The sequence below is a fragment of the Urocitellus parryii genome, chromosome 1 (genome assembly GCF_045843805.1).
Source record: "Urocitellus parryii isolate mUroPar1 chromosome 1, mUroPar1.hap1, whole genome shotgun sequence".
Lineage (NCBI taxonomy): Eukaryota > Metazoa > Chordata > Mammalia > Rodentia > Sciuridae > Urocitellus > Urocitellus parryii.
This window is the reverse complement of record NC_135531.1, coordinates 136,751,421-137,018,301: the sequence shown is the minus strand read 5'-3', so window position 1 is coordinate 137,018,301 and position 266,881 is coordinate 136,751,421. Positions and strand designations below refer to the sequence as shown.

Genomic DNA, 266,881 nt, shown 5'->3' with positions numbered 1-266,881 from the left:
GATCTGAGCTGCCGGGTCGCCAGTCCTCTGCGCACTCTCCCGCCTCCGCCCGGCCACGCCAAGGGGGCGGGGCCTGGGTTTCGGTTTCTTGCAAACGCGGAGGCCACAGGGAAATCGTGGAGTTTCCGGGAACCGTGCCCGGAGCGCTGAGGTCTGCACGGAGACGGGGGCAGGGATGGACAGGCGTCCGGTGTCGCCGGCCAGTAGCCCGCTGGAAGTTCCAGAGGGAACCGGGGGAAACCGTTCCCGGAAAAGCCCCGCCTGAATGCACTAGCCCCAGTCCTTTCTCCTGGTGGTGTTGGCGCAGAAGGTGGAGGCTATGCCGGAGGGACCGGTAAACAAGTGACGGGTCCTGGGCATGGGAGGGAGTTCTACACGCTGAGGGTCTTGGAGAGTACACACCGGGAAGGAAGGACTATGCACACGGCAGGTGGGCTCTGAGGAATGGGGATGCCCCCCTGCAATAGCTGAAGTCCCCAATGGCCATTCTGATTGACCCTATGAAGAGCTGTTCTCTCCTGAAATTACCGTCTTTGTGTATTTTTTTGCTTAATTATTGGAAAGTTTCCCCCCATATGACCTGAAGCCCCTTGAGACTGTGACCGTGTCTGTGTAGTCAAGCCTGTTGGGCCCCCAGACTAGAAGGAACTAACCCACAAGGAGGGGCCCAGTGACAGTTTATTGAATAAATGAAAGAATAGAACGAGTCTGAGGCATCTGTGGGGGCCATGTGGACTTCTGACCTACTCCCACAGGACCTTTGGGTATAGTTACCCTGGCTCCCTCACTATAGGAGGGGCCTCAGCACCTTGGTGAGGAGGGATTTCCCTGAGTACTGCCCTCCAGCTGGGATGGGTGGGCAGCAAGCACACTAGTCATCACGGAAGAATGTTAGCTGTGGGGTCAGCCACTTCCTTCCCTCCCCAGGGCTTAGAGCTCAGGCCAGTGATGTTTGTGGGTTGGGCCTGAATCTGAACCAGGAGGGCTGGGAGTCTGAGACCAGGAGGCAGAGTCTTGTAGGCTCCCTCACCTCTAGCCCACAGCAGTACCTGGGGTCAAGGTAGGCAGTGTCCCCTGCAAGCCTGAGTTTCCTAAATTCTTGCCACTGAGCCTTAAGTCTATAGTAAAAACCTGCCTCCTGGTGGCCCTGAGACCATGGCTCTTAAAAAGACATAAATCAAACTGAGTAGAGCTTCCTCCATCCGGAAGAGCTGGGGATGGGGCAACTCCCCCACCCCCCCAACCCCCCATGAAGCAGGCCCCCCTCTCAGGTAGCAGTGCTGGCCATTCTGGAGGAAGCCAGCTAGCTAGGGGAGGGACAGGAAGACAGGCCCTATGGCATCCTTGTACAGGGCAGCATTGGCTTTCTCCACACCAAGCTGAGGATCAGGGTGGCTGGCCTGGGAGAAGGCCAGGGAAACTCCAAATGCTGCAAGAGCAGAGCTTGTGCTATGAGCACAGCCCCTAGTGACCCTGGTGACTCAGCCTGGGAATTCCGACTCCAGGGGCTACCCTGGAAATGAGGCTCAGAACAGTGAGGGGTACCATTGAAGGGCCCAACAACCATGACAGCAGTTTCATGAGGCCTCAGACCAATTAGTTTATTGTCCCTTCCTTGTCCTATGGCCCAGAGCTGGACCCATTGAGGTTAATCCTCTTTTCAGTCCAAACAGTATATTTTGGTTAGGTAGCTCAATTCTCATCCTAGCCCATAAACTGGACCTGGGAGAGAACCTGGTACTCAGAATGTCTGTGTTGGGCTGCATTTGGAGGTCACACCTCAGAAATTGTAGATGTAGCTCAAGCTAGAAAACACATCAGAATGTGTTTTTGTGGTTTGCACTCAAAAAAAGTTCTAGATACATTTATGAAAGGAAGGCAGAGCAAGAGGCAGAAAAAGATCCAGTACCCTGTGGGTACTGAGAACAGTTCACTGCTGTAACCCAGCCAGCCTTGCTGAGCATCAAGCAGGTACCCTACATGAGCCAGTGTGAAATAGATGGGTAGATAGATGGGTGGATGGATGAATGGATGGATGGGTGGATGGATGAATGGATGGGTAGGTAGATGGATGATGGATGGGTGAGTTGGTAGAAGGCTGGGAGAATGGATTGATGATAGATTCAGCTTATCTCAGCAATATACACATTTCTCTGAGCTGGTTTTTGCAATAAGGCAATTTCCACAGAAACTTATATAGGCTCTAATGAGAGAAAACAAAGGATGTGGCTTTCCTGAGCAGCACTGTGTTTGTTTCTGCACAATTCTGTCCCTCCAGGGGACTTCGGAGCCCTATCCAATCCCCCTGTTCACATCTGTGGTCTTTACTCAAAGTCCCGCAGAAAGACTGGAAGCCCAGTGGTAAGGGGCTGCCCAGGCACCAAACATGGGACAGGGGCTGTTGTGTTCACATCAGGCTGGTCCACAAATGAACTCGGTTTAGATAGGACTTTGGCCAGGTGTGAGAGTTTCCACTTCTTTGTATGCTTGAGTTAGTCCTGGGAAAGTATCTGTCATCTAACTCCCTGAATGGCAGGAGAGGTAAGGATGGTCCAGGAGAAAGCGTGACTCCAGCTTGACAAGTAATAAACCACAGTGAATGCATCATCCTATCTGAGAGCCAGCGTGAAGTGCTGCATTGGGAGAATTGTAGAGGACTGGGGTCCATCACTGGGGACAAAATGGATCACAGTATTCTTGGAGAAGAGGCTGTAAGCCAGGAGGCCTCTGATGACTGGTATTCCCAGGAAACAAAAAGTCATTCTTTCTCTTGAGAACTCTCTTGAAAGGACAGTTCCCACAACCTTGTGGACTGGGGCATGAGCATCTTGCTTTGCTTTTAGTGGAGCAGATAACTCCAGAAGGGTAAGGACTTAGGGACATCTGATGGTTGTTCAGTCCCAGCCCTATGCTGGGGGACTTAGTAGTAAGGGCCATGGTTCCCATCACTAACCCATCCATTTCATCCATCCATCCATGCAAGTTCTCCAAGGGCAGAGGATGCTCAGAGTCACCCCCTCAATACACTGCAGGCTCTGTTTGTGCCTGCAGACAGTAGGCACAACGTAAGTGTGCTCAGAATGTAGAATGATAAATGTGTGCCATACCTGGAATATGACAAAAAAGGGAAAGAAATGCTGAGAGTGGAGGGACAGGAGCAAGTTATCTCAGCCAGTGTTGATGGAGGGCTACTTGGAGGAGGTAACCGTTCAGCAAGGCCTAGAAAGATGAGCCAAAGTTTAATAGACTAAGTAGGAGAGGGCATTCCAGAATGTGGGACCAGCCCAAGGATAAGCCCAGAGGCTTGGAAGTATGGGAAAAATATTACTTTCAGTGTGGCCTGGGGTGACTGCTCCAGGAACTAAGTCTGGACCAGCCAGTGAAGCCACCCTCTGAAGAACCTGAGTTGGTCCTCAGGCATCTGGACTTTATCCTGGCAGACTATCCGGACTGTTAGGATAAGACTGATGGTTTCTTTCTCTTCTGGATCCAAGGCCCAGACCAAGGTCTGTCATCAGATGTTTTGATGAACTAAATTCCAGGTTGGACCCTGTGAGGACCACTGTGGGGCCCTGAGCTTTAAAAACCCCTCCCTGGCTGCCACACAGGATGATGCACCAGGGGCACTGGGGCAGCAGTAGGGAGAGTCAATCTCCTACCAGGGACTAACTCTGCATTTGCATAACCCCAAGAGTGAGTACCTCCTTAAAGGGTTTACCCTAGGCCCCTCACTTGCCCTCACCGTAGTCCAGGCCCCTGCTGTACACTACAGGTATAGAGGTGGACAGGAGACAGCTCAGGTGACCCAGGCTGCTTAGGGCTGTAGCCCTAGGTTTGCAAATATTTGGGGATATCCTAGGCATCCCCAAATCATAGAAGAGGAATTGGAGATGACTAGGATGTACTGGAGTGGGAACTTCCCAGGCCCTCTTCAGGTTCCCCATTCTGGGAAAAGAGTAGGGAGACTCCAACACACACACACTGCCCAGGGGGCAAATGTTCACAACCAGGCCAAGGCAAGACCTTGGGCCTTAGCTTCTGTTCCAAATTATGAGTCTCTGTAGCCAAGGGAGTTGTGTTAGAGAGAGTAGAGCAGGATGGGGCTGGGGCTGGGGCTCAGAGGTAGAGCACTTGTCTAGCATGGGCAAGGCACTGGGTTCGATCCTCAGCACCACATAAAAATAAATAAAATAAAGCCATTGTGTCCAACTACAACTAAAAAAATATTTAAAAAAAGAAAAAGAGAGAGGTAGAGCAGGGGTAAAAAAAAGTCCCAGCCTGCCCTGGCCACTGGGGACTACAGCTAGAACCTGAAATGATGCCCCAAGAATGCTCAGCCTTGCCCTTTGGACGCTGGGTGTGAAGGCATAGAAAGCAGGCAAGTGTGGATAAGGGCTGCCCCAACTGGTGGGTGGAGTGTGTCTCTCAGTTCATCATCCCTCTGCTGCCCAGCAAAACCAGAGTTCACCCCCAGGTCTACCTGTGATCCCAGGGGATTAATCAATTTGGCTCCTCCAGCCTCAGACCCCTGGAAGCTTGGACCCTATGACAGCAGCACCGCCTGGTGGCTAAGTAAGAGAACTACCTATTCCCCTCTTGGAAAAGGCGGGGTCTAGGGGACTGGGAAAGAGAGGAGGGAGGGTGCAGGGAATTGAGGATGGACTTTGGTTAAGGCAGATAGACAGGTGCCACCTGGTAAACAGAGCACCTGTTTCCTGGTTAGTGGCCTTTGAACTCATGCAAAAAGGCCAGGACCCAAGCAAAGGTAGAGATGCAGTTTTCTAAGGACATTGTTGAAGGAGGCCTGCTCTCATGAAAGTCCCTGCCCTCTCTTCCAGTGTCAAGGCCCAAGAAGGTCTACATCCTAGCCTGAACCCTTGTCCCCTCAGGTAGGCACAGGCACTCCTTCAGATACCCCTGAACAAGCCCCCTGGCTCACAGAGGATTTTTCCTGAGCCAGGGTGGGAACTCTGCCTGTGAGGGGGCAGTCATGCCCAGAATTCCTGTCCCAAGTATCCAAGTCTGGGAATGGGGACAGGAGCATGCTGGAAGAGCAAAATCTCAGAGGGTCCATAGGCAGCTGCCTGGCTCTTCAGACAAACTCCTCTCTGAGCCAGTACCTTGGGGCACAGCGACCACTTTGGAGCACTAGATGAGGTGCCCAATGAATGGGGGTATGAGAGGGCCAGGTGTGTGCTGCCTGACCCCCTCAGCTGTGACCCAATATGTCCATGTAGAAACATCCACTGGCAGTGTTGTGTGCTGCCCCCACACACCAGGCCCAGAATAGTTTCTGCCACAAAATAGGATGGCTGGCTTTTCCCATTGAGCCCTCCCACCCCATGGCCCTCTCTACAAGAGAAGCCAGTGCTTCTGGGAATTTGTTTACATGATGCTTCTTGGTGGGGAAGACTGAAGCTTTACCTGGCTCTTGAGACGACAGGCAAGAATCTTGACCCCAGGGAGACTTCTCTTATAGGCCAAGACATTGTAAGTGAACACTATTCTTTTTAGGACTTGGAAGGGCCTCATGCTCAGGAAACACAGTCCTTACCATATCCCAGGTATGGGCTTAGCAGCCATCTGATTCACCAGGGCAGCGTAAGCTCTGAGACTCCTCAGACCCATCAGCTCCGGCATTCAGGGACAGGGAAGGTCTATGGGAGAGTCCAGTAAGAAAACGGACTGGTGCCAGGCTGCCCAAACTGCCCACACATGCCAGGCACCATGCTCAGCCAGCAGTCCTGGTGCCACATGGCCTGAGAGAAGACAGGAGCTATAAGCTGTCACCAGTGGGTGGGATGGGACAACCAAATTGCAGAACGAGGAAGTACAGGAACAGAGTAAACATCAGTTGAGGTCAAAGGGTTCAGTTTCCTTTGACAAGCAGGCCCTGGGGAGGCTTTAGGCTGTGCTGCCAACTGTACCGTTGGCTTGTGTGTATTCTGTGTGGGCCTGACAGCCCCAGCAGACAAGGCAATGCTGGAGTGGCAGCCCACACTAGTATCCATTGTGTCACAAAGCTCGCAGGATAGCTCTGTTTAGTCTTGTCTTCAACCTGTGGTATATACCAGAAATGGCTCACAACACCAGATATGTAGAAATAAATAAGATAGTCCCTGTTTTCTTGAAACTCATGTTCCAGTTGTAGTGGGCAATAGATAAATGAGGGAAGTGTCACATATTCTGTTGAAAAATCAAAGAGCATAATGTCAAAAGTGGTCTCGTTAGATTTGGTGTCCAAGGAATGTCGGTATGGAGGAAGGAGATGGCATTTTATCTCTCTAAGTGGTATAAGGACAGCAATATGCAGAACAGGGGGAAGAACATGCCAGGAGAGGGAATAGCTAGTGCAAAGGCCCTGGGGAGAGAGCAAGCTCAGTCCATTTGGGGAGAAAATGAATTTAGCTGCAGTATGCTGGGATGGGGAAGAAGGATGGATGATGGGATGAACGAGGGAGGCAGGGATCAGATAGAGTGGGGTATTTGGGACCTCTGGTCTTGGGCTTGGGCTTTATGCCAAGGAAATGGAGAGCCCTTGAAGGATGTTATACAAAGAGGTGAGATGATCCAAAGTGCTCTTCAGGAATCTCACTGGCTTCTGTGTACAGACTGGACTATGGTGGAGTGAGTGTGGAGGCAAGGAGGTCATTGGGGAAGTAGAAGGATGATCCAGGAGAGGCAAACCAGAGAGGGGGTGGTAGCAATGGAGAGTGTGGAGAATGGATTGAGGCAGAGTATGAAGGGGAAGCTAATATATAAAGAATGCTTACAACTCAATAATGCCCAAATTTTTTTTAATGGGAGGAAGAATTTAGTGCATTTTTTTTCACCAAAGAAAGATATGCAGAGGACAGAAATGCATGAAAATTTGCTCAACATAATAGTCATTAGGGACATGCAAGTTAAAACCACAATGAAAATACCACTAACACATCCCAAGTGTTGGCAATGACATGGGGCCACCGGAGTGCTCCTAAACTGCCAGTGGGAATATAAAACAATACAGCCACTTTGGAAAATAACTGGGCTATTTCTTTTTTTTTATTTTTTTATTTTTTTTTATTGTTGGTCGTTCAAAACATTACATAGTTCTTAATACATCATATTTCACAGTTTGATTCAAGTGGGTTATGAACTCCCAATTTTACCCCGTATACAGATTGCTGTATCACATCAGTTACCCTTCCATTGATTTGGGCTATTTCTTAAAACCCTAACATACATCTGCCATTACCACCTAGTCATTCAATTCATAGGCATTTATGCAAAATAAATGAAAACACATTGATGCAAAGATTTATTTATGAATGTTTGTAGCAGCTTAATTTATAAAAGCCACAAACTGGAAACACAAATGGGCATCAATAAAAGAAGAAATAAACAGGTTTAGTATCTCTGATATAGTGGACTCCCACTAGGTTCCAGGTTTAGGTAAGATGGAGTAAACACAACTCCACCCTGGTTCTCCCATTAAATAAAACCATAAAACCTGGACAGAATGCATGGTAGACTCTGAAGAGTAAATAGTAGCAGGTGAATTGGGAAAGGAAATGAGAACATGGAGTACCAACCATTGGGGGAGTTTCCCATCTTCTCCTCCAGTACTCCTTGAGCTGTATTCCAAGAAACTTCCAACCTGGAAGTGGTCAAGAGGGCACAGACAATGAGAACTCTAAGGGAAGCCTGTAGTTCTAGTAAGCATGGATCCAGCATTCCAGAGACTCAAGAAGGAGCTGAACGAGGAACTACCACCCTTGTTCTCAGTCTGACCGCTAGGGGGTGCACAAGCAGGACAGAGCTAAGCACTGCAAAGGCTTTGAAAAATGGAACTGACCAGGAAACCAAAATCAGGAAGGTTTGAGCCCAGCTGGGCCATTGCCTGCAAAAAACAAACAAACAAACAAACAAACAAACATCAACATTCTCCATAATATGCAAGCAAGACCCAGGGTTTCATAAAACAAAACAAAAAACACAATCTTCTCAGCATATGCAGTTCAGGAAAATCTCAGTTTGCATGGGAAAAGACAATCAAAAGAGACCATCAATGAGATATTGGAATTAAGCAACATTTTGAAATCTGCTCCAAGTAAATACTCCTGAAATGAATGGAAGGATAGAAAATCTCAACAGCCAGGCACAGTGGCACACCTGGAATTCCAGCTACTCTAGAGGCTAAGGCAGGAGGATGGCAAGCCTTGGAAATTTAGCAAGACCCTGTCTCTCTCCCTCCTGGCCCGCCTCTCTCTCTCTCTCTCTCTCTCTCTCTCTCTCTCTCTCTCTCTCTCTCTCTCTCTCACACACACACACACACACACACACACATACACACAAAAGCTGGTAACTCCATAGTACAGTGCTTGCCTGACTTGCATGAGGCCCTGGGTTCTATCCCTAGCACAAGGGAAAAAAAACAAAGTCACCAAAGAAATAGATACAAAGAATTAAAAAATGGAACATTTTATCCTATTTGTTTAACTAACACATAAAAACACAAAATTGTTCCTGTTAATGGAGTGCCTTGTAATGCTTCAAGGAGAAATGGGAATTTTAGAATTTAAAAATAGAAGAACAAAAGTGTCAACAGTCACTAGATTACTCAAGAGCAGAATGACACAGGAAAGAGTCAGGAAGCAACTAAATGATCTAAACTGAATAAGAGTGAGAAAAATAATTTTTGTAAAGTGAATAAGGGTTGGGGATGTAGCTCAGTGGTAGAACACTTGCCTAGCATATACGAAACTTTTGGGTTCAATTCCAGTGTGTGTGTGTGTGTGTGTGTGTGTGTGTGTGTATGTGTGTGTGTGTGTGTGTGTGTGCATACACATACAGGAAAAGTGAAATAGAACATTGTTTTTAAAAAAGGATAGAGCTTCAGGGCCTGGTAAGACAGCACCAAAAGGTCTAACATTCATGTTCTTGAAGTTCTAGGAGAGAAGAAGGTATACAATGAAGACAAAAGTATTTGAAGAAATATTGGCTTGAGGGGCTGGGGTTGTGGCTCAGCGGTAGAGCGCTCACCTAGTATGTGCAGGGTACTGGGTTCGATCCTCAGCAACACATGAAAATAAATAAATTAAAGGTTGTGTCCATCTACAACTAAAAACAAATATATATTTTTTAAAAAGAAAGAAATTGGCTGAAAGCTTCCCGAATTTGGAAAAGGACATAAAACTAAAGAATATTTACTACAGCCTAGCACAGTGGTGGATGCCTGTACTCGCAGTGACTCAGCAGGCTGAGGCAGGAGGATCACAATTTCTCAGCTAGCCTCAGCAACTGACTGAAGCCCTAAGCAACTTAGTAAGACCCTAGCTCAGTGGTAGAGTGCCTGCCTTGTAGAGTACCTGCCTTGAATGCATGAGGCCATGGGTTTGATTCCTTGTGCAAAAAAAAAAAAAAAAAAAAAACACTTAGAAAAGAAAATAAAAAGGGCCTGTGGGTGTGGTTAAATGCCCCTGGGTCCAATCCCTAGTACCCACCCCCAACGGGGGAGAAATATATATATTGCCCGAGAAAAATGTCACATTGTGTCTGGAAGACCAACAATTCAAATGACTTCAGATTTCTCATGAGGGGAGAGCAGAAAGAAGGACTCTTCAAGGAACCATCAGCCTGCAATTCTCTTTACAGTTTCAAGGAGATCCAATGACAATCTGGGCTCTAATGTAATTGCTCAAAGAAATTCTTCAGACAGGAGGGAAATGATACCAGAAGTTAACCTGGGATATCAGGAATGAAGGAGGTTCAACCCAAATGGCAAAGACTTGGATTATTATAATATCCCACTCTGCTCCTGAGTTATTTAAAATATGTTTTATGATTTATACAAAAATGACATTTTTTGATGGGTTTTGAAAAAAAAATTTTGGGGGGGGGGATTGAACCCAGAACTTCACACATGCTAGGCAAGTAATGAAGCATTCAATGTATGGCGGTATAATGCAAAAGACAATTACGGGGCTGGGCTTGCAGCTCAGTGGTAGAGCGCTCGCCTAGCACACGCGAGGCCCCAGGTTCGATCCTCAGCACCACATAAAAATAAATAAAATAAAGATATTGTGTTCAATTACACTAAAAAATAAATATTTAAAAAAGACAATTATGACATAAAGAGGGGAGAGTAAAGGAACCTATATGGTAGTGAGGGTTGACATTACACTCAAAATGGTAAAATAGTGATTCTAAGTAGACTCTGAAAGTTAAATGTGTACATTATAGTACTTAGAGCTGGGTTACCCAGAAACAAACATGTAAAACCATACAAGTAGACCATACCAGTAGATATAATTAAAAATATGTGTATTTAAATGAGATACTTAAACCAACAATTAAACCCCAACCAGGTTAAATAACCCAAACCTAGGTCAGAAAGAGAAAAATAACAAGAACCAAACACAAACAAATTCTAGATAAAACAAATAATAATATTATAGACATAAATCTAACCCTATTATTAATTACACTAAATATAAATAGTCGAAGTGTTATGGTTTAGATATGAGGTGACTCCTCAAAGCTCCTAAGTGAGACAAGAGAGTTTAGAGATGAGATAATGGGGTTATGAGAGTCTTAACCTAAACAGTGGGTTAATCCACTGATATGGATTAACTGGGTGGTAACTATAGTCAGGCAGGGTGTGGCTGGAGATGGGTCATTGGGGATATGCCTTTGGGGATTATATATTTTATCCCTGGTGATAGGAGATTTTCCTCTCCTGATTGTCATGTCCTGAGCTGTTTTTCTCTGTCACACCCTTCTGCCCTGTTGTTCTGCCTCACCTCTAACACAGAGCAACCGAGTCAGCCGTCTATAGACTGAAACACCTAAAATCATGAGCAGTAAATAAATTTTTCCTCCTCTAAAATTGTTCTCATCAGGTCCTTTGGCCACAGTGGTAAACACGCTGACTAAAACAGAGTGGCATTTAAAAAAAAAAAAAAAAGTTGGGAACTCCAAAAACTCATCCGTCCACAAAAACTGAACAAACTGGCAAAAACTGTCAGAATCAACTTTATTATAACTCTGGAGATCAAAAGTTTATAGCAACCACATAAAATGCTTAATCAAGGGGAAGAAAAAAAAAAACAGCTGCATCTCAGCAGGGTTTAAACCTCTCCAGCTTCTTCTTCTTTTTTTTTTTTTTTTTTAAAGAGAGAGTGAGAGAGAAGAGAGAGAGAGAATTTTTTTTTAATATTTATTTTTTAGTTCTCAGCGGACACAACATCTTTGTTGGTATGTGGTGCTGAGGATCGAACCCGGGCCGCACGCATGCCAGGGGAGCGCGCTACCGCCTGAGCCACATCCCCAGCCCCTCTCCAGCTTCTTAACAGCCATGAAGACAGTAGCCTACATTCCTGGTTCTTCTTACAAGTGCAAGGAAAATGGACAAATCCTCAATGGATGGATACTTCTGGGAGGACATAAGTGTACACCTTTAAGAGTATATATATATTTATTTATTTATGTGTCTGGGTGTGAGTAACACGTTTGATACTGACAAAAAAAAAAAAAAAACCTGCAACTCTGGATCAGGGCCCACAATCTTAAGGGGGGTGTTCGGTACCATGCTCCACATCACTCAAATCCTGGGGCCAAGAGAGAGCCTTATATATATTCTTTTATTTTTTAATATTTTTTTTTTTTAGTTGTTGATGGATCTCTGTTTTATTTATTTATTTATTTGTTTGTTTATTTTTATGTGGTGCTGAGGATTGAACCCAGTGCCTTGCACATGCTACGCAAGTGCTCTACTGCTAAGCTACAACCCCGGCCCGAGGGCCCTATTTCTATTTACAGATGTGCCATGAAAGACTCCAAAGACCTCACTGATGTCAAATCTGGTACTCTTGAACTCTCCTCAGATAGGGAGATAGTCCCAAAAATAGGGACTGGAAGCAGAGTGAGGATGGTAGTTGAGTGAGAAACTCTATAAGAAGAACTTAAACTATACTACAAAACTATAGTAACAGAAACAGCATGGTATTGGCACCAAAATAGACATGTAGACCAATGGTACAGAATAGAGGACACAGAGACAAACCCACATAAATATAGATATCTCATACTAGACAAAGGTGCCAAAAACATACATTGGAGAAAAGATAGCCTCTTCAACAAGTTGTGCTGGGAGAACTGGAAAGCCATATGCAGCAAAATAAAAACAAACCCCTATCTCTCACCATGCACAAAACTCAACTCAAAATGGATAGAGGACCCAGGAATTAGACCAGAGACCCTGTTCCTAATAGAGGAAAAAGTAGGCCCAAATCTTCATCATATAGGATTAGGCCTTGACTTCCTTAATAAGACTCCTAAAGCACAAGAAATAAAATTAAGAATTAATAAATGGGATGGACTCAAACTAAAAAGCTTCTTCTCAGCAAAATAAATAATCAATGATGTGAAGAGAGAGCCTACATCTTGGAAGAAAATTTTTGCCACACACGTCAGATAGAGCACTAATCTCCAGGATATATAAAGAACTCAAAAAACTTAACACCAAGAAAACAAACAACTCAATCAATAAATGGGCTAAGGAGCTGAACAGACACTTCTCAGAAGAAGATATACATTAAATCAACAAATATATGAAAAAAAATGTTCAACATTTCTAGTAACTACAGAAATACAAATCAAAACTACTGTAAGATTTCATCTCACGCCAGTTAGAATGGTAGTTATCAAGAATACAGACAACAATATTCAGCAAAGTGGCAGGATATAAAATCAACACCCATAAATCAAAGGCATTTCTATATATCAGTGACAAATCCTCTGAAATGGAAATGAGGAAAACTACCCCATTCACAATATCCTCAAAAAAATAAATAAATAAAATACTTGGGAATCAACTTAACAAAAGAGGTGAAAGATCTATACAATGAAAACTACAGAACCTAAGGAGAGAAATCAAAGAAGACCTTAGAAGATGGAAAGATCTACCTTGCTCTTGGATAGGCAGAATTAATATTATCAAAATGACCATACTACCAAAAGCACTATACAGATTCAATGAGATTCCGATCAAAATCCCAATGGCATTCCTCATAGAATAGAAAAAGCAATCATGAAATTCATTTGGAAAAATAAAAGACCCAGAATAGCTAAAGCAATTCTAAGCAGGAAGAATGAAACAGGTGGTATCGCTATACCAGATCTTAAACTATACTACAGAGCAATAATAACAAAAACAGCATGGTACTGGCACCAAAACAAGCTGGTGGAACAATGGTACGGATAGAGGACACAGAGACTAACCCACAAAATTACAACTATCTTATATTAGACAAAGGTGCTAAAAGCATGTACTGGAGAAAGGATAGCATCTTCAACAAATGGTGCTGGGAGAACTGGAAATCCATATGCAACAAAATGAAATTGAATCTCTATCTCTCACCATGCACAAAAGTTAACTCAAAATGGATCAAGGATCTAGGAATTAAACCAGAAACTCTGCATCTAATAGAAGAAAAAGTAGGCCCTAATCTTCATCATGTGGGGCTAGGCCCCAACTTCCTTAATAAGATGCCTATAGCACAAGAATTAAAACCAAGAATCAACAAATGGGATAGATTCAAACTAAAAAGTTTTTTCTCAGCAAAACAAATAATATGCGAGGTGAATAAGGAGCCTACATGCTGGGAACAAATTTTTACCCCTCACACATCAGATAGAGCTCTAATCTCTAGGGTATATAAGGAGCTCAACAAGATAACCACCCCCAAAAAATCCAATCAATAAGTGGGCCAATGACTTGAGCAGACACTTCTTAGAAGAAGATATACAATCAATCAACAAATATACAAAAAAAAATGCTCATCATCTCTAGCAATCAGAGAAATGCAAATCAAAATTACTCTAAGATATCATCTCACCCCAGTAAGAATGGGGTGAGATGCCATTATGAAGACAAACAACAATAAGTGTTGACGAGGATGCGTGGGAAAAGGTACACTCATACATTTCTGGTGGGACTGCAGATTAGTGCAGCCAATTTGGAAAGCAGTATGAAGATTCCTTGGAAAGCTGGGAATGGAACCACCATTTGACCCAGCTGTCCTACTCCTTGGTCTATACCCAAAGGACCTAAAAACAGCATACTACAGGGACACAGCCACCTCAATGTTTATAGCAGCACAATTCACAATAGCTAAACTGTGGAACCAACCTAGATGTCCTTCAGTGGATGAATGGATAAAAAAAAATGTGGCATTTATACACAATGGAATATTACTCAGCACTAAAAAAGAATAAGATCATGGCATTTTCAGGGAAATGAATGGCATTAGAAAAGATTATGTCAAGTGAAGTTAGCCAATCCCCCCAAAAACAAATGCTGAATGTTTTCTCTGATATAAAGGGAGTGACTCAAAGTGGGGTAGGGAGGGAGAGCATGGGAGGAAAATTACCTCTAGATAGGGAATAGGGGTGGGAGGGAAAGGGAGGGAGAAGGGGAATAGCTAGGATGGTGGAAGGAGACGGTCATCATTCTACAAAATACATGTATGAAGATGTGAATTTGATGTCAACATACCTTATATACAGAGATATGATAAATGGTGGTATAAAGATGTATTAAGAATTGTATGCAAAAAAAGAGAGCTCATGTAAAATGGCATAATTTGGCATGAACATACTTTATATAGAGAGTTACAAAAAATTGTGTTGTGAATGGATAATTTTGAATGTAATGCACTACACTATTGTCATCTATGTAAGAAATAAATTTAAAAAGAAAGAAAAAAAGAATACAGACAACAATAAATGTTAGTGGGGATGTAGGGGAAAAGGCACACTCATACATTGCTGATGGAACTGGAAATTGGTGCAACCACTCTGGAAAGTAGTATGGAGAAAAAAACTTGGAATGGAACCACCATTTGACCCAGTTATCCCACTCCTCAGTTTATACCCAGAGAACTTAAAATCAGCATATTATAACGCAGCCACATCAATGTTTACAGCAGCTCAGGTCACAATAGCTAAACTGTGGAAGCAAACTAGATGCCCTCCAATATATGAATGGATAAAGGAACTGTGGTATATATACTCAGTGGAATAGTACTCAGCATTAAAAGAGAATAAAATTATGGCATTTGCAGGTAAATGGAGGGAGTTGGAGAATATCATGCTAAGTGAAGTTAGCCAATCCCCCCAAAAAACAAAGGCCAAATGTCCTCTCTGATAAGTGAATGCTGATCCATAATGGCAGGGGCATGGGGAAAATGGAGGAACTTTGATGGGGCAAAAGGGAGGAAGGAGTGGGGAGGGGGAATGGAGGCAGGAAAGATGGTAGAATGAGATAAACATCATTACCCTAGGTACATGTATGACTGCACATATGGTGCGAAGCTACATTGTGTACAACCAGAAAAATGAAAAGTTGTGCTGCAATTGGGTACAATGAATCAACATGCATTCTGCTGTCATATATACCTAATTAAATAAATTAATTAATGAAGAAGGAGGAGGAGGGGAGGGGGAGGGGAGGAGGAGGAGGAGGAGGAGGAGGAGGAGGAGGAGGAGGAGGAGGAGCAGGAGCAGCCATAGCATTCTTCCCTCTAGTGGCAAGAGGAAGAGCACATTCATGACGCTGTTGGTCCCTCCATCATTCCCTGGGCCAGCTGATATTAATGGATTCCTACGCATGCCAGCACTGCGCTCGCAAGGGAGAGAGGGAGTTGGCTAGGCCCCTTTCTCCACAGAGCTCACCCCAAAAGGGACCTGAAGGGCGAGGACATGAAAAGTGACGTTCTGACACAACTGCAATTCAGTCATATTTGATTACTGATTTGGTTTGCTCTTGCTGCCCACTGAGTCAGATGCTAAGGATGAGGCGTGAAAGGTTCTAGGGAAGGACCTGAGGCCAAGGGTGGGCGCTCCCCTTGGACCTCCTCTCCATCGCCTCTGGGCCTTCCAAGCTCATGGTCACTGCCCTCTCTCCTTGACTGGACTCATGCTGCTTCTGGGGGTTTAGCTGCGATCGATTCCTAGAGGCCCGGGCTCCCTGCAAGAGGCAGAAGTGGGTCCAAGGACTTGTTGAGATGTGCCGGGAAACCAAGAGGCGAGGAGGGGAAGGCTGGCAGGCTGTGGCGCAGGTGATCCGCCTCTGAGCTGGTTATGGAGGGGACAACGGGATATTAAACTTAACGTGTCAGCCGCCAGAGGGCGGTGTTGAAACCTGTCAGTGGCTCAGACAATTATGCCTCTGCCAGGGAAAAGTAACCAGAACTGGCTTCTCTCAGCCCATGCTTCCGTGTCAGACAGGTTTCATTTGTTTTCCTGATATGTTTTTAAGCACCTTAAACCCCTAGAACCTCTTTGTGCAGGGCCAGCAGAGGGGCAGCTCTGCACCCAGTCCCAGGATCCCTCTAGTAGGGATTTGCTGGGGAAATACCTGGATCAGCCACAAGAGGGAGGTGGGGAGCCCATGTCTTGGGTCCATAGATGAACCATGACATGTCTCACAAGGGCTATAAAAATTGCTGTGTCACACCTATAATCCCAGCGGCTTGGAAGGCTGAGGCAAGAAGGCCGCGAGTTCAAAGCCAGCCTCAGCAACAACTTAGCGAGGCCCTAAGTAACTCAATGAGACCCTGTCTCTAATGAAAGATTTTTTTAAAAAATTGCTCTGTATTAGAAATTGAGGCTGAGAGTGAGGCTCAGTGGTAGAGTGTATGCTTTGCTTGCGGAAGGTTTCAGTACCCAACAACAAACACAAAAATAAATAAATGAGGGACTGGGGTTGGGCTCAATGGTGCAGTACTTGCCTCACATGTGTGAAGCCCTGGGTTCAACCCTCAGCACCACATAAAAATAAATAAATTAAATAAAGGTATTGTGTATATCTACAACTAAAAGTTTTTAAAAAGAAATCAACGAAACGGAACTGAGTGAGAGAGGGGGAGCTGGTGCAAGTCAAAGACAAGGAAAATGGAAGGGAACTGGACATGGAGCAGTGGAAGCTGCACCGTGATGGGGTGGCCGTTCTGCCACCGAGAGAGCTGGGTGGGGAGTCAGCTTGGCTATGTGGATGGGAATAACAGGAAGGGCTGCCTTCCATCGGGATGCAGAATAGGGGCAGCACTCAGCACTCAGGCCCTCCTGATGGATCGCATGCAGAGCTAACCACGTGGCATCAGCAAGGCCCCAGTGGTGGCCATGCGGACACAGGTATGGGAACTTGAGGACACCCTGGCAAAGGCTTTGTAGGTTTTGGACTTGGATATGGGCAAATTGGAGTTGGAGCCTGCCAAGAGAGCTCAGCTGATATAAGGTACAGGAGAGGGCTCTGGGGCCATAATGCAGGCGGCAGGTTGGAGGAAAGGAAGGAGGGACCCTCCTCCCCCTCCCCCAACACACACACATACTCTGCAGAGAAAATTGAATATCAATGGGGGAGGGGGGAGACTTTTCCAGCAGAAGGTGGAATTCAGTTCTGGGTCTTGAGGGGAAAGAGGAAGTTTCCTGGGGATGGGAGATGAGAGGTCAGGAGCCCACACTGAGGCCCAGTAAAATGGGATTCTACCCCTCTTCCACCACCAATCCTGGGCATTCATCCTGTTATCACCATGGACTTGAGGGAAAGCTCTGACCACAGAGCAACAGCCACTGAACAGGTTTCCTTGATTGAACATTAACACCCTCCTTGGTTTCCACACAAAAACCAGAGAGCTTTCAAGAACACACATCAGATAATGTCCCCCTCTCTGCTTTAAACCTTCCATGAGTTCCCATTACTAGTACTAAGCTCCACATCCTTTCTGTGGCCTGCCTGGGCCTCCTTCACTCTCCAAACTCATCGCCTACCTAATGTGCCACAGGTGTGTCCATCTTCCTGCTGCTCCTCACCCACCCAAGCTCATTCCCACCTTGGGCTTTCACACTTGCTTTTCTTCCTGCCTAGCCATCAGGATTTCCATCATTTAGCTCTTGAATGTCATCTCTTGGATATAGAAGGTGGCCCTCATTCCCTAGAACCTCCCTAACTTCCCTTTATCACATCAGACCCCATTTCTTATCACTGTCTGCAATGGCCTTTGTTTCTCAGTGACAACTTAGAGATGCTCAATTTTTTTTTTTTTTTTAAGATGGCTTCTCACTACATTGTCCCAGACTGGCCCGATCCTCCAAGTTGCAATCCTCCTGCCTCAGCCTCCCAAGTAGTTGAGATTATAGCCGTGAACCACCACGCCCAGCTAAGAAATTTTTTTTGAAAGAGCAAATCTTCCACCAGCTCATTCAACAGGTTTGATTATCTCTTCCATTTTATAGAAAAGGAAACTGAATCCCCAAAAGGAAAATTCACTTGTGCAATGGGTAGACAGTGAAAGCAGAGGCTAAGCCTGGGCAGCCTGACTTTAGTGCTTCCGCTTGAAACTTGGTTATCTCACCTCCAGCCTTCGCTTTTTCCTTGATAGCATTTACCATAATCTATAGTTGTTCTGTTTGTTTGTCAGGTGATTCCTGCCCACCCACCACCCCTACCCCACCAGTGGGGACAATACTGCTAGAGAACATGTCTATGTCTTGCTCCTCCCTGTTACGCCAATATTTGAGCAGTGAGTGCTTTGTGCATTGTAGCTACTCAGTGAGTATTTGCTGAGTGACTAACCAAATGAACAGACAAGTGCAGGATGAATGGAGGAGTAGGAGGGCACCAGTAGTGCCGCCCTCCCAGGCCAGAGCTGGAGCCAGAGCCCACTCTCACCTGGGCAAGGGGGTCTGCAGAGAGGTGGCTTCTTCCTATGGCATCTCTTAGGACTCTCTTGCAGCAAAAGTCACGCTGCTCCATGAAACTTTAAACTTGGGGTCATTCCCCACCTAGACGCAGAGATCTGGCCTTTGTTTCCAGCCCACCCACAGGAGGGATGCCAAGGGCTCTGGGCAGATCCTGCACGCTGCAGGACTTCCACTCGCTATGTTATGTCAGCACCTTTGTCGACTTCTGAGAAACAGGAAGCATTATGATGTGTGGTGGAGTTTGAAGAGGATGATAAGAGACATAATCGTATTTCTTTGGTTTGGGCCCTGGAGGGCTGGGGTTCCTGTTTGCTCGGACTCTAAAACATCACCTTTTCACTTAAGCCAGAATGGTGGAGGATGAGGATAATGTAGAAAATAGGCTTTCAGGGCGAAATGAAAGAGCAGGTATGAGAGCTTTAAAAAACATTACTATAAAACAGATCCTACATACAAGAGAAAATATCACCTACACAAACAGTCTAAAGGAGCAAAAACCCACGTGCCAACCACATGGTGATTGATAGGGAAAAGGGCTCCATAGAAACTCTATACCATCTTCACAATTTTTTCATCAATCTAAAATTATTCCAAAATTAAGTTTCTTTAAAAACAATGCTGCTAGGAATGTATTTGAATATATTTCCTGATGCTCATAGGCGAGAACTTCTCTAGAGGATGCGCTAGATTGAAATTCTGGGTTATAGTGTACAGGAACCTTCAATTATAAGGAACTGCCCTTCAAAAGTACCATTTTACTCTTTTGTGGACAACGTATAAGAATTCCTTTTATTCACATCCTGAGCAAGACTAGTAATGTCTGACTTTTAAATTTCTGCCAGTCTGGTGTGGTGTGAAAATTTTATCTCATTGTGGTTTAATTTTGCATTTCCCTGACTACTAACAAGGTTCAACATCTCTATATATGTTTATTGACCATTGTGTTTCCTGTTCTAAGAAATGCTTATTCATGGCATTTATCTTTTTTTTTTTTTTCAGATTGGGTAATTTAACTTTTTCTTATTAAGATGACTTAGCCCTCAGTACCACAAAAAAAAAAAAAAAGGATGTGTATACATTCTGGAAACTAATGTAATCTTTAATATGTGACGTAAGTATTTGTCCTAGCTATGGCTTGTCTTCACTCTCTGTGTAATATATTTGATGAATGTGGTTTTGTGGTGGCACATAATCCCAGTCACTCAGGAGGGTCTCAAGTTTAAGGTCAGCCTGGCCAACTTAGTAGAACGCTGTCTTAAAATTTAAAATAAATAAATACATGTAGCTCGGTAGTGGAGCACATCAAGAAAGAAAGAGAAAGAGAAATGTTGAGGGAATGATCTCTTCCTTGATGATCTCTGCTTTGGGGTTTTTACTTATATAGTCCTTCCATTCTGGACTGGAGGCTTCCTGGTTGCCCCTCCAAACCACTCTCAATGCTCCTTTCACCATGCCTGGGTCACGGGAGGCTAACCTTTGTGGATTTCTTTGTGTATAGGTTCTCTGTTGAGTTTGGTCGTGATGAGTATCAATGGACAATACACAGGACAGTCCCCCACAACAAAGAATTGTCCCACCCAAAATGTCAGCAGGACAGATGTTGAAAAACCTTGGGGGTAGAGAGATAGACCAACAGGAAACTGATCTAAAAAAACAGGATGGAAGCCAGATGGGAAGAAGGTGAAATCCGGATATTTATTCTCTCCTCTCCTTTTTTGTAATGTTGTGCAGGCTGACCATGTCCCTTGACTGAAGGTCCCAGCTCTTGTCAATGGCTCTCTGCCCACAGCTCTTTGTATCTCTGACTTTCAGTAACCAGTGGTCCCTCTCCTGTTACAGCTCCTGATGTTACTAGCCCCAGAGGACTTTGTTTTCCCTACATCCTGTTCTCACTTTTATAATGGCCCCTTTATTAAATAAATTATCTTCAAGTTATACAATATGACTGATCTAGCCATTTTCTGTTGGGTATGCCCATCCTATGGTAATATTTCCTCCCTCCTTCCTTCCTTCCTTCCTTCCTTCCTTCCTTCCTTCCATCCTTCCATCCTTTCTCTCTCTTTTTTTAGATACTGGGGATTGAACTCAGGGTACTCAACCACTGAGCCACATCCCAGCCCTATTTTGTATTTTATTTAGAGACAGGGTCTCACTGGGTTGCTTAGCGCCTCGCTGTTGCTGAGGCTGGCTTTGAACTGATGATCCTCCTGCCTCAGCCCCCCGAGCTCCTGGGACAGGCATGCACCACGGCATGGGGCTTCCATTCTTTCTTTTTAGATCAGTTTCTTGTTGGTCTATCTCTCTACCCTCAAGATTTTTCAACATCAGTCCTGCTGACATTTTGGATGGGTCAATTCTTTGTTGTAGGTGACTGTCCTGTGTATTGTAGGGTGTAACAGTGTCCCTGCCCTCTACCTACTAGATGCCAGTAGCATCCACTCCCTTCCTTCCAGTTGTGACAACCAAGAATTGCCAACAGTTCCCTGGGGGAAGACTCACTCGCCCTCTGTTGAGAACTACTGCCATATCGTATACCCTCTTGTCAACACCACACTGACTCAGATATTGAGCAGGGCAAGTTGTCACACTTTGATCTTCAAGATTGAATTGGCTATTCTTGGACCCTCATTCTTTCATGTACAAGAACGAATAAGCTGTTTTAGAACCGAGTCTTCCTTACCTGTGTACCTGATAGGTCTCTGCCTATCTTTCAATAAAGTTTTTAATTGTTGTCCGTTTTGTTTGATTTATTTCTTGGCACCATATTAGCCTTATAAATATTATAATAATAGTTACACTTACTTGTAATGATGTCTTCTTTAGAATTATATTTTCTATTTTTCGTGATAGGTAATAATGTAATTGATTTTAAAAAATTGTTTTGTAGTTGTAGAGAGAAAGTATGCTTTTATTTTATTTGTTTATTTTTTATGTGGTGCTGAGGTTCGAACCCAGTGCCTCACACATGCAAGGCAAGCTCTCTGCCACTGAGCTATAGCCTCAGCCCTGTAATTGATTTTGTATATTGATCCAGCAACTTGCTAAACTCTCTTATTACTTAAAATCACTTAAATGACTCTGTATTCTTTTCTTGCTTTTTTTTTTCTAATTAAGTGAGAGAGCCATGTTATGTTGCCAAGGCTGGCCCCTAACTCCTGAGCTCAGATGATCCTCTTGCCTCAGTTTACTGTGTAGCCAGTTGGACAGGTATATGCCACAATGCCCCACTCTCCATTCTTTTGAGTTTTGTTTTTGTCATAATGTATCATCTGCAAACACACACACACACACACACACACACACACACACACACACTGAACTTTGTTCACAATCCTTATATTTATTTGTTCTATTTGCAACTTATTGTGAAGCCCAGGCCCCTTAATCACAGTACTTTATTTAAATGGAGTTAGAAGTATCCAGGGATTATACTAGCTCATATAAAGCCTTTGTACAATAAGAAAAACAAGTTTCCTCAAGACACTTTATTTCCATCTGGTAGGAAACTGTTCTGATGTACTTTCAAATCTACGATGTCTATCATGTGACTGGTGCTTGCTTTGTTGTGGAGCCCTCACAGAGTGGTACTAAAGATGTTCAGACATTATTCCTGCATTTATTTATTTATTTATAGAGAGGTTTAACTAAGAGGCGCTTTATCACTGAATTATATCCCCAGTCTCTTTATTTTGAGACAGTGCCTCCCTAAGTTACTGAGGCTGGTCTTGAACTTGCAATCTCCCTGCCTCAGACTCCTATGTTGCTGGGATGACAGGTGGGCCCCATCAAGATGAGCCAATATTCCTGCTTCTTTTAAAAAAGGGTTTTTTAGTTGTAGATGGACACAATACCTTTATTTTATTTATTTTTATGTGGTGCTGAGGATGTGCTAGGCAAGCTATCTACCACTGAGCCACATCCCCAGCACTATTCCTGCTTTTAAAGGGATGCTTTTGACATAACACCATTGTGCACAGTATTTCCTACAAGCTCTTCAGGTTAAAGAAATTTCCTTCTATTTCAACTCTATTAATAGTAGTCATCATAAGTGGATATTAAATTTCAGCAATGCCTTTTGTGCATTGATGAAGAGATTAATGTGCTAGATTACATTAAAAGATTTTCCAATGTTAAATGTTAAATTCCTGAAATAGACCCAACTTAGCTATCACATAATATCTTTTTATACATCTGGATGTGGATTGATAATACTTTTGTTCACAATTTTTACATCCATTTCGTGAATGAGTGAGGGATAGAGGGATCCTAATTTTTTTTCTTATGCTGCCACCTCTTGTTTTTGTAAGATGTATGTTAGCTTCACAAAATGAGCTAAAATAAACAAAATGTTTATTTTCTATGTGCTTAGCTATGCTAGGATTTACCCAGGACTTGAACATTTAGGAGGATTCACCTGTAAAACCGTGTTACATATTCTTTGAGAAAGATTTGAAATGACTGATGCAGTCTCTTTAATGGTTACAGAGACATTCCGATTTTCTATGTCTTTTCCCATCAGTTGTGGAAATTTATCTGTGTACTGGACACACATTTGTGTGCCTTCTCAAACTACCCCCAAAGCCTGCTTTTTCTGTCTTGTTCAGCACCCTACCTTTGCCATGTCACCACTGTGTGTAGAACAGGGTCTGACTTATGGCTGCCAATGACTGGATGGTACAGTTTGGCCTCGCCCACGTCCTGCGTGGGCTATGAATTTTGGGTTTCCCTTGCGTGAAGTGTACTGGCTGAGAAATACAGCGAAAAATCACAGACACTGAAAGTAATTTTCAAAGAGCGGCTGCGGGATGGCTTCATGGCCTTATGGGTCATGAAAGGAGAGCAAAAGAAGAGCCCCCGTTTGCTTTATTTATACAAGGAGGCTTCAAAGGATTTTCATGGAATATTCTTTTGCCAAATCAGGTAGGAGAAGGGCTGTCCAAGCCCAGTGGGAAACGCCCTTCTGGAGCTACAGAGCAGCTTCTCTAGCTGAGAGAAGACTGAGGTCACCACGTGTCACCATTAAGTGGGAGAAGCCACAAAATGACTTGCAATGCCAGACCAAAATCTCCTTGGCTTCAAGGCCCAGGAGAGGTTTTTCAAATAGCTCAGGGGTGGCCCTCCACAGTTTGGAATTGCAGGGAAGTGAGCTCTTGTGGAGTGAAGCATGACCCCTGAGTTATGGGCCAGAATGACAGCCTGGCATATACCTGTCCCTCTCCTATATGTTGTTAGATAGGATTACAGTTGTGCAATACTGTGTCTGGCCAACCACATTGTTCCACATCTTTCTTTGCCTCACTTCCTTTTTCCCTCAACCTTAACCAGCCCAGGCTTATAACACCCAGAAAGTGTCAGCACTTCAATCCTTACCTCACACTTTGCTTTCTGAAGCTATCTTAATTGGTATAAGATGTAGCTTTAGATAACCTGTGGAATGGAATTGTGAATTTGGATTGTTCCTATCTCTAAAATAATAGGAACTAATCCTGAGGATAAGTAAGTTGATTATAACTTCTGGCATAAAATTATTTGAGATTTTTAAACTTTTAACTCTGGTTAATTTGGATAAAGGGCCGGCAGAGAGCAAAGCAACAGAATATATGGCTTGGATACATGGGAATCATGCTAATTATAGGATTGCAAAGTACAGTGCCTCTTCTGACACTTCTTTTGTTTTGTTTTGTTTTGTTTTTTAACCAAAAGAGAATGATGGTACAAGACAATCTAATGCCAACTTAGCATCCTTTGAATTCTACCAGGTTTCAATGGCAACTTTAAAGGAAAACCTATTTCCTACAGCTGCAGGGCAGATTGAGCTGAAAACTAGGTTCAGGGTCTGACAATTTGCAGGTCTTTGAAGAGCCACAGAGGAGGATGGTTGTGTACCTTTGGCACTCCTCTGTGTCAAAGTCAGGCCCTGATAAGGAAAAAGTGGGACCATGAGACCTTAACTGGACAAACCTAAGACTCTTGAACACCCAAGTTCTCCTGAGCCCTCTTCCACAGGCAGAAGCAGTCCATTCCCTCATGCCAGAGTAGACTTGCTTCCCCCTTCTTTGTAGGCAGAATAACTATTTTCACTCAAAACATAAGGTGACCTTTGCTCTCTTCTCCCACAATACCCCTCATTCCTCCAGGCCAATAATCACAGTCAGGTATATAAACATTTAGTATTAATTAGGGACTGATCAGAAGATAGAAACCATATTGTTCATCTTATTTTATGTGGATTTTCCCCCAGTACCTTTATTCTACTTATTCATTTTTATGTGGTGCTGAGGATAGAACCCAGGGCCTCATATGTGCTAGGCAAGCGCTCTACCACTGAGCTCCAGCTTCAGCCCAAACCATTTATTTTAAGAGAGAGAATAAATATAAAGAACTGTTGCCATGCATGCACACCTGTAATCCCAGCTACTCAGGAGGCTGAGGCAGATGGACTGGAAGTTTGAGCCAGGCTGGGCAACTTAGTGAGACACTGTCTCAAAATAAAATTTAAAAAGGAGTAGGGATGTAGTTCAGTGGTAGAGTGCTTGCCTAGCAAGCATGAGGCCCTGGATGGAACTCCCAGTACTGGAAGAAAAAAAAAAAGTGTTAACAGGGCATGAAAAACTGGACAGACAAAAAAGGGAACCACAGGGTACTATGGAGGTCACAACTGTAGGGAGGAGCTACCACCCTTTTGGTTGAGAAGCAAAACCAAGAGGTTAGAATTATTAAAATCTACTTTTTGGAGGAGATGTCTGTGGAGGAGACACAGCCCTAAACTCAGAAAAGAGATCCTCCAGGAATGGAACCCAGCATTTGGGGGAGTGCTTATTGTCTGGTGCTAAGGTCTTAGAGAGGGGTTGGAATATTTGAAAACTGATATTATGAATGGTAGAAAAACTTCAAAATATCAAACAACTATTGCTAGTGGAATGAAGTGCTGCTTCCAGGGTTAATGTTAGGCTTGGGAACAGGAATCTAAAAGGATAAAGAACAGGAAACAGAAAAGGAAGCAAACAGAAACAAACAATCCCTTCTTCCTGGAGCCTCCTAGGCTGACCCTCCTTAAGGTTAGGAAGACATTGGTTTGCAGAATTCCAGCTCCAGCAGAGTTTATAAGGTGGGTTTGAAGTTGAGAGACAGCATTTTTTTTTTTTTTTTTAGTGAGAGAGGAGAGAGAGAAAGAATTTTTAATATTTATTTTTTAGTTGGCGGACACAACATCTTTGTTGGTATGTGGTGCTGAGGATCGAACCCGGGCTGCACGCATGCCAGGCGAGCTCGCTACTGCTTGAGCCACATTCCCAGCCCTAGAGACAGCATTTCAACAACTGACCTACAGTCGTGGCAGGGAAGCAGAAGATCTGGAGGAGTTCAGTAATATGTACTGTCAGAATCCAAGAGAGAATGGATCCTGAGGTGCTTCATCCAGAAGAATGCAGAGTTAAATCGGAGTGAATTCATTCATTTGGCAACCACTCATTATCACTCAGGATTTAATGGTTTTATAAGAACACCCAGAGCTAGTTCTACTAGTTTACTGCATTGGGCCCTTGAAGCCTGACCCTGATGATGTTGTGCTGCATATGAAGTAAAGATGCTAGAGCTTCCTTCCATGGTGTTGAAGAAGAAGGCTCAAGGAAGTAGGAATGCTTAAATGGATTTACTGCATCTTGTCTAAGAACCTGCTATCTTACATGTTCCTGGAGGGCAACAGAGTATGGTCCTTTAACTAACACAGCAAGGGAGACCCTGATGAAGAGAAGCAGGCGTCATTGTGAAGGATGCTAGTGGATGACCTCTGTAAATTGGGATGAAAAAGTGAGGGATGCTGCCTCTGCCATGGATGCCCCAGTATCAGTGGGCAAGATGGGGTCCTTGAATGGTAGAGGCCAAGTTGGGAGCACTTCCTGTCAGAAGCAAGATGGACAAACTTACTACCACGAACCTTATTCCTGAAGGTAAAAGGTCAAGGTACCCTGATGGCTTTTGTGGCCACAAAAGCCATCAGGGTACCTTGACCTTTTACCTTCAGGAATCTATGATGGTGACTTATAAAGTGTTTTTCTAGAGAATGTTAGAAATACAAAGATAAGGAATTTTGTATGTTTTATTCACTGATGGATCCTAGTCTTAGAACATACTGTGGTTTATTAAATATTTGCCAAATTGAATTAAGTCGAGATTTAGTCTTTTTGCAAGTTGAGTTTCCTGTTTCCTGTCAGTTTCTAGAGCAGCCATCATGGTGATCTGCTCATCCACCTTCCTCCCTCGCTGGCTCAGCTCATGGCTCAGAGTGTGTACAAATTGGGAGATGGAGCCAGGGTGGCTCAGTATTCTGTCCTCCGTGCCTGGACCTGTGCTTCTTTCTCAGAGGAGCTTGCATTCTCTCACCTGGGAATCTGCATCTGTCTGCTCTGGCCCCTCTCCTCTGCCTAGCAACAGTAGGAGCAATTGTTTCACACGCACATCGGCGAGCCCAGCACTGTTGTCATGCATGCAGATAATGTCCAGGATAGTGGCACTGACCTCTAAGGATAGGTGTCACAGTCCCACATCTGTGTCCTATCCCTAGCACAGGACCCCAATAAATATTTGTTGGATAAAGGAATGAAGAAATCAGTGGCAAAACTGAGTATTGTTACTGGATCTATTTCAGTTTTAAAATATATTTCACAGAACATATTTTCTGGATCTTTGATAGATTTTCTCAAGCAGAGAAATCTCCATTTATGCTACTAATAGCCATCAGCAGGCAGATGGGAGTGTTGTTCTGCCTGGTGCTACTCTGCTTCTGTGAATATAAAAGAGAGACTTTCAGGAGCACCTCTCTGCTTCTTTTTCAGTTTCTTTTCTTTTTCTTTCTTTCTTTTTTTTTTTTTTTTTTTTTTTTTTTTTTTTTGGTGCTGGGGATTGAATCTCTGCTCCTTTTTCAGTGCTGTTTTGACAGATGTTGTGAGAAGGAAACCCAGGCCCAATGCTCTGGGCCATTAGAAAGCATTTCAGACTTCTCCTCTGAACTGGCAGAATGGTTGGTCTGGCAAATTCTTATCATAGGCTGGGGACAAACCTAGTTACAGGTTCCTACACTGCCCTCTTCCCAGAGGCAACCTTAAAACGCATTTTAATTCTACAGCCAGTTCAGAAGATCCATCCATTCATTCATTTACTCTGCCCCCGACTACGTCGTGGGGATGCTATTGTGCAAAAGAAACCAAGATCACTTCCTGCCCACGTTCCTGCTTTCTACATGTTCTCCAAGTGCTGCTGAGTCACTTGCTCTTGGTATGCCCAGTGACCTCAAGACTCTTGCCACCGGGAAGATGGAAACACTCAGCCAGCATGCACTGAGGGTTTCCCTCCAAACCCTGCACATCCTCACATGGACTTGAAGCATTAAGACAGAGACCAGTAGTTAATCGAATCAGAGTTGTACATTTTTATTTTATTGGAATGTCACAGAGCATAAAATAAATATTAATTTACCAAATTCTTAATCATTTCATAAATAATATTAAGTTAATTGACATCTTACAGAATGTTAAATTAAATAAAAGTATCTATTTGGCAAACTGGAGGAGAACACTTCAGTGATTTTTGTTATTAGAAACATCTCAAATACTTTATGCTTTATGCTTGTGTAAGGTGGTAAAGTAGCAGCACTCCTGAAATATTTATTTTACCTCTGAAGTTTATTTTATTTTACTTTATTTTTGGAACTGGGAATTGAACTCAGGGGTACTTACCACAGAGCCACATCCTTAGCTCTTTAAAAAATTTGTTTTTTATTTGAGGCAGGTTCTCGCTAAGTTGCTTAGGGGCTTTGCTAAATTGCTGAAGCTAGCTTTGAACTTGTGATCCTCCTGCCTCAGCCTCCTCAGCTGCTGGGATTACAAGCATGTACCACCATGCCTGGCTTGCCTCTGAACCTTAATTACATTGAAAATTAAGAGCCACTCTTGGTTGACTCTCATTCTTGTTGCAAAAAAATGTCATTTCCCTCCTCCATATTCTACTCCAGGCACAGAAAGGTAAGTACCATATGATCTCACTCATGGGTGGAATGCAAAAAGAAATGAAGAGTAGAGCTATAACCAGGAGCTGGGGAAAGTAGAAGGGAGGAGGAAATGTTGATCAGCAGATACTAAATTACAGTTAGATTATAAGAAGATCTGACGTGCTATTACACGGAAGGGTGACTATAAATAGTGATCGTGTGCTACATGTCCTTAGAAGAAAGGATTCTGAATGTTTCCATATAAAAAAGGTAAATGTTTGAGGATATAGATATGCTTAACCTACCAATGTGTACATATATCAAACATCACATGGTATCAATTAATATGTACAGTTTTGGGGTTTGATGTATCAGTTAAAATATGTCTAATAAAAAAATACAAGCTTTGGTTACAATTGGCAGGTTAGTCTCAACTTTCCATCATCCACTCGGTATTTATCACACCAAGAAACTCTTGCAAGTACTCTAAGAATTGCTTGACTCTCCGTCTTTCCTGGCCACACTTTTTCTGTAAAAATAATAGACAATTGAAGAAAACTGTCAGTTTCTGTAGAAACAGGCACAGCCAGACAAATACAATTCCCATAGAAATGTTCATAACTTACTTTTTGGATGTCAATGTATTTTTTCATTAAAGACAAGTTTTGGAATAGTCTTTCCACAGCATCGCCTTGTGCAGTTTGATTCTTCAGCGTATCTATTCCCTGAAAGATTTCTTCAATGCATAGTTGGTGCTAAATGAGGAAGATTTAAAAAGATTTAAAAGAATGAGAGCCAACCAAGAGTGGCTCTTAATTTTCAATGTAATTAAACTTCACAGGCAAGCCAGGCAGGGTGGTGCAAATTATCAAAACACGATATAAAAGTTGGGTCTATTGCATGACACTCCTATGTTCCACTGTAGAACATTCCTATATGTGAATACATGACTGGTGTAACTCCACATCATGTATAACCACAAAATTGAGAAGTTATACTCCATGTATGTATGATATGTCAAAATACATTTACTGTCAAGTATAACTAAAAAGAACAAATAATAAAAATTTAAAAAACTTCATCCTTTGGTCATCCCACAATGTATACATATTTCAAAACATCATATTAGAAACAATAAATATACACAATTTTAATTTGTCAACTTTAAAAAATTAGAAAAAAAAATCTGGTCCCAAAAGTTAGGCTTCATTTTTATGGCATTTGTTCTCCTCCAAAGAGTTTTTTTTTTTTTTTTTTTGCTTGTTTCTTTCCCAAGAGGCAAACTCCCTCATACTGAGAAAATCATCAAGAGCTTTTTAATTACTGAAGAGCATTACAAAAGTTATTAAGAAATTACACAAGGGCTAGGGTTTTGACTCAGCGGTAGAGCACTCGCCCAGCATGTGCGGGGCGCTGGGTTCGATCCTCAGTACCACATAAAAATGGAACAAAGGTATTGTGTCCAACTAAAAACAAAATATTTTAAAAAATAAATTACACAATATTGGGTGCAGTGGTGCATGCCTATAATCCCAGTGACTCCAGAGGCTAAGGCAGGAGGCTCCAGGCCAGCCGGGGCAATTTTGTGAGACCCTGTCTCAAAATAAAAAATGAAAAGGGATGTAGTTCACCGGAAGAGAACCCTTGGGTTCAATATCCAGTACCACTAAAAGAAAAAAGAAAAGAAACTACATAACCAGAAATAAAGTGTTCTGGAAATGAACACATAACACAATTATGTTACTAATAGAACTCACATCAGTGTTTTCTTTTATGGTTTAGACTGGTAATTTTATTTCATTTAGTCTAATGAAATAGTATATTTTACCTTTGAGTATGACCATTATGTGTTTCAAATGTACATAATACCATTATATAGTCATAATCATTTTTAACTATGTGAAAATTATTGAGAGGGCATTTGTTGTTATATTTTAATGTCTACCGATCATGATTCGAAAAATATAACCCAAGTTACTAAGAGTATAACAGAGAATTAAAAGCTGCTTTTTCTAAAAGCACTGACTCTTCCTTTGGGCCTGCAGATGCTCAATGGGTAACTAAAATCTGAGAAGTTTTGGCTTCTCTGCTTCCATTTCATCTGTCACCTTTATTACCTTAAATTAGGGTAACACAGTTCTGTGTGCAGGCATAATAATACTTGGTTTATTGATCCTAAATTTACCTATCCTCTCTTGTTCCCCTTCAAGACAGAGGACACCAAGAGAAGAGTAACTATGATATTTTCAAGATTTGCAGAGACATTCAACTGCCAGCTTTTACAACCTCCTGCTGCAGAGCCCGAGAGCAGCACCTAGAAGTCTCCAGTCATTGCCCTACCCCTTCCAGAGTCAGTGAAGAATTGCAGGCAGATCACCCCAAGGTGGGACTACTCCCCTAAGCAGGAATAATTATTTAGGGGAACCAAATTTCCCCCTTTCAATATCACAGATCTAATAGATGAACACCCAAGCAGCAAATAGAGATCGCTCCCTCAAGTACTGAGGGCTTCCTGGAGCCACTCTGCATCACCAGGATTGAGATAATAATGTTCAACTTGACCAAGACTTTTAAATTATGCATATCTCTCACCCCCTGCCTGAATTCTTCCTCCATTTAAACCTAAAGTTCTTATCAGTATCCCCAAGACAGGGCTGAGACACTTGATGTACAGTTCCTTGCCTACTCTTCATCATTATTTTTTCCGTTTGATTTTTGGGGTGAGTGACCAGACCTGATTTATTTGGACCCCCAGAGTTGAGCCTCTGATCTAGGTCTCCAGTACAGTACTTTCAGAATGATATTAGACAGAGGGCTGGGGCTGTGTCTCAATGGTAGAGAGCTTTGTCTAGCATGTGCGAGGCAATGGGTTCAATCCTTGGCACCACATAAGAATGAATAAATAAAATAAAGGTAATGTTATATCTGATTTTTTTTTAAAGAATGATATTAGATAGAGAATGGCCATAGATGGTCAGAACTGAGAAGAGACTAGCAGGCACCTCTCAGCCCTTGTGGATTTCTTCTGGGAAAAAAAAAAAAAAAAAAAAAAAAAAACCTCTAACATGAGGTTCTTTGGAGTAGAGAACTGAAAATACCACCAAAGCCTGATCCACTTGCTTATTCTAATTTTAGTGAGACCCTGTCTCAAAATAAAAAATGAAAAGGGATGTAGTTCACCGGAAGAGAACCCTTGGGTTCAATATCCAGTACCACTAAAAGAAAAAAGAAAAGAATTTAATTTTAAAACTCATTCCTAAGATCTCTAAGTACATACATTCACATCCACCCCATGTGAAAACAAAAGAGAAAATTACGTAGTTCCAAAGACAACTAATGATTTATAGTGTAAAATCTGAAAGTTGCTTTTTCATGGGATCGTTTTGTTGAATCATAATTTAACTTACATTTTTATGTGCAGGAACAGGAATCCTCAGGGTCTGGAAAAGGAAAGGTCAAATAATTATTTTTTAAAGCCCTCAATTATTAATAACTTTCATTATTATGCTTGCTAGTGATGTGGTTTTCACCTATGCTCATAATTTTGTTATTTATAACGGATCTTTATACACAGTAAATGAAATACCACATATAATTATGCATTTTAAAGAAATGCAGGAATGAAAAAGACTTACCTCATTGCCTATTAGCACCGTTTGATGAGTGGAAAGCAGAGTCAAAGTCTCTTTCACCAATGTATTCATGGGAATTTCCAAGGCCAAGGCACAAGTGTAGGCAGCTCCAAGAGCTACCAAACTCAAGTGCAGCAGCATCCCCATGGCTTGAAATGCTCACAGTTTGCAAAGAAAGCTAAGAAAGTGCTTAGCATGAGATTGCATCCCCAACCAATTTATTCTCTCTCTTTGAGGAAATGAATAATTTCTAACAATCAGATAGAGAATGTCTAATGATGGCAAATGGTGAAACTAAATGTTTCCAATGCCTTGTATCTTAAATAAATTTACTTTTTATTTTTTTTTTCAGTTCTAAGGATGAAACATAGGGCTTTCGTATGCTAGGGAAAGTGCTCTATCACTGAAGTACATGCCCGACCTTTTCTAAATTTTTAATTTATTTTGAGACAGAGTATTGCTAAGTTGCCTGGGCTATTTTTGAACTTGTGATTATCTGCCTTAGCCTCCCATGTAGCTGGGATTACTGGTGTGTGCCACCTTGCCTGGCTTATCTTTTGAAAAATCCCTACTTCTTCCTTTTTAAAAACATTTTCCATGACAAATGAAAATTTGTAGGTTGATATACATCAATATCTCATGTTTGCATTAATTAAAATCAGAAGATTGAATTTCTTTTAAAAGAGGTATGCACAAAGGAATAGAAACCGCTCAACAGAATTTTATACTAAATGAGAATATTTTTCAGGGGAACTAACTTCTACTGTGGTTGTGGCTGGATTGATCTGTCTCAAAAAGAATTTAAAATACTGGTGGGCAAAAAGACAGTGATTAAAGCAGAGACCACTAAAACTTGGTAAGATCAAGTTGTGTTCAATAGGGTCTTGATTAGGATACTTTCTGTTCTCAGTGACCCCAAGCCTAACCCAAACAGGGTAGAGATAAGCAGAGAATTTGGGTCATATATCTGGTGGAGGTTCCTGTCTGTTCTACTTGCTTTGACGGCTCTTCCTTGACTCCATTCTTAGGCAGCTGTCCCACTGTGGCCCCAAAATGAGGCCAGAACTCCTGGATCTATATGTATCCTGTCATGAGCAGCAGGAAAAAAAAAAAACAGTTTTTCTTTTCTGATCATTCAATCAGAACAATTCAGATGCTTTGTGAAAGGGTCGATGTGTTCACCCTTGAACTACGGCTAGGGGCATGAGCTATACTCATGGGTTCTCTCTGAATTAGAGGTAGACTTCATTTCCCCAAACCATACAGCTGAGGAATGTGGGGTCCTAGGTAGTTGTAAGAGGGCCAGGGATGCTGAGATGGTAACTAATAAATACCTGTCACAGACACATAACACGTGGGCATGGCCTTTCCTGTGTGTCCCATAAGGTTAGGTGAGGGGTTCTTTCAAACCTTGGATGGGCTATGTATGAACATGTGTACTCAAGGGAATCAGCCTTTGCTCCTTAGGCTCAGACCTATATTTTCAAGAAAAGAGCAAATGAAACTCCCTTCTAGGCCTCAGTGTTTCTTTCTTGGCTCAGCACACATGATGGTATGGAGGGTTTCAATTTGCATTCTAAAGTAGTTGTGTTGGTGGCCTGGAAGCCTGACTTTAGGACTATCTTGAGCATCTAACACAGGTGGTAACAAACACAAAATGTGATCCAGAACCCTTCTCCAAAGCTGGATGCTGTTCTCCATGAGAAACAGGCAGCGAGGGGATAGATACACTTCTAACATGTATGTGATCCCAGATCTGCATTGTCTATATAAAAATACAGCATTCTGGGAGTGCTGGTGCACACCTGTAATCCCAATGGCTCAAGAGGCTGAGCAAGGAGGATCAAAAATTCAAAGTCAGCTTCAGCAACTTAGTGAGACCCTGTCTCAAAAAAAAAAAAAAAAAAAAAAAAAGCAGGGGGTGGGGGCGGGGAATATGGTTCAGTGATTAAGTGCCCCAAGTTCAATCCCTGGTACCAAAAACGACAGCAACAAAACCCCCCAGTATTCCAGTGGCATCTGCTCACAACATATCTGCTTTTGTGTATGTATGTGTGGGACTTCATACTTGCTGAAGTCTGGGGCTCTTAGGCATGCCTGATTTGAAAATCTGAGAAATGTTGGCTCACTACAGGGAATCTCTTATTAGTGTGTTATAAATCATAGTAATCTTGGTTCAAGGGTATTTTAAAATAGTGCTCTTAGAACACAAGTCAAGTTCTAGCTCAGCCTTCCTTGCCAAAGGGTATGAGAGGATTCTTTCTGCTTCCCCTCTGAGACCTTTGGGCTACACTGAGGAAATGTGGGATTAGATAAATCTTTCACGGAAATCATCAAATAGCTTATAATTCCAGTATCTTGAAGATTTGAGAATTAAATTATATCATAGGGCTACACAACTAGAGGAGGTAGCAGATTGAGATGCCAATATTCTAGACTTCACTGGGAAGGAGAAAACTCACCAACCAACCAACCAACCACTATTTTTAGGGGAATAGTGAGTGATATGGGCAGGTGCTGCTTTCTCAGCACTCAGGTGTGATACCCTTGGGCTTATATTGTGAGATCATCCAGTTTGTCAAAGAAGTCTGAAATTTTGATTATTTTATATAATCTGATTTTCAAATATCAACAGCTCCAGGGTACCATTTTGCAGTCTGATTTGCAATATAACTGTGGGTTCCTATTGGAAGGCTGATTACAAAAAATACTTCCTATTTAAAATTGTATTTCTGGGCTGGGGTTGTAAAGCAGTAGAGCGCTCACCTAGCTTGTGCAAGGCCTTGGGTTCAATTCTCAACACCACATAAAAATAAATAAATTAATTAAAGGTATTGTGTAATATAAAAAATTGTATTTCTTTAAAATTTTTTTAAAAATTATAAAATGCATATAACAAAATCTAATTTCTTATCCATTTTTTAAATGTACAACTCAGAAATATTAAGAACATTTAGAATGTGTGCAACAAATCTCCAAACTATTTCCATCTTGGAAAACTAAAACTCTGCTAACATTAGTCAGTAACTCCCAGTTCCTCCTCCTGCTACACCTGGCAACTTCTTTTCTACTTTCTGTCTCTATGAATTCAACTACTCCAGAGACTTAAAAAAATCATATAGTGGGCTGGGGATGTGGCTTAAGCGGTAGCGTGCTCGCCTGGCATGCGTGCGACCCGGGTTCGATCCTCAGCACCACATACAAAGATGTTGTGTCCGCGGAAAATTAAAAAATAAATATTAAAATTCTCTCTCTCTCTAAAAAAAAATCATATAGTGTTTTTTTTTTGTGACTGGCTTATTTCACTTGGCGTTATGTCTGTCCGTGTTGTAGCATGTGTGAGAATTTCCTTCCTTTTTAAGGCTGAATAATTTCTATTGCATGTATAGGCCATATTTTGTTTATCCCTTTGTCTGTTTAGGGTTTGGGTGGCACTGGGGATAGAATCCATGTCCTCTACTGTTCCAAGCATGCATTCAACCACTTAGCTGCCTTCCCAGCCCTAACCCTTTGTAGGTTGATAGACACTTTGGTTGCTTTCAACTTTTTCCTATTGTGAATACTGCTGCCTGGAAGATGAGTATACAAAATTATATTCCTTTTCTCTGCCTCTGTCTCTTTCTTTGTTTCACTCTATGCTGCCCATGCTGGTCTCCAACTGCTGGGCTCCAGGGATTCTCCTGCCTCAGTTCCCTGAATAGCTAAGGCTACAAGCATACATCACTGCACCTGGCTAAAGTTCCTATAAAGTTGTTGTGTCACTAACTTTTCCTCTATGAGTCTGACCTCCTTAACCTGACTACAAGTTTTCTCAAGCAGGGACTGTAAAATGACGTATTTTTTTAAATTAGATGTTGATGACCTTTATTTTATTCATTTATTTATATGTTGTGCTGAAAATCGAACCCAGTGCCTCACACATGCTAGGCAAGCACTGAGCCACAACCCCAGCCCTCAAATGATGTATTTGAAAGAGCTTCATTAATATAAAATTCCAAATAAATGTTGATGATTGCAATCTCCTTTGCAGAAGAATTCCAAATAACTTATGTGGATGTAGTGTGATCCCCATTTCCTTAAGAGTGGGATTCACACGATGGCTTTGTTTTTAAAAAATCAAACAGAAGGATAAGGGAGTAACTTTACACAGAGTAACTTGATAAACTTTTGGCCTAAGCTAGGCGATGGAGGTCAACATCAGCAGTGGTAACTCGTGTTAATAGTATATACCTTTGATGTGATGTCATAAGAATAGCATTTTATCTCTGTAGCTCCCTCCAACCTATAACCTGTGTCTGACCATGAGAAAAATACTACCCATACCCAAAGAAAAGGACAAAATACTTGATGACCTTAAAACTATTAAGGTCATTAAACAAACAAACAAAAAATAGCACACTCAGAGACGGTCACAGTCCAGAGGCATCTAAGGGACATATCCTGGATGAGATTCAGGAACAGATGGAGGACAGTAGGTAATACTAAGGAGATTAAAAGAAAAAAAAAATCTGGGGCTGGGATTGTAGCTCAATGGTAGAGTGCTTACCTAGCATATGTGAGACACTGAGTTCAATTCTCAGCACCACATATAAAGAAATAAAAAGAAGGTCCATCAAAAACTAATTTTTTTTTAAATCTGTGGAATCTAGTAAAGTACCAATCAATGTTGGTTTCTTAGTTACAAAAATGTACCATTGTAATATTCACATAGGGGAAAACTGAGTGCAGGGTACACTGGAACTCTCTCTAATACTCTTGAAACTTTTCTGTGCATCTAAAATTACTCAAAAAGTTTATTTTAAAAGAACAGTGTGGGCCAGGGATGTGGCATAGTAGGTGCCTAGAGTGTGCTGAGACCTTAGGTTCAATCCCCGGGGGTGGCCCTGCAAGTTGAAAAAAGTTCATGATTATTTTTACTATTATTATTTTAAAAGACTTTGTATCTCATGAATACCATGCATGGAACCATTTCACCTCTCCACCTGTATTTCTTGGGAATAAGGTTTTTATGTATTATTTCTCCTTGAGTTCTACAGTATTGTAGACAATTAATGTTACTTATATTAATAAGTAGGCTCTTTGTTGTATTAGCTGAACAAATTAATGTGAATACTCTGGAAATTCAAGGAGTTTATTCCCTGTGCTAGGAAATTGAAGTAACAGAAATAACTTTGGCAGGACTCTAGGAAAATAGAACAAAGCCCCAAGGTTTAGCTACAGACACCAAACCAATATAAACAACTGTGACATTTTTAAAAATCCACATTATTTTAGGGGAATAGAAAGAAATTAGCAGTCAGTACTCTGAATTAAAAAAATTTAATACAATAACTTTAATTTTATTTTATTTATAAAATATATACAATAACTTTAATTTTATTTTAATTATTTTTATGTGGTGCTGAGGATCGAACCCAGTGCCTCACATGTGCCAGGTGAGTGCTCTATCACTGAGCTACAACCCCAGCCCAGTACTCTGAATTTTTAAAAATGATTGGTAGTTATGTAATTTAGAAAAAGGACTTTGAATAACGTTGTTAATAATGTTACATATTGAAATAATACATAAGATAATGTTATTTGAATGTATAATACATAAAGTATATAATTTAAATGTATAATATATAATTCAAATGTACTTTAAATGTATAATATATAATATATAAAATAGTATATAAAATATATTTAAATGTATAATATATAAATGTATAATATATAAAATGATATATAATAATAATGTAAAATTTGTGTTTAAAAATAATGTTCAAAAAGGTATGTTATTGGGTAACATCCAGCCTTTTGTCATAAAACCTTTATCTTTATTAGTGGTTTGCATATTGGTAACATGGGCTTTTTTTTAAATTTTAAGCTGTTAACTGTGGTTTTTACTGTGTGTAGTCATTTAAGGTCAAATGACTTTTCCATGAACTGATCCTAATCAATCAACTGAGCATGATCCCCAAAACTTTTGTGGTAACTAAATGTTAATTGATAACATCTCCTTTTCTTTTTGAATTTATTTTAATCTCCATTCATTCAATCCTCAAGCATATCTTCATTAGAATTTTTGAACAAAATAACTTATAGGAAAAATACACACTTAAATTTCCCCTTGGCATAATAAATGTGTTTTTTGATGATTTCTTCCAATCTTTACTGATGCATAAACAGTTTTACAGTGTTATAATCAATGAATAGGTACAATTTGCACTTATCTTTTTTGCTTACTAATATTTCTCAATTGTATTTCTATATAGTTTTGTATATAGGTAGTTTCCTACTTATTGTTTTAATGGTTACATGGTATAAGATGAAATTGATGTACCAGTTTTTTTCACAACTCCCTAACTTATAGGCTTTGTGGTTCTCTCTAGCTTTATAAAATTAAATAATGCAACTAGAAACTCCTTTGTGGAATAAAAAAATATTTCTTTTTGCTAGGGAATTTATATGATCATTTTTATGGTTTTGGTTACATTTCACCATTTCATTCTCTAAAAACTTTCAATACACGAAGAAGAAATCCCTTTTACCTTATTGGTTTACAACTTATAAAGCACTTTCACAAAAAGAACTTTAATTCTGACATCAGCACTGTGAGATAGATTTCTTTACCTGAAGGTCCATTAGCACCAGGCTTTCACAGTCTGGAGAATTTAATGAGTGAATGATTTCAGAAGGAAGAAGTGGTAATTGGAGTTTGATAACCCTGTTGGTAAAGCTAAATAAGTAATGCTGGTTTAAAAAAATAACTTATTTAACTTATATTGTCCCTTATTTCAAGACAACAAGGAACAAAAGTTGCAAATAATTATAACATGGGAGATGGAGTGATCAGAGTTGGCACATTTTATAGTCTGTAATGTTCAGAAGAATGCTAAAAATATTAACTTTATATCTCAAAACAGGCATTGAAAACGTTGAGTAATAATTAAAATCATAGAAATAAAATGTATATCCTTAAACCAGTGGAGTGAAACAAGAGAATAAAGCAGCTCAATTAAGGGGCTGGCATTATGGCTTAGTGGCCTTACATGTTTGATCCTTAGCACCACATTAAAAAAAAAAAGAATAAATAAAATAAAATAATTATTCTTAAAAATTTATCTTAAAAAAAGAAGCTCAATTAATCTAGAAAACTGGTTAAGAGAAAAAGAAGCAAAGAGAAAATCTTTAAAATCCAAATTTACCAGGAATCAGTAATTGAAAACAAGTTCATCTATATATACTATAAAATTGTATTTAAAATCATCTATCAGCTATTTTTCAAGAGATACCTAACGGAAAATGATGTCAAAAGTTTGAAAATCAAGGATTCTTTAGAAAGATATACCAAACAATACTAATCAAAAGAAGGTTCATATCAATACTGGAAAAAATTATGTTGGAAAGTATTATAAGGATGAAGAAGTTCCATAGAAGGGATAAGATAAAGTAGTTTTATTTTTCATTACACTAATTTTGCTACAAGCAAAAACAAACATTTTTCAAAAGTATGTAAGTAGTTTACTGAAAAGTGGAGACTTGACTGATTTACCTTTTAGCTCTTTTTATTTTAGGATCTAGTTGTGCTCACTGAAAAAGACTTTCTACCCCAATCTTAGAGCTTTGCCTTGGTTTTATAGTTTCCTATTGTTACAAAGTTGATTTTTTTTTTTGTAATGGAATCTGGCTACCTTGTCATTTCCATTTTTTCCCCTTTCAACTTACTAATTTATTCTGAAGTATTTTAATGTCTCCAATGGACAGTTTGACACCATCACTAATACTTCCATATGCATCTCAAAAAATATAGTTTTCTTATACAGCAAGAAAGTTTTGGTTTAAAGTTGGTGATGGACCTTCATTTTATTTATTTATATGTGGTGCCAAGAATCAAATCCAGTGCCTTACACATGCCAGGCAAGCGCTCTACCAGAGCTACAACCCAGCCCAAGAAAGTTTTCTTAAATATCACATCTAATATAATAAAATTAACGATGCTTCTTTTTATCATCTAGTTTCCAGTCCTCATTCAAATTTCCTAATGTGTCCCCCAAATATTCCTCATGTCTATGTGCAAACCAAGAGCATGTGATACATCTAGGTGATGTGTACCTCTAATCTCTTAAATTTCAAACAATTCTTTAAAGTCCACAACAGTCCTTGCTTTAATGACACTAATCTCCTGAGAGCCTGAGCCAATATCTTATAACATGTTCCATCTTCTGGAGTTACCTTTTCCATCTTTACAGTGTTGTTAATTTAATCCTTTTAATTCCTGTTAACTGGAAGCTAAATCTAAAGGTGTGATTAGATTTGATTCAAGTTAAGCTTCTCTCTCTTAATCCCCCTCCCAACTTTTTTTTTTTTTTTAAAAGCAAAACAGCATAAGGAGTAATGCTGGGGACTTCATACTGAGATTAGAGACATGCAATTAAGTCATTACTAATTTCTTGTTACTTTGAGTCACAAAATTCTCCTTTAAAGTAGAAGTAATTACATTTCTGACCTTTTATTCCTTTAGAGTATCTAGATCTTCATCTATCTGGAACTTACAGTAATAAGTCAAATAAGGTATAGACTTGCTTTTTTTTCTTCCTATTGATATTCTGAAATCCACAAAATTTTTTCTCAGTGGTCTTGGTGGGGAATGAATCTTTATATTTGTCAAAACTCATGGAACTGTATTCTGGAAAATGGTGAATTTATGGTATGAAATTATGGTTCAATAAACTTGACTTTCAAACTTACTTGAATAGCTTTTTCTCCAAAAGAAGATATACAAATGGACAATAAGCATCATTTACTGTATTGAAATGCATATTAAAACTATAAATGAGATACCACCTCACACTCACTAGGATGACTACAGAAATAACAAGTGTTGGTGAAGATGTTGATAAATTGAAACCTTTGTACACTGGAATGTAAAAAGGTACAGCTGCTGTGAGAAAAAACATGGCAGTCCCTCAAAAAAATTAAAAAAAAAAGAATTGCTATATTATCTAGAAATCCATTTTTTTGGGGTATACACCTAAAAGAAATGAAAGCATGGTCTCAAAGAGATATATGTACACCCATATTCACAACAGCATTATTTACAATACCCAGAAACATAGAAGCAACCCAAATGCCATAGATAGATGAATAGATAAACAAAATGTGATGTATACACACAAAATGGAATCTTAGCCTTAAAAAAAGGATTTAAATTCTAACAATTGCTACACGATAGATGAATTTTGAGGTCATTATGCTCAGTGAAATCAGCCAGTCACAAAAAGACAAATATTGTAATTCAACTTCAACAAGATTATTAAAAATAGTCAAAAATCATAGAGGCAGATAATAGAATGGTGGTTTCCAGGAGTTGGTAAATGGTGTTACTGTTCAATGGCTATAGAGTTTCAGTTCTGCAAAATGGAAAGACAGAAGGTGATGATGGTGGCACTATGATGTGAACATATTTAATGTCACTGAGCTGTATTCTTAAAATGGTCAGGATTTAAATTTTTTTTTTATGATTTTACCACATCTTTAAAAACTGGGGTCTTTAACCTTTCCCATTGTTTTATTACACTGGTCTGTCAACTAAGACATAAATATATAATTTCAGTCCATTTTGTTGCATTGATAATTTTAAATCTCTTGTAATAAATGATGTGTTCATGTTCTCTTACTTGGTAGTGCAAGAGACTACTTCTCATTGGCTTTCCCCATCTGCTTTCCTAAACACATGAAATTTTTTGGTTTACGTATTAGGTTCTGTATATTATTTTCTTTGGATTGTGTGATTGAACAGCATTTCCTACATTTTTCCATCTCAGGAGCAATTTATACCATCGCATTAAAGTTTTTAATTTTAATATCTTCCAGAAATTTATTTTCGAAGATTTACCTATAGGTGATTACATGTTGTATCCTTCCATTAAGTTTGTTTCCAAGAAAGCAATATTCTCCATTTCGGAAGGTGATTTCTCCTTCCCTTATTTTAAAGCTGTCTATCCCTGTTAGGTGCAGTGGTGCATGCCTGTAACCCCACTGGCTTGGGAGGATCCAAGTTCAGAGGAGGATCCCAAGTTCAAAGCCAGCCTCAGCAATTTAGCGAGGCCCTAACTAACAACCTTTGGTACCAATGGGGGGAAAAGGTATCTCTTTCCTGTGGAAGTGCTGTTAGGACTCGATTTCCTTTACATTCTACATATTTGCAGAACGCTTAGAGTCCTACTACAGTAGTTCTCAGGATTTGTCTTAAAAGCCCTTTTACACTCATAAAAATTACTGTAGACCTCAAAGGGCATTTATGTGAGTTATAACTAGCAATATTCACAATCAATTGGAAATTAAAATTGAGTTTCTTTTAACCATAAGAATATACAGGCACACATTCCATTGCAATGACGTATTCACACTCTTGTGATCCACGGAAACCCCTGGACATCAAAGAATGGGAGTGAGTTTTGACGTTTCTGGAACACAATTGATTCCACCCCATTCCAAGAGTCCCGGGGATAACGCTCTGAGAAACGCAGCGCGGCCCATCACAAGCCACGGTCTTCCTTTCGTGCTGCCCCGCACCAGCAAGAAATTATAATCCGCATCAACCCGCAACAGCATATGGTCAAAACGCGGACGGCACCTAGTAGCAGGGACTACTGCGCGCCGCAAGCCTCGCTTCCCGGCGTGCACTGGGCGTGCGGCGTGTGACGTAGACGCGCTCGGGCCCACGTGACCTGTGGGGCCGCTGTAGCGGGAATCTGTGAGTTCGCGCGGTTGCGGGGTTGCTCGGCCTTTGCTTTTGTCTTCGGGCGGGTATTCCCGAGCCGGTCTCCTTCCCTCTCGCCCTCCAGCCGGAAAGGAAGCCGGTGTGGAAGGAAGGGCTCCAGCCTGAGCCCCTGCCCCCTCTTGCTGCTCGCCCTCGGAACTTTTGGCCTTCCTGTGCCTTTCTCGTCCCTCGCTCGCCCTGCTGCAGCCTCACTGTTAAACCTCGGTGGGCTCCAGGTCCTTTGGTGTCGAGACACGAGACGTTTGCAAAAATGTCCCGGATCGAAAAGATGAGCATTCTGGGCGTGCGGAGTTTTGGAATAGAGGACAAAGATAAGCAAATTATCACTTTCTTCAGCCCCCTCACAATTTTGGTTGGACCCAATGGGGCAGGGAAGACGGTAAGTCCTGAGTAGCCGCCTTCCGTTTACTCGCCCCATGTTACGAATCCAGAAAATAAAATCCCTGGGGGAGTTCTGAACTCTGATTAGGGAAAGGAGAGGTGTACTTACTACTGTGCTTCTGGAGGCCTAGAAAGTGAATCGGGGCGTGGCCTTTTGCGTCATCCCAGTCCCAGGCAGTTTGGGTGTCTGGGACAGCCCTGTGGACAGGTGTCGTTGAGAATCCCAGAGACCTGAACTCGCTCACGGTCCTACATGAAGAACTTTGGCTCATGCTGCTGTTATTTACCCCTGCCCCTTTGCTTTTGAAGCATAATATTCGTTTCCCAGTAGTTGGCCCATACAGGAATTCCTTAAAAAGTTATGAAGTATGATAAATATACACTTGGTAAAGATGCCCACTGTTAAACCTAATAAATGGAAAACGAAATGACTTTAAAATGAAACTGATGTAGTGAGGATTTAGGTGCAATTGGAGGAACTGTATTTTGTTGTTACTTAGTTTTTTTTTTTTTTTTACTTTTGCCCAATTAAAGTTGGAGCAGAGCTTGATTACTGCTATTGTTAAAAGCCCAGGTAATATTAGAAATTTGAGTGAAAAATGTAGCCAAGAGGTGTTCTGGTCCAGAAATAATAGCTTGAGAAAAGCAAAACATTATCAGTATAGGAATGAGCAGAGTCTAAGGGAAGAATTTGTGAAAAGCATGTAGAAAGGGAAGGTTGAGAGTTGAATGCTACACTGTTGTCTACTTTTATTTATGTAAAATTGTTATATATTGTATATCTATTATTTTCTCAGCATAGTACTAAGTGCACTACTGACCACTACTGACCACTGACCACCAGAATACAGATTTTTTTGCCTCATCATTTATTACCTGTGTGACTGCTGGCAAGTGACCTAACTTCACTGTTAGGTCTAGTTTTAGGTCTTAGTTTTGCCTTAGTTTTTTGATTCATAATATGGTGTAAAAATAGTTTCTATGGCCTAGGGTTAATGGGAGAATTCACTACTTGCATATAGGAATCTGTGTGTAATTGTTAGCAGTTGTTTTGGAAATATTTTTCTTCTAAATCACGAATTCTTTATTTTAGGATGCCTTTTAAATTATACAGCTTTTCTATGAGCTTACAGCAATTATTCTTTAAACTCTTAATCTTATCTTTATTATGAGTTTATATTGTCAAATTTTTCCCAATCACATTCTTATAATCTCCATGAGAAATATTTTAGTAATGAATTAATATTTATGGTAAACTTAAGCGGTTCTCTTATAACTAGTATAATTTTCTATTTCTTTAGACCATCATTGAATGTCTAAAGTATGTTTGTACTGGAGATTTCCCTCCTGGAACCAAAGGAAATACATTTGTTCATGATCCCAAGGTAATGGTGCTAGTAAAACTTTTTATTTTTAAAATAAAATTTTTGTAATTATGAAAGTGATAATGGCTTATTGTAGAGAAATTGGCAGTGGTAAAGTATAGAAATGAAAGTCACCAACACACACAGTCTTAGCACCCAGTGATAACCATTGTTGATATTTTTATGTGTTTTTCTCTTACTTTACATATTGTTTTACGTAACTGAGGTCATATTGTATCTAATTTTGTATTCAGCGTTTTAAATTTTTTTCCCCACTACACATTATTCATTAAAGTCCTATGTCATGGTCTGGGGTTGTGGCTCAGTGATAGAGTGCTTGCCTAGCATGTGCAAGGCCCTGGTGTGATCCTCAGCATCACATAAAAACAAATAAATAAAAAAAAAGGTATTGTGTTCAACTACAACTAAAAAAATAAATATTTTTAAAATTCTTAATATGGGCTTATGTTATATGATTGCTTCTTTTTAGTCTTTGTTTTATGAACATTTTTAGTAGTTGCATTTTTTTTTTACATTTAGACTACATTTAGTTTTTTCATTAAAATATTCCAAGATGACCAATTGCATATGAACCCTTGTTTGAATTTTGGTGTTTATACTATTAGTATGTGGAAAGGACATAGGATTTGGCCTATCTATGAAACAAATATATATATATATATATATATATATATATATATATATATATATATATATATATTTAGTGGAGTTGTGTGCTTCTCTCACTGATCCCTGCCCTGAGTCCCACTAGGTTAAGAGTTCATTGTATTTTCTTTCAGGCCTTTTTCTGTCTTTATAAAACCATGTCCATGTGATTTTATAAGTACACTTGGTACATTTATATTTAAACACGTCAGTAGAATTTTATTTTATAGTGTAAAAGTTATTTAGTGACATACTGTGGATACACACACATACACACACACACACACACACACACACACACAAACATACGTTTCTGTTTCATTGTTTTAAGTTACTAAGTAATTTTCCATTGAGTTTATATCCTGTAGTTTAACCAACCCCCTACTGGTCATTTAAGTTGTGTCCACTTCTATGTAACTGAAAATAGCTATAATTTTGAAGGTATTTATGAATTTTCATATATTATATTATTATTTGGTACCTTTACTGAGTAGCAAATAACTATTTTTCTGAAATAACTGTTTCCACCTCTCTTGTTAAATCCACAATGTACTCTCCTCAACTAATGATCTTGCCTTGTATTTTATTGAGAAATAGGAGGAATCAGATACATTCTCTCATTTTCCAATAATGAAATTTATGAAACTACCATGTACACATTCCTATATAGTTTCCTCTCCTGTAGTGAGGGTAAATTTGATTTTCATTTTTTCTAAAAATGAACCAACTCCTTTTGGAGGCTGGAGCCCATCCATCCCTCTTATCAACTAAAAAATTTGCTCTTTAGTTCCTTCTCTTTCTGTATTAGTAGTTTCTCCTTATAGGATTATTCACATTAGCTTGTAAATATGCTCCAGTGTTCAGATAAAAAATTATCCCTGTACTCCAAAACATCCTCTAGCTATTATCTTTGTTTTCTTTCAGTTTGTAGCAGAATTCACAAGGGTTGTATGTACACTTCATTGCCTCCCATTTCCCCCTCTGTCTATTCCACTCAGGTTTTTTTCTTCTTCTTTTACTAAAATTGCTTTTGTAAGGTCACCAGGAATCTCTGTGTTGCCAGATAGAATGGTCAATTTCAAATTCTCATTAACTTCTCAGCAGATTTGATTCAGTTATTCTTTTTTAAATATATTTTTATGTGGTGCTGAGGATCAAACCCAGTGTTTCACACATGCAAGGCAAGCACTCTACCACTAAGCTACAGCCCCAGCCCTTGATTCAGTTATTCTTAAAAGAAAAAAAATTCCCTTTTGCTTTCTATGACATCATAATCTTATGGTTTTCTCCCTTTTTACTTGCCATTTCTTAGTCTTTGCTGGATCTACCTTTGTCTGATTTCTATATGCTGTTGTGCCCTAACACTCAGCCTCTTTTCTGTCTTCTCTCTTGGGTGATCTCATTCGTTTCATGAATTTAAGTACTGATGAGTCCCAAATTTATTTATTTAACGTTGACCTCGTTCTTAAGCTTTAAGTATATGTCTAGCTGTTTGGGTATTTACTAGGCATCTCAAACTTAGTATGTTCAAATAGAACTCTTGATTCCTTGTATCCCCATTCCTCCCACATTGTCAAGTCTGCTACTACTTCAATATACCAATTTAGTAAATTATATCATCATCCATACATTTGCTCATGCCAAACTCTATGGGCTGTCTTTGATTGATTGTTGTATCTCACCTTGTTTCCAATTCATCAGCCATTCTTAGCTACCCTTTTAAATTGTGCCCAGAATTTTTCCTCTTCATTCCATTGCCAATACTTTCCAGGTACAACCAACCATTATTTTCCCCTTGAACTGTTAAATACTAGTGTTCTAAGTTGTTTTTCTGCTCTAATTCTTGAAGTTCTCTCCTTTTCACACAGCAAGCAGTTGTCTTTTAAATATTCATTCAAGAAGAGTGAATTGTTAAGAATATGGAGTAAGAACATACATTTGATCTTAATATTTAAGGGCAAAGTCCCTGAGGTATGAACATGTTTGGTTTTCTTACCAAGAAGAGCACGCAGAGAAAGCATTCGACAAAGTACAGCATCCCTTTATGTTCAAAACATTAGAAAAACTAGGGATAACAGGTACTTACCTTAATAACAAGTTAATAACAAGAATCAACAAATGGGACTTACTTAAACTAAAAAGTTTTTTCTCAGCAAGAGAAACAATAAGAGAGGTAAATAGGGAGCCTACATCCTGGGAACAAATTTTTACTCCTCACACTTCAGATAGAGCCCTAATATCCAGAGTATACAAAGAACTCAAAAAATTAGACAATAAGATAACAAATAACCCAATCAACAAATGGGCCAAGGACCTGAACAGACACTTTTCAGAGGAGGATATACAATCAATCAACAAGTACATGAAAAATGCTCACCATCTCTAGCAGTCAGAGAAATGCAAATCAAAACCACCCTAAGATACCATCTCAGTCCAGTAAGATTGGCAGCCATTATGAAGTCAGACAACAACAAGTGCTGGCGAGGATGTGGAGAAAAGGGTACACTTGTACATTGCTGGTGGGACTGCAAATTGGTGCGGCCAATTTGGAAAGCAGTATGGAGATTCCTGGGAAAGCTGGGAATGGAACCACCATTTGACCCTGCTATTGCCCTTCTCGGACTATTCCCTGAAGACCTTAAAAGAGCATGCTACAGGGATACTGCCACATCAATGTTCATAGCAGCACAATTCACAATAGCTAGACTGTGGAACCAACCCAGATGCCCTTCAATAGATGAATGGATAAAAAAATGTGGCATTTATACACAATGGAGTATTACGCAGCACTAAAAAATGACAAAATCATGGAATTTGCAGGGAAATGGATGGCACTAGAGCAGATTATGCTTAGTGAAGCTAGCCAATCCCTAAAAAACAAATACCAAATGTCTTCTTTGATATAATGAGAGCAACTATGAACAGAGCAGGGAGGAAGAGCAGGAAGAAAAGATTAACATTAAACAGAGACATGAGATGGGAGGGAAAGGGAGAGAAAAAGGAAATTGCATGGAAATGAAGGGAGACCCTCATTGCTATACAAAATTACATATAAGAGGTTGTGAGGGGAATGGGAAAATAAACAAGGAGAGAAATGATTTACAGTAGATGGGGTAGAGAGAGAAGATGTGAGGGAAGGGGAGGGGGGATAGTAGGGGATAGGAAAGGTAGCAGAATACAACAGTTACTAATAGGGCATTATGTAAAATTGTGGATGTGTAACCGACGTGATTCTGCAATCTGCATTTGGGGTAAAATTGGGAGTTCATAACCCACTTCAATCTAATGTATGATATATGATATGTCAAGAGCTTTGTAATGTTGTGAACAACCAATAAAAAAAGAAAAAAAAAGAAGAGCAAAGTGCGGGGGAAAATGGTAGAAAATTCAGTCACAACAATAGAAAGGACTGAATTCCGTGAGATCTTTGATTCTATTCTTAAGTAGAAATCTATTGGAAGATATTGAGTAGGGAAAGAGCATGGTCTTATTTATGTTAAAAGGGACTAAGTTTTCCTAAAACAGGAGATTCTAAGCCAGGTGCAGTGGTGCACACCTGTGATCTCAGCAGCTGAGGCAGGAGGATTGCAGGTTTGAAGCCAGCCTCAGCAACTTAGTGAGGCTGGAAGCAACCTAGCGATACCCTGTCTCAAAATGAAAAGGTCTGGAGGTGTGACTCAGTGGTTAAACACCGTTGGGTTCAATCTCTGGTAATAATAATAATAATAACAACAACAACAACAACCAGTTTGGCAGCTGAGAGAAAGCTATCTGCTTTCTGTAGCTAGCAAAGGTTAGAGAACAGAGACTAATTTAGGGGTTTGTGATAATCTAGATGAGAAATATTGGTGACCTGATGAAGTTAGTGGTGAAAATGGTGAGAAATGCTGGATTTGGGATGTTTTGAAGGTAGAACCAACAGATGAGATAATAATTTGGATAATAGTGAATGAGAGATGTAAAAGCACCAAGCATGATTTCAAGGTTTTTTTTGCTTGAACAGGTGGTTAAAAAAGTTTGACCATTGGGCTGGGGATGTGGCTCAAGTGGTAGCGCGCTCGCCTGGCATGGGGGAAGCACTGGGTTCGATTCTCAGCACCACATGGAAACAAAATAAAGATATTGTGTCCACCTGGAACTAAAAAATAAATATTTTTTTAAAAAGTTTGACCATTTATTGTAATAGGGGAACTCTAGAAAAAGAGATTTGGGTGGATCTGGTTTAAACATGTAAATTTGGGACCTGTTAGATATCCTGAAGAGCTGTCCATTTGGCAAATAGAAGTTTATCCAAGCAAGTAGTTAGACCTAGAGAAAAAATTAGAAAACATTGATATACACAAATTAATTCTATATATTAACTTAAAAGGTTTGGTTAATTCAAATGGGGAGAGTAAATAGAAAAGATCCAAGACCTGGAACACTAGAGCTAATGGATTTAGAGATCACAAAGAGGAGGAACCAGCAGAGGATACTAAAGTACAATTAATAAAGAGGAAAATTGGGAGAATTATATCTTGGAAGACAAGCAAATAAAGTGTTACAAGGTGGGAGCTATCAACTCTACCTATGCTAGTACTTAAGAGGAATGTTTGGGTACATGGAACCCATAGCTGCTTTTGATAAAACTAGTTTCAGAGAAAGGAGGAGGCAAGGAAGTGAAACTTAGAATAATTTTATGAGTTTTGCTAAACTAACTCAGAAATAGGGCAATAGCTAAAGAGGTGTAAAAGATAAAAGAGGTGGTTAGTTGGTTATTCTTATTTTGTTATGTTTTTAAAAATTGGACATTCTAGAACATTACAAATTGTAGACTAATAAGAATGACTGTGGATAAAGGGAAAAATTGATGCAAGAGAGGGGATATTTGCAGAGCAAAATCCTTGAGTACACAAGAAGAGATAGGATTCATTGCCCAGCTGGAAGGATTAATAGGAGGGTGTACTGTTTATCTAATGTAACAATACATGATTGGAAAAGTAAGCAGTGAAAGAATAGTAAGTTCTCTTTTGATTGCTTCTGTAGTCACAATGGAAAAAAGATATTAAGTTATTGGCCTAGAGTGGGAGAAAGGGTTGATTTAGGCTCAAAAATGTGTGAAATAGTTTTTACCTCATAAAATAAATTGACTAGGAAAATGTTATAGGGTTGCATGACAGTGTCAGGAGTCTTGAAGTTTATGTATGAAAATATAAAGAGAGACCAGTTGTTATGACTGTGTTTTTTCACTCTTGTTCAATTATTCAGTGGCAAGCAATACGTTGGACAGTTGAATTTAACCAAGGTTGGGCATTTGCCTGCTAAATACAATGAAGAGAATGAGACTCAAGAAACTGACTACATTCTTATTGTATTTACTAGTTTGATCAGTTTCCCTATATGTCATGAATCTGCCATCACTGCACCAGGGCTCCAACACCCCACGTTGGGCAGACTGCATTCCCATATTTGATGCCTCTTTACCTTGTTTGGGCTCTTGACTCCTCAGCTAGCTCCTTCACATGATGCTGTCCCATTCTGCTTCAGCTCTATCTTCCTGTACTGGATGACCTCCTCATTCCCCTCCCATGGACATCTTTCTCAGTTTGATACTTTGTACCAGCTAAGCTCTTGAAGAGATGTTTACACTACTCTGATCTAGATCCGCCAATAGTCTTCTCCCTCATGTGGAACCCCTGTGCAGCATTGTTAGACTCTGAATTCTCATATCATCCCTTCCCCCAGTGTGGACACTCCTCTCCTGAGCTGTATTATTCTGATTATGAATGTCTTTTTCATCCTGCTTGACCTCTGATACCCTAAGACTCTTGAAACCCTGTGCCAAGATCTCTCCTCATGTGAATACCCTCTTAGTCTACATAAACTCATTTATCCTACTCCAGGCTGAGCTCCTATGTGCATCTCTCTCCAGGTCTTCAGCCAGCATGGCCATGTACTTTCTTTTGACCTGTCTAATAGTTTAAGGTATAAATTGTTTGGAAAGGGAAGGGCTTATTATTTATTTTATTCTTTTGGATAGAAATTGTCCTTAAGTATATTAGATTAACACAATCTAAATAACTCTTTCAAAGTGCCTCTTTCTCAGCAAGAACATCAACAACAATATTTTGATAGAAAGATACCCTTTGCTTGAACTCCATTTACTAATTTGATATTTACCAGGTAGATTTACCATGGAAAATGAATACATGCATTTGGCCTGCTAGTGGGGACATTATAAACAAATTAATTTTCTGGTGCTTATATGCATAGCTCCTTAGTTGAACTACTGAGAATTAAACCCTTAGAACTCCTCTCTTTGGGATGAAATGACTGAATGTCCTTCAAGGCTTTTTTTTTTTTTTAATAAATAATTTTTTTTTTTTAGTTGTCGGTGGACTTTTATTTTATTTATTTATATTTGGTGCTGAGAATTCAACCCAGTGCCTCATATGTGCTAGGCAAGCACTCTACTACTGAGCCATATACCTAGCCCTTTCATAGCTTTTTATTAAACTCTGGCCACCTTTTCTTTATACTAAGAGTCCAGTCCAGAACTCTCTTCCTCTTTACCTACATCTTCAGTGCTAGAACCTTGTCCATGCTGTTTTCCTGACTTACTTCAGTCCATTCTCTTCACCCTAAAGAGAAATGATTCTTCTAAAATGTTTACTACATGTAATTCCTTTGGTTCAAATCTTTTAGTGCTTTCTTCTCTCACTTTAAGTCTAAAAAACTATGTTTCAGAAAGCTCTTAATTGCTGGATTCATTTTTTCTCTTTACATTTCCCTACTTTCTGAAATTACAGTTGTCTCTTAGAATCCAATAGGGATTGGTTCCAGAAATCCCTTCCTTCACAGAATACCAAAAATCCAACAATGCTTCAGTCTCATAGAAAACATAGAGACATGTGATGTCATATTTACATATAATCTACTCCCATCCTCTCATATACTTTAAATTATCTCTAGGTTACTTATAATGCCTAATACAATGCAAATGCTATGAAAGAAGTTCTTATATTCTATTGTTAAAACAATGATACAGAAATAAGTCTACATATTCAGTTCAGATGCATTTTTTCCCAAAATATTTTCTACTCAAACTTGGTTAAATTTGCAGATGGTGAAACCCTCTGTTACTGAGGGTCAACTGTATTTTAGCCACTCAGTGACTCAAATCTTTTCATCTGGCCAATTCTTTCTCATCTATCAGGTCTCAGTTTAAACATTCATTTCTTTTACAATGTCTTCCCTGCGCTCTCCTTTGTGTTTCCTGAGTACCCTATACTTCAATTATGAGGGTGTTAAGCATATCTTTTCTACTCTTGTTCAGTCTATTAGTCTTCCATGTGCTAAAGAAAAAAAATTGCCATTTTAAACAAAAACAACACATGAAAACTACAAAATACTTTATAAATGCTTGTTGAGTGTTTTGATGAATTAATGTCAAATAATTAAAACAAGAATATTTTCTAACTTAAAAAAGCAGAACCTAGGATTTGTAATTTGGTCAGAATTGTGAGTATTACAATTAATCTCTCAAGATAAACAACTATGAAACTTGAAAAAAATATTTGAAGGAACTGTTTGCAGGCATTGGACAACAGATCATGTTCACTGAGAAAAGAAGAGCATATAAGGTGACTATATTCTAACTTTTTACTTAGGGACATTTTATAAACTTTAGGACATGGAATTATAATTCAACAGAGAACAGGGACATATTTAAGCAAATAAAACTGAAAAGTTTGGGTTTGCTGAGATGACTGGAATTTATGGAGCAGGATACTGGAGTAGGATTGTTGCAGAGAGGGCACTGGAAAAGTACATAAGGATCCTTTGAGTTTTGGGGAAAATACAAGCTAACCATGTCCAGAATGAGATTCAATGATGGCTAGCAGAGAAAAAGTACTGAGTAGGGTGAGTGCTGGTACCACATGTTGAGTGGATTAAAGAGATCACACATGCTGGAAGACATGATTCTTGACAAGCCAGAGTGGAAAGACCTTATGGAACTCTCCAGTATTATAATTGAGACCTCAGAAAGGCCACCATAACAGAACCTCCAACCAAGCTTTGACAGACTCAAGCTAACCTGTCAATAAATTAACTGCTAGAACAAAACCCTTTTTAAAGGTTACTCAATGTAACATCCACAATGTCTAGAATATGGTAAACATTTAGTGGAACCAGCCAGGTGTGTTGGCACATGTGTATAATCCTAGCTACTCAGGAGGCCGAGGCAGGAGTATAGCAAGTTGGAGGCCAGTCTTGGCAACCTCTGCAATTTAATGAGACTGCCTCAAAATATTTTTTTTTTCTTTTTTGATACTGGGGAATGAACCCAGGGCACATCTCTACCACTGATTCACATCCCCAGCTGTTTTTATTTCGAGACAGGGTCTCACTAAGTAGCTTCAAGCCTCACTAAGTTGCTTTAAGCCTCACTAAGTTGCTCAGGATGGCCTTGAACTTGCAGTTCTACTGGGATTACAGGCATATGCCACCAATCCTGGATCAAAATAAAATATTAAAGGGCTGAAGATGTAGCTCAGTGGTAGTATCTCTGCATTCTATCCCCAATATAAAAAAAATGACTTAATTAACAAATTAAAAAGGTAATTTATCACAATTACACTATTATTATAGAGGAAGTTTTTGAAACTGAAGGAAAATAATACTGAAGTGTCAGTAAATTTACAAGGATTGAAGTCATACAGAGTGTGTTCTTTGACCACACCAGACTTAAACTCTAAATCAGTAACAAAAATGTATCCTGGAATATTTGAAAATACGCAGGACATTTATAAATAATTCATAGATAAAAAAAGAGTCATAAGGAAGATTAGAAAATTCTTGGAATTAAAAGCATAGCATATAGCTGGGCACAGTGGTACACACCTGTAATCCCAGTGGCTTGGGAGGCTGAGGCAGGAGGATTGCAAGTTCAAAGCCAGTTTGAGCAATTTAGCAAGACCTAACTCAAAATAAAATATAAAAAGGGCTGGGGATGTGGCTTAGTGGTTAAGCACCCCTGGATCCAATACTCCGTACTCCCCCACCACACACCAAAAAAAAAAAAAAAAAAGAAAAGCTAATGAAATTCAAATATGCAAAAGGAGGGAAATAATCAAGATGAGGGCAAAAGTCAGTGAAATACAATATAGACAATAGAGAAAATCTTTGATACCAGAAGCTGGTTCTTTGAAAAGCTTAATAAAATTAATAAACTTCCAAGCGAAGTGATAAAAAAGGCAGACAAATTGCCAAGATTAGGAATGAAAGAGAAGACAGAGCTACAGATCTTACAGGGAGTGTTGTGAGCAACTTTATGTGAAAAAATGTAGTAAAGTAAAATGGACAATTCTTTTGAAGACACATGATACTAAAATTCACTCAAAGAAATATCCTATGAAAGCAATTGATTTGAGTTTGAAACCTCTCAATGAAAATGCCAGGCCTAGGTGGTTTCACTGGTGAATTCTACCAAACATTTTATAAAGAAACAATGTCAATTCTATACAAACTTTCAGAAAAGAGGCAAAGGGAGTGCTTTCCAACTCGTTTTTATGAGTCTGGCATTACCCTGATATCAAAACCAGACAAAGATATTATGTGATAGCTGCAGTCATTCCTTTCATGATGTAGATGCAAACATCCTTAACAAAATATTAGCAAGTCAAATTCAGCAATATACAAATAAAGATAATACACCATGGCCAAGTGGTATTTACTGGCGTTGTAAGAGTGCTCACCTAGCACATGTGAAACACTGGGTTCGATCCTCAAGACCACTTAAAAATAAATAAATAAAATAATGGTTTTGTGTCCAACTACAACTAAAAAAAAAAAAAAGTTGTAGTTTAGTGGTTGAGCGCTTGCTTCGCATGCATGAGGCATTGGGTTCTATCCTTAGCACCACATAAAATAAATAAATAAAACAGAGATAAAAAAAATCAATGTAATTTGCCATAGAATAAAGAAAATGACAAATGCATTTACATTTAAATCTAAATCACATTAAAAACTCTTGGGCACTTTCCTTCATTCCTGAATAATTCATTCCAAAGCCACTAGGCGGACTGAGTTGGGAATGCATCCACAAAAGTTAGTGTTGTAACCTATGGGGGATTGGAGCCCAAGTAAAAAAATCCATGAGTTCACACTTATGCCAAAAATAAAGGAAAAAATAAGGAAAGAACAAAAGCTTTTATAGTAGAATCTTTCTTATAATAAAACTAGAAAATTTGTTTGCTAGCTCTCATAATAATTCAGGTAAAAATAATAGACTAAGACTGGTAGAGGAAGTTTGGTAGAGAGCTGGCAGATGCAACCTTATCAGGAGATTGAAGTTAATGCTCCTAGTAATAAGATAAATTGAAATCATGTCCTACCCGATGAAAGGCAGAGGATGTCATCATTACTTCTATAATATGATGCCAAAGATGGGTAACCTGATTCCGGTCATGAGGAAATACCAGACAAATGTACATTTTAAAGACATCCTGCAATATAATGATCTTTAATTTTCAAAATTATCAGTCATAAAGGTAAAGGAAAATTTGAGCAACTGTTCTGGACTGAAAGAAATCATGGAGAGATGACTGCCAAATGAATTACACCAAATGTATGATTCTGAACTGGATCTTTTTGTTGTAAAGGACAACAACTGGTAAACTGTTTCCAGTGACAGTTGGTAGAACTAGAATAGTAATAAAGTATCAGTATCGGTTTTAGGAAATTTTTGTGGTTGAAAACTTTTTGCTTTGTAAGAAATTGGTGATGGGACATCAGATCAGCACTATACTTTCAAATGATTCAAGGATGTGGGAGGTATATATACTTTTTATTTCCAATTTTGTTATGATTTTTTAAGTTAAAAAACATTTTTGGTACTTAGAAAGATAAAATTTATTTATTTGGAAAGTCCATATACCTAACTCCTAATGTTGTTGAGTAAAGAAAGTAAATAGTACTTTATCATTTTAGTAAATCAATTAAACAGTATTTTTCCTCCCATATTTTGAATAGCTTGTAAAAAATGTCATTTATTTTGAATGTATTTTTCCTTTTTTTGTTCTCTCATTTTGAATAAATAAGATTGCTTATGCTTTTTCTTTCAGATTGTGCTTATTACTGTAGCATAATTTTTCTCTGTTTACCTTCAAAGGTTGCTCAAGAAACAGATGTGAGAGCCCAGATTCGTTTGCAGTTTCGTGATGTCAATGGAGAACTTATAGCTGTGCAGAGATCTATGGTGTGTAGTCAGAAAAGCAAAAAGACAGAATTTAAAACCCTGGAAGGAGTCATTACAAGAACAAAGTAGGTATTTATGTTACAGTTTAATATTGTTCATTTTTAGTCTTTTAGGTGTATAAGACCATGGACCTTTTTTTTTTTTTTTTCTATTTATTTTTGGGAGCTTATTGGTTTTCTTTTAACAAACTGTTTTTAGAGTAGTTTTAAATTCATAGTAAAATTGGGTAGAAATGTTACCTTATGGTCCTCACCCCTACACCTCGCATAGCCTACCCCATATTAACATGTAAATGTTTTGTTTTATTTTCTCAAAATTGGGAATTGAACCTAGGGGTGCTTTACCATGGAGCTATACCTTCAGTCCTTATTATTTTTATTTTGGTCTTGCTAAGTTGTTTAGTGCCTCACTAAGTTGCTGAGGCTGGCCTTGAACTTGGTATTCTCTTGTCTCAGCCTCTGGAGTTGCTGGGATTACAGGTGTGTGCCACTGTACCTGGCAACATTTAATTTTGTTTTTTAATTAAGATGATTTTTTTAATACCTTTATTTTATTTATTTATTTTTATGTGGGGCTGAAGATTGAACCTAGGGCCTCGCACATGCTAGGGGAGCGCTCTACCACTGAGCCACAACCCCAGCCCTAATTTTTGATACTTACTTACTAAATAGAGTGATCACATTAAAGATTTAGTGATAATATTTCATTGAGTAATTTATGAACAGTTTCAGAGTCGAAAGTATCATCAAATATAGATTTTTTTTAAAAAAAGTGTTAGTGTTACGTATAGGGATGGATGAGATGAGAAGCAGACAAGTAGGGAAGAGTAGTAATTTGTCGCTCTTAACAGTTATCATTGTGTTAGAGTCAAATAATGTCTTCTAATAGATACGGATTTTTGGAGTTTGTATGCTCTGTGCAAGCTTTTTAAAAAATATATATACATATATATATATATAAAATATATTTATTAGTTGTCGAAGGACCTTTATTTTTATGTGGTGCTGAGAATCGAACCCAGTACCTCACATATGCCAGGCAAGCACTCTACCACTGAGCCACAATCTCAGCCCTCTGTGCAAGCTTTTATTCTTGTTCATTGAATTACTTAACTGTTCACCCTCCTCCCTCATTTTTTCTTATTAAAACGAGTAAGTATTTAGTCAGGGAAGTTTAGCAACCAGCTAGAGGCACTGTATTAGCTACCAGTTTCTCAAGTAGGTTTTTTTTTTTTCTGACATTTGTTCATTCATTTATTCATTTACTTATTTATTTTCTGGTACTAAGGATTGAACCCAGGGATGCTTAACCACTGAACCACATCTCCAGCCCTTTATATTTTTTAATTTTGAGACAGGCTCTTGCTAAGTTGCTGAGTCTTGTTTTGAATTTGCAGTCCTCCTGCCTCAGCCTCCTGAGCCACTGGGATTACAGGTTTGCACCATTGTGCCTGGCTTTTCTGACTTAAGTACACTCAAGTCTCTCTTATATCTTTTCATATTATTCCATTCCAGTTAAGCTATTTCCCTTTTCCCCTTTACAGCCATTTTTCTCAAGAGTTGTTAATACTTGCTATCTTTTCCTTTTCCAGTTCCATTCTTCCAATGAAATAACTCCAACTAAGGTCACTAATAACATCTTTATTAATTAAACTAATGTTGTTGCTATACAGAATAGACCTAAAAGCCTCTGTTTTCTTCATTTGTAAAATAGGGATTTATTATGCCTGAATTTGTCTTTGAAAAAATGTAAGGATTGAACTAATGCATATAGAATGCTTACTATGTAGTAAGAGCTCATGGATTAGTTATTTCTATAACTGCCATAACCACAAACTTGGTGGCTTCAAAAACCATAAATTTGTTATCTTACAGTTCTATAGTGTAGAAGTGTGAATTCAGGAATTTTTAAAAAATATTTTTTAGTTGTTGATGGATCTTTTTTTTATTTATTTGTATGTGGTGCTGAGAATCGAACCCAGTGCCTCACGCATGCTAGGCAAGCGTGTTACCACTGAGCCACAACCCCAGTCCCTGAATTCAGGAAATTTTATGGCTTTTCTGATTTAAGTACACTCAAGTCTCTTGTAGGACCATTGTTCCATTTACCACAGATTAGTAAATGACAATTGTTAATTAGTCCTTACTTGAAAATTCCTTTTTTAGACCCCCATCATGTAATGCTGTTCTTTCTTATTGCAGCCTCATCCTACTTCATTTACCCAGCCAGTAAAGGTTAAAGTCAGACAGGCTCAGTACTATATCTTCTGTTGTGCTCTATATTTTCTTCCTAGAAAATCTCATTCATATCCATTGCTCAGATTACTATGTGACTTTGAGGAACTCACAAATCAGACCTCTTCTTCTAGACCCATTTATCCAATTACCTCTCTTTTTATATATGTGAATGTGTGTGTGTGTGTGTGTATGTGTGTATGTGTATATATGTATATATACACACACATATATACATATATATAATTTATAGTTTTTTAAAATTTATATATGACAGTGGAGTGCATTACAATTCTTATTGCACATATAGAACATAATTTTTTGTATTTCTGGTTGTATACAAAGTATGTTCACACCATACATGTACTTTGGATAATAATGATCATAACATTCAACCATCATTTCTAACCCCATGCCCCCTACCTGTCTCATTTCCTACCTGTTTCAGATATACATTAGATTCAACATGCCCCAAACCATGCACGTGATTCACTCTCTTTGACCCCTCCTAATAATCTTCCTGTAACTTGGTCTCTTGCATTACTTTTCATTGCACTGCCCATGCAATAACATAAGCCAAGAATCTAAACTTTGATATCTTTCTTGTCCTCTCTATCCAGTTTATTACTAAATACCATGGATTTAATTTAACTTAAATGTTTCTTGAATTTGTTTCTTATCTTACATGGACCATTCTAATCCAAACTACCATTATCTTTCCATGGTCTAATGTGATAACCTATTGTCTTATGTGTCTATTCTAGTCCCCTACAGGACATTCTCCGTATACTCAGTGTAGTATTTTCAAAATTGGAATGTAAAAAAAAAAAGCAATAAAGACAGATTCTGTGTCTGTCTGCCTAATTAGTCCATTATTGAACAACCCAATTTCTAATGTACATGTTCTTAGGTGTTTTTAAGTTATCTTTGCCTGTCTGCTATTGATCATTGTGTTCTGTTTTATTAATTTAGGTCTCTTATTTTTATTCAGGAATGAAAGAGAGTATTTTTGCTCTATGTATTAGGTATAAATATTTTAAGTTATCTTAAAGTCCAAATAGGTAAAAAAAAAATTCTCTATTTTACCTAACTTTTTTATCAGTTACCTGCTAAATCATTTAAGAATAGTACTTTTTAGCATGAGGAAGCTAACATGATAGGTAAAGGGACTATTTTTTAAAAGAAGTACAGTATGATGGATTGACTAAGCAATAGAATATGTATGACCAAAGGTTATTTTACTCATATTCTTTATTTTTATTTTCTACAGGCATGGTGAAAAGGTCAGTCTCAGTTCTAAATGTGCAGAAATTGACAGAGAAATGATAAGTTCTCTTGGGGTTTCCAAATCTGTGCTAAATAATGTCATTTTCTGTCACCAAGAAGACTCTAATTGGCCATTAAGTGAAGGAAAGGCTCTGAAGCAAAAGTTTGATGAAATTTTTTCAGCAACAAGGTTTGTAACTCTTGAGTGTGCTTTGTAGCCCATTAAATTGTTGAACCTTTTTTTTTTCCTCTTTCCATTTTTTGTGTTATTAAGGATTGAACCCAGGACCTCATATACTCTGCCACTGAGTTCCCTGAGCCCTTTTTTTCTCTCTCTCCCCTTGTATTTTGAGATAGTCTTACTGTGTTATTCAGGTTGGGCTTAAACTCTTGGCCTCAAGCAGTTTTCCTACTTCCACCTTCTGAGCAGCTGGGGCCATAGGCACACTCCACTTCAGCTTGGATTTTTTTTTCAGTTATAGTAGAAATTGAACCCTGGTACATTCTACCTCTAAGCTATGTCTCCAGACCTTTTTTTTTTTGTGTGTGTGTGTGTGTGTGTTTGTTTTGTTTTATTTAGAGATAGGGTTTCACTAAGTTGTCCATGTGGGCCTCAACCTTTTTATTCTTCTGCCTCAGCCTCCCGGGTAGCTAGGATTATGGGCATGCACCACCATGCCTGGCTGGATGCTTCTTTTCTTTTTTTAAAAAAAAAAAAGAAATTTTTTTTAGTTGATAGTAGACCTTTATTTTATATATTTATATTGGTATTTACATTTGTGCTCAGAATCAAACCCAGTACCTCACGCATACTAGGCAAGTGCTCTATCACTGAGCTAACCCCAGCCTGGATGCTTCTTTTCTTAAAGAAAAACTTAAAAAGCAAAAGGTCATTATTTACTACTTTTACCTACTGGCAACCATGTTTCCTTTCAGTTTTCTTTCTGTACATATGTTTATTTACCAGACTGACAGTGTAAATGCAATTTTTTCACTTACCATTATGTCAAAGCATTTTCCAAGTTACTGAAATTGGATTTGGAAATTGCTGAGTTTGTATTTGAATGTAAACAAATTTATAGCATGACACTAAATTAAACTAGTACGAACTATCAAATAGCTGTGTAATTACTCAGTCTTAAAATTCTGTGTTCCTAAGATTTTTTTAATTGAGAAATATTTCTATAGAATGTTATAATTTGAAGGATGTTCTTGACATGGCACAAAAATTTTAATTTAATTGTAAATGTAATCTTAATGACCGCATAATATTTTACCATGTGAATATACCATAATTTACTTAGCAAGAAATTTTATTTTTATTTGCTATCTTCAAAGGTACATTAAAGCTTTAGAGACGCTTCGTCAGGTACGTCAGACACAAGGTCAGAAAGTAAAAGAATGTCAGACAGAGCTGAAATATCTGAAACAAAATAAGGAAAAAGCTTGTGAAATTCGTGATCAGATTACTAGTAAAGAAGCCCAGTTAACATCTTCAAAGGAAATTGTCAAATCCTATGAGAATGAACTTGACCCACTGAAGGTAATTTGATTTCTTTTTTTAATTGACAGATAAAAATTATATATATTTGTGATATAAAATATGATGTTTTAATGTAAGTATACATCATGAAATGGCTAAGTCAAAGTAAGTAGCATGCACATTACCTCATGTATTATTTTTGGGGGGAGAAATGCTTAAAATCTATTCTCTTAGCAATTTTTTAGTACACAATATATTGTTATCAATTGTAGTCATCATTATGTACACAACCTGTGTTCTGTACTCTGGAGATAAAGCTAAAATACAGATGTCAAAGAAGAACTCCACAGGATCTGGTGACTGGTTGGATTTAACGAATGAAGCAGCTAAAGATGTCACTAAAGAGCCAATCCTACATGATTCTCATGTTTCTTGTGTCACCAGGAGGCACTGAAAATACTGATGGAGGTACACTGAGAAGTTTGTGGACTTCTGAAGCCAAGATTTTAATATTTAGTGTTCTTAAGTATTAATATAATTCTATTTGTTAGACATCACTCAAAAGATACTTGGTATAGAATTTTCTTCACAAGTGGTGTGAATGGTCCCATCATTAAATGCTAATCACCAAATACTGACCAGAGTGCTTCAAAATGTATTATGTAAGCTCCACAGTGACCCCATGAGGTTTCTAAGGCTAGAAACTGAGCCATAGCTGTTCATGATGGAAGGAGGAAGTGAAACCAGGATTTGAATCCAGGCCTCTTGATTCCTATGCACATACATTTTTTCCTTTTTAAGTCAAATTTATTGAAGTATAATTTATATATTGTAAAATCCACCCTTTTTAAAGTGTTTAATTCTGTGGGTTTGGACAAATGTATACAGTGACATCACCACTGTCACAATCGAAATAATAGAATATTTATCTCCCCCCAAATGTCTCTCAAAAGCCCTTTTAGTCAATCCCCTTCCTCTGTTCCCAGCCTCTGGCAACCACTAATGTGTTTTCTGTCATTATATTTCTGTTTTGCCTTTTCCAGAGTGGCACATAAATGGAATCATACAGTATGTAGATTTTGTGTCTAGCTTCTTTCCTTAACATAATGCTTTTAAATTTATCTGTGTTGCTGCATATATAAGAAATTCATTCTTTGCTATAGCAAAGGAGTAATCCCATTGTATGGGATTACTCCTTTGTCTCTTTTTTGTAATTTTTTTAATCAAAAAAAAAATTCCTGGTTGATGGACATTATATTGTTTCCAGCTGTGGCTATTACAGATAAAAGTGCTCTAAACTTAGCTGGGCACAGTGGCACATGCCTGCAATCCCAATGGCTCAGGAGGCTGAGGCAGGAGGATCGTGAGTTCAAAGCTAGCCTCAGCAAAAGTGAGGTGCTAAACAACTCAGTGAGACCTTGTCTTTAAATAAAATACAAAGTAGGGCTGGAGGTGTGGCTCAACGGTTGTGCCCCTGAGTTTGATCCCCCGTAACCCCCCCAAAAAAACTTTTGTGTACATGTTTTCTTTCCTCTTGACTAACTTTCTAGATTGTATGATAAGTGCTTTTAACCTTATAAGTTGGCAAACTATTTTCCAAAGTGACTGCCGTTTTGTATTTCTACTAACAGATACATAAGGATGCAGTTATTCTGCATCCAACTCTGCACTTAGTACTGTTATTCTTTTTCATCTTAGCCATTATAGTAGGTTTGTGGTATTATCTCATGAGAGGTTGTTTTTCTCAATGGTTTTTATTTGCGGTTTCCCAAGGACTATTCTAAAAAAGGTCTAGTTAGAGTTGGTCAGCTTTGGAATTGTAGAACCAGACCTGGGGAGAGTATCCACAGCATCGTTCAGGGAGAGAATGCTCTAAAGCAGGTAATACATATTTCAGGAGAGGAGGCAACCAACTGCCCCTGAAGGTAGGCCTTGGAAACAGGCCACTGAAATCATTTGTCATGCCCATCTAGCTGTGCCCCACCTTATTTCCTCAGAGTCCTCTGTGCTTGAGTACACTTGCAGACTCAAAATTGCTAACTCACTGCCCCGTCAGTGGTTTTGATATTTTAAAAGATAAATTAAAGCTGGGGATATAGTTCCATTTGTAGAATGCTTATATACCATTGGTGGGGCCTTAGGTTCAATCTGCAGCACTACAAATAATAAATAATAATAGTAATAAATAAATTCATCTTTTAAGGATTAATTCTTACACGTGGTACTTCTGATACTGTAGCTCATAATACCCTACAAATGAATGACTTTTGTGGGTGGAATTGAGGGTAGGGCATGGGCTTTGGAGTTTTAAGTGGAATTTAATTTCTGCTTTTATCAACTAGCTGTGAAGAGTCAGATAAATTACTAACATCTCTGATCCTCAGTGTGTTAGCTTTTCATCACTGTGACCAAAAAACCTAGTAAGAACAACTTAGAGGAAGAAAAGTTTACTTGGGCTCATGCATCAGAGGTCTCAGTCCATGGTTGGCCAACTCCATTATTATGGGCCTGAGGTGAGGCAGAACATCATGGTGGAAGAAAGCTGCTCAGCTCATGGCAGCTGGGAAGCAGAGAAAGAAAAGGGTGTGCCCCTGTATATGCATGCAATGAGCCAGGGACAAGATATAATTCCCATGGTGATGCCCCCAGTGACCTAATTCCTCCAGCCACACCCCTCCTCCCTATAGTTATCATCCAGGAGTCTATTTTGATTGTTAATCCATCAAATGAATTAATCCACCAGTGAGGTCATAGCTGTCATAATCTCATCATTGCCTAAAAGCCCCACCTCTGAATCTTACTGTATTGGTGATTGTATATGAAAAACATGAGCTTTTCCAGGGATATTTCTGGAGGATCCAGATCATTACACTTGGTTTTTCTGCTTCCATTACAGTGTAGTTGTTGGTATTAAATGAGATCATTTTTACTAAGAGCCTGGTCCTTGCATCTTTTATTTATTTTCATCCACCAGCAGTGTAAACTAGAGTGAATTTTATTTCTGTAAAATGTTCCTTTATTTTCAGAATCGCCTAAAAGAAATTGAACACAATCTCTCTAAAATTATGAGACTTGACAATGAAATTAAAGCCTTGGATAGCCGAAAGAAACAAATGGAAAAAGATAATAGTGAACTGGAACAGAAAATGGAAAAGGTTTGTGGTGGTAGAATTTTGTTCTGCTTGAAAACTTGGGGATTATTTTAATGAACCTCATTTGTACTGGTTGCCACCCACATTTTGGAATTTTTTATTTATAACAAATTTTTTTTTTTTTAAGAGAGAGAGAGAATTTTTTTAAATATTTATTTTATTGTATAGTGTTTTTTTGGGGTGGGGGGACACAACATCTTTATTTGTATGTGGTGCTGAGGATCAAACCCAGGGCCGCACGAATGCCAGGCAAGTGCGCTACCGCTTGAGCCACATCCCCAGCCCAATAACAAATCTTGATGTTAGTTACTTCTATGTATATGTTGAAATGAAGGATATTGAATGAGATTTGATTTATATTTGATATCTCAGAATTATTGTACCTTCTTATATTTATACATTACAGCCTTTTTTTTTTTGGTTCTACACAGGTTTTTCAAGGGACTGATGAACAACTAAATGATTTATATCATAATCATCAGAGAACAGTAAGAGAGAAAGAAAGGAGATTAGTAGACTGTCAGCGTGAATTGGAAAAACTAAACAAAGAATCTAGGCTTCTCAATCAAGAAAAATCAGAACTTCTTGTTGAACAGGGTAGGACATAGTGTTTATCTGTCCTTTCTGCCTACTACATATAACATTGTACATTTTTTGCATGAATGAAGAAACCCCAAGGAATTATACTGAGTGAAAAAAGCCATTCTCAAGTTATATATAGTATGGTTTAATTTATACAACATTTTTGAAATGTCAAAATTAAGAAATAGTGGACATTTGGGAGGCTGAGGCAGGAAGATTGTGAGTTCAAAGCCAGCTGCAGCAATTTAGTGAGGTCCTAAAGCAACTCAGCAACACCCTGTCTGCAAATAAAATATAAAAAAGGACTAGGGATGTGGCTCCCTGGTTAAGCACCACTGAGTTCAATCCCCGGTGCCAAAAAAATATTTTTTTAAAAATAAAAAATATTTTTTGTGGTACTGGGGATTGAATCCAGGAACTCACATGTTAGGCAAGCACTGTATAACTGAACTACATCTTCTCCCCTTTTTATTTTTATTTTGAGATACAGTTTTGCTAAGTTGCCCATGTTGGCCTCAAACTTTTGATTATCTTACCTCAGTCTCCCAAGAAGCTAGAATTATAGGTGTGTTCCACCGTACCTGGTTCATGTTGTATTATTTTAAAAATCAGCTGAAGAAAAGAATTATTGAGTTTTTTGTTCTTTTTTTTAAGGTCGTCTACAGCTACAAGCAGATCGTCATCAAGAACATATCCGAGCTAGAGACTCATTAATTCAGTCTTTGGCAACACAACTAGAATTGGATGGCTTTGAGCGTGGACCATTCAGTGAAAGACAGATTAAAAATTTTCACAAACTAGTGAGAGAGAGACAAGAAAGGGAAACAGAAACTGCCAACCAACTGATGGTAAATATTTTGAAATATAGTGTTTGCTGTTTTCTTTTGTATCAGATTTATTAATTGAATTGTTTAATTTTTGGATGAACCCTATTTTGGAATATTTTTAGATTAGTGTTAAATTAGAAACTGCTATAAAGTAGAAAAAAACCTTTATGGATGCAAATTTTAAAAAATTTATAAGGATAAAACTATGAATAAAATATAGGCCTACATTTTTTTATTTGCTGTTAAGTAAAATCTCTTAAGGTTAATTGCTAAAAAATGTTTTTCATAATTAATGATGATTATTTCTGGGTGATGCTTTTTACATTTTTAAAACACTTTTCTGTATTCAGTGTACATATGTTATTTTTCATAAAAGAAACTGAAAGCTTTTTATGAAAAATATTAATGCACATTCTTCATGTATGTATTTAGAATGACTTTGCAGAAAAAGAAACTCTGAAACAGAGACAGATAGATGAGATAAGGGATAAGAAGACTGGACTGGGAAGAATAATTGAGCTAAAATCAGAAATCCTAAATAAGAAGCAAAATGAGCTGAAAAATGTGAAGTACGAATTACAGCAGTTGGAAGGATCATCAGACAGGATTCTTGAACTGGACCAGGAGCTCAAAAAAGCTGTAAGATATTTAAGTAATCTAATAATCTCAATGTACAAGACATTTAGAATCTTGTATTCTGAGGCATTTTATCTAATCTTTGTTTAAGATTATGGCACATTAATGAAAATGTCAGCCTTTGCTGACATGTAAAAGTTATCTGAATATTTTCATCACTCAGCTGTTTGGTTCTGGAACCAGGTGGGTTGAAAATTAGAATCACCTAGGGAGTTTGTTAAAAATACCTGAGTTCTTTTTATTTATTATTATTTTTAAAAATTTGAATTAGTTATACATGATAGTAGAATGCATTTTGACACATTGTATACAAATGGAGCACAATTCCTCCTTCCTCTGGCTGTACTTGGTGCAAGTCATAAGGGTAGTGTAATCATATATGTATTTAGGGTAATGTCTGTCTTATTCCACCATCCTTCCTGTCCTCACACCCATTCCCCTCCCCTCACTCCCTTCTGCACAATCCGAAGTTCCTTCATTCTTCTCCATCCCTCCCCTCATTTTGAATAAGTCTTTGCTTATCAGAAAGAACATTCGTCCTTTGGTTTTTTGGGTTTGGCTTATTTTGCTTAGCATGATATTCTCCGGCTTCATCTATTTATCTGCAGATGCCATAATTTCATTCTTCTTTAAGGCTGATATCTGTGTTCTTAAAGCTTAAAACCTTCCAAATCAATGTAATTTTGAGAGTGAAGCATGAAAATGCATGTTCCAAACAACAGGACTGATTGTTATGAACCTTTTGGTTAAAAACCACTTATCTAAGTAAAAAAGCAAGTAAAATATTTTTCTTCTAGTTTCCATACACTGCAATTTTATATGACCTTTACTTTTTTTTCACTTTTTTTCCTGTGATGAAAACTTTCTTTTTTTTTTTTTTTTTTTTTAAAGAGAGAGTGAGAGAGAGAGAGAATTTTTTTTTAATATTTTTTTTTTTTAGTTTTCGGCGGACACAACATCGTTGTATGTGTTGCTGAGGATCGAACCCCGGCCGCACACATGCCAGGCGAGCGCACTACCGCTTGAGCCACATCCCCAGCCCTGTGATGAAAACTTTCTAAGAGCCATTCTAAGAATTTCCAAGTATTTTTCCTTGCTTCTAACCTGCCCCCTTCTTTTATATTTTATCACCAAAGTCAGCATCCTAAAGATTCCAAATTCTTTTTTGATAATTTAAACATTATTTTTCTCCTTAACTCGCATATATTTTTATTATTTTGGCACATTCTACCACGCGGCCTGCGCAATGGTTTCATTAATGAGGTTCTAGGCATAAAGTTAGTTAGAAGAGATCGAAATAAAACACACAGACTCAGTTACCTTATTTCTATTGCTAGGTCCGAGACGGCTCCCCTCTCTGGTGCGCTCCTCTAACCGCCCAGCAGGGCAGCAAGGATTACTCAGGGCTAGCAGGAGAGAGAGAGAGTGAACACGCCTGGAGTAGCCTTTTATCGGGGAACAAGAGATTCAGGGGAGAATTCCATCCAATGAAGGTTGAGGGGGGGCTGCACTCCAAGGTCAGGGTCAGTGATTGGGTCCCCGGGGTCAGTGGTCAGGCACACCCCCACACGGATGGGCTCTCTCATCAGGAAAGGGCCGGGAAAGCTTCGATACAGCCAAAGCGCCTCAGACCCTTAACGGGAGTCACCCAGTCACGTGTTAGAATGGCTTCCCACAGCACATCACAGCATTCTCTTCTTGGGGTAAGGAATGACCAGTCAGGGTCTACATCACACTATTTTTGTAGTTTCCACATGCCAAATGATATTTACATGGGACTTAATTGTTGACTGAAGAGTTATTAATCTAAATAGTTAGACATATTTCTCCTAATTTTGCTCTAATTCTCATTTTCCCTTTATCTTTGACTCTTCTAGGTTTATTTACTAATTCTTTACAATTCATAACCTAATAAGGTAATTCTAATAAGATTTTCCCTAAGTCATATAGAGCCGGATTTTTTTTTTTTTTTTTTTTTTTTATCTTGTTGGATACTAGCAAATAGTAATACTCTGGCTATTTTTTTTTTTTTTTTGTACTGGGGATTGAACTCAGGGGTATTTGACCACTTAGCCACATCCCCAGCCCTATTTTGTATTTTATTTAGAGACAGGGTCTCACTGAGTTATTTAGTGCCTCGTGTTTTTGCTGAGGCTAGCTTTGAACTTATGATCCTTCTGCATCAGCCTCCCAAGCTGCTGGGATTACAGGTGTGCGCCACAGCACCTGGCCTATTCTGAGGAGTAATTTTCTATACACTTTGTCATTATATTAATTCTATACAAAATGTATAAACTTGTGCATTTGTTTGAATTATTGCTTAGGAACGTGAACTAAGCAAGGCTGAGAAAAATTGCAATGTAGAGACCCTAAAAACAGAAGTAATAAACCTTCAAAATGAGAAAGTAGACCTAGACAGGACCTTGCGTAAATTGGACCAGGAGATGGAGCAGTTAAATCATCATACAACAACCCGTACCCAGATGGAGATGCTGACCAAGGACAAAGTATGATTTTTTTTTTTTTTCTGTTCTCACTATACTGTCTGGTATTTAAAATGGCTTATCTTGCATTCATAATTGATAGACTATAAAGTGTTGATTTGGTGTTGGCATTCTATTTAGAGGATAAGTGAACTTAATACTCTGTAAAGTGAACTTTTAAGCTTAAAAGTTGTTTTTATTTATTTATTTTTAAACAGGCTCTTGCTATGTTACCTAGGTGGGCTGCAAACTCCTAGGCTCAAGTGATTCTTCTTGCCATGGCTTCTTGAGCAGCTAGGATTATAGGCATGCATCACTATGCCCAGCAAAATTTTATTTTTAATTACAAAAAGTTAATAATACAGAAGTACATAACTAAACACACACACACACACACACACACACACACATATTATTATTAACTTTTAACACACTAAAGTTTTTTAATTTTTATTTTAGACTTGTTACTCTTGTCTTATGGCTTAGCAAGACCATACCCAATCTAAGACTTAAAGAAATTTTATATTTCCTTTTTGCATTATTGTAGTTTTATTTTTTTTAAGTTAGTCATATTTTGTTCTTGATATTAAGTGGAAACACAGACTTGATTTTTAAAAGTTTTTGTTTTTTACCTATAGGCTGACAAAGATGAACAAATCAGAAAAATAAAATCTAGGCACAGTGAAGAACTAACTTCATTGTTGGGGTATTTTCCCAACAAAAAGCAGCTCGAAGACTGGCTTCATAGTAAATCAAAAGAAATTAATCAGACTAGGGACAGACTTGCCAAATTGAAGTAAGTTTTTGGGACATTACCATTATAATAGAAATGTCTTTTCATGCTTTTATTTTTAATTATTTGAAAAATAATTTATTGTTATGAAATGGTATTATGTCATATTAATTGACCTTTTTTTTTGGTAAGTTAAGTAAAATAGCAGTGGGTGGTGGTTTGGGCCTCTGGTCTCTTGAAAATTTGTAGGTCTAACTACAAATTTTAGATTAAAATTCTAAAATTCTCTTGGGATGGGGTTGTGTCTCAGTGATAGAGCGCTTGCCTAGCATGTGTGAGGCCCTGGGTTTGATCCTCAGTACCACATAAAGATAAATAAATAAAGGTATTGTATCCATCTACAACTAAAACATATATATTTTTTAAAGGCAAGAGCTCAAGAACCAAAATTTAATAAAGTTATTAATTAAAAAAATTGTTTTAAATTCTCTGTTCATTTCTGTAAATAAGCCATTATAAAAGTGATAGTTTTTCTTGGATCTTATCTTAGCTGGTGGTTGGATAAGAAGATGAAACATTTCACATAAATTTTTGCAGGGTTACAATTACATTTCCTGGGAAACACCAGCATTTAAAACTTGGCCAGTAGAGGAAGAGGAGCAAGGGAAGAAAATAGGGATATGCCCAGAGATCCAGGGTGGGAGCCTAGCAGGAATAGTATCTGGTGTGCCATGGGAAGATAATCCTCCAAGGAGAGGGCAACAGTGTTTGGTGCTTCTTAGAAATAGATGAAGAATGCACTTGGTACTTAGATCATTGGTGACTTTGATGAGAAGTGCTTAGTGGAGCCTAAGATGGTGAAAGTATCATCTATATTATTTTTTCCACATTTTTACTATGACTCAAAAGGATGTTATGATGAAGTGTGTGTACACATGTTTATCTAAAGCAAATTCTCAAAATAATACTTCTACATACTATTTACTCTATTACGTTCTTTTCTGTTTCATTTTTAAGAATATGCTGACTATAGTGCATTAAATTGATTATATGACTGCTGGTACATTATAACCTGTAAGTTGAAAAAACAATATGTGTGAGCCTTGATTGGCCATGATTTAAGAATTGATGTAGAAGTAAATTATACTAGCAAGCAAAATCTCTTTTTAAAAACTTTTTTAGTTGTTGATGGACTTTTATTTTATTCATTTATTTATATGTGGTACTGAGAATCGAACCCAGTGTCTCACACATGCTAGGTAAGTGCTCTACCACTGAGCTACAATTCCAGTCCTAGTGAGCAAATCTTTGATGAATGAAAGGTAATAAGCAATTGAGAATAGGTAGATGATCACAACAAAGAGGAGACAAAGGAAAGGCTTTCATAGGAGATTAGAAAAGTAATATTTTAAAGGGACCCAAGGGAACTAGGAGATGCTTTCTTTTCCTTATTCCTTCCAGTAGGCAAAGTATCTTCAGTCTGCTGAGGCTCTTAACCTGGGATCTAAGACCATGACCCCTACTTCTCCAAATCAGGCAGAATTATGCCTATGTACATTTTTATGGGAGCAGATAATAACCAGGATTGGCAAATGAGTCTGTGTACTAGGGGGAGCATTAAAACAGAAATGAATTGTTGCCATGACTAATAAGTATTTGGGATAGGGATGGAACACAGTGTAGAACATGTGCTTACATGTGCTTCAGTCCCTAGCACCTAATAAATTAGATAGATTGGTTGGTAGGTAGGAAGGTACATAGATAGATAGATAAAAGGAAGGAAGATATTTTGGAAAAGTATTTGATCATACCAAACCCTTGTAATGATTTATTGGCAGAATTTGTCTTCTGCCTTATCAAATTTTTCTCATGTTTATAATCCACATTTATTTTTATTTTAGCAAGGAACTAGCTTCAGCAGAGCAAAATAAAAATCATATAAATAATGAGCTGAGAAGAAAGGAGGAACAGTTGTCCAGTTATGAAGACAAGTTGTTTGATATTTGTGGTAGCCAGGATTTTGAAAGTGATTTAGATAAGCTTAAAGAGGAAATTGAAAAATCCTCAAAACAGAGAGGTAAGTTATCTATTTTATATTATCAAGGCATTTTGACACTTCTTTAATTTTAAATGAATTTTTATTCATATTTAACTATTAAGAATGGGAAATTTTAAAACCTTGTTATGGAGTCAAATGGCTTCAACTTCAGTAAGGCTCTATAGCTTACTGTCTGACTTTGGTCAACTTACCTTCCTGAGTTTCAGATTGATCATCTATAAAATAAAGACACCACTACCTACCATCTAGAGTATTAAAGAGAAATAAGTGATATTATAAATGTAAAACCCTGAGAATAGTGCCTGGCACTGTAGCTATCTCTCAATAAATGTTATTCTTTTTGTATATTTCAAAAATAACTTGTACGTGTGTAATGTGTTATAAAGAAAGAGGAACAATCATACATTTATAGAAGAAAATGGATATTTTTCTCACTGGAAATGTATTTATTTTCTTAAAATAGCCATGCTGGCTGGAGCCACAGCAGTTTACTCCCAATTCATTACTCAGCTAACAGATGAAAACCAGTCATGTTGCCCCGTCTGTCAGAGAGTTTTTCATACAGAGGCTGAATTACAAGAAGTTATCAGTGATTTGCAGTCTAAGCTGAGGCTTGCTCCAGATAAACTCAAGTCAACAGAATCAGAGCTGAAGAAAAAAGAAAGGCGGCGTGATGAAATGCTGGGGCTTGTGCCCATGAGGTGAGAATAGGGTTTATCCTTATTGTATGTGTAGCATCTGCCCTGTAAGGCCTGGCATATGGTAAGTGCTTGGTAAGGATGTGTTGAAAAATTAGAAATCAAAGTCAGGATTCTGAGCCAGTCATACCTTACCTTGTGTTTTTTATATGATAGAAGAACCAATGATTTTGTTTAAAGTTAAGCTTGTTTTTAAAACTAGTCAAGAGAATAGATGTAGTCTTTACATTTGTGTGTGGGGGGTGTGTGGGTATGGGTGGTATGTGTTAATTCCTGAGACATGATTTGAAGTTCTGAAAAATTCTCCCAAAAATCAAATTTTAAACAATGTTTTAAAAAAGGATGAATCATAGATTGTTTCTATTATTTTTTCCTATACTTGCATAAGTAATTAATTAATTTTTCTCTTTCCACATTTTATTTATTGGTATGTTGTAGTTGTACATATGATGGATTTTTTTTTGTTGTTACATACACACAATATAATTTGGCCAGTATCACTCCTCAGCACTTCCCCCTCCCTTTCCTCCTCCTACCTTCTCTGGTCCCTTTCCTCTGCTGATCTACTTTTGATTTTCATGAGATGCTCTTGCCACCTTTCTTTTTCTTTTTCCTCTCTAACTTCCACATTTGAGAGAAAACATATGACCCTTGACCTTCTGAGTTTGGCTTATTTTGCTTAACATAATGGACTCAAGTTCCATTCATTTTCCTGCAAATGGTGTAACGTCAGTTTTTTTTTTTTTTTTTTTTTTTGTGGCTCAGTGAAGCTCCATTATGTATATATACCACGTTTTATTTATTCATTCATCTGTTGAAGAGCACCTAGGCTGGTTCCATAGTTTGGCTGTTGTTAATTAAGCTGCTGTAAGCATGTGTCACTGTAGTATGATGAATTTAATTCTTTAGGATAAATACTAAGGAGTGGTATAGCTGGGTTATATGGTGATTCCATGCCTAGACTTCTGAGGAATCTTCATACTGCTAATTTACAATCCTACCAACAGTTGCACAAGAAATTTAGGTGATGGTTTTTTTTTTTTAATATTTATTTTTTAGTTGTAGTTGGACACAATACAATTTATATTTATTTCATCCATCCATCTTTATGTGGTGCTGAGGATCGAGCCCAGGATCCCTCATGCGAGGCGAGCGCTCTACCACTGAGCCACAACCCCAGCCCATGGATGATGGTTTTTGTTGTTGTTATTTGGTTTGGTTTGGTTTGGTTTGGTATTAAGGATTGACATCTGGGTGTTCTACCACTGCTCTACATCCTTGGCCCTTTTAATTTATTTTTCATTTTTTGAAACAGGGATTCACTAAGTTTCTAGGACTGGCCTTGAAATTTTGGTCCTCCTGCTTTAACCTCCTGAATCTTGGGATAATAGGGATGTACCACCATACCTGGCTAAATGATAATTGTCTTTTTATAAATCAAATCAGATAATATATAATGATTGCCCTGATATCTCCCAGATCATAGAGTATAAGCCTGATCACAGAGACTAGTAAGACATGACCCACAAGGAACTAATGGTCTAATTAAAAAGAGGCAAGCTCTCAATATTAGATAAAAAGCTGGGCTTAATAATGTGCTTAAAAATGAACAAGTTTAAAAGAGAGAAGTCAGTGGATACAGAATGAGAAAAATTATTTTGAGAATGAGATAGGAAGGAGAATATGAAGAGTAGAGAATTTGGTATGACTTAGTTAAAAGGAGAAAAGGGAAAAGGGAAATCATAACCATGTATGCACAGGAAGAGCAGTAGGACCTACGCTGCAACTGAAATGTTATTTGGTGTTTGGAAAATTATTTGTAGGAATTGATTCTCATAAGTTGGGAAGATAGGGCTACATTATACTCAGGCCTAGTTATAACATTGTTTCATAAGTTAGAATTATCTTCAGGGATTTAATAAACTATATATTTTAGGGAAGTTGAGTGGCTCGGGATAAAAAATATCTGGGAGCAGAAAAACCAGGAGACTATACTGTCTAGGAAAATCAAGGAGAATTTCAGGAAAAAAGAGGAGGAGAGGTCTAAGAAGATGTGTTTTGTGGCAGCCAGCTGTTAAAGGTGGTCCCCAATGGACTCTGCTTCCTGGTATTCATGTGTCCTATTCTCTCCTGATGTTGCAGGTTTAATCTGTGTAACCAGTAAAATGGGACAAAAGTAATAGCATATCCCTTCCAAGATTAGGTTACCTAAGGTATTATGGCTCCTGTTACCCCGCCCCTTTCTGGGAGAAGGTAGTGGCCATGTTGTGAACATTCCTGTGGAGAGGCCCATATGGCAAGAACCTATAGCCTTTGAACAAGTAAGTTTGGAAGCAGATTTTTGTAGCATTTAGTCCTTAGACGACTGCATCCTTGGCAGACAGCTTGACTGCACTTTATGAAAGACCCTGTGTCAGAAGCATATTTCCTTATCCCATAGCTGTGAGAAATAATAAGTGTTTTTGTTTTATGCTGCTAAGTTTGGGGTTATTTTATTATGCAATAATAGGTAACTAGTATAAGTATCAGTTCAGTGATGCCACAGAAAAAATTTGATAAGGAGACAGAGCAGTAGTTGAAGACCCTTCTCAGAGTAAGGTACCTGTCTTATTCATTGTTTTGTCTGCACAATTCCTCATATGTTATAACTTTGATAACTGATGAGTGAAGAACTGTAGGATCTGTTCCACTTATTTATTGCTGCATAACAAACATCCTCAAAACTTAGAGCCTCACAGCAATGATTTTTTTTAATGATTTTTGTGAAGTGCCCAGGCTCAGCTGAGTGGTTCTCACCTGGGGTCTTTCAAGTGGCTGCAGTCAGAGACTGGCCATACTCATCTCAAGGCTCAACAGGGCTGGACATTCAAGACAGTTCATTCCTGGCAACAGTGTTGCTGACCGCTGGCTGATGGCTCTGAGTTCAGCTGGAGCTGTCAAACAGGATGCCTTCATGTGGCCTCCACATTGTGTCGGAACTTTGGCAGCATAGTGGCTGGGCTACCAAAGGAAGTTTCCCAAGTGCAGGTATTCCAAGAGACAGGAAATAAAAGCTGCAAGTCTCAAGGTCTGGGCCCAAAACCAACACAATGACAACTGCTGCCATTTTCTATTGGTCAGGGTAACCAAAGAGCCTGTCAAGATTAAATCATAGGAGATACTCTTCCTCTCAATGGGAGGAGAGTCAAAGAATTTGTGACTGACTTTAATCTACCTAATAACCTTAGATCTATAGCAGCACCTTGTGCCATTCTGGTCACCACATATTAAGAGAAGAAGCTGAGGCTGGGGTTGTAGCTCAGTGGTAGAGCACTTGACTAGCATGTGTGAGGCACTGAGTTCACTTCTCACCACCTATATAAATAAATAAATAAATAAATGTTCGTTGACAGCTTAAAAAAAAAGAACCTGAAGTTAGACAAGTTCCAGAAGAAACACTAAAAAGAGACCAAGGTGTTATAGGGCTTCTAAGTGAAAACATGGTGAAACCATTTTTATTAAAAGTACTAAAACATGAAAACCAAAAGAGCAAGCTAATGATTGCTCCTAGATTGTTTTCCTCCAGTGGGATGCCATCCTGGAGAATAATGAGATTAGCATCTATGAGAGAGGGCTTTCTCTCTCCAAGGAAATAACATTATGAAAGATCTAGGCCTTAATTTTCCCCATATAAAGTAAGGGGGTTGACTTAGATGACCATTAAGTTTTTTTCCAGCTCTGGTTGTATAGGATACTACTATTATATGCCTCCTGGGTCAGCATCATTTTTGAGATTGATTTGTCATCGTCACTTAGAGACTTATTTATTGGTGAAATAGCATATAAAGTGAGGATGATTATTGATGTTGAAGTAATGAAATAACAAGAAAGGTTATATGTAGCCAGTACATACTTAATAGATACTCTTCTGGGGCACTGGTAATGTAGCAGTAGACAAAGTAGACAAATCCCTGCCCTCATGGAGTTTATATGCTAGTAGGGAAAAGACAGTAAACAAATAAGTAAATATACAGTGTACTAGTGATGATCAGTGCCATGGAGAAAAGAACAGTAGGATAAGGGAATACCAAGTGGCTAAAGGGTGATGGGAGGGAAGTTGCTGATGAAGGTAGCATTCGAGTGGATACTTCAGAGAACTGAGGGAGCCAGGTACACATTTGCCCAGAGCAAGAACATTTCAAGCAGCATAAAATCTCTGCAGCATGCTTGACCTGACGGCCAAAGAAAAAGTAGTGAAAGATGAGCTTAGAAGGAGTAGTAGGAGACCAAATTATGCTTCTCTTCTTTGGGGAAAATAATATTTTCATTTAAAGCCCTACACTTAATTTGAGACTGCCATTGTGAATGAAATCTTAGCTGAAAATACATCTGTTTATCATTTTCTCTAGTACTGACTCAGGTTCATTTATTATAGAACCTCATTTAAATAAAAACTCATCTAACATTTTCCATTGCTCCCAAAGTTTTTTCCCCCACTTCATTATCATACTTTTGTGTGCCCTTTTATGTACAGTGCCTTTGGAACTGTCAAAAATAGGTGAATTGGGGCTGGGGATGTGGCTCAGGCGGTAGCACGCTCGCCTGGCATGCGTGTGGCCCGGGTTCGAACCTCAGCACCACATACAAACAAAGGTGTTGTGTCCGCCGATAACTAAAAAATAAATATTAAAAAATAAATAAATAGGTGAATTGAGTTTCTCGCGAAAAAGAAAAAGAAAAAAAAACCCCTAAAATAAGTTTTAAATGTCTTACCATAAAAAATAATAGGCAAGGAGATAGATATGATAAATTGATCTAATCATTCTACCTTGTATCCTATATGAAAACATTGCATAGCTCATAACTATGTGTATTAATTATTTGTTGAAATATTATTAATAAAAATTGTGAACCAGGAGAAAAATGAATAGCGGAAATAAAAAATAAAAATATCATAAAAATGAAAATAACTCAAGAGAACCCTAACAGATCTCAGTAGCCCATTCTCCAGGGAAGTTTCTTTACTTTTTCTTAGAACAGTTATTTTAGCATCTTATATCTGTTATCAAAAAAGAACAGACCAAGCAGAGTGTGGGGGGACACAACTGTAATCCCAGTGACTCAGGAAGCTGAGACAGGAGGATCACAAGTTCAAGACTAGCCTGGGGAACTTGGCAAGACCCTGTCTCAAAATTTTAAAACTAAGAGGACTAAGGATATATTGTAGCTCAGCAGTAGAGCACCCTTGGGTTCTGTCACCAGTACCAGCAGGGAAGAATTGGGACACCAAAACCTGCACCTCATTGATAAAGGGCTTTGTGTGTATGTGTGTGTCTGTGTCAGTGTGTGTGTAAATATAAAAAATGTATGCCTATAGTTTTTCACAAAGACACCCCAGTTTTGTGAATGCTTGACCTTCATTAGGCTCTCTATTTGTGTCAGTTTTCAGGTACTGAGAACATAATGTAGGACCAATTGGTCTGATAACAATATTCTGTAAGTAATATAAGTGTGGAATTAATTGCTCATCACCTGCATACCTTCATACTTACTTACATATAAAATAAGAATACTTAATATTTCTGTGATATTTTAAAAAAAATCTGTTACCACATATCAATTCAGGTTCACATTTCTTGGTCATATCATAGTACACATTATTTTTTAACCATTGTATGATTTCAGTATGTAAGAGCCAGCCCTTGAGTTTCTGGGTTTTCTTTTCCTTTATTAAGATTCCTGTTAGCAATTACTTTATTATATCACTTTAACTTACTGTACTAACTTTAAATAAGAATTTGGAATTTTTCTGAAATAAACTTTATTTTTTAAAAAGATTTAATACAAGTTCTATTGCTTCAGAGGTGTTCACAAAAAATATGTTATGGAGCCAGTACCTGTCTTAGAGGCAGCAGTTCATTAGTGACAATAAAAAGGGTTGACAGTTTTTATATCTTTAATCTTTGTAGTATTTGGCTGAGTGGCTGGCTTCTTTCCTTCCTCTCTGTAATTTTTTTAAAAATTTAAATTTTGAAATAATTTTCTACTTAATGGAAAACTTATAAAAATGGTATGGAGAATTCACATAGACCCCTCGCCCAGCTTCTCCTGATATTAAAAATTTACATAAACATAACACAGTTTCAAAATTAGGACTTTAATTTTACTAAATAACAAGTCATATTTGAATTGTAACAATTTTTCTATTACTCTTCTTTTTCTGATTCAGGATACAACCCAGGATCCTACATTGTATTTAGTTGTTATTTCTTCTAAGGCTTCAGCAGTCTATAATAGTTCATCAATCTTTCTTTGTCTTTTATCACCTTGACACTTTTTATTTTTTTTTTTTTGGTACCAGGTATTGAACCCAGGGATGCTTGACCACTGAACCACATCCCAGCCCTTTTTATTTTTTATTTTGAGAGTCTCACTAAGCTGCTTAGGGCCATACTTAGTTGCTGAAGCTGGCTTTGAATTTGTGATCCTCCTGCCTATGCCTCCTGAGTCTCTGGGATTATAGGTGTGCGCCACTGCAACAAGCTGACCTGGATATTTTGATGAGTATGGTCAGTTAATTTGTAGGTTCTTTTTCAGTTTGGCAGGCAACCCTAGTAATAATTATTGCAAGTAAGATTGGTATTGGTAGCAATGGATACTAAAATCAGTGCACAGAAGTTTGAGAAGCAGGATAGTTACATATTCTCTTTATGTCTATTTCTAAGATTTTTTATTTACAAAGAGAAAAATAATAACTTTACAGTGGAGAAATCTGGCTGAGAACCACCTTAGCCAAGTGAATAAGATTAACATCACCAGTAATAAGACTTAGTGACATCGAGTAGCCATTGTTATAATGCTTAGAAAAGGAACAACAACATTTGTATGGTATTCTTGCCAAAAATGCATAGCCTCAGTCTAACTATGAGAAAACTTCAGATAGATTGTTTTTAATTGTTTGTTTTCTGTTAAGGCAAAGCATAATTGATTTGAAGGAGAAGGAAATACCAGAATTAAGAAACAAACTACAGAATGTCAATAGAGACATACAGCGCCTAAAGAGTGACATAGAAGAACAGGAAACACTTTTAGGTACAATAATACCTGAAGAAGAAAGTGCTAAAGTATGTCTGACAGATGTTACAATTATGGAGAGGTTCCAGGTAAGTTTATTGTAGTATAAGGCAGAATAAAACTTATTTCTTAGTGACACAAATGTGAAATGTAAGAGTGTTAAAAATAGTATCTAGTTTTCAGGTATATATATCATGTTTAGAATTCCAGGTAGCCTCAGGGAACATTTGATTGATTTATATTCTTTTTTAAAAAAATTTTATTTATTTATTTTTAGTCATACATGACAGTAGAATGCATTTTGATATATAATACATACATGGAATGTACATACATCAATCATATTGTCTATTCTATTCTGCTGCCCTTCCTATCCTCCCTACTCCTCCCCTCCTCTCCCATCCTTTCTTGATTTATATTCTTGAGTTTAAATTTTTTATTCATAGATTATAAAAATTAAGACATAATTCTGTTTCTCATTTTTAGTCAACTTCCTTTTTTTACCTCATTTGAGTTGCTAAAAATTAATTTCGCTTTTATACTATTAAACTCTGCTTAAAAGCTTTTGAAATATAATGCAATAAATTTCTTAGAGGAAATAACTATTTTGTTCTCAAGATGGAACTTAAAGATGTTGAAAGAAAAATTGCACAGCAAGCAGCTAAACTACAAGGAATAGACTTGGATCGAACTGTTCAACAAGTAAACCAGGAGAAACAAGAAAAACAACACAAATTAGACACAGGTAATATAGTCTATTTCCTCAACCATAAAGATTTCAACATTGCCAACATGTGCTTTTATGGTGAATTTTATACCTGTTACATGGACAAAGAACTTTCTTCTTTTAGTCCAAAGTATGTCCATTCTCGTTTTTTGAAAGCATCACTTGTTTGTTCCCTTGCTTTTGAACAACAGATTCAGGGATGGTAGGGGAGTGTTGAATGAACTGTACTCTTTCTCAATAACATCTACCCTGGGAGTTTTACCTGTGAGTAGTCAGGAGAGGACAGCAAGCAGTTTTGGGAACTGGAGGGGTTCTTTTTATACTTTTGATGCAGTCAGTGGAGCCCACAGAAATTCAGCCTTGGTGGATTCCACAGTACTATAAAAACTGAAAGGATGATGCCAATAGTATTTTGTGTGCCCTTTCACTAATCATCACGTCAATGTTTTTGTGTAGTTTCCAGCAAGATCGAATTGAATCGTAAACTTATTCAGGACCAGCAGGAACAAATTCAACACCTAAAAAGTACAACAAATGATCTTAAATCAGAGAAACTTCAGATATCCACTAACTTGCAGCGTCGTCAGCAACTAGAGGAGCAGACTGTAGAATTATCCACTGAAGTTCAGTCTTTATATAGAGAGATAAAGGTATAATAGTTCTTACATGTTTGTTTTTAAAATTAGTTCAAATATATGAAATCATATTTATTGACATAATGACCAGAACTGTAGTTGCTGTGAGGATCAAATGAAAATGTTACAATTTTGTGCTTCCTGAGTGACAGAATTTGTCTTAATAAGTAAAGATTTCTGGAAAGAGGAGTTTGGCCATGGTAAGAAGTACCAGCTGCTTGGTTAAGCAGTGAACTTCATGTTATTGGAAGTAGTCAGGTTGTGGCTAGATTAATCTATATAAAGGTTCCTTTCTGTGTGAGGTATTTGTGTTATCTGTGGATACCATGTCCATTGTAGACACGTACCATCAGAGCATTGTTTCCATTGATTCTAGATGTGGTCTCAGACTCCTTACCAATACAGTGTAACAGGCACTGAGTTACCACATGTACTGGAATGCATTTGCCATGCCTAATATAGATTATTCGTATCTAAAACTTAACCTACTAAATTATGAACAGTCTAGAAATGTTAACCTAGGTTTTTTTATTTTTATTTTTAAAATATTAATATTATTATTATTATTTTTTTTTTTGGTACTGGAATTTAATCCAGGGGCATTTAACCACTGATCTATATCCCCAGTCCTTTTTATTTTTTATTTTGAGATAGGGTCTCGGTAGATTGCTTAGGGCCTTGCTTAGTTGCTGAGACTGGCCTTGAACTTGCAATCCTCCTGCCTTAGCCTCCTGAGTTGCTAGGATTACAGGTATGCGCCACTGCACCCAGCAGTTTTCATAATTATACATGATCATTCAGTAAATACTGAATAAATTACTGAATCCATTTATCACTAATTACTATAAATGTTTTTTTAGTTCTTAAATAATTTTGAATACAGATTATCAGAGGCTTAGAATATAATGTAAAAATAGTATTACTTTGCATTTATTATTTTTTTATTCCTTATAAATCACTTTGATATTAAAACATTCAGTGTTTTAGCCACACTGTTGAAACAGATGATTAAAGCTTCTTTTTGTAGTAAAAGAAATGGATATTTTCAAATGTCCCATGAGTTGCCCAAGTTCACGCACCTAATAGGAGGCAGCATTGATTTTCAGTTATGTCTTCTTATACTGAAGACATTTGACCTCCCACTACACCATACCACTTTTCACTATGAGAAAATACACCTACAGTGAAGTAATCCTAAATAATTATATCTGTCTTTATAGGTTTAGTAGATATTTCAAGATCATAAGGTGGTTGAGAGTCATTTTTTGAATAGTGGTTATTATATAAATATGTTGTACAGATGTTCCAAGGATAAATAATGGGGACTTCTGATCAGTAAAATAGTTTATTACTTGAAAACTCCCTTCCTTTCACATACCAACATGAGTATACTTTTATTACCATATAATAACCACTTAGCAGGCTTAAGTGTAAAGACAAAAGTGGTTTTGCTGTCATAGTCCCATGTATAAGAGAATCGTGAACCAAATGAGCTTTTTTTTTTTCCTGTTCTCTAATCACACAGAGCTGACATCAGCCCCTATTAAACTCATGAAAATGCATGCCTGAAGCCACATAATAGTAGAATAGGGAGCACACAGCCTCGACCAAGAATCAAGTCAGTGACTGAGGCAGTGTTGCATAGTGGTTAAGAGAATAAACTCTGTAGCTAGATTGGGTTAGAATCTTGGCTATATCATTTACTGTTTTAACCCTGGACACATTTTTCTCTGTGCCTGAAGTAAAGGGATGAAAATAGTGGTAACTTTCTCATAGGGTTGTCAAAAAGAGCAAATGACTTGACTTTAAAGCCTGGCACATAAAAAGGGCATTTATTAAGATTTCTATTTTTTGTTTTTTTAGGATGCTAAAGAGCAGATAAATCCTTTGGAAACAACACTGGAAAAGTTCCAGCAGGAAAAAGAAGAATTAATCAACAAAAAACATACAAGCAACAAAATAGCACAGGATAAAGTAAGATTTCATTTATGTATTTATTTAGAAAATATCTTTATTAAACTTAGATTTACAGCACTATCATTTCATGTGAAATTAAATAGCTTGATAAGATTAATAGTATTTTCAGATTCATTATATATATGTATATTATTTTTAAGAGGAGGAGAGGTACTAGGGATTGAACCTAGGGCTTTGTACATGTTAGGCAGGTCTGTACTATTGAGTTAAATCCACAAATAACATTGATATTAAAGATACTTGTTAGAATAAGAATTAAAATTTAATTATGCCTCTTGATCTAAAATAGAAGTTAAAAATTGAGACTATTTAATCCATTCCCATTGGTAATAAAAGGACTTACTTAAGATCATAAAATTTTATAGTAGTGGAAGTTGGAACTGAAGATTCCAACTTCCAAGCCACTGTTTCACTGTGCTACTTATTAAGTGTCCTGGTCCTAATTAGTATAAATTTAATAAATACTTTTCCACAGCTGAATGATATCAAAGAGAAGATTAAAAATATTCATGGTTACATGAAAGACATTGAGAATTATATTCAAGATGGAAAAGATGACTATAAGAAGGTAATTTAAAACTTAAAATTATTTATTTAGTTATTTTTGTTTCATGCACTTAAAAGTTTTTCTTTTTTTGTAGCAAAAAGAAATTGAACTTAATAAAGTAATAGCTCAACTAAGTGAATGTGACAAAAACAAAGAAAAGATAAATAAAGAAATGGGAATCATGAGACAAGATATTGATACACAGAAGGTAGGTCTTTTTTGCTGATGGTATCACATAAACATTCTTTTCTCTAGTTTTATTATAATAGAAGATCCCATTGAGTATAAATGCAAATAGAAGGCAATTGTAATTACATGTTCTTTTTGTTGTTCTTTATTTTTCATTTTTATTTCCAATAAAAGGCCCATCTGGTAAATTTTTAAACATGAAGACAGAAGATTAAGTGTCCTTTTCCTTCTAATTCCCAGTTTCATTTCTAGATGTCTTTATTGTTGCAATTTCTTATTTGCTCTTTAAGTTTTTTATTCATATACCAGCAGATAGAAAGATAGATAAGTTTAGATTTATTTATATGTATGTTTAAATTAACTTTGACAGATGGGATCATACCATTTATTTATTCTGTACCTTTTATTCACAGAATTTGATCTTCCATGTGAACTTACAGATATATCACTTTCTTTTTAATGATTAAAAAATGTCCCATTTTGAGTATGTACTGTAACTTGATTACTTTTTTCCTTATTTTAAACTCTATAGCAGTGAATATTCTTCTACGTGCATCTGTATGTTGTTATTATTCTAACATATCTTTGGGTAGGATAAATTCAGAAAAGAGGGATTAAAGTCTAATATATTCCTTTTGGGGGCAGGGTACTGAGGATTGAACCCAGGAGTACTTTACCACTGAACTATATTCTGAGTCCTTTTTTATTTTGAGACAGGGTCTCATTAAGTTGCTGAGGGTCTAAGTTGGGGAGGCTGACCTCAAACTTGCAGTCCTCCTGCCTAGCCTTCTGAGTCACTGGGATTATAGGTGTGCACCACGATACCTGGCTTTAGTGTATTCTTTAAAGTTATTTGTAAGGGGGATTAGGACCTGCCTTTTTTGGGGTATAATATAGAAGTCAGTATAGCTAAGAACCTTAGTTGGACAATCCCTGCTTTGTTATGGAGTTAGTATGTTGAGCTCCATGTAGCTGTGAGGTGAAAATCCCGTAGTCAGAATCATTCATAACAGTCAAATCCAATGATATTATATATAGCTTAAGGTCAGTGTCCAGTTTTATATTACTCTGCTCTGTTCATTCTGTGTTTCTATGTGGTGTCTTTTTTTCCCTTTTATTTCACAGGAAATTCACTAATAATTTCCTTGTTTCATTTCTTGAGTCAAAAAACTTAAGATCATTAATGTATTCTTTCTGAAGGATTCATTGTTACACGTGGTAATGTAAGACTTCTGTCATGCATTAACTGCAGATCATGCAATACAATCACATGATTGATACCATAATTTGAATTGGCTTTTTAAATTTTATGCTCTGAGGGTGCTATTTCACTATATTGACAATATTTTGACTTAGTTACTATATTGAATTGCTTATACAGGTAAGGGAAGATGTTGTGTACCATCTTGAACTATTGCAGTCCTAAGAAAAATATTGAATTTATGGTTTAACCTGGGGTAATTTTTACCCTTAAGAGTCCTTAGAAAACTCTGACCTTAACATTCTGATCTATGCATGGCCTAACATTTTTTACTTTTGTTCTCCTTAAGCACAGCTGAAATAAGCCACCATTTAAAAAAAAAAATACTAAGGGAGAATGATAAAAAATAATTTAAAAAAATGAAAGATATATTACCAAGGGTTGCACATTCCTATCCAGTTTTGATTGATATGAACAGAATTAACATAGAGGGATTTTGCCTGTGTGTGAGATTTATTGGATTTACTTGGGCTAACTCAAGGGCTGGCACATATCTCTGGCAATTTAAATATCTGTTTTTCTCAAAACCCTCTATGCCTTTTGGTTTCTGCCCCCATAGACTTCCATCATTCACTCCTTCATATAAGGAGAATGAAAAATAAAAGATAAGTTTTGTGAGGACCAAAAAAAAGTTACCTGTGAGGGAAAATATTTATAATATTAAGTCATTTCACAATTGATTTCCTTTTTCACTTATTTCTCTATTAAGAAAATCAATTTCTACAACGTAATTAATACCACATAGAGATACTATCTTCAACTTGTCTTAGGCAGCCATGGTTGTTAATGTCATGGAAAACTGCATAATTTTTCTGTTCCCATATTTTAAACAAAATTTTCCATTTGACTGTTATAATCACTTGGTTATAAATGATTAAAAATCTTTGAAGATTATCCAGATCAGCTTTCTTCTGAATCTCTGACTATAACAGGAATTTCAAATACCAGTCAAAGGTAAATTGGTGACCTCATAAATGCCAAATACATTATATATTTATGAATTGTGTATTATAAAGAACTTAATTATCACCAGTTTATATATGGGTTGACTATATAAAACTATATAAAATCACAATCTATACAGCTCCCTGCCTCTCTGTATGTATATACTTATATACAGACTTATTCAAAAACTTAATATTTATCAATCTGTGATCTTTTTCAAATTGGTGGTCTGAGCTTAGTGAATCTGATGGCATCAGTTTTCTTTGTAACCTGCCTTATTAACAGAAATTATTTACAAATACATATTCAAATACATATTCAGTTAAGGTAAAAACAAAGTGATATAAGGACAAGAAGGTAATGAAACCAGGAGAGAAGTGTATAAGTGTGTATAAAGTGTCTGTGTGTATTTATATATATAAATGAAGTCTGGCCAGACATGGTGGCACACACCTGTATCTCAGCAGCTTAGGAGGTTGAGACAGGAGGATTGTGAGTTCAAAGCCAGCCTCAACAACTTAGCAAGGCCCTAAACAACTCATCGAGACTCTATCTCTAAATAAAACACACTTGGGGAAGGGGGGTGGGTTGGGATGTGGCTCAGTGGTTAAGTGCCCCTGGGTTCAATTTCTGGTACCAAAAAAAGAAAAAGAAAAAGTCTAATATGCTTGCTAAAGATTCTAGTAGTCCAGTTAAGAGAGAAAGTCACAATTAGTTAAGATTTCACCTTTTATCAAAGCTAAGAGGAACAAGTTCCCCCCACTAAGATCAGAGAAAAATGTCTCTGTTCCTCTGAAAAGAGGACTCTGTGTAGACTAATAAGAACTGTGTCTTTTAACAAACTTAATTGGGCTTTTATTTTAAACATGTGTCAGCATCAGCTCTTGAGGAAGAGGTTCTAGAGAAAGTGATGTGATTGAAACTTAAAATACATGTTACAGTGTTTTGAAAGCAATGATTCTTAGCTAGGGCCACCCATCAAAATCATCTGGGTTCTTCCACTCTTAGGCATTGAATCAAGAAATTGAAAACATATGTTCCCATGAAACTGGTACAAGAAATGTTCTTAGCAGCATTATTCATAGCCGTCAAAATGTGGAAGCGACCCAAATGACTATCAGCTAATGAATGGATAAACATAATGTAGTATATGACTGTAGAGGGATATTTTTCAGTCATAAAAAGGAATGATGTATTAGTATCTTCCATGACATGAACCTTTAAAACATTATGCTAAGCAAAAGAAGCTAGTCTTAAAAGACTACATATTGTATAAATGTATTTATATATGAAATGCCCCAAATATGGCAACATTCCCTGTGGTGGTCAGCCAGCTACCTATTGGCAGTTTGATTATATTGGACCACTTCCAGCATGGAAGGGACAGTGCTTTGTTCTTACTAAAGTAGACATTCTGAATGTGGATTTGCTTTCCCTGCAAGTAATGCTTCTATCAAGGTTACCATCTACGGGCTTAGAGAATTCTTTATCCACCATCATGGTATTCTGCACAGTACTGCTTCTGACTAAGAAACTCATCTTACAACTAAAGAATTATAGCAGTGGGCTCCTGCTTATGGAATTCAGTGGTTTTTAACATGATCCTTATCATCCTGAAGCAGCTGACTTGATAGAACTTTGAAATAATCTTTGGAAGATGCATTTATAGTGCCAGCTAGGTGACTTTGCAAGATTGGGGCATGGTTCTCCAGAAGGCTGTCTGTGCTCTTAAAAAGGGAACAATTTATAGTACCATTTTTTTTTTTTCTGTAGCCAGGATTCATAGGTCCAGGAATCAAGGGGTAGAAATGGAAGTAGCTGACCCTTATCCCTGGTGACCACTAGCAAAATTTTTGCTTCCTATTCTCCTGACTTAACGTTCTGCCGGTTTAGAAGTCTTAGCTCCAGAGAAAGGTATACTGCCACCAGGAGACAGAACAGTCATTTCACTGCACAGGAAATTAAGATGGCCACCCTGTCACTTTGGGCTCTTTATTTCTCTGAGTCAACATATACAGAAGAAAGTTACAGTACTGGCTGTGGTGATTGATCCTAACTAACAAGGGGAAATTGGACTACTGTTCCATAGTGAGGGTAAAGAACAGGATGTCTGGAACACAGGAAATCCTTTTAGGGTATCTCTTAATTTTACCATGCCCTGTGATTAAGGTCAAATGGAAAATTGCCACAACCTGTTTCACTCAGGACTATGAATGACTCAGACTTTCAGGAATGTGAAGATTTTGGTCACCATACTAGGTAGAGAACCATGGTCAACTCTGAGCAAAAAGAATAAATAATGGTAAAATGAATAAGAGAAGGAAGTTTTGAATGCCAGCTATTACCATGTGACCAGTTACAGAACCAAGAACTCTAATTGTCATAAACATTTTCTTCCTATTTTGTTAATAATATGTTTGTATGTGTGTATATATATATATATATATACAGTCAAGCATCACTGAATGATGGGGATAAATTCTGAGAAATGGGTCATTAGGCAATTTTATTTTTGTACATATATCATAGAACATATTTGCATGAACTGAGATAGCTACATCATTACAAGGCAATACAATCTTTATGAGACCACCATCATATCATATGTGGTCTATGATTGATCAAAAGGCTGTTATTTAATGTGAAAATATACTATTAATTTTACAACATAGGGCTGGGGACGTGGCTTAAGTGGTAGCGCACTCGCCTGGCATGCGCAAACACTGGGTTCCATCCTCAACACCACATAAAAATATAATAAAGATATTGTGTCCACCTAAAATTAAAAAATAATAAAAAATATTTACATCATATTATTCAAGTTATGGGATATCAGGACAGGAATAATATTACCCAAAGACTTTACCTCCTTGTAAAGTCTCTGGGGAAGAGATTTAGTGAATTTTCAACTGAATATAGGATATATTGTTAGGCAGAACTATAATCTTGTTGTCTTTATTTGGAGATATGAAAGTATAGTTTAAGGAGATATGTTTGGATGCCAAGTTGAGAAGAGGTGGGGTTCTGATGGTTAATTTTAGGTGTCAGTATGACTGAATTAAGGTATACCTAGAGAACTGGCAAAATGTTACCCCTGAGTATGTTTGAAGGTGTTTCCAGAGTTGATTGGTCTGTGAGTCAGTGGACTGAGTATGGAAGATCTGCTCTTAGTGTGGATGGACACAATCCAATTAGCCAGAGACCTGAGGAGAACAACAGCAACAAAAAAATCCTCTTTCTTTCTCTGGAGCTAGGATACTCTTCTTCTTCTGCCATTGAATATGAACTCTGGGCTCTCTGGCCTTAGGACTCTGGTTGTAGACCAATGGCCCCCTGGGTTTTCAGACCTTTGGCCTCCCACTGAGAATTATACCATTGGCTATTCCACTGAGCTCCCTGGTTCTGAGGCTTTACTCTTCAACTATGCCATACTTCCGGCATCCCAGGGTCTCCAGCTTGCTATCATGAGATTCCTCACCCTTCATGACTACACAAGCCAATTGCCCTAATAAATCTCTTCTCATGTATCTATACCTATATATCCTATTAGTTCTGTCTTTGGAAAGACCTAATACAGCAAACTGCCTGCATAATGTATCATCTGAGCTAACTGATTAGGATTGCTATTTTTTAAATGTTATTTTATTTTTTATACCTTTATTTTATTTATTTTTATGTGGTACTGAGGATCAAATCCTGTACCTCACGCATGTGAGGCAAGTGTTCTACCACTGAACTATAACCGCAGTAGAGTTGCTGTTTAAGAACTGGGAAAACTAATAATATTTGTTTACATGCTTATTTAAGCCCTACTAAATTTAATCCTAAGAATAAAATAATTTGAAAACTAGTAACTGCCTCCCTTATTTTTCAAATGAAGGGCAATATCAAAGGGCATGAAGGTGATCTGACTTGACCAAGGGTACACAAGTAGCAACAGATTTAGAACTTGACTGTACATTGTCAAATTTCTAGTGTAGTGAAAAACTGTACTGGTATGCTATCACTGTATCTGGTTTTCTTTCCTCCCTTTCTCTGATATTTTATAAGATATAATTAGAATTTTCACAGCTTAGAGTTAAAAGGATAAATTTGACCCACAAGGCTTTTACTCTCAATTATTGAGCCAAGCACTGTACTGATTACAGACACTAACTTAAGTAACCTTCACAATAGCTCATACATGTTACAAGCAAACTGAGGTTCAGAAAAGTTAAACTAATCTGTCCAAAATTATTGTGTTTAAAAGTTATAGTACCAAAATTGGAGCCTAAGTATACCTGACTTCAAAGCCTATGCTTTTTGGGGAGTGGGAGCGGTGGACTCTGGGGATTGAACTTAGGATCACTCAACAACTACCCATATCCCCAGCCCTATTTTGTATTTTATTTAGAGACAGTCTCACTAAGTTGCTTAGCGCCTCGCCCTTGCTGAGACTGGCTTTGTGCTGGGGATCCTCCTGTCTCAGCCTCCTGAGCTGGGATTACAGGCCTGTACCACCATGCCCAGCAAAGCCTCTGCTTTTTAACTACTGCACTATATACTGTCTTTCAAAGCTAACTAGTAATAGAAGCTGACCTAAAAGAAAGAAATGCCTGCTTTCCTGGTGATCATGCAGGAAAATAGACCACAAATATCATTTTTTGCCAAAAATCAGTCTTACTTAACATGTGATAGCACTTTAACCCCAAGTCCTCTCATGTAGTTATGAAAGCAGATTCAGGTATTACATAGTATCAGATGAAAACAGGCATTGGGACATTTTCTTTTTCCTAATGAGGAAATATAGTATAGTTTCCCATGGAAGAGCTTTGAGGAGGTGTAGCAGCTAACTACAGTGCTATAGCAGCTACCTATAACTACATATGGTGGTTGTCTCAGCCTCAGAGAACTTTTAAAACCATGTCATTCTAGCTACCTTTGCTTATAATATTGCCATTAGCAAAATTGTGTCTATTTATAATATTTTCAGGAAAATTGAAAGTAGCCTTAAATTTTTGAAAGTTTTTTAAAAAAACATAAAAATGGTGATTTCTAGATAGTCAAGGCTGGACGTGGACATTGAGCATGTGAGAGAAATTCTTAACTTCCCTTCTTGCTCCTACCTGCCTTTCTCCCTGACCTTCATTGTTGGCAGTAAGGTATTACCAAAAATCTGACCTTCCCTCCTTGGCTTCCTGCATCACTGAGTTTTACTCAGCTGCAAGGGCTATTATTAGATATCCCACTTTAATATTTGAGAAGTCCTGACTGCAAACTCAGGTTAAATTTTACACATGTGGATTATGGGGGCCAGACCACCATTGTTTCTGCAAGATTTTTTTAATTCCAAAGAGTCAAGTTATAAATTGCTTCCTAGTGTTTATCTCTTGACAATATAATTCATTATATACACACCAGGAAAGCTACTGAGAAAAATTTTTTTTGCTGCCATTACTAAGGGATTATCCTTTTTAAGGAGTAGTAGCAGGTAGTTTTTACAAATTCAATTCAATAGCCAGGAATATATCAAGAAGTTTGTAGACAAACACTACTTTTATGGCACCTCTTACTGCTTGTATGACCATTATAAATTGAGAGTCTCATTTAAAACACAGGAGACCAGAAGTCTTTCAGATCTCAGTCTTTTGATTTGCGATGTTTGCATAGACTTTATTTGTTGAGCAGCCCTAATCCAAAAAATCTGAAATGCTCCAAATTCATGGTAGATGCTTACACTGTTTTTGTAAATTTGAAAGCAGAGGTTGTATCTGACATATACTTATAGAATCTAATAGTCTTGGCACATGGTAAGTATAGGGAGATTTCAGCAGTAGTAGTGATCTCTTGTGATTTTTTAAAATTAGACTTATTTTTAACTGATACCATAAAGACACTAAAATTGTACATATTGATGAGTCTTACTATCTTTTAGATCAACAGGTTCCATCATAGAGTTTCTGGACATAATGTGATTCACTGGAATGTAGATATTAACTGTATAATTTTTTGTTTCATCATATTAAATTCCTGTTTTGCATATGTTTTGATGAACATATTCAATAGCATTTTTAACCAAATACTTCATAAGTAAACAAGTACACAAAGATATATGCTCATATCATTTGTTATGGGACCACCCAGTCAAATAGGAAAATAACTTTTTACATCATGGTCAGGAAAGGGCACTAAAAGCTACATTACAGATGTCCCTCCTGTGACTATTAGCCATCTAGATTAGTATAGGCCTAGAGATAACTTCACACTGGTTAGTTCTCCCTTTGTCCAATTTAACGTGATTCTAAGTAAGGCCGAATTAGCACTACCTGTTGGCATGTTTCTGTTATGTATCTCCTGTTCATAACTTGATTATTTTCATTAACTGACTTAATATTTATATTTAGATACAAGAAAGATGGCTACAGGACAACCTCACTTTAAGAAAAAGAAATGAGGAACTAAAAGAAGTTGAAGAAGAAAGAAAACAACATTTGAAGGAAATGGGTCAAATGCAGGTTTTACAAATGAAAAAGTGGGTTTTTAAAAATAGTTCTTAGTTTAAATAGAGGTGTTTATTATTGTAATGTAAGGAAATTAAATAACTATTTTGTGGAAGAATTTAAGCCTCAGCCTAATATTCTTGGAGACTTAAAGGAAGGTGGACACGGTTTTTATATCTCATAGCCTTAAAAATTGAATTACTGAAAAGTAATATAAAATTGATAATCATACTGCGGGAAGGGACAGTAATTAGTATTATCCCAGGTCCCCAGACTTCTGCTGACCTACTGCACAGACTAGTGGTACTGAGCACACAGAATATACAACTATGGGCCCTACCTGGCTTATAACTTGTACAGTTCATGATATTGCCAGTGGAGTTATTTCCAGAGCAATTTGCCAATGGAGACTTATGTCCTGGTTATAATTTTGTGCCCACTAGAACATTTTGAGTGTATGTGAGAAAGAGAGAGAGAGAGAGAGAGATATTAGCCAGACTCTTCCTTCATTTGGTATTATTGGTATTTATTGTGGGTGCTTCCTTCCTGGTACAACAGAAAAGATTTTGTTCCTTCCTTCCCTGCATTAAAGTTAACTTAAGAATTCTCAAAGAAGCTGTTTGATTCTAAAATACTAGGCAGGTGTAAAAGATTGTACTTGCCATTTTTAACCTCCTCAACAGCTTTAATCGAGGTCTCATTTATTTATTCAGTTCTTCCTTGTTCATTTTCAGAAATCTGAATCAAAGAATGCTTAGGATTTTCTAAAGGATATAGTAAAAGTGAAGTTTTAATTTAATTTATACAGTCTAACAAGTGGTTAAGTACTTGGTTTATCTATTCAAAATTTCTTTGAGATAGCAAAGACCATAACTGGAAGAGCTTATTATCTTTGGCTTCTTCATTTTTTATGGATTTGGACACCAAGACTCAGAAAAGTCACAGAAAAAATTATGATGAAAACCAAGAATATGATCCCAACATCCCTTTAGCTCTCAAACCTCAGCTCTAACACAGTGATATTAGTGCTTTCTTTGGCAAGTTGGAAAAGGAAAGCTTTTAGAAAGAACTTTAAATGAAATAATTTATTCTTTACTACTAAAGACCCAAACCAGATATTTTTAAAATTTCTGTGATTAGTACTTAATAATGCCTTTTACATTCACTCAGATTTCAAATTCATCTGTTCAAATTCATCTATTCTTTTTCAAACCTTTCTTCAACTAGGATACAACAGAAATGTCAACAGAACGTACAATCAGGCCAGCTTTCAGATGTCTATAAACTTGAGAGCAATGTCTAGCTCCTAAGAGGATGTTTAATAAATAAACAATTGTTAAATAAATAAAAAAATTTTAAAGTATACATTGAAGCCTGTATAACCTGCTAGATTATCATAAGATTTTGATTATTTTACTTCTTTTTGGTCAGTGTTGCAGTTTTTATACTTGGGTGCAAGAATAAATTTTTTTTAATAGAGAAGTCTAGCTTTTTCATAAAAATTACTGTAGAAAATTGTTTATTTCAGATAAAACTAGACTGTCTTGGACATATTGTGAACAAAAAAAATTTTCCCTTTTACAGTGAACATCAGAAGTTGGAAGAGAACATAGACAATATAAAAAGAAATCACAGTTTGGCACTGGGGCGACAGAAAGGTTATGAGGAAGAAATTATTCATTTTAAGAAAGAACTTCGAGAACCTCAGTTTCGAGATGCTGAGGAAAAGTATAGAGAAATGATGATTGTTATGAGAACAACAGAGCTGGTAAACAAAGATCTGGACATTTATTATAAGACTCTTGACCAGTAAGTATTAGGCTAGAGATTTTGTTTCCATTGCCATGAATATTAGCTAGCATATTTTAGTCATCTTTCTTCTTTTTAAAACTTATATATGTCATAGAATAGAAGAATATATGTATGTATATATACACATATTTACCTAAATATCATTATCACCAACTGGCCTCCACTTAGATGCACTTCTCTTATCATAACCTTCAATCATCTCCACTTCCTATAACCAGTGACAAAGATTTTTGCTTTCTCTGCTTTTTAAAAGCTAGGTTTATCATAGGTGTATTAATTTTTAAGCTTTGTAAAAATGGCATTATATTCTCAGTACTCACTGGGGATTTGTTTTATTATTTTGTTCTGCTTTTATTTATCCATGTTGCTTATAGCTGTAGCTCATTCATTTGCACTGATGTTCAGAATTTTACTATGAAAATATACCACTGTGTATCCATTCTCCTATAGGGTTTTTCCAGTTCTTTACTAATACAAACTTTGCTGCTTAGAGCATTCTTGTCATATCTTTTGGAACAGAGGCATAGTAAAGTTATAAATGTGGCAGTGGGTTGTAGGGTTTGCTCACTTTTACAGTCTCAAATTGTTTCCCAAAATGGTTTTGCTAATTTACACCACTAGCAGTATATAATGCTTTTCATTAATGCATTCTCTTTCATTAGTTTTGTAAATTTCTTAATATTTGCCAATCTGGTGGCTAATAAATCACCGTGGTCTTCATTTGCAATCCCCTTATTTATTAATATGTAGTAATTGTACATATTAGTGGGGTTAGTATGATATTTCTGTATATGCATAGAGTATGCACTAATCAAATCATACATGTTCATGGGGTTAGTGTGATATTTCCATCTATGCGTATATAGCGTGTAGTGATCAAATCCATCCCCCCTTTTCCAACCACTCCCCCCAACACATATCTTTCCCAATCTCAAGTAATCACTATTCTTTTAAGGTCAGCGTTTTTATGCTTCCACGTATGAAAGACATATGGTACTTGTCTTTTTGTATCTGGCTTTTTTCACTTAACATAAAGTCCTCCAGTTCAATTCATTTTGCTGCAATGACAGGATTCCATTCTTGTGGCTAGTTATATTCCCTTGTGTATACATCCACATATTTTTTTAATCCATTCATCTGTTGATGGGCACATAAGACTAATTCTTAGCTCTTGTAAATAGTGTCACAATAAACTTGGGCATGCAGGTATTTAGTGAATATGCTGGTTTCATTTCCTCTGGATATATACCTAGAAGTGGAATAACTGGGTCATTTGATAAATCTATTTTTAATTTTTTGAAGAATCTTTGTACTGTTCTTCATAATGGCTATACTAATTTTCTTTCCCTCCAAGAGTATACAAACTCCTTTTTCTCCTTATCCTTGTCAGCATTTTTTTTTCATAATAGCCATTCTATGGTATTATAATAGCTACTCAGTGGTATCTTATTATAGTTCTGATTTGTATTTATCTTATAGCTAATGCAATTAAGCATTTTTTCATATATTTTTTGGTTATTTGTGTTTCTTTTGAGAAGTGTCTCTTCAGATCATTTGCCCATTTTTAAAATGGATTGCCGGTTTTTTGTTTTTTGAGTTCTTTATGTATTCTGGATATTGATCCTCTGTCAGTCAGATATTTTCTCCATTCTGAGGGTTGTCTCTTCACTCCATTGATTATGATTATAAAAAACAAAGATTTTTACTTTTATTTTTATTTGTGTGTGGCGGGGTACTATGGATGGAACCCTGTAATACTCTACCACTGAGCTACATGTTCAGCCTTTTTTATTTATTTATTTTAATTTTGCTAAATTGCTGAGGCAGGCCTCAAACTTGCAATCCTCCTGCTATAGTTTCCCTAGTCTCTAGGATTGTAGGCATGTACTACTGTGCCTGACAGAGAAGCCTTTTAGTTTGATGTGATAATCTTAATCAGTTTTTGCTTTTGTTTCCTGTGCTTTTGGGGTCCTTTCCTGAAAACCATTACCTGAACTGATGTTCGTTTTGAAGTTTTCCCCCCATGTTTTCTTCTAATAGTTTCAGAATTTCAAGTCTAACATTTTATTCTTTGAACTATTTTGAGTTGATCCTTGAACATGGTGAGAGAAAAGGTCAAGTTTCTGTCTTTGCAGGTAGATATCCAGTTTTCCTACTGCCCTTTATTGAAGAGGCTTTCCTTTCTCCAGGGTGTGTTTCTGGCACTTTTGTTGAGAATAAGGAGGCATTAGATATGGGGGGATGGGTATTTCTGTATGTCTGCTGTTCTTTGGACCATTTATATGCCAGTGTGATGTTATTTTGATTATCATATGTGTAGTATTTTTGAAATCAGGCATTACGATGTTTCCAGCTTAGGTCTTTCTGCCCGTGATCACTTCAGCTATTCACAATTTTTGTGCTTCCATGTTAATTTTGAAATTGTTTTTTCTAATCCTGTTAGGATGTCTGGGATATTTTGATTGGGATTGTTTTGCATCTGTATATCAATTTGGGTAGTGTGGTCGTTTTAACAATATCAAGTCTTCTGATCCATGAATGTAAGAGGTCTCCTGTGTGTGTGTGTGTGTGTGTGTGTGTGTGTGTGTGTGTGTGTCTGCCTGCCTGCCTGCCTGCCTGCCTGCCTGCCTGTCTTCAGTTTACTTTATTGGTGTTTTGTATTTTTTTTTTTTTTGATTGTAGAGGTTTTTAGTTCCTTGGATGCGTTTTATTTCTAGGGAGTTTTGTTGTTGTTTGTTATTTCATAGTTATTGTGAATGAGAGTATTTTCATGATTCCTTTCTCAGCAAATTCATTATTGGTATATAGAAAAGTTACTGATGTGTGTGTGGGGGGTGGTGTGTGTTTATCCTCCTACTTTACTGAATTTGTACATCAGTTTTTATAGTCTTTTGGTTGAGCTTTTAGTTTTTCTGCATATATAATTGTCTGCAAATGGATAATTTGACTTCCTCCCTTCCTAATTATATCCCTTTTCTTTCTTTCTCTTGCCTAATTTTCTGGCTAAAACTTCTAGTAAGCAGTGATAGTGGACAGCCTGTGCTCTTGTTCCTGATCTCAGGGGTACTGCTTTCAGCTTTGCTTCATTCAGTATGATGTTAGCTGTGGGTTTGTCATATACAGCCTGTATTATGTTAAGGTACAATCCTGTATCTATTTTATGTAGAGCTTTTATCATGAAGTCATGCTGAATTTTATCAAATACTTTTTCTGCATCTATTGAGATGACCATATGATTTTTATTCTTTTTGATGTTATATACTATGTTTATTCATTTGCATATGTTGAATCGTCCTTGGATCATATCTAATTTGATTATGGTGATTGACCTTTTTTTTTATTATTATGCTGCTGAACTTGATTTGCTAGTATTTTTTTTTTACACTTGCCTGTTGTACATCTTTATTGTTTCTAGTTGAGCTCATTACAAATAAATCAGCCATGAACATTTGTATGAACATATATATTTACTTTTCTTTGGGGTAAATATTGAGAAATAGAGTAGCTAGATAATGTGATAGGCATTAATTTAAAATATTAATAAACTATTGAAGTATTTTTCAAATTAGTTGAAGCATTTTACACTCTTATCAGCAATATAGTTCCAATCTTCCAAGTTGATTTGCTAGTATTTTTTAAATTTTTTGTAGTTGTAGATGGACAGCAGGTCTTTTTTTTTTTTAGTTATTGATAGACCTTTATATTATTTATTTATATGCAGTGCTAAGAATCAAACCCAGTGCCTCAAAAATGCTAAGGATACATACTACCACTGAGCCACAACCCCAGCCCCTTATTTGTTTATTTTTATGTGGTGCTAAGGATCAAACCCAGTGCCTTACACGTGCTAGGCAAACACTCTTTGACACTGAGCTACATCCCCAACCCTTATCTGCTGCTATATTGTTGAAAATTTTTGTATCTATATACATGAGAGGTATTAGCTGATAGTTTTTTTTTGTTGTTGTTATTGTTTTGGCATCCTTTTCTGGTTTGAATAATGCCGCAGTCTGGCTGGGCACAATTCAGGAGCCACTTGTCAAAAGAAACAAACTTTATTTTTAAAACTACAAACGCCAAACAAAACAGCTCCTCAGGAAAAACCCTCAGAGCCCAACTACCACCACCGGCTTCCACAAGCCTCTCACCACACAAACCACCCCACCTCCCACAATCCTCCTGCTCTTGAGGCCGATTGGCTGGGTCGCGTGGGCGGAGCCAAAGAAGTCCCCCAATGAGCAGTTCCGTAGTCTGAAGGGCAGGGAAACAGCCCAATGAACATCACCGCAGAGGAGCCAATCAGCTAGATGTTGCTGGGGCCGCTGTGAGCCAATCATCAGCCGGCAGCTGGAAGTTTGCTGGCAGCTGGAAGTTTGCTAGGGCCCCTTTGGCTGTGGCTCTCAACATCTCCCCCTCTCTGTTTAAACAACAAGCATGTGGCTTAGGGACCGTGCCTGCCTTAGGTTGTCCAATACTACATATGGTCCTTACCCGTCTTCGGATGAGCTGACCTCAGGGCGTCAGCCTCCTGTCTTAGGTTGGTACCATTGTAATTGGATCTTACCCGTCATTGACTACCGGTCCGGTATACAGCCACACCTGTGGAGAGGTACCAGCATGACAAGCAGAAGGGAGGAAGATATACCAAGCCAATCGACAGCTCTTGTTGGAAAAATTGTACCACCGATGACATCATCAGCAAAAATACTCCAACACTACCACAAGTCGCTGCACCAACAGATAGTTCACAATGCATACAAGTGAGTTTACAATGCATACAAGTGACACATAGTTTAGGCAAGTTCTGTAAGCGGTTCAGTGATGGCTATTGCAGAAACTGTAGATTAGTTTTTTCTTTGTCTTCACCGGCACAGGGATGAAGATAATGGCTAAAGAAAACATTGTGTAACATTCTAGAAGGTACTAAAAGAAAACAATTTTCTTAACAATTTACATTGTCTTCACTGGCACTGGGATGAAGATAGAAATTCTGGCAATAATGGCTAAAGAAAACATTGTGTAACATTCCAGAAGGCACTAAAAGAAAACAATTTTAAAACATTGTGTAACATTCCAGAAGGCACTAAAAGAAAACAATTTTTAAAACATTGTGTAACATTCCAGAAGGCACTAAAAGAAAACAATTTTCTTAACAATTTACATTATCTTCACCGGCACTGGGATGAAGATAGGAATTTTGGCAATAATGGCTAATATTAATAATTGTATAACATTCTAGAAGGCACTAAAAGAAAACAATTTTCTTAACAATTTACATTATCTTGAAAAGAATTATTAAATATAATGAAAAGGATAGGTGAAAGTAAACAAACAGATCTGATAACCTCCTTTTTTGTTAATAATTCTTAACAGTTATTTACCCAATTTAAATTAAACCATTTAAATCGAGTGAATAATAAAAAAAATTTTTGGATCCATTTTTTTTTTTTTATGAGCGCTCATCATATATGATATATGGACATACGTACATTCAAACATATAACACAAAACACAAGTGTGCACACATATAATACATACAACACATAACATAATAGTAAAGGCCTTATAACTTTTTACAGGTGAAATCTCCATTGCAATGTTTAAAAACTCAATAGTCAAAAAAGAAAACAAATAGAACTGATCAGCAAAACATTAACCTAGGTCTGTATGAGCTCAAAAAACAAAATAGAACTTCATGATATGGGAAAGGGCAATAATAAAACAGATATTGAAAAAAGCATCCTGGTTCTGTCGCAGATGTAAGGATAGCCAAATTGGAGTTTTGGATATCAGCTGTTATTGATATGAGCCAAATCATCTTCTTTTTGGTCTGTAGAATTCGCTTTAGTTAATCTCTCTGGAATCCAAATTGGCTGCTGTTCTCCCTGTGGAAACACACAAACAGACCCCCGACTCCAGACAATCACTGGGTCAGGATTTTAGTTAATCTCTCCGGAATCCAAATCGGATGCTGTTCTTCCTGTGGAAACATATAAACAGGCCCCCGACTCCAGACAATCACTGGGTCAGGACCTTGGTTAATCTCTCTGGAATCCAAATCGGCTGCTGTTCTTCCTGTGGAAACACACAAACAGACCCCCGACTCCAGACAATTACTGGGTCAGGACCTTTCCATTGTCCTGTTAGAATATCTTTCCAAAGTACCTTGGGCTTATGTACATTTTTTGGACACATATGCCTTTCTGCAGCACTAAGTCCTGATGAATCCAAATTTAAAAAGTTTAGAGTAAAAAGGGTTATTTTAAGTTTATCTTTGGGGAATATATACCCCTTCCCAATTCCGTCTTTTTGCTTTAATAAGTACATTTTAATAGTTTGATGAGCTCTTTCAACTATGCCTTGTCCCTGTGGATTGTATGGGATTCCTGTTATATGAGTAATGCCAAATGATGAACAAAATTGTTTAAAAGAAGTAGACGTATAACCAGGGGCATTATCTGTTTTTAACTGTTTTGGAATGCCCACAGTGGCAAAATTTTGTAAGCAATGAGCTATAACATCTTTAGTTTTTTCTCCGGCATGAAGGGAGCCCATCAAAAATCCAGAAGAAGTATCAACTGTAACATGCAAATATTTTAATTTTCCAAATTCTGGCAAGTGTGTGACGTCCATCTGCCAAATATGGTTAGGTATCAATCCTCTAGGATTGACTCCAAGATTAACTTGTGGTAAAAAGGTCACACAATTTTGACATTGTTTTATTATTTGTCTAGCTTGCTCCTTAGTTATTTTAAAACGCTTTTGTAAAGTATTAGCATTGACATGGAACCTTTTATGAAAATTTATAGCTTCTTCTAGTATAGAGAAAATATGTACGTCATGTGTAGTTTTATCTGCTAAATCATTGCCTAAACTAAGGGCTCCAGGCAATCCTGTATGTGCCCTGATATGTCCTTCCCAGTAAAATCAAGAGCAGTCAGGGCATACGTTGATATAATACAAAAATATAGCCCATGGCTTTTTAAGGAGGAGTTGTAAGTTTGTTTCTTTTGACAAGTGGCTCCTGAATTGTGCCCAGCCAGACTGCGGCAGAATAACAAGGTAATGCTATCTCCTAAGATGAGTTTGGAAGAGTTCCTCCCTTTCAGTTCTGTGAAATACTTAGAAAAGAATTGGCATTAGTTCTTTTAAAAGTTTGATAAAGTATAATCCCAGCTATTCAGTAGGCTGAAGCAAGAGAATCACAAGTTTAGGGCCAGCCTTGGCAACATAACAAGACCTCTCCACATCACTAGCACCCTCCCACACACAAATAAATGTTTGATAATTCAGCAATAAAGTTATCTGACCCTGGGCTTTTCTTTGTTGGGAAACTTTATTACTAACTCAGTCTCATTACTTATTATTGGTCTAGTCATGTTTTTTTCCAGTCCTCATGAATAAATTTTGTTAGGACATAAGTGTCCAGATATATGTCCATTTCTTTTAGGGTTTCCACTTTCTGACATGTAAATTTTCGTAGTCCTAATGATCCTTTGTATTTCTGTAGCATAAGTTGTAATGTCTTCCTTTTAATCTTTAGTTTTGAGTCTTCTCTCTTTTTCTTGGATAGTGTAGATAAAAGTTTGTCAGTTTTATTCATCTTTTTCAAAGAACCTACTCTTTGTTTCATGAATATTTTTGTTTTTAATTTTTTTCTCTATTTTACTTATTTCTGCTCTGATCTTTGTTAATTTCTTTCCTTCTAAAATTTGCAATTTGGTTTATTCTTGCTGTTCACAATCCTTGAGGTGCATCATTAAGTTGATTGAAATATGTATTTTTTAATATAGGCATTCAATGTGTAGACTTCCCTTGTAGTACTTAACCTGCTTTTGCTACATTCTACATTTTTGGAATGTTGACTTTTTATTTTCATTTTTTTTCAAGAAATTTTAAAATTTCCCTTTTGACTTCCTCGGTTCAAAAATCCATTGTTCAGCAAGTGGATGCTTTCGTGCGTGAGGTCAAGTGTTCAATCTCCAGCACTGGAAAAATTAAGTGTTGTTAATTTCCATACATTTGTGTAATTTCTAAATTTTCTTTTGTTGTTGACTTTTGGTTTCTGACCACAAAATACACAGGATATGATCATTTTTTAAAATTTGTTAAAACTTGTTTTTGAACCAGTACATGTTGTAGAGAATGTTTTATGTGCTCATAAAATAATTTGTGTTCTGTACTTGTTGGGTAGAATGTTCTGTAAACGTCTGTTCAGTCCAGTTGATCTATAATAGTATAGATTCTCTGTTTCTTTGTTGATTTTTGTTGTTGTTGTTGTTGTTGTTTTTGGTTAGGGTGATCAGTTCATTGATGATAGTGGGATGTTGAAATCCCCCACTTTTGTTGGAGCCTGTCGCTCCCCTTAGGTCTAATACTTTATTTATAAAATTGGGTGCTTGGGGAATGAAATTGACAAAATTATATTGTTCTATTGTGTGCATGTATGAATATGAAATAATGAATCCCATTATTATATATGATTACAATGTACCAATGTACCAATTAAAAAAGGAAATTAAAATAAACTTTTAAAAATCGGATGCTCCAACATTAGCTGCACATAAACTTATAATCATTCTTATTGTTGAATTTATCCCTTCATCATTTTATAGTGACCTTTGTTTCTTTCAGTTTTTGTCTTAAAATCTATTTTGTCAGATATAAGTATAGCTATCCTGCTTGCTTTAGGTTTCCATTTGCTTGGAACATCATTTTCCATACTTTTACTTCTAGTCTATGTGTTTCCTTGCTGGTGAAGCAAGTGACTTATAGGCAGCATATTATTGGGTCTTATTTTTTATCCATTCATCCAATTAACAACACTTAGTTTTTCCAATATCTGTTCAATTGAAGAATTTAGTCTTTACATTTAAGAATATTATGGATATGTAAAAATTTATTCTCATCATTTTATTGATTTTCTTCTAATTGTTTTGAATATTTTTTTTGTTCTTCCTCTGTGCCCTTCTTTTTGGTTTGGTGGTTTACTGTATTGCCAATGTTTGATTCTTTTCTATTTCTCCTTTTTGTATGTATTCTTCTAGTGGGATTTACAATTTCACTTGCTTTCAGAATGATTTCTTTATCTTTCCTTTCTGAGTGTAGGAATCCCTTGCACATCTTTTGCGTGGTAGACATGAATTCCCTCAGTTTTCAATTGTCTTAGAACATTTTTATTTCTGAAGGATAGCCTTGCTGAGTATAGTAAGTTAGGTTGGGAACTATTTTGATTCATGACTTGGAATATATCATTCCATTCCCTCCTTATCTATAATGTTTCTGCTGAGAAATCTGTTGGTCTAATGGGGATCCTGTAAATGTGATTTGGTGCTTTTCCCTTGAAGATTTTTTAATTCTTTCTTTAACTTACACTTCTGACAGTTTGACTATATGCTATGAATATCTTTTCTGACCGTGTCTTTTGGCAGCCCCATAAGCTTTCTGTACATGGATATCTATGTTTTTTCCCCCAAGATTAGGGAAATTTTCTATACCTTTAACTTTTTTCTCCTTGCCTTTGCTTATTCCAAAAATAAATACAGGTGTTTATACATTTAAAGTGTCTCATAGGAATGAATGTGGCATAATTTTCCTGTGTACTATATGAAAACACCACAGTGAATCCCACCATTACATCCATAAGAATGGGACTCTAACTAGAATAAGATGTATTCCATGCTTGTATAATTATATGAAAATGGATTCTGCTGTCATGTATAACTAAAAAGAACCAATAAATAAAAATAAAGTACGTCATAGATCTTGAATAATATTCCCTCCGTTTCTTCATTTTTCTTTTCTTTCTTTTTTTTTTTGTTTGTTTGTTTGTTTGTTTGTTTGACTCAAGATACTTCTAATGACCTGTCTTCAAGATTCAAGTTCAAACATTTTTTTTTCCACTTGGTATAGTTTGTTGTTGAGACTCTGGCAGGTATTTTTTGTTTGTTTGTTTATTTTCAACCTGTTGAACTCTTCGTTTCCAGGATTTCTGTTTGATTCTTTTTCAGAATCTCTATTTGCTGAATTTTTCACATATATCTTATATTGTCTTCCTAATTGTATTTATTTGTCTATATTCTCATGGATCCCTTTTAGCTTATAATTGTAACTTAATTTGTAGGAATTTTATTTATTTCTACTTTTGGGGAATCTGTTTCTTTGAAAGCTGCTACTAAGAAGGACACCCTATTAAAAGTGGTAGAGTTAACAATCCACCAGATGTACAAATCTTAGTGTAGGAGCACAAGAAGTATGGAAAAATAAGGTCATGTGAAGCCTCCAAAAGAACACAAATTATTTTTATTATTCTCAGTAGCAGTTTTCTCCTGAAGATATGTCTTGGGGTATGGGTTTGTTATACAGTGTTGGCTTTTTTTTTAAGACATTAATATATTTATTAATATGTTTTTGATAATTAATTTTTTATTTGTTTTAATTAGTTACCCATGACAGTAGAATGCATTTATGCACTTTGATATATCATACATAGATGGGATATAATTTCTCATTTTTCTGAGTGTACATGTTGCAGAATCATATTGGTCATGTAGTCACATATATACATAAAGTAATAATGTCTATTCATTCTACTATCTTTCCTATCCCCATATCCCCTCCCTTCCTTCACATCTTTCCACCTAATCTAAGGTAACACTATTCTTCTCTAGTGCCCTTATTATGAATTAGCATCCTCATCCTCATACTAGAGAAAACACTCGGCCTTTGGATTTTGGGGAATTGGCTTATTTTGCTTAGCATGATATTCTCCAACTCTGTCCATTTACTGGCAAATGCCATAATTTTACTCTTCTTTAAAGCTGAATAACATTTAATTGAGTATATATCATATTTCTTTTAATCATTTATCTACTGAAGGACACCTAGGTTGGTTCCACAGTTTAGCTATTGTGAATTGAGCTGCTATAAACATTGGCTTGGCTGAATTACTGAAATATGCTGATTGTAAGTCTTTGGGTATAAACTGAGGAGTGGGATAGCTAGGTCAAATGGTGGTTCCATTCCCAGTTTTCTGAGGAATCTCCATACTGCTTTTCATAGTGGTTGCACCAATTTGCAGTCCCACCAGCAATGTATGAGTGTTTTTTTTCCCTTTTTCCCCACATCCTCGCCAATATTTATTGTTTTCTGTATTCTTGATGATTTCTATTCTGACTGGTTTGAGATGAAATCTTAGAGTAGTTTTGATTTGCATTTCTCTAGTTACTAGAGATGTTGAACACTTTTTCATATATTTGTTGATTGATTGTATTTCTCCTGTGAAATGTCTGTTCAGTTCCTTAGCCCATTTATTGATTGGTTTATTTGTTTCTTTTCGTGTTAAGTTTTTTTTTTTTAGTTCTTTTCATATTCTAGAGATTAATGCTTTATTGGAGGTGCATGTGGTAAAGATTTTCTCTCAATCTGTAGGCTCTCTCTTTACATTACTGATTATTTCCTTTATACTGAGAAGAAGCTTTTTAATTGGAATCCATCCCATTTATTGATTCTTGATTTTACTTCTTGCACTTTAAAAGTCTTGTTAAGGAAGTCAGATCCTATGCTGACATGATGAAGATTTGGGCCTATTTTTTTCTTCTATTAGGTTCAGGGTCTGTGTTCTAGTGCCTGAGTCTTCGATCCACTTTGAGTTGATTTTGTACAGGGTGAGAGAGAGAGGTTTAATTTCATTTTGCTACATATAGATTTCCAGATCTGCCAGCATGATTTGTTGAATAGGCTATCTTTTCTCCAGGGAAACTTTTTAGCACCTGTGGCATAACTGTATTTATGTGGGTTTGTCTCTGTGTCCTCTATTTTGTACTATTGGTCTACAAGTGTATTTTGGTGCCAGTACCATTCTGTTTTTGTTACTGTAGCTCTATAGTTTAAGGTCTGATATTGTGATGCCTCCTGCTTCACTTTTCTTACTAAGGATTGTTTTAACTATTCTGGGTCTCTTATTTTTCCAAATGAATTTCATGATTGCTTTTTTGAGTTCTATGAATAATGTCATTGGGATTTTAATAGGAATTGCATTAAATCTGTGTAACACTTTTGGTAGTATGGCCATTTTGACAATATTAATTCTGCCTATCCAGAAACATGGGAGATCTTTCCATCTTCTGAGTTTTTTTTTTCAGTTTCTTTCTTTAGTGTTCGGTAGTTTTCATTATAGCGGTCTTTCACCTCTTTTGTTAGATTGATTCCCAAGGTTTTTTTTTTTTTTTTTTTGAGGCCATTGTGAATGAAGTAGTTTTTCTAATTTCTCTTTCAGTGAATTTAATGCTGAAAATGTATAGGAATGCGTTTGATTTATGGGTATTGATTTTCTGTCCTGCTACTTTGCTGAATTCATTTATTCTAGAAGTTCTCTGGTGGAATTTCTTGGATCTTCTAGATATAGAATCATGTTGTCAGCAAATAGTGATAGTTTGAGTTCTTCTTTACCCATTTGTATCCCTTTAATTTCTTTCTTTTGTCTGATTGCTCTGGCTAGAGTTTCAAGGACTAGGTTGAATAGAAGTAGTGAAAGAGGGTATCCTTGTCTTGTTCCAGTTTTCAGAGGGAATGCTTTCAATATTTCTCCATTTAAAATGATGCTGACCTTGGGTTTAGCATATATAGCTTTTATAATATTGAGGTATGTTCCTTCTATCCCTAGTTTTTCTAGTGTTTTGAACATGAGGTATGCTGTATTTTGTCAAATGCTTTTTCTGCATCTATTGAGATGGACATATGATTTTTGTTTTTAAGTCTATTAATATGAATTACATTTCTTGATTTCCAAAGTACCTTATTAGAAGAGCCCACAAAGCCATACACAATAAAAACAGACTTACCAAGTCACATTTGTGTGAAATTTAAGAATAATCAGTACAGATAAAAGATCCTAAGTTTCCATAAAGAAAAAAATTCAAGCTGGGTGTGGTGACCCATGCCTGTAATCTTAGAGATAGGGGGCATTAAGAAAGGAGGATCGAGAGTTCAAAGCCAGCCTCAGCATAAGCAAAGTGCTAAGCAACTCAGTGAAACCCATATGTTGAACCAACCCTACATCCCTGGGATGACTTGGTCATGGTGCACTATCTTTTTAATATGATTTTGTGTGCGATTTGCCATAATCTTATTGAGAATTTTTGCATCTATGTTTATCAGAGATATTGGTCTGAAGTTTTCTTTCCTTGATGTGTCTTTGTCTGGTTTGGTGTCAGGGTGATATTAGCCTCATAGAATGAGTTTGGAAGGGTTCCCTCCTTTTCTGTTTCATGAAAATTTCATGGAATACTTTGAGGAGTATTGATGTTAATTCTTTGAAAGTCTTCTAGAATTTGGCTGAGAGCCCATCTGGTCCTGGGCTTTTCTTGGTTGGTAGGGTTTTGATGGCATTTTCTATTTCTTTACTTGAAATTAATCTGTTTAAATTATGTATTACCTCCTCATTCAGTTTGGGTAGGTCATATGTCTCTAGAAATTTGTCAATGTCTTCAATATTTTCTATTTTATTGGAGTATAAATTTTCAAAATAGTTTCTAATTATCTTCTGAATTTCAGACATGTCTGTTGTATCTTGTATTTTAGTAATTTGAGTTTTCTCTCTTTTTCTCTTCATTAGCATGGTCAAGGATTTATCTATTTTATTTATTTTTTCAAAGAACCAAGTTTTGTTTTGTCAGTTTTTTAAATTGTTTCTTTTTTTTATTTCGTTGATTTCAGCTCTGATTTTAATTATTTACTGTCTTCTACTGCTTTTGGTATAGCTTTGTTCTTCTTTTTCTGGGGCTTTGAGATGCAATGTTAGGTCATTTATTTTTGACTGTTTATTCTTTTAATGAATGTACTCAATGCAATAAACTTTCCTTTTAGTACTGCCTCCATAGTGTCCAGGAGCTTTTGATATGTCATTTATCAGTGTTCTTATTTACCTCTAAGAATTTTTTTTATTTCATCCTTGATTTCTTCTATTATCCATTTATCATTTATTTAGTACCATTTGTTACAGTAGCTTGTATTTTTTTATCTTATCGTTGATTTCTAATTTCATTCCATTGTGGTCTGATAGAATGCAGGGTATTATCTCTGTTTTTTTGTACTTACTAAGAGTTGCTTTGTGGGATAAGATATGGTCTATTTTAGAGAAGGTGCCATGTGCTGCTGGGAAGAAAGTATATTTGCTCAATGATGGATGAAAAATTCTATATGTGTCTGTTAAGTCTAAATTATTGATTGTATTATTTAGTTCTATAATTTTCTTATTTAGTTTTTGTTTGGAAGATCTGTCCAGTGCTGAGAGAGGTGTGTTAAAGTCACCCAGTATTATTGTATTGTGGTCTGTTTGACTCTTGAAATTGAGAAGGGTTTGCCTGATGTACATAGATGGTCCATTGTTTGGGGCATAAGTATTTATAATCATTATATCCTGCTTATATATACTTCCCTTAAGAAATATAAAATGTCCCTTTTTGTCTCTTCTGATTAACTTTGGTTTGAATGAGAATGGAAATCCTGCTTGTTTACACAATCCATATGAGTGGTAAGTTTTTTCCCATCCTTTCACCTTTAGCCTGTGGATGTTTTTGCCCATGAGGTGAGTCTCTTATAGACAGTATATTGTTGGATCTTGCTTTTTAATCCAGTCTGCCAATCTGTGTCTTTTGATTGATGAGTTTAGGCGGTTAACATTAAAGGTTATTATTGAGATATGATTTGTATTCCCTGTTGTTTTGATTTATTTCTGGTTTTTGATTTGTCTTAATTTCTCATTTGGTTGAATGTCCCTGTAATGTAGCTCCTCCCTTTCCTAGTTTTCACTTTTTTCTCCTACTTCATCCTCATGGAATATTTTGTTCAGAATGCTCTGTAATGTAGGTTTTGTAGTTGTGAATTCTTTCAATTTTTGTTTATTGTAAAAGGTTTTAATTTCATTGTCAAATCTGAAACTTAATTTTGCTGGATATAAAATTCTTGGTTGGCATCCATTTTCTTTCAGAGCTTGAAATATATTATTCCAGGACCTCCTAGCTTTGATGGTCTGGGTTGAGATCTGAATTGGTTTCCCCCTATACATAATTTGATTTTTTTTTCTCTCGCAGCCTTTAAGATTTTATTCTATGTGTAAGTCATTCTCATTATAATGTGTCTTGGTGTGGGTTTGCTATAATTTTTGTACACTTGGGGTCCTGTGAGCCTCTTGTATTTGATTTTCCATTCCATTCTTTAGGTTTGGGAAATTTTCTGCTATGTTATGATTGAAAAAAACTGTGCATTCCTTTGTTTTGTATCTCTGTTCCTTCATCTATTCTGATCATTCTTAAATTTGGTCTTTTCATGTTATCCCATAATTCTTAGATGTTCTGTTCATGATTTCTTACCATCTTCTCTGCATGATCAACTCTCTTTCAAGATTATATGTTTTGTCTTCATTGTCTGAAGTCTGTCTTCCAAGTGGTCTAGTCTGTTGGTGATGCTTTCTATTGAATTTATAATTTGGTTTACTGATTCCTTCATTTTGAGGATTTCTGCTTTTTTTTTTTTCATGATCTCTAACTCTTTATTGAAGTGGTTTTTCATTTCCTGTATTTCTTTGATTTTACTCCTTATATATCCTTTACTTCACATACCAATTTAACTATGTACAATCTGAACTCCTTCTTAGACGTTTCTTCTACTGTGTTATCAGTGGCTTCTGTTGTTGAGGCATCTTGGTTTGTTTGGGGCGCTTTATTCCCTTGTTTTTTCATGTTGTTAGTGTGTTTTCCCATCTAGATGTATGGATGTAAGGGAGCATAAATTTTACCCTGAAGGTTTCTAGCACTTTTCCTTTAATGGTGAGACCAATATCAACAGCACCCAGTGTATACAATATATAGCTTTAAACTTAACAGCTCCCACTAAGTTGTCTACTGCTTTCTCGCATTAAATCAGAATGAATTCAACAACTATAGTACAAACAGAAAATTTGTTAAAACAGTTTACAATTTCAAATGGTGGATGAGAGAACAGACGTGGTGTAGTATGCAATATTTGCAAGGAAGGAAGAAAAGCTAGAAGTAAAAATTCACAGGAAGAGTGGAAGAGGAGCAGAAAGACAGTGGCTGTGGGTTGGAGAAAAGTTGGAAAGAAAATAGACAAGAGAGGAAGAATATGAACAAAGAGAAAAAAATAAAGACATAAGAATACAACAGAAATGCAAAACACCATTCATATATCATTGTCCTCCACACACTGATGCATAAAAAACATCCTGTTCCAAATATGATTGAGAGATTAGTGAATCAAAAAATAAAATAAATCTTGCTGGAAAGTCGAACTGTCTCTATCAGTGTTCATCAGTTTCTCAGCTCTGTCTCTGTTGTCTCTTGGGATCACCAAACCCAGATCAGCCCTCCCAAACCCAGTCTCTGTCCCACTGATCTGGGCTTTAGATACCTCAGCCTCAGCCACGCTGCAGTCCCAAGATCTCAATGCTGCTCTTACTTGCAGACAGATCTCTAGGGATATACTCATGCAAAGGAGCAACCCCAAGATGCAGCAGCAAGACAAGGGCCACCAGCACCCTCAGCAGGAAGACCCCAGGCTTCTCCAAACCCATAGGCACCCCCACACTGGACCTGCAGTTCCTGGGTAGATGCCCCAGATAGAGGCTTTAATGGTGATGAACCTGCTGGCACCCAACTTTTCTCCATCCCGCAGCCATTCTCTTTCGGGTCCTCTTCCACTCTTCCTGGCCGTGGTGGCAGCAGTAGTGGTGGTGGTTGTTGGCAGCAGGCATTGGGTTAGCAGCATCAGTGGCTGTAGCAGCTGCTACAATTGCAGCTATGGGGCAGCGTCACCAGGCGATCTCCAGGGATCAGCTCCAGGATCAGCAGCAGTGTCGGCTTCAGTTGCATCCAGGGCAGCAGTGTCTTCCGTGGCAGCAGCACCCAGAAAAAAGATCTCCAGGTGACTTCAGGCTGACAACAGCAGAATCAATTCCTGGTACCAAATAAATAAATAATAAACAATTATATATATTACAAATATCTATTCAAGCTTTGTGCTTTTACTTTTTACTTGTCTTTTGATGACACTTGATTTTAAGCTAATTGAATTTATCTATTAGCTCTTTGTATATCTTGTTCAGAAATCTCCCTATTCCTTCATTTTCTTCTAAAAAGTTTAAAGTTTTATCTTTTCATATCTAAGTACATTTAATTATTTAATTTTAAATTTATTTTTTTAATATTTTAAGTTGTAGGTGGATAGCATGCCTTTATTTTGTTTTTTTTTTAAACTTTATTGTTTTTATTTATTTTTATGTGGTGCTAAGGATCGAACCCAGTGCCTCATGCATGCTCGGCAAGCACTCTGCCATTGAGCTACAGCCCAGTCCCTTAAATTTAATTTTATGTACAGATGTAAAGTATGAGGTAGGAATTTGATTTCATTTCTTCTCTTAGGAATTACCAGTTGTCCTGGTTCTATATATATAGTAAGTTATTATTTTTTTCTCATCAATAGGCCACATTATTTCTGTAATATATTAGAATACCATATGTGCATGGTTTGGTTCTAGGTTCTCCTTTCATCGGTCACTTTGTCTATCTGTGTGCCATTACCAACATGGTCTTAATTACTGCAACTTTATAATATTTCCAGTATGTGGCAGAACTTTTTAGTTGAGTCTGACTGCCTTTTTTTAATATTTATTTTTTAGTTGTAGTTAGGCACATTTACTTATTTTTATGTGGTGCTGAGGATTGAACCCAGAGCCTCCCGAGGCTAGGCAAGCGCTCTACCACTGAGCCATAACCCCAGCCCCCAATCTTTATCTTTTACTGAACTTATTCCTTTCGTATTCATTGTAATTACTTAATAGAGCTGGATTTATTTCTGCCCCCCTTTTTTAATCCTTTTCTACTTTTTATAGAATTAATTTATTCTGTATTCCTTCTTTTTCCTTTCTTTGGATTGTAAATGATTTATTATACTTCGGTGATTTGGGTACTTACCTTTAAATATTTTAACATACTTATTTGACTTCAGGTCAAACACATTAACTTTCAGAGTGGCCCTGGAACAACATTGTCCTCACCAACTTGGAACTCAGCCTCCAACTCAGACTCTTTAGATGTGGTGGGGATCTGAGATAGGAGGATTGCAAATTCAAAGCCAGCTCAGCAATTTAGCAAGACCCTGTCTTTAAATAAAAAATTTTAAAAAGCTAGGGATGTGGCTCAGTGGTTAAGGCCCCTGGGTTGAATATCCAATACAAAAAAAAAAAAAAATTTTTTTTTTCTTTTGTACTGAGGATTGAACCTAGGAGGGCTTAACACTGAGCCTCATCCTCAGCCCTTTTTTATGTTTTATGTTGAGGCTGAGGCTGGCTTTGAACTTGTAATTCTCCTGCCTCCTTAGCCACTGGCATTATAGGTGTATACTACCATGCCCACCTAGTTTTGTAATTTTTTAAAAATTATTTTTTGGGGGCTGGGGTTTTGGCTCAGTGGTAGAGCGCTCGCAGCATGTGTGAGGCCCTGGGTTTGATCCTCAGCACCACATATAAATAAATAAATATAGTTTAATAAAATAAAATTATTTTTATTTGTTCTATTTAGCTGTACGTAACAGAATGCATTTCAATTCATTGTACACAAATGGAGCACAATATTTCAGTTCTCTGGTTGTACACAGTGTTGAGATGCACCATTCATGCAGTCATACGTGTACCTAGGGTAATGATGTCCATCTCATTCCACCATCTTTCCTACCTCCATAACCCCTTTCCCTCCTCCCCTTTGCCCAATCCAAAGTTCCTCCATTCTTATGCCCTTCCTCCATCATAGATCAGCATCCACTAATCAGAGAAAACATTCAGCCTTTAGTTTCTTGAGATTGGCTTACTTCACTTAGCATAATACTCTCCAACTCGATCCATATACCTGCAAATGCCATAATTTTATTCTCTTTTAATACTGAGTAATATTTCATTATGTATATATACCACAGTTTCTTAATCCATCCATCTATTGATGGGCATCTAGATTGGTTCTACAATTTAGCTATTGGTGTGGCTATGTCACTTTGGTATGCTGATTTTAAGTTTTTCGGGTATAGAATGAGGAGTGGGATAGGACTGGGACAAATGGTGGTTCCATTCCAGCTTTTCTGAGGAATCTCCACACTGCTTTCCAAAGTGGTTGCACCAATTTGCAGTCCCACCAGCAATGTATGAGTGTATCTTTTCCCCCACATTCTCTCCAACACTTATTATTGCTTGTATTCTTAATAACTACCATTCTGATTACAGTGAGATAAAATCTTAGTTTTTTTTTTAAGAGAGAGAGAATTTTTTAATATTTATTTTTTTTCAGCGGACACAACATCTTTGTGGTGCTGAGGATCGAACCCGGGCCGCATGCATGCCAGGCAAGCGCGCTACCACTTGATCCACATCCCCAGCCCTTAGAGTAGTTTTGATTTGCATTTCTCTAATTACTAAAGGTGTTGAACACTTTTTCATGTATTTGTTGATTGCCTGTATATCTTTTCCTGAGAAGTATCTGTTCAGTTCCTTAGCCCATTTATTGATTGGGTTGTTTGTTTTGGGGGGATTAAGCCTTTTTGAGTTCTTTATATATTCCAGAGATAAGTGCTCTGTCTAATGTGCATGTGGTAAAAATTTGCTCCCATACAGTAGGCTCTCTTTTCACCTCAGTGATTGTTTCTTTTGCTGAGAAGAAGCTTCTTAGTCTGAATATATCCCATTTATCGATTCTTGATTTTATTTCTTGTGCTTTAGGAGTCTTGTTAAGGAAGTCAGGGCCTAATCCAACATGATGAAGATTTGAGCCTACTGTTTCTTCTATTAGGCGTAGTCCCTGGTCTAATTCCCAGGTCCTTGATCCACTTAGAGTTGAGCTTTGTGCATGGTGAGAGTGAGAGGTTTAATTTCATTTTGCTATAGATCTAGGATTTCCAGTTTTCCTAGCACCATTTATTAAAGAGGCTATCCTTTCTTCAATGTATATTTTGGTGCCTTTGTTTGGTGTGAGGTAACTGTATTCATGTGATGTTTATTTCTGTCTTCTATTCTGTACCAGAGGCCTACATGTCTATTTTGGTGCCAATATCATGCTGTTTTTGTTACTATTGCTCTTTAATATAGTTTAAGATCTGGTATTGTGATGCCTCTTGCCTCACTTTTCTTGCTAAAGATTGCTTTAACTATTCTAGGTCTTTTAATTTCCAAATGAATTTCATGATTGCTTTTTCAAGTTCTATGAAGAATGTCATTGGGATTTTAATAGGAATTGCATTAAATCTGTATAATGCTTTTGGTAGTATGGCCATTTTTGACAATATTAACTCTGCCTATGCAAGAGCATGGGAGATCTTTCCATCTTCTAAGGTTTTCTTCAGTTTCCTTCTTTAGTGTTCTGTAGTGGTCATTGTAGAGGTCTTTCACCTTTTTTGTTAGATTGATTCCCAAGTATTTTATTTCTTTTGAGGCTATATTGAATAGGGTAGTTTTACTAATTTCTCTTTCAGTGGATTCATCAATTATGTATAGAAATGCATTTGATTTATGGGTATTGATTTTCTATCCTGCTATTTTGCTGAATTCATTTATTCTAGAAGTTCTCTGGTGGAATATTTTGGAACTTGTAAATATAGAATGAGGTCATTAGCAAATAGTGATAGTTCTTCTTTTTCTGTGCATAGCCCTTTAATTTCTTTTGTCTGTCTGCTTGCTCTGGCTAGAATTTCAAGGACTGTGTTGAATAGAAGTGGTGAAAGAGGGAATTCCTGTCTAGTTCCAGTTTTTAGAGGGAATGCTTCCAATTTTTCTCTGTTTAGAATGATGTTGACCTTGGGCTTAGCATAGGTAACTTTTACAGTGTTACATTGATCCTGCTATTTCTAGTTTTTCTAGTGTTTTGAACATAAAGAGGTGCTGTGTTTTATTGAATACTTTTTCAGCATCTATTGAGATAATCATGATTCTTGTCTTTAAGTCTATTAATGTGGTATTACATTTATTGATTTCTGTATATTGACCCAACCTTGCATCCCTGGCATGAACCCCACTTGATCATGGTGCACTGTCTTTTTAATACATTTTTGTATGTGATTGGCCAGGATTTTATTGAGAATTTTTGTGTCTATGTTCATCAAGGATATTGGTCTGAAGTTTTCTTTCCTTGATGTGTCTTTGTCTGGTTTTGGTATCAGGGTAATGCTAGCCTCATAGAATGAGTTTGGAAGGGTTCTCTCCTTTTCTATTTAATGGAATAATTTGAAGAGTATTGGTTTTTCTTTGAAAATTTTACAGAACTTGGCTGTGAATCTGTCTGGCCCTGGGCTTTTCTTGGTTTGTAGGCTTTTGATGGCGTCTTCTATTTCCTTGCTTGAAATTTATCTGTTTAAATTGTTATGTCCTCCTGATTTTGTTTGGGGTATATGTCTCTAGAAATTTTCAGTGTCATTGAGATTTTCTATTTTATTGGAGTATAAGTTTTCAAAATAGTTTCTGATTATCTTCTGTATTTCAATAGTGTCCATCGTGATATTTTGTTTTTTATCGCAAATTTTAGTAATTTGGGTTTTCTGTCTCCTTCTCTTCATTAGCATGGCTAAGGGTTTATCAATTTTATTTATTTTTTCAAAGAACCAACTTTTAATTTTGTCAATTTTTTTGAATTGTTTCTTTTGTTTTGATTTCATTGATTTCAGCTCTGATTTTAATTATTTCCTGTCTTCTTATTTTATGTGGTGCTGAGGATCAAACCCAGAGCGCTAAGTAAGTGCTCTACTGCTGAACCACAACCCCTGCCCAGATCTTCTTTTTTTAATCCAATCTGCCAGTCTGTGCATTTCTGATGAGTTTAGGCCATTGACATTCAGGGTTATAACTTAGATATCGTTTGCATTCCCTGTCATTTGGTTTATTTTTGGTTTTTAACTTGACTTGGTGTCTTCTTTGATAGGATTTTCCTTTAGTTTAGTTCCTCCCTTTGCTGATTTTTATTGTTGTTTTTCATTTCCTCCTCATGGAATATTTTTCTGAGAATATTCTGTAGTGTAGGCTTTCTTGCTGTATATTCTTTTAATTTTTGTGTATCATGGAAGGTTTTTATTTTATCCTCAAATCTGAACTTAATTTTGCTGGATATAAGATTCTTGGTTGGCATCCATTTTCTTTCAGAGCTTGGTATATATTGTTCCAGGATCTCCTAGCTTTGATGATCTGGGTTGAGAAATCTACTGAGATCCGAATTAGGTTCCCCTTATGTATAACCTGAAACTTTTCTCTTGCAGCTTTTAAAATTCTATACTTATTCTGTGCTTGGCATTTTCATTATAACATGCCTTGGTGTGGATCTTTTGTAATTTTGTGCATTTGGTGTTCTGGAAGCCTCTTATATTTGATTTTCCAATTCATTCTTTGTGTTTGGGAAGTTTTCTGATATTATGTCATTGAAGAGATTGTGCATTCCTTTGGTTTATATCCCTGTGCCTTCCTCTATCCTGATAAGTCTTAGATTTGGTCTTTTCATGTTGTCTCATAATACTTGAAGGTTCTATTCATGGTTTCTCACCATCTTCACTGTGTGGTCAACTTTATTTTCAAGATTATATATTTTGTCTTTGTTGCCTGAGGTTCTGCCTTCCATGTGATCTAGTCTGTTGTTGATGCTTTCTATTGAATTTTTTATTTGGTTTATTGTTTCCTTCTTTTCAAGGATTTCTGTTTTGTTTTTTTCAGAGTCTCTCTTTCTTGAAGTATCTTTTGCTACCTGCATTTCCTCTCTTATCTCTTTGTTGGAACAGTCAGTTGTTACCTGTATTTGGTATCTTAATTCATTCTGTGCTTCACATATCATTTTCATTACGTGCATTCTGAACTCCTTCTCTGACATTTCATCTACTGTACTGTCAATGGAATCTATGATTGCAGCAGCTTGGTTTGTTTGGGGCACTTTTCTTTCCTTGTTTCTTTATGTTGTCCATGTGTCTTCTTCTCCAGCAGTGTGGATTCACAGTATTATAGTTTCTACCTTATAATCCTGTAGTGTCCCTGTAGGTTTCCAATACCTTGCCTGCAGGAACCTGGATGATGGTCTTGTAGGTCTTGGCTATTATCACTAGTTGGAAGCTGGGAGGGGTGGCAGGAGGGGTACCCAGTGGGAGGACCCAGCCCAAGCATTGGTAGATGTGGCACTGCTCCTACCAGGTGGCAGGCAGGTCAGGGTTGCTCTATTCCTACTCCTTGGGCTTGGCGGGTGGACCCCAGTTTTGTCATTTTTTGACACATATAAATTGTACATATTTATTGAATATGAAAAGATTACTTCATGTGATGTTTGATACATGTATATATTGTGTAATGGTCAAATCAGGGTAAACATACCTACTCTTCCTACAGTTATCATTTCTTAGTACCCATTAACCAACTTTTCCCCATTCCTCCATCTCCCCTGTCTCTCCAGTCTTTGGTAACTACTATTTTATTCTCAGCTTCTTTGAGATCAACTTTCTTAGCTTTCATGTAAGTGAGATCATATGGCATTTTTCTGTGTCTGTTTTATTTAACTAAACATAACGATCTGCATTTCCACCTGTGTTGTTGAAAATGACAGGATCTCATCCTGTTATGACTGAATAGTATACCATTGTGTATATTCACCACATTTTCTTTAATCAGTTGATGGACACATAGTTGATTCATTTCTTAGCTATTATGAGTAGTACTGCAGTAAACATGTGCATAATGTCCTTTTGACATATTGATTTCATTTCCTTTGGAAATATACTCAGTAATAGGATTGCTGGATCATATGGTAGCTCTATTTTTAACTTTTTGAGGAACCTCTATACTGTTTTCCATAATAGATTTATTATTTACATTTCCACCAACACTATCTAAGGATTTTCTTTTCTCCATATTCTTACTAATCTTTTGTCTTTTTGATAATAGCCATCCTAACTAGAGTGAGATGATATCTGAGTATGCTTTTAATTTACATTTTCCTGATGTTAATGGTATTGAGCATTTTTTCATGCACATCATTGACCATTTGTATGTCTTATGAGAAATATCTATTTAGGTCTATTACCATTTTTTAAATTTTTGTGATATTTTTAAGGGGACTTGGGGGGGGTTGTTTTGTTTTTGCTATGAGTTGGGTTCCTATTTCTGAGTATTAACCAGTTGTGTAGTTTTTACATATTTTCTCCCATACCATAGATAGTCTCTTCGTTCTGTGGATTGCTTCCTTGTTGCACGGAGCTTTTTAGTTTGATGTACTCCCATTTGTCTATTTTTGCTTTTGTTTTCTGTGCTTTTGGGATCTTTTCCAAAAAATCTGTAGATCTCTTGCCTATTTCAGTGTCTTAAAACACCCCTGTGTTTTCTTTCAGTGAAGTGGCACCCCCTTTCTCCACAAGGAAAGTCTTAACTGGGCTTCTCCAGAAATCTTCACCATGACTGATTTTAGGACTGTCAGCAAAAGAGTCTCTGCAAAAGAGTTCAATGTAGATAAACTTCCTATTTTCATGTTGCCCTATTTTACTTGGCCACTGGCCAAGAAGATACCAGCGCTCCAGATGCTGGACACCCCCTTACTAGTTTTCCATAATAGATGTATTATTTACATTTATCATGTATACATGTATTATTTACATTTAAATAATAATAATTATTTACTGCTGTCTTCAGTGCCTTGCCTCATCTGTCCCTACAACATCAGTAGTTTCATAGTTTCAGGCTTTAACATTTAATTATTTTATCTATTTTGAGTTAATTGTTGTAGAGGATAAGAATAGGTCTAGATTCATTCTTCTGCACGTGAATAGATATCCCTTTTTTGCTAGGTAGATAGCACTATCTATCGAAGAGACTGCCCTCTCCTCAGTGCATATTTTTACCACCTTTATTGATCAGTTGACTAGAGATGCATGGGTTTACTTCTGAGCTCTCTATTCTGTTGCATTGGTCCATTTGTATGGTGTTTTAATTATTATAGCTTTGTAATATATTTTGCAGTTAGTTCAGCTTTGTTGTTTTTGCTCAAGTTTACTTTGCCTGTTTGGGGAATTTTTGTGGTCCCATATGAATTTTTAGAAAATTTGTGCTGGTTCTAAAATATTTTGATAGGGATTGTATTGAATCTATAGATCTCTTGAGGTAGCACAGACGTTTTAACAATATTGATTCTTCCATTCTCTTAACATAGGATATATTCCCACTTTTCTTGTGTCCTTTTCAGTTTCTTTCATAAATGTTTTATGGTTTTCTTTGTAAAGATTTTTTCTCCTCTTTCATGAAATACATTGCTAGGATTTTGTTTTCATAGCTGTTGTAAATAATATCGCTTTCTTGATTTCTTCTTCACATAATTTGCTATTGGTATATAGAAACATTACTTATTTTTGTGTGTTGATTTTGTATCCTGCAACGTTGGTAAAAATTAAGGTTTTAGAACAAGAAATAAGCAAGACTTATTAAAGAATTCTTGCCCAGTAAACTACACATATTCATATTTTTCCTTTTTTTATTTTTTCTTCAGTAATTTTCTTTAGACTTCTCCTATGCCTGCAGGAGACATTTTACTTTAGTTCTTTAGTAATAGTTGTTACAAATCCAAAAGACTCACACCAAACATTCCTTGAACACTAAGGAAGGGTAGGCCCAGGTCCTGCTGACAAGGACATTTTTAAGTTTACTTGAAGAAACACAATTCAAAACAGATTTCTCTCAGTAAGAACCTACTGAATGGGGTAAGATAATTTAAATTGGTTGTGATAGAAAAACAAAACAAGGAATTACAAAGCAGAAGTGGACTTTGTGTGAAAGTTGATAAATTTTGCCTTCATGAAGCCTCAAAATTCCATAATACATGGTTAAAAGTACTATCCCTTAAAACTGAATTTGAATTCTGTTATATTAAGCAAATTATTTATATACCCCAAGTTTCCATTTCCTTATTTTAAAATGGAAAAGAACGTTTTAAATCCTTAATAGCATTCAGAATGGAGAAAGTTAAAAGGAAAATTCAGGGGTAGTTTTGAGTTTAGTCCATCTTTCTTTGTCATATTCTATTCTTTAATATGAGGGTTTTTTTCATATTGATTATGACCTTTTAGTTTCTGATTCTGCTTCTTTTTTACAAAACTTAAAGATTATTGATTTTACCGGAAATATTGTGTTCAGTATTTAATCCATTTTCTTTTTAAAGCTGTTCTCTTTTTTTCACATTATTTTTTGATGCATTATAGTTGAACATAATGATGGGATTTGTTGTTACATATTCATATATGCCATGATATAACAATATAATTTAGCCAATATCACTCCTCAACACTTCCTTCCTCCCTCCTTCCCCCTGCTCCCTTTCCTTTGGTCTACTGACCTCCCTTTGATTTTCATGAGAGCTCTGCTCTTCCCCACACCTTTCCTTTACTTTTTCTTCTCTTTCACATTCTTTAATGTAAGTTCTTAAACTGTATTCTTTAATAGCACTAATGAACTCCACTGGAAGTAAATATAGATTTCTTTTGTTCCTATTTGAATTTTCTTAAAGTTTAATTGTCCCAAAGTTGGCTATGCAAAGGAGACACTAATATTAATTGCATATTTACTGTGTGCTTGCCATAATCTAATTTAATTGTTATGTCTACCCTGTAAAAAAATAAGTATTTATTGGCAAGATTAAGTAGACTGCCCAAGATTACACAGCCAAATGGCAGACATAAAATTAGGTCTCAGACCTAAGAGTTGTGCCTCCTCCCCTGCCAAGATTGCTATCATGGTAGCCCATTTTATAATCTCTTAAAAAGTAATTTTTATATAATAGGGTTATAACTTTACTGAATTCATACTTCCTGATTTATAGCCACAGAATCAACTAATTTTTACATATTTTATAACAGTTCAGTGAGGTGTATCCATGTGTAAATATATATTTCATTATATTAAGATTTTGAGTGCTTATATCATTGTTTGATACTATTCTGGATATAAGTAAGCAAATAGGAATGAAGAAACAGAAAATTAAGAAAATAACAATGATGGTAGGTGTTATAAATTAACATTATGAGAATAACTGAGGGGCTATTTGAAGGTTTTCCTAAGGTAAGACACTCTCTGAGAATGTGACATCTAAGTTGGGACCTAACTGATGTGAGAGAGCAAAATAACAAAATTCAGGGAGCATGTGCTCCAGGGGTAAAGTATGTAATATAGTGGTCCCAAGACCAGTATGAAAGGACATGTTCAAGGAACATGAAGAAGGGAAGTGTGGTCGAAGAGAATCAGAGGTGGATTACTGATGGAGTATGTCATGGCTTGTGTAGCCTTGGAAAACAGTCTGGTTTTATTGTAAATGGACTTGGAAGTCACTAGAGGGGTTAAGGCAGGAAAGTAATATAATCCAATTGATAATTTGAAGAAATGGTACTGGCTGCTATGTAGAAAACACATTCTAAGGAGCGTGAAGAAGACTGCTATGGCATCCTAGGAGATGGCAGTGGACTTGGGTTGTAGTAATAGAATTGGAGAGAAGTAATGGACTCAGGATTTGTTCTGGGGATAGAGTAGACAGGCCTTGCTTCTGAATTGAATGTAGAGAAGGAAAGGAAAATCAAAGATTACGTGTACCATATTTTTACTTGAACAACAAAGCATTAGGGAAACAAGTTGCCATTCTTGAAATAGAAAGAATTTGGGAGGGAAAATGAAGAATTGTGTGTCAGACACTTAAGTTTGAGGTGTCTATAGACTTCTTCTAAGTAGAGAAGTCAACAAGCAGTTGGATATATAATTCAGTCTAGAGTTCAGGGGAGAGAAACTTGGGAATCATTGGCATAAATGTGGCATTTAAAATCATGGAATGAGATTACATATGAGTAGACAGAGAAGGGAAGTCAAGATTCACTATTACAGATAAATCAGTAAATATAGTAAATTATTGCTAATGAGATGGTAAAATATTTTTAAAGGTGCAGGATATTGAAAACCAAGTGGAAAGAAAATACTTCAAGAATCTAATTAGGGCCTGGGGGTGTCACTCATTAGTGAAGCACTTGCCTAGCATGCCAGTCTCTGTGTTCAATTCCCAGCACTGAAAAAAAAAAATGCTATTGAGAGGTTGAATAAGATAAAGACTGAGACTTGACCTTGAATTTGACAAAATGGAGATTGTTAATGACTTTAAGCAATAGTGAACTGAGTTGGGTAAGCAAAGTTGGTTTTGTTTTAAATTCAGTTATAAGTATTGTATTCTGCAGCAAAATCAGTTTCCTTTTACTATGCTTTCCAGCAATTTTGGCCAGCTTAAGAAACAAAGCTGGGCTGTTTGCTGAAATCTGTTATCTGGTAATCAGATGGATTCTTCTAAATGAAAAGAAAAGAAGTAGTATAAATTTCCCCAAAACAGTGTCTTTGTGGGCTTATACTTCCAAACAGTGGACTTCTCAAGGTTTATACTATGAGCCTAAATTTGCCTTCTTCCCCGGAAGAAAGTAAGGTCTAAAATTTCCCTTATTGTTTCACATCTTAGAATAAGGCATACTGTCAGTGTAATTGTTGCATTCAGTTGTCTATTTAAGGTAACACAGGAAATTAGCAGTGCATTTTCAAGAAAAGCTGATTACCATCTGTTATTAGTAATCATCTAAAAACATCACTAAGTAGAAGCATTGGCAATGGTCAGAGACACAGCAGACGAGAAGAGGAAAACATGCATCATTTAGAATGTATTACCTCATAGAATACATCCACTTAAATTATTTTGGAATATTATCAATAAAGGTATAATGTTCTACCCTATGCCCAAAATATTCTACACATTTTTTCCTAGATATGGAACATTGCATATTAGGTCATACTACTTCTGAGACTCAGAGAAACATGCAACTTTGACAGTTTTGTGTCTGAAGCAGCCATCTTTCTATAAGGCTGGAGCATGGGTTCCTGCATTCAGAGAGAGCTTCGAATTGAGGTCTTTATTCAGAGGTCATTTTGTGGCCATCATTCTTGTCCAGACTATGGGTGCAGTAAGATTTCACCTTAGTAGTATCCTACAGAGGATAGATTACAAAATGAAAAGATAGCCATTGGGAATTCATATCTTCTGAATGTTATTTTAATCAAACCTTTATTTTGCAATAAAGGTTGTAACATTGTCTAAATTTGAAAAGCTTATGTTTAAGAGTCTAGCCACAGGAAATTAGTACTTTTCAGGGTTTTATCTTGAAAGAGTCACTTTCCTTTTAAATGTACAATTTAAGATTGGCAAATTAGGGATTTTGAATTTTGCTAAATAAGAAAAGTCACTAGTAAGTTGGAACAAAATTGTTATGATACCATTTTCCTTATGCAAGAGGGCTTTCACTGACCCAGATGTAGGGAAGCAAAGACAGTCCCCCAGTGCTAAGTTCCAGGGCAGTAGGGAAGCATAGCAACCGTAATAAGGAATAATAATCATAGCCAGTTTTTCAGCAACCTGCATATCTAAGAGTTTGGAACAATTTTAAATACAAAGATAAAGATAATATATTGTTGGGAAATGACTTTTGTAAATATAATATTTACTGCTTTTTTTCCAACTTGTTTAATTTTTCATTATGTATTTTTTTATCATATTTCAGAATTAATAGTTTATTAGGAAAAAAGTTCATAGGTGTTTGGCCTTTTCAGATAATGTTCTAGTCTGTGAGATAGCTTTTGAGACTACAGGGAAATCCAGTCAAGATTCACTTTTCTTGTGCACTTCTGATTTTGAGCATCAGGTCATATTTTGCACAGTTTAGACAATCTTCTCAGTACCTTGAGCCCTGAAGATGGTTTAAGTATGGAAAGAAGTAAGAGCTGGACAGGTCTTCTAAAAGGTGAGGTCTTGGTCTGTTTGGGTGATGCTGTTCTAATCCCTTAGAAACTCACTCTCTCATGGTGTGTCTCAGGCATTCAGTTCCATACTAGTGGCTAAGTTCTGAGATGGCCAGAAAAGTGGTCTTCACAGTAGGAACAAGAACCCTAGGTGGGTGTGAGCCTGCACTTCTGTAATCCCAGCCAGTTGGGAGACTGAGGCAGAAGGATCGCAAGTTCAAGGCCAGCCTGGACAACCTACCAAGACCCTGTCTCAAAAAAAAAAAAAAAAAAAAGTTTAAAAGGGCAGCTCAGTGGTAGAGCACTTGCCTAGCATAAGTGAGCTGAGGTTTGATTTCTATTACTCTAACTGCTTTCCTGGGTAGGCTTAATATGCTGCTTCAATTGTGACATGAGGCTGGAAGCCATGTATGCTTAGGAAGAAGGTAACTCAGAGGCTCTGAAAAGCTTTCCCTTAAAGGCTAAGTATGGGAAGCATTGGATACCAAAGTTTAGAACCAAAGGGAAAATTTTCTTGATGCTGGGGCAGAAGCTCTGGTTGAAAGAGGTGTAAAGAATAATAGAGTCATCTAGGCATTTAAAGGTAAAGGGCATGTCTGCATACAGAGGGAAAAGGGACACAGATGGAAATAGCTCCACCACTGGTACATGTCTGTGTTGTGCTTTGTTTTACAGTGCTGAGATTCAAACTTGTGGCCTCATATACATAGGCAAGTGCTCTACCACTAAGCTTCATCCCCAGCCTGTTGTTGTTTTAATAGACTTTATTAGAGCAATTTTAGATTAACAGCAAAATTGAATTGAGCCGGCAAAAAAGTAGAGATTTCCCATGTGCTCCCTGACCTCACACATTAGTAGTATCCTACATCAGTGATACATTTGTTATGCTCTGTGAACCTATGTTGACATACCATAATCCAAATCCATTGTTTGCATTAGTTCACTCTTGGTAGTATATGTTCTGTGAGTTTTGATGAATATCCAATGGCGTTTATCTACCAGTATAGTATCACATAGAATAGTTTCACTGGCATGTGTCTTTTTGTCTTTCTGGCCTCGTGATGCCTCCTTTTAAACAGGAAACATATTAGACCTTTGTCATTTGTGGGGATCACATCCTAAGACTTTCATAGATCACCAGAATTATAAATGCCACTAAAACCAATATATGTCCTCAGCAAATGCAATATATTTTTGCAGAATTCTTAATGAAATCTTTTTTAGACTCTTAATGAGTATTTAAATATAAGACTAAAGTAATTTATAAACCATTATTTTCATAGATATTAGAGCTTCTTGATTTCTTTTGGGAACCAGGTTTCACACACACAAAAAAAGCATAGCACTTCACATGAATAGTATGTGTAATTAACTGAGAGATGTGCACACTGCCGTGGTGGGGCTGATATATGTGAGATAACTACTTGCCTCCAACAGTATCTAGCCCAGGAAATTCAAATCTTTGCTTCAGGAGAAGGTCATAGACTTTCATGGTTAATCTTTAAGGTATTTAATACTAAATACCTACAAAAGCCAGGATGTAATTCAGTGGGACAGCAATTGCTTACCATGTGTGAGGCCCTGGATTCAATCCCCAGCAAAAAAAAAAAAAAAAAAAAAAATCACGTGTTCAATGTGTATGAAGTTAATTGGTCCACTGTCAGTCAGCAGTCAGGTCCCACAGGGTTCTTGACATGGTACTGTTTCACAGCTGCTCTTTCCAAGGCCTCAGCCTAACTCTTCCCTATCACTGGTAGCCTCCTCTACCTCTGATCTCTTACCACTCCTTACACCCTTACATACACTCTCTTCTGTTTCTACCAGGTTAAGCTTCCAAAAGGTGGCAGTCCCTATTCCTTTCATTTTAGGAAACAATTCCATACCTGGCTCTTCCCATTTTTAGCTCTCACTGTTCACTGTGTTCCTAAGCAATAATTTTGTTCCATTAAGGTGCACCACATTTTCCTATGCCACTTCTCCTCCTCAAAATACTGCCTTGATGAAACCCTTTCCAAACAGATATTTTTTCCTTCCTTTGTACAACACAACACTTTGTACCACTAAACACATTCAGCTTTGTATTACAGTTAATTTCTGCCTCCCCACACTTCATGACTATGCAAATCATAGGACACACTTCAGACTAGACTTAGCTTTATTTCCATGACAGTGTCTGCTGTTTATTCATCACTTCAGTATTACATCAGTGACGTATTTTCATTTCCCTCACAGTGTCTTTACATGTAGTATTCAAATATATCTGTTTTGTTTTTATGTGAATGGTATCATGTTTTTCTGTTGTCCTTTTTCATTTAACACAATTCATTTATATTCATATATGTTAGTACCTCATCACTTTTTTTTAAGAGAGAGAGAGAAGAAAGAGAGAATTTTTTAATATTTATTTTTCAGTTTTCGGTGGACACAACATCTTTATTTTATTTTTATGTGGTGCTGAGGATCGAACCCAGCGTCCCGCGCATGCCAGGTGAGCGCGTTACCACTTGAGCCACATCCCCAGCCCAATACCTCATCACTTTTAATGGTTTCATAATCTAAATGGATATTACCTACCTTATTTAACTATTGATGGACATACGAGGAAGCTTTTAAAAGTTGGCTACTACCAATTTTGCTGCAGTGTGTATCTTTGCACACTTATGCAGATATACCAGAAAGATAGCTGAAGTTACTGGGTCAGGGGGTATTTACATTTTTAACTTGTTAATGCCTAATTACCTTCCAAAAACATTTATTAAATTTATTTTTCCACCAGTAATATATGAATGTGATCGTTTCCAAGTCTGCCTATTATTATTGGCCATTTTGGTTTTTGCTAGTCTTTTGCACACAAAAAATGCTTTCACTGTAATTTACATTTCCCTCCTTATTAGTGAGGTTAAATTTCTTTTAACTTTCTTTATGGTGTCATTTGTGACTTTTAATTTTTACATAGTCAAATCTTTAGTCTTCTTACTTATGGCTTCTTAATTCTGTGCCTTAATTAGAAAAGTCTTCCCAATCTAAAATTACAGAAATGTTTTCTTCTGGTAGTTTTACTTTTTTTCTTTACTTCTTTTTCTTTAAGATGGGTTCTAACTTGTTGTCCAGGCTGGGCCCAAATTCCTGGGCTCAAGAGAGCCTCTTGAATAATATAGCTACAGACCTGTGCCACTACGTCCAACCTACTTTAACATTTAATCATTTTCTTTTTGAGTTTTATTTTGGGTTTTGATGAAGAGTAGTTATAGCATTTTATTTTTTTAATTTTTTCCAGCCATGTTGAAAGTTTTTTAGTTGGTTTGAAATGTCATGACAAAAGTTTTATATGTATTAGAATTATTTCTGAATTTTTTTCTTGTCTACCAATTGTTGTTTTTTTGGTACCGGGGATTTAACCCAGGGGTACTTAACCACTGAGCCACATCTCCAGCCAGTTTTCTATTCTTTTTATATTTGAGACAGGGTCTTGATAAGCTGCTTAGAGCCTTGCTGAGGGTGACTTTGATAAGCTGCTTAAGTTGCTGAAGCTGACTTTGAATTTGTTATCCTCCTGCCTCTGCCTCCCCAGCTGCTAGGATTACAGGCCTGGCTCTACCAACTGTTTTATTCTTATTACCAAAATTTTATTCTTTTGCATTGTTTCTTAGAATTTTAGAATCATACTGTGGGTTCTATTAAATTTTTTTTTTTTTTTTTTTTTTTACTTTTGGGATTTCTGTTTGGGTTGCATTTTGTTTATGGATTACTTGGGGAGAATACATATCTTTGCAATATTGAGTCTACCATTTTGGACCTTTTACTAAAAGTCTCTTAAATCAAGTTTTTGTCCTATTATAATATTTTATGGCTTTTTCTTCTAGATTATATACTTTATTGCTGGATTTTTATGTATTTTATAGTTTCTATTGCTATTTTAATAGGATCCCTGTTTTTCAATTGTCACTTATAATGTTGTTAGCTGTTAGAATACTAAAACTATTAATTTTGTGTATTTATTTATAACCATCTTATTAGTCTTAATTTTTTAGTTGACTTTCTTGGATTTCCTAAGTATACAATTGTATCACTTGTAAAAACAATGATCGCCCTCCACCCCCATCATTTATGCCTCATTTCTTTTCATTGCCTTACTTAAATAAACTGTTAGAGATCCCCAGGACATCATTTTAGAGTGGCCATAATAGTGAGCATTTTTCTCTAGTTCTTAGCTGTACAAGGAATGCTTCTGTATATTTTAAATTAAATTGATAGCTTGCCATAGGTACCTGAGAAAGGAATTTTATCAAGTTAAGGAAATTTTCTATTTTTTCTCTTATTGAAGATTTTTAATCAAAACTCAATGTTACATTATATCAAAAGCTTCTTTGACATCTATTAAAATCATTTTTTTTATGTTGTACTATTCTTACTTTCTTGGGACAAATACCACATGGTCATGTGTTCTTTATATTACCCTCACTTACTAAATCTTGTTTTATTTTAGAGTGTTTCTTTTTATTTTCATATATATAATAGGCCTGAACTTCTTTTGACCTCTCTTCACTTATGTTTTTCCTTGCTGTTTAATACTTTATATAGATGGTTGGGAGCTAGGTCTGTCTTGAGGATTTGATAATACTCATAAATCTGAGGCTGGTAACTTTAAAAGATGAAATATTCACTACCAGTTCAATTTTTGCTACCATAATCAAGGACTGTTAATATCATGCCCACTTTTCTCTGATCTGAAACAACTTACTAATTTTTCCATTTATTAATGGTAAGTGGAGATAAAATCTAACTCCTGGTATTGTTGTCAAGATCCAATGAGATGATGTGGCCATTTAGCATTGTTGTGGCTCAGATAAATGTCCATCAGTAATAACCACTATTATTGTTACTTCATTAGGTTGATTTTATCTTAGTCATCTCCAACTGTTGCACAGTATGGTTATATAACCTCCATAGAAAGATAGAGGACATAAAGATTAGCTTATGATCCAGCCAACAGTGGCAGACATCAGCTCCCTCTGACACATGCCTGGTGGGTCTGGATTTTGTGTCTTGGCAGACCTACCTGGCTGGAATGCACCACCTCTGCTGTGTGCCTTGGACACTCCTGCTCTACCTGGAATTTGTTTTCCACATTGGGCATGCTTGCTTACATTAATTATTGAAGATTTTTAACTCGAATGGAAAAATAACTTTTTTTATAAAAAAGTTCTTTGAGGGCTGAGATGTGGCTCAAGCGGTAGCGCACTCGCCTGGCATGCGTGGGGCACTGGGTTCGATCCTCAGCACCTCATAAAAATAAAATAAAGATGTTGTATCCACTGAAAACTACAAAATAAATATTAAAAACAAATATTCTCTCTCTCTCTCTCTCTCTCTCTCTTAAAAAAAATCTTAAAAAAAAAGTTTTTTGAAAAATCAGGATCATAATGCACAATGCTATGGAAAGACAGTCTTTTTTATACAATTGGCCCAAGCATAGTGTGTGATTTTTTTTATTTTGACTTTTTAGGAAATTCTTAGATGTTTCATCTCTCTTTTTTTTTTCTTTTCTTTCCTTTTTTTCAATATTAGGGATTGAACCCAGGACCCCATACATCTAGACAAATGCTCTACCCCTGAGCTACATTTCCAGCCCCCATTTTTATTTTATTTTGAGACAGATTCTTGTTAAATTGCCAAGGCTGGCCTTGAACTTGTAATCCTCCTGTTTCAGCCTCCCACATAGCTTGGATTACAGACATGTGCCACCAACCCCCAACTTGTCTTTTTGAAAGTAGCATAAAGTAGAAAATGGAGACTTGTTGCATTCTCATCAAGAAGCAGAATATGTTTTTTTTCCAGGGTTCACTACTTCAATAATCCCTCATCTGATATTTAAAATGTATTTACGTTGAGTCATTTCTTTCTCTTTTGCTGGTGAACCAAGAGATCATGAAATGATTTTGCAGAGGCAGTAGCATTACGTTCAGTTTCTTTTTTTGTATATATCAGATAAGAGGCCTGCAAATGGAAGTAAGTCCGACTCACATCCTTTGTATGGTGATGGCAGTGATGTTTGCCTTTTAATCATCGGAGTGACATTTATTAGTTCATAAACCTGCTTCCAAAGAACCTAAGGTCTTTTTGATGAAAGGTGACTATAAAAAGACTATTAAGAGGTTTTTGACAGGCTGCTTTTATTTTTGCAAACATTCTTCTTTTTAGTGTTTAGCAACTACTATCTTAAAAGAAATTTGGGGGCAGGGACATGCCAGAACCAAATGGAAGTTAATGCTCTCGTTTAGGATTAGGATTTCTGAATCTGTAATTAGGAAGGCAAAATAAAATTTTGATTTAAGCTTCTAAATCACCCTCTGTGATTTAGAAGAGCCTCCTTCTAGTTGGAAAAAAATTCACAGATCTGAGGAATAGAAGCAGCACAAGGGGCCTGGCTTTTGGTAAACCTTAATAATAAGAGAAGAGGAACCAGGAAGTAGTTTCCTAGATTCAGTACTAGTGGAACAGCAAGGTTTTGGTCCTATTTATTTTTTTCTAGTTCTTTTGTTTTGTTTTGGGGTTTTTTGTTTGTTGGTTGTTGGTTGGTTGGTTTGGTACTGGGGATTGAACTCAGGGGTGCTTAACCACTGAGCCACATCCCCAGCCCTATTGTGTATTTTATTTAGAGTCAGGGTCTCACGAGTTGCTCAACACCTAGCCATTGCTAAGCCTGTCTTTGAACTCCTGATCCTCCTTCCTCAGCCTCGCATGCTGCTGGGATTATAGGCATGTTTTGAGCCCAGCTTCTTTTTCATATTCTGTTTTTATCACTCAGAGTTTTAGGGAATTATTTCATGATATTATGTTATTTGTATTATTATATATAATTATATATTTTGACATACATTAGTACAAATAATTAGACATCTTTTATATATAGTAGTACATATTATTGTTCCATTAAAGTACCAATGGCCTCTCTTTCCAGAGCAATAATGAAATTTCACAGTATGAAAATGGAAGAAATCAATAAAATTATTCGTGATCTTTGGCGAAGTACCTATCGTGGACAAGGTAATTAACATGGTGTGTCACAAACACTCTTCACAAAGCCTTCTTCATGACTTCTCCCCGTATGATCTCTCATTGTGCAAGTATTACCTCCTTGGACCCCTTTCTGAACATCTCTTTGAGATTTTCTAAGAAATCTTATCTTGAAACATAGCAAAAAGAAAATGCAAAGTTTTCTATTCCAAAGCCTGATAGGACTTACATCCTTGGCTGCAGTAGGCATGATATTTAGCTAATGACATAATAGGTTCTATTGAAGTGTAGATAGAGATAAACCCTGATGCGATAAGAAGAAAACCTGCCCAAGGAAACTCTTAGAGAAGCAGCAGAGGGGTTGGGTATCCAAATTGCTTCTAGCCAGACTGCCAGGATCTTAAATCTTCCCAGCCAGAGAAATAAGTTCAAAATCAGCCAGTATTTTCCCCAGATGAAATCAACTTCATGTGTTTCTCCTAGGCTTACTTGATGTAGAAAATGACAAAAGGCTGCAGAGGGTAAAGTATTTTACACTAAAGTATTTTTCTTTCTGCATCAGATATTGAATACATAGAAATACGATCTGATGCTGATGAAAATATATCAGCTTCTGATAAAAGACGGAATTATAACTACCGAGTGGTGATGCTGAAGGGAGACACAGCCTTGGACATGCGAGGACGATGCAGTGCCGGACAAAAGGCAAGTATCTTGGAAGTCTGACAGGAAGAGTACCAGAAAGCACCCAGGGCTGTCCTTGATGGTAGGAAGCTCTTTTCAGCATCTGTGGTTACCCTCTCCTAATGCCAACCAACATTTCCTGCAGCATTCTGTATAGTGGCTTTTAAGAGAGTTGCCTAAAGGGTCTCAGGATAGGCTCGTGTAGAGAAAGAGGCTGAACCCATTATCATTTCACAGCATTCCTTCTCAGAGTAAGGTCACTCAACTGCCTTATCTACTACTCTTTAATGTGCTACCAAGAAAGAAAAAGATACTTACAACTGTAAGACATATTCTGATTTCAGAGAAGTAAAAATTCAAAATTAATATTAATTATATTAGTAATAGTAATTATACTATTAATCATAGTAGTGTTAACAAGCCAGATTCTAGGCTGAGCCAGATGAGACATTCCAGTAAATGAGAGAATCTTCTTGAGAAAGTAACCCCCATATAGAACCAACCTTCTACCACCCTAGCCTAGCTTCTGGACCCACAGACCTCAAAAAGAGGGCTCTTGTCATTCAGTTGCCTTGATGCCCACAGGGGTTTCTGTCACCAGCACCACATACACAAGACACAGTTGTCAGGTCAGGCCAGCTGGCTCCACATGAAGTCTCTGGGAGGACAGCCCTGCTTGGATATGGAGCACAGAGCAAAATCACAAAGAAGAATGATATTTTAAAGAGTCAGGATAATGGGGTCTGCATCCTGGGGTATAAAGCTAGGTCCTTTCACTGTGCACAGGTTTCTACCAAACACTTCTCAGATTAGAAGCAGATTATACTTGATATACCTCTGGACCCTGATTTTCATAAAATTTCAAAAAAGAAAAGTATGCCCATGTTATCTTAATTACTTCTATAGTTTTTTGCTTAAAGAATATACCATGCAGCTAGGCATGGTGGCACACACCTATAATCCCAGTGACACAGGAGAGTGAGGCAGGAGGGTCGCAAGTTCAAAGCCAGCCTCAGCAATTTAGCAAGGCCCTAAGCAACTTAGTGAGACCCTGTCTCAAAATAGAAAGCACTGGGGATGTGGCTCAGTGGTTAAGTGCCCCTGGGTTCAATTCCTAGTCCCCCACACATAAAAAAGAATAAACCATGCATGTGTGTATCATCAGCCCAGAGAGCTGATAGCAATTCAAGACATCTGCAGATTACTATCTAAATTGTAGTCTGCAAAAATGACAAATTTATGATCTATAATCAGTATCCCTACTTGCTTTTGTGATTTTTTACTGTTAATTATAAGTGAATTTGAATCAAGATACCTCTAGATTTAAAATGCTTTCAAAATTACTTCCTTTGTATGTGCATGATACTGGGAATTGTCCCCATGCATGTTCTACCACTGTGCATCCCCATCCCTTTTTATTTTTTGAGAAAGAGCCTAAGTTACCAAGGCTGGCCTCAAATTTGTAGTCCTCCTACTTCAGCCTCCTGAGTAGCTGGGATTACACGGTTGCCTTACTGCACCCAACTCAAAAATACTTTCTGAGCAAAAATAGATTTACTGTAGATAGTAGTAATTGCTTTGTAGTAGTAATTGCTTTCTTGGCATTGGGAGAGAAGGAAAAACAAATGGTTTGGTGGAGGTGGGCCTCAACTGTGCCTAACACTGGCTTTTGCTGAGGCTTTAGAGGCCATTGTGAGTGGGTGGTAGTAAAGTTGGCAGCAGGGGGATTCAAAGGCAGGAAGGAAGTACCTGTCCCGTTCAAGCAGTGGCCCTCGTTTCTGCAAGCTGGCCTCCCTGGCCAATATGAGAATGTGTGTACTACTACAAAATCAACTCACTCACAAATTCAGTAGGAGAAAGAATTTATAACTCACATAAATGTACTTTGTATTTCATAGAATAGTCCTACACTCTTAATTCTGTGTTCCTTGTACTCTCAGTTGGCTTTATTTGAGTCTGAGGGTTTTAGTATTAGGTTTCTGTTAGTCATGAAAGTGCCTAATAGTTCTAGTTACTTGGATTTCCTGCAGGTAAGCGTAAACAAAACCACACTTCTATACTCATCCTGATACTGTGACCCATGATTGTTTTTTCCCTCTTACTTTCTCAAAATTATACACACAAACATTTCAGTGTGGACCAGAACACAATACCTGGTACCAAGTCTCTTTGTCAGAAAACCATAAAGGTCAGGTGAAGACTTTTTAAGATCATAAATCTTATACCTTTATTAAAATTATTTGTTATAGCCAAGTGGTAATGCATCTCTGTTGTGAGCCTGTGATTTCAAGTTTTGATTATAGCTGATATGGTTTTTTATTGGAGGGCAGGGGGATGATCAGTGTTGCATTTAGCATTTTATTTCATTGCAAATGATGGGCGTGCGCATGCAGCTGATGGCTCACCTTCCAGAGGGACATAAGAACCTGGTTGCAGGCTGGGCTCTCCCACACAACAGCAATTTCTCTAATGTCAGTGACTTTGTGACATTTACTCACCTTTGCCTTCTGAAGCAATCGTGCCAGTCTGTGGTATGCATCTCACTCCTGGGCTTTTCCCCAGGTATTGGCCTCACTCATCATTCGCTTGGCGCTGGCTGAAACTTTCTGCCTGAACTGTGGCATCCTTGCCTTGGATGAGCCAACAACAAATCTTGACCGAGAAAACATTGAATCTCTTGCACATGCTCTGGTTGAGTAAGTGTCTCACATTTGGGAGATAGTTTTGATCAAGAGAGTTGTGTGGGGTGAACTCCACCTAGATGTGTCCTTCTTGGGGAAACCAGTTGGTGACAGACACTTTTGACAGACACATTTCCTTTTGATAGTAATTCTTCAGATTCCCTTGAAAATGAAATAGTGAAAGCAGCCCCAGACCTGTCCTCCTGTGAACCCACACGTCGCAAACAGGAGTTGGTGTGCCCTGCTGAGATGTTTGTACATGGTGGTAGTGGGTTTAGGACTGTCTCCCAAGCTTTTTACAGTGCGTCAAACAGCTCTGAGGAACAACAAAACTCTTATTCAAAAAGCACACTAGTGATTAAGTAGACTGCCGAGGGCGAAACTGCACACACCTTTTACCACATTCACCTGTGTGGGCGCAGGCTCCAAGGTTGGGCAGCTTTTGCAAAGGCCCTCAACCCTGAGGTAGAAGGGGATGTTTGGGGGCACTCCCGACTCCAGGAAGACTTTCTGGCAGAGGTGATATTTCCTGCCTGACGGCACAGCATGGGCCAGGGGCCCTAAGCAGCAGGGCCATCCTCAGTCTGCTCTCAGTAGTCAGGCGGGACCAGCAAGGAAGGGCTAGTGCTTTAGAAACTCAAGTGCATCCAGCTTCAGGCAAGAGATAAATAACTGGTTAGTCTTTCAGGTCTCAGTCCCAAAGCTGGTTACCTCATCATATAGATGAGCAAAAAAGTGTTCCCAGTGCACCCACTCAGGTCTCCTGTGTGTCATAGAACAGATGCATCTAGTGACTAGTGGTGACAGAATTCTAAGTAGACTCAGCTCTGAAGAAAGCAGTGTTATTCCCCTGTCTGTCATCTTTTTTTAAAAGAGACAGCTAGCATTAGAGTCAGGAAAATGTAGGGGAAGAAGTTGAGGAGTTGAGGCATTCCTCAAACGCCTCCATCTTCTTTAGTAGGAACAACTTTGCGATCTAGAAGAGCAAGTCCAAATTCTTGGCCTGGTTCTTACGGGTCCCTAAGGTGGAATCAGCCATGCATCCCCACTGCCTGGACAGGAGATGGGACTCCTGCCTTACGGGCTGAAGGCCCCTGACCACCACCACCACCTCAACTTCCTGCAGAGTAGCCAGAGGCCCTTACATACACAGCACAGGAAAAACTTAGTTGCCACATGTAGCAGCAGTTCATGTGTCTGACAAGGTTTGTAGTGACTTTTCCAAATTTTTGCTCTTAAATCATAAAATATTCTAAATATATTGTTTCAGGATAATAAAGAGCCGCTCCCAGCAGCGCAACTTCCAGCTTCTGATAATCACTCATGATGAAGATTTTGTGGAGCTCTTAGGACGTTCTGAATATGTGGAGAAATTCTACAGGATTAAGAAGAACATTGATCAGTGCTCAGAGATCGTGAAATGCAATGTTAGTTCCCTGGGATCTTATGTTCATTAGCTGCTTGTTTTTTTTTTTTTTTTTGATTTTGGGTTGTGTGTGTGTGTGTGTGTGTGTGTGTGTGCGCGCACGCGCACAGAGGATTGAACCCAGGGCCTTGCAATACTAGCCAAGTACTCTACCAACTGAGCTACAATCCCCACCAGCTGCTCACTTCTGATATCAACTGAACCAGATGAAGAAACATTCTTTAAAAAAAAAAACTTGTGTCTAGAATGTTGAATGTTTAAGAAGTTCTGAGATCATAAAGTTGTTTCACATGAAATTTGGACTGATTTCCTAAACTGTGTCCCCCTGCAGCAGCCTCTAACAGCCTACAGGGCTCAGCAGCTTTACAGTTGGACTCAGTCACTCTGCTTCCCTCCATAGGATAAATAATGTCCCCCTCCCCCTTGCTGTTAAGAAGGATGGGCTCCCTTAACTATAAATCTGTGCAGGTGACCTCTCTGCCTGGGCCTTGGTTTCTCCTAAATCTGAAGTAGTTGAATGGGGTCTTAAGTTTTGACAGAAACCTTAAGTAGTTATTTCATTGAGTACCCATCATCTTCTCTCTCCACACACCTGCCAGATAGTCATCAAGACTCAGGGCTCTCTAGAGAGGAAATTGCCCACTTGAAGCCTGATCTGTCCACCATGCAGAAGGCAGTCATTCTCCTCTGCATCTCCTGTGTATCAGCTCAGCCTTACCGTCAATCCCAGCTACTCTTCAAGGGCAGGTCCCAGTGTGGAAGGCAAGCCAGGCTCACTCATACTCAGGTCCTGCCTCCAACCAGACCTGGAAGAACAAGCCTCTCATTTCCACTCTCAATGACAATTCTGATAAAGCCCAATACACTTTTCCATGGAATTGTCAGCTAACATCTTGAAGCCATTTGCAATTATTCTAATGCTTCCAAGTCACACTTTAGAATTCCACTTTGTGGAGTTTTGTCAGAGTCATTCAGAACTGTGTTAGACCTTGATTCAGTCAAGCTTTGCAGATCTGGTAAGCATATTGTGTAGACCGCCTTTCTCACCCAGGGTCCAGAAGCGGATTGAGCCCTAAGGTCCTATATTATCTGTGCTCAAGCTAAATAGTGGCCCCCAAAGACATCCAGGTCCTCATTCCCTGAACCTTTGAATATTACCTTATATGGCAAAGGTGACTTTGCTGAAGTGATGGAAGCTAAGGATCTCGGAAATATATTATCCCTGGGGTGCTGCTAAATGTAATCGTAAGTAACCTAATAAGAGGGCGCCAGAGGGGAGTCAAATTACAGGAGGTGATGTGTTGGTGGAAACAGACCAGAGAGATGCACTTTGAAGATGGAGGAAGGGCTGTAATCCAAGAGATAGAGGCAACCACTAGAAGATGGAAAAAGTAAAGAAGCATTCTCCCAGAAGATGTACATTAAATAGGGATGAGAGGTGGGAGGGAAAGGGAGTGAGAAGGGAAATCGCATGGAAATGGATGGCGATCCTCAGGGTTATACATAAGGACATATAAGAGGAAAGGAGGGGTAAGACAAGATAATACAAATCGAAGAAATGATTTACAGTAGAAGGGGTAGAGAGAGAAAAGGGGAGGGGAGGGGAGGGGAGGGGGGATAGTAGAGAATAGGAAAGACAGCAGAATACATCAGACACTAGAAAGGCAATTTGTCAATCAATGGAAGGGTAACTGATGTGATTCAGCAATCTGTATATGGGGTATAATTGGGAGTTCATAACCCACTTGAATCAAATTGTGAAATATGATGTATTAAGAACTATGTAATGTTTTGAACGACCAACAATTAAAAAAAAAAAAAGCATTCTCCCCTCAGAGCCCACAGGAGGAGTCAGCCCTTGACTTTAGTTTATTGAAACTGATTTTGAGTTCTAGCCTTCAGAACTGTTAAAAGAATAAATCTGTGCTGTTTCAAGATGGTATATTTTGGGTAATTTACTACTCAGCACTAGGAAGTTAATATAGAAATCAGTTTCACTGCATCTAAAATGATACTAGTTATCCTTGAAAGAATTGAGAAAGGAATTGCTTAAATCATGTTCTGAGGTTCATATAAGAAGCCTAATTGAGAAAATAAGGTCCAGAGTCTCACCCAAGCTGGGGAGAGCCAGGTAACAGGGTATACTACTCCAACCATCCAGCTCCTGCCTATTCCAAGGCCCATCTTGTGATAAGGTTCAGTCATCCTACTTAGTTTTTTTTTTTTTTTTTTAATGACACAACACCTTTATTTTTGTTTGTTTTCATTTTATTGTGGTGCCGGGTATTGAACACAGTGGCTCATGCACGAAAGGCAAGCACTCTACCACTGAGCCACAACCCCAGCCCCCATCCTACTTAGTTTTGACAAACTAAAAATAGCCTCTTAACCAAACTCACATAATCCTGACAAAAGAATCACTAAAAAGAAGAGCAGATCACTGTCACAGTGAGCACAGGCCCAGTGACTCCTGAATGCAATAAAAGCAAATCAACTCCATTCATATATTAAAGCAAATATCTATAGTAACCAAGGTGTGTTTATCCCAAAACACAGTAATAAATAATAATAAATCTTGAGAAAATGATAAATCCAATTACAAAATACCAAGGATAATAAACCCAAAGGGGAATAATTCTTACACATGCCTAACATTTGATAAAATTCGTCTCCCAGGTTTAGCATATTTGTAATTCTGTAAATATTTTCTGAATATTACTTTCAAGTCAAAAACAATAACAAATGATGAAATATTTGTCATTTAATAAAACCAATTACCTCCTATCAGTGTGTTCTGAAAGCTCTGATCTTTGCAATAAAGAATGAACAAAATGCAATACAAGTTAAACATAGTGAAACCAGAATTATGATTTACAAATTAAAGACTTTCCATCTAAAATCTAGGCCACACCCTCACAGACCTTTTGAGTGGCCCTTTCACCCTATAACACTCCTTTCAGTGGGCTTGGAAATGAGAGGTACCTTCTTTTCGTTGCTGCTTGGAAACCATGCTCCATTAAATGCCTCCACCCCCAAATGAATGGGCATTGCAGTTTGGAAGTTAACCATCTAGATTGCCTGGACTTTAAATTCCAACACCACCACTAATCAACTGAGGGACTTTGAGCAAATTAGTTATTCTCTTTTTGCCTCTTCTTCCATACCTATAAAGTGGGTAAATGGTACCTTGTCTTGTAGGGTTGTTATAAAGATTAAATGACTTAGTATTTATAAACTGCTTAGACCTGCTTGACACATAGTAAGCACTATTTTAGTGTGTTCAAGAAAAACTTCACATCATCAGTTTATTCGTTCTTGTTGCAGTATCCTAGCACCTGGGCTAGTCACCCATAACCGTAAAGATTTTAGCTGCCTTTTCAGTGTCACTCTTTTCAAACTACTTTCATAATCACTGATGATTTCAATATCCAAATAATGATTTCACATAGCAATAATGACTCGAGAGCTCCTGTTCTTTCCTCTCCCTTGAGAAGATTCCCCCATGGTCTTACTTTGGAGCCTGATTCTTTTAATAACAAGAACTGCAACCCTCTATTGGAGAGTGAAGAATTTCACATTGGGGTTTAAACTCCTCACTCTCCAATAACCCCTCTGTGTCTACAAGTCATTTCTGGAGTTGTCAACCCAGCAATTCTTTGATCCCACCAAGGTTGAATTCTACCACCTATTGACAATTCATTTCCTTCATGCCTTCACTTACACAATTTAAATGCTATTGTCCATCATTATCACCCTGCTCTTCTATCCTGGGCCTTCCTGACCACTCCAGCCCTGGGTAGGTCCCCCTCTCCCCTTCCCTGCACATGCCGCTTTCTTTGCAGTTTCCCTGATCTCTTGCTGCTGCATCACTTCAGTGCTGAGACTGAATCTGCACCTTTTTTCTCTACACCCACTTATTTTGTGATATCTTCTATTCTCATAACTTTCAAACAATTTTCTCCCAGAAGCAGAACCTGAAACAAGGCTTTCAAGTGAAAGTAATTAGCAAGAGATTGGGAAAATTATATAGAGAAGAGAAGGCAGCTATTGACACGCCTGCTACCAAGCAAACAACAGGAGTTTAATCCTACAGGGGAACTCTGGAGAATTTGGCAAAAACATGTGACATGGCATTATTCTGCCTGTGGGGCAAGAATATGGGATATTTATATTGCAACTTCCCAGTTACAATATAAATATCCCATATTTATAATGGACTATTCTAGCACATATTAGGTAGCAGCAAAGCTACTTTCCACAGATGAAGAAATTTTCAGACAACAGTAGCAACTGGCCAGGGGCGGAACACAGTGGTAGTCCTAGGATTGGAGCAAGGCATAACAGCCCTTGTAGCAACCACCTGTATGCTGATGACTCATAAATGTTTGTCTCCAATCCTAAAACACCCAACTCCTATCCAGCTGCCTGTGGACAACTCGACATCTAGATGCACTTAAATATTTAACAGACATCTGAAACTTAAAATGATCCAAACCATTCTTGCCCCAGAACCCACACCCCCTACAGGCTTTCAGTTAATAGCAATTCCATTCAAACAGTTGCTCAAGCAAAAATCTCTCCGTTAACATCCTTGATTCTTCTGTTTATCTCACATTTCACATCCAGTGCATCAGTTTAATACTATGGATTCAACTTTGAAAATGCATCCAGAATCAGAGTGTGCCTCGCCACCACCGCCCCGGTCCAAACCAATATCATCTCTAACCTAAGTGGTCTGAGTAACCATCTAACTGCCCTTACTTATTTCTTCTCTGCACTGTCTGTGCTTAACACAGCAGCCAGTGATCTTTTAAGATGGTAAATCAAGTAAATGTGTTTCTCACAGGGCCATGAGGGAGCAATTCTGAAACTATTATGTACAGATGCTTCTTCATGTACAATGGAGTTACATCCCTCTAAATCTATCATACGCTGAAAATGTAAGTCAAAAATGCACTTATCTTCTAGGCACCGCGGCACACACCTAAAATCCCAGTGGCTCAGGAGGCTGAGGCAGGAGGATTGCAAGTTCAAAGCCAGCCTCAGCAACTTGTCAAGGCATTTAGCAACTCAGCGAGACCCTATCTCTAAATAAAATATAAAAAAGGGACTGGAGATGTGGCTCAATGGTTAAGCACCCCTGGGTTCAATTATCAGTACCAAAAAAAATGCATTTATCACCCCTAACCTACCAACGTCCTAGCTTAGCAACCCAGTGTAGTTGCATAGTATTAGTTTTTTCCCCTTGAGATCACTAGGCTGATTGGGCTGATTGCCACTGCCTAGCACTGTGACAGAGTACCATACAGCATATTGCTAGCCCCAGAAAAGTTCAGTTTAAAATTCAAAATGTGAAGTGTGGTTTCTATCAAATGCATACTGCTTTCACACTATAAAATCAGACAATCATAAGTCAAACCATCCTAAGTCAGGATCTGTATGTGCTAAAACAATACATATGTATTCTGTAGATAATAAGAATCCAGTGTTCTGAATACATGTATAACATATATTCAGTTAGTAATCAACTAATTTAAATAATCAAAGAAAACCCAGGCTTCATGGATAAACTGATGGTTTCTATCATATTTAAAGAATACCATCAATCCTTTAGAATAAAAAGTTAAAATCACCATAGGAGCCATCAATTCCACTCCTGAGTATATAGCCCAAAGAATCAAAAGTAGGGGGTCTCAAAAGATATATGCACACCTTTGTTGATAGCAGCATAGAAACAGCTCACATATTCATGGACAGATGAATATTGGGTATTCATGTAATGGAATATTGGCCTTAAAAAGGAAGGAAATTCTAACATGCTGCAATGTTGATGAACTTTGAGGACATTATGCTAAGTGAAATAAGCCAGTCAGCCAAGGAAAAATGCCATTTTATTTCACATATATGAGGTACCTAGAGTAGGTAAATTCATAGAGATCAAAATAAAAGGGGTGTTCACCAGGGGCTGAGAGAGGGGAGGATGGGGGTTTGTTTAATGGGCACAGTTTCTGTTTTGTAAGATGGAAAGTTCTGGGAGACTGGTTACACAACACTGTGAGTGTACTTAAAAATCCTGAACTATACACTTGAAAATGGTTTAGATGGTAAGTTCTATGGATGTTCTACCACAACTTAAAGCTTTAAAGGAGACAGAACTAAGTACACACCAGCACAAGCTGGTCTGTGCACATATTCTACTTCTGTCCACTGAGGGTGCCTCAGTAATAATGAGCACACCTACTGCCCTAATTATGATCTTGATTTAACTTTTATATAAGGAAATGAGGCTCCTTGGAGAAATGGTTGATTCTAGGGCTGTAGCGTGGAAAAATACAAAAAGAGCCTGGAATACCTTGTGGTACCATTGTGTGTGTGTGTGTGTGTGTGTGTGTGTGTTTTCCGAAGAAAAGGGTTTGTTCAGAGAACACAGGACCTCACCTGAAGTAATGTCTTTTTGAGAAACAAAGACAGTATGACAGTATAACCCATAGAGAGACAAAAACCTGTGAGCACATACTGATATAACAAGTACTTAACCAAAGTGGGGAGAAGGAAATTGAAAAACCACCATCAGGCAAATAACCACAGTAAAAGAGTCATTGATTGGTGCTAACATTTAAGGAGAAATGATTTTATATAGTCTCAAACTATCTCCCTCAATATATTTATTAACTAGAACAAGAGAAAGGTGTTAACTTTATAGTGGAAAAACCTGGCAGAAGCCATCTTAACCAAGTCAAAGTCAATACCCAATGAAGAAAGACATGACTCCTATGACATGATGCACTGAGAAGGACACAACTCCATTTCTGTGATATTCTTGCCAAAAATGTGTAACCTCAATCCAATTACAAAAAAAATGCCGTAATTTTCTCATAAGACACATCCAAACTGAAGAGCATAACTGGTCAATATTATTAGAAAATACAAGAATTATGAATGACAACACTGAGGGACCATTCCAGATTTCAGGAGACCAGGGAGAATTAACAACATTGTGAGATCTGGGTTGGATTTTTTGGCGGGGCCGGGGATTGGACTAGGGCCCCATGCATGCCAAGCAAGCACTCTACCACTGAGCTACATTCCCAGCTCCTTCTGGATTGGATCTTGAAACCAATAAAGGACATTAGTGGAAACACTGGTGAGATTCAAATAAAGAGTGTAGTTTGTTCAGTAAATGAGTGTTTTTTGTTTTTGATTATTGCACTAAGATTCAGTGTCTGGTGAGCACTTTCTGCATTTGGAAGGTGTCACCATTAGGAGAAGCTGGGGAAGGGGAAATGTGGAAACCCTAATATTTTTTGCAACTTTTCTATAAACCTAAAGTTAATTCAGAATGCGGGTCTTTTTTATTTTTTTAACATTTATTTTTTAGTTGTAGTTGGACATAATACCTTTATTTTATTTATGTATTTATTTTATGTGGTGCTGAGGATTGAACCCAGGGCCTTGAACATGGTAGGCAAGCACTCTGCCACTGAGCCATAACTCCAGCCCCAAGGGTCTTTATTATAAAAGAAAAAAAAAAGTAAATTGAATCATGCTACTACACTACTCAAAACCTCCTGTGAATCCCCATATCACTGGTCACAGAAGCCCCAGTTCAAACAGTGGCTTAAAAGACTGTTCTGGGCACGTTGACCACCCCACTCACTCCCTCTGCCTACACCAACTTCCTTGCTAAATCCTCAACATGGTATACATCCTCCTGCTCAGGCCTGCTATAGTCTGAATGTAGGTATCCCTCCAGAACTCCTCTGTGGAAATGTTACCCCCCCAGGGTGATGGTGTTAAGAGGTGGAGCCCTTGGGAGGTGATCAGGCCATAAGGATTCTACTGTGCAGATGGGATTAGTGCCCTTATAAATGGGCTTGAAGGAGAGAATTCACCCCTTTACCCTTCTGCCATGGGCAAAAGAAGCAAGAAGACACCATCTTGGAAGCAGAAACTGCTCACCAGACACTAGATCTTCTGGTATCTTGCCTTGGACTTCTCAACTTCCAGAACTGTGAGAATTAAGTTTATGTCTTTTTATAAATCACTAATCTCAGATAGTGTGTTGTAGCAGCAAAAAAGGATTAACACAGGACCTCTGTCCTTGCCCATACATTCTACATGGAAACTTCTTCCCCCAAATATCTACATAGTTGCTTCCTCTCATCCTTAAGGTCCCTCTACTCAATCAGCAGCTTCCCAGTGAGACTTTTCCTCACCATCCCTACACAAAGGCACACTTTCTGTAGCCTACCTGTCCCATCTTCCCACTGCCCTTCTGCCATGGGCCAAAGAAGCAAGAAGACACCATTCTGGAAGCAGAAAGCGCTCACCAGACATTAAATCTTCTGGTGTCTTGTCTTGGATTTCTCAACTTCCACCATTGCACTTCGCACCATCTGCCATGCCATACAGTTATTCTGTCTCCACCCACTACAATACATCTCCAAGAGGGCAAGAACTATGCTGTTTTATTGGATGCCCAGCATACAGGAAGTATACAATAAACATTTACTTAAAAAATAAATGAACTTGTAATTGTTGTAAGAATTTCTTGTAATTATTTGTTTCAAATATGTCTTCCATACCAGACTGAATTGTTCCACTGAGCTGCATCCCCTATCTTCACCCAAAAGGGGGTACACAAGATCTTGCTAAATTGCCCAGACTGGTCTTGAATTTACTATCCTCTTGCCTCAGCCTCCAGAGTTGCTGGGATTACAGGTGTGCTCCACCCTAACTAGATATTCACAAAGGCAAAGGTTTCCATTTTCTCTTCACACATCTATCTACTAGAATACTAGAGTGACCGCTACTAAAATATTACAGTGATGATTATCTTTGGGTGCTGGGATTATGGGGGCTTTTTATTCACTTGTGTCTCTGCATTTTACACAAGAACATATTTTGCAAAAATCTTTTTTTAAATGCAGAATACTGACATTAGAGAAAAGAGACAAAAAAGTTATTCAATAAATCATTCCAGTTTTGCAACAAAATACAAATGTGTGCAGCAGAAGGACTGGTAATAACTACAGAGTCCAAGTTAAAAGGGTGCAAGATTCGTGTTGGCTTCTTACTGCTTGTCTCTTTTTAAAACTTTCTACCTTAAAAACATAAATTCCAAGTGGAAACAATGGAATGAATACACACTACTGCCTGGATAACCCAGGAAAATGACAATACTGAATTTTTCAGTTTTTAGTAACACCAGACTGGGAGAGGGAACAACCACACTAGCAATTTATAAGGTGGAGAGCAGAGGGCCAATGGGCAGGCACTTACTGACCCGGGACAACAGAACTGTGAACCAGTCACAGGGAACCTGAGACCTACTCTGCTGTGCAAAATCCCCAGTGCTCAGGAACGGGCAGAAGACCAAGTACCTCTCTGAAAGGGGAGGGCTGCGACTACGGAAAGGGAGCTGAAACTCTAAGCAGCAGTCAGATCATTCCTACTCCTCAAAGTCAGCTGAGCCCCCTCCAGCAGACAGAAGCCCTTCCTGGTACCTGGACCCAGAAACACGATGCACACCTGCGGGCAGCCTGACTCTGCTCAGACTGGGGCACCAAGTTAACAGACGTGGAGACCCTCAGCCCAGCTGTGCCCTCTGTCTACCTGTGGCTTCTAGAGTGCTGGCAGCAGGCAGAGTCAGGGAGAATCTTTGCTGGGGAAGCTACTTTCTCTGCAGGAAAAAAGGACTTAAGATACTGGTAGGGCAGGTCCCCTGTGGCCCTAGAGTGAACACCCAACCACATCCACACCCTCATATGGACAGACAATGCAGGGTCACCTGACACCCAAGGAAAGTCCATACATGAAAGAGAGAAAAAAAAAAGGCAGAAAGGGGCTAGTGACTTGGCTCTGTGGCAGAGCACTTGCTTGCCCAGCATGGGGCAGGAGGGAGAATTTGGAGAAAATAAAGACTAAATAAAAAAACACTACCAGTAAAATTCTTATATTGCTAAGAATTAAACAAGAATGTGGTGCTATGAGGACATACACATGTTCCGATAAGAATAAAATACTCCTGGGACGAAAGATAAAGCCATGAAAATATAGAAGAGGAGAGGAAATTTTAAATGGAAAATAGAGAACAGAAAAAAACTAGACTATAGAATATAAAAACTAGAAAATATGTAAACTAGAATTATAATAACAATATTTTAAACTGGTGATTCTAATAAGAGAGAAGAAAAAGTCATAAACTGTCCCAAGTTCTATCACTGTGGATACAAAAATAATTTCTTACGAAGACAAGTAAGAAAAAGCAAGGTGCAAAGTGTCACCTCACATATGCAGACAAAATAAGTTGCTTATATTTCCAGAAGCCCCAATAAGTTACACAAAAGCACAGTAAAATTCATTTGCAGTGGGGAGTAGAGATGCTCCATTCAAATATACATTGTTTTGATTTTTTTGTATCATGTGAATGGAATACCACAAATAAGAACTAACATAAAATAGCCAAGCTTTTGTTTTGTTTTGTAAGAAAGAAAAGTTCCCTAAACTTAATGACACGCTTTCTGTTTGAAAAGACCCTCCATGTGTCTGGCACACAAGATGAAGACAGAACCATTCCAAAGTACATCACTGTGACATTTGGAACCCAAGGACCAAGAACATTCCTATACATTTCCAGAGAAAGGGTGAGAAAAGATTTAGATTCAGAATGAGTTGGGTGCTGTGGCGCACACCTGTAATTCCAGCTTCTACCAAGGCTAAAGCAGGAGGATCAAATGATAAGGGGCAACTTAATAGGACAGGGTCTCACTAAAAATGAAAAAAAAAAAAGATACTGGGGCGGGGTATAGCTCAGATCGCTTGCTTAACATGTGGGAAACTCTGGGTTCAATCCCTAGTAGGGGTGGTGGTGGGGTTGAAACAAAATTGTCTCTGGAAGATAAAACTCTTAAGAACAACTGATTTAATCAAATCTCTTGAGAGGGAATTTATATAAGTGACCAAGAATTTAGGGTTAAGTCACTGAGAACATAGAAAACTAAACAAATGGGAAAACAAGACAACTCCAGTGGGGAAATGGTTTTAGGAAAAATAAAAATGATCATCATTAACCACCTGTGTGCTGTGAATATATTAGAATAATTGTTTAAACAGAAACAAGGTTTTTGACTGACCCAAATTATGATCCTACCTTGGTAGCAAAAGGGAAAGAAATCATGGAAGGAGGGAAGAAGAAACATCTATCCTAGACAACAATGCCTACACCTGAACATCAGGGAATAGCAACATGTTTAACTTAGAGACAGGAGGGAGGTAAAAACCAAAACAACTTGTCAAAAACGGAAGGATCTGAGATTTTTCCCTATTTACAAGCTTTCAAGTCAACATGTCACAGTTTCATAGATGCTGGCAGTAGACACAGGGTTCTTGGCTCAGAGACAAAGACATTTATTACGCACAGAAGCAGTAGAATATCAACATTTTTGTTCCCAGAATCCCAATGCTCACAGGGTGGTGCAGAGAGGACCAGAGGGCACCTGTGCACCCAGTGGGTTGCATGACAGGAGAGGAAGTCCTAGCTTAGGAAACCTAAACTTTCTATAATGAGCAGAAGGTGTGCCTGCCTTTTGCTCTGGAGGAAGCAAAAGGGCTGGGGATGTAGCTCAGTGGGAAAGCACTTGCCTAGCATGGAGGCCCGGGATTCAATTCCCAGTACTCAGGACGGCAAAAGGAAGAGATAGAGAGAGAGAGAGAGAGAGAGAAAAAAAAAAAGTCCAAGTAAGGCAGTCAGTGCCTCACTCCACTAAACAAGCAGAAGAAATGCAAGAGACCCGTGGAGAACTGTTAACCAACCTTGGCGGTTTTCATGATCAACCTTTAGGAATTATTTCAATGTATAAATTACTAGCAAGTGTAACTGTCCTAAAAGTCTAACCAGTAGTTTTACTTACTAAAACAATTCGCCCAGCCTTTCTCCCAACTGCGAATCTTTCTCTTTACAATGGAGACCCCCAAAGAGCAGGAAAATTGATAAAGACACTCCCAGCTTTCCCGATTGTGCAGGGCGATCTGATCCCAGGGGAAGACTGTCCCACTCCCAGCACCCAGAACAAGAACCAGGTAAATCGGCTGCCGACCCCTAGGGGTTCACCACCAAAAAAGCAGAAGTGGGTGGCCCACGCTGCGGCTCTTAGCTTAGAAGCATGCCATGTTTGTCAAGTACTCAGAGATGGGTTTTTTTTCCATGTGACAGGTGAACGGACCACAGCTGACAGTTAAGAAACATGCAACACAAGAGCACTCGACGCCGCGAGCCTGGGTGCTCCTCTCAGCGTGGCTGTGGCTGGGACGACGCCCCCGGGGGCAGGGCGGGAGAAGGGCGGGTCCGGGGTCCCGGCCCAGCACAGTCAGGAGCTGCAGCCAGAGCGCTCCCTGGCCTGTGCGCACTTTGGGCGTCCGAGGGCGCTCCGGGCAGGCTCTGCCCCCGCTCACTTCCACCTTAGCCTCCCCCTCGCTTCCCCGCGGCTCTGCGCCCTCAGCCCTCCTTCCCGCACTGGCCACCTCCGGAGGCCGCGGGGGAGGGCCGTGCCACACGGATCCCGCTTATCTGCCCCATCTCGCGTTACATAAGGCCGCTCCCCTATCTCCGCGGGCCATCGCCGCGCCAGCGCGCCTGCTCCCACGCGCTGGGGCGCCTGCCCACCGCTGTCCGCATGCCTTCTGCTGGCCAGGAGGGGTAGGGGCACGTTGACTCATGCATGCGCGGTGCTCTGGGGACTTGCACAGCCCAAGGTGTTTTCCCCATCATTCCTCCACCACGGAGACCCCAAAGGAGATGACATTGGCCCTTTGCTACAGATGCGGAAAATGACGCCAGGCACTGCAAGGCCTCTCTGGGCAGGGGCGGGCTCCCAGGTGTCAGGGCCTGTAGTTGGGCTGCAAAGCTTTGAGTGTAGGCCAAAGACTGGGAATTGTGTTCCCAGCGGGAAGGGGAGCAAAGCAAGGCTGGGAGGCATCTAAAAGAGTGAAGGGTCTGGCATTCCTGGGAAGACCTTTGTAAAGTTGAGCCACACGGAGGAGGGGACAAAGGGAGCCTGAGCAGACCAAGAGGGGACCTGGAGTGGCAGGTGCTGGCCTAGGAGAGGAAGTGGGTAAGGGAGTGAGTGCTCTCCACATTAGCACTCAATAAGCAGATACTGTAGCCTGTGCTGTGGGGGTTTCTGGAGGAATTCTAGGGAAATGAGGGAAGAGCAGGAAAAAGGCTACAGGCCAGCGTCCCTGCAGGGATGCTGCTTACAGGGGACAGGCCCAGAAGCTCCCTCCACAGCATTTATTCTGTAAAAGGGAAACGGGAGGCCCTTCGCAGCAGGGGCTGCTCCTACAGAGACTGGTGGGCAGAGGTAGTGCCCCCACCCAGTCTCATTTGGCTCTGAGAACAGTTACACACCAGGTCCAGGGCTGGGGCTAGGGCACTAAGGCCATGGTGAGCCCCAGAATTCAGGCTGCTCATACCTAGAGTTACCACCAAAGCATCTTTAAAAAATTAAAAGTCCCAAGAGGAACTTAACCCTGGTTGGCTCTTTCAGTGAAGACCTGGGAGTCTGACCTTTTTGAATCCTTCCTGTGGTGGGGCCAAGGAGGAATCATGTGGGACACAAAAACCCAACTTCAGTCTCTCCTTTTGTCTTGATTGAATTTTGTATTGAAAATCAAGCATTACTTTGGTAATTTAAGAAAAACTACAAGTCCCAAATTCCCATAGCTCATAGACCTGTCACAGACCCAGTGCCACTTGGACTGCCCAACACTTCTGGTGACCCAGAGGGGTCTGAGGACAGGAGTTCAGAATTGGTTTGGCTGTCCAGGAGCTCAGGATGGTCACCAGGTGGAACTGCTGCACTGCCGATGCCAGCCACTCTCAGGGGCCCCTCACCAACACCTGGGATTCAGCCATTCCAACCTTGGAAATTCTGTACCAGATCCTTCTCGATAAATCCACTAGAAATCAAGATCTTTCCTTTATACGATGCTGGATTTTCCACAAAGTAAAATCAAGATTAGTAAAGATGTGGTTTCTAGATAGTGCCCAACAAAGCGGAGGCCAGGGTATGGGGCGTCACCATTTGGGCCTATAAAAAGCTGCCACAAGAAGCAAAGGCCACAAGCCGCTCAGCTTTGACCAGCACATGACACGTCTGTTCCTCTGTTCTGTGCTGGCTTTGGGTCTCATGGCGCTCTGGTTGACTGTGGTCCTCACCCTTGCCTGCCTCGGTGGCCTCGCTGCCCCAGGCCCAGTGCCTCCTCCATCCCCAGCCGTCAGGGAGCTCATTGAGGAGCTGGTCAACATCACGCAGGACCAGAAGGTGAGTGTGGACTGGCCAGGCAAGGCTCTGAGGGGCCAGGAGGGCACTATTAGGAAGAGGTCATGAGCAGATTGGGCCTGGACCTGTATACCTGTGGGTGAAGAAAAGCCCCGTGGACGAAGGGCCAGGCCAGGCCATAAGGGGTGGGGTGGGGGGGGTGCAGCAATATGGAGCTCTGAAGGAGTCCAGCAGAGCTCCTAGGGACCAGCTGCTCCCTGGTCTGGCCTTACCACTGACAGCTCCTTTTCAGCGTTGTTAGCAGAGAAGGGTCAAGGTCCTCCTAGAACCATTTGGAATTTGCCATCTGGGTTTTGAACACAGTAAGCCAGCCATCATTGTTAGCGGTGGGTGAAGCCCACTCTGTGGGAGGAGTCCTCACAGAGTTGGCCCCTCTCCTCACTGGCATTGGCTCACACCAGGCCCACTGCTGGCTGCTTAACATTTCATTGTATTGCTGGCCACACCTCCAGAGGAAGGCGCCATGACCCCATTTTGCTAAAATTCAGTGAGGTTAATTGACGGAGGCCAGGTTCAAACCAGGCCTGGTGGACACCAGAGGGTTCCTAACTGTAGTACCCCTACTGCAGAGCACAGGTACTTAATTCCCCAGACCCCACTGCCCCCCATCTGAATTGTCCTGATCAACCGCAGACTGAGCCACCACCTCCCTCACCCAACCTGGCTCAGGGCCCTTCTCTGCAGGTCCCCTATCCTAGGTGTGGCAAGCTTTAAATAAAGCTTATCGCTTATCAGTTTTTCTCCCTGAGCTCCAGGACCCTCTATAATGAGTCCCCAGCCCCTTATGCAGAGCAGAAAATGAAGCTCAGGAGTGCTGAGGGGTTGCCAGGCCTGATGGTGCCATACCAGGGGTACTAGTGGGGACTATCCTGGTGGGGACCTGGCCCCAGGCTGGCTGGGGCTCTACCAGCCATCTGCTCACTGTCACTTTGCTCCCTCAGGCTCCCCTCTGCAATGGCAGCATGGTGTGGAGCATCAACCTGACAGCTGGCGAGGTAAGGTCCTTTGGCGACGGGTGGGGAAGTGGCAGCAGCTGTAGGCCTTGGGATCGTCTTCTCTGAGCCTCACTCACACTCTGGGGCTTTCCCAATGAGCTTCAAGAGCTACCCTCTCTCCCTTACCACTGGGGCTCTTCCCCCCAACCCAGACCCACCTCTGCCAGGCTCTCAGGCCCTCTTCCTGTAAACACATCAGCCTCCCCCCACGAGGCCTGACACCTGTGGTCTTCTCCCACAGTACTGTGCAGCCCTGGACTCCCTGATCAAGGTCTCCAACTGCAGTGCCATCCAGAAGACCCAGAGAATGCTGAGTGGCCTCTGCACACACAAGAACACTGCGGGGGTAAGGCTCCCCCCCACACCCCAGGCCCCTCCCACACCCACTCCCGGGTCCCAGGGAGCTCCCAGGGAACAAGGCTGAGTACCTGAAGTGTGTGTCCACCCAGGATGTGGACAATAGGAACAGGGCCTTTGGGATTGACAGGCCTTGGGCTCAAGGTCTCCTGCTTGAGCCTCAGTTTCCACTTCTGTAAAGTACAGATAATGGCAGTACTACCTCGGGGGACTTTCGTGAGGATTAAACAAGACAGTCCCTGGAAAGCCCCTGGTTGTCCTTGCCCATGACATCCACTAATGCGCTGGCTTCTCTGTCCTGCAGCAGGCTTCCACCGTGCCCATCCTGGACACCAAAATTGAAGTGGGCCAGTTTGTGAAGAAACTGCTCAGTCATTTACGGTGTCTTCTTCGCCATGGAAAGCTCCCCTGAAGCATGAGATATGCAGAAATGGGCCCTGATTATTGAAGTTGCAGATTCATTTTCTTACCAATGTCAGGAACTGTGGGGGACATGGGGAGGAGGGGGGGGAGGGAAAGATTGCCTTAGCTTAGACCTCAGCCTGTGCCACCTGCCTTCAGCTGTACCAACCCTTGCCTGGGTGCCTGGGGCTCAGCCTAGTGGCCTCCTTTGTCCAGGGCTCTGAGCTCAAGGGACCCGGAGTGAAGACACTTCCCTGCACCTGGACCCCTCCCTAGGGCAAACTGTAGCATTCCAGTGGGTGCTGTTCTTGCCAGACAGGGACCTGCTTCACACAGGGTGACTGACTGAAGCAGAGACAGCTCAGGCCCATTTCTTCTTAGTCTTATTTATTATTGTGTGTTATTTAAGTGAGTGTCTGTTAGTGTTGGGGTGGGGGAGGCTTTTGCTGCCTGAGTGCCTATGACTTGGGGCTCTAGCGGAAAGCAGTGGGCATTGATGGGGTCCCTAGTAACAAGTACTGTGCACACAATCCTGCTACCTCACTGGGGCTCTGGGGCCAAGGAGTAATTTATTATTTTGTCCTCATATTTAAAGTTAAGTATTAAATATGTTAGCAAAGAGTTAATATATGGAAAGGAGGCCTACAACAATGAAGGCCGCGTGTGTGTGGACTGGGGGAGGGGGGTCACTGAACAAGCTCTTTCATTGTGCCAAACTGGAAACCAGAAATAAAGATGGTGACAGATAAGCCTGATGATGTTTGCCTTTTTTTGGCCTCTGGGGACACCTGTCTGGTTACAGAACTTCGAGGAGCTCTGTGAGAGGCAGGCTGGTGGGAGGAAGGGGAGTGAGGTGCGAGACCTGAGCTGGAAAGAGTAAGCAGACCCTTGGGATTGGAGGCACATGGCCTTGGGGTTGGGGGCTACCCACAGTGCAGAGAGGAAGCTGGAGCTGGCATGTCAAGGTTCAAGGAGGGTGTGGAATGGGTGGAAGACCTCCAAGATGAATCACTACCACGATTCCAGCTGTGTCCAGCTGTGTCCGGCACAGCCCACACACTCTCATGTCACCCTAAAGGGCAGAGGAGGACTCTGAGGCTCAGGAGAGTAGGTGGCTCACCCAGGGTCACTAGGGATCAAAGCCAGAGTTTGAACCCAAGTTCACTCCAAGTCCAAAGCCCATGTTCTCAATGGCTCCGTCTGCCTGAGTGCCATCGGTCTGAGGGCACTATTTCCCTGTCATCAGCCTGCTGGGCACCCCCATTGACAGGGAGTGAACTGTCTGCTTCCTGGGACAGCCCCTTCCATGTCTGGACACCACTCAGGAGAAAGTGCTCTCCACCCCATCTGTGAACAAAGAGGCATCTGCTCGCAGCCTCTGGACCAGGATGGACCAGAATGGGCGCAAGGGTCCCAGCTGCCCCACTCCGCAGAGCAGGTCTGTTTTACTCTCCTGTAGGCTCAGCGTCCCTGGAGTCTGGAAGCAACAGCCCACAGCTGAAGCCTTGCCTCTCAGCCCCTCTGGGAGGTGCCCAGAGCAGAGGGTGGCTCCAGAGGACGAGATGCTTTGCAGCATGGGTGGAGGGTTACCAGGGCAGTCTCACACTGGCAGGCAGGCACCCTAGGGTGGTGTGTCTCCCAGCAAAAGGATGGCTGCAGCTGAGTACTCAGGAACCAGCCCTTCCATTCCTTACCTCACTGCTGCGGGGAAAGGAGAGGGAAGAAGGAGTGGAACTGGGCTGGGAGCTGGGGATGCTCAGCCAGGGGGAGAAGGCCTGGGGAGGGACACAGGAGTGTGGACAGGGCTGGGACTGGCTCTCTGGGGTGCCAAGGAGGTCACAGGACCTAAGTCCCATTACATTGGCTGAGGACCACCTGTGGCCCCACGGGTATAAGCCACCTGGGCTGCTGAGGACCAGGCATCACATGGCCCGAGGCTTGGCACCACAGAGAATTTAAAAATGGGGAGGCTGCTCTCCCTTGGGAGGCCCCCCAGCCCTCTGGAGGTGAGGCTTCACTGCTTGCTGGGAGGTGGAGGAGGCTGGAAAGCACCACACAGTGGAGTGGGTAAGCCAGGCTCTTAGCGTCCCTCTCCATCCACAGTCCGGGACTTTCAGACCAAGAATATTTATGAGAAAGTAATGTTTTTTCTCTCTTAAACTGAACTTAGTGATCCATTCTCCAGTAGCATGGATTTCAAACTTATCTTTTCCGCCCCTCTCCATGACCTATTATTTGGCCTGTCTGTTCAAAAAGATGGAGACTCATCCAGTGAAATTTCATGGGAATCCCTCAAGAACTAAGACTGGCATTTGGGTCCCTGAGGATTTTTTTTTCCCTGGATGCATTCCAAGCCACCCACCCATTCAGGCTGTATTGGGGGCTGGTGCACAGAGCAGATGGGCTGTGCCAGGCCCTGCCACTAGGGGTCCACAGCTTGCCACCTCCTCAGCCCTGCCAAAGCTGCCAGTCTCAGGAGACTTGTCCCCCAAACAGGGGAACCTGTGGTTCCCAGAGGCGTGCAGTGGGCTGGAGTAGGTACAGGGCCTTCCAGGGAAGAGGGATGCCTTTCAGAGGCACAGAACCAAGCTGCTGCTGGTGACAATAGTGAGGTGGCCCGGTCAGGAATGAAAGAAAAGAAACAGAAAAAAAGGCAGGTGTCAGCCACAGTGCCTGGGAGCATCGTGGCCTGGGGACCGACTCCTGGGTATTTGCTGAGTTTTCAGGATAAGGCCTGGCCTCCTCCATAGACAGGGCAAATCCTTAACAGGACCAGGAGAGAAGGGTTGAGAAGAGATAAGGGTAGTTATGAGTGGGAGGCAAATGGCAGCCGGGGGCCCAGGGTGGGGAGCCCCTTGGTGCCACCTGGAACCCTAGGCCGGGGAGGTTTCACTGGAAGAGGGGCCAGGGCTCAAGTGAGAAGCGAGACACGATCGTGAGTTTCCTGTGAAACACACCTCTGTTTGCTGCTCAGATGAGGTGTCAGAAAACACTGCAAGTCACCTCAGGGGTTTCTCTGAGGCCGGCCCCCTGCAGGCTCAGGATGAGGAGGAGTAGGACCAGGGGACTAGGCCAGCTTTTGTGTCCTGTGGCAGAGGAGCAGCCTGAAGGCTGGGGTTATCAGTCTATCAGCTTATCACGTTTTCATTATGGTCAACGGGGAGGTGAGTCTCTTCAGTCAGTGAGCTGGTCAGGTGTAACAAACCCAAACCCTGCTCCTCCCTCAGCCTGGCCCCCTTCTGGGATGGCCATCGGTGGAGGCTGACGGTGCTCCAGGAGGTGTGCCCAGCCTGGACACTAGGGCCATGTCAAGCTCCCGGAGATCCAGGCTAGTCAGGACAAGGCGTATGTCCACAGTCGGCCTCCCACACAATGCCCTCTCTACCCTGAAAAATAACAAGTCATGAGGCATCATTATCTTCATTCATTTCTCAGCTCCACCCAAAAGCGACAGGGTGCATGGTTTGCAACGAACTTTCCCAGATCAACTGATTTCTCAGCAGCCAGGGAGGGCCCCATGACGAAGCCATTTGAAATCCCAGAAGCAATTTTCTACTTACGACCTCACTTTCTGTTGTGCTCTCTCCCTTCCCTTCCCCGGGGCCTTCTCTTGTGGAAAGTGGTTCTCTCTCAGTGTCGCTCAGAAACGCCTCCAGCCCAGTGCACTGCCTCGGCTGCTGTGTGGTCAGAGGTGACGCAGACACCCAAATTAAATATAGCAACTCTCGTCAGCTCGAACTCTACATCACTATGGACAAGACTGCGGGGGCCGCACGGCTTTTCCAGAAACCCACGTGGGGAGGAAGGCCCAAGTCCTCCATGGTGGCCCCTATGACCTATTGGCTGCCCAGACCAGAAGATCTATGAACCCTTGCCCAGCCCCAGGCCTACACCAGAGGACCCAAAGTGAACATCACACCAGGAAAAGCAATTTCTCATTGATTTACTCTTCTTTCTTCTACTCTTTGTTTCCCACAAGTTCTATAATAAGCATACATTTATTTCCCAATGGGGAACAAAGAAATTTAAATTTAAAAAAGTGACAAGAACCTGAGATTGGTATCTGATCCCTGGAGAAGCTGATTAGGACTGGGGCAGGTGAAGGGCCCAGCAGGATTCTCCTGACCCTTGGCTCTCCCAGGAGAGGGGCTGGGGACCTGCAGGGGCCTGAGAGGCAGCACCTATAGCCTGGCCAGGGGCCCACCGCTTCTACCTGGGCTGGGCCTCTTGGGCCAGTCATACCCTTCATTGACCTAGAGAGAGGAGGGTACTCTATTCCTGGGGATCTTCTCCTGGCCCTGGCCTGCCAGGCTGGGTCAGAGGAGCCAACGGGAGGGAGATGGGAAAGGGCCCGTGGCCAGTCCAGCTCTGAGAGTGATCCTGGGGCAGACAGAAGATTTCTGCTGACTCTTCAGCAGACTCCCCTCTCAGGAGAAAGACTTCCACCTGCTTCTCAAAGAACAGAGGACGGCAGCCTGCGCAGCTATGTGTCCACCTGCTCACCGAAGCCAGAGGCCAGCCGTACCCACCTTAGCTCCTGTGCCCTGGAGCAGGGTCCTCCCTGCTGCATCTGTGCTCAGGGTTTCTTCCCCTGCCTTCTTAGGGATGTGGGCAGAACATGCAGCCCAGGGCTTGCAGCAGGGACTCCCCAGTAAAACCAGCCCTGACTTGGAGTCCCACTGTGACCTTGACTTCAGCTGTTGTCTCTTGGGCCACATCTCAGTTGCCCCTCTGTGAATCGGAGCTCCATCCACTCACTCATTCAACAAGAACTGACTGAGACCTTGCTAGATGGAAGACACTGTTCTAGGTGCTGGGATCCATGATGAACAAAGCAAGGTTACTTCTAGTGGGGGACAGAATACATGAAGCAGCAGCACAGGGCATGTCAGGTGGCCCAAGTGTGCTCCAGAGGTGGCCAGGACAGTCCGGGAGATCCTCCCCCATGAGAGGGATGAGAACAGAGGCCCAGGGAGAGGGAGGGAGGCTGGGAGAGAGCCATTTGCATATGGGAGGAAAAGCATCCAGCGAGAGGGCACTGCCAATGGCACCCGTTTCCTCCACGTGGCTGCAGCCCAGGATGGTGGCCGGCAAGGGCCAGGAGACCCGCCAGGCCTCCCCCGCTGGGAATCCCTCCGACAGAACCATTCTGGGTACTGTGAGAAGTAAGGAAGGTGGGCCATGAGGCTTCCAAAGAAATCCAGGCAGGAAATGAGAGGAGACATGGTGGTGGGGGAGTGAGAGGTAGGAACATTCTGGAAGATGTGTGTGTGAGAGTGTGTATGGATCAATGTAAATATCAACACACATATTTACATAAATATGTAAGAGATTATGGATATAAACGCATACAAATGTGTACATGACATTAAGAAATATTAAATACATTGAAGTTTGCTATCCATAGAAATTTTTGTTGTTATTGTTGTTTTGCTTTTTGGGGCGCTGAGGATTGAACCCAGGGCCCGGCCCATGCTCAGCAAGCACACTATCATTGAGCTATGCTCCCAGCCCCATTAAGGCTTTAAAGTCTCTTATTATAGAAAAGTTGAACGATTTAAGCCAGGTGTGGTGGTGCACGCCTATAATCCCAGGAACTTGGGAGCCTGAGGCGGGAGGATCACAAGTGTGAAGCCAGCCTCAGCAACTTAGCGAGACTCTGCCTCAAAAATTAAAAAGGGTTGGGGATGTGGCTTAGTGGTTAAGCTCCTCTGGGTTTGAGTCCTGGTGCCAAAAAAAAGAAAGGAAAAAAAGAAAAGTTAAAACATTTACAAAAGTAACTTCTTGGAGTCCATTGTCCTACCTCATCAGTTAGTGACTGAAGGCCAATTTCGTCTCATCCCTACACCCTCATATCCCTCCAACAATATTATATCATTAAGTCTGAACACAGCACAGGGGCTGTGAGGAGGTTGGATGTGGGTGCGTGAGATTTTTAGGAGCAACTTGAAGGATGGAGTTGCCATTTGCTGAGCTGGGGAGGCCTGTGCTCCAGAAGATTCCATCGAAATGCAACTATCAACCAGGCCTCCACCCCCCTTGCAGCCTGAACCCCAGCAAAGTCTGCCTTTCACACACCATGGGCTCCTTCCAGCCTACATCTGTTCCCACTGCACTCGGAAACCATCTCACAGATGTCACCACTTATCAGTTCATTGCTGAATCCAGCTGACAGTCTTGTGCCTTATCTTGCCTCACCTATGAGGACCATCTGATGTGCTGACCACTTGCTTCTCCTTTCTGAGACTCTCATATCTGGGTTCTTAGCCTGCCCTGCCCAGGGCCTCTTGTCAGGCCACCTGCCCCCTCTTCTGCCTCATTACTTCCCAGTGTTCTGGTGTATCTTTCGTCATTTCTTGTCCTGCTCTTCCCTTGACCCATGATGATACATTTTCCCCCTGTAGCTTAGTCTATAGACTAAGAATTTCTTCCATGCTCAGAGCTGTGGTCACCCCTCAATTTACCATTCCAAACCACCACCTGCCCTCCTAAACCACCATCTTTTTGAAGGGCAGCTCCCTGAGCCAGGAACCTGGGGCCCCATGATTCCCCACTCTTCCTCACCCTGGGTGAATCTGGATTTAGCCGATTCCAAATGCTGGTGCTTATATCAACAGCTGGCTTTTTTGATTTGCCAGGCACCATGCAAATAGTTTCTATGTATAACCTCACACAATCGCCCCATACCCCAATAATTAGGCCAGGTTATTTATTTATTTATTTATTTATTTATTTATTTATTTATTAATACCAGAGATTAGGTACCCAGGGGTGTTTAACTACTGACCCACACCCCCAGCCCTATTTTGTATTTTTCTTAGAGATAGGGTCTCAATGAGTTGCTTAGGGCCTTGATAAATTGCTGGGGCTGGTTCTGAACTTGTGATCCTCCTACCTCAGCCTCCTGAGCCACTGGGATTATAGCCCAGTTTTATAGAGATGCTTGGACGGGGTAGATTTTCCAAGGTCAGAACTAGCTGGGCACCCTCAATCCTAGACACTATACAACTGCTGATTGACAAATCCACAGTATTCTTTCCCATAGCGCTTTTTCCAGTCCAGCCATGCCAGCTTCTCTGTCCAGGGATGACTCCCTGCCATGGCTCCAGTCCCCACCCTGCCAGCCCTCTACTCCTAGCAGAAATATATTTATTCCAATCTCCACTTAAACATCATTCATGCACAGAATTATCATTTCTTTAATAAGCCTGTTAGGAGCTGAACAAGGTTCTTGCCACCTAAGTAAGGGAAGAGGAAGGAAGGTGAGAGCCACAGGGCACAGGTTGGGCAGGGGCTGTGGGGATGGCTGCCTAGGCAAGCCTGAGCCACCCAGGTGCCTTGCTGAACCTCAGTTCTTCTCCCCTTGTAGGGTGCCTTCCAATACTGCAGACTTGAAGGAGCACAGTGACATTTCTCAGACTCCCTGAAGCGAGGGTCTGGATGCAAACTGGCTTCTCCAACGAGCTGTGGATGGGAGAGGAGAGGTCATCACCATCCTCCTTTTCCTTTGGGCTGTGGGGAGATAAGATTTTCTCCTGGAGCAGTTGTGTAGGTGATGGGAGGCTGTTGGGGCAGCATCCCCACATTGCAGCCCTGAAGGGTGGGGTGCCAATGACCATCGCCTCAGAGGCAGGGGCCCCCCTGTGGGTCAGCTCTTTAGAATCCAGAGCCCAGGCTGGAGACTGCTCCTCTCCCTCCCAACACAGTTATAGCACCTGCTTAAGTCCTGTTCTGACTAAAGCATCCATGGCAGTGTCTATTTCCTGTCTGGAATCCAGCAACAAGAGTCTGAGGGCTGCAGAGTAACAATCATAACTCACCAGAAACAAGGACAGGGATCCACAGGCTAACAAGGAGACACCTGGGAGGGACAAGTGTGGGTAGCATTCATGAGGCTCCGTTGCCCAGTCCAGCCTTGGATTTGCTAACATCTGGCCAACCAAGAGAGGACTAATGATAACAATCTTGCCACTCCCGGAGGACTCACATATGTGGGCATTTTTCTAAGTACTTTAAGTTTTAACTGATTTATTCCTCATAACAACCTCAAGAGCCAAGTACAGCTGCCCCTCCCCCACACTGTACAGAAGATGCTGAGGGCATGCTCAAGGTCATCTTGGGAGGACACAGTGCAACCAGGCCTGATGGGCTGTGGAGCTGAGCCCCCTCTCTTAGCCATGTGAGCTCGGGCAGCCTCTGGGAACAGCCACCCTTTAAAGAGTGATGTGTGCCAAGTGCTAATCTCTCCTTCACTCCTCAAAGGAATCCAAAAGGAAGAGCGACACCATTCCTGAGGAAACCGAGGCCCAAGGTTAGGGATCCGCCCATGTCACAGAGTCAATAAGTGACGTGTTTTCTGGATTCCACCACCCAGTGCTTGTGACGGCTGTTTCAGGGTCTGAGTGGAAAGTTCTTTGGCCAGGGAGAAGCTAGTGCTGGTTCTCAGCTTGTCTGAAGGGCAAGGGCAAGGGCAAGGGTCTGAGATGGATACTGCCAGAGCCCAGGAGCATCTTTCTGCTTCTCTCCTCAACTTTGGTGCCCACCTACCCACCTGCCCACCAGTCACTGTCCACAACTCCCGCTGGCTTGGTGGTTCCTTCGTGGTGATGGCTGCTGCTGTCCTCTTTGTCTGTGATGGTGCAGACATCCGTCTTCCCAACCTCTGCCTGGCCGGCCACACTCACAGGTGCCATGGTGCTGTCACTGCAGGGCAGGACAGCCACTTTCTTCCCTTTGAGAAGGGAAACTTCTGGTCACTTTCCAAAGTTCATCCTTTTTTCTCTTGCCTCATTCAACAAACAGAACAGTCAGTATTCTGCTTCTGAGCTAAAGGCTCCCATATTATATTCCTTTTCTGACTCACCTCCCACTGCCTCTGAGATGCTCCAGAACCCAGACTGCCTCCAGCTCTGGCTCTGCAGCCTGGCCTTTCCTTGAGAATCTGAGTTATTTAGCAGGACTCCTCTAGCGTGGCAGTGCTCTGAACAGACTTCCTCTGCTCACTCTGAGCCGCTACCCTGCCTCACTCCACACAAGGGTTAATCTGAGCTGATGTCCCCACCTGTCCTGCAAAAAACCTCATGTTCTTCTCACAAACTCTCCCCTGACTTCACCCAGAGAGGTCTGGCTCTTGGTCCAATGGCTACACCCCTTGGAATAAAGAATGCAGTTAAAAGAATGCAGTTATTCTTTGTCACTAGTGCCTGGAAAAATCCTAAATCCATGGGATTTCCTGAGCAATAGGCCTATCTTTGTTATTCATGGTGGGACCTGATCATTTGCGCCAGTCAAGAGACTCCTCATGGACCCCAAGATACTTTTTGCTAATGAGACGAATCAGGATGAGATTGGCCACACCACTGAGAGACTATGGTCTTGGCTTGGCCTCTGCCAGTGGAGGGGTCCCAGAGAATGGATTCAACTGAGTGACCAGTGGTTCAATCAACCATGCCTGCACAGCACAACCCCAGGAAAAACTCTGGATACCAACACTTAGGGGAGTCTCCCTGATTCGGAAATACTCTGAATTCTGTCACACACTGAGGAGCTGAGAAAGTGAGGCTCTGGGACTTCATGGGGGAGAAGATAATGGAAGCTGAGTTTGGGTCCCTCCTAGACTTCACCCTCCACTTCTCCTCTTTGGGCTTGTTCTCATTTACATTTTTTGTTCTAAAGAAAAAAAAATTGTGCCAGGTGCAGTGGTGCACGCCTGTAATCCCAGCAGCTCGGAGGGTGAGGCAGGAGGATTGCAAGTTCAAAGCCAGCCTCAGCAACTTAGGACCTAAACAACTCAGTGAGACCCTGTCTCTAAAAAAAATACAACAAAGGGCTGGGGATGTGTCTCAGTGATTGAGCACTCCTGAGTTCAATCTCCAGTAAAGAAAAGGAAAGAAAGAAAGAAAGAAAGAAAGAAAGAAAGAAAGAAAGAAAGAAAGAAAGAAAGAAAGAAAGAAAGAAAGAAAGAAAGAAAGAAAGAAAAGAAAAGAAATTATGACTTTATGTAGCACTTTCATGATTCCCTGAGTCATTCTAGCAAATTACTGAACCTGAGAGCATAGTGGGAACCCCCAAATTTGTAGCCAGATGATCAGAAGTGAAGGTGGGATGAGGTCTCCCAAATTTGCAACCAGTATCTGCAGGAGGGTGGTCTTGTGGAAGGCTGTGCCTTTAACTGTGAATTGTGGCACAACTGCAGGAAGCTGACGTCAGAAATCATAGCACCGAGTTTAGCAACGTCATTGCATGGTCCCAAGAGAAGGATCCTGAACAAGGTCTAAGGATCCTCCTGACACATTTTCCAGAGTCTCAATTTCACAGAACCTGAGACACTGCAATAAGTTCCAAAGCTGCATGTGCACAACAGAACGCTATTTAGCCTTAATAAAGAAGGCTACTGGGACACCTGTGACAACGTGGATGACCTGGGAGGATGTCATGCTTAGGGAAATAAGCCAGGCCCAGGACAAATACCACATGATCTCCTTTACTTGTGGAATCTAAAAAGTTAAACTGACAGACACAGAGTAGAATGGTGGTCAGCAGGAGGAGAGAGAGGGAAGGCAGGGGCGATATTGGTCAAAACATACAAAATATCTCTTATACTTAATAACAATGCATTGTATTTTTTATATTTATTTTTTAGTTGTAGTTGAACACAATACATTTATTTTATTTACTTATCTTTATGTGGTGCTGAGGATCGAACCCAGGGCCTCGAATGTGCTAGGCAAGTGCTCTACTGCTGAGCCACAACCCCAGCCCCAATGCATTGTATTCTTAAAAATCATGGACCATAGGTAGATTTGAAGTGTTCTCACCACAAATGAATACTGTGTTGATTGCGTGCTTAAGCAATTCCACAATACACACATTTTTTAAAAAAAATATTCAGAAGCCCATCTGAACAACTCAGTGAGACCCTGTCTCAAAATAAAAATAAAAAAGTGCCAGGAGGTAGCCCGTGGTAGAGCGCTTGCCTCACATGTGCAAGGCACTGGGTTTGGTCTCTAGCATCACAAAAAATCGAAACAACAATTTCATATGCCATAAATACACGATTTTTGTCTTTAGGCTGACTAACAGCGTGAGACAATGTTCACCTCACCAGAGCCACAAGAATTAGATTAAGACAGCATGTGGGTGATGGGGTATTCACAAAGAGAACTGATGGGTGACTTGGAAGATTATAGTCCCTTTTCCTAAGTAGCTGGGAAAGTGTTCAAGTTTCTCTTATAAAGTGGTCACTCCTGAAGCCTCAGGATAGACAACCTTCAACCTTGCCCATGGCCTTCTTCTTGGTATAGACCTTAAAGGACCTGGTGGGACCCAACCTGGGCCCCACCTGATGTTACTTGTCCCTCACTGAAGACATCCACTTGCAAAAACAGCAGGTGCTATACTAGGACAGGAGAAGGCCTGGGCCTGTTATTCTTCCACTCAGAGAAGAACCCAGGTCAGCTTTCCCATGACAGGAGAGTTTCCAAGATTCCCCCCATACCTGGAAGAAGCCAGGTAGAAACACCATGCAAGTCAAACTTTCCTGACATTACTCGATCTTTCCCCAGGAGGATGGCACTAATACAAATTCGGACACCTGTGGCCTCTTCCTTCTATGCAAAGTAAAAAGCCAGCAACCACCCCAAGCTGATAAGATTAATCTACAGAGCAAATTATGGTGTAATTTCCTATGCTGAAACTTTGTAGTTAATTTTAAAAAAAGGTTTCATTTTCCTACTGGTCTGATTTCACAGGAACATTTTACCTGTTTTTATGAAGTATTTTTTCTCCTGGAAGAGAGGCGCTGATTGGCCTCAAATAACTGACAATCTGGTGTAACGAAAATTTCCAATGTAAACTTATTTTCCTTTGGTTTCAGCAATTTTAAATCTATATATAGAGATATGTTTGTCAGAATTGCATTGTTAGCCTCCCCTGATAAACTAATCGTCTCACACTGTCACTGCCAAAAGACACCTATTGATGGGTCTCACCCCCCTGCTGATTGCCACTCTCTTCTGTCTCCTAGTATGCCCTGGCAACTTCACCCACGGATGCGACGTTACCTTAGAAGAGATCATCAAAACTTTGAACACACTCTCAGGGAAAAAGGTGAGTAGCCTATCTGGTACCATCTCTCCAGATGTTCTGGTGATGCCGTGGGTAGTTCCAGATCATGAGAAAGACATAGTTTGTGGGAGAAATTGATAGTGGATGTTGGTGGCCAGGCAGGGAGCATAGCAAGACTTTTCCCTGGCACTTTCTTCTGGGGAAGTCTGGGAAGTTTTCCCAATGTGAGGGAGTGGGAAATGCTTATGAGGGATTTCTCTGTCCTGTCGGAGGCTAACTCTGTCTCTTGCTCTCTCGTTCCTCCTTGTGCCAAAGACTACATGCATGGAGCTGATGGTAGCAGACGTCTTTGCTGTCCCCAAGGTAAGAGGCTGTTCCATGGTCTGCTTTGGCAGATGAGTGACTTGGGAGAGGAGGGCTATCCACAAAAGTTTGAATGGAATATTTCTTTAATGAAAAATGAACAGGCGCAAATTAATTATAGGGTGTTAAATGTTTTCATATAATCGGAATTCTGATTTTTTACTCTTAAGCATGTTTTGAAGTTTTCGGTTTCACTTGTTTTAGAAGATACCTAATAGAAAACTTGAAGTTTGTAATCCTAATTCAGATCTTGTCAAAGAAAAGCTCTCTAGGATTTAACTCAGCATTGGGTATAATACCTGGAACACAGGAGGCACTCAATACATGCCTGCTGAATGGGAGAACTTTTTTTTTGGCCCATGCAGTTTTGAGAACCAAATACTCTCACAAAAACAGATATTGAGATTACAGGTTGAGGGCGCTTTCACTTTGTCTAAGAGACTTCCTATGGCAACAGAGAAGGTATTGCCAGAGCCCCTTCTCTCTCACAGCCTGGTCACCTAGCAGTCTGCTGGGATCTGGGGATGGCTCTCCAAAGACCTCAGCTTGCTTGGTCCTGCCAAAGCTCCTGCAGCCTGGTCTACCTCCATCCTGCCAGATAGAGTCCAACATATTCCTGCTTCTTACTGCTTGGGCATCTCGCCTTTCTGCCTCCTGCAGTCTCACCACCCCCCATCTGTAGTGGGAGGAGATAGATGTGACAGCTGATAGTGCATTTTCTCTGACAAACACATGACTATAGCCATATCAATAGCTTTGTGCACTTCAGTTCCTGTTTTCATGGAAACACACAACTGAGAAGGAAAGCCCCAAAGCCTCAATTCACCAGTGGTCCCTTAGCTACCTGCTTGCCATGTGAACTAAGGGCTGACTTGGCCAGCAGGGAAGCCCCTGTTCAGCACCCAGGCCATGAACAGGGCCCCTCCTACTCCACAAGGAAAACTCTTCTTCAGCTTTTTATCTGGACTATCGCATTTCACTAAAGATTATTCTGAACTCTGATGCAGGATAAGATTCTGAAGGATAATATATATATATATACACACACACACACACACACACACACACACACACATATATATATATTTACACACACACATATATATATGTACACACATATATGTAATTTTATATATATATATATAAAATCTCTAAGTCCTTCCAACCCATATGGTACCCACTGGAAGCCAAGAGTCCCTGGATTGTGCCTTGGGTTCTCCCATGGCCTGCTGCATATGGAGAGGGCTGTACCAAAGCCAAGGAAAGGGACCAGCTCATCAGCATCTGGCCCTCATGGAGGTAGGAGGGTCTGGAAGTGAGAGAGCCTGAGATTTTAGCCTCAATTCTGCCATTAACTATCTGTATGGCCTGTGACAAGTCTTCACACCTCTCAGAGCCTCAGCTTCCACATTTAAGGATATGAAAGTGATCTTGAAGGTGATTTGAAGGTTGATTGGAATGTAGCTCTTGAGTTAGTGGAGAGGGTTAATATAAGATAATATAACCGTGATTAAAGTCACAGATTGGGTTGTAGAGAAGTGATGATTCTGAGGAGGTCCAGCAGTTGGAAAAAACTTAAAATATAATCTGCACTTCTGAGGAGGTCCAGCAGTCACAGGAGGTCCCCCTGTGATTCTGGACTGCATCTAGATGACCCCTCCCCACCTGCTGACTCCTAGTTCTCACACACAGGGTGTCTTGTGTGGCTGCTTTCTTGCTAACCCATCTCACAGCCTTACCCCAGACTGTGTCTTGTCCTGCTGGAATTGACAACCTCACTTTTCCATTCTTTTCTTTCCCTCAGACACTCAGCACTGCCTACTTATATATTAAGATGTTTCTGAGTGGAGAAAGAGTATTATTTTCAAAATCCCACAAAGTAGTATATGGTAGGAAAAGCTACTTCTTTGTGTTCCCCAAACATAATATCTTTCTAAAACCAAGCATATTCATTTGATTTCTTTTGGGAATCAAGAATTCCAGTAGTTTGGCCAGGTGTGATGGTGCACACCTGTAATTCCAGCAACTCAAAAGGCTAACGCAAGAGGATCGGAAGTTCAAAGTCAAACTCAGCAACTTAATGAGGTGCTAAGCAACTTAGAGAGACCATATCTCAAAATAAATAAATAAAAGGACTGAAGATGTAGCTCAGTGGAAAAGTGCCCTTGGGGCCAGTGGTCACATTTTGAGTCTCTTTTTTAGCAGGTCTGAGCTACAAAGTGTGCTGGGTTGTCAAAGTATGCTCTGTGAGCCACTGCCAGACCCACTGAGGCAGGAAGTTCCACAGGCAGATGACAAGAAGTCAGGGATGGGGTGGAGTGTTGTTCTTTGGCGGCAAAACCAATAAGCTAAACTTTTAAGGTCTTTAACCAAAACTGCCTTTAGAATTAGTTCCTTTAAAATTTTTCCATTTGATGCAGATTCTTTTCAATTACAATTTTATCTTAATTACTTTTAGAAAGTTCTTTGAAAAATATTGTTAGAGGGTTTTTTTTTTCCTATATGATGTAGCTATAGACTGATTTAAACTAATAGGCAGTTTAATTCCCAGGTTCCAAGCCAAAGTTCCAGAAAAGTCTCACTAGGTTTTGATGAGGAAATAAGCAGAGGGGCTCTTCTTTCTGCCCCCTCGGATCTCAGGTTCTCTCTTCAGCAGCAAGGGTCTTGCCCCTCCTTGCTCACCACACAGCCCGGAGCCCCTGGCACTGCTCTCAGTTGGCAACTAGAGTCAGAGACCAGGAGTGACTTGCAGCTGGTTAACTAAGGGTTCTTCCATCTGCCTGCCCCTGGGACCCCAACCCCCACGTGGGAAAGGAGAAGCCTGTGTAGTCTGGGGTTCTGGTGCCTCAGTCTGGTTCTAAGTCTTCTTGGAAAAACCTTAAAATATAATCTGCACTTCTAGAATTTAGTCTTCAGAAATGAGATGAATGCAGAATCACTCACTGCTACATTATTTACAGAAGCAAAAAACCTGCTACCTTAGAAGATTGACAAATCATGGTACAAATACATGGGAACAGTGGGTTCCTATGTAGTTCTCGGTCCCACTTATTATTTTTTTTTTATGCAGTACTGGGGTTTGAATCTGGGAGTTCTTCACCAATGAGATTCATCTCGAGTCCTTTTTGTTTTTATATTTTAAATTTTGAGACAGGGCCTCACCAAGTTGCTCAGGCTGATCTCCGTCTTTCTATCCTCTTTCTTTGGCCTCCCAAATCGCTGGGATTACAGGCATGTGTCAGCGCACCTTTCCTAATCCCACTTTCTTAAAAGACTTAAATGGCTTCAGAAAGTGTTTTTAGTGTATGTTGTGTGAAAAGATTATGAAACAGTTAGTTCCTATTTGGGGAAAAATGTGTTTTAAAAAAACCTGGGAAGATATTTACCAAAATATATTAGTAGTTATATCTGGCTGGTGGGTTGAATGAATTTAATTTTGTTAATGAATGAGGTAATGTTACATTACCTTGATAATTAGGGGGGTAAACACAACTGTAAGAACTCAGATGCTTCTCATGTAAATTCCGAGGGGATCTTGTCATCGCCCACTCTGACTCAGTGGGTCCAGGGTAGGGGACGGGAGTTGTGTTTCTAAAAAGTTCCCAGGTGATGTTCATGCTGCTGGTTTGGGGACCGAACTTTGAGTAACAGGGGCCCCAGGCATGTCCTGGCAGAAGCTAGAAGCAGCTTTTCATCAGACTTGGATAAAGAAACTGGGCCCAAGCTAAGACCACTCTGGGCTCTGTGCCTGTGTTCTTTAATGGAAAATGGGAGAACACTCAGGCCTGGTATAGACTAAAACACAGTTCCTCTCCCAGGTTCCCAGCAAGAGCTTCTGTGCTGCTTGTACATTCCCTTTTCTAAGGCTCAATGTCCCCAAGAAGAGCCATGTGGCCAGACCCACATCAGCACTGCCAGCATCCACTCTATACCATTTTATGCCCAAGCCTTGTTATAGCAACTCTTTCCAAGTCCTAGCTCAATGGTGTCTTTCCAAGAAGCCTCCCTGATCTCCCCAGACCAGACTCCTGGGCACCTTTCCCAGAACTGGGCACCTACCTCATGCTGCCTGGGGACATGCCTGAACTCCTCACTTGGACCATGCCTTTTACACACACGCTCTATCTCACAGGGAGGGTCACGTGGAAAAGGCTATGCAGTGCAGGCCAAGGACAGGCATTTGTTTATCCAACAGGTATGTTGGATTCCAGGGAAAGCTGGATTTTAACCCCTTGTAAGAATGAAAGCACCTAAGAGCTCACGTGGGCATTTCTCATGGTGCATAGACGCGGCACCAGATGGCCCTGCATTCAAATCCCCACTGCCATATACCTACTTGGTGACTTTATTCAGGTACCCCATCAGCAAAACTTTCCAAGGGAAGAGAAACTTGGAGGTTCAGAGGAGAAGGTTGCTGCATCTCCAGGTAATAAATAGAGGTTCTTTATAGAGATTTATGACTGACACCAGCCTTTATTCATGTCACAGAAAGACTTGAATGTAGCTCCACAGTTGAGCAAATTCATCTCCATGTGTTTTCCTAGGAGGAGGAAACAAGGAGGAAAAATCTCTCTCCCATGCTCAGAATAGTGTAGCACATGGCTCATCTAGGCCATTTCTTGTTCTAGAACACAACCGAGAAGGAAATCCTCTGCAGGGCTACAACTGTGCTTCGGCAGACCTATCAAGACCACCCGGTGTCTAGGTGTTTGAACAAAAATGGAAAACTTGACATTCTCAAGCTCCTGAGAGGACTCTACAGGAATCTCCGAAGCATGGTCCAGTTGGTAAGCTACACTGTCCTACTGGCGGGTTTAGATTGTAGCTGCTGGTGGACAGCAGCCTCTCTTGTAAATGACTCTCCTTATTAGTTGTAATGCCCTTGATTAATGAACCCATTCATTCAGCAAGTATTTGTTGAGGCTTTACAAGTGCCAGGTGCTGGCCTAGGCACTGGGGATAAAGTGTTAAAGATCGGGGGGCAGAGTAGGGACTCATGAAATATTCTAGTGGGGAATTAGACAAAAGAATCAGATGTAATCAGATGTCTGGTTGTAATACTGGCTATGAACGAAAATATAGGAATAAAGAACATAGGTCATAGGAGGGGGGTTAATTTAGGAGTCAGTGATATATTCTGAGCAGATACTTGAATTAAGTGCGGGAACAGGCCACATGTCTTACATACAGAAGGAATAGCTCTTCAAAGGCCCTAAGGTGAAAATAAGCTTCAAGTGTGGCTGCAGCAGAGCAAGCGAGGGAGGTTTACTAGATCAGCTCACACAGGCCTTTGGATCCTGCCCCAGGTATGGTGGAAACACCTGTACGGGTTCAGGCAGGTCACTCTGGCTCCCATGTGAATACACTTGAGTAGGAAGTGAAGAACCAAGGGACTGCTGAGAGGCTGCCACAGTAGACCAGGCTGAGACCAGAGAGGTGGTTCGATGTGGGGTATAATGAAAAATAGACCCCAAAGGATTTGCTGACAGGTCAATTGTGAGGGTTGGGGGAAAGAAGTAAAAGGTACCCTCTTGTTCCCCGCCTGAACTCCTTTGGGGATTTATAGAGACATGGAAGACCTGGGGCAAAGCAGGGTTGGAGACTGAGCAGAGAAAGAGTTCAACATTGTTCATAATGAATGCAAGGTACCGAGTAGAGGATATGGCTCAGAGGTAGAGTACTTGCCTAGCATGTGCAGGGTCCTGGGTTCAAACCCCAGTACTATACCTCATCCCCCCCAAAACTGAGTGGATAACAAAGTGGAAATGGTTAAAAAGGCTGGAGCTTAGGGGAGAAGTCAGAGCTCATAACATAAAATGGAGAGTCCTCTGATAAGTGCTAAAGTACAAATGAAAGAAAATAGAGAAAGCAAGAGATCCAAGGCCCCATTCCAGAGGCGTATATAGAGGTCAGGGAAGAGGAGGACTGAAGACTATCACCAGTGAAGTGGGAGAAAATCAGAGTGTGGTTTCAGCCCTGAAGGGAAATGAAAAAACCCCTGAGCAGGGGATGGACCATGTTCAACATCCTGACAAATCAAGTGAGATGGAGGGAGGGTGATGGCCACAGGTCTGGTGTGATGGAGGCCATCAGTGATGCTTATGTAAATGGAGAGGAGGGATGAAAGCCCACCTGGAGTAAGCTCAGTAGAGCATGGGTGGGCAGAGGTAATAAAGAAGGCACAGTGTGTACGGAAAACTCTTTTGGGGTGTTTTGCTATAAGGTTGCAGAGAAATGGAATCGCAGTTGAAGGGCAGTTGCAGAATGAGGAAGGTTCTTGAAGGTGGGGTCTGTTCAGCATGTTAGTATCCCAATGGGAATAATCCAGTAAGAAGAGAGAATGGATGCCACAGGAAAGATGGAGAGTAGGGCCAGAAGTCTTGCAGCCACGGTGGGTGTTGTCTAACGCCAAGTGGAGGACCTGGCTTTCGAGAAGGGCAGGGACATTCATCCCCACACTGCCTACTGCTGCATTTCAAAGGAAAGCTAATGAATAGGAGCTGGCACAACACACATTTTCTTTTAATTCTCTTAATTAATTTATGAATTAAGCACTATTGTCTCCACCTTACAAAAGGAGGAACTGAAGCTTTTATAAATTAAGTCGTTTGTCCTAAGCTATGCAATTAATAAGTGGTAGAGCTGAGATTCATACTGGACTGGAGGCTGAGTGGTAGAACAGCTACAGCTGTTCCATGGGCAGGAGGGTAACATGACATGTCTCGTCACCGTCCAGGTGGCCAGGCAGTGGCACCGGGCACGTCACATTACTCTCTCTGAGCCTCTGCTAGCTGTGGCACACTGTCCAGAGACTGTTGCACACCCTGAAGGCAGGCAGGGGTTGGTGCTACAGTAACCAGCTCTGGAAGTGGAAGTAGCATCCTGCTGGACTCCCAATCAAGCTAGAAGACAGGAGGTCTCAGTTTGCCAATTGTTCAGGCCACGTGAGCTTGACCAAGCAGACAGACACAGTGGAGAGACTTGGATGCCTACTCATGCAAGCTAATGTAATGTTTCTTTTGTAGCACAACTGTCCCGTGAGTGAATCCAAGCAGAGAACATTGAAAGACTTCTTGGAAAGCCTAAAAAGCACCATGCAAAAGAAATATTCACAGTGTGGAAGGTCCAAGTTTTAATTTATAAGTTTTTAATGGCTTTATTTTAAAAATATTTATATATTTATAATTCATTATAAAATAAAGTATATGTAAAACCTAAAATGATGTTTAATGGTATTGGCTATGTTTACTCAGCAAATGAAGTTATGGTTTGCAACTTTTAGGGAAACTGATTTAATTTTTACTGAAAAGCAACAAATGGTATAGCAACAGACCACTTTCTTTTCAAGGAGTTCCCTGTCTAATTGGGGACATAAGGCACAAGATAGCTAAAGAATAAAAGGTCACACGAGATATAAGTGATTAGAGTGAGTCTATGATTCCTCCTGACTACCACATTTTTCTGAGTCACAAAAGTATCAAAGGGATGCTTAGAACATTCTTCTCCCATTGGGACAAGGAGCATTTTATTGAATCTGTAGGAAAAACAAGTAATCCTTACACAATATATGGCTCTGAGGTGAATAATAAAGTCATAATAATGCACTCTCTTGATTTTCAAATCCAAGAACCAACCAACAGACAAAGCCCAGAAGTTATGGTTAGAGAACAGGCTCTACCTGACAACACAAAAGGCATAGCCCAACATGGTCAGAGCAGAAGCAAAGAAAGAGGTGCAGCACTAACACCCCCAGTCTCAGCAGGGAGGGGCTCAGTTAAACAATAATAAAGTTGATGGAACCAGACCAAGAGATTAAGGTGCTCAAAACTGCAGAGATAATAGAACTAAAAATAATTTACTCAAAAAAATTTGGAAAGGAAGTCAGGCATGGTGGTGCATCCCTGTGGTTCAGCTCCTCAAAGTCTGAAGAGGGATGATCACTTGAGCCCAGCCTGGGCAACACGGTGAGATCCCATCTCAAAAACAAAACAAAAGCAAACAGAAAAATACTTGGAAGGGATAAATTAGGGGTAAAGCCTCATTCTTTCAATGGGGGAAATATATAATATTTGAAGTTGACAAAAATAGAAAGAGTGGTCCTAGGTTGACAATTGTCGTAGCTGGGGATGGGGATATGGGTCTGCTTTTAAATCTACTTGAAATTTTTGTTTAAAAAAGTGAAAAAAAAACAATAATGAATCAAGAAATCTTTGGATTATGATGATAACCACTAGAACAGAAACAAAGGTAGGATGGTTCGCTTGGAAAGCTATTCAGATGGGAGACTATTGCCTTTCGTGTGTGTGTGTGTGTGTGTGTGTGTATGTGCATGCATATACATAAATGATTGCATGTATTTTAAAATAGAAGAAGAAATAAAAACCTAACAATAACTAGTGTGGGAGAAAATGTGGAAAAACTGGAACACATAGCTGGTGTGATTGGAAAGTGCTGTGGCCACTTTGGAAAACAGTTTGGCAGTTCATCAAATGCTTAAACCTAGTTGATGGGCTAGCAATTTCAATCCTATACCTCCCCCAGAGACCTGAAAACATATGTCCACACAAATTCCTCTACACAAATATTCACAGTAACATTATTAACAGCAGCAAAAGGGTAGAAGTAACCCAAATGCCATCAACTGAGGAATGAATAAGCAAAATGTGATATATCCATACAATGGAAGATTATTTGATGATAAAAAGAAATGAAGTACTGAGACATGCCCAAAATGGATAAACTCTGGAAACGTTACGTCAAGTGAAAGTCGCCCAGGTCCAGAAGGCCATGCCTGGTAAGATTCTAATTATACAGAACAGGAAAATACACAGTGGCAAATAGTAGGTGGAGCAGTAGATGGAAGAAGGGGGAGTGACTGCTAACAGGTATGGAGTTTCTCTGGGGGGTGATGATGATGTTCTGATTTAAGACAGTGGTATAGGATGTACAATTCAATAATAGAATAATAAAAACCACTGAAAATGTGAATTATATCCCAACAAAGTTCTTTATTTAAAGAAATTAAAGGGAGAGAAAAACAAAATCAAGTGTCAAGACATCAAAATTTTCCTTTTGATGCATTCGTTGCAAGAGTATGGAACTTGTAACAGTGATTGAGTGCTTTTCATCCTCGCTTACACATGTGACAAAATTAATACTAGTTCTAAAATTACACCAAAATATACAACATCTTTTTAACCCTTTCAAAATAAGGGGAAAAAATCAAAAGCTTAAAGTCTCACCCTGACCACAGCCAGTTTCACCCTGCCCACATAAAATACCAGCATGCCAAGGGCAATAAGTAACAGAGAGAGTCATGGAGGCTTGTAAGACCAATCGGAGAAGATACACGCTGAAAATTTTAATTTCCTTTCTCCTTTGATTGAGGCTCATTTGCATTCAATGGCTAATGTGAGCTGTAGTCTGCCACAGGATATGAATTGTGGGTTACACTTTGGGTATGAGGCCAGGATGATAAAGGAGAAGCTGTCAAAAAGAAAGAATTAGAATAGGCCACAGAAAGGACTCGTGCGCTCGAGCCAGGGCTGTGATAAGATGAACTTGGATGGTCAAGGCGTAACTAACATTCCTGTTTACTTCCGGACAGGAAGTCCTGGAATCTGGATTTAAACATCCCACAATGACTTTAAATTTACCAAGAATACGAATCAAGGATACACATTTTTAAAAAAGTGAGTGAAGACAAATTGGATTAAGATGGCATTTGAGTAGTTACTTAGGCAACTTAGTGGCAGCCAGTGCCTGCTCAATGGGACAAACCTCTTGTCTGTGCAGTCTGTGACATTGACAGCAAAGACCAAACTCCACCCTTGACTAGGCTACCTTTACTTTTGGCCCAGGAAGTATTTACCTCTGAAGTCTGGCAGTAAGTATTTATTGAATGAATGAATGAAAAAAACCATTGGGCTCATATCTATAACTACATGTCTCCCTGAAATATTCTTGAGTCACAATTAGAAATGCTGTCCTCTAATAAAAATGCCACAGGGACTTTGTTTTGGATCTGTCCATGCCATGGACTCTGACTTTGGTTTTCCTCTGCCTCTGCCAAGAGTCTCAGCTAGCTGCCAGAGAAGAACACTGAACATTCACCTTCCTTTACCTCAGCCCTCAATGTGTTCATTCTCCAGTTTTGAGGCCACCTGCCCTCTGAGGGAGGCTGAGTTTTGCAAGGGCTGGCATTCCTGTGTTCCCAAAGACATTCTACTCAGCATAGGGCAGGTGCCTAGTAAGTAAAAAGGAGATGTACATGTACAACATAATGGGCCAAAGCAGAAGAGACACATTAAAAAGAGGACAACTTTTAAGTAGAAATCAAGGCAATACATACTTGTAAGGCAAAACACAGTTTGTAAGGCAATACACAGTTTCTGTAATGACTCTGGCACTTTTGGATTGGATTAAGCAATATCCTCTTGCTAAGATACGTATCAACCCTGAGAAATTTTATTCAGTTTGTAAAGTCCCAGTTAAATTCTTTTGTACAATTGGAGAAATAAGAGCCTTTGATTACAAACTAAAATTTCCCCAGCCCTTTAAAAAGGGATGGGGGAGGGGAACAGGTGTGGAAGAATGTCTGATCTGTCATATTCTGTAGTGACAGCCATAAACGTGTTTGGGTAAGGCAATCTGATGTTCTGATAACGTTGATAGAAGTAACATGAAGATTGGGTCACAGGAAGCCCAAGATAAATGCTGAGAGGAAACAGGTTCTTTTTGAAGTAGCCTCTTCATAATCATTTTCCCACACATTTGTTCAACTTCCGAAGGAAGAACGAATACCTGATTTGCTTTGCAAATGAAAGAGCTTAAGAACAAGATATTCAGCTAATATTGTAACAAGTGTGTTTGGAGGCTGCTCCAGCTCCCTTTGAATTCAGGTTGGGGCTTCAGAGCTGTGCTAACTGTTCCCATAAGACAAAGGCTGTGGTCTTCATTTATTTGGATATACTTGTTTGATAGTTGGATTAAAAATGACTTATTGAAAAAGATTAGAGCAGAAAAATAACAAAAATGTTATTAGGGGAGTAGAAGTAGAAAGGGAGTAGAAGTGATGATCCAGAGTCACACAGATGGTACAAGAGGCTACCAAATTTTATTGTCCCATCAGCCAAAGCAAAATTCTCATCATTTTACCTAATTCTTGCTTTTACCTAATACTTAGCTTTTAGAGATTTAATGAGATGACATGATGGACAATGTGCTCAGCCACCGCCTAACGAAACTGGCAGTTGCAGAAAGGAGCACCTTCGTGGTATTTCGTGAAGCTCTGAAATTGAGGGGAGGGGCAAAGCTGCAAAGGTGGCCCTACTTTTTACCTTGCTAAGGCCATGGCAAGCTTTTAATTTATTGTCATGTTCTGCATGCATCTAGGAGTTTTATATAAGCTGGCCACTGTGAAAAGAAAGAGAGCAAGCTCTAGAGAGGCCAGAGGAATCTCCTCCTCTACATGAAAAAAAAAAAAAAAAAAAAAAAAGTACACTTTAAAAAATCCTTTGATACTAGCCATGGAAGGCTCAGGAGTCTGAGGCAGGAGGATCACGAATTCTAAGCCAGCCTTAACAACTTAATGAGGCCCTAAACAATTCAGCGAGACCCTGTCTCTAAATAAAACACAAAAAAGGGATGGGGATGTGGCTCAGTGGTTAAGCGCCCTTGAGTTCAATACCAGGTACCAAAAAAAAAAAAAAAAAAAAGTCCTCCTTTGAAACTAGTCCACAAATCCAAAATTTCTCCAGACCCACTTTGAATTTCTGATAGCTGCCTGGCACAGTGCCTAGTAATTGGTGTTTGTCAAAAGAACATGTGATTGAATATAATCCAAGAACTATGATTATTTTGGAGATGCTCTAAGCTTATGAAGAGTTTTGAAATGAGATCATGGTCTTGTTACCAGCAGGCAACATTACCCCTGACTTTCCATGGGATACTTTCTACATACACATTTCTTCACGTTATGACCTAAGAACTGGTTTTTGTTCTCCAAAACCTAATGAAAAGGATAACAAAAATTGGCTAAAATATTTTTGGTGAAAAGGAAATTTTATCAATGAGAAAAAGTACATTTAAAAATACTTCTGCCAGGCGTGGTGGCATATTCCTATAGTCCCAGTGGCTCAGGAGGCTGAGGAAGAAGGAAGGATCACGAGTTCAAAGCCAGCCTCAGCAAAAGCAAGACACTAAGCAACTCAGTGAGACCCTGCCCCTAAATAAAATACAAAATAGGGCTGGGCATGTGGTTCAGTGGCCAAGTGCCCCTGAGTTCAACCCCAGTATTCCTCCCCCCAAAAAATTTCTTCCAAATTTGTTTCATAATGATTTCTGTTTAAAAGACCCACAACATTAAGAATTTCTGGGTGTGAAATTAAAAACACAGGCCTCTTTTAACCACACAAAATTGAGATGTTAAGCACAAAGAAACTGCTCATTAATGTCAGGCTCAAAGTAAACACAAAAGTAGTTCAGAAAAAAAGACCATCACTACAGGCTTTATAAAGGTAAAAGATTTTATTTCTTATCTAACCATGCTGCATGTGTACATACAATAGTGATATATACAACTTGAACAAATACAATTTATACATGAAATACCATGAAAGTGTGGCTTTTAAATTTAACACAACAAACTTGTACAATTTGTAATTTTGGCCAGTATACAGTATTGTTAGTAATGCTATTGAAGTTATTAAGGATTTAAATTACACTAAAGTTAAGTTCAAAGGCACTAGAAAAGATCTATGTTTTCTTGTAGTATTTTACGAAAAAAGAAAAGTTAAAAAGGAAAATAAATGCATACATTAAGAAATTGGGCAGACACTGGCGTGCTTAAATGTAAACTCTACCCATTCCTTAATTCACAGCCCTGTAGGAAAGAGAGGGACTTTCCTTAAAAATTAAGGGGAACACATGTGCCACTACATAATGACTATATACTGTATAATTACTTATGTTCTAATTTTAAAAAAGGAATTAAGGGGAAAGATATTAAAAACAGACTAAAAAAAGAAGCAAAAACAAAATCCCCAAGCTATAATAATTTTAAAAACATGTTACAGATGATATTATAACACTTCCTTCCCCCAAAGTAATGTTAAATTTTTTGAAGAAAAAATTCTTCTTTTTCTAAAAAGTACATGAAGTAGCTTGTCAAATGAGTTCTTACTTGTGCAACAAATGTGTAGATGCAGAAGTCCGCCACCCCCCTTAAGGAATCTTACACTTCACAAGAATCTAAGCACAAATGGGGAATACCATTATATTTTAAATTACAACTATCTATATATATATAATTACAAGGTTTACTGAAGACCATACTTAAACTAAACATGGTAGCAAGGCCCCTTTTAATAAATAAATATTGCTTTTTAAATTAAAGGGAAAGAGAATATTTATTCAATAACCTATTATATACTTGTGACATTTTAAATCTGCACATTTACTTCAAATAATGAGCAAATTTTGTTGGTGTATATTATTTTAGGAAATTAACACTGAATTTATAAAATATTTCATTTGTGAAATAAAACACAGTAAATGTGGAAAAAAAACAGAACTACTGTGACTGGAGCTAAATGAATAGCTCTGAAGTCAGTGTCCTATATATTCAAATGGATATTCAGACCTGGCTTGAATATCTAATTTTGGTATATTTGAATATTTAATGTCCATCTGGCAGAATCAGTTCTAGCATTAATTCTTTTTTAAAAAAATTGCTAAAGCAGACTGCTCAAGAATTTCTCAACATTTGACACTTCATAGATTTCTTTTTGTTCTTGTGTTGGGGTGGGATAGAAAAAATATTTTACATACTGTGGCTTAAATTTCTATAATGTTTTAAGCTTAATTCAAAAGGTATTCCTTTCCTATTAAATAAACTGTTGAAGGCTAGAAACATGGACTTTTAAAAAGAAAGAGCATTGGTCACTTTTTTCCTTCAGGTAAAGATATCTGTAGACTAATTACTAAAGTTAAGTGTGCATCATCAAAAACATTTTACAATTTCCAAGATATTCTACTCACATAAAGTCTTGACAAGACATACTCACCTCAAGTCTTCACAGTACCTAAACAATGCTCCTCAGAGCAAAGTTATATACTTCTAACTCTCACACACACTACAAAGAAAATGCTGCCAAGTGAAATGCAGTTCTAATTACCTAGCAAATACCACACAGGACATTCAGGACTCCACTTCCAGAAAGCACTTCAAACATATGGACACATTTTTACTACCACCTCACCAGTATTCTACCTCCACTTACCACCACTCTAACAGAACTCTAACACCCCAGTATAATTAGTAAACTAATGTTTAATCAAACTTATTTAAATAATGTTAATTTAATAAATCCTAACTTGAGAAGTCTCAAAACCTTTGCAACTAACACGTGTCAGGGGTGATTATGAAATTTTAAAACTCACAGAACAGAAGACTAAGTGGTTTAAGAATAGAAAACTTTTACAAAAAAAAAATTAAAATTTTGTTAAGTAGCCAACCAAAAACAAATTATCTATTTCTTAGATTACTATGAAATGAATAAATATAATTTTTATATTGAGAGGAATATGGTCCAACTGGGCATATCAATAGAAGAAATTTAGAAAATATTTTCTTTTATAAAATATTTTAAAAAATAATAAAGTGGTGTTTAGTTTTTGTTTTGCGGTACTGGGATCTAATCCAGGGGCACTCTACTACTGAGCTACCTCCCCAGCTCTTTTTATTTACTTTTTAAAATTTTGTGACAGGGTTTTGCTAGGTTGCTGAAGCTGGCCTCAAACTTATGATCCTCCTGCTGCAGCCTCCTGAGTCATTGAGATTACAGGTGTGCACCACAACATTTGGAAAAATAAAATGTTTTAAAGGTCAAGGATTCAAAAAGATTTTTCTGGCTTAGTTGCATTTTCTGGAAAATAAAAGCCCTTTTCAATTGGGATATAGGTAATTTCCATCAAAATTTAAAACTTATACAAGGGAAAGCATACCCAAATCATACTTCAGAGAGAATTTTTAAAAAATAGACAATACAGGCAAAGATACTCCTTTACGTTTGTACAATTCAATGTTTCAAGAGAAGATGATGCCATAACAATAAAAAAGTGTATTTAATCGAACTCAAAGTAGCAAAAAAGGTCAGAAGAGATCGAAATGAAATATATTTTCAATATTTGGTTTCAAAATGTATACTTGCGAGGACTGACCATTGAATTACAAAATTTTCTACAGAACATGAATAAGATCAGTCATCTCATACTTAAATTCAATGAATATTAATATAAAAAATAAAATATATATGAACAGGCCAACAGGGTTGGTGTTAGGACGGAGTCATTTCTTACATGTGCAGCCCAACATTTACATATAGCAGCACAATATGGGGTAATTCAACCTGCTACTTTCTACATGCAAAACAGGACATACTTTTTTTTTCCCCTGTACTTTGAAATTATTTATCTAAATATAGAGTAGTTGGGTAAATAGCTAACAGACTTACATTACATCAAATTGCAACTCTATAGCATGAACTGCTCCCCCAACTTTCTGGTACAGTACAGTTCAAGAGTAGTATAACAATCTGAACAATCACCAATTGTACAATTTTAATATGTTAACTTAATGTATATGTTTAAAAATTATGCAAATCATTGTTTCCAAGTCTTATATCATGATAGTTTTCATTATTTGAAATTACACAGAAGTCTTCAGTGTTTTAATTAAAGATTTGTCCAGGCATAGGAACATCACTAATTTTTATTGTAACTTTGATTCTATAACATTTACTGAAGTAAAGAACCAATTACTGTCTCAGGCTTTGCAGAACGCTTTCTGTTTGAAGAAAAAAAGAAAACATGAATGCTTTTAAAAAGACAAAAATGCAAACACTTTACAACATGTAGTAGAAAAATAATGGGGTGGCTACAGAGTCTGGAAATTGGCTGACATCACACCCCAGTACACAGGGTAGTGAGAGATTGGGGAGATGCTAGTGTCCAAAACTGGACTAGACAATGTGGCCACATCAAGTAGGTTGCACGCTCCAGTTTGGAATCTCTTGCTAATCTCTTTTGGGCTATGCTAATGGCACAGGTGGATTGTGTAAGAATCAGACACAAATCATCTTAAGCAACAACTCACATACCTATGTAGGGACTGATGGAAATGCTATATTATTGTACTATTTATGCAATTAAGCCCAGCACAATGAATTATGTATTTCTAATGAGGACTATCACATTGAACACACCATGTAATATAATATTGATGAACCATTTATTGTATATATTTGCCTAGATTTATGGCTATCTACAATTTTTATGATACAACAGGATATTTCTGGTATACAAAGATGCTGACTTTGGCTCACATAATGTTAGCCCACACTGTTTTTTTTTTTAGCTTAACCTAAAGCTAAGCTAAAAAAAAAAAAAAAGGTACATATTTAAAAATGAACATTATGGAAGCCATATCCAAACAGCTCATCAAATTTGATGTTTTAGGTCTACAAAATAAAAAAGTAACTAAAAACTGAGGGATCTCATGTAAGTAATCTGAATTTCTTGCTTCTCCTTAGAAAAGAGAAGATCCAGAAATAACGGGCCCTCTATTCCCACAACTAATTAGGAACTTTTAAAAGCATAGCTCTCCAGCTTGCCCCAGTCCCCTCAATTAGCTACTTTCTACTATGCCAGGACCAACTATCTTACCATCATACTTGTAGTGTCATATTTCCTAGTAACTGCAGAGTTAAGAGGAAAATATTTCTAGTAAAAGTGGAAAAGTAAAAGATCTAAAAGAATTTGTGTTTCTTAGAACTGATTTGCTTCATTCCTTAATACTGCATGTGTGTCTTTGGTGGGCACATGAAAGTTTTTAAACCGCTTATCTAAATGCTGAAGAATGCAAAAATTTGTACACTTTAAATGTGTAACTGATTTCCCTACCACTAGTTCTATTACCTCAAGTTTAAAAGTATTAGGTTATGTCTATGAGATTGTATAATAAAAAAAATTAAAAACACACAACTTCATCTATTATAGAAAAGTACATGAAATCAAGAAAAAAAAGAAGCTCGTTATCTGCTACAATTTCAGGAGCTCCGATGCAATTAGCCTAAACAGGCTGCACAATACTTGACATAGGAAAAATGGAGAACAAACTCCAGCCCAGGACTGATTTCCTTGGGCTTATGTGATAATACATGAACATTACCATGGTCATAACCAACTATCTTACTATCATACTTGTAGTGTCCAAAAAAGTGGGTAAGATGATCAAAGATTCCATTATGAGAGAGGAAATAAAAGTTCTTGGGGTTGTGTTTATGATAGAAAAACTAACCAGCTGAACACAGTAATTTGGGAGTCTAACCAGGCAAATTAATTAACATCTTGCTAGAAAAACTAGTGTAAGAATTAAGCAATTAAAAAAGATAGTGATTCATTAAACATTTGGAAAGATCAAAGTGGATTAAAAATAACTTATATTACTCTAGAGGGCTAAAGAAGTTGGAAGACCTTAATTCTTTAGTCAGATTTTACTTGCTCAAATTGTGACTACATAAGAAATTTGATTTTTAACTTATCAACTAAAATATTTATCATGCTAGATAAATTTTAGTTTCCTCTAAGTGTATTAATCATCATTTTATTGGATTCAAGGATGGTCCTTACCTTCTCCCTGTTTTTGGCCTTGTTTTCCCCTTTGATGTCCGTGGCCTTTCTAATTTCATCAAAGACTGACGCAAACTCTCCTCAGTATAGGCAAGATACACATGGGAAAGATCTACTTCAAAGGGCTAGTGAAAGAAAAATTAAACCAGATACTCTTTAAAAAGTTAAACCAGATTTGGGGGAAGATATAAAATACTGAACAAACACCTAGCCAAAAAAAAAAACAGAGAAGATAAAACTAAATAAATATTTAAAGACTTCTTCTAATTCCAATATCTGAAATGTATTCACCAAAGTTTGGTGAATTAGAACATCTGAAACACTATAAATTTCCTCAGACATAAAGAAAAACTATTACTAACTTCCCCAAACCTTGTTCCTCTTCTTGTTGACCTAGAACTAGAACAAGCTTTGAAAGGGAAGGCAGATGCATTCTAGTCTCTCACCATATCCCCATGACCTAGAGAGGTAAAAAGAAGATTCCAAAGAGTCTCTCCAGGCCATTCTTGTGACAGAAATAAGCTGGCCATCAGGATAAGCCTGAGAGTGAGCAGAACTGTCGTAACAACTGCTCCATCCTAGAGGAGCCCACTTTTCAGCAGAGCTGATTAACAGATACCAGGTTAATAGCACACTGTAATGACCCACATTCCTATAAAGAAATATATGTAATTTTTTTAAAAAAGTATTCTTACATCTTTCTCCTTTTTATCAGGTACTGGTGTTTGCTTCCTCATGTTATTTCCTGTATAGGCAACACATTTCTCAAAAAAGGAAAGGGTGGGGAGGAAGAAATGTCTTAATTAGTAATTAGTACTGTGAATTAGGCAAACTACTGTGAGATATCCTGATGTTTCACTAGTAAAACATGATTTGAATGTTGATACAGAAAAGGAACCAGAGGTCAATCAGTTCCATATCTCCTGACCTAGGCCATTTCTACCACATGATCTCTGTTACAGTTAATTAGAAAATCATCTTAAATGCCCTACTAAATTCTCATCTGATTCATCCTCTGGACCACTTCCCACCTCATGGCAGCCAGCGCAATTTCTAGTCCAGAGAAAAAGTAGTTCACATTATTTCATGAAAGGATGAAGATAATACTCACTAGCTGCCATTCTCCTATGTCTTCATTCCAGTGTACATAGTTTTCAATCATTTCCTTTCAAAAGTCAAGGACAGTTCATTTTTAATATTTAATAGCATTTAAATTATTGAAAAATAGTCATAGAATGCTTAAGTGACAAAAGTTTCAAGACATTATATTACATGATACTATTTCTATTAAGTTTTAAAATATACATTCTTAGGAACATGTGTAGGAACTATTAAACTATATAAAAATAGGGCTAGGGATATTATTATTCAGTGGTACAGCACTTGCTGAGCATGTATGAGGCCCTAGGTGTCATTCCCAGCACCACACACACACTCTCTCACACACACAAATATGTTATACTGTATGTGTACACTATTGTGTGTGTGTGTGTGTGTGTATATACATTTACATATATACATATGTCAAGAGAATGAGAACACAGGAATCAGAATGATGGGTACATTTGGTTGGAAGAAGCATGGGTGGAAGAATGTGGGAAGCCATTTGGTTAAAAGTAGGTTACTGTCAAGGTCCTAGCTTTTGTTTTGGGTGATGAATTCACTACAAAATAACTAACTAAATTAAAGCAGACCATCCAAGGACAAATAAAAACAGTGGGCTATGTATCCAGTATTAATTTTATACACCTGAGGTCCAAAGGAAAAAGTACTAAGGCTTATTTTCAGACAAATATTGGGAATTCAAAACAGATTTTTAGGAAAATCATGTTACAAAGTTGATTAAAATGAATTGCAAAGAGAATTTTTGGTTATGAAAAAGAGGATAAGATTTTTAAATTATACTTGACTAAGAATCATCATACATTTGGAGATGAATGGTGGTGATGGCTGTACAACAATATGAATATTCTTAACATTGCTGATCTGTACACATTAAGGATGGTTAAAATGATAAATTTCATTTATGTTCATTTTACCAACCAGACACACAAAAATTAACATCCATAAATAAGGCAAAATAGCCTAGGGGTTCTATTTACTGGACCTATACCTTGATTCTGATTGCATTTACATGAATCTGAATTCTCCAAATGAAAGAGAAATTCTTAGATACTTACATATTAAGGGAACCTTAATTAGATATTTAGATATTAAGGGAAGTTAACCGAAGTTAACTGGCATTGTTCAAGAAACTTTTACAGATAATAGCTAAATTAAATTAAATTACAAATTTCATTTCCTTTATTTAACCCCAGTCCAGTGACTAACATCTAGATTAGAGAACTTCCTGCTTACCTGATAGTCCTGAGGTATGAAGTTATCAATAATAAGCATTTGAAGTCGAAGCTCCCGGCTAAGTTGCCGAATGTTTTCCAGTAGGCCTTCAATTTCCCTCTGATGTTCTTGTTGGAGATCTGCCATCTACCAGAAAATCCATAAAAATATTATAAATAAATAAGATTTTGAGTACAAAAGTTCCTCTGACATAGGACATTGGCTTGTCAGACCTTATGCAGTTCTTTTATAAAAATAAAATAGACTGACACTATCACTATGTCAAGTTATTAGTCAAAACTGGGGGAAAAAAAATTAGTTTGATAGCTAAAACTAAAAATTGCACATAAAGGCAAAGTATTTTATTTATTTCTTTAAAACTGTAAGCTCATGTTATGATTACATATGCATTCTTAATCAAAGGAATTTCTTCTTTAAAAATTCAGAACTAGGGCTGTGGCTGTGGCTTAGTGATAGAGCACTTGCCTAGCATGTGTGAGGCATTAGGTTCGATTCTCAGCACCAAATATAAAAAAATAAATAAAATAAAGGTCCACCAACAACATCAACAACAATAAATATTTTTAAAAAATTCAGAACTACATTTGTAGATCATTCTAAGAAACCAACCTCTGACTTTGCAGCCATCAGCATAGTCCAAACTTTCTTTAATTTCTTGGTCTTTCCCTGTGCTTCCTCTTGTAAACTGGTATATTTTTCTTCAATATCTAAGCGTTCTTGCTATGATAAAAATTGGTAAACTTCAGAATCACTTTAAGACACAAATTTAAATTATTTTAAAAAGTTAGTGACTATTATCTTCAAAATAAACCATACATCTGCTTTTAGTGCCTGTCTCCCAGTTATTTAGGAGGCTAAGGCAGAAAGATCACAAATTCAAGGTCAATTCAGGCAACTTAGTGAGGGCCCATCCCAAAATAAAAAATAAAAAGGGCTGGAAATGTAGCTCAGCATTCTGGTTCAATCCCTAGAACCCCACAACATACACCCTATTTCAAAATTTTATTAAGATTATAGATATTAAAAGATAAATAACTTAGGCAACGAATATTAAACTTAAAGCAAAAAGTCATATCACCTCTTTTTCCTCAAGTTCTCTGCGAAGCTGCTCTGCTCTTTTCCTCCTTTCTTCCAGCTCCATGTTAGATTCTTCAAGAAGTTTTTCTTGTTCCTCAGCTTTGGCCAATAAATCAACACCACCAACAATTACTTTCTTCTCCAGAGCAGATAATTTTTCCAGCAAAGATTGATGCTCTTGTCTATAGATTCAAATGAGAATACTCTAAATTCACTGATCAGCTACTGTTCTAATAATGGCATTTCCCAAAATTTGATAAGAATTTTAGGTGTACAATTTCAAAATTAAAAAATAATTATATAACATCTCTATGAAACTATACCTCTGTGTAGTTTTTAATTCATTAACCTCTAATTCAAACTCACCAATATTTTTCCTCCCACAGAGATTAAATAATTGAAACAGATTTAATCTTTAGAAATATATCACATACATGGCATTTTCTACCCCAGAACAGCTATACTTGAAACAACAATCAAGCTTTTAGTTACTATTCAATTTCCCTGCTCATATATCTTATGAAAACTATTAGAAATTTAAATCATGAATTCATCTCAATTCAATAAAACTCACTGAGCTTTAAGAAGATCTTTTTCCCGCTTCTCTAATTCAGCTCTAGCCTTGTTTCTTTCTTCTTCTTCCATGTCAAGCTTTGTTTCAAGTGCTTTTCTCTCCTCATCAATTTTTGCTTGCATTTCAACCATCTTATCTGGAGAAACTTTCTTTTTACCTATTTGAGTCATTTAATTGCAACAATCACTAAAACAAGTGAGTATTTCAGACATGTAATTATCTTTGATACAGAACTGACTAGACTCCTCAATAATACAAAATATCAACATTTTAAGAAAATTAAACTGATAGTATCACTCATTTCCATTTATGTTCTAGAAAAACTTTTATTTTTTAAAAATATTTTCTAGTTGCCGATGGATTTTTCACTTTATTTATTTATATGTGATACTGAGGATCAAACCCAGGGAGGGCCTCACACATGCCAGGCAAGTGCTCTACAACTGAGCCACAACTCCAGTCCTAGAAGAACTTTTTAATTCACTGCTAAATTCAAATTGTTGTTCAAATGTACAATTATATCTAAGAACAAAAGTAGGTTAAAGAGAAGCAAAACAGATGGGCTGAAAATAGGGAAAGAAAGAGTAATAGGAAAGCCAAATAAAATAGCAAAAATTTCTGTGTCCCCAAACAATACATATAGGATAAAAAAGAAAGCAAAATGATTCTTCAGTTTCTTTCTCCTGATAATTAAGTACAATCCACAAGTGGCTTCTCAAAAACCGTCTCCCAAATAACATAAATTAAAGACATATATAGATATAAAATACAGATAAAAAATATCAGAATTTCTATCAGGTAGATTTTAATTTATTCTTGAGAGTTTTAAAAATTTATTATTCAGGGTTTTTCTAAAACTTTTGTTTAATAAAATTATTAGAAAGTATTTTCTACCACATAGTATATTTCTAAAGAAAGAAATTCTATAATAATTATACAAGTTACATAGTATTAACCAAGCATTTTATAGCTGATTAGCTGTCATGATTATCATCAGATCCTAAATGAGCAACTAAAATGCTCATTACTATGTCAAACTCAGGATCCTAAATCTCCCTAACTCAGATTAAATAAGTGTCAAATATAAGCAGAAATACTACCAAATAATAAAGCTGAAACATAACTTCCAGTTGATCATTTTGATTATAATGTCTAAAAGTGTTTTATATACATATAATAGGTATTCAATGAAAGTTTACTGATGAATTTCAAAAATCATGAAATTCATATGTAAAATCAAAAAGAAAATAAAAACTAGCTTACTAAAATGGTTATGGAACTGAATCAATGACAATTCATTTCTGGCAACTATTTCTCAGAATCATATGTTCCTTCAGAAAACCAATCAAACTTTTCACAGAATTGATCTGAGGCTCTCCTGAAAGCTTTGTCATTCTTAACTTCCTTCCCAAAGGACTGTAGAAGAAAAGGGTAAACCAGAAGAGTTTATAAATTGTTAATGCCTCTACCCCAATCCAACCCCTTCACTAATAATGAGGAAAAAAAACTGAAAATAATTATGATGGTAACATATATCTGAATATATCCTTTGAAGAACCATGAGAGGAAGAATCATTCATAGGCTTCATTTAAATCTTCAGGCCAAAATTATATTAAAAACAAACAAACAAGGGTTTAAAATACAATATCCTTCATTTCTACAGATCTGTAAGTTCAAAGCAAAATCTAAGCCACAAAACAAATTAAAATAAAAGCACTGATCTACATGCTTTGGTATGGTGTGATTCATTGCATTCCAAAAGTCAGGATGTGGACCTGAATCTGTTGGCTTGTTTATCACAGTCCCCAGTGTGGTACCTTCTGGGTTATATGGTTAAAAAATAACTTTTAAAAATAATTTAACTCCTTTTCTCAATGAATACTTAGAAAGAATTTCCCATAAGTGATACAATTTCTCAGAAATTTGAGGGACAAAAGATAAATTTAGGTGTGTGCATTTAAAAACCTGTAACTTCCTTTCCACCTCAGAATTACAAATATTTAAAGAAAAAAATGGCAAATATGTTAAAAGCAAAACAACACAGGTATGAAGACATGGATGCTTGACATATGAACATGAATATTTTTAGGCCTTTAGGATTCTAATTGTTTTTGTTAATAGTTAAAAATAGTTTTTACAGGGCCTGGTGGCACACAGGTAATCCCAGCTACTTGGGAGGCTGAGGCAGAAGGATCACAAGTTCAAGCTCAAAGTCGGCTTCAGCAACTCAGTGAGACCCTGACTGGGGATGTAGCTCAGTGGTAAAGCACCACTGGTTTTAAACCAAACAAAACAAAACAAATAAAAATAGTTTCAAAACCTATAAAGTGGTGAAAAAATAAAAAGATTGAATATGTAGAAATATAAAAATGCATGCCTCTTGATGAATTAATACCATGCCTGAATTATATTAGTAAAAACCATCTGGTAATGTTTTTCAAAGTGATGCTTTTGTAGCAAAAAAACACTACTGTGCTGCTCTTGTAACATTTTCATGAAGATGACCATGCATATATAATCAGTATAGCTAGAATCAATTTCAAAAGTCTGATATTTACCATGTTAGTCTAGCCAGAATCACTTTGATAAATCATTATATTTCTTCAAATAATACTTTAAGCTAACTTTGAATATGTTCCAACTCTCCTAACCAATCATTTTAAAATGAGGCATTACTAATAGTCACTTTTACATGTACTTTTTAAATTAATTAATTTATTTTTACCCTGTTCTTTATGATACAAACAAGGTTTAGCCTCCAGGGGGCTGGCCTGTGGACTCCTGGGTTAGGGTTAAGGTGCTTTAGTCTGGGGGAAGGTGGATACCAGGGGCAAGAGCCTGGTATCCAGGAGCACAGAGGTGATCTCCCCTCGTCACCATTACTGTTAAGTAGGAACTTTGATTCTTCTAACTACAAATATTTTAAAAGACTTTTTTAAAGGGTATGGGAGTAAGGCTGGGAAGTAAAGCACTTGCTTAGCATTGGTAAGGCCCTGGGTTTGATCCCTAACAACGTACACACATAGCCTCTTATAAACAAAGCCAGTTAATTAAAAAAACAACAACCACCACCCCATAACAACACAGTTTCTAATATTACATGATAAAATTTCAGCACAAAATTTCAGGTAGGTAAATTTTAATAATGCCAGAATAAAGAGTATTTAATTAAGACAAACAGAACTAGTAACATTTTCCAGTTGCACTTTGTCATGTGTTCTAACCAAAACTGTGATGGTGAACTGGCAAGGAAAGTCTGAGGGGAAGAACTTCAGGGAAGTATTAACTGAATTCATTTCATATTATTAAATGAGTACCCACCAGCATAGCTCACAGGCACTTTATTCTTGGCTTTAAAAGAAAAGAGTGGAAAATGTTTGTGAAATCATTTATAATTGTATTTCTAAAATGTGACTTTAAGAATTTAGGAAAAAAGAAAGTTTTATTTTGTTTTTGGTATCTGGGCTTGAAACCCATAGTGCTGAGCTACATCCTCAGTACTTTTTTTTTTTTTTTTTTTTCATTTTGATACAGGTTTTGCTAAGTTGTTTAGGGACTCACTAAGGTTGCTAAGGCTAGCCTTGAACCTGTGATCCTCCTGCCTTGGTCTCCCAAGTGTTTTTGTTTTTTTTAAGTTGAAGTTGAAAGAATTTTTGAATACAAAAAAACGGATACTTACCTTGCAAAAAATATTAAATTAAAAAATGCTATTTAATTAACAAAGTTCTTTATAAGATAAATAACTACTAAGTGGAGTGCAAATCAATCACACCAACCTGCTTGATCTTGCAATAAGAGGTGGTAAGCAAATCGTAGACAGGAAGCATATGCACAGAGATGAGGAAGAAAAAAAGGAAAACATTATTTCCTTTGTAAAACAAAAAAAAAATGTATAATAGCATTTACAGTATAAGTAGAGAAATAAATCAAATCATTATCAAAACGGAAATAAGAGCCCATGTAAAAAGAAAGCATATTGAATATAATGAGAGATACAATTTAAGCAAGGAGAAGATTACTTTACTCTTAAGATTACAACTCAAAGAGCTCACACTGACTCCCAAATTCCTGCAAATGTAACAATTCAGCATCATGTGGTTATGTTAAATGGTAGACAAAGAATTGGGAACCTGTTAAGACCTGGGAAATTCTAAAAGAACAAAGCAGAAAATTAAGCCAATTTTTAAAATTAATAAGTTGAAAGTAACAAAATTCACATTGTCCATTTCCAAAATTTCCCAATTCAATGTGTCTCCTAGTACAAAGATCCATTACAGGTGTGCCCCATTTTAAGAAAATTCAACTCAAAACCCTGAATCAACAAGAGATAAAAGTTTATAATTTTCACTATTTGACAAAAAAATTTTATGAAGATTTTTTAAAGACAGCAAGTTCACAATACACTGTTTTCCAAATTGATTTATAAGCAATGTTTTCAGAGGAAAAAATTTACTACATAAAATGGAGTACACCTGTATAGTAACAAACTTACATTCAACCTATTAGTAGATTATAGAAGTAAATGACAACTGATGATTCAAGCAAGGGACACCTAAAAAAAAAGGCCACTCAGGTTTTATAAAGGGAGGGTACATACATAACAAGTTACACACAGCAACCACATGCTTGGGACAATTATCTCTCCACTTCACCAACCTACCCATGTTACAACAACAACATATTTTATGTGCTAAGTATGCAAATAGCAATGAAAACTTCTTGAATTGAACAAAGTACAACTCATTTCACACTGTAAGTTCATGTAACTATTCTTTAAGAACAAAGATAAGTTTTGCATTAGAAAAAATGCAATGTTTCCTACTCAGATATTTCTCATATTTCAGTTTATAAAACAAAATTAACCTTTATATGGTCTCTAAAGCAACATCATGTATTTTTTTCAAATTATCCTCTGAAGTGAATCATTTGGTAAATTGCTTAAGAATCGTCAATAGACAGATTTTTGCTATTCTTGGATTCTTCCTCTAAAAAGCTAAATGCATAAGAACAATAAGCAATTATTTTGTTATTAGTTTGGGAAAGGTAAGAATATAGATAATGCTTTAAAAAGACAGTAAGCTGCAAGCTGGTACAAGAAGGTATCATCTCTCTTCTGAGAATAAAATATGAATAGATAAAATTAAATAATACTTTTCAACTTAATTAAAGTTTAAGAAAAAGTCTTTAAGTCTGAAATAAGTCTAGACAGATCCTGAGTAAACTTCATGTGGTTCTTAATTATTTAATCACATCTTAGAAAAATTCTTAAAACCTATCAGGTAATTAGAAATGGAGATAAAGTCCATTTGAAATAAAATACCACTCAATTTATTTTTACTTGCTTGAAACACTCCATTTTTCTTTATTTGGGAGTCTTTAATCTTAAGCTACTGCTAAGAATAGGACACCAAAGTGTAAAATTTTTATAACTGTATGACATGTTATAATGGGTACTGGTATACTGCCAAATGTAATTGGTACTAGAAATTCAGGATTTGTTGTTACATGTCCCTTATACTGACCAAGATTAAACATTTATAATGAAACATAAAAAAACAACCATAAGAATTTTTCTTTTATACAGCTTACTAGCTCTCTTTACATTATCTCAACTGCAAAAGCATGAATCTCTCTTCCATTGTCTCAAACATAAGCTAAAGCATATGTTTTAACAATTATGGTTAACTGGAAGCAATGAAGGGGCATGGGGGATCATCAACATGCTTTGTTCTACTGAGAAGTCCAACATGTATTCTTCAAATAATGACAGGGAGCGGTGCAGCATTGCTCAAATGAAGCCCATGGGTTATGGAGAAGCCAAAGCTCTGTTAGAGAATTTAAGAGCTACCACTCACTAGTCAAGAACTTATCCAGAGGTTTCTCTATGACAGAACATGTGGAGTCTGAACTACTGCTGCTGCTACTGCCTGGAAGACAAAGAAATGAGCCCAACGCCAACCAAAGAAAGAAAAAACAGGAATATGAACACACATATAGAGAAAAATTCAGTTCCAGAGAAAGAATTTTAAAGGACAAACAAGCTTTGTATTAAAGAATCAAAACTTAGTTTCCCTTAAAACCAGTTTTGGTAGTAGTCTATCCAATGTTCTCTACTTCCCAAAGCCATATGGGGGGATTAGAAACTGTATTTAAGATTCACTGTGTGCAAATTTTACTACTCATTTAAAACACTGCATGTTGAAATGACAAGAATAAAAAATATGTTATTTGGTGACATTTAAGTCTATTTAAATTATTTAGGTTGTAAGTTAAAGGAAGTTCTAAAACTTAAAGTCAAATTCAACTAACGTTATAGGTCTGTCACCAATTTCCCTCTCTCCCCTCATGGCATCAAACTATCAAATATAAATATTTATGTTTAAGGTATGACAGCAAAATTGAAAAGGCTCACTAAAAAAATTTAAATTTCTAAGCCTGGAAGGCATATTATCATTAAATATTTTAATATATTAAATAGTGGCATTTTTCTACATAAAGTTTTATTCTTAATAAATCTATTATATGCTTTATAGCTTTCTAAACAACAGTTCATTTTGTTAAAAAAAAAAAAACTAGATATGAACAAAAACTACATTTCTCTAAGTCAGGGTTTGGCAAACATTTTCTGCAAAAGGACAAATAATATGTGTTTATAGGCCATAAGCCATGTGAAAGCAGCCACAGAACATATGTAAACAAATGAACATAGTTGTTTTAATAACATTTTATTTACAAAACAGATATGGGCTAGACTTGGCCAGCAGGTTGTATTTTACCAACTCTTGCTCTAAATCATGCTTTTCCTCTCTTCTGAATTTATACAATCTTACAGTTTTTAAATTTGGGACTTCTGATCAAACAGTGATGGGTTTATTTTCAGCAACATCATTTAAATAAGACAAGCAAAATATGCACCAGCTGGAAAACAATGATCCACAATAATGGAAGAGAGTTCTGAAATAAATATTTAGGATAAATAGGCTTGAAATGCAGGCCATTATAATATGTCCATCTCTTTTGCATGTTATCTATAATCTTAGCATGACAAAGTCTTAATTCACACATGATAACATATGCCCCACATTGGGGTGAGAATGAGCACATATTATAAAGAAAAGTAATTAAATTTTAAAATACAATACTTAAACAAATTTATTATTTAAAAATCTAATGAATTCTAAAGATTAACCTTACTTGAGGAAAAACTCCACATTTTCCTAATTTATTAAAATATGTAGGTTCCTAACAGATCCAAGTCCTCACGTAAAATCAAAACTCTACCTAAAATTTCAAAATGTTATATCCACTCTCATAGTTTTATAATTCTAAAAAAAAAATCCAAACTATTCTGAGTAAGCTAAGAACAGATTAGTGGAGAAAAAAACAATGCAAAGTTAACTAGGTATATGGCATACATCCTCTATTCTAATTGTTACCATAACTATAAAAGCAAAATAGAAGGCATGCACTCTATTGTCTTAAAAATGTGAAAGCATTATTAGGTAGCAATCCTAATTATTTCTACCAATTAGAATACTTAACAGAACTTACCCCTTCTCTTTTTCCTTTTCTCTCCATCTTCTCCAACCTCACCCTCTTCATCCTCTTCCTCCTCTGACCCACTGATATCAGAGCCTGATATTTCTTCTCCTTGGATAGAAATTTAATGCAATGATTTTAGTCTGTACAAGTCATTTGTTATTTCAGAAATACTTATACCAATTTTCTTCATTAAGCTTTTTTTTTACTCAAATATACTTCTTATACTTTTTGCAGTACTGGGATTGAACCTGGGCAGGGGTGCTCTATCACCGAGTTACACCCCAGTCCTCTTAATTTTTAATTTTAAGATAGGGTCTCAATAAGTTGCCCAAGCTGGCCTCAAGTTTGTGATCTTCCTGCCTTAGCCTCTTGAATAGCTAGAATTACAGGAGTGTATCACTGTGCCTGGCTCAAAATATAAATTTAAATGTTTCAGTGCTCCTAAATAGTATATCAGTTGTGCTAATCTCAGAAATAGCTAAGATGTACACAGAGACTTTATTTTTCCAAAGTTCCTAAAAAAGTTAAAATCTGACCCATTTAAAAATTCAAATAATTATTTTAAATAGAGTTCTAAACATATACAAAAGATTATGTGTTAGAATTATTAGTTCAGTCTTTTAAAATGTGATCTCTTTGGGGGAGTATCTTCTCCTTGTTTCCTGCTTAAGATTTCAAATAATTCAATCTGTATATTTTTTGAACCACAAAACTGTCAGTTAATAAATACAGTGATCCCATATCTAGGATTATATCACAAAAAATTTTCAAAGACAGCTTTATCTGTACAAAGATAATGTTAACTACATATTCTCTTAAAGACAAAAAGTCAATAAAATGGAACCATTAAATAGTAATACAGAGAAGCACTAAATTAACTTCAAATTAGTTATTTAAAAACATCATTGTCCATACATGAAGTTTTTAAGAAAGCAAAGGTAATTGGGGGAAAAAAGTAAAATACATACAAATTGCAACTAGATTATATACTTATAAATAAAGGCTGGAAAGAGAATAGTGTCTTAGGTAAAGAAATCATTTAAAATATTTTATTCTTTGAGACTAGAAACAATGATGCCTTATCAGCAATGACCATACATAGTGTCCCATTCTATATACCATTCTTCAATAAAAGAAACCAGGGAGAAATGTATTTTAAGATTATGGTAGGGAAGATACAAAATGAGCCTAAAACATTATCTCGAAGGACCAGAAAAACAAGCAGGTGCCTAAAAATAACTTGATGAGAACACCCTGAAAGAATATAGGAACTACCCCACTAGAGCTCCTAATAGCCAAAACTGTGACAATATGAGCAACATAATAAATGATAAAATACTGGATTGTAACACACAGGCTAAATAAAATAAAAATTTGAATAAATAAATGGAGATTCTTCTTCCTAGTAATAGAATTCCAAACACTAAATAAAATGAATGATGAGAATAGAAAAATCATCATTGAACAAATGCAACAGAATTATAGTCACAGGCAAGAACTACTGATACATGCTAAAATCAGGAATAAGGTACTTATTTTCTCCTACTATCTCTTAGTAGGAGAAACAGGATATTTGCAGAATCTCAAAGTATCTCCCCACAAGATACATATTAATTGCAAATGAAAAAAATAGTAGGTTTATAGTGGAGGAGGCTTCAGAGTAACTATGAGAGAACTGCAGACTAGTCCAAATTAAAGGACAATCTAAACATTCAGGACCAGCACTCTTCAGGAAAGTCAAGATTCTTCATTTTCTTTTTCTTTTGCAGTGCTGAGAATCAAACCCAGGGCCTTGAACATGCTGGACACATGCTCTACCACTGAGCCATATTCCTACTACTGAAGTGTCAAGATTTTGAAAAACAAAAGGTACTAAGGCAATTGGAGAAGATTTAAAAGACAGAAAAAAAATATAGACTAATAAAATTATTGTGTGTGATCCTGGATTGAGTCATAGACTAAAATAAGAAAAAAAAAGAGGCATTGGAAAGATAACTGGCAAAATTTGAAACAGCATATAGATTAGTTGGTGAGATTGTACTGATGTAAATTTCCTGGTTTCAATAATGGTACTGTGACAGATGTTAACATTAGGTAGCTGGATAAGGGTAATGAAGGGTATCATAGAAACTCTGTACTACATAAATTTTCTGTAAGTCTAAAATAATTTTAAAATAAAAAGTTTAAAAATTACTTTAATGCTTTTGCCTACGTTTTATTGTTTATATGATCAACTCTATTAACTAAGTTATAAAAACAAAAGTTCGGAGCAAATAAAATAAAATGTGCTGAAAATAGTAACACCATATGATCCAGCAATTCTACTGTTGTTTTATACCCAAAACATTTAAAACAAGGACTGTCTGCATCCATGAACACAAAGTAAGTCACAGAGGCCAAAAGATGAAAGCAATCCAAATATCCACCAATAGATAAATTGATAAACAAAGTGCAGTGTGTGTGTGTGTGTGTGTGTGTGTGTGTACACATACATACATACACACACATTGGAATACTTTTCAGCCTTAAAAAGAAAATAAATTGTGACATGCTACAAACATGGATGAATCTTGAGGTATTATGCTAAGTGAATAAACTTACATAAAAATTAAACTTAGATTAAAAAAATCATTATTTAACAAGTAGACATAGGAAATCTACAAAATACTGTATGATTTTACATATCTAAGGTACCTAGAATGGTCAAATTCATAGAAAGTAGTACAGTGGTACCCAGGGACTTGGGGGAGAAAGGAATGGAGAATTAGTATTTAATGGGTACAGAATTTCTGTATATGGGATGATAAAAAAGTTCTGGAGATGAAGAGTAATAATAGTTTGCACAACAATATGAATGTATTTAATGCCACTAAACTGGTTAAAATGATACATTTTATGTTTCATATATTTTTGCCTTCTAATAATGTTAAGACAGCAAAATAAAGGTATGCACTGAAAATCAACATAACCAAGAAATTTAAACTCTTTAAAGCATAGTGGCTATAAATACCACCTAGTGGTCACATTTAAAACACCAAATTTCATTAGTTCACTCATTGCTTTTTCTCAATTATCTTATGCTAGTTGATTGAATTAGCACCTTCTCCAAACATATGTGATGGGGTTAGCATCTCTAAATTTCACCTGTGATGGAACTAGTTTCCTTCCCCAAAGGCTGCACAAGTGCAGTTTCTAAGCCCTCTATTTACGTGATACACAGAGGAGTTCCTTGCCAATAAGAAGGACCTATCTGTCCCTAACAATGAAGGTGCAGGGAGTGACTAGGTACTTAATGATGACTGAGATGAATAAGATCTTTAAATTTCTCAACCATTTTGCATTATCATGTTAGAAAATAATTTCCAGCCAGGTGCAGTGACACATACCTGTAACTCTAGCATCTGAGGCTGAGGCAGGAGGATCACAAGTTCAAGGCTAGCCTTAGCAACTCAGTGAGACCCTAAGCAACTCAGTGAGATCCTGTCTCAAAATAAAAAATAAAAAAGGCTGGGACTACAGATCAGTGGTAAAGCACCCCTGGGTTCAATCCCGTGATTTAAAAAAAAAGAAAGAAAGAAAAAAAAAATTTCCCCTCTCACATTCAAATTTGAGTATGAAAGCATATTTTAAGGCTATGCAAAAACAACTACTATCTTTTTGACAGCAAAAACAACTACTATCTTTCCTTAACAACAGTGAGAGGACTGGGGCTGTAGCTCGATGGTAGAGCACTTGCCTAGCATGTGTGAGGCCCTGGGTTCGATCCTCAGCACCACATAAAAATAAATAAATAGAATAAAGGTATTGTGAAAAAAAATCTTAAAAAAATAATAATAGTGATACCAATCACAAAGCCAGAACTTTCACAATACACACACAGTAGAATGTGCTTCTATACATAGATAAAAATTTATTATTTAATAAGTAAACATAAGAAATTTACAAAAGGTCATGGGAATAAAGATGACAGCTTTAATTTAAAAAAATACAAATGTTATATAATTTATACTTAATTGAAAATGCTAGGTATCAATTGTTTTTCAGAAATATTCTTTTAAATATTAATGTTAGAAGCTTAAAAAAGTTTAATAGGTGATTTCTGTTAGAATGCTTCTCCGTTAACCAACATACTTTTAGCCAAAATTAAGATTTATATTTTTCAAAGAATTTACCTTCTTCCAGCTTTTTCTTCAGTTCTTCTATTTCTTTCTGAAACTGGCGAAGCAGAGCATCCTTTGGATCTTCATTAATTCTAGCTTTATTTTTAATATTCTTAGCACGGTTGGCGTACCGTAATGTACTAATAGTTTCATCATAATTATAATCTGATGGCCCAATATTCGCACACTGTTGAATTAGAAATGCAAATCATTTTACACTACCATTAATTAATAGTACAACTACAAATATATCAGAATAGATGTCTGAAGTACATAGGCACTTTGACCTTCTTAAAAAAGAAAGTGTCAATTATATGGGTTTCCAAGTGATACTACTTCAAACTAATACACATGATATATTACAAAAAGGATAATCAAAAATCAAAGAAGTAAAATAGTTAGTTTTTTAAAAATGAATATATCCTTTTTTATGTATTTATTTTTTTATGGTGCTGAGGTTGAACCCAGTGTCTCACATGTGAGAAGTAAGTGCTCTACCACTGAGCTATAGCCCCAGTCCATAATAGTCAATTTTAAAAATGTTTTTTATATTACTTATGGACAAGTTAGAATCTTATATTTGCTGGATGTTAATGATACCACAAATGAAGTCTTACCATCATGGTTTTTGAGTTTCCTCCTAAAGAATCCTGAAGAAGACGAGTCAATTTAGAGTTACGATAAGGCACATGAGTGCTTTTTCCATCAACCAAGGCAGAAATTACATTACCAAGGGTGGAAAGTGAAAGATTGATTTTTGTAGCTTCCTTCAGGCGCTGTCCAGTAGCTCCAGTTTTTGCTTGTCTTTCTGAGCCCTAGTAATATACAGAGACAAAACTCAAGCTAAAATTATAATAATAATACAGAATATTCTTTTTAAGGATTTTTTTAAAACGCAATTTAACAGTAATATACCTTATATAACACCCGAGATTCACTTCAAAATAATTAAGGAAAGGAAAAAGTGAGCAAGAACAGATGAAACAAGACTGGCCACGAGTTGATAACTGTTAAAGTTGGGTGACAGGAACATAAGGAATAATTATGCTAGTCTACTTTCACATACATTTGAAATACTCCATAATAAGTAGTAAGTTAAACAAGTCACAATTTTAAAATCTCATGTAAATCACACCTTTCCACATTAATTCTTATTTATGAGATAAATGTAAGTCATAGTAAGAGTTATTCCTTAAGTAGGATCCTGTTACTTACAGCAAGATCTACAAGATGAAGCTTCCCCATCCTGACATGCATATTACCATCGACACCTTTTTCACTGCACTCTATAGTAATTGTAAAGATGGCATGCGAACGGGAACTGTGTTCATTCATATTAGTTGCACCAACAGAACCTTTAATAAAGGAAGGAAATCCTTAAAAACTGTAACAGAGATTATGTACAGTAATAATTAAATACCCAGAATAGTTCAAAATACTTAATGTCATTATAATAAAAGCCAGAGAACATGGCTAGACCATAAAAGTAAAGGTGTGCATTTAGCCATTATATGAAGTTTCCCTTACATTTTTTTTTTTTTTTTTTGGTGGTGGTGGGGATTGAACCCAGGGCCTTGTGCATTCAAGGCAAGCACTCTACCAACTGAGCTATAGCCCATTCCTCTCTTACAATTTTTGTTGAAATAAATAATTTACAAAGCCAGACAGGGTGGTGTGGTGCCTATATAATCTCAAGTACTTGGGAGGTTAAGAGAGGAGGATCCCTGATACCAGTAGTTTAAGACCAGCCTAGGCAATATAGTGAGAACCCCCTTCCTCCCACTCTTAAAAAAAAATTACACATAAAGAAGAAAAGTGTTAAATAACTGGAACAATTATTGCTGATTCAGCTCTCTCTAAAGATAATTATGTTCTAGCAAACTAAACCATGGAAATTCTTGCAAATATGTTTTAGGAATATATAGTGTAACATTGTTTGCAACAACGAAAGACCAGAAACAACAAATAGGATAATGGCTAATCAATTATAGAATAGTCGTACTTTGGACAACTAAGCAGTCATTAAAAAAAAAAATAGGCAGAACTGTATCCAACGATGTGAAAGATGCCCACAGCATTTAAATTAGGGTTTGGATCGTATCCAGGATTGAATCCAGGGGCACTTAACATTAAGCCACATCCCCAGTCCTTTCATTTTTTCCATTTTTTTAAAAAAAAATTATTATTTATTTTTATTTTGAGACAGGGTCTCACTAAGTTGCTTAGGGCCTCACTAAATTGCTGATGCTGAGTTGAAACTTGTCTTGCCTCAGCCTCCCAAACTGCTGGGATTACAGGTATGCACCACCATGCCCAGCTAGCATCTGACTTTTTAAAAGTCAAGTAAGAGAGGAATATATAGTTTGATCCCATTTATATGAAGCAAAACCAAAAGCATCCGCTTAAAATATACAAAATATTCATGTACTTGTACATTTTTACATGAATATATTGCATAAACATGCTTTTTTTTACAATAGTCACGTGCTAATTTTTTTCTTAAATTCCAAAGTATTTTAAAGCATTAATTTCTATCTTCCTACTATTTATGCAGAACTTCTCTGTGCAAACATTGATTTTAGAAATGAGACATTAAAAGAGTATATTAGCGTGTGGCTATATTAGAAGTCATATAACTGGAATGTAAACTGCATTGATAAAGTCCAATGAAAGAAAGTAAATGAAAAATCAGTGAAAGAACAAAGAAATAATTTATATGAAGAATAGATAGAATTAATCAAAGAAAACACAGGGATCTGCGATTCTATGTTTTTCTATTTTCTTTTAAATTAAAATATGAATTTTCTCAAAAAATACAACCATTAAATTTGATACCACTTTTCAAAAATCATCTAATCAGTCAGTAGCAATATACAACCTTCTACAGTGTGTTAGGTTTCACTTTATCTTGTTTTTCCCTCACTTAACATTATCTCTTATGTATATAGTATTTTTGTACCATAATTATAAAAAAATAGTGATTTATTGATGGTTAGATTGTTTACATCTAAAAATATTTTTCTAGACTATATATCAAGAGTTAGAAATACTAGATCAAAATGAACATTTTTTTTAAATGTCAACAGATATTGTTAATATTGTCCTTCAAAAATGCCATATCAATTTCCACTCCCACCCCAGTGCCCATTTCTTCAAAGCATAAAATAATCTGGAGCGAGGAGAAGTGACACATGCCTATAATCCCAGTGGCTCCGGAGGCCGAGGACGGCAAGTTCCAAGCCAGCCTCAGCAACTTATCGAAGACCTAAGTAACTTAACAAGACTCTGTCTCAAAATAATAAGGATTGAGAATGTTGTTTAGTGGTTAGGTGTCACTGAGTTCAATCTCCTGCTACCTGCCCCCTGCCAAAAGCATATCTCTTATTATTGTTTTAATCTGCATTATCCTAATTACTTATGAAGTAATTTCATGTGATCGTTGCTCTGTATGATTTTTCTGTGAATAACACATTATCTTTTGCTCATCTTTCTGTTGAGATTTTGTCATTTTCTTATTGATAATTTTTCTGTTTATGTATAAAAATTGAATAATGTTTAATATCTTTGTGTTTGCTAGGTCTATAGTCAAGACACAAAAACTTAATATTTTCACTTTCTATGTTCTTGTCATTTATTTCTAACTTCTAATTGCTTTTGGTAACATCACTAGTACTAGGCTTTGGGCACCTATATTTTAAATATTGCTGAAGTTTCTTATTCTTTAGATTAAAAACATAAAACAACTACTAAGATAAATGTAATTTTGATAAGATTTTGTTTTGCTTTCCTTTTCAACAAAACGGAAGCAGTATAGTGCCTGGTTAATACTAATAGCCTACATTCAAATACTCATTCTGCCACTTAGGAACTATACTACCATAGAAAAGTTACTTAAACTAAGCCTCAGTTGGTCATTCAAAAAGTAGGACTTTAGTATCTCCACAGACTACAGTGAGGATTAAGAGATCATCTTCATGAAGCACTGAGCACAAGTGCTTCCCACTTATTAAGTGCTCAAAAAATGCTCTCAATATTTAGTGTAACTAATAAAAAACAATTATATGAGAGTTTCAAAGATTAGCACAATTAAAAAGAAAAATTTTGGTCAGCATGGAAAACAATCTGATATCTTTCATTCATTTATATTCTCTACAGAGTAATCATCAAAGGGAAAGAATTTTCAAGAAACCTTAAAGTTCAGTCTCTATAGAGCAAAGAATCACACTGTTTTTGTCTCTCAACCAATCTGTTCAACACGTAGACATTTAATCACAATTATGCACTATACTTACGATTTTTATGGCCTAGTGTCATAATTCTATCCATATCATCAGCATTATTTACCACATAAGCTGATAAATCTTTGATATAAACTCCCACATCAGGCCTTTCTTTAACCTAAAAAAAAAAAGTAAGACTTTACTTACATTTATCATAATAATTCTTCCACAATTTGTTATTTATCATTTGACTTTCAAAAAAAAAAAAAACTATGGTAGAGGACATGTACACTTCTAATCTGGCAAACTAAAATCTTTGTAAAATACAAAAATACTTGGATGCAATGGCAATGTCAAATTGCTATGGAAGTTTTTAAGCACTTTCTGTGTTCACATTACTGCCAACTGGAAACATTCTTCAAGTTCACATCTGTTCGTGAACTATTGGTCTTCATGAACTTTAAGGTCTTTTCCAATCACATATTAATTCAAAATTCAATTAATAACTGATTAGCTATGAAAGATGAAGAAATAAAATACAACCTCGAATTTGTTAAAGTTAAAAACTGAGAATTTGTTAAGGTTTTAAAAATATGCTTAATATGCATAAGGCCTTGGGTTCTATTCCCAGCACCAAAAAAAAATTTTTTTTTAATGTCAGGAGCTGTCCATGGGTTGCATGTGAGTCACCACGCATAGAAGCCTCATGGTAGAGACATCTGGTGTCTGGGAATGACCAGTGGACATTCTTCTGGTCAATTACCCAGGGACAATGTGAATCTCTATCTGGCTCTGCAATGACCCACCACAGCACCTGAGATGAGTGTGACCTGCGAAGACGTCAATCAACCTGCTGACTGCAAGATATCACCAAGCAAGACTCCGCCCTTGAAACTTTATCCCTGCTTTTGATGTACCCCCTAAAATAAACCACCAGAGCCATTTTTATCATGTCTAGTTCCAGAACCCATGAGCACTAGATCTATCAGGGGCTTTACTTTCTGTAAATATATTTCTGAGTATTTGTGCTTTGTTATTCACTAATTATTTGAGATTGATTATAAATCTTAGGGTGGCTAGGATTATCCTGGGCAGGAAGAAGAACCCCTTAATGAGATGTTGGCCGTTATTCCCCTGATAATTTATCATAAAAAATTTAATTTCTATAACAATACAGTTATAGTGGGGGTGTTTATGGTTTACTTGAAACACAATTAGTATTTATAGGCAAGGAGCAAGGATACTAAACATTCTGAAATGGGTGGGAGGGCTCACCCAAAGAACAACTGTCCCATATAAATTTCAAAGTCCTAGTAGATATTTACATGGATTAAAAAACTATTCATAATTATCTGAGACTAAGATATAAAGACAAAGGTCTTTTCCATAATAGTAATAATAATAATATAAAAATACAGAAAAACTGAAGAAAGAATTGTACTTAATTTTTCTCAGAACTCTACCAAAAGCTAATCACTGTTTTAAAAGACCATGTCATTGACAATGACACCAATCAAGTGTTCCGGTTACTATTACAACATACCTGTATGTTATAATATTCTATATCTGTAGTTCTTGCAGTCATGGTGATTCTCCATGCCTCTAACTATTTCATTACATCCTCAACTGTGGTCCCCCATCCAAGCATTTCCACATTGAAGTACTAGCATTTTATTTTTAAATTACTGTTATTCTCCTTTTTATTACAGTAGGGCAGTATACTAACTTTTTAAAAATTATGTCTGTTGGTAGATTTTATCACCTGTGAATTTCATTTCAGGATAGTCAAAAGGGCATTACAAAATGTTATTTAAAAAAGAGCACAAGGTCTAACAGGGTTTAGAATCACTGGCAAGAATGTTCCTGAGAATAAATCTGATCTATAATTCAAAGTACAAAAACAGAAGTGTTCCTTCTAAATAATTTTTTCCCAAAAGTTTGAAAAATAAAACAACAAAGTTTTCAGAGGCAAAAACACTAAAAGATAAGAAAACTAAAGATGACAACTAGCAACAACAAAAAAATTGTTTCTACAATTTGCTATGTACATGTTATCATTACAGAATAGCCTTCATTATTCAACAAATAATTATTTTTTAATATTTTTAGTTGTAGATGAACACAATACCTTTATTTTACTTATTTATTTTTATGTGGTGCTGAGACTCAAACCTAATGCCTCACACATGCTAGGCAAGCTGAGCTACAACCCCAGCCCAACAAATAATTCTTAATGCTCCAATATGCTGTACCAAAACTCTATTTATATAAGCTTAAAATGAAAAATGCTAACAAATATTATTACGTGTCAGACACTGACTTAAACACTTTAATTTGTTAATGTTGGCATCAATCCTATGAAGTAGATCCTATTATTATTTCCATTTTCATGTGACAGAACTAAGACTCACAGAGGTTAAGTAATTTGATCAAGATCAAAGCTAGAATTCAAGCTAAGAGAGCAGGACCCCAGAAACCATCCTCTTAATCCTAAGTGATATTACAATTCACTTGCTACATGACCTTGAGCAATGGATGAAACCCCTGTAAATTTCAGTTACCACATCAGGAAAAGTAAACTGTTGGGAAGATTAAATGAAATGAAATATCACTACTACCAACTGCCATTGACTACATCAAATGTCTACACAATTGGAAAGGCTCAGTAATGATGGCTGCTGCTATGCTGCATATATTCTTCACCATCCTACAATGGCAGCTATTGTAATTCTACCCCATTCTACTGTTATTCTGCATATGTTATTCACCTCTATTTTACTGAAAATGCAAGTTCAACACAAAATTTTAATATTAATATTTAAAGGCTATTCTTTCCTTGTTATTTGTCTCATATTTTACAGGGTTAAAAATTTGACAGTACTTAACAAACTGACATCATTTACTACTTGACTCACAAATCTTGCTTCAGTAACTCCCCATCTCCTTTGTCTAAATTTAATAAGAAACAAATGTACAAGGTTATTTAAAACCTTAAAAGTATTTTTTATACAAAAAGGTTCTTAATTTAGTAAATATTCTATTGCTTTGGAAAGTATTCCAATTTCAGTTACCCTTACCTCTAATCTCTGTGTCTGATCCTTGCCCAAAAGGTCACGAACTTCTTCATTATATATTTCCAAATATGACACTCGAACCAAAAATCTATAAATAAAATATTTTAAGCACATAAAAAGCAGTGATATGTTTATGGGACCCGTTTTAAAATGAGTTCATAACTGCAAAACTTTCTTGTGTTTGTATTTCTTATTAATAGAAAATAAAAGAATTCCCTTTTACCTTGTATCACCCTCTGCCTTTGCAATATGACCAAATATGTGAGCAAATGAATTGGGAATGATTCCTCTAAGTTCAGGAACAGCTCGAACACCTTCCATGGTAAAAGTTTTGCCTGTTCCAGTTTGTCCATATGCAAAAATAGTTCCTGAAAATGATCAAGATAATCAGCCACTTTTTACAGCCTGATGTGACAGAACAATAACTCTTAAAATTAATTCCTTTGATATTGTGATGTAATTTCTTCCCTGAATTCAAAATTTGCTCTAGTACAGATTCCATCTTTATTATCAACATGTACAATATGAACTCCGTACCACATAAATAAAACACTGCTAAAGCACTAGTCAATAAGATATTACTAATTAATAAAAAAATCTTAAACCCCAAATGCAAGAATCTTATTCTTAATTATAAGAAATTTCTTTTAATATGTATTATTTATTGTAGACATTAAATTGTAGAAGGCAGCAGAAGAACACAGGATCTGGAGCAAAAAGACTTCAATGTGAATCCATATCTGCCCATTTTTAGCTACTTGACCTTGGACAATTTATCTACCCAGAGATTGTCTCCCTGATGGTAAAACAGGGTTAAGAATATTCTATATTGATAGTTAAGAATAAAATGAAACAATTTAATTCAAATAACCAGGCTGGGGTTGTAGCTCAGTGGTAGAGCACTTGCCTAGCATGTGTGAGGCACTGGGTTCGATTCTCAGCACCACATATAAAACAAATAAATCAATTAAAGTCCATCAATAACTAATAAAAATATTTTAAAAAACACAAATAACCAACCCTGTGCCTGGTAGAGAGTACCAGTAAATGGTGGAGGTTTTTCCCCTTATTAATCTTAAATAAATTCATTTTTTAAAAATTGTTTTAAAGTAACATTTATAAGAAATACGGGGTGTTAACTAAAAAGTGACAATGCAATTCTTACAGATTAACTAGAGACACAACTTAAAACCTTCCAAATACCTAAACTTTTTCATCCCACAAATATTTATAACACACCTGAGTGTGGCATTGTGCTAGGCACCAGGGCCAGAGTCACAAACAAGACTAATAAAATCCTTAATCTTAAACTGCTTATAATCTTAGGGAAAAGATACTGGCAAAACAATTTTTAGCCTGATGAGTACTGAGAAAACTGTTCCAGATGAGAGTAGGATATAAACCAAACCAGGGAATGGATAGGAGTAGCGGTCAGAAAAGGCTTTCCAGAAGAGGTACGATTTAAGATAAGATCTGAAACACAAATGAGATGGGAATAGAGTAGAAGAGGCAAAAGGGAAGAAAGAGAATGGAGGTTTTCAGACACTGAAATGAGATCAGAAAGCAAGAAACATGTAAAATGTAAGGTAGATACATAGAGAGCAAGAGAAACTAAACTAGTAATGTTCTAATCACACAGGGTCATGAAAACTGTATTAAAGTTTTTAGGCCTTATCCTGAAGCAGAGTGAAGCCATAGAATGATTTTTCTATGGTTATATTGTGGACAGTTGGAATAAAGCAACGGTAGACATAGAGAAACCAGTTAGAGAGCTGGAGTCAGGAGATGATATGGCATGAGAAGATAGACTAGGATGTACAGCATAAATGAAAAAAAGTTCCTTAACTATGAATACTCTATTTAGTTAACCTCAAAGGACACCATCATTTTCAGACATTTTAAAAAATAAATCAATCACACCAGAAATAATTTTTTACACATTGGAATATAAAGTCTCAGTTTTTTCAAACTGGCTATTTCAAATTCTGCCATTAGGAATGTAACTTATTACATTCAAAGGATCTGAAAATATTGTAACCCTTATAGAGACACAATGAATTACTAAATAATAAGCTCTATCATGATATAGCTACTATTTACTGATCATTTCCTATGTACTAGGCCATGCACTTTACATGCAATGATATTTCTTTTTTTTACCCCAATCCTAAGGGATAGACACTATTGTATTCACATAATTTATTTAGGGAAATAGAGGCTTAAGTTTAGTAATTTGGTCAATGTCATAAATGCAGAGACAAGGTGTGAACATAGTCCATCTGGCTACAGAGCCCATATTTTTTCAACAGTATGCAATGGCCAAAATTTTTTTAACTCAAAATTAGTTCCTATTTCAATTTCTGTGATTGCATTAAATACTTAAAATTTACTAATTAAAAAAAACTATTAATCTATACTTTTTACACCTGAGAAAAGAAGATCATGGATTTCCTATAATAAGAGAATCTCATCTCAATTTTAGAGAGTCAGAATTTCTGGTTTTAAAATGTCAAACTTAAACAATTCTAATGGCATATAGTTTCCTTCAACATGAATCTCTTAAAACTTTACTTGTTAATATCGAAAACTATGCTCAGGAGGCTGAGGTAGGAGGATCACAAGCTCAAAGTCAGCCTAGGCAACATTAGTAAGACCTTGTCTCAAAGAAAGAAAAGAGGAAAAGCCAAGTATGGTGGCACATGTATCAATAAACCCAGGAGGCTGAAGCAGGATTGTGAGTTCAGGGCAGCCTAGGCAACTTAGCAAAACCCTATTTCAAAATAAAAAATGAAAAGGGTAGATGATTGGTAGAACACTCCTAGGTTCAATCTGTAGCACCGCAAAAAACAAAACAAAAAAACTAAAACTGGATTGAGGTTTTTACTCAGTCTTCTCATTACCGTCACATATTAAAAATGGTAAAAGATCCACATAAAAACATGAACATTAATGTTCGTGGCAGCTTTATTCATAATTGCTAAAACTTGAAAGAAACCAACATATCTTCAGTAGGCATAAGGATATAATACCATCCAGACAATGAATTATTATTTATCACTAAAAAAATGAGTTATTATCAAACCATAAAAGAGAGTATGGAAACTTAAAAGCATATTACTAAGTAAAAGAAATGACTATATACTATATGATTACAATTTTATCTCATTCTGAAAAATACAAAAGAGGCAGTAAAACAATCAGTGGCTGCCAAGGTTAAAAGGGAGGGTGGGATGAACAGAATTTTTAGGGTGATGAAACTACTATGCAAAAAACAAGGGTAGGTAGATATTAGCATTAATTTATCTAAACCATAGAATATACAACAGGGAACCCTAATATGAGCTATGGAGTTTGGATATAATGATGTTTTGACACAGGCTCATCATTTTAACACATATGCCAACCTGGAAGGGGATAATCGATTAAGAAGGAGACTGTGAATGTATGGGGATGAGAGTTATATGGAAACTCTCTACTTTTTGCTGGGAATTTGCTATGAAATTAAAAACACTTAAAATAAAATTTATTAATTTCTTTAAATTGTTTTATTTATTTATTTTGTTTTATTTATTTATTTTGGGACTCATTATGTTGTCCAAGCTGGTCTCAAATTCCTAGGCTCAAGTAATCCTCACATCCCACCCTCCACAGTGGCTGTGATTACAGAGTCATGCCACTGTCCCTGGACAAAATTATTTTAAAATGGTAAAAAGATTATATACTTGTCATTGAGAATCCAAGAAGTTATAGCTAAATCATATTTCAATAATGGAGAGTACACTGCATTACATATTATTTTGGTCCTTTTTTATGTTTTCTCTTGTTAATGACAATTTTCAGTCAGACATTGAAAAGTAGGTATAAACTCTTGATAGTCGAATACTATTCTCTCTATATATTTATTTTTAAAACACATAATTCTGTTATTTCAAAATTAAACTAGTGATATTTCAGTTTCCAACCAAGATAAACAAGGACTAAATTAACCTACCTTCTTGGCTAAAACTAAAAGTATATAAAAGTACACAAAATCAGTTTAATTTTTTATACAATACCTTTATTCTTATTTTTATTATTTTTTTATGTGGTGCTGAGGATCGAACCCAGTGCCTCTCACATGCTAAGCAAGCATTCTATCACTGAGCTACAAACACAGCCCCCAAACCACAGTTTTAAAAACAATGAACATTCATAAACAAAGGACTGTGATTTCTAAAAAATGAGACACAAATGAGGTGGGTCTCTTGATTTCCCATCTTACTGCCTTAAGAGAAAATCCAAGCCATGGAGCAGGAGGGAGAACTCAGAGACCAGAAGATACCCTGAGCTAAGAAGAAGGTGCTGAGAAGCTACAAAGCAAGTCCAAAGAGGCAAGAGTTTGGAGGACACAGTACCAGAGAAGAGAGAACTGAATAGAGTGAGCTCTGTACATCTGCCCAGGGTCCTCCGCAAGTACTCTGCTGAAACTGATAGGCTTATATGAGGAAACTATCTAAATAGGGGGGATGGGAGAATCAGCTAGACAGATTGTAAAAAAGAATACTCAGCATTCACACAGGCCAGGAATAGTATCTATTTCCACAGGCAGACTGGAAAAGCCCATGACAGGACACTAGGTACAAGTATGCAAAAGGGTCTTTGCCTCAATGAGGAACAGTTAACCTCAGATTAAACACTGCTCTGATACTTACTAACAAGTGTTAAAAGAGTGATCTGAATGAATCAAATTGTTTTCAAGTCACTCAAAACTCATAAATATTTATAGGAATAAAAAAAATCCAAGACCCAAGGTAAATTCAGAATGTCTTGAATCCAACCAGAAATTGCCAACTTTGCAAAAAAGCAAAACTATATTAGCCATAATGAAGAAATGAATCCATCAATTAAAACTAACACATGGGGTTGGGGTTGTAGCTCAGAGGTAGAGTGTTTGCCTCGAACTTGTGAAACATTGGGTTCTATCCTCAGCACACATAAAAATAAAATAAACAAAATAAAGGTATTGTTTCCATCTACAACTAAAAGAGATTTTTTTAAAAAAACTAATGCATAAATGATACAGATGTGAGAATTAGCAGACAAGTACATTCAAATAGTTATAAAAATTGTATTTCATAGGTTAATAGGCCAAGTAGAAACATGGATGGAAAACATAAAGTCCAAATGAAACTTCTAGAGATGAAACCTACAATGTGTGAAATGAAAAATACAATAAACAGTATTAATAGCAGATTAGGTACTATAGAAGAAAAGACTGGTAAACTAGGAAACACACTAACAGAAACAACCCAGAGAGAAAACAGGGAAAAAAAAGAGAGAGAGAATATTAGTGAGCTGTGCTATAATTTCTAACAGCCTACTTTTTAAAAATATTTTTTTAGTTGTCAATGGACCTTCCTTTATTTATTTATTTATTTATGGTGCTGAAAATCAAATCCAGTGCCTTGCACATGCTAGGCAAGCACTCTACCACTGAGCCACAACCCCAACCCCAAACAGCCTAATTTTTAGCCTTCCTACATGTCTTTGGAATTCCCCCAAAAGGCTGGAGGCAAGGAAAGAAAAAATGTCAAGAAATAATGGTTGAAATTTGTCCAAATTTGATGAAAACTACAAACTACAAATTCAAAATGCTATTTAACAAACCACACACACAAGAACACAAAGAAAAACATACCAAAGCATAGCATAATCAAATACCACATAACCAACAACAAAGAACAAAAACTTTAAAACAACCAGAGACCTACTATTTACATATAACTATAATGCACTAATAAAAACAGTTTTAAAAAATAGAGGAAGAGGGGCTGGGGTTATAGCTAAGTAGCAGAGCGCTTGCCTCATACTTGTGAGGCACTGGGTTTGATCCTCAGCACCACATTAAAAAAAATAAAAATAAAGTAAAGACATTGTGTCCATATTAAAAAAAAAATAGAGGAAGAAGGACATGCTATGTACAGCAGAACAAAAATGAGAATGAAAGCAGCTTTTTGATCAGAAACAATGCAAGTGAGAGGACAAGAGCACAATTCTTTAAAACACTAAAAAAAGAAACCGTCAACCTAGATTGTATAGTGAACATATATTTTTCCTTTTTTTTTTTTTTTTTGGCACTGGGGATTTAACCCTGGGGTGCTTTACCACTGAGTTACATTCCCAGTCATTTATATATTTATTTTTTGAGATAGGGTCTCACTAAGTTGCTGACCTTGATTCAAGAGAGTAAAGTAGGAGAACTGCAAGTTCAAGATCAGCCTGGGCAATTAGCAAGGCCCTCAGCAACTTAGTGAGAATCTGTGTCAAAATAAAATAAAAAGGGCTGAGAAGTAGTTCAGTGTAGAATCCCCAGTGTTCAATGCCTGTACAACATAGACACACACACATGCACACACACAAAAAAAAGTGAAATAAATGCTTTTTTTTTTTTTACTATAGGAGCTGAAAGAATATACGCAGTAATCTGCACTATTATAAATGTTAAAGTTTTTCAAGCAGAAGGAAAATAGTATTAGATGGAAATATAAATCTGCATAAAGCAATGAGTACCAAAAATGATACTATATAAAATTTTTTCTTGGGCTGGGATTGTGGCTCAGTGGTAGAGCGCTCACCTAGCACGGGCGGGACCTGGGTTTGATCCTCAGCACCACATAAAAAAATAAAAATAAAAAAAAATAAAATTTTTTCTTATTATTTAAGTACCTTTAAAGGATAACTAATGGTTTAAACAAAAATAACAATATGTTATGGAATTTACGATATGTAGAAGTAAAATATGTGAAAATAACAACACAAAGTTTGAGAGGAAAGAAATAAAATCTACTGTTAAAAAATTCTTGTACATTGTGGTATAATATCATTTGAAGGTATACCATAATATATTAAAAGTTTATATCATAAATCTTAACACAACCACAGACTAAAACAATTGTGTATTCCTATAAACCAACAAAGATAAAACAAAATGATAAGAATATTTAATTAAAAAAAAAAGAACAAAGAACAAATGAGACAAAAAGAAATAGCAAGATGATAGGTTGCAGCCCAAACACATAATCCCACTAAATGTAAATACTCTTAAAAACCACAGTACCCCAAATAAAAAGCAAAAAATATAATAAAACAAAACAAACACAAAAAAGAGATGATAGATCTGGAGTGCACTTCAGTGGCAGAGTATCTGCCTAGCATGCATGAGGGCCTTGGGTTTGACCTCCAGCACCACACACAAAAAAAACAAAGACAGCAAAACTGAATTAAAAAAGCAAGACTAACTATATGCTGTTGTGCAGAAAAGAACAAAGCCAACCTGAGGCTGCTGTTGTTTGAAAGCCCTGCTTGCAAGACTGGCCCTTGGGAATATGAAGTTAGGGGGTTTCCATCATTCCCTAGCTGAAAAGAGTGCCTCATCTTGCCTAAATAGTTTATACAAAACAATGTCATTTATATATTTATTTTTTGAGATAGGGTCTCACTAAGACCCTATCTTAGCTTTCCTGCTAAAAGTCTGGGATACTGACATGTTCTGGGCTCACGGTTCCTATGTGACCAGCGCTGAGTCTCTAATGAGCTTCCTCAGATAGATAATACTTTATATGTATTTTCATACTGAAAGCCAAAAAAATTAAGCACACTGTATATCCTGGGTGACCAATAGGAAAGAACTCTAAAAAATTTGCATCTAGTTTCCTGGAAACTTTGCTCCAAGCACATTTTACCTTTTCTAATCTTTTTTTTTCTTTTTATAAGTACAACTATATGATCGTCTTGTGAGTCCTCTGAACAATCACTGAGTCTAGGGTGATCATGAGGGTCTCCACTGCACTTACCTAATAGAAATGGACTTCCAATATAAAAACACATAAAGGTTAAAAAAATGGAAAAGAGTCATGCATGTTAACACTAATCAAAAAAAAGCTGGAGGTTGGGGATGTGGCTCAAGTGGTAGCGAGCCAGCCTGGCATGCGTGCGGCCTGGGTTCGATCCTCAGCACCACATACAAACAAAGATGTTGTGTCCGCCAAAAAATAAAAAAAAATTTTAAAAATTTAAAAAAAAGTATTCCAATGGTTGGGAGGAGAGGAAGCATGAGCAAAGTGCAGAGGCATAATTGCCTGTCGATGGGATTTGGGCTAAACTGTAACATAGTACTCTTGAGAATAGGTTTAAAAAAAAAAAAAGCTGGAGTATCTATGTTAATATCAGACAAAGCAGGTTCCAGAGCAAAGAATATTACCAGAGAAAAAGAGGTAATTTCATAATTTCATAGAGAGGTTTTTTCATCAAGATAACCTAAAAATCCTAAGCATCTATGCATGTACGCTTGGAATTTCAAAACACATGAAACAAAAACTAATAGAAAAAGGCTAATCTGAAAATATGTTCAGAAACTTCAATACTCCTCTGTCAATAATTGCCAGACCAAAAACACATGAAACAAAAACTGATAGAAAAAGGCTAATCTGAAAATATGTTCAGAAACTTCAATACTCCTCTGTCAATAATTGACAGACCAAGTAGATTGAAGATAAGTACACAGATGGTTTGAATAGCACTATGAAATTGACCAAATAGACATTTACAGAATTCTCTATCCAAGAACAGAAAAATATACATGCATTTTCAAGTATACACAAAGATCTAATAATAATAAATTACATTCTAGTACATAAAACAAGTCTCAATAAATTTAAAAAGATTCAAGTCAAACAAAGTATGTTCTCTGACTAAAATAAAATTAAACTAGAACCAACAAAAAATTTTCTGGAAAATTTCAAAAAATATAAAAACTAAGCAACATATTTCCAAATAAGTCAGAGATTAAAAAAGGAAATCCAGGGGTGAAGTAAAAAAGTATTTTGAACAGAATGAAAATGAAAACAGTTATAGTTTGGATATGCTCCTGTTAATGCATGAATATTCAGAGGTGAAATGACTGGATTGTGAAATGACTGGACCTGTTCATCGTAGTTTGAATGGACTCATTGGGTAGTAACTATAGGCAGGTGGGGTGTGATTGGAGAAGATGAGCCACTGGGGTATGTTCTGAAAGGTGCATCTTCCCTGGAGCCCCTCTCAGTTTCCTGACCCACCATGAGCTGAGCAGCTTTGCTTACTGAGCCCTTCTGTCAAGGCATGCTGCCTCACTTGAGCCCAGAACGGACTGAGATCTCTGACACCCAAGCCTCAAATAAACTTTTCCTCCTCTAAGTTATTCATGTCAGGTGTTTTGGTCACAGTGATAGAATAGCTAACTAAAACACACAGTATGACAAAATCTGTGAGATGCCACTAAACAGAACTTGGGGAATAATTTATGCCATTGAACTCCTATATTAGAAAGGAAGAAAGTTCTCAATTATCTCAGCTTCCACCTTAAAAAAGTAGAAAATAAAGAGCAAATTAAACCTAAAGTAAGTAGGAGAAAAGAAACAATAAAGATCAGAGCAGAAATCAATGAAATAAATACAAGCCAGATACCATGGAGTACACAGATAATCCCAGCAACTTTAGAGGCTAATGCAAAAGTATCACAAGTTCAAAGACAGCCTGGGCAATTTGACAAGACCTATCTCAAAATTTTTAAAAGAGGACTGGAGGAGACATTGGGTGGTTCAATTACCAGTATCACTCGCCACCCCTGCCAACCAAAAAGAAAGAAAGAAAATAGAAAAAAATAAACCAAAAGCTGTTTCTCTCAGAAGATAATCAAATTGATATAGCTCTTATCAGTGTAATTGGTTAAAAAAAAAGAGAGAGAGAGAGAGGAGATACAAATTACAAATATACCAATATCATGAATAAGAAAGGTTACACACTATATTTTAACATACTAAGAATAATAAAAGAATAATACGAACAAATTTTTGCCAATAAATTGACTTCAATGAAACGGAGGAATTCCATGAAAGACAAACCACTAAAACTCAATAAAAAAATGCACAACCAGAAAAGCCCTATATCTATTACAGAAACTTGATCTGTGGCAAAACTTACAAATCTTCCCACAAGAAAACTCTAAGACCAGATGGCTTCACTGATGGATTCTATCGAATATTTAAAGTATAAATAATACTAATTCTAGACAAATTCTTATAAAATTTGAAAAGAAGGGAATACTTCCTACCTCATTCTATAAAACTAGAATTGTTCTGATACTTAAACCAGATAAAGACATTACAAGAAAACAACATTCTTATATGCCTCATGAACACATATACAAACATTTTAAACAAAATTTTGGCAAACAAAATCTAACAATATTTGAAAAGGGTAATACTTCCTGACCAAGTGGCAAAGCTGGTTTCACACTGAAAAACTAGTAATGTAATTGACCACATCAACACACAGAAAAAAAGATTATTTCATTAGTTGCACAGAGTAGGATATAGTAGTGCACACTTGTAATCCCAGCTGTTCAAGAAGCTAAGACCGGAGGACTACTAAATTCAAGACCAGTCTTGGCAACTTAGACCTGTTTCAAAAAAGAGGGTAGAGGACAGAGGCAGAGGATGAGGCTCCGTGGTAAAGTGCCCCTGGGCTCAATCCCCAATATTTAAATAAATATTTAAAAATATAAAAAGGGCCGGGGTTATTAGCTCAGTGGTAGAGCATTCCTGAGTTCAATACCCAGTACTGGAAAACTTTTTTAAAGTTTCCACATTTGAAAAAATTCAATATACTTTCCTTAAAAAAAAATCAGCAAACTAAGAACAAGGGAGACCTACCTCAATCTGATAAAGGATATTTATTTTAAAAAATCTATATGTAATATCACATTTATTAATGAAAAAATAAATGCTATATGAATACCTAACCAGTGAAACTCCACATCATGTACAACCACAAGAATGGGATCCTAATTAGAATACGCTACACTCCATGTATTATGTAAAAAAACACTCATCATGTATACCTAAAAAGAACAACAAAAAAAAAAAACAAAGAAGAATGCATTTTCCTTAAGATCATCAACTAAACAAAATGTCCACTCTCACCATTTCTATTCAGTGGAAGTTCCAGTCAGTGTAATCAAGCAACAAAAAGAAATTAAAGTCATAAAGATTGGAAAGAAATTAAAAAAACCTTTATTTGCAGACAACATAATATTATATGCAAAAAAATCCTACAGAATTAAAAAAAAAAGCAGCAACAAAATATAGTGGCTAGTAGTGTAGCCCAGTGGTAGAGCACTTGCCTAGTATGTGCAAGGTACCATCACCAGCACTGCAAAAAGAAAAAAGCAAAACAAAAAAATCTACCAGAATTAAAGAGCAATTTTAGCAAGGTTGCAAGATACAAGGTCAATATAAAAAAAAAATCTATTGGAAATCATAATGAAATACCACCTTATACCCCTTGGAATGACACTATCAAAAAGACAAGTAAAGTAAAATTGTTGACAAGGATGGGGAGCAGCTGAAAACCTCACACATTGTTGGTGGGAATATAAAATGATGCAGCCACTCTGGAAAATGACAGTTACTCAAAATGTTAAACAGAGTTGCCACATGACTCAGAAATTCCACTCCTCCCTATATATTCAAGAGAATTAAAAGCTTATATTCACACCAAAAGTTGCATTAGAATGTTCAAAGCAACATTATTCATAATAGCTAAAAAAGTACAAACAATCCAAATGTTAATCCAAAAGAATGGATTAACAAAATGTTATATCTATATAACATATGAGAATATTTGGCCATAAAAAGGAATATAATACTGATACATTCTTATGACATGGGAGAATTTTGAAAACTGTATGTTAGAGAAACTTTGAAATATGTTTGTGCATAGATGTATAAATGAATGTTCATAGCTGTGTTATTTATCATAGCCAAACATCTATATGCATAAACAAAATTGTTGTATTCATACACTGGAAGGCAATTCAGTAATAAAAGGCTACAAACTACTGGTATATGCAAAACATGGGTGAACTTCAAAACATTATGCCAAGTAAAAGAAAAAAGATTAAAAAGATGACATTTCATTTATGTGAAATTTTGAGAAAAGGTAAAGATTGTAGTGACAGAAGGAGACCAATGGTTGCCTGGGGGTGGAACTGCAAAATGGCACAAAATAATTTTGGTGGATGATGGAAGTGCTCTAAAACTGTATAGTGATGGTTTTACAACTGTATATATTTACTATAACTCATCTAACTGTACTATTACAAGAGATAACTTTATGGGACATTAATTATGCCTTAATAAAGTTTTTTAAAAATAAACTATATATTCACTTACCATTGTAGCCTTCAAGAACAGAATCAATAATAGGTCTTGCAGTTAAGTTATAAACATCAAGTTGTTTACTTTCTGGTCCAAAAACAGTATCAAAAGTAAATGTTTTTGGAGGTTCATTGGAAGAATCAGTCTTATGTACAGTGATAGTTCCCCTCATCTCATCCACACTGACAGCCTGTTTGTAACACATGGATTTTTCTCTCTCATTGAGGGGACGGCACCTAACAACGACCTTCACATTATCGCAGCTTTCCGGCTTCTCTGATTTATTGATCTGTGGAGACAATATTTACAAATAATGAAAAGAACATTTGCTTTTGCCATCAACCTATTAAATTTATAATTTAAAAAGGACTGTGTTGCCATCTCAGTGTTCTGCATATGTTAGGACTTCATAAGTCTTCATTAAATGCAATTAAAGATCTCATATATATACAGCAAAAGCTTATTAAAAAGACATTAAGGGGCTGGGGTTGTGGTTCAGTGACACAAGCGGTGCCCTGGGTTCAATCCTCAGAACCACATTAAAACAATAAATAAATAAAATAAAGGTATTGTGTCCAACTACAACTAAATATAAATTTATTTATTTATTTATTTATTTTTTAAAAAGATATTAAGTGGGGCTGGGATTGTAGCTCAGTGTTAGAACATTTGCCTGGCACTCATGAGGCACTGGGTTCAATCCTCAGCACCATGTAAAAATAAAATCATTGTGTGCATCCACAACTAAAAAAAGACTTAAAAAAAATATATTAAGCTATGGGGCTGGCTGTTGGTAGAGTGCTTGCCTAGCATGTGTGAAACACTGGGTTTGATCCTCAGCACAATGTAAAAATAAAATAAAGGTATTGTGTCCATCTTTACTATTTTAAAAAAAAATTTAAGATATTAAACTAGGCCTGGTGTTATACACCTGCAATCCAAGCAACTTGAGAGGCTGAGGCAAGAGGATTGCAATTCCAAGACACACCTCTGCAATTTATGGGGGCCCTAAGCAACTTAGTGAGACCTATTCTAAATAAAAAATAAAAAGGGCTGGGGACATTGCTCAGTTATAACGTGCCTCTAGCTTTAATCCTCAGTACCAAATAAATAAATTAAAAAATATTTTCTTTACAATGCAAAAGAGGGGATAGAAAAACTAATTTATTCTATAGTAAGCGCAGAAAATGAACTAGTATATTATTGACTGTCTTTCTGCACAAAGTCCCTGACAGCCGGGAGCAGGGGCACTTGCCTATAATCCCAGCAGCTTGGGAGGCTGAGACAGGAGAATCTTGAATTCAAAGCCAGCCTCAGCAATTGTGAGGCACTAAGCAATTCAGAGCAACCCTGTCTCTAAATATAATACAAAATAGGGCTGGGGATGTGGCTCAATGGTTGAGTGCCCCTGAGTTCAATCCCCAGTAAGAACAACAACAAAAAAGTCCCTGACATTCTGAGTTTCCTGCTTATAAGAAAACACAAGGAGCATGAGCATGGTTAATAAATTTAATTCAAGAATATAGTGTGGGGGGGGGCAGGCCTGGGTTTGTGGCTCAGTGGTAGAGCGCTTGCCTCATACGCATGAGGCACTGGGTTCCATCTTCAGCATCACATAAAAATTAATAAATAAAATAAAGATATTGTGTCCATCTACAACCAAAAAAATATTTTAAAAAAAGAAGATAGTCAGTCCTTAGTTCCCCTGACACATCTAGTTTTATTTTCTATAACATATTAGTAAAATTATTTTAAAAATATAGTTCCATGCATGGCTTATCTTCTTTATATAAGACAACAGGAAGTTAAGAGTGAAAAAAAAAAGTACAACAGCAGACAGAGAAACATGTCTTAGAATGACCTAAACTCAAGAAACTTGTATATACAAAGTTTCAATTTTTGAAATTATAAATCAAAATACAATTCTATTACTGAAATGAAGCTTAATATTTCCATTGAACATATACTTATCAAATTCCTGTTTTTGATACTCTTATAAACATTAAAAGAAACATGTAAGCCATTGACTTTGAAATTGTCATTGACAAGTTAACAGATAATACCAATTCAACACATTTCTCTCCATCTCTACCTTCATTACCACAATCTAAGACCCCATCATCTAGGCCCTTTACTCCTGTAGGATGTCGAATTAGATTGTCCTACAGTCTGTACTCCTGGCAGTCAGTATCAACACAGATCTAATCATGTTGACTCCTCTACTTTAAATTCTTCAATAGTTTCTCATAGATCTTAGGCTAAAAATTTTTAAGGTGGTCTGTAAGATCTGGCTGTTGCCCATGTCTACTTCTTCTCCAGGCTTATTTCACAAGATACTTCACCTGCTCTCAACTACATCCACCCTGGGTTTTATGGTCTTTTCTAATCACCATGCTTCTCTTTTACCACTGGCTTTTCCTTGTGGTATTCCTTCTGCCTAGAACATTCCTTACCCCCCTCTTCATTTAGATAACATTTACTTATCTTTCAGAACTCAACTCAATAGCCACTTAATCTGGAAACACTTCTTTAATTAGGTCAAATGCTTTTATAGGCTCTCAGAGCACCCTGCTCTCTTTTCCAAGGACCAAATTTTACTCTCTTCCTTATTTGATTAATGTCTTTCCCTCTGTCTACATCAGAAATGCAAATGAATAGTCAAGGGACTGAATTCAGCCCATAAATATCTTTTATCTCACAGTACTTTAAAATATTAGTTGGTAAAATTTCACAAGCACACAATTTCTAAAGTCTCTTAAAAAACAGTTGATCCATCTCTAATAAAAAATACACAATTTGATATCAATGTAGGCTAGCATTCCTACATGGTAACACTTTCCAATCACTAGTATACACTAGTTTCTACTTTATGCCACCCACTCACTTCATGCTTTAAGAATGTGTATTATCTCTCTAAATGTGTATGACTTTCACCTCTACCTAAGAAAGCAAGTCTTTTTTTTTTCCAAATTCAAAAATGCGTCTGGTTTTGCTCAATACTGTATCTTCAGTGCTTAACATGTGGTTGATGCCCAACATTGACTGAATTAATAACTTGAAAACAATAAAAAAGATATAGAGTAATGAATGCTAAATGTCAAAACTGTTCTTCGTCTCCTGTGTATTATCTTATAGAAACCCCACGAAGAAAAGTTTCATTATGCAGGAACTAAGAACCCAGACAGATTAAATAATTATCCGAGGCCGCATAACCAATAAATAATTCTCCAAGGCTCAAGTTTTCTCCATGACCCTTTATTGGACTTAAAAAAAAAAAAAACCTTATTAAGAGAACGGTAACTATGTATATCCACCACATACACACACAAAGACACCTACAGGTTACATTCTGCACGGTAACTACAGCGCCACAAGAGGAATGACAGCTCAAACCTAGGAAAACGCAAGTCAGGGCCCTAAAACAGGGACTGGCAACCTTCGCCCGGCCACTTTCCGGGGCGTATCTCCGCTGCGCAGACCCCACCTGGCGCGGAGCGTACGAACGACCCTCGGTGGCCGCCCCCAGACGCCCTACCCAGCGGGCCGGGCTGGGAGCCAGGACGCATCCTCTGGCACAGTGCCTTTATGTCAAACAGCGCAGGCCCCATGGGATGCAGCAGGGACAAAGGCAACAGGGCCTGCTCCCGAGTGCTTCCACAAGAGGGCTGGACCCCCACGGGCCCTGGGCCCACCTGCCAGTTCCCTTAATGGCCAAGACCCACGGGGTCCGGCCCTGCCCCGCCCCACCCGGGCCTCCCGCCTGCTCCGCGCTTCTATGGCAACGGCCGCGCCCCCGAGCCAGGCCGCTGGGATGAAGAACCCTAGCGGCTGAGTGGCTCTCCTCACCGGCATCGTGGCCCACTCCCGTGCCCGGGAGACGTCCCCAACCGGGGTGTAGCCCAACGACACCGGGTCCGCAGGAGAGGGTGGCCAGAGTCTACTGAAACACCTCCTGGGCGCTCTCGAGACTGCGGCTTCTTCGACTAGAGTGTGCAGTGCGCAAGCGCACTCCAAATTCGCCCCGCCCAATCCCAGGTTTCGGGCTCCCTTGGCCTCTTGAACTACGCATGCGCGGAGGCGTTTCAAGTCCATCTCCTAGGACACCAGACTGAGGCCGCGCCTGCGCAATGGTGCCAATCCCCTGTGCTAAAGAATCGGTTAGCCCTGAGGAAGGATACCTGGCAGGGGACCGCTGGGAGAAGGAGGCGCTCCTAGGTCGCAAGGCTCACTTATCTTCTGAGACTTATAATATCCCGAATATTGAAAGCAACAATAGCATTTGTACATTGTCCCACCTGGAGAGCTAAACACCTTATATACGTTACCTCGCTTGATTGCTAACTTGTTTATGACCTGTTTTACCATTAGGAGGTGAGCTTACAAGAGTCAGTATTCCTGCGTTTATTTCCAGAACCTAACAATAAAACTTGGCACAGGGTGGGATATCAATAAATATTTGTGAAAGAACCAATGATTTGGTTTTTTTTGGTCCGAAACTCTCCTCTCCCCTGAGCATCAGTTTACTTGGATGTGTAACAAACATTTGGAGTTTAGCACAATCAAAAATGTAAATCCTCATCCCCTCTCCACTTGCCTCCCAGACTCTTAATCTTAAGCCCCTAAAAAAAAACAGATAAAATAAAATAAAAATAAAAATAAAAAAGGCTCCTCTGACTCATCTCAACAACTAGACAATTGCTCAGATTAAACTGCAGTCTCTTTCTCACACCCAATATCCAGTCTACTGGACCTATCTTCAAATTTAAGAACCAGAATATGATCACTTACCATCAACATCTTTCATGTGCATTATTACAACATCTCAGAACTAATTAATGTCCTTGATTGCATCCTTGACCTCTTTTAGTATACAGTCAGGCCTCCATATTTGTGGATTCTGCATCGTTGATTCAACCACCAGCAAATCAAAAGCATTTGGGAAAAAAAATTCGCATCTATACTGAACATATACAAACATTTTCTGTCATTATTCCCTAAAAAGTATAGTGTAACAATTCTTTACATAGCATTTGCTTTGGACTAGGTATCTAGAGATAATTTAAAGTATATGGGTGTGTAGGCTATATGCAAATACTATGCTGTTATATGAGACTCAAACATCTAAAGATTTTTATACAGAACCAATCAGAGGGATGACTATATTTTCAACACAGGAGCCAGAGTGATGGTGTTGAAATATGAATCAGATCTTTTCTCTCCTCCAAATCCTCCATTGATTTTTCACCTCACAGAGTAAAAACCACAAACCCTCCCTCCACCTCCTATGGTTTTTATTCTTGGTTCTTCACCAGCCCCACCAGGCCTCCTTGAACATTCCAGGCATGCTTCTATCTTAGCATGCAAAGGCTGTGTGCTTGCAGCAGAAACTAATGAAAATAACTATAAAGCATTTTCTTACTGCCAGTGTAATGTTCTAAGTGCTTTATTTTCTTTTTTAATCACTTAAGCCACACAATAATCTTTCAAAATAGGTAGTATTTATTATCTTTATTTTACAAATAAAGAAAGTGAGGCACAAGGCCAATAAATAACTTTTCCAAGGTCACACATGTGGGCCATGATGAAGTCCAGCTTCAAACTTAAGCAGCCCAGAAGCTCTTCTCCTTGATACCTCACTTGCTTGCTCCCTCACCTCCTTTAGAAAGATTTTGTTCACAAGATACCTTCTCAGTGAGCCCTAACATGACCACCCTATTTAAAATTTCAAAACTTAGCTCCAGTTTTTCTTATTTCCCCTCTCTACTGTATAGTTCTCCATATTACTTATCATCATCTGATATTTTATATATGCTGGTTATACATGCCAACTTCATTTGGTTTTCAGGCCCTGGAGATCAAACCCAGCGCTCTATACATGCTAAATGAGTTCTCCACCACTGAACCACATTTCCAGCACTTGAACATATGTTTTTATTTCCCTCGGGTATGTATACCTAGAATTTTTGCATCATTTCATAACTTTAATGTTTATAACATTTTGAAGAACTTCCAAGTTGTTTTCTACAGTAGTTGCACCATTTTAAATTCCCATCAGCAATGTATCAGGTTTTCAATTCTCTATACACTCACCAACACTGTGTAAAATAGTATCTCATTTTGGTTTTAAATTTTTCATTTCCCAGGTGACTAATGGTGTTCAGCATTTTTTCATGTATTTATTGACTATTTATAAAACGTTTTTGGAAAAATATCTGTTCAAATCCTTTACCCATTTTATTTGTCTTTTCATTGAGTTCTTTATATATATTCTGAGTGCAAATCTCTTTTCTGATATATGATATACAAATATTTTCCCCATTCTGTGAGCTGTCGTTTTACTTTATGATGATGTCCTTTGAGGTGCAAAAGTTTTCAATTTTGATCAAGTTCAATTTCTATATATTTTCTTTTGTCCTTGTGATTTTGTTGCAAATTTAAGAAACCATTCCCTAACTCAAGCTTGTGAAGATTTTCTCTCCTCTGGGTTTTCCATTTTTAGCTCTTATATTCAGGTCTATGATCTATCTCAAAGTAGTTTTTTGTTTGTTTGTTTAATTGTTTGTTTCATTTTGTTTGTGGCGCTGGGGAATCAAATTCATAGGCTTGCACATGCTAGGCAAGTGCTTTACTATTGAGCTACAGCCCCAGCCCTCTACTTACTGTTGTATATTGATAGACATGGGGATCTAATTTCATTCTTCTGCATGGTTCTCTTCCAGCTATCCCAGCACAGTTTGCTGAAAAGAATATTCTTTTCCCTACTGAACTGGCACTTCTGTTGAAAACCAATTAATCATTCCTAAACTCTTGGATCTAGTTCACTGACCTATACATCTGTCCAAATGCCAGTACCACACTGTCTAGAGGAATGTAGCTAAATTTTTAAATCACATAGTCTGAGTCTCCAACTTTGCTCTTCTTTTTCAAGATTGTTTTGGCCATTTTTTTTAATACCTTTGTTTTATTTATTTATTTTTATGTGGTACTGAGGATCGAACCCAGGGTCTCACACATGCGAGGCAAGTGCTTTACCACTGAGCCACAACCCCAGCCCCTGTTTTGGCCATTTGATTCAGGGATTTTCACCTTGCATCTCCAAAGGAATTTTAGGAACACATTTGTCAATTTCTGCAAATAGGCAACTGAAAATTGAACAGTGATTCTGCTGAATCCATATATCAAGAAGTTTCGCCTAAAACAATTTAAGTCTTCCAATGCATGAACACAGAGTGTCTTTCCCTTTAGTTATGGAAAAAATATATATAATGTTCCACTTAATTTTAGCAATGTTTTCTAATTTTCAATGTACAGAATTTGCATTTTTATTACATTTACTTCTAAATATTTTATTTATTTTTATGCTGTTGTAAATGGAATTTTTAAAAATTTCATTTTCAGATTATTCTCTGGTAATGTACAGAAATCAAGTTGACTTTTTTTTTTCTTTTGGTACCAGGGGTTGAACCCAAGGTGCTTAAACACTGAGCAACATACCCAGCCCCCACCCTTTTTTTCAAACAGGATTTTGCTAAATTGCTTAGGGCCTCATTAAATTGCTGAGGCTGTCTTTGAACTTGTGTTCCTCTTGCCTCAGCTTCCTGAGCCACTGGGATCACAGTGTATACTACACCTGACTCAAACTTTTAAAATATATTGATCTTATGCTTTGCAAATTTCCCACCTTCTTTATTCTTCTAATAGTAGTTTGTGTGTGTATTCTATCCTTAAGATTTTCTATGTACAAAATCATATCATCCAAAAGTAGTGTTTGTTTTACTTCTTTCTGTTTAGTCTGGATCCAAACCTTTTCTTTCTTTTTATGATCTAATTGCCTCCTATACAATATTAAACAGAAGTAATGAGAATAGACATCCTTGTCTTTTTCCTGATCTTAGTTGGGAAGCATTTGGTCACTGTTAGGCATGATGTTAGCAGTAGGTTTTTCATAGATGCTTTTTATCAAGTTAGAGAAGTTCCTAATTTGTGGAGTGTGTTTTATTATGAAAGAGTATTGGATTTTGTCAAATGTTTTTTCTGGCTCTATTGTGATGCTTGTGCATCTCAGTTGTCCTTTATCAGATAGGTGTACATGTGTGCATGCATGTGTGTGTGCGCGCGCGCGCACACACACACACACACACACACACACACACACATTTTGGGATATTAAACCAAGCTTGTAGTTTTTGTTTTTAGAAGAATCTTTTATTCATTCATTTATTAATTGGTTATAGTATCAGGGTGATCCTGGCCTCATAGAATAATCTGAGGGTAGGGAGCAGGTTCTTTTTAGAAGGGTACCAATCCTACCATGACAGCTCTACCCTTATGACCTCATCAAACTCTAATTACCTCTCTGAAGCCTCATGTCCATAAACTATAAAATTGGAAATTAGGGTTTAATTTTATGAATTTTAAAGGGACACAAACTTCCAGTTAATAATACAATCCCTATATACTAATACAACTGTTTAATCCACTTACAGTTAATATTATTATTAATACTATTCAATTTAAGTCTTCTATTTTGCTTTTTGTTTTCTGTAATGTCATGTCTTTTTTGCTCTGCTATTCGTTTTTCATTTAGTTAATATTGTCTAGTTTAACCTTTGAATTCTTCCATGGTTATTTTACTGTATTTTTTAGTTATTTTTATTAGTGGTTGCTCTAGAGCTTTATATGTGTGTGTGTGTGTGTGTGTGTGTGTATACACACACACATATACATACATATATAATATTTATCATGAACAACTTCAGATTTATACTAATTTAACTTCAGTGATATATCTTTTAAATGGTCTAAAGAAGCTGAGAGGAGAGCTAAGCTTAAATTATAGTTTGTTACATTAACCTTCTTATTTACTATTTTTATTTCTCTTCATTTTTCTGTGGATTCAGGTGACTATCTGGTGTTACTAGTATTTTATGGTGCCATTTCTATCCTTTTTTAGCATATTATTTACATATTTCAAAAAATTGTCTGGTGGTTACCTTAGACTTTTCAATGTACATTTAAAACTAATGCATTTAGGGCTGGAGTTGTGGCTCAGTGGTAGAGCACTTGCCTGACATTTGTGAGGCACTGGGTTCAATCCTTAGCATCACATAAAAATAAATAAAATAAAGGCATTGTGTCCATCTACAACTAAAAAAAAATTAAAAACTAATGCATTTAAAATTAATCTACTTCTAACATTTTACTGTTTTACAGGTAGTGTGAGTACCTTATTACAAAGTATTCTTTTTTGAAAATATTTTTTAGTTGTCAATGGACCTTTATTTTATTTATTTTTATGTGGTGCTGAGGCTTGAGGCCAGTGCTTCACACATACCAGGCAAGCACTCTACCACTGAGCCACAACTCCAGCCCCACAAAGTATTCTTAATTCTGCCTTTACATGCCTGTATCATTGTTGCCATTTATTTTGCTTACCCATAATCTATAACTATATAGCCTATATGTTTTAATTTCAATAAATTATTAGATTAGTTAACAACAAAAAGTTTATTTTACCTTCATGTATTCCTTAATGTTCTTTTTTCCTTTATGTAGATTTTTGAGTCTATGGTCTATATGATTTTCCTTTTTCTCTGAAAAAAATATTTTTAAATATATTTTTTAATATTTATTTTTTTAGTTTTTAGGTGGACACAATATCGTTATTTTATATTTTATGTGGTGCTGAAGATTGAACCCAGTACCTCATGCATGCTAGGTGAGCACTCTACCACTAAGCCACAACCCCAGCCCCTGAAAAAAATTCTTTTAACATTTTTTTTCAGGACAGGTCTACTTGTGACAAATTCCCTCAACTTTATTTGCCTGAGAAAGTCTTTATTGCATTTCACTTTTTAAGGCTAATTTCAATGAATACAAGAACTCTAGGTTGGTGGGGTTTTTTCCTATCAGCACTTCAAATATTTCATTCCACTATCTGGCTTGCATGATTTCTGAAGACAATTCTAATGTGATTCATATCCTTGCTCCTCTATAGATAAGGGCTCCCTGCCCCTGGCTTATTTCAATTTTTTTTCTTATATTTGATTTTCTAAAAATTTAATGTGAACACCTAGATACATTTTTTTTTTTTTGCATTCATCCAGCTTGGTGTTCTGTGAGTTTCATAGATTTGTGGTTTAGCATCTAACATTATTTTGGGGAAAATTCTCACTCATCATTACTTTAAATATATCTTCTGTTCCTCTTTTTTCTCCTTTAGTATTCCCACATATTTTAATAATCCCATACATTTAATGGGATTAAATTTTAACAGCATGTAACTTGCATAAGAAAATGTATAAATCACAAGTATAGACCTTGATCTGTTTTCACAAGGTAAACATACCTATGTGATCAGCATCGAGATAAAGAAATAGAGCATTACCAGCCCCCCATGAGCTCCTTGTGTCCCCTTCCAGTCATATTGCATTCATCTCCAAAGGTAACCACTTTCTCCATTTAAACAAGGTAATGAGTTTTTCTTGTAAGGCTGGATACAATGGAAGGCAGCTGTCATCTCAGCTACTAGGGAGGCTGAGCCAGGAGGTTCATTTGAGCCCAGGAGTTTGGGGTCAACCCTGGGCAATGTAGCAAGACCCCATCTCTTAAACAAAATCTCATATAAACCAGTCATACAGTGTTTCTGTTCCCTTACACTCAGTATGTTTGTGAGATTCTTCCATCTTGCTAAGCATAGTGTAGTTCATTATTCTTCAACAAAATGCAATATTTCATGGTGTGAATATACCACAATCTATCTATCTCATTTAGCTCCTGATGAGCAGTTCAGCTAGAGTTTGGGCCTTAGCAAATAATGTGGTTCTAAGCATTATGTGTCTTTTGGTACACACATGAACATTTCTGTTGGGCCTATACCCAAGAGGGGAATTGCTGGTATTTGTGTGTGTGTGTATATATTTTGGCACCTGGGATTGAACTCAGGGGCACTTAACCACTGAGCCACATCCCCAGCCATTTTTTGTATTTTAGTTAGACACAGGGTCTCACTGAACTTCTTAGGACCTCGATAATTTGCTGAGGCTGGCTTTGAACTCAGATCTTCCTGCTCTAGCCTCCAGAGCCTCTGGGATTACAGGTGTGAGCCACTGTGCCTGGTTTATTTCCATATATTCTATTTTTGTTTTTTGTCTCTCTCTCCTAACTGGAATGTAAGTATCATGCACATTTTGTTCACTGTTATGTTCTGGCACCTAACATATAGCAGTCCTTCTATAAATAACTACTGAAAAGATAAATGCATGCATGGATGAACTATCTTTTGAGGGAGGTATCATCACTTTTTTAGAGAAGGAGACTCTGAGAGGTCACACACTCACTGCAGGTTGGAAATTCCATAGCAAACCTGTCTTATTGAGGAGCTGAGCTCCTGATGCTTCTCTACCTGTATCCCCAAATCTGTACTATGAGATAAGACACAGGATGTGTGCTCGGACACGAATGTCCAGGGTCGGCTTGGTCACTAGCCACCACACGGAGGCTAGGAGAAGGAGGGAGAAGGCTCAGGCCACAAGTGGGGAAGAGGCGTACAGAAGGTGTATGTGGAGATGGGAAAGAAAGATGGGGATCTTTCACTCACCTGAGTGAGCACAGGTAGTAGTAGTGCCGGGTGTGCGCCGCCCATCCCCCCCCCCCCCAGCTAGTGCCAAGACCCTGCGCCTCCCGGGCGAGGACTGGGGGTGGGGCCCGCCGAGCCCTCCCCTACCCCGGAGCTCCGGCTGCAGAGTCCCTTGCACTGGGCTATAAAAAGCTGGGTTAAGCCACGACTCAGACCTAGGATCTTTGCCACGCCATGGCCTCAGACGCGCGGCTCCCACCGGAGCGGTCGGCCTCGGAGGAAAGCGCCTTGCAGAGCTCTGGGGGATTTAGCCTTCTCCCGCCTTCTCCTAGCAAAGCCTCTCCTGCCGCGCCGCCGACCTCCAGCGAGTTGCAGGCGATCCTCAAGCCTAGGGCGGCGTCCTTCTCCGCGCCGTCGGCGAGCGGACCCCTGCTGTCCCAGCACCCGGCAGCGGTAGCTCAGCAAGCCGCAGGCGGGGTCCGTGCTACCGCTCCGGCCGCGTCCCCGCCACCCACACAGCAGTCCTCCCAGCGCGATCATGGTGTGCCCTCCGACTGGAGTGGCCTGTTGGACGAGCGCAGGCTGCTCGTTCACCTGCATCTGGCCCAGCTTCGCGAAGAACGTCTGTGGAGGGGCGGCAACCTCCAGGTACCGGTCCTCGGGGCGGGGCCCTTCTCACTGGCGGATCCTCTCCTTCCGCCATCAGGTATCTAAAACTCAGGGTGCCCGGCCCTTCAGGTGCGTCTCCATTCGAGGCACTAGGCGGGATTCCCTGACTTCCCGCACCAGGAAGGAATTTTGCTAATAGTTGCCTCCTAACCGGCCCTATTGCATTTGGGGAATTAGAACCAAAAGCAGGTGCCCTTGGAGTTGGGGTACCAATGGGTGAGACGCCGGGCCACCGGGCCACCGACGGACACTTAATCCCATCCCGGGATTAAGGTGATAGGGCTTCCCATAGCCCCTCCGTTCACCTTAAGCAGGCAGCTCCTGCTACCGGTGGACACGGGCTGTCCCAAACTCTCCCTGCCCACCTTTTCAATCAGGCTGAGATCTGCAATGACTTCCAGAAAGTCGTGTTGTGGCTCCTGAAACGTGAGAACATCTTTCACTTCTCTCAGACCACTTTTAACCTGGCTTTCACCATCCTCAACCGCCTCCTGGTTTCAGCGAAGGTAGGGAGGCCTCTAAGGGATGGTGAGAGATAGTGGGACACGAAACTAACCTTTGTTTCCTATTGCTACCTGAGAAGTGAGTGCTCCATATACATAAACCAATGCATATAAACTAAGTCACATGCCCCAAGTGGTAAAGCTGGGATTAGATCCTCTCCATGGACATTTGTCTGGGTGTCCTGTGATCCTCAGGATTGGACTTGAGGACCTATTTGGGGAAGGGCTTCCTGTTGAAGTAGGAAGTCCTTGTCTGGACCTGTCAAGCTGGGCTTGAGGCAGGACAGGATGGTATTCCTGAAAAAGTACCATATTTCCTAACTCCTTTCATCCCCTAACAAAGAATTACTGACTAGTCACCAGTGATTCTGAAATCAGAAACATCTTTGTTGGTAATATTTAAAAGTGACACCAACTGGGTGCTGATGGTAGAGGCCTGTGATTCCAGCTACTTAGGAGGTTGAGGCAAGAGGATGACAAGTTTAAGGCCAGCCTTGGCAATGTAGTAAGACCCTGTCTCAATATAAAAAAGGGCTGGCGATGTAGCTCAGTGGTAGAGTGCCCCTGGGTGTTAGAGTTTCCCCCTAGGGGAAAAAGTTTGTTTTAATTAAAGAAAATATCCCCACAGATGCTTTGCAGTTTATTTCTGGCATTCATAGTCTTCTCAAATGTGTTCATACTGCAGATAAAAAGGAGGTTACTCCAAGTTATCACAATTACCTCCTTGAGACTTGCTGTAAAAATGAATGAAGAGGAGGAGGTATGCATCCCTGGAAGTCTGCACTGGGCCACATTTGAAGGATAGAGATGTGACACTAGAGCACTTGGGTTTCCTGAAAGGCTGTGCCCTTGGGAATGATGAGCATTTTGGGAAAATCACTTGGGATCTCTTCTGGCCCCCACCCCCGCTCCTGCCTTTTGGCTTGTCAGGCTCAGCCTTCACAAATGGGGAAGTACAAACATCTGAACTCTCCTGACCCAGCAAACCCAGAGGCCTGACCTCCTGGCACATACTTCTGATATTATTGGTAAATGCCATGTGTCACGCCCACTAAATAGAGGCATCTGCTAATGAGAAAAAAAGTCTTCCAAAACCATGTGGCTTAAAGTCTACTCCCAGAAACTATGTCTAAGAAAACTGCTTGATGCTTAAGGACTTGGTTATGCCAATGAACTTAGTCCTTGGGGACTCTGGGATCCTTCTTCTGAGAGGGGCAGGAAGGCTATGTGCTGAAGGTAAAGGAGAGTCCCTGCTGAGTGCTTCAGGTTTGCTTGCTTGGCCACCTTAGTTTCACCATGTTTTTCTGTTTTGGAGGAGACTGTCTTTCAGTACCCTTCCCAGACCTCCCCACCACCTTCTGAGCCCTTCTACTTTGGAATGGGGAAACTGCTGTCCTTTCCAAGGGTCTCCTTTAGCTGATCTCAAAGTCTGAGGAAGCAGGAACAAAAGGCTTGTGTGTCCAGTTCCAAACTTTCAATAAAAATGTTTTTAACCCTTATTTATTATAATTTATGCTCCCTGAACTTTTTTTTGCCCAATGAAAAAATCAAGTAAATAGCCCTTAAAAGAAGTATTTCTGAAAGTTATAGTAATATTTTAAATACCTGAAAAAATAGGACCAAGTTTTTAATGCACTTGATACATCAGTGTTTACTCATAGACAAGTTTTATTATTCCTCTGGACTAAGAAGTCCCTCTGGAGAAAAGTCATATTTTTCCCAGAACTAAACCACCTTCAATGCAGGTTGAAGGGAAGTGTGTCCAGCTGTAGTGGTGCAAAAACCACAGGAGGTTTTGTCAATGTGCCTGCCTGGTGTGGACCAGGAAGCTCATAAGCAGAAACTTTCTATAAGAAACCATGGTAGGGATCAGGAACAAGAATAGTCCAAACCCATGGCTCCCGAAAACCTTTGAAAAGTTCTTGTAGCTGAACACAGGAACTGGAACAGCCCCACCCCGTCTCCAAAGCACCTTTGGGTCTGAGCTGGCATGCAGTTGGGGGATCAAGACCTGTTTGCAGAGGGTGACCATGTGACATGCACTACAGTGTCATAACTTCTGGGGACTTGATAGATAGCCAAGGTCTGATTTGGTTTTTCTTTTAGAAGCATTTTCTGTGGCATGCCACTGGAAGACAACTCTGCTCAGGTTGTATATGCCCAATCCCCCACAGATAAGAAAACAAAAGCTACTATGACATAATGTAGGGCTTTGGCCTCTTTATTTTCTTTTTACAGTTGATTCCACGCATAAAAGACTTCATAAAGCACTATGGCTTTGGCTACACCCCGAATGAGCTGCTGAGGATGGAGCTGGCTATTCTGGACAGACTGCACTGGGACCTACACACTGGGACGCCGCTGGAATTCTTGACTATAGTAAGCATGAGGAGTTTGCCGAGTCTCCCTGAGACTCATTTGTGCCTTTGGAACAGCTGTTCACAACATAGGACAGCAAAGCACAGGCGTGCACACGTCCTTGCACATGCACCACGGTGAGGTGACCCACAAGGCTCACAACATACGGGAGTGAAAATGTATCCAACACCATTCCACCAGACTCCCATTTCTGAAGGACATTAAGTTTACTTGACAAAGATTTTTAAACGGCACTATTATGGTGAGTTTCTCTTTTAAATACACACTGCAAAAATATTTAACTTTCCATTCTATGAATATTGTACATAAATATCTGTCTGCTTTTGCTACACTTTACACACATTCACTTAGCTGTCTTTATTCACCTACACACAATCCTTATTGAGGCTTTAGACCATATTGATCTGGCACTTAAAAAAATATCATACATTAGTTTGGGTTTGTTTTAGTTAGGGGAATGATCATCATTTTCAAGGATATGATTCTGTTAGTAAGGCAAAATTATGCAATGTGAAAATGTCATGGGATTTTGGTCTGTTATGAAGCATGAAGATTAAATTACTAAGGGATGTTTCATTATGAAAACTGACCACTGTTGCCAAGTTGAGTTTCTTCTAGTATCAAGCAGATACAAGTAACTTTTCTGCTACTTTGATCTTGAATAGTATGTTTCTATTTTTCAGATTCGAAACATTGTCATCTAAGTACTTTAGGCCTGCAAAGACTGTCACAAAGCAGACTGTCTTTTTTTCTCTCCAGGGTTGAGGCTCAGGTTGGCCACAGAATGGGCATTAAGCCTCAAGCCCCTCATGGGGCCATGGATGAGAAGGGTTGGGCCACATTTGATGCTCCCTGAAGGAAACGGAGATTGTTTGCACTTTTGGTCATTGATATATGAAAAGTATGGGGTTTTCTGTTCTAACATTAAAAACCATGGTCTCCAGTTCCACTCCCTGGTGGTCCTGAGCCGGCCCCATGTGGTGGAGCTGCTGCCTCAGAGGAATCCTTCCCTCCACGTCGCGTCCCTGACCAGGCAGCTGCAGCACTGTATGGCGGGCCACCAGCTGCTGCAGTTCAAGGGCTCCACACTGGCTTTGGTCATCATCACCTTAGAGTTGGAGAGGCTCATGCCCGACTGGTGGACTCCTATATCTGATCTGCTAAAGAAAGCACAGGTAGACATCAACTTTGCCCCAAGCCTGGCTCTGAGTTTTGCCCCTTTAGAAAATATAGTGTGCCCCTGAAAGAGTACTCATGGCCCTTCTTGGCCCTTGTGAGCTCCAGAAGATGCTCTGGCCTTGATAACTCTGGCAAGAGTCTGCCTAAGGGCTACGCATTCCACACTTGGCCACACTCTGTGGACATCAGTATGAACACCTGCACCTTCACTGGATCAATGCAGGTGGGTCCCTGACAATGAGAAATTTTATCCTCAATGGAAATCCTTAGTGCCAAGAAGATTGGGTGTGTGTGGAGGGGAATGCCCAGCTTAGAAGGAAGCTTAATATTGGGAATTGTAAATTGCAGACCCCACCCCACCCCACCCCAATCTGTCTGAATCTATGGCACCAGGCCCTGGAGGGTCAGAATCCCTGCAGGCAGATAGGTCAGGATGGAGCTGTGCAATTAGACTCCTGACAGTTTACTGAAGTTGGAGAGGGACGTCCCTGACCCAATGGGGTTAATGCTGGTGGGTTGGGTGGTTGGATCCTGCTTGGGTACTCAATTGCCTAAACAGGCTGGCCACTGTTTTAACACAGGTCATCTGTACCGAGCAGTACAGCTGCTGCAAGGAACTTGTAAAGCAGCACCTGGGAAGTTTGAATCAGCCTCCCGCATAGGCAGCTCCGTTCCACCTGCCACCCAGCCTCTCTGCCACTACCCTGGTTCCTTCACAGCATAATGGGAACCCTCCATGAATGGACTCTTATAAATTCTTTGGCTTTATGAATCCTGTAACAAGACAGGAAGAAGGCCCAGAAGAATAACTGAGAAAGATCCTCTGGCCCTAAGAGAAAAATTTCAAGAGAGGGGAAGAGTGGGTCATGATCAACAGTAGCAAGGGTGGTCTGACAGATACTATCTTGCCTTCTGCCTTCTCCCCCCAACCTAGCAGGTAATAAATGCATGCTTCAACTGCACTTGTTTTTCCTTCCTTCTCCAGCAAGGGCTGATATTGGCCCTTCAGAGAGCTGAGGCCAAAGGGTGGGCCCTGCTTAAGCCTGAAAGGCTGGGGCTGGTCCAGATCCTGACTGACCAGTTCTTGCTGTTCTACATGCCAGAGCCAGCCAGGTCCATGTGTCCCAATCTCAGCTCCCTTGCAGCCCCTTCAAAACTGGGACAGTCTCTCCAGACTCATTTACCTTGATGGGTCTTAGCTTAAGTCTTCTCCACAAGGTCCTGATCTTAGAGTAGACCTTATTTAAGGTACAGTAACTAAAAAATGCTTTAAGCACTGTTTTCCCTTTGTTACTGTGAACCAAAGTAGTTTTTTAATCTAAGTAGAGGAATTTCATGCTAATTAATGGAGATTACTGGGTGACACCTGTGAGGGGAAGGCAGCAGTTCTGAGCGCTTTTGTTGGGGTAGACAGGTTTCGAGGCCCAGCCTGCTCCAACCACTGTGCTGCCAGGAAGAGGAGGATGTTACTTGTGTGGCTGAGAGAAAGACCAGCTGCCTCTCTGAAGCCATGATACTATAGGGCCATTCTCTAAGCAGTAGAGCCCAGCTGGCCCAGAGGCCAGCTGGAGCTGTGTAAGCAGTGTTGGGGATTTGAATGACTAGGGCACACATTTAGAGGTGGTTTGTGAAGTCTCTCCACTGTGAATGGTTGTTTTCAGGAATGTGCTAAGCCATGGTGGGTAGGGATATGGTCTGCTACTAGGGGCAATTTGGTGAGAACCAGATATACTATAATCACATCTATACTAAAGTCAGTATACATCTGTATCTTTTCTTGACACAAGTTTGCCTATTGGAGCTTCTGTAAAAAATAGACTTTAATTGCTTTCAACACTGTCTTGAATCTTTTCTTGTACTTACGGAGTACTGTGCATTCAGACTTCTAGAGTCAAATACATTAGGAACACACTCTCCTGGGTCCTATTCATAACTATCCTCCAGGTAGATCCTGGAAGGACCAAAGTGAGAAAATAGGGACTGAGGTTGGGGAGCTGAGAGGCCTAAAAAAAGACTGGTATGCAAACATCTCCCATGAGGGTGTAGGTCAGTTCTACATCTGGTAGGCAGGTGGCAGAGAGGCAGAACCTCCAGTACCCATTTTACAGATGAAGATGCAGCTGCCTGGCCACCACTGCCCTCTGCCTCCTTGCCTCTAATGTGAGTGAGCACTGCAGTGGATGAGGCAGGAGTTCATCCTGAGGACCCACACCAGGCTTTGGGGAACTGCTGGGAGGCATCTGGGTCTTGTAACCAAGTGGCTCTACATGTAAATCTTAGTGAAAGAAGACAGACCTGTGATTCCCGCCTTGTTGTTCAGCTGTTCTATAAATGACGTAACCCTTGTTGGGAAGCTAACACTTGCATTGCCAAAGTACCAATTGTACATTTTTAAAAGTCTGTGCTGGTCGCCCTCCTTGCCTCAGAGTACCAGATCTGTGCTAGTCCCCTCTAACATTTTCCCCTCCTGACATTAGGAATTCACATTCCACTTTGGAGCAGACACTAGGGATCCTCTGTAGGGGGATTAATATGGACACAATCCATCTTTTGTCTCCACCCATACAGAAAGGCGGGGGTTGGTAAAGGACTGAGGCTGCAGAAAATGGGAGGTGGTGGCGGGGGGAGTGTCATGGATTTTTCTTAAACATGTTCAAATGGTACTTCCCCCACATGGGTGAGTCAAGTTGTATAATATTGCTCCTTCCACCAAGGAGGCCCAGCTCCCTCTGGCTTCCTGGAGAGTCTATCCTTCAAAGTCTGGTGAAGACTTTGCCTCCCTTAGGTAGAGTTGAACTACACCTTCAGCAGGGGTGTCAGTATCCAGTCTTCCCGTTGGGCTGTCAACTCCCCAACCTCAGTCCCTATTTTCTCATTTTGGTCTTTCCAGGATCTGACTAGGTCCTAGAAAGAAAGCTTCTCAACAAATGGACCAACCATATGTGTTTGTTATTTTCTCCAAACACAGTTTTGTCTTTCTCAGCCATTTACCTGTATCCGAGGGCTTTCCACTCTACAAAACCTTCCCAGGTCCAGCAGCCCACACTGTCAAACTATATACCCTAACAATGACCACATTTCCAGTCTTCTTACATGAGCCTACTGGGATGCCAAGAGGCGGTTACAGCTTGGGACTTAAGGGTACAGACAACTAATGTTACAATCCCAACTCTTCCATTACTTGCTTTGTGACCTTAGGTAATTACATTATCTCTCTGTGCCTCACCTGTGGAATATGGAGAATAATGGTATCTAATTATAGGAAACTGATGAAGATTAGAGGAGTTAATGCATGTAATGCAGTTGAGAGCACACAAATGTTAGTTGTCCCGGGTCAAGGCTCCTTATAAACTCCTTGAGGGAGTTTCAGTCTCATTTCCTTAACCCAGTTGCCCAATAAATATTCATGCCACAGACTTCATTTTCTTTTTCTTGCAATTCTTTCCTCCACCCCACACCATACAAAAGCCCTTCAGAGATGTCAATAGCAGGATTCACTATTGAAACATAACTTCTGCAGAAGTAACTCTCATGAAGTTCACAGAAAAGACAAGCTGTATCTTAACACAACTGTAGCGTATTAATAGGCTCAGGAAACTTGTTAAATCAAAACTTCTGTCCAAAAAAGACACCATAAAAACTCAAATAAATGCAAAATTTAATGGGGAAAAAAAATACAAAGTGAACTGAAAAGAACAAAAACAGTCAATGAATGGAGTAAATGAATTAACAAGTGAAGCAGTTTTAGAAATGCATGTTAACATAACAGACTAGCAAGCCACACTTCCCTCAGGCCTCTTATCCAGTAAAAAAACAAAACAAAACAAAAAAACAAAAAACCGCCAAACAGGGAACCCACACATGGACAAATAAAAACATAAATGCAATCAATCTGAACAATTACAAGCCTCCTATGCTGATGAGGGATACCACACATTCTGGTTTGCCTGGGATGGTTCTGGTTTATGGATGTTGACCTGGCTTAATTATTGACAGCATCCCTTTTCTCTTTCAAAAGTCCTAGTTTGGACAATAATTTTATGGTGATTCTACCCCAAACCAACATAGTTCAGGAAAGACATAACAGTAAATGCCAACATGATCCTATATGACATCCCTAGTAATACCAACGAATAATAACAAAAAAAAAAAAAGAGGGGAAAATCAGATCTGCACATGGGGGCCATATTACATGAGGGGTAGATTAAATAATCATGCATTATGCTCACCTTGTATACCAAGGATTCATTTGGTCTCAGCTAAAGATGACAAAATCCCAAACACAAACAGGAGCAGGAGAGCACAGTAAGACTTGCTAAAGCTGATGACTGTGGGGGCAGCTCAGACCCCAGAAAATGCAAGTCTATCAGGTCTCCCCAGAGATGTTGGGAAGTCTTGGGCCTACGGGCAAGCAACTGGCCACAAGTATGGCCTTCCAGTATGCCTGGGGTGTGGCCAGCAGGTGTGGTGGACGGGTGGCAGAATCTTCCCTTTCCAGAAGCCTCAGGTTGGCCATGAGCCAGGAGTCCTCATTTCTTACATAACCAATGAACCTGTTGGGTCACTGAACCTCATCGTCAGATATATATTAGCTACAAGAAGATATTTTAAAGGTCATGCTTTGACCCAACTGAATACACTTTCAGATATACAATTACCCCAAGGAGGAGTCGCTCACCATCCACATCTGCCTTAGGTCTGCAGTTGACCTTTTCAGATACCCAGAATGAAGTATCCCTTTCCACTCACAACCAGAGGTGGATTAACTGCAAAGCTGATAAGGCTTAATCTTCAGGGTCCCTTCCAAGGCCCTGTGCCTAATTTTTCATTCACATTCTTTTTCTTAAACCAATCGTCCTAAATAGTTCAAGCTTCCAGCTCAGTGAAAAAGTCAGAATCCACCCCTGGTCATAGCATAACACTTGGAGGATTTTCATAACATTTACAGCATAAATAAAACCTGCTCTACTCTTGGCATATGGAGCCCCCCATATGTACAAACTGCCCCTTTCTGGCTGTGGCTCAATTAGACATACAACAGCTCCCTACCTCCACCTCACTTGGAATGGAACATCATTTTACAAGGGCAGGAGGAATCCCCAACTTGGTCCTGGAAATCAATCAAGCAGGCCAGGGCCAGGTAGAAAGGGGGAAAGAGTGATGGAAGATGGGGGCATGAAAAACTGCCAGCCCAGCAATAAATCAACACAGCCTCCTAAGACTCCTGGTGAGGGAGTGCCTTGAGGAGAGGGCTGGGCTTTCCTCCAGGTGGCACCAGGCTGCACAGGGCTGCAGCAACCTTGAGGCTAGTCTTCCTCTCATCTCTTCATTTTTCACCAACCGATTTTCCCGGCCATGATTTTTAACACTCATATATCCTGGTGGTGCAAACCATCAGAAGCAAAGAAGAATCAGTGCTGCCCGAACGTTAGAAAATGTTCTGTTGTAGAATGCAGCTGAAGTGGGGAAGGCTCCTTGACTGCTAATTTGTTCTCAAATTGTCCTAAATACACCAGAGACCTTCATTCTGTCCTGTGACTCAGCCAGGAAAAAAGAAACAATGAGTTTGGGGCAATAGCTTTTTCCCCACTGGAAATAACTCATTTGGAACACGCAGGATTGGCTTGAGAGCCTTATTTGAAGTCGAACACTTAACACACACACACATGGAGTTGGTCCCTGGTTACAGCACCTTGGGGGCACAGAGACAATGGCTTTGGGCTGCTGTTCCATTTACATTCACAGTAAAAACGCTGGACGTGGTCTCGTTCATGTTCACTTTCATTCCGTAAAGAAATTCCAAACACTGTCATTACAGGAAGTTTATTACCCACCTCTCCCTTTATATTATAGGGGTACTTTTTTACATAAGAAGGTTTAGAGATATTTTTAGTTTTTAAAAAACCAGGAAGTCTGTGTTACTTATGAAAATAACGGGAGAGGATATTATTTGTCTTTACGCTGGTGCCAAAATAAAAATTTAGAAGTGTTTCAAAGTTATTATTGAAATTAAACTCTAGGTTAGAAAAATTAAACTGAAAGGGAATCGGGCAAATTTTGCAGCATGTATACCAGACCACAGGCCACACCTAGGCACCACGTGAGCTGCCATCTTGACGCTGAACAGTTAGGCCTAGCATCGCCGGCAGGGGCCTTCACTAAAGCGGCAATAACTGCTCCATCAAGGAATAGTGACACTGTAAATGGAAGACCAGCCACTGGCTCTGAAAAAAATAAACCTCATCAGTTTTGGATTCCAGCATTCATGGCTTTTAGGTATTTGCATAGAGAGGGGTGACAGGCCAGGCCCAGGGGCAGCCTGGAGCCAGATTGGGGTAGGGGCAAAGCAAGGCTGTAAACACTGGAGTCTGTACCGGCTCCCAGTCCGTCCTCACACCATGTTATGGGAGAAGGGTCACAAGGTGTAACTCAAGCAACTTAACACATGAAAGTCTAAAGTCCGCTCTTGACATGTAAGTCTGTGCGTGCGTTAACTGAAAAATAAAAATAAAACAAACAAAACAAAAACAGACACATTAAAAGATACACAGACCAAATCAAACAGAAGCAAAAGACAGCAAGATGGACACTGGGAAAGGGCAGTCAGTTTGGCATTTGTGACGGGCAAAGCAGAGAATTCGCTTCAGTTTGTGACGTCCCAGGCTGAGGGTCAAGATCTGATTGGGAAGTAATTTTTGCAAAAACGGATTAAAATCTGAAGAATAAGTACAACCAATCAATGCTGTTCAACTAAATGGTCACAAAAAATACCCACCCGTAAAATGCACTCCCAACCCACCCTATCCCCCTGACCAGGGCAAGAGGAAAACATGCCCCCAGTCACCCACCCACCCACTCCAGCCTCTTTAGGCCAACACGGGAGGAGTTCTCTCTCCCAGGGCCAAACCGACTGAAGCTTTCTGGCATATCCAGCAGACAGGAAGAGCCTGTCTTCCAGGCCTCAGCCAGGACAACAATGTACCACGGACACCAGACACCAGGGACAAGCCCCCACTGAGAGCTCTGCTGGTCCCCTGCAGCCAGTCTGCACCCCACCCCCACTGACCCTCAGGCCTGAACTGGTCCTTGTTTTCAATGTCTGTGGTTTCTCCACAGCATGTTTCCTAGGGGATCATGCCTACTTTTTCTTTAACAAGATGACCTGGGCCAAGCTGTCAGAGAGGAGGGCAAAGTAACTTGGGTGCCAAAGACTTCACCCACTGCCCCCCAGAATGAAGTCCAAGATGGTTAAACTTGCTTATTTCCTGAGGTGGTAAGAAAATAATGGTACCAGCTCCAGGCTGGGGAAAGGGAGATGTAAGGATAGATAAGAGTTCCACAGTGTGGCATGGCATGGGACTCTGAATGAAGTAGGGTAGGTGAGGGACAGCCAGGGCATCTGGACTCAAGTTAAGGGTGTATAAATAGGACATGAAAAATATCAAGGAGAGCTAGGGGTATAACAAAGTGGTAAAGCACTGGCAATATGTGTGAGGCCCTGGGTTTGATCTCTAGTACCTCAAAAAAAAAAAAAAAAGACAACAAACAAAAAGCCAAGAAGTGACTCAGAATTGCCCCAGTTGGCTGATAAATTGACAGCACTTGTGGAGGCTGAAAAAAAAAAAAATGGTATCCTTTTCTCTTCCTTCCCTACTCTATATGAACAGCTCTAACCTCTCCTGGAAGGGCAGCCCAGTTACCTGGCAAAACCAGAGTCCTGCAGAGAGCTGCTATCCTTTCAGCCCCACATGCCCTTCAAAACAGCTGAGTAGTAATCACAGTGTCCAGGTCAGTGCTAGCTGGCCTTGAGTCCCGGCTGCTCTTGGTTACCATCTGCCAGCCAATATGGGTCCCACACCCACCATCTCGGAGGCCGAGGATGGACAGCTATGGCTGTCTAAGCAGAAACCACAGGAAGTTTTGGAATCTGGCTAGAAATGCTGACAGTACCAGGCCTGGTTCCTCTCCTGGCCCCAGAGACTTCCCCAAGAACCCAGCAGCTCCACCCAGGACTCGGGGGTCAGCCTTCCCCATGTGCAGCAGGCAGGCCCCAGCTGCTGTGGGCGCTGCAGGAAAAGAAATGAGTGAGCAGAAGGGGGGGGGGCAGTGAGAAAAAGAAAGGCAGAGCCAGGAAAGGAGAGGGCAAGATCACCATGCAAGAGAGCACAGGCCATGAGAGAGAGATGCAGATTATGGTGCATCGAGAGCACTAGTGCAGAAACAAGAATAAGAACCATGAGCAAGAAGAGGTGGCAGAACAAGTGAACATGAGGGAGAGCAAGACAAGGATGAACCAGAGAGAAGGCCAGGTGAGCCAGAGACGAGCAGGAACAGCAGAAGCCAGATCCCAGGGTGAGTGCACAGGGTAGAGAGAAGCCAGTGTAGCGGGGGAGCCCACCACTTACTTCTTCTTGTCCTTGTCCTTCCTCAGGGGCTGCTGTGAGGTGGCATGCAAGGCCTGGGACTGCAGAGCCTCCATGGCAGCCTTCCTGCAGTTGAAGGCACTAGTCTCCTCCTCCAGTTCCCGGCGCTTTTCCTCCACCTTGCGCTTCTCCTCCTGGTGGATCCGCTTCAGGTGCTCAAACTTCTCCTGGAGCTGGGACGGAAGGAGAGGCACTTTGACATGAAGAGGGAAGGAGCTGGGCCCCCACATCTAGGCCTAGCCAGTGTCCCCCTTGCTTTCCTCACCACCGCCCCATCCTCGCACACACACCTCCCTTTCCTTCTCCTTCAACTCCAGCTCGGTCTCCTTCACTTTGTTCACAAACATCTGCCTCATTTCTTCCTCCTTTCTCTGCAGCTCACTTAAGAACTCCTTCCTCTTGGCCTCATATGTTTCTTGTAGGCTGTGGAGACCCAAAGGAGAGAGATTCAGGGTAGGATTATGGAGAGAACGGGTGGGTCAGGACTAGAGAAGTATAATCAGGGGGACGCTGGGGTGAAGAGGAGGCTGGGCTTCCAATAGCCTCTGCCTGGCTCATAAGACCATTGGAGGTTAGAGGCCGGTGTGGCAAGAGTAGCTGTGGCTATGAAGCTCAGGCTGTCACCTGAAGGGCTGGCTGTCACCATCACTGTCCTGGAAGCCCATTTCCTCCAACTTGCAGCGCCGGTAGAGCTCATAGTGCCGACTGTGGGTCTGCTCACGGAGGTCCTCCATATTCACCCGGATCAACATCTCCCTTAGCTTCACGAAGTCACAGTGATTCTCGTTCTCCACTGAAAGCAGGGGGCATGTGGGGCATGTGGCAGGCACCCAGTTGGGCAGGGGAAGGGCAGCATGCAGAAACGTGGTCAGAGTGCCACAGGTGGCAGGACAGGATGGGGACTAAGTTCACATCACCAGATGGGAATGTGCTCTCTCCTCACACTCACCCTGCACCACACCCCAAGGGTACTGCCGTGCTCGGACCAGCTTGTTCCCCACCTTCACCTCCTCGGTGCTGCCCACCACGGCAAAGGGCAGGTGAGCCTAGAAAGGGACCCAAGTATGTGTGAGTGCTGCATTATAGAGGGGGACACACAGACTCTCCCTCACTGCCCCTGGGTTCCAGGGAGGGGTTACCAGACCTGGGAAGGCCCTGGGCCCAGAGGCTCATTTCCTGGCTCTCTTTGGATAAATGTTCTCTTCCATACAGGGTAGTGGGCTGAAGCCTCAACACCCCCTCCCTGATGTACTAACTCTCTAGGGTGTTCTTTTCAGGGCTCCACAAATGGACCTATGGATCTGGTTCCTTTTAAGGTTCCCATACTTTGGCCTCATGTCTGCTCACTCCTATAGGCTTTAAGTTCCTACTCTGAGTAAAAATATTTTAGCACTCAAACCTAGGAGAACTCCAGTGTGGGTCCAATATCCAAGTCCTCTTGTCCCCTGCCCACAGGAAATAGGAATGGCTCATGCCAAATACTCATCTGCCTGTCCTGGAGAAGCTAATGCTGGAATCCTGGGAAACAAAGGTCTCCTGGGGCTGTCTGAGATTTGTGCTGGCTCCAAGCCCTCTGGCCCCAGAGCCCTGAGACCCTTGAGCATCACTCACATTCATGACTGCATTAATCTCTGCAACAGCCTCATCATCAGTGGGAAATTGGTAGATCTGGACTCCATTGCTGACCAGCTCACCCATGATCTTGATCTTGAACTTGTGGAGCTCACTCTTGGAGATAGTGTCAGCCTTGGCGATGATGGGAATTATATTCACCTGCCAGACCATAGGGGTGTGGGGCACACAGCAAGTTAGTTAGTCTGAGCAATGGTCCCTGACTATGGACAGCTCTAAATAGAGGAACAGGAAGCCAAGAAGATGGAACTATCTCACAGGCAGTACCAGCCCAAATCCAGCCATCATAATTGGCTGTGATGCTTCTTACAGTCCTGGTCTCCGAAACAACCATCCAGCCCCCTGGGCATACCAAGCTTTGACCCAGAATGCTCTGAAGGTCATAACCAGAATAGAATCTGACAGAAGCACTGATGGGGAACCCCTCTAAGCAGGTAAGATGACTTTTATATCAGCAGAAGATATGGAAAGATATTAAAATCTCCCAGGACAAGGTTATCATATTTTTCACATTAGTTCCTAAGCGGGGGAGGTCACCTGAGAGCTGACAGGTGACTGGAGTCACAGGCCCTCCAGGATCTCCAACCCTTCCTGACATCCCCATGAAGATGCTCTTACAGTCTCACAATACCCACTGCTTGTTCATATCCCAATTCTGGGGCTTCACTCTCCTCCCCCTAGAGGGCTCAGGATCCATGTTGTAGAAGAAAGAGGAAGTGAAAGTGGGAAGTAGGAAAACGGAAATGAGAGACAAAATAAGCAGAAAAAAGGCTGAGACGGGAAGGGGAAACAAAGGTCTCCTGGGCTCTGCCCCAGAGCATCAGAGGGAGGTGGAAGTCATTCTAGAAGAAGGGAATGAGCTAGCAGGGGAACAAAGAATGGTTCAGCTGGAAGGGGCTCAGGGCCAGACTCAGGGGACAGAGTCCTGGAGAAAGAGCCCAGAGCAAGTGTGGACCTACTGGAGTAGAAGAGACAGTTGCAAAATACAATATAGAAAGGATAACGAAGGGAGCTGCGTGCAAGGTCCCTAAGGACCACAGTGGACTGCCCAGCTGAAGCTGCCATATCACACCTTAGTGAATAATGAGAGAGGGAACAAGGAGAGGGCACGTACCTTGCTGTCTAGTTTCTTCATGGTGACCAGATCCAAGGACTTCAGAGAATGCCCAGTGGGTGTGATGAAGTAGAGGCAAACGTGAATCCTCGTGTCATGGTAGTCAAAGAGGGAGCGGCGGATCTTCAGCTCCTCTTGTAAATAGTTTTCAAACTGCGCATCAATGTAGTCGACTATAGGCCTGTAACTACAGACAGCTCCATCACCTGGGAGCCAGGTAGCTAAGCTGCTTGGAGGGCTCAGAGCCTAGCCACGCTATACTCTGGCCCTTCCTTTCTTCCATGGACTTATAAAAGGCTCTACCCTATCTGGTCCAGGTGGCTGACCCCCTTCCCAAGTAAAAACTGGTCAGTTAATGGCCACAATGCTTCAGAAGTCCCTGAGAGGCCCTGCCCTGGCCTCGCTGGAGTGTGGCGGCTCAACTACTCAAATAGGGGCAGTTTAAGGTGACATGTGCCCAGGCACTTTTAGAACTGGGGTTAACATGGGAGGGATGGACGAGGCTAGGTGGGGCTGCCCTTCCCATCTCTTGCCTCTCGTCTTTATTGATCTGATCCCCGAAGCCCACAGCATCCACGATGGTCAGCTTGAGCTGCACGTTGCTTTCTTGGAGGTCATAGGTCTGGGGCCGCAGGCGCACACATTCCTCATGGTGACTGGCTTCTTCAGTCTCGAAGGTTGTGTTGAAAAGGGTGTTCATCAGTGTAGACTTGCCAATCCCCGTCTCTCCTAAGGAGAGGCGACAGGAGGGAGAGAGTGGATGTGGAAAGCTAGAACGGGGACTGTCCCTGGCTAGTGGCTAGGCCAGGGATGAAGGGGGAGGCTCAGGCATACTTAGGCCTGATACAAGAGAAAGGGGCAGGCCTCCCACTCCATCCCTCTCTGACCCTATTCCCTAGGAATTATCCCTTTTCTTAGTATAATAATGTGTGGGGGCTGGGATGTGCTAGAGTGCTTGCTTAGTTTGTATGAGGTCCTGGGTTTGATCCCCAGCACCACAAGAACAAAATAAAACAAAACAAAAAACAAACCAGAAGGTAAAGAAATAATGTGTGGAAGAAAGCTAAAAGGAAACTTTGGACATAAGACACAGCTGTGCAGAACATGCGACATTTCCTCATAAAGTGGAGAAGCAGAGTCAGACAGCTGTGAGGTCACCACCAGATGCTGGCTTCAGAGGGACCCAATCACCAAACACATATTCTCCCATGCATGCTATCCCCCCTAGGTCCCAGATGATTATAAGGACAGCAGGGTCAGGATCTAAAGCCACCATTGGCTTGTCCCACAAACCCTGAGTCACCTCAACTCTATGTAGTCCTTTTTTTAAAAAAAATAAATAAATACTGGGGATTGAACTCAGGGATACTTAATAAATAAGCCACATCCCCAGCCTTTTTTTCATATTTTTTATTTTGAGAACAAGTTGCTTAGGTCCTTGCTAAATTGCTGAGGCTGGCTTTGAACTTGTGATCCTCCTGCCACACAGCCTCTGTGTAGTTTAAACGGGGCTGGGGTGTGTGTATCTGGTAGAGCACTTTGTGCTCTCCTGGGAGTCTTGAGGCACGTGGTTCCTCCCAGAGCTCCTGTTTAAGGATTGTGTTTGTTTAGGCGTGTGCTGGAGATTTTATTATATGATACTGCCGTGAAGAGCAGGGTCTGGTTCACTATCGTGTCCTTGACACACAGAAGGAATAGTGCATTTAAAAAAAAAAAAAATGAATGAACAAATGAAACTAAATCTCTGTCTAGACACCCACAGTTTACAAAAGCATTTTCCTGTGCCTAATCCTATTTATTCTTCATGACAACTCTGAGTCAGTCCTTGACTCCAATCCTGTCTCCTTGACTCTGGCAGAGACACCAACCAAATCCTCTTCCTCTGCCTCAGAAGCCCCCACATAGTTTGACAGTGGTCAAGGCAGCAATGCCCCATCTCCTAGAAGGTTCCCATTCATCCTCTGTCCAAGGATGCCCCTGATCTGGCCATGACACTCACCCACACAGAGGATGTTGAAACTGAAGCCCTGAGTGACAGACTTGCTGACCAGCTGGTCAGGGAGGCTGTCGAAGCCCACATGGCCACCCAGGGAAAGGCTCCGGGGCTCTGGATCCGCATTCTGCTGAGAGAAGCAAAGCAAGGCTGTGAGCCCAGGCAGGGAAGGCTGTACCTGAGTGAAACAAGCCCTGCCTCACTTCCCCCAGTGCTCAGCACACCTTGACGGCCCCACAGCTACAACTCCACACTAATACTCCCACAAAGGGAGCCCAGCAATACTCAGAGACCCTGAATCGGCTTTGGGAAAGGCAAGGCCCTTTCCCTCTGAGGCTCTGCTCCATGTGGCATGGCCAGGGACACTTGGGCCTCAGGCTCCATCTCTCTTAACATGGGTAGTCCCAAGGCCTATGACTGATACCTCAGAGGGCTCACCTGTCCTCCAGCCTAGGAGGAGACCCCAGATTATCCCTGGATCTTAAATAAAGATTCCAAGAGTCCAGAGTGCAGAATGTATGTTCCTGTGGCCGGCTCTGAGGAGACAGTGATGCTGCTGCCCGCTCCCAGATCCTCCTTTTCCCAACCCCTCACATTCATGCTCCATTAGAGAGGACTACCCCATCAGTCTGGGCTCATGTTCCTCCACGTCCACCCCCTACTCCTTGTGCACTCAAGTATGTAATGCACACATGGGTCCCGTTAAAGGGGCTGGTAATCATGAAGACAATCCCACCCCTTGGGCTCAGAGAAAGCCTCTTACCTCCTTCTCAGTGATATTCTCTAGAGACCTCCTGGCTCTGGCTCCTGTCACCCTCCCAACCAAATCCAAGCTATGGTTGCTTACACAGAAGATTCTGGATGAGAATGTGGGGCCTGGCTTTAGCAGAAAGATGGACAGCAGGCCCCAAGTGAGCAGGAGGTCACAGGAGCTGGCCCATAGCACCACAACAAGAAATGAATCATGAGAATATGAAGCAGAGGGTCAAGGTCAGATTCCCCTTTGTGTAGATGATCTCTCTGGCTTCTCTGGGAATCAAGGCAAAATGCTCAGCCCCACTGAAGGGAAGGCCCCACACAACTCCATGCTGGGCAGAAACATGGAGCTCCTTCCTGAGCCCCTCTGCTCTGACCACCAGCTAAAGACAGGAAAGGGCAATGGGTTCAGAGTCCCACCTTCCCAGAGCTCCCAAGGGGAGGAAGCAGGCCCAGCGGAGGTCAGTACAAGAGCTACTGCTCGGCACCATGGCTGCTCTCATACAAATGTAGATACAGGTAGAGCGGGCAGAGGGACAGAGGACTGGACAGGAGGGCCCTGTTCCTGCTCTGCAGAGGGATCTCCTCTGTACCTGAGTGTCTGACTCAGCCTGTGGCCTCTGCCCCTTGGAGCAGTCTTTCCTCACAACCAGAGCCATCTGGCACTCAAACCCAACTTCCTTCCCCATTTACGCCCACCTATCCATGGCAGCCCTGCACCACTGGTTCCTAAGTATGTCTCTTGACAGGCTATACCCCACTTGGCCTCTTTGTGTACTATGCCCTCTGAAATAAGTCCAGGTTACCCCCTAAACTTGTTTTCTCCAGTGACTCTCTTAGTGGAGCCTCTTTTCTTACAGCTGAACCTTCCTCCCTCCCCTAACCCCAGGGCATCATGGCCCAAGCTCCCCACTAAGCCCAGGCTCCTTTAGGGCTGCAAACATAACCCGACAAAGAGTCCCCAGGCAGCATCTACATCAAGAACAGTGCATGGGGCCTCGGATATGGCTGCCAGGAACAACCCCCTTGGTGTGGCATTCCAGGCCTTCTTCACAGGCTCAGCTTCCGCCCCACTGGCTACTTCTCAATTCACTTTATAAGCTCTGCCCTTCCCTAGGCTCCAGAGCTCTAGCTTTTCCCTGGTACTGCTGTCACCTGGCCTGCTGCACTGTTATGTATGCTTTTATGCATCTTGGTTCTCCACCTATTCCATAAGCTTCCGGAAGTTGGCTGCAGGTTGGGGGAGATCATGTTTCCCATTCTTCTCACCAGCATGCTCAGTGCTAGACAACACTACCCATTTATTACTTACTCTATGGGCGTCTGCCCACCTGACAGAGGGCTTCATTATTTGGTCTATTTTCCCCTTGCTCTTGGCAGTTTGAGGATCAAATGGAGGACACAGAACAGTCAGTCTGGAGCTTTCTTCTTTTTGGGTGAGACAGAAAATCTCTAAAATTTAAGGCGTGCTGTGCTTACAGAGAAGGCTATGTGTTTATTCATCCTCCTGTTCCAAGGGTGACACAATCAGGATGCAATCCAACATCCTGTAGCCTGCCGCCAAAACCCACCAAGTCAGCTGTGTCTGGAAACCACACACACACACACACACACACACACACACACACACACTCCACAGCAGAATACTTGCAGAGAAACAGAGACCATCCTGTGCCTCAGATCCCCACCCCCCACCCCACATACAGTTCCAGGTTTCAGAGGCTTAGAGCAGCACTGGGGGACTCACATAAGCCCACCTACCCAGGCTCCTGCCTGCCTGTCCTTCACTCCTTCAGCTCAGCTCTCTCTGTGGAAGTGTGTGGAGGATGGAGGTCGTTATCCCCCAGTTGTTGCACAGGCTGCACTCTGTCACCAAGGTCACACACCTGGGACAATTGCTGCCGGAGAGCTTCAGGGTCAGTGGGGGTATTCAGTTTATGGAGCACATGCACATACATGGCCCTAATAGAAATAGTGTTCTTCCCTGGTCTCAGGAGGCAGATGTGATCTCTCAGTTTTATCAATGGTGGTGCTCAGTGATGCCAGCCTCCCGATCATATATTTGACATCAACAACATGTGATCCAAGATACATGGCTGGCTCCAAGGTGCTCACCACAGGTGTCTACTAATCTGAGCAGGATCACAGCCTACAAGAAGCCAGCAGCCCCCGAGGCATCTCCTGCAAGTCTCAGAAATAAAATTAGGTATCCCATTGGCTACCAGCCCTTCCATTGGGTGGGAATCGCTCAGCATGATTCCATAATTGGCTCAGATACAGGCAGATGACCCATATGGAACCTTTATAGCCATCTCAAGATGGCTATAAAGAGCCAATGTCTGCCCTACTTCTAGGCCTACCCCTTTACCCCTGGCTGTATATGCCCTTAATTGCTTAAGCCAGTTGGGTGGAGTACTCTAGTACTTGCAACTGAAAGTACCTTGACTGCTGCTGTGAAATTCTGGATGCACAGGAATGGGGAGGTGGCGGTGAGCAGAGAGACCTCAGAGTGGAAAGATGTGGGAGGTCAAGTGTCACAGAGTTCACAACCACAGGAAGGAATGGGTATCAAAGATGACACCAGCACCACACTGAGGACCACTATGGGTGAACTTGACCAAGTGTGTTACACGATCTCTCCCTAAGTCTATGCAGCAGGCATCACTTTACCAGTGAGGAAATTAAGGCACATGATGTGGGAACTAATCAGGGCACAGCAGGGATGTGAGAGTAAACCAAGCCCTTGCTCCTAACCATGCTGGTACATCAGTGTCACTCATCGCACACCTATTGGACACACCTGCTGTGTGCCAGGCACTGGGATGGCTGGCAATGAAAAGAGGGCGCCAGATCCTTTGCCTTCAAAAGGCTCATTCTAAACTCAAGTGCTTAGAGGCCAGACAGGTAATGTAAATGCATGAAGAGAAGCAATACAGTAATAATGATGACAAGAACAAGCTAGCATTCATCGGGCACTTGCTGTTAACAGCTCTGATTTAATATCATTTAATTCACATATCGGTCCTGTGAGATTGGCCGTAACATAGTTTGCACTGAACAGATGAGACCACTGAGGCAACGCTAGCTTAAGTAATTTGCACACAAACATGCTGCTCAGGAGGGTGAGGCCAGGCTCTCAATGGAGACAGCATGATGGAGAAACGCACACACGTAGCTGCATGGCAACCCTGGATGCTGGAGGAAAGATGCCACTGACATGGCCAAGTGCGGGATCCCCCAGGGAGACTAAGAATAGTGGGGAGCTGCAGAGCCCCTGTGTACACATGACCTGTGGTGGTCACAGTTCCATGACTCCAGCCAACTGTGGGAATGCAAGTCTAGTGTTACCAAACCTTACTTTTCAAGAGAATTCATAAATCTAGATCTTTGCGTGAAATCCTCTAAATTTTAAAGGTTGGCAACAAATACAATCTGAGAATCCTGGGAGGGCCCAACACAACATATCAGGGGCCTGGTCTAGACCAAAGGCCTGACCGTCTGCAACCTGGGCCTAGAAGGAGAATGAGCTGGAGCTACGATGCACCTGCCTCTGTTCTCAAGCGTGGAGACCGATAGGACACTGTTCCACAGGGAGGAGCCTGGGTGAATGGTCAACTTGGACCCTGGAGAAAGGCAGACCCTGCTGCCTCTGGCCCTTTCCACATGCCTAGCAACTTGGGGTCTCATTCAGGGACCTCTTAATGTCTTCAAAGCCCAGAACAGTGAGAGTTGGCAGCCTGGGGCTCTACACACACAATGAGAATCTCCACGGGGACATTATCCCCCCTCTAATCACTAACAAGCTTTTGGCTCCTGAGCCAAGCCCCTGGCTTCTGTGTCATCATTTCTTTGGCATATCAAAGACAACAACCAAAATAATAACTACTCAGTCGGCTGTGTTCCTCCATGCCTGGCCATCCAAAACAAAGTGGAGAACTGTATTTTGTTATGCAGGCCAGCGGATAACTAGGACGTCCTATTCTTGATCAGGAAGTGCTCTCTGAGTCTTCTGGATCAACCCTAACTTAACTGCCAGCCAGAAGGAGCTGCCCACTTTACCAAGAAGCAAGATGGGATTTAGGGGAGAAACTACTGTTTGTGGCTTAGCCACACACAAATAATAGCCTTTTATCCAGAAAAAAAAAGAAAGAAAGAAAAAACAGAAATCTGATCAACGTCCAAACCAACACAGCCAGGAAAGATGTGGGTAAATAAAGACCCCCAAACCAAGATAGTTGTTAGGGTGGAAATAGAGGGGAAACCCCACACAGTGGCATGTGGCTTCTGAATCTTAAACAAAGGATAGCCCCATCCCAGGCCTTCCACAGAGTTCTTTACGCCTTGGGCTTGGGACACTTGTCTTCACCTGGGTTCCCATGCATCCACTGGCCTGTGCACCCTGCCAGACAGAAAGGAGGCCTTCACCTCAGGAGCGCTCCAGCCCTGGGAGAGGCTCTGTTAGGAACCAGGAGACACTGCACCACTGGGGGCCTTCTCTACCAGTGTTCCTGGCCCAAATCATCCTACACCAGTTCCAGCTACTTCTAGGAGCTAGGGCCTTAAATAGCCAGAGCAGAGGCCTCTGGCTGGAATGCGGGTCTGGTAATAAGCACAACTGTCCTTGAGCCCAAGAGGAATCCTAGGAATTTTCCCAGGAAAGGCTTAGGCTCTGGTCCCAGGATTCCACAATAAGCCTCTAAAGCCCAGGTCAGAGGTTATGGGAAATAACCAAAAGGATTACATGTGGAAGGGCGGGGTGGAGATGCTGCTACCCTGGGCAGAGAGGGAAGAACAGAGGCAGGCATACCTGTCCCAAATCAACAGGACACTTAGGAACCAAAGTGTCTCTCTCCTACACCACAGAAAACCAGAGAAGACTCAAACAGGGATCAACCTTCCTAGCATCACGGTGGTGGCAGACAGGATAATAACAGGGAGATAGCAGCTGGACCACCAGTCACTCCACAAACCAGCTGTTCCCCCCACCCCCATCCTCAGAAGACAAGGAACTCTGGAGCAAAACTATCTGCGGGAGTCTAAGACCATCCCTCCGCTGATACTAGTACTCTGTCTTCTCTGCTTCCCTGTCTCCAGAAGGTATGTTCTCCTTCTTCCTGCACATCAGTCAGGTGGCAGCTTATTAATTGGAATGATTTGATTTCCTATCAAAATCAGGTTTCCAGGAACCAAGGGCATACTTGCTGATTCCTGGGCCCATGCCTGTCACCTTCAGTGCCCAGGCCTAGGACACAGCCCCATTCTTGGGCTTCGATGTGCTAAGAGGTTGTCTGTCCTACAGCTGTGCAGATGGGAAAGGCTCTCTGGGCTACAGAAAGCACTGAAACTCAGGTGTTCCCATTTATTCACTTGGCTCAGGGCAGATGCCACTTACAACAGGGAAAGTCATGAGGGGTCTGACAATGCTGGAAGGAGGGGGCAGTCTTTGCTCCACAGAAAATGAGACCCTAGACTTGGAAGGTGGAACGTGGGTAGCAAAGGTGCCTCTTCTTTCCTCTCACCCCAGGACAGATGCCAGTGCTGGCAAGGAACAGAGGAATTCATGAGCACCAACATGGAGAACGGAAGTGTGGGTGGCACTGCTACATGTCTCTGCTGCTTGTTCATTCACCCCAGCACCAGGCAGAGGGTCAGGCTTGTGATCAACCCCATAGCCAGGTCTGGGGAGTAGACTTAGGTCCATAACCACTGCTCCTCCTGAACTTCCCTGGTGGCCCAGAAGGTCTCTCAAAGAACAGACAACTGCCACAATCAGAAATGGACCCTTACTCCCGCTTCTCCTTGTTCTAACCCTGTGAAGTCTCTAAGATGGGGCTAAGAAGCACCTAGAAGCTATGTTCTGAGTATGAGAACATCTAACTTGTCCCAAGACCTTCAGGGCAATTGCAATCACTGCCAAGATGCCTCCTGCCCTGTCTCCCAATGCCTCTGCCCAGCCACGGTTCCTCAAGAGCCATGAGGTGACAGCTCCTAAGGCACCTAGTCAAGAGCACCCAGCTCTACTATGAAGGCATTCTGACCTTGGGAGGCATCCTTTTGCCAGGCAGAGGTGTCTCCCTCTTGCCTGCATAGCTCCACATCCCATTGTCTGGCAAAGCTTGTGCCTTGGGGGCTATGTCTGGGAATCCCCAGACCCAAGCAGCAGCCCAGAGGTAGGAAGACAGGAACGCATGGAGACCAGCTGTCCCTTAGGTCCTTTGCTCCGTCATCCTACAGCTGCTCGCCTTGCCTCAGGGTAGCTGGACTGGAGTCACAGGGACACTTGTAGTAGTCACTGCACTAAATATGCTCCTCCACCTGGTCAATCCTAGAACTCAAAACACAGAGGGCTGCCCTCTTGGTCATCTCAAGGGGTCCTTAGTTGCTAGTCTGGGCTTTGAGCCCTCCCTTCACTGGCCAATGACCAAAGTTGGCTTCCTCACCTGTTAGTATCAAAAAGATGATGGACACAAAGCATCCAGTGCTGTCCCTGTCTCCAGTTTCAGACACAGGTCCAATCCTTGGGTGCTCAGCTTCCATCCATTCTCCTTGGCACTGAGATCAGTCTCTTCTCACCACCCTCTCTGTTCTTACCCTGGTCAGTCCCTTATGGAGTGCACCCTTGAACTGTCACTGCCTCCCCAACCAGCCTCACAGCCCTCAACCATTCCAACCAAGATCCCACACAGACCCTCCTAGGGCAGGCACTATAGCATGGCATGATGCAATGAGAGAGAAGGGCAGGGCAGACCCACTGCTAGGGAAGACCCACTATAAAGAGCTGCGGCTTTGCCCAGGGTGCTCACATGTGACCCCTCAAAGTTATCAGGCACTGAGAGTTGCAGAGACATCTCTTGCTCGGCTCTCATTTCTCCCTCAGAAAGGCTTGGCAAGGAGGTCAATGGCCATGTTTACCGGACAGGGAGATACCACACAGTAACAGAGGCCTTGAAACACCACCTGGGTGAGAGGGCTGCTTCCCACATCCCTCGCTTCAGGGAAGAATAGGCACTCTCAGATAGTCTGCTTCTTGGGGAAGTGTCAAGATTACAGGGGTGACAACGGAAGCAACAGATGGTGCTGGGGATAAAGCCGAGATGGGGGGGGGGGGTGACTGGCTGGGAAGAATGCCAAGCATGAGGCTGCCTCACGTTTCTTCCTCCCCCCTCACATCTCACTTTCCCCAGGCCTGATAAGGTCCCTCACCATGGAGTCTGAATCTTGCATCATGAGGTTCTGATAGGATTAAACAGGAACTGGCCCTCAGGGCAGGAAGAGGTTAGCTTCAGAGTCAGGGACTAGTAAGGAAAAGAGACCAAGCAAGAGTAGACAGGAGTCTGATGCACAAGGAGAAAGAGGCAACAGAAACTCCTGAGGTGTTTCCTGCCCCCGACATGCACATACTTCAGGCATCAACCCAAACCCCATGGTTGATCTAGAGCTGAGCAGGGCCCAGTCAAGGGTAAAGGCTGCTGGGGATGTGGGATACACAATCCTGCTACATCTTGATCTCAAAGGAACCCAGCACACCTTGATCTCAAAGCACAATTCTGTATGCTCTTCTGAGCTCCAGGTCAAGACAGTGCCCAAGCCCTTCAGGGCTGGTCTAACCACTGTGCTAACCAGAGGGGCAGTGCAGACCTACCACAGCCACATCCAGACCCTGGAGCTGGTAAGACACCTGAGACATCTCCAAACGCACCAAGACTACAATTAACCTTCCACAAACTCTTTGAAGAGTCAGTGTGGTGGTGCCCAATTTGCAGCAGGATAAGGAAAAAGCAAGATAAGAGATTATTTTCCCAGAATGACAAGACATGAGGGGAGAATGGAGTCCAGGCTCCAAAATTCAGGCCAAACTCCACCCAAGATCTCCACCCAAATTCAACCCTGTCCAAGTCTTCCCAAGAAGCTGATGACCCAGAGCAGAGGGTGTGGTAGGCGGCCATCCTTCCAGTTCAACCTGGCACAGTACTTAGGCTCCATGCTCTTAGCTCACAGTGCACTCTCAGTGCCTCGTGCACTGAGAGATAACAACACCCAAACTCCTTACAGGAATGGTCCAAGAGCAAACATAAAGAGGCCCTTCCAGACCACTGCTGTGTAGGCAGGCCTCTCAGTTGATCCTCTAAGAACTATCTCTGGACAAACATCAATGGAAGGAAGCCCTTCCAGAAAGTGCAACATGGGGCAAACATGTTCTCTGCTGCCTTCTCACACAGAGGATCAGTCTTTATGTCTACATAAATAGTAAGTATCATGTGTCATTTATTGTGTCCTTACCATGAACCCAACACTGCTCAAGTTCTTCATCTGAATTCTCTCACTGAATCCTCACAATAGCCCAATAAGAAATAATGTCTTTTATCCTTTTATACAGCTAAGATCAACAAGGGGTTAATAACTTGCTCAAGGTCAGATGACCAACAAGTAGCATATAAGATTCAAATCAGGCCCGTCTGATTCTGGTTACCCTACATACCACTCCCACCTACAAGATCAACTGCTAGAGCAACCTCTAGCAACAGACAAGAACCAGACATAACTTTCTGGTCAGCTGGGCACAGAAAATGCACACAGACACGTACAAGCACACATTGGTCTCAGCCTCCAGCGGGTCTATCAGGATTCAGGAACTGCCTTCCTCCAGTATATAAATTCCAATTCACTCCACAGGGGTGAAGTGGATTTCAGATTCACCCAGCCTCTGAATCTTTACTCATCTAGTTAAATTTACTTAACTGATACATGCCTCCCCCCCACCAAGGGAAATAAAACACCCAGTCTATAAATTATGAAATCATGAGCTCCTGCTTAGTTATGCATATTTCCAAAGTAGACCAACAAATGTATTTTCAGATTAAAGGGGAAATTTACATATATAAATTCAGATGACAGTATTTATAGCATTAATTACATAAGTCCTGGCTCCCTTATTTAGCCCCAGAACCAATTCGTTATCGGTCACATAGTCAGAATTCCCCCCGCCCTCCCCTCCCTCCCTTTCCTCTCATCTCCCTCCTCCCGTTCCAGCCGACCAGGGCCTCACTTGCTGGCCAAGAGGACACAGCTCCCTTCACTGTCACAGCCTAGCCTCTCAGACACACCCAGATCCAGCCTTAGACACCAAGGGACGTACAGACACAACCCCCAAAAGGCCTCCCTCCCCCGGATGAATTATAAAAACCTTTAGGAAGTTGACTATGGCCTGACTCAGGTCCAGAGAGACCCCTGCAGGGACCACCAAAAATGTTAGCCCAAGAGAAGGCAGACCCAGACTGAGCCCAAACACCCAATGGGCTGAATCTGGAATCACTCCCGTTCCAGGGGAATGGCTGTCGCAGACCCGACCACTGAGGCCTGACCTGTCGGGGTCGCATCCAGGATCCCGACGCGGGGAGGAAAGTGGAGGGGAGAAGAGGAAGAAAAGTGGGCGCAGGGTCTTCAGGATCCAAGTGTGCAACTACCCTGAGCGCTTTGGGGGGACTCCCTGGATCCTTAGGGCTTCATCCCCACCGTTTGTGTCCATCCAACAGCACCTGCGCGACTAGGAATCTTCCCCAGTTGTGCAGAAAGAAAAACCCTGGGAGATGGGGGTAGAGAGTACCCCGGATCCTTTCCTCTGGCCTCCGGGATCCAGGTCTATCTTCACACCTGCCCAGAGCCAGGCGGGTCCTTGCTTCTTCCCAAGAAGGGGGTTTGCCTCGCCAGCCACCGGGCGAATCGCCCCCGCCCGACTCCCCGAGACCCGGGGCTAGCGCGGCCGAGAGCCGGCTCCAGTGTTCCCGAGCCCCCTGGGCGTCGAGGCCCGGCCGCGCGGCGCTGACAGCCCGCCTCGCGCCCCCCGGCCAGCTGCAGGGCGGCCCCCTTCAGCGCCTCCCGTGCGCGCCGCTGCCACCAGGGCCCTCACCGAGAAGCGTTCCAGGTCAGTGGCCGCCATGGTGAGCTCCGCACCGGGCGGGCGGGCTGCAGAGAGCGGCGGGGCCGCGACGGGGACAAGCCGGCTGAGGGACGCGCTCCGCCCGGGCGGCTGCGGCTGAATGGATCCAATATGGCCACTTCCTGGAAACTCCCCTTGGCGGCGGCGGCGGGAGAAGCCGCGGAGCCGCCCCCGCCCCCGCCCGCGGGACCGGCCTCTCCGCCCGGCCGGGCCACGAGCGCAGCGGAGCCGAGTCGCTGGGACCGCCGGGGGTCTCCGCGGCGAGGCGGGAGGTGCCAACTGCGGGGGCTGCTGGGACTTGTAGTCCGCGATTTGGGGGGCCCCGGACGTCTGTCTGGGGGGCTGGGGCGGGTGCCCAGCAGCCTGCCGCGTGTCCCTGGGAGCCTGGGGTCGAGCCGCGGTGGGAAGTGTTTTGGGCCCCCGCGCTAGGAAGCCCGGAGTGTGGGGAGTAGAGAGAAGTGCTGTGCGCTTCCTGGGGGCTCCCCGTTCCAAGCTGCCTAGGCACGCTGGACCTGCAAATGTACTGGAACCATCCACCAGAGTGCAGACGGGCTGCAAGCGGCCGCCTGGGTCCTGGAGGGGCCGCTTCAGCCTCGTCTCCCAGTGTCTTGGATCCCACCTGATGCTCCCGCCAGAGCTGGGGCGGGAATCCGGGCAGGACCGGCGCAGCCGGCCAGGCGGCCTTCCCAGGCAAGGGACCAGCCTCTGGCTTCTTGCGCAATGTATGCGCGGGATGCGCAGTTCGGACCAAAAATCGTGCAATAGAAAACAGAGATCAACGGTTAAAGCATCATGTTGCTAGTGACCATCACCTACTGTCCCAAGAGTTTGGAATAGCATATTAATGGCATTCTGGATCTTTGCAGAAGACCACCGCTCCCAATGTATGAACATTTTCTCTGCTAAGCTCCCCACTCAAAACGTGCACAAAACTCAGAAAACTAGCACCTATGCCCAAGCCGGAGGCCTCAAGGGGCTCTGTGTTCTTCTCACTATCCGTACTAAATACAACTCCAAAACCCCTGAAACTCTCCTTTTCTTTCCGTTCTTTCTTCATTACTCTGGTTTCTCTTTGGTAACATGGCAAGGTTTGTTTCTTGATCCTCCATTGGCCTCATCCCAGGTGTGTCCACCCTCTAATCCTTTAAGAAACAACCTTCCATCCCAATCTGGACTTGGCACACCCCTCTTTAAGAGGAGTTGCCTCCTTGCAGTAGACCTTCTCACCCTGAGGTGACTTCCCCTTCCTTTCTCTCCCTAGAAAACAGTAGCTTTTCACCCAGGTGAACTGACATCCCATCCTGCTGGACTTTCCTGACATATATTCACTTGGTTCCTCTCTCTATCTTGCTGTGTGGCTGTTTCTTGGACATTTTTGTGTATAAGTAGTGGTTAGGTGAGGTGAATCTGTGGCAAACCTTCCTAGTTGGAATCCTGCCTTCACCCCTTGCTAGTTTTTTAATCTTACTTAGGCAAGTTACTTAACTTTGCTTCCCTTGCCTTGCCCTAAAAGTAAAGATACTATCCATAATATCTATATCACAGGATTAAATAAGGTAAAATAAGTAAAGGGCTGTAAACTGTAGTTGAAATATAGTGTTTAATAATATATCTCTATAAGCTCAGAAGTGGAAGGGAGGGAGGGAGAGAGAGAAGGAAGGAAGGAAGGAAGGAAGGAAGGAAGGAAGGAAGGAAGGAAGGAAGATGAATGAATGAATGAGTGGCCGATCAATATTGATTTGATCATCCTAGACCTTTTTTGCTGTTTCCTCTTAAGTGCCAAGAAGGCACTCCCGGCTACCATTTTCTGCATCACAACTCTTGGGATCTGCCCTAAATTGTTTTTAAAATGGTCATTATCCCTACTTGGGCATATCTCAAAATACCTACTCCTTGAAGTTACAGCCAGTGGCTATGAGAAGGAAAAACCCAGACTCCAGCTGATTTCCTTCTTGGTATATGTTCAATTTACTGGGAGAATTTACTCCTATTTTCCAAACCCCAGATTTCTTTCTCTTTGTATGCTGCTGCTGGTCAGAACTTATGAAGGAGTGAGAATTATCTATAGGGACTCAAAGGTGAGTATAACGATCATGTCTCACATTGCAAAGTGTTATTTCTTATAATAGCATTTCCAAGTGTTTCTTGTACTCCAAGGGGAAGTTTAACAGGAAAGATTGATTCCATTGTCAAATAACCATGGGGAATATTGAGTTCCATACAAGAATAAAGTTTCTGTGGAAAACTTCCCTAACTCAAGTTCATAAAAGACTTTCCCTCCTTTTTTTCCTTTCTCCTTTCCTCCTCCTCCTCCCTCTCCTCCTCCTCTTCCACCTCCTCCTCTCCCTCCTCCTCCTCCTCCTCCCCCCCTCCTCCTCCTCCTCCTCCTCCTCATTCTTCTTTTCCCCCACTTTTCTCTCTTTTTCCTTTGATGCTGGGTATCAAACCCAGGACTTCACACATGCTAGGCAAGTGCTGTACCATCAAGTTACATCCCCAGCCCTTTTGCTTGACTTTGAATGGCTTGACCATTATGGTCTAGCATAGTGTTACTGAACCTGCATTCCAGGCAGCAAAAGGAAATGAAAGTAATACAGAGAAAATGAGCAAACATTCTCAAATCTTTCCAGAAGCTGCCACATGGTGCTTCTGTTTACATCCCATTCATGAGAACTAAGAAATAGGGTTCTTTGCTGCTCATTGCATGCACAGCTAGAACTTCCTTAAATATTAGAAAAGGAGAGGAGATATTGGAAGACAGAAGCAATATCTGCCATATCTGGTTCTGGATGGTGAGATGTCTGAAAAATTTTTCCTGACACTTTAAAATTTTTATTTGTTAATTTTTGGAGAATTAAAACAAAAAAATGACAAGCAAGAAAATAATTAATTCAGAATTAATCAGAGATAATTTCTTATCCTATGCTTTCCTTTTTAATAAAAATTACATGATTTTATAAAAATGATATATGGACACTTTAAATAATTTTAACAATACAGAAAAGTTTGAATTGTTCCAATGCCATCATACAGAAATGCCCATCATGAACAATACATTTCAGAAAGCTTTCTGAGAATATTTACATGCCAGAGGAAAGATAATAGATATTTTAAAGAAATGTGGGCCATAATACAGATGCTATTTAAATAAATGTATTAAATTTAATTTTACTTGAAGTTGAAGTGAAACTGAAGGAGGAGTTGAACTTCAAAGAATGTTTCTTGACCACAATAAATATTACTTCCTAAGAGAGTGGGGCTATAGCTCAGCGGTGGAGCACTTGCCTCACACATGTGAGGCACTGGCTTTGATCCTCAGCACCACATAGAAATAAATGAAGATATTGTATCCATCTACAACTAAAAAATAAATTAAAAAAAGAAATACTACTTCCAAAAATACCTCTGAGGTTAAACAAAAATTGTGAAAAACAATGTTACACATTGTTTTTATGTTAGACATTTAAATCATGTGTATGTGTGTATGTGTGTGTGTTCATTGCTCTGGAAAATTAGTCTTTGTGATTCTTCCCATCTATCCTGCTCCTGCCTCCTGGCTTTGTTATTTGTTATTATTACAATATCCAGGCTTACAACAATCATATTTTGCTCTGTTAAACACTATTTTATAGTTACTTAGCAGACATTTATTGCTGGTCTTTTTACAAAACCTTTTTTAGTTGCAAGTTCTTTATTTCAATTAATCTCTTTTTAAAAAAATATTTATTTTTTAGTCGTAGTTGAACACAACACCTTTATTTCACTTATTTATTTTTTTAATGTGGTGCTGAGGATCAAACCCAGGGTCTCACACGTTCGAGGTAAGCACTCTACTGCTGAGCCACAACCCCAGCCCCTCAATTAATCTCTTAATGGCCTGAATTTCATTGTTTAGCTATTTTTTCCAAGAAGAATTAAGTATGTTTAAGAATGTCTACCTATTGCCTCTTTGCAGGAAGCATATCTTAGCTGGGTATAATATTTTTGATGGGCAGACCTTTCCCATTTTGCAAGAATATTATAAAAGATGGTAGATTTTGCTCCTTTCTCTTCTAGGAAGAAGTCAAACCAACCTTCTCAACACATACACATACACACACACACACACACACACACACACACACATTTATTTTGGCAGGTGTAGGAGGAAGGAACTTTTTTCTTCTTTTGTCCTCTCTTTCCCTTTTATTGATCATTATATTTTGTTCCCATTTGTTTGAATCATTTTCTTGTCATTTGTTTTGGTGTGGCTCTGTTCAGAGTTTTTTTATACTGCTGAAACAGAGTGATAAGAGAAAGGGGCTTAGTGACCATCACCCCACTGTTTGAGACCAGTTTGGTTTTCCCTCTGAGCTAAGTGCAAGGCTGGGTCTTTGTATTCTGTACACTTTTAAGTATTCTGAAGGGAAGGAAGAGTTTGGTCAAAGCAGAGTACAGACTTTGTTGGAATACCTAGGCATGCTCCTGTCCTGAAGTTCTGTTTAAAGTCCTGTACAAGGCTCATGCTACCTGATTGGGGATAGAGAGGAGGACACTATAATTCTCCCCCAAAAGGGGGATAACCCAGGCCTTAGATCACTGTTCCTATCTGGAGTGTTGTTCTGGAGCCTGTATTTCTATTAGCCAAGACAGCTGGGTAGACCAAGCTCTTGTCTATCCAGTCTCCCGAGCTCTTCCAGAAAAGGAAGAATAAGAGCATGATTCATCCCTGCTTCTTTTTTAGGTTCAGGAGCAGTAGATAGAACACAGGAGTTTGTCAATTTCTGGGCATTGAGGACAGGGTAGGGAGCACAGAGAGATGTTCTCTGCAACATCTGGTCACTCGGGGATCCTCCATATCTTTGTTTGGATGCTATTTTTGAGGCGCACTATATTGGTCAGTAATAGTAAATCTCCCCCTTGGTTTTATATGCTTTTATTTCATTAGGAATTAAGAACAAGAACTATGGGGAGGCCCTAATCCACTACCTATTCTGGAAGTGCCTACACTTTTTTAAAGCAACATTTGCTGTCTCCGACTTCCAGGTATGACTTGTGTCAACAGTTGCAAAAATAATACAAAGCAAGGGGAGACCTGAAGAAGCTGCTAGGTCCTAGGCACTGAGTTCACAAGTCCACACGGCCTCCCAGATGGGCAAACTTTCCCATTTTGCAAAATATGGTTTTTAGAACCCATATTTAGGGATTACAGTCAGATGGCAGTACTGCCAGGTTGAGGCCTAGACCAGAAGTCCTGGCCTGATGGAAAGCTGGCCCAAGGTAAAAGACCATGTTCTGACACCTTTTGCCAGGAAAATCGCCAGAATTTGCACCAAGATTTGGTGTGGGAGCTGTGTAGCACCAGGTGTGTGTGTGTGGGGGGGGGGGGTAGCCAGTAGCAAACAGCCCTTCCCTAGCCACATGGCTTTCTATTTGTCCTCTGCCTCAGAGTGCCAGGGTGTACCCTGATGTAACTGGGAGAGACTGCATGCCTTCCTGCTTTCCACCAGAGAATTTGGCATGGAGACCCTGAAGATAATATTAGGGATTTCTTGGAAAGCCCTGGAAATGAGAATCTCTGCCTCTTTTCACAGAAGAGGATCTCCTTGTACATGGATCCCTGGGTCCCCTGAGCGAGACTTGATGCATCCACGGTACCAAGGATGCATCCAAGTTTTGAGGAGCTTAAATCTAATAGAATTTAGAAGGTTTAAAAAAAAAGCACAGTTATAAAGACAAAGTGGATATAGAAGTAGTTACTTATTTAGACCGAGAAAAGGAAGGGATGCTTGCAAGTGAGAGCCCTGGAAATGTAAGTTTCATGGTGCAAGCCACCCTCAGTAAATAAGCCACACAGACACCCAAGGATCCCCAGTCCCAGAAGCTACAAGGATCCCTGAAGCAACTCCATGGTCCAGAGCTGCCACTCTGGACCAGAAACCCGACTCCAAGCTAGGCTTGGAGAAACGGGACAGGATTGATATCAACTTCATAAGGAGGAGTTCCACACAATTGTCCAGAGAATCTTTCCAGGGACCTGTCCCACTGGAATTCTAGGCCTCACTAAGGTAGGAGACTTCTTCTCTTTCAAGTTAGTCATAGCCAAAAAGAACTTTCCTGGGCAGGGGGGTAAGGAGATATGTCAATTGTCTAGCAACCACAATTTATATACAGGACTGTATGATACTCACATTGTGGAGGTGACCAGGTGATGCACAGCTGGCTGGCCAGCCCAACAGTGTGGCCTCCATCCTGGCAGCCTTGAATAGGCAGGATACACGCAGGTAAGAGGAAGCCCCACATGGTGACATTGCTGGGCAGAGGTGAGAAAGTTAAAATCTCTCGCTTTTCTTGGGAAAATGTGACCTTCAAAGAGCATGAGAAGTGGAGAGAGAAAGAATGCTTCAGATTGTACAAGGCACTAAAGAAAGCCATTAAGAAAGGAGTCACTTAACTAACAAGAGGCAAGACTCAAAACCCTGCAGAGCAATGGTTTTCTAACTGGGCCCAGATGAGCTGTGGGAGACAGAGAAAGAGCCCAGTGGGAGGGACTCTACCCCCCTCCTCAAACAGCTCCACTCCATCTGCTTTATAAATTAGGGTCTCATTTCAACAAACGTTCTTCAGCGGCTAAAAATATGTCTGAAAACTATGTCTCTGGGGAGAATTTATTCAGACAGACAAAACAGGTCTGGAAAAGGCTGCTGCTAGGAGGAAACGGGGAAACCACTAAGAGGGAGTTAGGAGACAGAGTTTCCCCTGGCTCCGAGGGGTTGGCTGGGGGGATTGGAAGAAAATTCAAGGGAACCAAGAGAAATTATTCTAACTTGAAGTAGGAGTAGAAATAACAGCAAATAAGCAAGAAGGAGAACTCACACACACAAGGATAGGGCCAACGGGCTGGGGGACAAAACCAGACAAAGCAAAGGACCTGAATAATGTACAGAAAGCCATATGGATGATGATGATGAACTTTCTCTTCATTTGGTTCACACTCCTGGATTTCTAAGCGTTCCTAGGATGCCTGCTGCAGTGAGAGGCTTGTGAGGGAGGGGTAACAAGAAGCCTTTGGGAACGTGGAGAAGGTTCCAGGGAATACTCCCCTATTCCTTGACATGTGGCAGAACTACTGCTGCAGATGGGTTATAGGCCCCCATGGGCGGGATGGTAGAATAATGGCTGCCCCCCAAATGTCCATCTCCTAATCCCCAAAACTTGAGAGTATCTTACTTTGCGTGGAAAAAGGGATTCTGCAAATGTGATTAAGTTAAGGAATTTGAGATGGGGAGATTATCCTGGATCATCTGAGTGGACATGATATCACCACAGGGGTCCGTGTAGGAGGGAAACAGGAGCATCACAGGGGAGGCACTGATGGAAACAGAGGCAGGTCGAGAAACTTGAGCAGCTTCTACAACTGAAAAAGGCAAGGAAATGGGTTCTGCCCTAGAGCTCCCAGGAACACAGCCCTGCCAACACCTTGGTTTTGGCCTGGTAAGCAGTTAGCAGTCTAAAATTCTCCAGAACTGTAAGACAACTAGTTTGTGGTGGTCTAAAACCACAGGCCTTGTGGTAAGTTGTTACAGCAGCAAGAGGAAACGAATACAGATGGCACCATGTGCTCTCTGAACCCAAGTTGTCAGAATTTTAATGCCAGGGTCACCACTAGCTGGCATTCTGTGCCTCAGTTTCCTCATGTACAAAGTCAGTATAATAATAATTACCACCTTATATGGTTATTATAAGGTTAAACATGAAGTGCTTAGAACCCTTTCTGACAGCATACGCTTTCCAATAAATGTTAGCTGTTATTAACATTAGTGTTATTTTAAATTATCATCACAAACTGACTTTTGCCACCCTGCTTTCATATTTTCCAACCCTGGACTCAGAAATGAAACTCAATTATAAGACAAAGACTGATTTCAGTGACACAGAGGTTAAGACTGAATGCAAACACCGCTCATTCACTCATTCGATGAAGAATTTGTTGAGGGGTGCTTTGGTCCTTTTTTGTAATTGCTACCACAAGATACTTGACACTATGCAATGTATTTTAAAAAGTGGTTTGTGGGCCAGGTGCGGTGACACATACCTATAATCCCAAAGGCTTGGGAGGCTAAGGCAGGAGGATTGCGAATTCAACGCTAGCCTCAGCAAAAGTGAGGCACTAAGCAACACAGTGAAACCCTGGGGAAGTGGCTCAGTAGCCAAGTGCCCCTGAGTTCAACCCCCAGTATTCACCCTCAAAAAAAAAATTTGTTTATGTTGCTCATGATTCTGGTGGCTGCAGGGTCCAAAGAGCATGACATTAGCATCTTGGCCAGGGCCCCCTGGATGTATTACAACACAGTAGAGATGCAGATACTGGTTGTGGGCTACCTGGAGTAGCCTCCCCTTATAACAACCTGCTCTCAGGAGAATTAATCCAGTCACAAGAGGCTTGACCCACTCTTGCAAAATAGGATTAATCCATTCACGAGGAAGCCTCCATGACCTTCCTCTAGACCTCATTTCTTTTTCTTTTTTTTTTTTTTTTTTGTACCAGGGATTGAACCTAGAGGCACTTAACCACAGAGCCATATCCCCGTCCTTTTTGTATTTTCTTTAGAGACAGGGTCTCACTAAATTGCTTAGAGTCTTGCTAAATTGCTGAGGCTGGCTTTGAATTTACAATCTTTCTGCCTCAACCACCCCCCCAACCACTGGGATTACAGGCACTTGCCACCGTGCCCAGCTAGGTCCCACCTCTTAAAGATTCTAGCACCTCCACTTTGCTACACTAGGGAGCCACACTTCCATCCAGCACATGAACCTTTGGGGGACAAACCACATCCCAACCATAGCAAGCGGCTATTATGTAGCAACCACCGTTTCAGATGCTAAAGACAAGGGAAGAGAGGAAAGGCATTGAAGGACTTCATCCTTGCATTACTCTAGCCATTTGTCAGGGAAGAAAAGCTTTTCCAGATACCTCCCTAAACGTTTCCCCTGGGGTCTCATTGACTGCATAGAAGTTTCAAGATCTCCAGAGGTATGCCCAG

At 39.4% G+C, this 266,881-nt stretch overlaps 7 protein-coding genes across 15 annotated transcripts; 4 read left to right on the top strand and 3 right to left on the bottom strand.

Moving 5' to 3' along the window:
* Window positions 1–29,162: 29,162 nt before the first annotated feature.
* Il5 (interleukin 5) lies at window positions 29,163–32,511 on the bottom strand. The gene is made up of 4 exons (XM_026400201.1): window positions 32,368–32,511; window positions 32,140–32,172; window positions 29,359–29,487; window positions 29,163–29,261 (listed from the first exon to the last, which is right to left on the bottom strand). Exons 1-4 carry the CDS (start codon window positions 32,509–32,511, stop codon window positions 29,163–29,165), a joined length of 405 nt encoding a protein of 134 aa, XP_026255986.1.
* A 10,549-nt stretch (window positions 32,512–43,060) lies between these two features.
* Window positions 43,061–137,792, top strand: Rad50 (RAD50 double strand break repair protein). The gene is made up of 25 exons (XM_026400168.2): window positions 43,061–43,511; window positions 44,815–44,898; window positions 56,696–56,847; window positions 60,287–60,472; window positions 61,621–61,825; window positions 64,792–64,920; window positions 65,349–65,514; window positions 66,154–66,347; window positions 66,759–66,965; window positions 69,287–69,469; window positions 70,084–70,241; window positions 72,080–72,255; window positions 72,701–72,938; window positions 79,888–80,077; window positions 80,607–80,733; window positions 81,172–81,365; window positions 83,214–83,324; window positions 83,803–83,895; window positions 83,969–84,082; window positions 92,653–92,780; window positions 94,333–94,557; window positions 131,391–131,476; window positions 132,009–132,151; window positions 134,693–134,826; window positions 136,082–137,792. The coding sequence occupies exons 1-25, from the start codon at window positions 43,383–43,385 to the stop codon at window positions 136,266–136,268; spliced, it is 3,939 nt and encodes a 1,312-aa protein (XP_026255953.1). The 5' UTR covers window positions 43,061–43,382; the 3' UTR covers window positions 136,269–137,792.
* Window positions 137,793–150,414: 12,622 nt separating this feature from the next.
* On the top strand, window positions 150,415–152,343 carry Il13 (interleukin 13). Its single transcript, XM_026400182.1, has 4 exons — window positions 150,415–150,561; window positions 151,521–151,574; window positions 151,816–151,920; window positions 152,236–152,343. The coding sequence occupies exons 1-4, from the start codon at window positions 150,427–150,429 to the stop codon at window positions 152,341–152,343; spliced, it is 402 nt and encodes a 133-aa protein (XP_026255967.1). The 5' UTR covers window positions 150,415–150,426.
* An 11,969-nt stretch (window positions 152,344–164,312) lies between these two features.
* Il4 (interleukin 4) lies at window positions 164,313–171,898 on the top strand. The gene is made up of 4 exons (XM_026400180.1): window positions 164,313–164,441; window positions 164,715–164,762; window positions 169,391–169,549; window positions 171,788–171,898. The coding sequence occupies exons 1-4, from the start codon at window positions 164,313–164,315 to the stop codon at window positions 171,896–171,898; spliced, it is 447 nt and encodes a 148-aa protein (XP_026255965.1).
* A 5,414-nt stretch (window positions 171,899–177,312) lies between these two features.
* On the bottom strand, window positions 177,313–221,615 carry Kif3a (kinesin family member 3A). Of its 2 annotated transcripts, XM_077801794.1 has the most exons (18): window positions 221,542–221,615; window positions 217,711–217,984; window positions 205,683–205,827; window positions 205,463–205,547; window positions 202,458–202,563; window positions 199,381–199,520; window positions 198,783–198,980; window positions 198,178–198,352; window positions 194,015–194,113; window positions 192,319–192,390; window positions 186,463–186,619; window positions 185,890–186,070; window positions 185,421–185,531; window positions 184,812–184,937; window positions 183,565–183,618; window positions 183,149–183,217; window positions 182,454–182,578; window positions 177,313–180,609 (listed from the first exon to the last, which is right to left on the bottom strand). In XM_077801794.1, the coding sequence occupies exons 1-18, from the start codon at window positions 221,545–221,547 to the stop codon at window positions 180,561–180,563; spliced, it is 2,172 nt and encodes a 723-aa protein (XP_077657920.1). In that variant the 5' UTR covers window positions 221,548–221,615; the 3' UTR covers window positions 177,313–180,560. The 2 variants fall into 2 exon arrangements, with proteins under 2 accessions (XP_077657920.1, XP_077657926.1); XM_077801800.1 differs by lacking the exon at window positions 192,319–192,390.
* Window positions 221,616–229,507: 7,892 nt separating this feature from the next.
* Ccni2 (cyclin I family member 2) lies at window positions 229,508–233,528 on the top strand. Its single transcript, XM_077799325.1, has 4 exons — window positions 229,508–229,921; window positions 230,320–230,448; window positions 232,684–232,824; window positions 233,508–233,528. The coding sequence occupies exons 1-4, from the start codon at window positions 229,508–229,510 to the stop codon at window positions 233,526–233,528; spliced, it is 705 nt and encodes a 234-aa protein (XP_077655451.1).
* Septin8 (septin 8) lies at window positions 232,665–258,075 on the bottom strand. Of its 8 annotated transcripts, none has more exons than XM_077801790.1 (10): window positions 257,829–258,075; window positions 247,172–247,295; window positions 245,706–245,901; window positions 245,173–245,359; window positions 244,038–244,199; window positions 243,376–243,472; window positions 243,051–243,219; window positions 242,717–242,849; window positions 242,409–242,599; window positions 232,665–233,984 (listed from the first exon to the last, which is right to left on the bottom strand). In XM_077801790.1, exons 1-10 carry the CDS (start codon window positions 257,856–257,858, stop codon window positions 233,819–233,821), a joined length of 1,455 nt encoding a protein of 484 aa, XP_077657916.1. In that variant the 5' UTR covers window positions 257,859–258,075; the 3' UTR covers window positions 232,665–233,818. The 8 variants fall into 8 exon arrangements, with proteins under 8 accessions (XP_077657916.1, XP_077657903.1, XP_077657909.1 ...); XM_077801777.1 differs by having other exon boundaries at window positions 232,665–233,981; window positions 257,829–257,960; XM_077801783.1 differs by having other exon boundaries at window positions 245,173–245,353; window positions 257,829–257,960.
* Between the last annotated feature and the right edge of the window lie 8,806 nt (window positions 258,076–266,881).

Coding starts and splice junctions, on each gene's coding strand:
- Ccni2 (XM_077799325.1), top strand. CDS start 229,508: ATGGCCTCAGACGCGCGGCTCCCACCGGAGCGGTCGGCCTCGGAGGAA. Junction 230,449..232,683: donor GCCTCCTGGTTTCAGCGAAG/GTAGGGAGGCCT, acceptor TTCTTTTTACAG/TTGATTCCACGCATAAAAGA. Junction 232,825..233,507: donor CGCTGGAATTCTTGACTATA/GTAAGCATGAGG, acceptor TCTATTTTTCAG/ATTCGAAACATTGTCATCTA.
- Il5 (XM_026400201.1), bottom strand. CDS start 32,511: ATGGGGATGCTGCTGCACTTGAGTTTGGTAGCTCTTGGAGCTGCCTAC. Junction 29,488..32,139: donor CTGTTCCTGCACATAAAAAT/GTAAGTTAAATT, acceptor TTCCTCATTTAG/CACCAACTATGCATTGAAGA. Junction 29,262..29,358: donor AATACATTGACATCCAAAAA/GTAAGTTATGAA, acceptor TTATTTTTACAG/AAAAAGTGTGGCCAGGAAAG.
- Il13 (XM_026400182.1), top strand. CDS start 150,427: ATGGCGCTCTGGTTGACTGTGGTCCTCACCCTTGCCTGCCTCGGTGGC. Junction 150,562..151,520: donor ACATCACGCAGGACCAGAAG/GTGAGTGTGGAC, acceptor TTGCTCCCTCAG/GCTCCCCTCTGCAATGGCAG. Junction 151,575..151,815: donor TCAACCTGACAGCTGGCGAG/GTAAGGTCCTTT, acceptor CTTCTCCCACAG/TACTGTGCAGCCCTGGACTC.
- Septin8 (XM_077801790.1), bottom strand. CDS start 257,858: ATGGCGGCCACTGACCTGGAACGCTTCTCG. Junction 247,296..257,828: donor CTGACCTGGAACGCTTCTCG/GTGAGGGCCCTG, acceptor TGCTTCTCTCAG/CAGAATGCGGATCCAGAGCC. Junction 242,600..242,716: donor TGAAGGAGAAGGAAAGGGAG/GTGTGTGTGCGA, acceptor CTTCCGTCCCAG/CTCCAGGAGAAGTTTGAGCA.
- Rad50 (XM_026400168.2), top strand. CDS start 43,383: ATGTCCCGGATCGAAAAGATGAGCATTCTGGGCGTGCGGAGTTTTGGA. Junction 83,325..83,802: donor ACAAAATAGCACAGGATAAA/GTAAGATTTCAT, acceptor ACTTTTCCACAG/CTGAATGATATCAAAGAGAA. Junction 132,152..134,692: donor GATGCAGTGCCGGACAAAAG/GCAAGTATCTTG, acceptor GCTTTTCCCCAG/GTATTGGCCTCACTCATCAT.
- Kif3a (XM_077801794.1), bottom strand. Junction 202,564..205,462: donor ATCAGACACAGAGATTAGAG/GTAAGGGTAACT, acceptor TTTTTTTTTTAG/GTTAAAGAAAGGCCTGATGT. Junction 186,620..192,318: donor TCTGGATAAGTTCTTGACTA/GTGAGTGGTAGC, acceptor TGACTCAAATAG/GTAAAAAGAAAGTTTCTCCA.
- Il4 (XM_026400180.1), top strand. CDS start 164,313: ATGGGTCTCACCCCCCTGCTGATTGCCACTCTCTTCTGTCTCCTAGTA. Junction 164,442..164,714: donor ACACACTCTCAGGGAAAAAG/GTGAGTAGCCTA, acceptor CTTGTGCCAAAG/ACTACATGCATGGAGCTGAT. Junction 164,763..169,390: donor ACGTCTTTGCTGTCCCCAAG/GTAAGAGGCTGT, acceptor TTCTTGTTCTAG/AACACAACCGAGAAGGAAAT.